Below are 288358 nucleotides of genomic sequence, written 5' to 3' on the forward strand. Positions count from 1 at the left end.
ATAAGAAATAAATGGTTCCAAACTTGAATGCCAAACAAGAAACACTCCTGACTAGGGGGAACTGATTTGAGTTAATGAATGTAGAATACCTTTCCATTAAAGGAAGAACCCTGTGGTTTGGATGAGGAACAGAGGATTCAGTGTGATTCAGCCATGGCTTAAATAAATATATACTCTAACTCTCTCTACTGAAGGGCCCTAGAAACGATGATACCTCAGTAGCAATAAACACACTGTGTGCCCAGATACTGGTTTCTAAATGCCATTATACTGGACTCCGGGCTAGGATGGTGGGGGGATGGAATACAAGATGAGCCTGTGCTATGCCAGAAAGCAGAAAAGCAAAGACTTACAGGCATGTGTAAAAAAGATCATGCCAAGACACATGAGTCTTAAATGCATATTGCCCAGTGAAAGCAGTTGGTCTGAAAAGGTTACATTCCATTTACATGACATTCTGGGAAAGGCAAAACTATAGAATGCTAAACAGAACAATTTGGGGTGGGAGAGGGAATTGAATAGGGAAACTTTTCTGGAAAGTAAAGAATTCTGTGATAATACAAAAAAAACCACTTTGAGGGTTATCTGTTTCCCAACTTCAGATTTTACTCTATAGGATTTTCTAAGAGGAAAGAACACACCCCATACTTATATATGTATGTGTTATAGAATATATATGAAGAACTGAAAACTGCAAGTGTTGGTATATGGCGTTTGTAAATGCATGCAGATAGTCACCTTGATGGAGAGAGTATAATAAAGTTCCACTACATATTGCAATTTGTTTAATAGAATATTTGATTCAGACATCACCTTAGGTTTCATACTGCATTGTAAATAGACTGATTGAAGTTTAATAACAAGTGCAACTGAATTAAACACATAAAATTTCTGTCTCCATCATGTCCTACCCCATTGCAGCAAAAGACTTAAAGTCTCATAACACCTAAGGGACCTACGTGTCACGGACCCTGGGGCACGAAAGGCCAGAATATCATTGATGAGGCTATCACTCTGCTAGCACCTATTCAGAAGTCTGGAACCCACCTGTAGTGTCTCTGAGAAGGGGGACATTTTGATTTAATGTGACAAACTCAGATGGGCCCCATCAAATCTTAAGAGCCCATCTTTCATGGTCCCAGTTGTAAGAATGTCTATAAAATATGAAGAGATGAAATATCACCTGAAGTCTACAGAAACTAAAGTCTGAGGCCTCACGCTATCCCTAGGCTAAATCTCACGGTCCTCTGAAGAAGAGCTTCCCCACCCACGAGCGTGCCTCATCTGGGGCACACGCACACACACCCACACTCACACACGCTCACATACGTTTCCCCCTTTCTTCCCTTAATACTCAATTCCAAGGCAAACTCTGCATTGCACCATTTATTTTCATTTTCTTTTGCCTACATAAGTGGCATGGGGCCAAGCTTACTGATAACTGCAAACTTATGCAGAGTCAGTATTTGTAAAACCTCTCAAAGTGCCTCTTATCACTATCAAAATAGACTAGGTCAGCAGCCTGAAAAGGAAGTAAAACACCGACAAAGAAAGATGATCTCCTTAAACCAGCGTAAACATCCTTCTTTATTTGCCATGGTCTCTTATTATCATCACTTTTCTTTGCTGAAATAGCATGATTTTTTGTGTGTGTGTGTGAGTTGTTATCACCAATTACCCCAGAGAAAGGATAGCACTTATTACTCATTCTTTATTTCTACTTAAAAAACCTGAGGATCTTAAGAGTCCTTCTGCTTTTTTTTATCACAACCTCAGTTTCAATCTCTTTCCAAGATGCTGATTGGCACCTTTGTATCATGTCTTCCCTTGGACAATTTTACCAGCAAACAGTCTAAAACACTAACAGAACCTATTATTTTTGTTTTCCTGGTGAGTCACACAGCTTATTAAAAGCATCTCGAGGCCAGTGCAAGCGTGAATGACTGGATGGTTGATGAAACAGGAAGTTGTTTCAATTAAGTGAAGGGTCACATGGCCTTATGTTAAGATTCCTTTGGCCACTGTCCCTTATAGTTCAAACACATATTTAAATGTGATAATTCCCCTTAAACAATTCAAGCAATTTGGGTTTGGATACAAAGCAACCAGAAGAATGGAACTGATAATTGTAAACCTTGTATAACGCAGGGAGCTCAGCTCTGTGCTCTGTGGTGACTTAGATGGATGGGATGGGGCCGGGGAGGGGGGAAGGGGAGAGGGGGAGGGAGGGCCAAGACGGAGGGGATATATGTGTACATATAGCTGATTCACTTCATTGTACGGCAGAAACTAACACAACATTGTAAAGCAACTATACCCCAATTTAAAAAAAGAAATGAGGGTAAGTTCACTCTCTCTCAGTGCTCTACAGAATCAGGGAGTGTCAGAGCAGGGAGGGACTTTGGGGAGGTTATCAAGGAGAAGCCTTTTATTTTATAGATGAGGAAGCTGGGAGCCAGGGAAGTCTGGTGACTCATGTAAGGCCGGCAGTTAGCTGCTGGACAAAACAGATTTGGCCCAGTGTTTTTCCATTAAATGATGGATTTGTATTATTTTTGGCTATTTTGACAATAAAGAGATTTAACTGTTAATTAAACTGTAACCTTATTATAGTCGTAGCACTGGGTATCATATACATCTCCTAGAAACATGTGGGCAAAGGGCATATGGCTCTAGGCCTTAAACACTGATTTCTGGGAACATTTAGGTGCATTTAAATTCAGAGAGGGATTCAGAAGAAGAAAACCAAGTTCAACATTTTCTGATTTCATTGAAGAATAGATTGCACTAGAAACCATCTTGTCCAACAGAGGAGGCAGTCAAGTACTTCTGGGAACCAAATGTTTTCTGCCATTTACTCTTGGTTTTAGCAATCTTGAGATACCACTGAAAAGGGGGTCGATGGGAAGAATTCAAGGCAAGGAGATCATTATGGTTAAGCGGACAACCATTCTGGAGATCCTAATATCTAAGTCACTGGAGAGGGCAGGAATCGTGGTCAGGAGCCCTTGTTCTGCATCCTCTGCTTCCCCGTTTCAACCCACACCCACTGTGCCTATTAATCTTACCCACCTTCTCCCACATTATACTACTACCATCAGGCTCCTCCCCTTCACCAAGTAAGGAACCATTTAAACATCATTTTGGGGATCTCCCTGGCGGTCCAGTGGTTAGGACTCAGCACTTTCACTGCCGGGGGCCCGGGTTCATCCCTGGTCGGAGAAATAGGATCCCACAGGCCACGTGGTGTGGCAAAAAAAATAATTTTAGTGTTCTCCCATACTTTGTCCAAGTTTGGGCATACAGAAAGCCCTTAATTTGTATTTTAAGTTTGGTATCAACTATTTAGTTGATGTGGAGAAACTGTACCAAATTCGGGTCTGCAATTTGGAGCCATGAGGTTGACCACATAGCAGAACAGAAACCCACACCTGGAATCTCCCAGGTCATCTAAATGTGAAGCCACACTCTTTGTGTGTAACTATTTCTGTGGCTCAGACCCAGTTCTCACTGCCTCTTATTGAATCTCTCGTGTATGTTTTTCTCTTTCTCTCAGGTTAGTGGTGCTTCCCGCAAATAAGGCACAAAAATATCTCAAGTCAGTATATCACTTTTTCTTTACAGGTCACATTCAGCAAACAAGACACACTGGTCAACATAAACTCTACTTGCGTTAGATGTGGTTTCTGATTTATCAGCATCAGCAACAGGATAATTATGGATTTGCTTTCAACAGCAGAGTTTGTATATCCAGTAGGTCTGTAAATCCATTTCAATGAACATTCACTAAGCACCTTCACTGAACGCACTGTTCTGACAGGCACTGTAGAAAATATGGTCTCTTCAGGTGATAGAATCTAATTTATTTAACCTGTTGTGTTATTAGATGTAGTTCCTGTAATTTGCTCATTTTATCTTGTGTTTCTCAGTTTTTGAAAACATCAGAGCAGCAAGTGGTACAGTAGCTGCTTAGTTAATTTTTTATGCACGTTATACTTCTGCTTAAGAGTTTGAAAATTTACCAGTTCATATGCTAATCTGCTACGGATCTGTGTTATTTAATAAAAAATAAATCTGAAAATAGTAATATTAATATTTATCAATGTTTAATTGGCTAAAGTCAACCTTATTATGATCTTATATATTTTTTACATTAAATATCACTGTAAACAATGAAACCATAAAAAGTTCCTGAGCATTTTGAGTCAGATTTTTCAAATCTGAAAGGAATGAATAAGCCTGGGGAATCCGCACTAATCTTTTAAAAATCAGGGTGCTTGAAGAAGAGCCAAAATTATAATGAGCTTGAAGCAAATTATCAAATTAATCCTGGTTGATGCAATGACTGTCTTAACTCACGAAGCCACCTGTCTCCATTTGAAGATGTCAACATCAAAAGTGAAACAGCATTTACTGAGTGCCCGCAGTGCTTCAGGCAGTGAAGAGGAAAGCAAAATGAAAGGGCCTCACTTCAGTGAGCTTATCATTACAGGGGAAGTAATGGGGAGGGTATTTTAAGAGAGAAATAAATAGAAATAACAAGATAATATTGAACAAGAAGAAATTTTAGCATGAGCTCAGGAAAATAATTCCTGTATCAAACTTCTCAGTATAATTGCTGGAGCCATTATGCTACATAGTATTGTTGGAGCCATTAGTATTAATCATAGTAATCATCATTTATTATAAGTGCAGCATAGAGAACAATTCTGCAGTAGTAGGGAGATGGAACAGATAGACTTGAAGAGCTACGTCTCTTCAATTCCACGATGCTGTGCCTACTATGAATTCTAAGAACAGAAGGTCTTAAGCACTTCATTATCAAAGAAAAGTGCCGCCTGATCACATCCAAGCAAGTGTCTTCTTTGAAATTCCACTCCTTTAATTAAAGAAGATAATTCTTAATATAACTGACTCAGTTGAAAAAACACTAGATCCAAGAATGTTGTTTATTGTTTGTTATTGGGAGCATGTGTATCCATCTCCCTATTTTTTTCCTCTTTAAGAAGTAATCTGCAAAATAAGTTTATCTTGTTATTGTGTATAATTATTTGTTTATCTTGTAACTGTGTGCAAAATAAATCAGGTAAAGGATAAAGAATGGAACTATAGTAGAAAAATTAAAGAAATTTAGATTATTTAGTAAATTGATTTAGTAGACTATTTTTTTTTTTTTTTTTTTTTTTTTTTTTTTTTGCGGTACGCGCGCCTCTCACTGCTGTGGCCCCTCCCGTCGCGGAGCACAGGCTCCGGACGTGCAGGCTCAGGGCCATGGCTCATGGGCGCAGCCGCTCCGCGGCATGCGGGATCCTCCCGGACCGGGGCATGAACCTGTGTCCCCTGCATCGGCAGGCGGACTCTCAAACCACTTGCGCCACCAGGGAAGCCCCATAGTAGACTACTTTTAATTGAATTTTTTACTGAGGTAGTTGTAGATTCACATACAGTTATAACAAATAATACAGAAAGTACCTTCTACTCAGTTTCCCTCAACACTTTGCAAAACTCTACTATAATATCACAGCCAGGATACTGACATTGATACATTCCACTGACCTTATTCATATTTCCCCAGCTTAACATGTACACATTTGTATGTACTCAGTCCAATACAATTTTATCACATATGTAGGTTCATGCATCTATCACCACAGTCAACATATTGAACAGTCCATCACCACAAGGATCCCTCCTGTTGCTCTTTTATAACAACATCCAGCTCTCCTCTCCCCCCATTCTTAACTCCTGGCAACCACTAATCGGTGTTCCATTTCTAAAATTTTGTCATTTCAAACATATTGCATAAAAGAATCATACAGGGGCTTCCGGGAAGATGGCGGAAGAATAAGACGCGGAGATCACCTTCCTCCCCACAGATACACCAGAAATACATCTACACATGGAGCAACTCCTACAGAACACCTACTGAACGCTGGCAGAAGATCTCAGACCTCCCAAAAGGCAAGAAACGCCCCCCACGTACCTGGGTAGGGCAAAAGAAAAAAGAATAAACAGAGACAAAAGGATAGGGACGGGACCGGCACCAGTGGGAGGGAGCTGTGAAGGAGGAAAAGTTTCCACACACTAGGAAGCCCCTTCGCGGGCGGAGACTGCGGGTGGCGGAGGGGGAAAGCTTCGGAGCCGCAGAGGATAGCACAGCCACAGGGGTGCGGAGGGCAAGCGGCGAGATTCCCGCACAGAGAATCAGGGCCGACTGGCACTCACCAGCCCGAGAGGCTTGTCTGCTCACCCGCCTGGGCAGGCGGGGCTGGGAGCTGAGGCTCGGGCTTCGGTCGGAGCGCAGGGAGAGGACTGGAGTTGGCGGCGTGAACACAGCCTGCAGGGGGTTAGTGCGCCACGGCTAGCCGGGAGGGAGTTCGGGGAAAAGTCTGGACCTGCCGACGAGGCAAGAGACTTTTTCTTACCTCTTTGTTTCCTGGTGCGCGAGGAGAGGGGATTAAGAGTGCTGCTTAAAGGAGCTCCGGAGACGGGCGCGAGCCGCGGCTAAAAGCGCGGACCCCAGAGACGGGCATGAGACGCTAAGGCTGCTGTTGCCGCCACCAAGATGCCTGTGTGCGAGCACAGGTCACTATCCACACCCCGCTTCCAGGGAGCCTGTGCAGCCCGCCACTGCCAAGGTCCCGGGATCCAGGTTCAACTCCTCCGGTAGAACGTACAGCGCGCCTCAGGCTGGTGCAACGTCACGATAGCCTCTGCCGACGCAGGCCCGCCCCGCACTCCGTGCCCCTCCCTCCCCCGCGGCCTGAGTGAGCCAGAGCCCACGAATCATCGGCTCCTTTAACCCTGTCCTGTCTGAGCGAAGAACAGACGCCCGCCGTCGACCTACACGCAGAGGCGGGGCCAAATCCAAAGCTGAGCCCCTGGGAGCTGTGAGAACAAAGAAGAGAAAGGGAAATCTCTCCCAGCAGCCTCAGAAGCAGCGGATTAAAGCTCCACAATCAACTCGATGTACCCTGCATCTGTGGAATACCTGAATAGACAACGGATCATCCCAAATTGAGGTGGACTTTGAGAGCAAGATTTATTATTTTTTCCCCTTTTCCTCTTTTTGTGAGTGTGTATGTGTATGCTTCTGTGTGAGATATTGTCTGTATAGCTTTGCTTCCACCATTTGTCCTAAGGTTCTATCCATCCATTTTAAAAAAAAATTTTTTTCCTTAATAATTATTTTTTATTTTAATGATTTTACTTTATCTTCTTCTTTCTTTATTTCTTTCTTTCCTTCCTTCCTTCCCTCCTTTAGACAACGAATCATCCCAAACTGAGGAGGTGGACTTTGAGAGCAAGATTTATGATTTTTTCCCCTTTTCCTCTTTTTGTGAGTGTGTATGTGTATGCTTCTGTGTGAGAGTTTGTCTGTATAGCTTTGCTTGCATCATTTGTCCTAGGGTTCTATCCGTCCATTTTATTTTTTTAATTTTTTTTCTCTTAATAATTATTTTTTTATTTTAATAACTTTATTATATTTTATCTTACTTTATTTTATTTTACTTTATCTCCTTTCTTTTTTTCCTTCCTTCCCTCCTTCCTTCCTTCCTCCCTCCCTCCTCTCTTTCTTTCTTTCTCTCTTTCTACTTCTACTAATTCTTTCTTTCTACTTATTCTCCCTTTTATTCTGAGCCGTGTGGATGAAAGGCTCTTGGTGCAGCAGCCAGGAGTCAGTGCTGTGCCTCTGAGGAGGGAGAGCCAACTTCAGCACACTGGTCCACAAGAGACCTCCCAGCTCCACATAATATCAAACGGCGAAAATCTCCCAGAGATCTCCATCTCAACACAATTACCCAGCTTCACTCAACGACCAGCAAGCTACAGTGCTGGACATTCTATGCCAAACAACTAGCAAGACAGGAACACAACCCCACCCATTAGCAGAGAGGCTGCCTAAAATCATAATAAGTCCACAGACACCCCAAAACACACCACCAGACGTGGACCTGCCCACCAGAAAGACAAGATCCAGCCTCATCCACCAGAACAGAGGCACTAGTCCCCTCCACCAGGAAGCCTACACAACCCACTGAACCAACCACTGGGGACAGACGCCAAAAACAACAGGAACTTCGAACCTGCAGCCTGCAAAAAGGAGACCCCAAACACAGTGAGATAAGCAAAATGGGAAGAAAAACACACAGCAGATGAAGGAGCAAGATAAAAACCCACCAGACCTAACAATTGAAGAGGAAATAGGCAGTCTACCTGAAAAAGAATTCAGAATAATGATAGTAAAGATGATCCAAAATCTTGGAAATAGAATAGACAAAATGCAAGAAACATTTAACAAGGACCTAGAAGAACTAAAGATGAAACAAACAACGATGAACAACACAATAAATGAAATGAAAAATACTCTAGATGGGATCAATAGCAGAATAACTGAGGCAGAAGAACGGATAAGTGACCAGGAAGATAAAATAGTGGAAATAACTACTGCAGAGCAGAATAAAGAAAAAAGAATGAAAAGAACTGAGGACAATCTCAGAGACCTCTGGGACAACATTAAACGCACCAACATTCGAATTATAGGGGTTCCAGAAGAAGAAGAGAAAAAGAAAGGGACTGAGAAAATATTTGAAGAGACTATAGTTGAAAACTTCCCTAATATGGGAAAGGAAATAGTTAATCAAGTCCAGGAAGCACAGAGAGTCCCATACAGGATAAATCCAAGGAGAAATACGCCAAGACACATATTAATCAAACTGTCAAAAATTAAAAACAAAGAAAACATATTAAAAGCAGCAAGGGAAAAACAACAAATAACACACAAGGGAATCCCCATAAGGTTAACAGCTGTTCTTTCAGCAGAAACTCTGCAAGCCAGAAGGGACGGGCAGGACATATTTAAAGTGATGAAGGGAGAAAAACCTGCAACCAAGATTACTCTACCCAGTAAGGATCTCATTCAGATTTGATGGAGAAATTAAAACCTTTACAGACAAGCAAAAGCTGAGAGAGTTCAGCACCACCAAAAACCAGCTTTACAACAAATGCTAAAGGAACTTCTCTAGGCAAGAAACACAAGAGAAGGAAAAGACCTAAAATAACGAACCTAAAACAATTAAGAAAATGGGAATAGGAACATACATATCGATAATTACCTTAAATGTAAATGGACTAAATGCTCCCACCAAAAGACACAGATTGGCTGATGGATACAAAAACAAGACCCATATATTTGCTGTCTACAAGAGACCCACTTCAGACCTAGAGACACATACAGACTGAAAGTGAGGGGATGGAAAAAGATATTTCATGCAAATGGAAACCAAAAGAAAGCTGGAGTAGCAATTCTCATATCAGACAAAATAGACTTTAAAATCAAGACTATTAGAAGAGACAAAGAAGGACACTACATAATGATCAGGGGATCGATCCAAGAAGAAGATATAACAATTGTAAATATTTATGCACCCAACATAGGAACACCTCAATACATATGGCAAATACTAACAGCCATAAAAGGGGAAATCGACAGTAACACATCCATAGTAGGGGACTTTAACACCCCACTTTCACCAATGGACAGATCATCCAAAATGAAAGTAAATAAGGAGACACAAGCTTTAAATGATACATTAAACAAGATGGGCTTAATTGATATTTATAGGAAATTCCATCCAAAAACAACAGAATACACATTTTTCTCAAGTGCTCATGGAACATTCTCCAGGATAGATCATACCTTGGGTCACAAATCAAGCTTTGTAAATTTAAGAAAATTGAAATTGTATCAAGTATATTTTCCGACCACAACACTATGAGACTAGATATCAGTTACAGGAAAAGATCTGTAAAAAATACAAACACATGGAGGCTAAACAATACACTACTTAATAATGAAGTGATCACTGGAAGAAAGGCCCTTTTTCAATTTTATTCTAGAGGCCTAGACTATTCTTAAAGCCTAAAAGGTTTTAACATCTTTTAGGCTTTAAGCATATGCAATTTCTTTCGAGAATTAAATGTGCCAAAGAAATTAAAATTTCTTAAATGTAGGCTAAGGGGAGACTACTTATTATTTTTACCACTAGGTGAAAATTGTGCCCGTTTTATTTTCTTGGTGATTGGAAAATATCTCTCTAATAAAATTCATGTTTTTCTCAAAGTTTTTTTTTTTTTTCCTGCAACAGGTTGATTCTGTCCCACTGGGCTACAGAGTATTGTTAATTATAACAATAAGATACACAAAGAAAAAAAATCTCAAAAATTTTCAGATCAGGAAATGCTTAAATGTTTCCAACAAATGTTTATCAGGAAATGTTATTCCAGAATCAAAACATTTCCTGTCTGATGATTATGCCATGGAGAAAAATCACGTGATGCCAGTTATGTGGTCTTATAAAAAAGAATTTTTATGATGGGACGTATTTGTTTGGAAAAAAAATCCATTGTAAGTAACATGAGATAGATGAGAATTGCCCAGAATCATACTTTTTTAAAAAGTTGATTATTCACATTAAAATCTAAACCTTAAACCTTACAGAAAAATATAAGGAATAAAGTAGAAATTCACCAACATCTCACTACTCAGAGATGACCACTCTTAATATTTAAATGAACATAATTCCAGGTAGGTCTTGGTGCATATATACACAATTGTGTTCAATTTTATGTAAATAGTTTTAATGTTACGTATCATATCAGCAACATAACATAGATATCTTTCCCTGTCAATAAGTCTAGAACTGCACTGTAAGTTCATAATTGTGCATATGTATCATGTGTATCCATTGGGACATTCCAAGCTTCAGCAGCAGCTCTCCAAATATCAAGTCCTCATGAGACAATATGAAAAAAGCCTGAAGAGAAGAAGGGAGCAGCTGAGTGGGTGGAGAGGTCTTTCTTCAGCGTGACCTTCCTCATAAGTGTCTTCATCGGGGACTAATCACCTGCCGACCCCAGACACTGCCAATGAGAATGGATTGATATGACATGCTCACACAAGCCAGGATTTCTTCTCTGTGACTGACCACATCACTACCTAAACAAAAACAGGGTTCTGTGAGCAAGAAAAAAGGGAAGGAACACATGAAGCAAGTTTAAACCCATGAATTCACAATGATACCAACAGACAAACTCATTTGGTCACCGTTGGAGACTGTTAGTGAAACAACTCATTATTTTGTAAACTAGCAAATTAAGAGAAAGAATTAAATGCTTATCCTGCTCTCACTGGGAAACCAAATCATTGAGGAAAGTAATTTCCATTTATAAAAGTATTCCAGCTAATAAATGGAGGAGAAATGATGGAGTTAGGAGATCACCATTTATAACACTAGATGTTAATCTAATTCAGTTGACTGTACCCAGTATAGTATGGATATAGGCATTGAGCATCAACAATTACTAACTTCATAGAAAGAAACAATCCAACATCACATGCCTCCTGATGGAAGGACACGCCACCATCTAAGAAGTCATCTTGCCAAGAAAAAAAGAAGAACCCAAATCTAACCAAGACTCTAGATTACCAATTTATGAAAAGCATAAAGAGTGCATTCAGCAAAAACCAGATTTTGGAAAATCCAGAGGACAAATAACCTGGTTTCTTTAACAAATAAATTTCAAGGAAGCAAAAGGAACTGAAGAGGGAACTTATGGATTAAAAGAGACTTAAAAGACATATCAACCAATTGCAATGAGTAGACTTTATTTGAATCCTGAGTCACTGAAACTGTTAAAAAATATATATGGTACTTGTGAAGGTAATTAAAAATTTGAACTCTGAAAGGATGTCTCATGATCAAGGAATTCATGTTAGTTTTTGAAAGTATGATAATATTTTGGTTATGCTTTTTATGAAAGAGTTCTTATCTTTTAGAAACATCCATTGAAATATTTACAGATGAAGTGATAAGATGCTTCAAAATAATATGGTGGTGGAAAGAAGTATTGATAAAACAATTTTGGCTGTGAATTGCTAATTGCTGAAGCTGAATGATGAGTACTTGGGGGCTTATTAATCTTTCTGCCTATTTTTGTATATGTTTGAAATTTTTCCTAATAAAAAGTAAAAGAAAGAAAGAAGAAAAGAAAGGAAGGAAGGAAGGGAGAGAGGGCAGCTTTTAGGTAGGCAACCAATAGTATTTGCCATACTTTAATTAATCTAATTAGTTTGTCATAGAACATATAGGCTGTTTTCCATTTTTTCCTAATTATAAAAATGCTGTGACATACATCCTTCTGCATACATCTTTTCATATTAACAGATTCCTAAAGGTGGGATTATTGAGTCAAAGGACAAATTTAACACATAAAGTCAAACTGCCTTCAAAAGGGCTCTACCAAACCACACTTTCAAATGGATTTTTAAATTATTTAAATAATATCATTGAGATTCTTATTAGGATAGCATTAGACTTACAAATTTATCTTAGGAAAATTGACATCCTTACATTATTGAATCTTCCCATCTAAAAACAAATAGCCAAAGCAATCTTAAGAAAAACAGAGCTGGAGGAATCAGGCTCTCACACTTCAGACTATACTACAAATCTACAGTAATCAAGACAGTATGGTACTGGCACAAAAACAGAAATATAGATCAATGGAACAGAATAGAAAGCCCAGAGATAAACCCATGCACATATGGTCACCTTATCTTTGATAAAGGAGGAAGGAATATACAATGGAGAAAAGACAGCCTCTTCAATAAGTGGTGCTGGGAAAACTGAACAGCCACATGTAAAAGAATGAAATTAGAACACTTCCTAACACTATACACAAAAATAAAGTCAAAATGGATTAAAGACCTAAATGTAAGGCCAGTCACTATAAAACTCTTAGAGGAAAACATAGGCAGAACACTCTATGACATAAATCACAGCAAGATCCTTTTTGACCCACTTCTTAGAGAAATGGAAATAAAACCAAAAATAAACAAATGGGACCTAATGAAACTTCAGAGCTTTTGCACAGCAAAGAAACCATAAACAAGCTGAAAAGACAGCCCTCAGAATAGGAGAAAATATTTGCAAATGAAGCAACTGACAAAGGATTAATCTGTAAAATATACAAATAGCTCATGCAGTGTAATATCAAAAAAACAAACAACCCAATCCCAAAATGGGCAGAAGACCTAAACAGACATTTCTCCAAAGAAGATATACAGATTGCCAACAAACACATGAAAAGATGCTCAACATCACTAATCATTAGAAAAATGCAAATCAAAACTACAATGAGGTATCACCTCACACCAGTTAGAATGGGCATCATCAGAAAATCTATAAACAACAAATGCTGGAGAGGGTGTGGAGAAAAAGGAACCCTCTTGCACTGTTGGTGGGAATGTAAATTGATAGAGCCACTATGGAGAACAGTATGGAAGTTCCTCAAAACACTAAAAATAGAAGTACCATATGACCCAGCAATCCCACTACTGGGCATATACCCTGAGAAAACCATAATTCAAAAAGAGTCATGTACCACAATGGTCATTGCAGCACTATTTACAATAGCCAGACATGGAAGCAACCTAAGTGTCCATTGACAGATGAATGGATAGAGAATATGTGGCACATATATACAATGGAATATTACTCAGCCATAAAAAGAAACGAAATTGAGTTATGTGTAGAGAGGTGGATGGACCTAGAGTCTGTCATACAGAGTGAAGTAAGTCAGAAAGAGAAAAACAAATACCGAATGCTAACACACATACATGGAATCTAAAAAAAAAAAAAAGGTTCTAATGAACCTAGGGGCAGGAGACAGGAATAAAGACACAGATGTAGAGAATGGACTTGAGGACACAGGGAGGGGGAAGGGTAAGCTGGGACGAAGTGAGAGAGTAGCATTGATATATATACACTACCAAATGTAAAATAGATAGCTAGTGGGAAGCAGCTGCATAGCACAGGAGATCAGCTCGGTGCTTTATGTCCACCTAGAGGGGTGGGATAGGGAGGGTGGGAGGGAGGTGCAAGAGGGAGGGGATATGGGGATATATGTATATATATAGCTGATTCACTTTGTTATACAGCAGAAACTAACAAAACATTGTAAAGTAACTGTTCTCCAAAAAAGATGTTAAAAAAATAAATTAAAAATTTTAAAAATAAAAAACAGTATTCCTCTCGATTTTGCCTTCCTCTGTCTCAGTAGTTTTATAGTTTTCTAACTGATTTTTGTATATTGAGTTTGTAACTGGCCACATCACTAAACTCTATAATTTCTAAAAGCTTTTCAGTTTACATTCCTGGGTTTTCAAGGTATATTTTGGTCATGCCAAAAGTAAGAGCGATTAAGGTGGTGTTTGACAAAGAGATCCAGAAAAACTCAAATTCAGCTCTTGACCTGCTTTTCTTTAAGGTCCCCAAGAAAAGTACATGCACATGCACAAAAAAACAAAGCAAGGCAAGTAATCACTGTTATTACCTGATAACTTGCCCTGGGCGCTAGTGTTTAACTCAGGGAGATCAGGCTACACCATTACCCTGTATATGCCTACATGACAGAACCAAAGCAGGCCCTGAAACCTGTCCTGGATCTTGGCTCTTGCCCCTGCAATGCGGGCTAAGGACAAGCCAGAGCACTTGGCCAGGAGAAGCATGTACTAGAGCAAAAAAGCATTTGCTACAATACTTGGGGCAATTGGATTCTCACTGAGCTTGCCTTTCAGGCACAAGGAATGTAAAGCCACAAATGGAGTTAGTATGTTGGCTGTCTCACAAGAGGAAGCTCTGGCTTTTTTTTCTCAAACCTTAAAAAAATGGAGCCACAAGAGCCACTCAGTGCCTCCCACTAGACAGGATGGCACAATAACAGCTCCTTTCTCTGTGGGCAGGCAACTGTAAAGTGCCTTTGAACTAGATCAATCCGAAAACTGGAATGGAACAATGGGTTAGGGAAAAGAGGCTGTGAGCACCCCTTAGCCAAAAAATCTAGTTGCATCATCTATAAATAATGGTAAATTTTCTGTATCCTTTTCAGTCTTCAATATTCCTTACTTCACTTTCTTATCTAATTGTATTAGCTGGTACTTCCAGAATAGCATTATAGCATTAATTAGAGATAAGTAGCACTACTGTTTTATTACTATATTTAATGGACATGCTGTTAGGATTTCACCAGTAAACATGAAGCTAGTTTTCAGTGTGTGTATGTAGCCATTTAGCAAAATTTCTTTTATCAAAAATGAATATTGACAATTGAATTTTATCAAAGATGTTCTCAGCATCAATCAAAACATTCCTATTGCTTTGACCTATTTTTTTTTTTTTTTTTTTTTTTTTTTTTTTGCGGTACACGGGCCTCTCACTGCTGTGGCCCCTCCCGTTGCGGAGCACAGGCTCCGGACGCGCAGGCTCAGCGGCCATGGCTCACGGGCCCAGCCGCTCCGCGGCACGTGGGATCCTCCCGGACCGGGGCACGAACCCGTGTCCCCTGCATCGGCAGGCGGACTCTCAACCACTGTGCCACCAGGGAAGCCCCATGACCTATTTTTTTAAATGTACTACACCTTCATTGTGCTTCGCAGATGTTGTGTTTTTTTACAAACTTAAGGTTTGTGGCAACACTCTGTTGAGCAAGTCTATTGGCACCATTTTTTCCAACAGCGTTTTCTCACTTCGTGTCTCTGTGTCACATTTTGGTAATTCTCACAGTATTTCAAACCCTCCATCAACAAAAAGATTACGACTCACTGAAGGCTCAGATGATGTTTGTCATTTTTTTTTATCATTTTTTATCTCAGGTATGTACATTTTTTAGACATAATGCTATTGCACGCTTTATAGACTATAGTACAGTGCAAACACAACCCTTACATGCACTGGGAAACCAAAAAACTCATGCAACCCACTTAGGCATACCTTGGAGGTTGGGTTCCAGATCACCACAATAAAGCAAATATTGCAATAAGGTGAGTCACATGCATTCCTTGGTTTCCCAGTGCATAAAAAAGCCATGTCTACACTATACTGCAGTCTTTTGACCTATTATTATGGAAAACTATGTGAATATTTTCTCAAAATCTTCTCAAATCTGTCTTCTCCTGTCTTTAAGCCCACCCCACTGTCACACTGAGTTCAAGGACTCCTTGTGTCCTGCCTGGGCTGATGCAATAGAGCCTTAACATGGTCCCCCTGGCCCCAGGCTCACCATCCTCCCCACTGCACACTCCTGGCACCTTGATCTCGGACTTCCAGCCTCTAGAACTGTGAAAAACAAGTTTCCATTACTTATAAACCATCCATTCTGGTACTTTGTTAAAGCAACCAGAACTGACTAAGACAGTAGATAAACTTAACAGATGTGGTGATGGGAATTTTAATCTCTAAAATAGTGACCTATAATGTCTCAGAGTAAAACTTTCTAGTTCAAAGAATTTAGCAATACTAAGTCAATAGATCAAAGTAATCAAAGATTTTGGAAATGAACTTACATGTGATCTAGTCATCTTTCCCTCCTGCTTTTAATTTTGAACTCCCTGGAGAAAATTATTGGTCCCAAATAAAATGGAAATATTTAATGAAACACACTATTTTGTACACAGATTTTCTAAAAAGAAACAGTTTTTAAAAAAAATTTTTAGTTGATTTACAATGTGTTAGTTTCAGGTGTACTAAGTGAATCAGTTATACATATATATCCATTCTTTTTAAAAAGAAACAGTTTTAACTTCTGAGAAAATATTCACACAATTTTTAAAAAATGATAATAATACAGAAAATGTTTGTATTGTTAGATAATTATCAGGATTCAGCTGGAATACAGTGTAAGGAATGTATGACCTTCAACTGTCCATAATGTGGAAAAAGTGAAACATGCAAGGCAGGAAGATCTGGCCTTGAGAGTTGATAGGAGTGACTTAATTTCTTGGAATCTGAGTTGCTTTACCCGTAAACTGAGGATAACCTCTTGCCTTACAGGACTGTTGTAAGCTCTAAATGAGGTAATATAGGTAAAGCTGCTGTTATAAAATAGGTGCTTAAAAAATTGTAGCTCTCATTATTAAACCTATCAGTTTGAGCTTTTTCTGAGAACAAACATATTAACTGATAAATTTCCTCCACTTACAAAATATAACTAGGGGGAAAAATGGGGCAGGCACATGGGACCTCTCTGTACTATCTTTGCAACTTCATGCGAATCTATAATTATTTTAAAGTAAAAAGTTAGAAAGAATTTCTTCTACTTAGAGTCCTATGAGAAGTACCTGTACCTTCGCATCTTGTTCAATGGCATTGCTGTTATCGTTCATGTGGTAGATAACGAAATCCTGCTATTTGTCCTATGAGTGGCAGGATGGATTGGAAGAAGCACTGCAACTACGATTCCAAGGACTTGAGACAACTTACTTCACAATCACAGCATCTATAAAATGAAGATTTATATTTAATCTCTCTCAGCTCTATGATTTTCTAAATCTGATGGTACAAAGCTACAGTTACTGCAAAGAAACATTATATAAATTACCAAGATTTGCTGAATAAATGTCTAATGTTAAAAGTGACTAAACAATAAACATTTACTTATTGCATAGTAAAAGTTAACATAATGTAAAGGTAAAACAAAATATTATATATATTTCAAGATTGTAATATTTAAAATGTTATATAAATCCAAATTATTGTATTTAAAATATTACTTAAATTCAAAACATGGTGAAATCAGATGCCTGCCTGCAGAGCTGATGGTACTCTAAGGAAGTTGGTTTCTACACATTTTTTTTTCTACACATTTTTGATCATGTACTCTGATCACAAAAAATATGCAGTATTGTCAGTCTCCATATTAAATACTAGTCAAGTTTGATTTCTTAATTTAGATAAAAATAGAGATATTCTAACAATTTCTTCCCACATTCCAGCTGCTCTAGGGGTCAGATTTGTTGCAGGAAGTTTCCTATTCTATATTCCAGGACTACACCTGTTGAATCCTCTGTTCTGATCATTCGTGCTGTAATCACATCTTAACATTAAGTTCCCCATTAGCAATTGGTTTCAGTGGTAGATATCAGAGAAAGTCTATGCTATAAACTGTCTTTTCATTTTTCATCATTTAGGAGTAATCTCAGGACTAAAAACTTCAGGACTTTTAAGAAGTATCTATCTTATTTTAAGAATACCCTAATTTTAAAAAATAAATACTAATTTGTAAAGCACATTATTTCTGCAGGGAAAGGATTATTATACAGGTTGATTTGTAAATTATGTGTGACATTTTGTATGAAAGTGGTTTTCTATAATTTTGCTCTCTAAATGGTGACTCAAATCCCTTAAAATGCCTTAAATATAATGTAGTCTGGATACAGGGACAAAGTGGAAGGAAATATTGAATGTTTGAATTAGAAAGAATTCCTAAACTTGTTTAATGATGAATTTTAGCTTTGATGGTGATCAGAGGAAAAGTCTTTTCCTGAACAGAAAAATAAGTGATTTTTTAGCGTGGACTCAGCGTTATGCTGCTTTGCCACAAGGAAAGGAAGAAGAAGAAAACTGGTTGATCAGGGTATAAGAAAAGGTGACTTAAAGCCTATCTGGATTAGTATCAACCACATTTAAGAGGTGCGTCTATCCAGGCTGTCAGGCCCAGAACTGGCACAAATCATCCAAAATGAAAGTAGACTATAGATCCATGCTCCTATTTAGGTCTTTTAATGCAGTAGGAAAGCATATTTGAGGAACTAAAGGCACATAATCAATGTCAATTTGATTCCACAAACAATTCTTAAGCATTTTGTGATACAGGTATTAATAAGGCATGATCTGTGCCCTCAAAAGAGTTTCACAATCTAGTGAGACAGACATATCACAAATAATTGTTGTATAAGGAAGGTATGTTTAAATGATAACCCTACCTCATCTGACTACTCTCCTTAGTCTGGCCACCCTCCCCCTTAGATAAATACTGTTGAAGGAGTTCTTTCTGATTATCCTTTTCAAATGAAAACTCTAAGCTGTCCTTTCACTTATGGCTATATCACAGTTTACATTAAAAGGCCAAAGGATAACATTGTTTCGGGGGAAAAGTTCTTCGTATGCAATGCCGTGCATGTTAGATTTCTGCCCGGCTTATATCCTATAAAATCGAATAAATGCAAGCCTTCTTCTGGGGCTCAAAGGACTATGCGCTGATGATAGACATAATTATCTGCCAACTATAGCAGCTGCCATAAAAGCAGCTAGACATTCTGGAATGATGCTTTTCCAATGAAATGACAAAAGCCAGACCAAACAAAAGACTGACACGGTCATTCTGGGTTGAAATCTGTTATTCCATCCAGCTGTTCTACTTTTGGCAAATCATTTGAACGTTGAACCTGTGTCATTAAAAAGCCAGTGTGAAAGCAGTCAGCTTTACTCCATAGGAACAGCTAATAACACCAGCTGTGGAGCATTTTACCAAAACCCACTGGGGCCGAAGTAAGTGTAGTAAAGTGGGAGAAATTATTGCACATTATCAGGCTGTGATGCATTTTACTAAAATCTACTAAGGCCAAGAGAAGTGCAGTGTAATACAAGAAATCACTGCAAATTAATAGAGAGTGTGGTTGTTCCAGAAGACCTTGGTCCCCAGGTAGGCAGGTCATCCCTTCAGCACCCATCACTCATTATTTCGGCCTCTGTATTAGAAAGGTACAGCAGTGAGAGGAAAGCAGGGAAACCGTGGGGAGAAGTGATCTGAGCTCCTTGATGGAGGGACCACCAGTAGAAAAGCTGGCACAGACTGGGGGAGAGGGACTGTGTAAGAGCTTGCCGCATCATCCGCGCGCCTCACCCTTCCGGGTCAGGCATCTCCAAATTCCCAAGACTCTGGGGACCAGAACCCTGGAGAAGGTGGGGGTTTCCCACGGCGGAATCCCCAGGGAAACGGCGGAGATGGACCCAGCGGGAGAGCTAGTGTCCAGTCCTAGGGGTCTGATCGGAGCCGAGAGAGTCGGCGAGAAAGGGGCGGGGGCGCCAGGGGGCGGCAGGGGGCAGCGGAGAGGAGGGGCGAGGCGCCGTCGCCCGGCCCCCTCCCCTCCCCTCCCTTCGGGCGCGCACCCCTCCTCTTTCCCTCCCCGGTCGGTCACCCGAGCGCGTCCCGCCGAGGCCGGGCTGCTTCAAGGGGAGGCGCCAACTCATCGCGGCGGCGGGCAGTAACGGCGACCTGGTAGGCGGAGCGGCTGTGGCTCGGGCCTGCGTTGTGGTAAGGACATAGGGGATGGCGTAGGAAGTCGCGCGGGGGGGAAGCCAGGCTAGAAGCCGGCCGCTCTCAGACCTCCCCAGCGGCGAGTCACCTCTCCCCACACCGTCCCCGCCGCCCGAGCTCCCGGCGCCTGGTTTCGGTGAGGAGTAGCCCCTGGGGCGACAGCCCCGCCCGAGCCGCGAGCCCACGCGTCTCCGCGCGTGCGCAGGTCGTCTGGCGAGGGCCGGGAGTGGGGCTCTGGAGCGACACCCTCGCCCAGGCCTAGGGCCGAGGTGTCGCCGCGCGTGCGCAAAGTCGATTGGCTGGGGCTGGGCGCGCGGCGCCCGGATTGTACTTTGACCCAGGCCGCGGGCCGAGGCGGCACTGCGCATGCGTGAGTTGGCTGGCGGAAGTGGCGCGCCGCTGCTGAGGGTTGTCTCTGGCTTCGCACCAGGGCTGTTGCCTTCTTGGAGGCCTCTCCTCCTTCGGCCAGCGCAGGGGAGGCACCTGCCTCGGAGTTCCTTTCGCACTCTACGACCCCGTTAGGCTGCTGTTTTCATTTATGTCGCCTAGACCCTCGGCTCCCGTTCTGTGTATCTATATTCACCGAGCTTCCGGCCCCGGCTCGTTAAACTCATTATTATGCGTTCGACATTTGGTCTTGATGTCGAGGGATAGCGCAGAAAGTTTGACTAAGCTCGGCGAAGCTGTTTTGGAACTGCTGTGGAGGGATGGGGAGAAATCACCATAAATCTTTATTTTAAGCCGGAAGATACTACCCTGCTTAGCCCCGGAAATAGGGATTTTCAGACGCTGAAAACTTTCCAAGTGCTCTGCCCTGGCCGAGAAAGAACTTCCTGCCTGAGTTGGAAGGCTAGTTCAGAGTGAACTTTTTGCTTTTGTTCTTTGGGAAATTACATAATAAGTCGGAACAGTTAGAGCCCAGGACTGTAACAAAATGCATGTCGTAGAGCTGCCTGATGCCGCGCTTGGCGACTTAATTGAAACGACGCTCTTACCCCCAGACTGGGAATTGACAGTCCCTGTTTAATGTTTATTGAGCCTCCTGGCTTTGCACCCTTCTAGTACTACGTTCCTGCTTGGCTTTACACCTTCCTGGGCAGTGGTACTTAAGTCAGTTTCGTGACTCCTGGGGATGTTCTTGGAATGATTTTTAACGTCATTACTGTGTGCTTTGTAATCTTATATGATGTGATGATACGGACATTTGGAGGCTAGAATAGAAGAAGCCCTTAACTATCGGAGAATCTGAGTACTCAAAGGTGAAATGTAACCTCTCTTAACCAGGGCACTAGGCAATATACACGTTATTAAGTAGTAGGTAAAGGCAGGTGGAATGCTGTATTCTTGCACACCCCACTCCTTCCACGCAGGCCTCAACTGCTGTTACTGGGTTTACCAAGCCGGCCTCCACCCTTAGGCCTGTGCATTTGCTATTTTCTCAATGCTCAAAGCTCACTTTCCCCCTCCACCCAAATCTGCATGGCACCCAACTTCATTCAGATCTCAGATTAATTGCCATCACTTCAGAGATGACTGCCTGAGCCACTTCTCTCACTCTCCATCTCCTTATCCTGCTCTATTTGGCTTTGTAGCATTTATCACTATCTGATACTCTGGATTTGTATGTGTATGTGCTGTCTCCCCCATAATGGCAGCTCAGTAGATATTTGTTAACTGTATAAATGAAATTGGTATTTGGCTCCAGAAGTACTTTATACTGAAGTCACAGTGTGCGTTCATTCATTCAAAAAACATTTACTGAGTGACCACTTTGTATCAGGTTGTCTAGGTGTTTAGAGTATGTCAGTGAACAAAATAGACAAAGATCTCTTCCCTCTGGAGCTTACATTCTAGCAAAGAATGATTAACAGTAAACATACTAATTATTTATTGGGTTAGAAAATTATAAGTGCCATAAAAAATGAAAAAAGGAGAGCAGAGAAAGGGGACTGAGTACAGGTGTGCGTTGCAATTTTAAACAGCATGGTTATGGTGGGTCTGAAGGATAAACTGAAGATGATGTTCATGACGGAGAACTGGTTTTTAGAATTCAGTATCTTTCTGGGACAACTTTGTTTGTTTTACCATTCTCTGCTATGTGTTTCATGGGGCCCCACAGCATGTCCATTGTGACAAATGTAACTGTCCTTTGTAGTATATAGGTGAAAAAATATTTTTTCCAAAAAGAGTTCACATTTTTCAGAATTTTACTTTAATGCAGCAAATCAAATGAAGAGACTGGGCTCTTGAATGGAAAAGACTGGCCAAACGAATACTACAGATGGGTTGAAAAATAACCTGTATATTTTCTTCACGTTTTACTGCACTTTGCAGTTGCTTCTTAATGTCCCTCTGACTGTGGATGACTAAGTGAAGTTGTTTTCTAAGAGTGGTTATTGATTTTCTTTATTTGGAACTGTGTTGAAGATTCACCTGGTATGATGTCATGCTTTAAGTTACTAAATTATTGCTCTTTGAGATATTTGAATGAACCAGACAAGCCTAGCCAAATTGCACTCCGTAATTAAAGGATGCTTTGTGAAAGAGGCTGATAGGAACAATTTTGGAAAGTGAAGTGTTTTTCCCTTTGGGTCCTTTACTTAAGTGGATTACAAACACTGTGTTTAAATATCAAAAGCTATTAATCTAAAACTATAAATGTAGAGTACCCATGGGATTTGCTTATGACTTTAGCAGTTTGTCATATTTAATTTTGGTTTTATCATGTGGTTAAAGTGAAATTAAAATGCCCCTAAGATGCTGTTACTTTTTTTTTTTTTTTTTTTTAATTTTATTTATTTATGGCTGTGTTGGGTCTTCGTTTCTGTGCGAGGGCTTTCTCTAGTTGTGGCAAGTGCAGGCCACTCTTCATCACGGTGCACGGGCCTCTCACTATCGTGGCCTCTCTTGTTGTGGAGCACAGGCTCCAGACGTGCAGGCTCAGTAATTGTGGCTCACGGGCCCAGCCGCTCTGCGGCATGTGGGATCCTCCCAGACCAGGGCTCGAACCCGTGTCCCCTGCGTCGGCAGGCAGACTCTCAACCACTGCGCCACCAGGGAAGCCCCGATGCTGTTACTTTTGAGGTTTACTGGAGTTGACTTACTATAAATCAAAATTGACCAGGAAAGAGATATGAGAATATCTTTGGAAGAGAATGGAATGATGGAATGGAATGATCAGGGTTGCAGGGTGGCATCAGGGACTCCTGTTCATGAAAATGGAAGGCTAAATGAGGATGCTTACTTAAAAGGAGCAAATAGCTTGCCTCCCTGAAAGGGATATTCATAGTGTCCTTCAATGGAAGGCTGATAGGATCCTTGTCGCTTTCATTATCCAGAAGGAACATGTGTCTAATTCACACAGTGACCTCATCTTAACGTGAAAGTCTCCAGGGAATTTAAGGTGTAGTAGTTTCTTTCAGCATGCCTGTGACACTGGGGTGTGTCTTCTATGTGTCTTCAGCTTTGCTAATCTAACCTGAGCTCATATCTATTGGGTTGGCCAAAAAGTTCGTTTGGGTGTTCCTGTAACATCCTATGGAAAAACCCGAACGAACTTTTTGGCCAACCCAATAGTACCTCTGTCTCCCCATGCAAGACATTGACAAGTACCAGTATGTGAGTAAATCATGAATTGTGACCCCATTATAATATGTTCTGTATTACGCTGAATGTATTTGACTGAACAGTTTGAATCATAAATGGAAATGAGCCAAGGCCAAGAGGGGCTACCATGTTGAATGAATATTTACATTGTGGGGCAGAGATGGTTAACAGTTAGTATTCTATTTAATAGGCATGTTAAGGGCTTTAAAAAAAATTGTACTAGATATATAAGAATCTAAAATTCGAATGGATTTACAAATGTCTCAAGTATCAGTTCATTTTTGCTAGTATAACAATCTAAAAATATTTGTATAGTTTACGTTGATTATTTTTCGTATTTGAAAGTGACACTTTTTGCTGTACTTGGCTGAAAAGACCAACTTTAATGAGCTCAGTAATATTTTCAAACTAAATGCAACTTTGGTTTGGATTAAAGCTCTACTTCATCACTCTTGGCGAAGTTTGGAAACCTTTGTACAGCGAAATCATTAAAATAGCAACTATGTTTCTGTGTTTCATAAGTCAGTTTGCTGTTTATCATACACATATGGCAATACCATTCCCACTGAGGTTGTGCTTTAGTTTTAGTTCGGCTTTTAGTTTTTTAGTTTTGTCCATCCTGTTTATAATTGTCCCACTTTAGTTAGCAGCTGTGTAGGGTATCTTACTGTTATTTGTCATTGACTTATGGCAGCTCATTCAAGTGGAGGTAAATTATGCCTATCATCCTTTTTTGCAAGCGATAATTGGGATCATGTTTAATTATTTTATATTACATTTATACCTATTTATATTATTTCTAGCTTTCTGATGACATACCATTTAATGACTCAGCTAAGCATATAGGTGGGAACCATCATTATCCCACTGACATGTACTTAGTTTGGAGCTCGTTAACACACTGATACTGTAAACTGTATGCTGGTGTCCTAAAAGACATTGGTTTTCCTTCATGCCTTGTTTCTTTGATTATAAAAGAATCATCAACTGTGTTGCCCAGATGGGAGAATTTGTTGAAAGCATTGAGTTATGTATTGCAAGAAAACTTTTCTATACATTATGTGTCTCAAGCATAGCTTTAGATTTGACCTCATACTGTTAAGTTGAATTTTAAAACATACATGACACTGGACTTTCTCTGCAAAAATTCTTCTTTTTTTTCCTTCTGGGATCACTTTTAGAAAACAGATACCAGCATTTAGAAGCTTCTAGTTAATTGCAAGATAACAATTTCCATGGAAAATGCCTTCTCTCAGATACAGTGTATCTAGTTTATTAGCTCTTAAGGCCCTTGCATACTACTGGGTTGGGGTAATATTGACACAGTCAGCTACCAGCTGGATATCCTTTTGCTCCAACTTACTTCTTTTTTTTTTTTATGTATTTGCTTTCAATTTAGTGCCCGCTGCAGGCACTAAGTCAATATTTGTTGAATGAATTAGGCAAATGAATGTCCTATAATCAGTTTAACTCATTTAGGTCAGAAGTATTATCAAGTAATACAACACATTGTCATATTAGCAGACACACTGATTAATACTGATTACTTTACCATTAATAACATGTAGAGACTGCTTATTATATGCTTTGTACAGGGAAATGAATTATTTGTTATTTAAGAGGATTAGGGATGGGCATGTTTATCTTGTTCAGTTACTGAAAGACTGTCGTCTTGTCCACTGATCTTCAACTGTGTAGTTATTAAGAGTATAGGGAAAACTCTCAAAATACAAGATGTACGAAAAGGAATTATCTGTCCCAAACAGGGATAATATGGAAATAAATTACTGAACTCTACAAGTTTAGAAAAACAGTCAAAATAGGAAATGTCATGCAAAAGATTACCTTAGTTGATACATATTTGGTTTTGAAAATTACTCTTGTGGGAAGTCCCTGACGGTCCAGTGGTTGGGACTCTGTGCTTCCACTGCAGGGGGCATGGGTTCAATCTCTGGGTAGGGAGTTAAGATCCCGCATGCTGCATGGCATGGCCAGAAAAAAAAAGAAAAAAGAAAATTACTCATGCAAAAACTTGGAACATTGGCTCTTGAGTGTCCAGTTTGGAGCCTCTGAAGGCAGAGGTCAGTGCCAGGAGCTTCTGGCTGAAGAAGGTACCTATTCTCCCATTTCTTTTTATATTGTAAGGCAAATATCAGTACAGTAAGACTCTATAATAACATAGTTCTTTTTATTACATTGAAACAAAATGAGGAAATGCATAAGAAACTACTTTTCAAAACACAAGGCACTTTTTAATGTAATTAAGTATATATATGAGCCAAGTTATGTATCCCAAGACACATGTAAGGAAAAAAATAATAAAGCAACATACAGTACGTATCATATAGGATGATCTTATGCCATGACACTTTCACCATGAAGAAGAGCTTCCCAATACAAATGCCAGCCTCTACCCTGGGTCTCCCTCCTGTGCAGAAAAGGGGGAAATTTGTAAGCAGATTAAGACAGGAAGTAAAAAACACATTCTGATACACTTTTTTCTATTTCATATTTTTCTTCCATGGCATTTAAGATACTGTACTTTTTCTGTGTTATTTATTATCTTCCTATGGTGTTGGTAAAATTTTATTTTACTGACGGTGAAAGAAATTGTGGTTTATGAGTTGTCATTATCAAGCCTCTATTGAATTCCTATGTTCGCAGTAAAGGCAGTATTAGAATGGTGGTATTCTGATTCTACAATTTTGTTTTCCTTAATATTGGGTAACCTTATCCTCCCATACTCAGATGATTAACTTAAGCTTAAAATCTTGAAAACTGTCTTGTTAATTGGAAAAGCCATATCACACCAATTCATTGATAGAATTACATGGCAAATTTTGCCTTTGACATTATCTCCATCAAAACTTTCTTATGAAACATTTCCATCAAAGTCCAGCCATGTGTATGTCAGTATCCATTACACGTTAAAATAGTATTGTTTTCTGCATGTTTTAAAACTTTATCAAATAGTGTATCATATGCATCATTCTGTGACTTAGTGATTTTTGATCAGAATTGTTTTGGAGACTTATCTGTGTTGATTCTAGATAATTTATTTTAATTGCTGTGTGGTATACACATTCCACAGTTTATAAATTCTGTTGATGGAGTCTGTTGATCAATTCTATCCACTATTTCTAGTTTTTTGCTATTGCAAACAATTTTGTATATGCACTAGAGCTCATCTAGGCCATTGTTTTCTAAACTACAAGACATGACTTATTAATGATATTGAAATCATCGTAGTGGGCTGAAGCCAACATTGAAAAAATGAAATAGAAAAGGACAAAATAGGGTAGGGTAGAATAGAATAATGTAAAATAGAGAAAAATAGGTAAGAGGATATCCCTTAGCATCTCATATAGGAAGGGTAAGAATTATTTTGTGAAACTCTTGTTTCAGGTACATATATGTATCAAAAAAGATTGAAAGACACTGCTCTGACCTAAATATTGTTGACTTGCTCTAAAAGTGATTGTACCAGTTTACATTCCTTCTAGCTATATGAGTGTGCCTTCTGATCTTCATCCTCACAAACACTATGTATTATCCCCTTTAATTTTGCCGATCTGATTGGTGAGATCTATCTGATTGTGATTACATTTCCATGATAAGTTCCATGGATATGTTTGTTAATTTCTTCTTCTGTGAATTGCCTGTATCCTTTGTCCATTTCTAAATTGGATTGCCTTTTTTGTTCTAATTTTTAGGTGTTCTTTATACATTATGGATACTAATTAGGTGTCAGTTGTATATGTTGAAAATATCTTCTCCCATTCTGTGGCATGTTTTTCCCTTTGTTCATTTTGTCTTTTATTATGCCAAAGTTTTGATCTTTAATGTAAAATTTACCAGTCTTTCCTTTGTGGTTTATGCTTGTGTGTCTCATTTAAGAAATCTTTCCCTGCCCTGAGGTCATAAAGATGTATTCTATACTTTCTTCCAAAAATTTGAAAATTTTGCGTTTTTCCCTTTCCAAATGGTTTCCCCTGCATTTTTTTATGTTGAAATACTATAGATTAAACGTTAAGTGTCGTTTTGTAAGTTTCAGCGTCCAAGTTGTTGAAGCCCTTTCCCAAAACTTATAAAATATAATATCTGAAAGTTATATTTTATAATATTAGTTCTTTTTATAATTGAGCACCTCTGCTGCTGACTTTCTAACAGTAAATAGAGCTGATACAATTTTTTAACTGTATTTTTCTGAGATAAATACTGGCTTGTTAAAGTTTCAAGATGGTATATTCTTGTCCTTTTCTTTTGTTCTCTAATAGAATTTATTTATGTATTTCCATTTTCAGTCACATTTACCTTACCCTAGACGACAACTTCACAAGGATCTAGAAGGAACAGGGTTAAAGATGACTGAATACTGGGCTCCAGAAATTTAGAAACAATCAGGTATAAACATTTTTGGTGGGAATGTTCTTAATCAGTCAGTACAAAATAAAACCATCTGGAATGTACACAGGAAAACTTAAAATATCCCTGCATTACAGGGGAGGGTCCAAGAGCAAGGACTTTGGAATTAGTCCTGGCTCTGACCCTGACTGACTGGTGACTGTTAGTCAAAGTATTGAAATATGTCCATTAAACAGAGGCAATGATTATATCTGTTTCTTTTTGACTATTGTAAAGATTAAATGAGATCACATAAGGCACTTAGTGCTTGGCACCGGGTAACTGTTTATTTTAACTGTTATTATTGTTGCTGTTATTTAGAATTCATCTTTTATCACATCATGGATGTGATATTCTATGTGCATATTATGGATTTTTAAGACGTATATGTTGATATATTACTATAACGTTGCTATAATAATAGCCTGGTGATATCACATATAACAGGATGAGATAACTATAATCCTCACATATATTCCACAAACTATATTCCTCAAGTAGTGCAAATTGGGAAAGCTAGTTTTCTCTATTTTATTTGTATCACATTGGAATAATGTTAAAAAAAAAAGCCAACCAGGGAATTCCCTGGCAATCCAGTGGTTAGAACGCCGTGATTTCACTGCCGAGGTTGCAGATTCAATCCCTGGTCGGGGAACTAAGATCCCCGCAAGCCAGCCGCGCAGCACAGCCAAAAAGGAAAAAAATAAATAAAGCCAACCATTTTCCACAATGCTACAGATTTTGACATCATTTTTTTCACATACTTCACAGTATGCAGGTATAATAGTAATTAATCATGAATCATTTTTAAATCTTCAAGGACATTCTGACTGACAAAAATGAAAAGATGTTAATATTATCTTTAGTGTTAATTGAATTTTACTGAATGTTATTTCTTTGAATATGGTAATTTTCATATGCCATACATGTAATTATGTCTTAACCTGATTAGTCAAATAAACGGAATGACCTGCTTTTCACCATTCTAATTTTTAAAGAGTTACTCTACTTGAAACTGATCAAAGACACTGAAAAGAGCTATTTATTTTTCTCCTTAAAAACCCAAGGTATGCAGGTGTTAAAAAATTTCTATTAGCTGATATAGAGTGCTTTCCAGGATACATTGTTAGGTGAAAAAAAAAAAGCTTGCAAAAGGGTATGTAAAGTATGCTATATTTTGTACAAGAAAGAACTGGGGAATAAAACACATACATATGTCTGCTTATTTTTGCAAAAGGAAACAGAAGAAGAAACCAGAAACCAGTGAAGTTGATTACCTACAATGGTAGAGGGATGGGGTGGGGAAACAAAACAAAACAAACCCCAGGATTACTGTTCAGTGATCTCAGCATATTAGCAAGAATTCCCTTCTGCTAGGGACACAAAGGGGTCCTAAAGTCCAGCGAGGGGCAGTCACTTCTCTAATTAGATCCCTTTTCCTTCTCTTGTTTGTTTCCTTTTTTGCCTTTGAATTCCCTTCCTCTACTCTTCTACTTTCTCTTCTCTTCCTCTTTCTTCTCTTCCCTCTCTTATCTTTTTATTTTTTATTCCACTAAACTTGGGGCAGGTATGGAAAAGGTATTTCCAGTTAAGATGAGGCCAAAAAGAGAAGAATCCCCAATATAGGCTCTCTGCAATCTACAAAAAGCTGTATTCAGAAGATGCTTTCAACGAATATCTTGTGTTCTGCTCTGAGCCATGTGTTGTGGTAGTTATAGCAATGAATGAGTCATGGTCCTCTCCCCTAAAGAGCTTGAAAATTCATAGAGAAGACAGATGATATAGGAGTAGCTGCTGCATGAAATTATTTTTCCATGCTGGCAACCAGATCAAGTTTTAGAAATTTATAAGTGAGAAAAGTCTAAGTGATCCTTTTCACAACAAGCATATCTTTCCCAAACATTAGAAATAATGATTTGTATTAATTGCCATAGTTTGAGTAATAATTATTCTGAATATATTATTTATTATTCCTTATATGCTGAGAGACCTTTTACAGCTGAAGAAAACAGAATTTTACCAGTATCCTCAAGTGAATATAAAACATTGATAAGGAACACTGTTAAGACTTAGCCTTATTTTGGTTATTGTTTTTATCTATTGCAAGGCTCTAACTGCTTGTAGGTAGTATTAGATAAAATGTTCTGATGTTAGGCATTTGAAATATGGGTTGTATGTGAGTAAATAGGAGCCAGCCTAATGAATCAGAATATCAACATCATTAAACATGATTTCATTAAATTGCTTCTGAGGGGAGAGAGAATATTTATTCATATTTATTTTTAGTGATAACCGTGTAATGATTTAACCACAGTCCAGACATACTGCCTATTATGTGATAGGGCTGCTTCTGCTGTTACTTGTATGTGGTAGAAGGTAGTCATTGTGGAGCTGGTTAATTAAGGCAAGCACATTCAGTGCTATAGCTACATACTTGATGGCTGTTGTTTCAGATTTTTTGTTAAGATAACAAGTCACATGTGTTCATTCATTCTTTCATCCTTTTATTCTGTTCATTCATTCCCCCCTCCCTCCCCCTTAGCAAATCATACGCTCTTCAGTGGAGCTGAGGATTGATAAGTCTCCTCTTCACAGTGATTTGGAACTTTCCAATCCCAGGGGAAATTTGACCAGGGTCTAAAGTTTATTTTTTCCTATCTATAGGAAGTCAACTCTGAAATGAGAGTTTTCTGCTCACTCCCTAATAGATTTAAGAATATAGGTTTATTATCTTGGGATTATTTTTCCACACCTCAGCAGGAAGAGTCTCATGGGAGAACAACAGTTAAAACACCTTCTGGGTTTTACAGCTGTTAACTCCCATGCCCCAAACTTAATTCCCTTATTTTCCTTCACCATATTTGAGCTTAGCTTATTTTCTCTGTTAATTAGAAGTAAAGTAATTTTAACCTGCCCAGTTTCACTCGACATACGGGATCTTGATTTTACCACATACTTTTTCCCCAAGGACTGCACAGGACCATGGAAGACCATATGGAAGAAGAACTTTTCCTTCTCTATGGAAAAAGTGTCAAGGTTAGAAAAATCATGCCCTTGGAGCATATATTTTCTGTCAAATAAAACATACTTCATCCAACCTCTATTGGTCATCCAATAGGAAGGTCAATGAGATAGTGTCTGTCTTTGAGGGGCTCTCAGTATAGTGACTGAGAGGCTGGCCCATCACTATTATGGGTGTAGAGAATGCCAGAGGGACCAGCAGGGGACTCTGGGGATTGTGTGAGGAGTAGAGAAAGGGTCCCCAGAGGCGGTGACGTTTGAGCTGGATGAGGAGCCACACCACCCCTACTTTCACAGAAAATGCTGTCCTGCAAAAGGGTCTGAGTTGAACAATGTTTGCTCCAATGCCAGCGCTTTTAAAAAAAATGACAAAATACTTAATCTTAGATGACATGTTCTTAATTCATCGCAGATATTCTTTATTTCGTTTCCATCACATCTGAATATTACAGTCAGCCAGCTTAAGTCCGGTCAGTGTCCAAGTGATGTTAAAAGTTTCACATCTTTCAGCATGCGCATCACCTCTATCTCGTGTTGATTTTTATGAAATTTACGAAATATCTGCTCTTCACTGCTGACAGCTTAATATTAACTGCCACCATTCACTTTCATTTTTCTGTTTTCCACTTTTTAAAAAAATAAAATACGGTCAAAATTCAGTAAACGACGTAAATCATCGTCACAGCCAGCGTAGTGTACAGAAACAGCACAGCTTCTGAGCTGAACTGTAGTATCGCCGCGTGCTGACTTGAAGTGCTCATTTGTGAGCTCCTGTAGGAAAGTAGCTTACAAAAGCAATGTATAGAACCTGAAAGTCTTATAGAATGTTCATAGAAAATTTCATTATTTTTCTTCTGGGCACAGATTTTGTAAAATAAAAAACTCATGGAATTAGCAAAGAAATTACTTTATTACATGGTGTTGTGCTGCCCGGAAATTCTCAAAACATGAGGTGTTGGCGGCTGTTCTTTAAGAATTTTTTTTTTTTTTGCTAGGCATGCCCAACATGTAATTTTAATTCTGTTTTTATATGCGGTATTTTAAATTGAACTGTGACAACTTAATAGTTGTCCATAGTTAAATGAAGTATCATAATCCACTTGGTTCTTCATATGGATGGAGAAGCAGAGTTAATACGGGGAGCACACACTCAAAGCAACGATAAAATGCATCTTGGTCTCTAACTTTATGGAGATGTATTTCCTTAATTATGTTTTCCTTGAGCTAATATTAAAAAATTTTACGCTTTGCATTTCCCAAACAGATGCCAGTGAAAGATGAGAGAGGTGGCTTGGATGTGAGCAAAGCAGTGAAGGTAAGCTGGCCTGGGGTTAATTCTCACCTATGCTGGTGACAGGTGCAGGAAGGAGGCTCCAAGCTAGGATGCAGATTCCTGGGACACGACCTTGATGACGTATATTGCCGAGCTCTTGCTCCCTGGTAGTGCTTTTTTTCCCCTACAGTTTTTTTATTGCCCACTCTTGGCTTCTGCTCAGCCAGTCCCTTACTTAATAGTTGGGCCCAGAGGTAGTTGGGTGCCTTCTGCGGAGATGCCTGCTGTCATGCAGGCTGGCTGTGGTGTGACTGAGGCTCCTAAAGTGTGTGCATCCTTATATTATGTACACTCTTACTATATACAATGTATATATATATACAGAGTATACATGTATGCTATATATGTACATATGTATACAGTATGTACAATGTGTATAACTATATATGCTCAAGATTATGCCAGACAGAAGAATGTATTTTTCTTCTGTGAGAGAAGATACTCAATTCCTGGAGACTGATATTAAATATTTACTTCAAAAAAGTATAAACATGTGCATTTCATAAATGAAGTCATTGGTTCCCTATGAAGAAGTTTCCCCACAGACTTAGAAACATGAATTTTTGATGACTAACCTCCAGTAGCCAGCCTTCTGGTAGAGATTTAAAAAGCAATGTATTCACACCTGTTGTATTTAGGTTATATTGGAATTATTTGTTTTCTATTAAATTGTGAGCTCCATGAAGGAAGACAACCCACAGTGGGCATTACTGCCCTGTTCATTAAGGACTTCATGAGCACAACAGCCAAAGCCCTACAAATGCAAGCAAACACTAGGCCTGCCAGGAGTTATCACTTTTTTTTTTTTGCGGTACGCGGGCCTCTCACTGTTGTGGCCTCTCCCGTTGCGGAGCACAGGCTCCGCGGCCATGGCTCACGGGCCCAGCCGCTCCACGGCATGTGGGATCCTCCCGGACCAGGGCACGAACCCAGGTCCCCTGCATCGGCAGGCGGACTCTCAACCACTGCGCCACCAGGGAAGCCCAGGAGTTATCACTTTTTATGTGAACTTTTTACTTAGCAACAGATAATTTGTGGAAAGAAATCTGGCTTACCCGCTGAGAAGCTGGTGATCTTGGAATATTTCTCAGTGTCTCGGGCCCTCAGGTTCCTCATATGTAAAATGAGGATAGCAATGTGTATGTCCTACACTTGTGAAGATTAGAAATACTATGTAAGAACTCTTAACTGGCACGTTAGCACATCTACATGAAATATTTGATGCCACATCCCAAACATTGTTCTTTCTGAAAATTACAGACTTAAATCAGAAAAAAAATATTAAAATGAACACCTCACAGAAAGTAAGATTCCTTCATAATATAAGGAGGTGGGTAATTTAAAGTAGAAGCTTAGACTAAAAGGTAACAGAACAAGATTCTGTCATTAGCCCCACAGTGGCCTTAGGTGCTGCCCAAAAGATAATAGAAAACATCATTCTCCAGGCAGGGTCTTACAGTTTGGTGGTGTCATGGGGGGAAGTGGCCCGATCGGGCATTAGGGGAGCTTCCCCTGGTTCAGGCTATGCCACTCACTGAGGGTGATGCTGTTAGCAGTGACAAACTGCTTCCCCTCTGTGTTAGTTTCTTAGTATTAGTTTCTGCCCTGATGAAGTACCACAAACCAGGTGGTTTAAAACAACAGAAATCTATTCTCTGACAGTTCTGGAGGCCAGAAGTCTGAAATCAAGGTGTCCGCAGGGCCACGCTCTCTGAAGGCTTGAGGGAAGAAGCCTGCAGCTTCTGGGGGCTCCCGGCACCCTTGGTGTTCCGGCACATATAGCTGCATCACTCCAGCCTCTGCCTCCATCTTCACTGTGTGTCTTCACACAGTTAACTTTACATGTCAGCTTGAGTGGGCCCCCAGTGCCCAGGTTAAACATCGTCTCTGGGTGTGTCTGTGAGGGTGCTTCCAGATGAGAATAGCACTGGAACTGGTGGACGCAGTAAATGGGTGGGCTCTTCCTGGTGTGGGTGGGCATCATCCAATCTGTTGAGAACCTGGTTGGAACAAAAGGCAGAGGAAGGAAGAATTCATCCCTTTTTTCCTGCTTCGCTGATTTACCTGGGACGTCTCATTTCATCCTCTGCCCTCAGACTGGGATTTACATCATTGTCTCCTCTGGTTTTCAGGCCTTTGGATTCGGATTGAATTATTCCACCAGCTTTCCTAGGTCTCCAGTTTATAAATGCAAACATAGGACTTCTGAGCCTCCATAATCTTGTGAGCCAAGTCCTATAAATGAATGAATGAATGAATGGATAAATAAATAATTTTTTCCCCTGACTCCTAAGGTGGAAAGCACAAATATCCTTTCTAAAACAAGTAGCTAGTCTGATCTGCTCTCTACTAGACATATATCTGGTAAGACTGATTTAATATCTGATGGGAAAGATAGGGCTTAGAAAATCCTTTGTTCCTTTAAATTAAGCTAGAGTTTGGCGATTATTGAGGGAAATGGCTAGACATGGCATTTGATAGGCATGTTGGCTACTTATGCATCTTATTATAATCTTAAAAATGTTTGGAAGTTGAAAAGTATGTAAGTAAAAATGTTTCCAGTGTAGCAAATAAGTAAAAGCTCTCTTTAAAACAGCTTTATCTGTTTTAAACACCAGGGACTTGCCTGGTGATGCAGTGGTTAACAATCTGCCTGCCAATGCAGGGGGACATAGGTTCCATCCTTGGGCCAGGAAGATCCCACATGCTGCAGAGCAACTAAGCCCGTGCGCCACAACTACGGAGCCTGTGTGCCACAACTGCTGAAGCCCACGCGCCTAGAGCCCATGCTCCGCAACAAGAAAAGCCAATGCAATAAGAAGCCCATGCGCTGCAACGAATAATAGTAGCCCCCGCTCGCTGTGCACAGCAACGAAGACCCAATGCAGCCATAAATAAATAAATAAAAACAGCTTTATCATGTCCACATTGAATGCTCTTATGGGAGTGCAGATGCTCATGATCTTAATGCATCCTGTTGTGGGTTTGATTGTATCCCCCCCAAATTCATATGTTGAAATCCTAACCCCCAAAGGTGATGGTATTAGAAGGTGGGGCCTTCAAGAATTGTTTTAAGTCCTGAGGGGAGAAACCTCATGAATGGGATTAGTGCTTTATTAAAGGGGCTCCAGAGAGATCCCTCGCGCTTTCCAGCACGAGAGGACACAGTGAGAAGGCTCTGGCTCTGAACCAGGAAGGGCGCCTTCATCAGAACATGATCATGCTGGCGCCTTGAGCTCGGACTTCCCAGCCTCCAGAACACTATAAAAAATTAATTTTTGTTGTTTATAATCCACCCAGTCTATGGTGTTTTGGTTTAGCAAATTGACTGAGATACCCCATTATTTTTGAAGGTGACCTTTTTTGGAAATGGGGTCACTGCAGATGCAGATTGTTTAGTTAAGATGAGGTCATGAGGGTGACCTAATCCAGCATGACTCGTATCCTTATAAAAAAGGGGAAATTGAGACACAGAGACAGACGCATGTGGGGGAAGATGATGTGAGAGACACAGGGAGAATTGGGCCGTCTGCAAGCCGAGGGGAGAGGCCTGACAGATCTTCCCCTTACAACCCTTAGGAAGAACCAGACCAGCTGATACCTTGACTCTGAACTTCTAGCCTCCAGAACTGTGAGAAGATAAAGTTCTGTTGTTTAAGCCACTCAATTTGTGGTACTTTGTTACAGCAGTTGTAGCAAACGAATACATGTCCTTTCTGGGTGTTTTCGTCCTACCAATCCCCAAACCTGAGTGGGGGGATGAGGGAACCCACCAGTTGCTCAAACTGAATGGTCAGAACTGACCCATGAACTGAAACCTTCTGGACTTTTTCCTTGGTATCACCTTTGGCATTGTTCTTTCCCAAGGACTTGTTTTGCTAAGACTTGGGCAGCAGATGAAACAGCAGTCTTCTCCCTTTTTTCCTGCTTTGGCAAGCAGCTTAGTTTCCAGAGCTACATTTAAGATATAACCGACACTGAAAGTGCTTGCCAGACATTCACCTCCCCAGAGTTCAGCCTTGTATGATTCCCGTGTCCTTGAGGAAAATTAATAGGTGAGATCTGATTCCATCCAGGACCCCTGGCTCTTGGTTGCAGTGAGAGCGGTCCTGAAGCAGTCAAGCTTGTAAAGGCAGTTCCCAAAATAGATAGGGTTTGTTCCTCCTCAAACCAATGCTAACTCTTCTACAGAAATGAAGGGGGCAAAGAAAATGTATTTTTTATTATTAGTCAATATATATATAGATTTATTTTATTTACTTGTTTTTTAAATTCTTTTTCAGCCAGTACAGGCTACTCTGTCATCTTTGAAGATGTTAGATGTGGGAAAGTGGCCCATTTTCTCCCTTTGTTCTGAGGAAGAACTGCAGTTAGTCCGTCAGGCCTGTGTCTTTGGCAGTGCTGGCAATGAAGTTTTATATACTACAGTAAATGATGAGGTAATGTTGAAGAAAAAATTACATTTTCAGTAATGGATTTGCTGAATTGAAGATCTTGGGGGAACTAAGGAAGGAATTAAGGTAAAAAAAATGTACGGAGAGTAGATTCTTATTTATTAAATAATGAAGCAGTTTCTCTAGGGGAACTGTGCCTGTTTGAATGTACAGGTTTGTCAGAAATAGAACTGCTTGAACTAACTCTGGTTTTTCCCACAGATTTTTGTGCTTGGCACAAACTGCTGTGGCTGTTTGGGATTAGGTGATGTCCAGAGCACCATTGAACCTCGGAGACTGGATTCTTTAAGTGGCAAAAAAATTGCCTGCCTCAGCTATGGGAGTGGTCCACATGTTGTCCTTGCAACAGCAGGTAACCTAGGAACACAGGGTGGAATTTTAGCCATAGCTTTCTTTGTTGAGAAACAAGACTAGGACCACCCCTTACACTGAGAACATACTTTTTGATTGGCTTTCTGCCTCTGCCCTGGGAACTTGACTGTGCTTTGGACAATATGAAATATCAATATCAATATCAAAGTAAGATAATGTAGCAGATGGAATCTAGCAGTTACTGGCACTTTGGGTGTAAGAATGACAGTGCGATAAGCCCAGTGAACTCCTTTTGTTGATATGTGTAATTATTTTGCATTAGAATGCTGAACTCACTCAGGACTTTTTGAACTTGAGATTCTTGATCTATGAGAAGAGCAATGAAAGCTAGATTCCAAGATCCCCTCTAACTGTTAGCGTTCTGTGATCCGGACTTTAAACAGTGACTGACGGCTCTAGCTGGTATTAGTAGTATAAAGAATTAAATATTCTCATGGCTGTTTCATGCATTCAGACTTGTAAGACAACATAATTAAAACATACCTTAGAGTTTCCCTCAAGCTGGGTATTCATTTTATTAGTGTTCTTTAAATGGAAAATAAATTTTATAAATACTCTCGTATATTTATTTCACATTTTAAAAATAAGGTTTAGGGATTTTTGGTTGCCAGTAGTAGCAGGCTGGATTATTCAGACCATTTCTGCACTGAAAACAAATATAAATTCTATATAAAATATACTTTTAAAATTTTCTAAAAGCATCAAAACACTGATAAGGCAGAAAGGAATTATTAGACCAAATATATTTAAGAGAAAGTATGAACTAAGAAGTTAGAGGGGACCTTGAAGCTAATTTTGCCTTAAAGCCATCTGCCTATGCACTTAAAAGAGTGTTGGGTCTGATGTTACTTATGAGGTGAAGGGGTCACAAGTCAAAGACCTCACATGTTAGGCTGGGACCACAAAGGGCTACATTCTCAGGGCAAGGATGAGTCAGTACTTTCATCTCTAAGGGACTCAACAGAAGAATTCCTTGGCTCTGAGCAAAGCAAGGAGAAAAAAAGAAAGAAAACCTCTCCCTGAGGTATTGTATCCATGGATTTGTATTCCAATTCACCTTAGATTGGATGGTCCAAGAAATCTCAAGCCTTGGATTTATCAAAGAGGTACCTTTAAAGTGCCTTAAGAACATGAGAGAAGTTAATGCAAATTCTTTCTAGACGAAAGTACCTTCATTCTAGGCCTGAAGGAATATAATGCCATCGAAAAATAATTTTTCAATGGCAATTAGTAGCACATAGTCAAAGATAACCAGGTACAAGGAAACAAGGCACCCTGAATAAGAACCTGCAAAAAAGACAGCAAAAAACCACTACTAAATATCAGATACTAGAATTACCAGATACCACTTATAAGATGGCTGTATTTATTATGTTTGAAAAAATAAAAAATGAGCTTGAAGATACCTGAAGAGGTCATAGAAGACTTGAAAGAGAACCAAACGAACAATATAATTATCAAAATGAAAAAATCAGTGGACAAGTTTTGCGGCAGTTTGAACACAGCAAGAGAAAATTGATAAACTGGAAGGTAGATCAGAAGAAATTATCTGGAATGTTGCACAAAGAGACAATAGGGTAGAAAAATACAGATGAAAGGCGTATATACTGTATTATTCCATTTATGTTAAGTTCAAAACCAAGAAAGACTAAATCCTGTTATTCAGGATGTATATGTGGGGGGCTTTTGGGGTGATCATAAGATTGTATTTCTTGACCTGAGTGGTAGTACATGGATGTGTACTTTGCAATTATTTATAAAACTGTGTATATACAGTTTAAGAACTTTTCTGAATATGTATTATACTGCACAATAAGTAATATAACAAAGATTCAAAAAATTAACTTGGAGATCATTTTATAGATAAGGAAATTAAGGTTCAGAGAAGTTTAATGACCTTACGGTCTAATTTCAATCTGTTTTTTTTTTTCTCTTACTCTTAGCAGCCTTTTCTCTGTTGTTTATTAAAAACCTATCTTCTAGCTATTATAACTGAATCCATTTAAATTTCATCTTGTTGCTTTGAGGTAGAATGTAGTTAAACTTTCCAAATGTATTCTTTTATAAAATGAGTTTTGTGGAACAGGGAAGTTGATTAGCTTTTGCATATGAAGTTTTAGTTTCCATTTGTGGAAATGTGTAATATATATATTTTCATATAAGAATAGATGTTTTGAAAGTTGGTTATGTTTCTTTTTATTTCAGAAGGAGAAGTCTTTACCTGGGGTCACAATGGTTACAGTCAGCTGGGCAATGGGACAACTAATCATGGTCTAGTGCCCTGTCATATCTCTACTAATTTGTCAAACAAACAAGTCATTGAAGTGGCCTGTGGGTCTTACCATTCTTTGGTGCTAACATCTGATGGAGAGGTGAGAATAGTCAGCATAAATCCCACTGATCATAAGATTTCAATAAGATTTTAATTTCAGTACATTATATAGATTCCTGTAGCAGTCCTGGAAATATGATCATTTGATTAAAATAACCACCTACCTCAAATTCAGTCTTACTCTTGTTAGCAGTTCATAGTCATGGTGTTTATATTATGAAGTGTGTAGTAAGGATTTCTATAACTGCAAAATTTAAAAGGATGTATTGTTACTTCTATGTTGCTATGCTCAAGGGGATTATTTGCAAAGAGAAAAATCCCCAAATGCTGGAAAATATGGCTGAAGCAAAGTAGATATTTTTATAAGGATTATATGATATTTGATTATAATCATTGCTGTTTGTGTAGGTAATGCCAGTAACCAAATTTTATAAAGTAATATGCTTTGGGACTTCCTGGGCGGTCCAGTGGTTAAGACTTTGCCTTCCAATGCAGCAGGTGCGGGTTTGATCCCTGGTCAGGGAGCTAAGATCCCACGTGCCTCGTGGCCAAAAAACCAAAACATAAAACAGAAGCAGTATTGTAACAAATTCAATGAAGACTTCAAAAATGGTCCACATCAAAAAAATCTTAAAAAAAAAATAAAGTAATACATTTTGTAAGAATGCGTTCTATGGAAACTTCCCTGCCTGTGTTGTGAGCATTTATGGTTATCAAGCACTTTGAGGGCAAAGATGAGGCACCGTAAGTGCCAATTGAGACACTTTATATATTAGTGTGTTTCATTTATTGATCTCTTCTTTCAAATAGGTATTTGCCTGGGGTTACAATAACTCCGGGCAGGTAGGGTCTGGATCAACAGCTAATCAGCCGATCCCTCGAAGAGTCACTGGCTGCTTACAGAATAAAGTAGTTGTGAACATAGCCTGTGGACAGATGTGCTCGATGGCAGTGGTGAACACTGGGGAGGTAAGAAAGTTATTTTCTGTGTCGCTTAAAAAAGCCTGTCTACCTTCTCAGTGTCATACTGACATGGAATGCTGCTTTTCATCTTTCGTGGGCATTGAGTCTCTCATCTTCTCTCAGGTCTATGTCTGGGGTTACAATGGAAACGGGCAGCTGGGACTCGGCAGCAGCGGCAACCAGCCAACCCCCTGTAGGGTAGCAGCTTTGCAAGGCATTCGTGTCCAGCGGGTATGTCCACTGTTGCTTCACATGCTGCCTGTTTTTAAGGCTACAGGGGCAAGGATACCAATGTACTAAAAACTCAGTTGTCTTAGCAGGATGAAAAGGTAAGCTGCTTGGCTATCTTGACTGAAGTAAAGGTTAAAGCTCTTTTCCTGAATTCAGTTGTAGATGTTTATCAGAAAATTTATATTTCCAGTGCACTCTCATACATAGCTGTTGGGATGTAAATTTTTATCAACTTTTCCAAGGAAACTTTGGCAGTATGTATCAGGAGCCTTAAAAATATTCATACCCTTTGATCTGTAATTCTACTTAAATTTAGGGCATTATCCTAAGGAACCAAAGAGAAAGTGACTTGCAGAAGGTGTAGTAAAGATATAGCAAAAAAAAAAAAAAGAAAGAAAAAAATTGATAACAAATAATAGTAGCACAATTTACCTAATCAAACAGTAAGTTAATGGTCAAATAAATGAATATCAATACTAAATTTATATTAACAGAGATGATGCTTACAAAGGATTTTTAATGGTAGGGAAATAATGCTATATGCAATGTTAAGTAAAAAGAAAGATACAGAACTACTTATACAGATATGATCACTTTTAAAAAAAGCTATCAGTGCATATCTCTATATTTATATATAAATAGAAAAAAATCCTGATCTTGAGATGACTTTCATAATTATACTTTCCTATGTTTTTTTCACATTGAACATCTTTTACTTTTATAATAAAAGGACAAAATAATTCTTAAAAAATATAAGTGTCTATTTCTTATTCACTTCACACCCCTTGATCTCTGTGAGCATAATGAATGCCGTATTAAAGGTGAATAAACTGGACGCTTTGTCACTGAAGGACTCATGTTGATCTCACTGCAGTTTTCACCACACACGGGGCCTAAGCTAGACCTGGAGGGATGTTGGTTAACCTAATGCCTGCCTCTCTGGCAGACTGCCTCTTCCCTTTTTTTTTTTTCCATTTTTTGAATCTTAACCTATCTTGTGAAACATGTTTCTTTCCGTTTTCAGGCCTGAGTGGATTTGGTTTTTCTCTTTCCAGGTTGCCTGTGGCTATGCACACACGTTAGTATTAACAGATGAAGGTCAAGTGTACGCTTGGGGCGCAAATTCTTATGGCCAGTTGGGCACTGGCAATAAAAGTAACCAGTCCTACCCTACTCCTGTTGTTGTGGAAAAGGACAGGTAATATGTGCATTTTCAAAATAAGTTCAGTGTTCTTTCGTGATTAAACTAAACTTAGGCATTGTATAGAATTATGGGCAATTGACTGCTAGTATTAGAATATTCTTGAACAAGACCATTCATTCCTTTTTAAAATTGGCTTTAGAATTTTGGGGCAAGTTGATTGATGTTAAATATTTTGTTTTCACATACCCGTATTTCATCTATACTTCCAATAGCTACTTTACACAAACTACAATGACTAAACCTCCAACAGCTTTTCCGCATTATTCTTCTCGCTCAAAAAAGACCTTTCCCCCCCCATTCTCATTGTTTTCTATTTCACATTCTTAAGAAGAAGTTGATAACACTGGAGGTCTATCTTCTATTGTTTAGGAAGATGAAAGTATCTCAGATGGGGGCAGCTACTTATAAAATTTGCCAGTTGGAATAGGGCTGTTTCATTACTTCAACTCCCAGGCTATCACTGTGAAGCAGAGCAAAACGGTTAAAAAGTTAAAACTGAGTTGTGTGCACTTGTTGTATTAAGTGAGTAGCATATCCAGAGTTTTCCCCCAGATTATCCTACTGTTTTTGAAAGTCTCTTGAAATTTCTCAAACATGGCTATATCACTGCCTTTTCACTCTTCATTGCTTGACCCAGGAGCACAGAACAAGAACATTTTATTATCTGTTCTATTAGGCCAGGGTTGAAATCATTGTGGAAATTAATATTGCTGTTTTCATTTTTCATATTAATTTTTGCTATATCTGATTTTAAGTAAATATATGGATAAATTATTTTGCATTTGTAGCAGTTCTTTTATATGTTTCTACTGGAATATTTAGGAATGAAAATGAAGAACCAAATGGTCATTTTCAGCTCCCTTGATTTTCATTTGAGTATTGTGAACCTGGCTACTTTTATTTAACCTATGTTAAATTGGTTAAAGAACCTTTTTTTCCCCCATATCTTACAGTAAGACCCTAGACTCCTTAAGAATTGGGGAAGAGGAAAGCTAATGAAGGTCACGAGCTGGCAGGCACACAGGAGATGCAAGCAGCCATGTTACTTTCATTTCTCTTAAAGGTGGTTCAGAGCCACTCAGTAAAAAGAGAAGAGACAGTCTTGAGACTTTGAATAATCACAAAGATGCCTCCAGCTAGCAAATCCAGTCAGTGGGGACTTCTGGTATTTAGACAAAATAGCAAAGAAGTGTTAAAGGATCAGAGGTAACATGGGTATAAAAACGGACTATCTGTATGGCACTTTACCATTTTTCTCGTGCTGCCACATTTAAAATAAACTGAACTCCTCTATTTGGACTCACAGAGTCCGCTGCCGTCTGCCCACCAGCGACGCGCCCCACCTTGCGCCGCTGGTCCTGACAGTCCCGGAGTGAGTGCCAGGTCTCCTGACTATGGTCAAACGCTGGGACAGACAGGACTGTAGGGCGGCTCAGTGGGAAAGAGCAAAAGAGGCAGAGAAGCTGGGCCCGGAAGTTATGTGAGTGTCAGGGCACGTGGCACTGGAGAGTTATCTGTTGCTTTCTGTCTTTTTCAAAAACTTCATAACTCAAAACATTTTTTTGAATTATATATGTAAAAAAAAGTAGAAATAGCTAAATACTTGCACACTTGGTCTTGTCCACGTAAACACAATTTTGGCTACGGATGTCAGGGGTGCATGTTTTGAATGAGATGCTCCCGCTTTTCTCAGTTTTCCGTGCTTGAATTTTAGGTGGTGGTTGCTGAGCTTGCAGGCTCTCCATCGCACAAATATTGCAAGGGAGGAACCTATAGGTTTGCTGGGACTTGTTCGGCACCTACCCGCCCTTTTCAGTGACTGAAACTTTGCAGATATGTTATGACTCATCTCTCGGGAACTCCTGACTCTTGGGGCCCATCACGGGGAGGCTTGGCTAATCAGAACGAACAGGATTGAACTTGGGGCGGGGTGGGTCGTCAGGTCTTGGTTACGTGTTCACAGAAGCAGAAAGGGGAAATTTGTCTACGTGGGAATTATTTGCTCAAACAGCAACCAAGAAAAACCTGATTAAGTCTATTTATGGTGAGGAATGCTAACACTGTTTATGTTCACATAGAAGTGATTTTAATAATTAAAATGATTCTCTTCTCTAACCCAGTCATTCCCAGTCTTTCTGAATTTTCAGTACTTTGACTTACCAGCATGTCTTTAAAGTTCCCTAAAAACACAGTTTAAGTTAGATTGATCTAAAACTAACTTTGCCTTGAATTTTGTGACTTCTTGAGGTCATTAATCATGTGTTGGCCTCTTACAGAACCAGGATTGGGAAACAGTGCTCTGGTCTTTTTATAATCATGATTTCTTCTCCATTATTCTCCTCCCTCACAAATTACCTTTTTTCTTTCCTCGCTTTCTGTTTTGCATTCTGTCTCAGTCTCTGCTGTTTCATGTCTAGTACTTCTCAGACATTAAGCTGTGCCATTGTTGCAGATCATTCCGTCGAGGTGACACCAAACCTATTTATTATGAACATATAGTAATTTTTTTCCATTAAGAATGGCTACAAAATAAAGTGTGAAATATGCCAGACATCCTGACAGTAAAGGTTAGCTCAGCTTATAGTCATTGTCTGTTGCATGTATGACTGGAAAATCTGATCTTCCACATTTGCTTCTTGGTGTGAATCAGATGTAAGGACAGATGGCCTCAGGCAAAGGCAGGGCGCCTTGGCTGATGGTCGAGTCCCAAGCTGAGACCTGAAGGTTCCCTCTAAACCTTCTCCATTCTCGGTTGCTCTAGCAGCTGCTGCAGTCAGCCAAGCCTCAGCCCCACCCCTGACTTCCCGCATGGCACTGGGTGCTCCAGGTAAATGCCCCAAGGCCATGCTCAGGGAGGGCCAGCTTTCCCAGCTTTCCTGCATCCTTTACCCCTGTGCTGTGGAAGCAGTGTCCTACCTCCTCTAATGAATGGCAAAGGCTGTTCCCCTCTCCTGGAGGCTAATGGTAAACATTTCAGAAGTGAATGTAGGAATGAAGTTATTTTGATTTCCTGATGTTGAGTAGTTTAGCATAGAAGGACACAATTGTGTTCCAGTCAGTTACATTTTTCATGGAACGTTATCAGGGAAAAGAGAGGCTGTCATTGTAAGTGGTCTCCCAAAGTGTGAAAGAACATTCCTGACCAAGGACTTTGTGCATAATGACATTGAGGGGCAGTGAGTACATCTGTTGATTGGAACAGAGAGTGTGTGGGCAAAGGTGATTTGAGAGAACGCTGGACATATGGAAGGCAAATTAGGGAATGCCTTAAGGCCATGTGTCTGGATTTTTGCCTTATGGGAAGTCAACGAAGGTTTGAATGTAGTGACGACAGTGGTGTTTCAGGAGGATCATTAACCTGCCAGCATTGTGCGATTTAGGTTGGAAGAGAAAGTCTGAGGCAGGGAGACCTACGCGTTGTGTTGGTCCGGGTATGGGTGTGCTTGCTGAGGGTGTGGCAAATGGGAGGCACTACAAAGAAAGAATTGCTGTTATTCGTCAAGCGGATGTTCTGAAGAAAGAGATACATGAGGAGGGAGAAGTCAAAGATGACCCTGAAGTTCTGAGCCTAAGTCACTGAGGATGCTGGTACCATTGCCCGAGACAGAATCAAGATGGTACTTCACTTGGGGAAATAGTTTCTTTTCCTTAATTCTGTATGGTGGCTTAGTCTGAGAGAAAATAATTATTTTCAACTCAACAAAACAGTGGTTTCCACTGGGAAGTGTTCTGAGAACTACCTGCCTATCGATCGTGAACTGACTGAAATAGGGTCTAACATGTGGTTGATCCCAGAACACTGCCCTCTTGGGTTCCAGATGATATAGTCCAGTGAGTCAGAACCACTGCACTTACTGTTTGCAGTGTGAGTTGGGGTGACCCACAGCAGGCTTCATTTAACCCTAAAATTGGTAAAGTTTTGATGAAAATATTTATTGACCCTGGGTTGAGATGGCCCAAATCTTTCTGATCTGCTTTAGTAAGTAATGTTTTAAGAAAACAATTAAATCATTTTTTTTTTTTTGGTCTTTGTTTTTGGTCTCTGCTCTCTTGGATTGTATTAATACTTGAATTTCAAAACAGGATGGTACATATTTTTATGGGCCTACTGGCTAGAAGTGGTAACAAGCAGACCTTCATGATACATAAGTGCCACTGAGGCATAGCTTACATATAAATAACTGTTGGGTGTCTGACAGTTGAGAAGCTTAGGTGTCTTAAGTCTTGTTTTTGTTTTTATTCAGTTAGACCTAAGGGAAGAAAAAGTCACCTTGTTTCTTCTCCTGTTTACCGTGTTTACTTGGTGTGTGTTTGTGGACCTAGAATTACAGAGATTGCGGCCTGCCACTCTACCCACACGTCTGCAGCCAAGACACAGGGAGGGCACGTGTACATGTGGGGCCAGTGCCGGGGCCAGTCGGTGACCCTGCCTCACCTCACCCACTTCTCCTCCACCGATGACGTGTTCGCCTGCTTCGCCACGCCTGCCGTCACCTGGCGCCTCCTGTCCGTGGGTGAGCTGATTGCTGTCCATCGGGGTGGTGGCCTGAAAGCTAGGACGAGAACTTCTGGTGTTTTCATTCTTTGATAGTGAGACTTTGTTCAGTCTAGTATCAGGCAATTTATTTCCCTCTAATGAGCTCCTGTGAAAGGGAACTCATTGGATCGATTCATTTTTCTCAAAAGTATTAGAAATCAGTATCTCATACTAAATTAAAAGTCCTTTGGATTGCTTTCTGATGGGATTGGGAAACTATAGCTTTTATTTTTAGCTGGTATATTTACTCAGACTTGCAAAAATTTTATTTAGTGTGGTGGTTTGGGACTTTAGTTGTTTTGCCAGATTTATAAGCAGATGTGTCTGAGGTTCTTATCCTTAATGATTGCAGCAGTGGGAATCTGTATTTAGGAAAACAGCGCATAGCTCAGTGGGGCAGTTATTTGGGGAACTGGTGTTTTCGGGTCAGCAGAGCCATGCTGGGCCTGCATCCTCCTTAGAAAGCGCTGGTGTCACCCCCCGCCCCCCAGAACCTGACGGCCACCTCACCGTGGCTGAGTCCCTGAAGAGAGAATTTGACAATCCCAGCACCGCAGACCTGAGATTTCTGGTGGATGGAAAGTACATTTATGCGCATAAAGTCCTTCTCAAAATTAGGTAAGGAATCATTTATTCCAAGAATTGAAATAAATATGTTTGTTGTTTTCTAGTTCCAAGGAACTATGTTAGGCACGTCTGTGATTCTGAACAAAGGTAAGGCTCTTTTTGCCCTTATGAGCGTGCCGTGCAGTGGGGAAAACACATTATACGTGGCATTTCTTCTGTATTCTCTGTTTTCTTTTTTTTTTAATATATGTCTTTATTGGAGTATAATTGCTTTACAATGGTGTGTTAGTTTCTGCTGTACAACAAAGTGAATCAGCTGTATGTATACATATATCCCCATATCTCTTCCCTCTTGTTTCTCCCTCCCTCCCACCCTCCCTATCCCACCCTCCCTATCCCACCCCGCTAGGTGGTCACAAAGCACAGAGCTGATCTCCCTGCGCTATGCGGCTGCTTCCCACCAGCCATCCATTTTACATTTGCTAACACTGAACATTTAGATGCTTGAAAAAAGAGAAGAGCCACAAGGTCAGGAGTAAAGCTAACACAGAGATTTTTAAAAATCACTTTTATTGATGTATAGTTATTGAGCAACTGCATCCATTTAAAATGTGCGGTTTGAGGAGTTTTGACATTTCGTATACTCGTGGGGAACCACTGCCCCAAATCAGGACACAGAACGTTTCCATCACCCCTCAAAGATCCCTCAGGCCCCAGCCCTGGGGCAAGCACTCATCTTCTTTCTGTCACTATAGATTAGTTCGCGTTTTCTAGAAGTTTAGGTAAATGTAATTATACAATATGCATTCTTTTCTGCCTGGCTCCTTTCTCTTAGCATAGTGATTTTGAAATTCATTTTGCTGCTGTGTAACAGATATTTAAATCCTACTTCAATGAATCACAAACTCAATATGGCATTTTAGTCTCAAGTTCACTTCTTAGTAAGGTCAGGCTGTGCAATATTTGTTCACTCTCACTGTAGCCCATAAACCTTCATAGAAGTGGGGAGGTTACGGTTTGCTAGGGCTGCCGTAACAAAGTTCTGTAGACTAATCTGTTTCAACAACAGAAGTTTATTCTCTCGTGGTTCTGGAGGCTAGAAATTCAAGATCAGGGTTGTTCATAGAATGAGTTCTTTCTGAGAGCTCTGAAGAAGAATCTGTTGCATGCCTCTGTCCCAGCTTCTGGTGGTTTGCTGGTAGTCTTTGGCAGCCCTTGGCTTGTGGCAACGTAACTCCAGTCTTCACACGGCATTCTCCCTGTGTCCAAATCCTCCCTTTTGTAAGGATACCGGTCAGATTGGATTAGGGTCCACCCTAATGACCTCCTTTTAACTTGATTACCTCTGTAAAGGTCCTTTCTCCAAATACTGTTATAGTGCGGTTAGGACTCCAGCATGTGAATTTTGGGGATACAATTCAACTCATAACAGGAGGAGAAGAAACAAAATTACTCAGAGTTTATGAAAATAAACCTACCTGATTTCTATAAGTGCTGCTCCGTGGACATGGTGTGGCAGGGCCCCTGGGAGTTCGTGGCCGCAGAGGCAGCCGCCCCGCAGCAGGTTAGGATTTGTAGCCTTGTCGAATAGACGACTGCAGACTTCCGGCCGGCAGGGGAAGCGAGGGGCCCAGGCAAGGACACGAAGTTGCGTGGTGCTGTGTTTCTCCTTTCTCCGTGTTAGTTGTTTCCTCTTTAACCGCCACGAGCACACGCTCCTCAGGAAGGTCATGGGCTCTTGCGCAGAAGCCAGGACCTGACATGCTTCTTTCTTCCTTCAGGTGTGAGCACTTTCGCTCTTCGTTGGAAGACAGTGAGGACGATATTGTAGAAATGAGTGAATTTTCATATCCTGTTTACCGAGCCTTCCTGGAGTACCTGTACACAGACAGCATCAGCCTGTCCCCCGAGGAGGCTGTAGGTAATTGCCACCAGACTTGACCAAGAGATTGGCAGAAAGGTGCTTCGTGTAGAGCCTAGAAGGAAGTGGCCGTGAGGGTAATCACACAAGCAGTTCTCTTTTTGTGTGTTGAACCCAAACGCTTTCCCCTTGTTCCCACTTCACACAAAGGTTGACTGGATGGATAAAATGAGATATGGATGAATTATGAAACCATCAGCACTGTGGGACAGGTGCCATTCTTCCTGAATTACTAGATACTGTACACGACTTTTTAGCTACCACACAGCTGCTGCCTTCAAGATATTTACATTATAAAAATGATAAAATGCACGTAACAGACAGCCCTGCTGGTCTCCATAACTGTGACTGTCCCTTTGGGACAACCCACTGTGATCTGGTGCATCACTGCACCTCAGGTTTACTGATGGTAGGAAAGCAACACAGGGCGTCCAGCGGGCACAAGGTGAAAACATACTAAATTTCAGTTTACAGCTGTCAGCAGTATTGTTGGCCCACGGGACAGAAGAATTAAGGAGTTACTTCTGTAAGGAACTGAAGAGAGTTCAGCTCTTAAATCTTTCAATTAAATATTCATTTTACATGTATAAATCCAATAACACTTCTTACCAGATCAGCATTTAATTTTCCTCAGGTAAACAAAAGTCTGATTTCTTAAGTTTTATAGTTTTCCTTCCTTTCTCCCACACTACCTGAGCGCCCGGGGCCCACTGTGTGCTGTGCTCCCCTCTGCATCTATGAATGAGACAGACCGACGCCCTGCTCCTGTGGAGCTGCTGCTGGGAGGAGGGAGGCCAGCCCTAAACAAAGAAATAAAAGCAGTCAGTTGGGAGGTCAGGAAAGGCCTCTGTGAGGACGTGTGCTGAGCAGAGAGCTGGGGGAAGCATGCAAACGCCCAGGTGAAGAGTGTTCTAAAGAAGGGAGACAGCAGGTGCAAGGGTCTGAGACAAGAACACAGGTAGCACATGGAGGAGGGGGAGGGGGAGGGGAGGAGGAAGAGGGGGAAGGGGGAAGGCCCGAGTGGTTTGGAGGGAGAGAATGAGACCGGCAGTCGGAGGAATTGAGGCCAGGCAGCTGGATCTGGGCAAGACCAGGTACAACCTTGGAGGCCACTGTGAAGGGCTCGAGTTTTATTCTTGGCGTGATGGACAGCCTTGGAAGGTTTTGAGCACGAGGGTTGCGTTATTTAGGATTTGCTTTAGCAGTAAAATGAAAAAAGGAAGTGGCTTAAACGACAGTTTCTCTCTCTTTGTCACATAGGGATACAGTGCAAGGCATCCTTAGGTGTGGCCCCTGCACTCATGTCCAAGACCACATGTGCGTTACAGGCAGCAGGATGGAGGAAGGGACAGTGACAAGGGACAAAGGGCAAATCCCAGTGTTGGTTAAGGAAGTCCCACTTCTTTTAAACCATGGACCAGAGATAACCAAGGCCTTAACTCAGCTGCACAGGAAGTTGGGGGAAGTGGTTATTTCTAGATGGTCATGGCTCAGCCACGTAGTCTGTGATTTTGGAAGAAAGGGAGAATGGGTTTGTGCATATATGAAGGGAGAGGCACCAGCAGCTTATACTCCAGGGGTGAGAGGATTTGTTTTTAAAAGATCAGTAACTGTAATGGTTGAGGTTGAAGATGGTGGTGCCCTGGGTTAGGGTGGTCTAGCAGTGGAGGTGTTGAAAGAGATCCAATTCTGAATATATCTTAAATAGGGAGCTGACAGGATTTGTTGGTGGATGGGTTGTGGGTTTTGAGGGCAAAAGAGAGAAGGATGCTTGCTCTGAGGTATTTGGCTTGAGTGTGGAGAGCACCAGGTTTTGCTCTTGAGTTTGAAAAATCAAAGGAGTTTGAGCTGCTTTTTAGATGTCTGCGTGGCAGGTTTTTTTTTTATGGGCCTGCCCCTAACATTTGCAGGGCCCTGGGCAAGAGTCTAAATGGAAGCCTATGCACCATTTGTCTAAAAATGGAAAGTTATATGTCAAGCTAAAAAGCTTCAGATAAAATATGTTCAATCCTCGTACCTTGAAAAACATACCTTATCAAGAACTGAAAGGCCAGGTAGGAGTTTCAGCTGGAATTTAGAGTTGTAGGACTCGTGGAGTTCTGTGCTAGGACACAGTGGCACAGGAAGGACAGGCCTCTGGCCTCCAGCTCAGGACCTGCCCTCTTTCTTTACCCACCACCGGTTACATCCTGCATCCCAGGGGTGTGTGGGCACCCAGCCTGCATGTCTGTGCTCCAGTCCACCCCCGCCCCCGGCCACCCCTGGGCGCTGGGGGCCTGCACGTGGTCTGCAGGGGAGGAAATACCGACATATGTGGCTTCAGGGCTGATTATTCAGGGAACCCCAGGGTCCCAGGAGCACAAAGTGTGGTCTAGGAGTGGGCACTTGGCTCCTTGTCCAGCCTGTGGAGAGGGGGGTGCCTAGAACGGGTGCAGATCTGGGCCCCCTGGAGTGGTGGCTCAGGGCAGTACCTGTGAGTACACGCATATGGGAGTCTGATGGCTCAGAGTGTGTGGGGCTGTTGATGTGAATTTGGGAGTTGTTGAGAACTGACCAAAAACAATCGGGCCATTCACGACTCTCAAGATTTCAAAAGATTTCAGAGGGCCATAGGCCTTTCTTCTATAATTTTGATAATATTTGTCATGTTATAGTGAAAGCAAGTTTCTACCAAACTTAGTAGAAATTTCTACCAAATTCTACCACATGTACAAAACTTATTAGCAGATATAAAAACAGTTAATGTTGTAAGGTTGATGAAATCCTGGCTCTCTGTCCTTTCAGCCCTCTATGAAGTACCTTCCGTGAAAGGTTATTGTAAAATAACCTTTACGTGAAGTAAACGTGACAATATTCTAGAATCAGGATTCAGCTAGCCTTTTGATCAGGTGGCAACCAGGACTGAATTAGACCCAGCGAATGTACCACTCCAAGGGTGTAGTGGGACTGCTGAGCCCATGGTGCTTGAACCCCAATCACACAGGGGCCAAAGGCACCCTCACAGTATCTCTAGCCAAGCTACATAGCCTGAGTGCCACTCATTTCACCAGTGACAAAGTGTTTGTAGCATTCTTTATGCTAATTAACACATCCTCTAATGAAGATTTAGGTAGCCATAACTGAAGCCCCTGATAAGGGCCTTTCAAATGCAAACTGACCAACCATTCTTTTTTTTTTTTTTTTTTTTTGCGGTAAGCGGGCCTCTCACTGTTGTGGCCTCTCCCACTGTTGTGGCCTCTCCCGTTGGGAAGCACAGGCTCCAGACGCGCAGGCTCAGCGGCCATGGCTCATGGGCCTAGCCGCTCCACGGCATGTGGGATCTTCCCGGACCGGGGCACCAACCCGTGTCCCCTGCATCGGCAGGCGGACTCTCAACCACTGTGCCACCAGGGAAGCCCTGACCAACCATTCTTGATTGGAGTGCTTCATAGTATCCCTTGGGGTAGATTAAAATTAACTTAACCATCTAAATCACTCTATGTTGAGTTATTGGAAAGCAGATGACAGATAATATAACAGGAATCATCAGTTTTTACAGACGGTATTTAAAACTGAGGGGCTGGAGATCATTTAGGGAAATAAGTGAAATAAGAATCTGAATATTGAACTCTGGGGCATTCAGATACGTGGAAGTCAGGAAAGATGGTCCAGCCAGGAGACTGAAGAGTAACTGATGAAGGAGAAGAAAACACGAGCAAGTAACAAGGCATTTCAAGAAGGGGAGCATCCTTAACCCCATCAAATTCTGTGTAAATGTTGAGTAAGATGAAATCAGAGGAGAGCCCCTTGGATCTGGCACCATGGGAGCCATTAGTGACAATCGCAGGTGTGGTGTCAGGGAGCAGAGGGGTTGGGCTTCTGCTTAAGGTGAGGATAGGAGGTGAGAGAACAGAGACAGAAAACAGAGACCTCTCTCCCCAGGAGGCTCGCTCAGGAGAGGAACAGAGAAATGGGGCAGGGTCGCAGGAGGCCTGAAAGGCATTTCTTTTCTTTTTGAAGAAGATGGGCACTATTACAGCACGTGTGAATGCTGCTGGAGAAGTGTTGACAATTCAGGGGGAGGGCTAACTAGAGCATTTCTAAGGAAAAGACTCGGGCCATTTTCACTCGCTCCTGTTTTCCCACAGCTGCTTGTTTGTGTGTTGCACTCGCTCAGTGCAGCTGCGTTCTCAGGTAGAGCCACATGCAGAGTAAGCCCAAGTCTCTGTTTCCACAGCCCTTCACTGAGGATTATATTCAAAATCATCTCTGACAGGCTGAGTGAGTTTAAATCAGGGTGCTTGAGATCACTCCCCTAAGAAACCTCTCTTTCCACCAGGATTGCTAGATTTGGCTACATTTTATAGAGAAAATCGTTTGAAAAAACTCTGCCAACAAACTATCAAGCAAGGAATCTGTGAGGAGAATGCCATCGCGCTGCTCTCGGCCGCCGTGAAGTATGACGCTCAGGTAAGAAGAGCGTCCTTTTTCAAGGAGCTCACCTTCTGGAAGAAATGGTTAGCTGTCTACTTCATGCCTTAAACTAAAAGAAAGTCTAAGTAGATTAAAGATCTGAGGTATACAAATAAAGTACCAGAAAAAATATAAGGGAATGTTTATATAAAGTTAGGGTGGACCTCAAGGGCAGAAACCATAAAAGAAAGGATTGATAGATCTGATCTCGAAAAAACAAAAATGTTTATACACAAAAAAATAAACAGAAAAAACCAAAGTGAATGATACTCTGGGGAAAATATTTGTAATATCACGAAGCAAGTTCACCATAGTTAATACATAATTCTTAAAAAGAACAAAAAGAAAACATGAGCAGTTTGATGGAAGAAAATGGACCAAATGGATTTATGAACAAATGAAAAATATAAATGAAAATAAGGTGTAATTTTTCAGCTGTCAAACCAGGGAGTCTATTTTTAGAAATAGTATAGGCTCAGGATAATGGGTGTTCTAAACTGCTGAGGAGAATGCAAATTCGTATAATCAGTCTGGGGGGCTGTTTGGTAAAATATGTATTAAAAGCTTTAAAAATGTAATTCTTTAAGGAATTCAGTTATAGAAACTTATCTTAAGGAAGTAACCATGGATTCAGACAAAGTTTTAGCTTCAAAGATGTTTCCTGCAGTGTTGTTTATAATTTTTAAAAATTGGAAAAAGTCAGTGTGAACAGGAAAGGATTGTTTAAACTAAAAAATGTTAATACTATTCAACATATATCATTGACTGAAGAACTGTGCTCCTATTTTTTTAATAAGTATATTTATTTTTATTTTTTAAATAAAAATAGTAAAAAAAAATTTTTTAAGTAAAAATGGCTGAATTTAAAAAGACCAAAATTTATTATCTACATAGGAAAAAAGACTGAAAAATACAGTCAGTGGTTATCTTTGAATGGTGGGATTGTGAATGATTTTTATTTCCTTATCTTTGCTTGTTTTTCCTGAAGTTTCTACAGTGACCATGTATTGTTTTGATAATAAAGAAAGGAAAGAAAACTTGTCTTAGAGTTAAATCTTTAGGAAACAGGCCATACTTTTTGGAGTCGATTTCCTTAAGGATATCCTTTCCTTTGGTCAGAAAACAGGGACATTTTAGTCGTGGGCAGAAAAAAGGTTATAACTTCTTTTCTGCTTATATAAGTAATAATGTGCTTATTAAAGAAAATTTGTAAAATACAAAAAGTATGAGGAAGGAAATGACTCCTCAACCAGAGGACGCTAACATTTTCATACAGGTCCTTCTGATTTTTTCCTAGGTTATGTATTGCGTTGGCCAAAAAGTTTGTTTGGGTTTTCCTGTAACATCCTATGGAAAAACCGGAACGAACCTTTTGGCCAACCTAATATATATTTCTAAATACTAGATTTTTTTCACTTAACATTTAAAAAAATCTTACCCACTTTGAAGCATTGACATTTACAAGCATAGTGAATGTTTGTCTTTCATCAAGGTAATAATACTTTGGGCACTTACAATAGGCAGAAGGCTTCATGGCCGAACAATAACTGTGCTTTTTCACGAGTTTGTTAAAGTCATGCTGATAATACTGGACTCTGGTGGGCTGCCTCAGATGATGAGATTGTGGGCATATAGTGTTTCCATCTGAACTAGAATTAATGTCCAGGACTTTTTCATATTCCCTGTTTATGTGAATTATTTGTATGGTTACCATTCAGCCCTGTTTTCCAGAAAGCAAGCTCCCTGAGCAAATGGCAAGGAATTTGTTTTGCTCACAACCATATCCCTAGTGCCTAGGATAGTGCCTGACACATAGTATGTGCTCATTAAATATTTGTTTAATGAATGTCCAACTTTGCCTGTAGAGGCACTGTATTTTACTGCAGGCTGTCTGTGTGTGGTACCCTAAATTAGTATAATAGACCACAAATAAAATAGGCTCAATGTATACTTAAAAGTTTTTATAAATAAAGAACAGTGTATTTGAGTTGACTAGTATTGTTACTTGCTGACTCTAATAAGCAAGAAATGGACCTTTTCAGCAAATTATCCCTCATGCTTGACTACACTTAAAACATAATTAATACACACCAGGGATTATTTGAAGCACAGTTCATCTCTCGTTTAGTTCTCAAAAGAACCTTGTTAAGAATATATATATTATTATTATTTGTTCCAGTTTACAAATGAGGAAGCTGAATCTCAGAGAGAGTAAGTAAATTCTTAGTAAGCTAATAATTGTAAAGCTGGAATGCAATCCAGTATTGGACAGATTTCAAAACCACACATTTTACTACAATTCTCTATTGCCCCCATATTTCAAAATCAGCAGTGTTTATTCATTGATTCAACAAATATTCCCTGAGTGCCCATTAAGTGCCTGGCGTGGTTCTAGACACTAAGGGTACAGGAAGTGAACAAAACAGACCAAAATCTCTGCCCTCCTGGAACTTTCTGGTGAGGGCAATAGATGACGAATATAATATATGGTCTGTTAGGTGGTAATAAGTGATACAAAAAAGTAAGTTAGAGAAGGGCAATGGGGCAGTGGGGGGCAGGCTGAGATTAAAGCTGAAGTTTTAAGTCGTGGTCTGGGACGGAAGGAAGGTCTCACTTAGAAGGAGACTCGAGCAAAGACGTTAAGGAGACTGGCAGGAGCTGCGTCAGGAGGGCAGCAGAGCCCCGGGTCTGAGGCATATCGGAGTCTCCGCAGGCTGGCCTGACTTCAGCTCTCATTCCTCTCAGACCAAAAAAAGTGTCCAGCCACCTTATTTCTGATCTCAGGTTTGCAGATCTAATCAAGAGAATCACTACAGTACTATTTTTTGGCCTGGTGTACATTACAGTAAGCCAGAAATCACCACTCTGGAGTTTCTCTTAGCAGAAAGTCGTGATTTCTTCAAAGCATTTTCCCACTTCAGATTATAGAAGCTATGTGTGATCTGATGAAATCTAATCATCCCAGCCTTTATCTTCTTGTAAAGGAAAGAGCAGTGGCCTGTTAACACTGCAGAGAAGCATTTCCCAAGATGACTGTTTATGGCTTAAGCTTTTCTCACAAACTCTTTACAGGTAAAACTACTTAAGCCCCTAGAAGAATATAAAAGAGGAGTGTTGGGCTCAACATAAAGAAAATCTTTTAAACAATTTACTCAATGCATTCATGCAATAAATAAATATTTATCAAACAGACAAACAAGAGGAATGTCGTACTCTGCATAAACATTGAAAGTGGAATGAACAATACATCTAGGTGCCTATCTGGGAAGAAAAAGTCTCATTTTTTGCATTGGTTAGTGTGGAGGCACTTGAATGCTTTGTTATTTAAATTTTTACAAGCATAGATTCATATTAGCTATATAGTTTTACAGCTATTCTTTAGGCATTGCTGTCCCATTGCTTTCTGCTGGCCATCAAATCCTTTTTCCTTGCCTATGTGTTTTAGGAGTTTTTGTGCTATGTTGCATTGCATTGGGATATGTGAATTTGTTAAAACAAATTTGTTTGTTTTATTTGTTAAATTTCTGTTGTCATTCCTAGGATTTAGAAGAATTCTGCTTCAGGTTTTGCATAAACCATTTGACTGTAGTAACACAGACGTCAGGCTTTGCAGAAATGGACCATGATCTCTTGAAGAACTTTATCAGCAAAGCAAGCAGAGTTGGAGCCTTTAAAAATTAATTCTCACCTGCAGGAAAGAATTTTTAGCATTTCCATTTTCCCTGTAAAAGCCAGAGAATAATTTCTCTTTAATAGTATTTATGATGAGCTACATTTGGCTTAATACTTAATGTTCTGTCAAAAGAAGGATGGTGGTCAGTCTTCCCCACCTTTTGAAATCCACAATCTAGAGAGAAGGCATTAAATGCTCTCTGATCAGATGGGACTAAGCTCAAGGGAAAAAAGTTGAAATATCTTACTATACTTACTGTTTCCTCTTTCGGGTCACTTAAGTTGGAGACTTTTGGTAGGTACATGGGTCTAAGTATATGCTATTCTGGCCAAATTTCCATATTCAACAGGCTGATACCACATAGATAGCTTGACAAGGAATGCTGTCACTACCACACCTGCAGCATCCAGCACAGTGCCTTGCATAGAGTAAGGCACTCAGCTTATACAAATCTTAATTACGCCCGGAGAACAGCTTTATTTGTGGGATACTGGATGAAGGAATAACTTTCACAAAACAAATTTAAAACATCTGAGGCTCATATTCTTCTGTAAATCGTTCTGAGAAATAGTGGCTAATTTAGAGCGTTAATTGGAATTCACAAAAGGCCTTAGCAATTAAATTGTCAAAGACCCAAGGGCTAATTTTAATTCTGTCTTTACTCTGAGTCATTAATTTCTCACACGGGGTTATCGAATAAGAAGTGTCCTATCTTTGAATGAATGTTGTTTCTGGGCTCATTTGCCTTACATAATTGCACAATGTCCTTTACTTCTGTGTTAAGCGAGATTTGCCTCTGTAAGTAGAAACGATTTTGTTTTTCTTGTAGTTGACTTTTATGTCACTATGAAACAGGTCTTTTAACTTGGCACAGTGTAATTATAAAGTACTAGCCGAAAAGGAACTACGCTTACATTTCATGGACAGCACTAGTGAGATGAATTTATACTGTTTAGATCAAGTTACCTAACTACAAATGAGAAACTGGAGTAGGATGTAGCATGTAGAGTCTCCTAACATGTATTTTCACAATACGATACTACGGAGGGAAACAAACCTCTTTTGGAAACCTTGTTCTGATGCTGAACCGTTTGATAATAAAGTGCTTATTTGCAGATAATAGAACAAATGTGTGTGTGTTTTCATTCTTCAGAAGCAGCAAGATTCTGTCAACCTTATGTCTCTTAGATATGCACAAATCCATTTGATAATAAGCTTATTTTTTAAAGCAGGTACTCAGACAAGGCATCATGGCGAAGCCTACCCTAAAACGCAAAAGGCTTCTAAACAGCTAATTCTAACCAACTGTTCGTGTGACTGCCCATGTTCTTTCCTGGTGAGGTCACTTTTGAATCCTTAGTTTCTTTTTGTTTATCTGTTTTTGCAGACCTTGTCTGGTAGAGGCAGAGGAGTCTCGACGCCTCCAGTTCTAAATCAGAATCCCATTTTTGGAACTGTGTAGTAGTTGTTATTTTATTGGGTTGGCCAAAAAGTTCGTTCTGGTTTTCTTCCGTAAGATGTTATAGCCTTACACCATTTGTCTGTATGTTTTAGTAGGTTAGCTGTTCTCTCCAGCAAAGAAACATTGAGGCCTGGGTATTACCAGTCGCCATCAGTTCTCACAGTCAGACGTCCACAGGCTTCATTTCCGACTCGTTCTCCTCAGCCCACTATGCTCGCTGTCACTGACCAAAAAGCCTTTATATTTTACAGAGTCTTCCCAAACCTCCTCTTCCTCTTTCTTGCCCTTTTCTGACAGGGTCTTCTGAATTTCCTCAATGCCTTTTTCTTTTATGAACTCATTTCATGGAAATACTGGACCACCCAAAGGGAACAGGTAAGTTTATTTAGGGATGAAAAATGGATTACCCTCCATGAGACTCCCCAGCAGGTCACTGCTCTGCCAGAGTACACGTTAGTAAGAAGGGGTGGGTGGAGTTTTATCTTGATTTCCTCTAAGCTTGTTATGTGTAGGTTGCACTGCTCTGTATCTCCGTGCTGCTTATCTCTGGGCACAACAGAATAATCTATGAAACTTTTACAAAATACAGATTCAAGATTCTAACTCAGTATGTTTACGAAGCTCCCCAAGTAATTTTGATGTTTAGCCAAGGATGAGAATCATTGGTTTAGCTCTTAAGACCTGGGATGCCAAACAATAAGGAAGGGCTGATTTTAGACCAGTTGGAGATGACAGACGAGTCCCATGGTTACATCTCTCTGAAAAAACATGCTTTCTCTCTGGTCTTTGAGGATAGGCTGGCCATCAGTGCTCCTGTATGAAGGATAATATCACTTTATTTCCTTCATTTCTTTCTAATAGATGAGTGTTTGTAGAGCTCAGAAACCCTAAGTTTAGTCAGTGATACGTGGGAGGGAAGGTCCATTTTCATAATGACACTACATCAGAAGTCATTGGATCCGTTAAATTCATCTTACATTTTCCATCCTTAAGTTTTGTTTCCTCTCTGCTCACACAAGAAATTCAATGTTTTAGTGCTTCCAATATAATTTCACCCAAACTTACACAGAGAGAGGTTTAGGTTTTACAGGAATAAAGTAGCACCCTCATCTGCCGAGAGTGGTCTGTGAAGGTGCCATTCAGTGCTCTTTAAAAAGGGTGAAATGCTTTCATCTGAGACCTGAAGAAACTGCCGGTCATTCTAGACCATAACCTGGTGAGTGTTAGACGCAGAATTCTTGACCAGTGATGACGAAAAAGAGGCAATTACAGACTACACAGTCTTATCTATCTTATGAGTCCTCCCTGTGCTATTATCACAACAAACAGGTTGGGAGAACTGTAAAGAGAAAGGAAAAACCATACCGTACTGTCATTTTTAATTCAGTCTTTGCCAAAGCATAAAAACAAACCATGACTTTCTCTCACTAAATTCAGTTAAAATCATAACATTTTCTGTTTAGAAAGTAACTGATATTGGTCTGTGGAATAAATTTAACTTTCACAGTAAACTGTCATACGTCAATACTAGACTGTAAGTATAGTTCCAAGATAATGGACACAAAAAATATTTCTAAGAATAGATGACTATTCCAGCTTCTTACTAAAAGAGTTGCTTTAATTCCTTTCAGACATTATACAGTGTTACTATATTTCTATTTAAGACCCCATACTTGTGGAAATTTGCTTTGTCTAGAGGCAAGGTTTCAGGTTGTCCTGTAAAACATTTATTTAGTCCAAAGGAAAATTCTACCGAATAAATCCTTGCCAATGCCATGTACGCTGTCTGGTCCAAAAATGAGGAACAAAAATATGCTTCTACGGGCAAGTTTCTAGGAAATCATCCGGACGGTAATAGAACTGATACTCCCCGCCGCCCACCATTTGTACCAGAAAACTGTAATGAATAAAGTAAATACTGAATTTGAACTTGTCCCTTTCATTATAAAGACCTTTAATTACTGGAATACTAAATTAACCTCCAGAAGTGATCAGTTTTCTATCATCCAGACTAAAAATTTTTAATGTTATAAAGGCTGCTTGATTTTTCCCTAAGAGACTGCATTTCATGGAAGATCCACATCCAACGTAAATACAGTCCACTGAGGTATGCTTGCTGCCTTTCCTGCTGGAACTTCCTTATTTGCCTTTCTTCCTTCAGGGACAAACATGCTGCTGTTCCAGAAGGAGGGACTTTTACTGTCCACCTGTTTTTGAGAAATCATATTACTTCAACTCAAGATTATCCCTTGGTACCAGATGGGTTTCTTCATTTTTTTTGGAGTTTAGTTTGATCATATGGTACATATATTACATAATATATGTATGTGATAATAATATATATATAATATATAATAATTATATAATATTATAATAATATATGTACATATATATATATATACATCTACCTAAGCAGGGCCTAGGTTAGATTCCCCCAAATCAATGCATTAATGGTGAGACAAGACTATTCCCACTAAGTGGGATAAAGCCTCTCAAAAGCTCTATGCCAGTTTAGATATGTTTTTGATGCCATATGACTTTTGGCACCAAACACACAGAACCACTTGGTTTTGAAAGCTTTTTGGATTTCAGAACTGCAGATAAAGGACTGCAGACTTATATATATATATGTGAAGGATGCTTGGAAGGAAAGGCCTTTATAAACTCTGTGTTAGATGAAAAGAGATACTTGCCCCCCTGCCCCAACTCCTTTTCTTAAAACTCTCCATCTTACTATGACATCTTATGTTTCCTCAGACACACCCGACGCACACCCACCTCTGAGCACTGGCTTTTTCCTCTCTGTGTTCTGTTCTACCCCCTCTGGTGCCTGGCTCACTCCCTCACCCTCTGCAACACTTGGCTCAAATAGCACCTCGGCAAGTCTTGCCCTGACCACTCTCCTTTAAGTGTTAAAACTCCTCTCCCTACCGGTACTCCCTGCTCTCCCCCCGGCACGTCTTTCTCCACAGAACTTAATACAATCACATATACTATATTCCTCGTTTATTTATTCGTTTGCTCTCTTTTCCCGAAACTAGAATTAGAATGTAAGTTCCACAGAGAGGGGGAATCTTAATTTTATTTACTTCTTGTTGTATCACATTTTAGAATGTGCCTGAAATACAGTAGGTACTCAATACATGGCATTTTCAAAGAGAAAGAGAATATCGTTTCTACATACTTGGAAAACATATGGAAAACATACCTCTTTTCCCCCCTACATACGGGCTTCTTCTAGATGCTACAACTATAGTAGTAGGTAAGGCCAGCCAGGTTGATGCCGGGGTGGGTAAACAGGCAACAGGCAACCCGAGTAAGGCCGTTTCTGACGGTGATGAATGCTGTTACACTTTTGAAGGAGAGTGGCATAGTACAGAGGAAGGATTTTAGCTTGGGTGTCAAGGAAGGCCTCTGAGCTGAGCCCTGAAAGACAAGAGGAAACCAGCTAAGCAAAATCCTGGGGGAGGAGCACGCTGGACAGAAGGAACAGCAAATGTAAAAGCCTGAGGTAGGGATGGGCTTGGCGTCATAAGAGAAGAAGGCCAGTGGGGGTAAAGCACAGTGAGCAGGGAGAAAGTAGCCTGAGAACAGGACGGAGAAGAAGGTAGGGGCTGCTTCCCAGGCCGCGATCAGGAGTCTGAATACTTCAAGGCGAGGAGCAAAGTGAATCAATTTATATTTTAAAGGGGTCTTTAAGGAGTAGAAAGGTAAAGAGGAAAGAGAGCGAAGTGGAGACCAGCTAGAAGTCTTTAACAGTGGTCCAGACAACAGCTAATAGAAGACTCAGGATTTTATCTTGAGCAAGTAAGTGTTTAGTAACATGGGAAAAGACTAGGGTAGAAAAGGGTGTTTTTGTTTGATTTTGGTTTATATTTTGAGAAGCTGGGTGGGGAGGAGGGGTAGGAATCAGCGGTTCTGTTGGCTGTGAGAGCTCTGACCTCCATGAAGAGGTCAGGCTGGAGAAATAAATCTGGGATTCATCAGCATATAAAGCCCATTCTTAAAGGCTAAGAACGGATGAGATACTAGGAGAGAATTTAGATACCGAAGAGAACGTTAGTGCACTTAATACAAAGACCACATCAGACCATTAAGACTCTTAACAACTAATTTATTTAAAAATAGACAAACTATTGTTAATCGTAGAAAATAGTGACAGCGATTTTAAATGTACAGTTTTAACCAATACAAAAAGCAATAAAGCAATATCTGAAGCCTTATTTAAGAAATCTCAATACATGATCTCTGAAGTTCCTTAAGTTCTGACACTAGTTCTAACATGAACTTACTAGCAAAAGACTCAGAAATGTGGTAAGCCCTTGACCTAAAAACTAACTGATTTGTTTGATATTCATGCAAAAATGAACAAGGAAATGAGATAAAGCTTTCTAGTGCCTTTGCTATCAAGATAACTGTCAAAAAAATAAGTTTGCAACTTAACTGAGCACAAAATAAAGTTTTGTTTTCTAACAAATAAGACCAGGTTTCTTTTTAAAAAGAACTCCGAGTTTAGACAAAGTAATTTTCCTAAAAGCTAGTAGATGCTACCTTAAATACCACCTATTTTAAATTATACCACCTCTAAATAAGTTAATCACACAAGATATTTAAATACACCTTTAGGTGCTGGAGGGGGAGCGCCTCTTTTCTAATGCAGCTGTTTTATATTGAAGCTTTTGCACAAAATCAGAGAGAAACATTAATGCCTAACCCAAAGACCTTCTGTTACCTGCATTTTGGATGAGAAATGATGCGGCTTTGAAAATGCCAGTGTTAGACCATGCTGAATTAAGAAAAAAAAAAAACGACAACTGCTAGTTCAAAAGATACATGGAAGATATGTACCATTCCAGAACAAACACACCCTCTTCCCGCATTCAGGAGGGCAGAGTAATTGCTGAGATGTAATTATATAACTCTCTAAGAAAAAAAATAAGGCTCCTATAGTTAACAGTCTGTTTGTGGAGTAAAATTATTTTGTATCTTGATGCTTCGGGACCCAGAAACGTTAGAAAGTGCACTTGGGATATACTGTATTAGGGTCCTCTGCAGCAAAGCTCTAGCTGAACACTTTATTTTCCAAGCACTAGATGGGTACTTCATGAATTCAGTGATCTGAATGGTATAAAAACCAAGAGTACTATTAATAACTCTTTATTTTAAAACATGAGTTGGAGGAAGAAAAGAATAAATTTTTACAAGTCCTGAGGTATGAAATCTGTATCAGTAGTATGACAGTATCTCATATGTTTATACTTTGCTTTCTGTTTGTATTTAAAAACTAATATTTATAAAACAAACACACAGTACATCCATTTAGTTTCCATAAGTAAACTAAAATCTAATGTGTAAAAATTAGTAATTTTTCCCTAGTTTCTAATATGTGTTTTAGCACAAGAGCTCAGGATCATTTGGGCGAATGGGGGCAGTCAGCCAAATTGCATTTGGAAGACAAGATGCATTTTCTAAGGGTGTTCATGTTAAGTTAAAAAAAATAAATATAAATTAATAAAAATAAGAGCAAACATCACATACATGCCACAAGAGAAGACAAAGTACTCAGATAGGCACAGGTTGTGAGGACTCTCACTCCCAGGGGATCCTGCCACCATTTGTAAAGCAGAGCGATTATAAGTAAAACCCCTACATACGAACGAGTTCCATTCAGAGCGTGCTTCACAAGACCAATTTGTTTGTAAGTCCAGTGAAGTTAGCCTAGGTACCCAACTAACACAATCAGCTATATAGTACTGTACTGTAATAGCTTTATAATACTTCTCACACAAATAATACATAAAAAACCAACAAACACAAAAAATAAAGAAAACATTTTTAATCCTACAGTACAGTACCTTGAAAAGTACAGCAGTCCAGTACAACAGCTGGCACACAGGGGCTGGCATCGCCTGAAGAGGCAAGAAGAGTTACTGACTGGAGGAGGGAGATGGTAGAGCTGAAGGATCCTCAGCAATAGGAGACGGAAGGCAAGCTGCAATTTCACTCACGCCTGACATTAATGGCACAGGTTCTGGTTCCTTGCTGGATTCAATTGTTCGCATCTTTGAAAGTTCGTATCTTGAAGGTTCGTATGTAGGGGACTTACTGTATTTTGGAAATGGAAACATCTGCTACAGCTTTTTAAATGGCAGGACTGGCACAGGATTTTCAATCTTGTACAATAACAATGCATGCTCTAGTGACTACAATGTTGCAAGTGGCTTAGGAATCCCCTGCACAAATACTCAACTGTGCTATCCACAACAAGAGCTGAAGGTATGTGTCAAATGTGGCCGTAAACAGAACCTGGGAGAGTTCTACAGTCAGATCTGTGGGAGACAATGAAGCCGGAGATGTACAGGGTGCCCACCAAGGTCGTGAGGTCCTCACTTTTCTTCCCTGTTTGAGGTATCCGTGCTATCATTCATTTTCTGCTTTTGCATTCGTGTTCGAGTAGATGCTAAAACAAGGATGAAGAAATGTTAACAGCACTGACAGTGCTGGGTAAGCTGGTAAAGGGCTGCCACATATGTTATGCTTACGCCAAACTGATGGAGCCCAGGGCCTCGCAAAAGCAGTGGTTTCGTTTTTTAAATCATACATCCCCATCAGCAAATTTTTTTCCAAGCAGTACCACTAAATGTATGTATGTATGTATGTGTGTATGTATGTATGTATATGTGTCTAAATTATAAGACACACACACCCCAAACATTAAAATAGATGAGATAAAGACAAATATTCTAATAGTCTCTTTATGTACCCCCAAAAGGTGGTCTTACACACACCCAAGTGTGCCCAACTTTGTAGGCCACTGTTCTAGAGATGATATGGTTCAGTTTGGCACCTGAGCAAAACAGAATTCTGGGCTGGTCTGCTGAAGTGAGTGTTATTCTTCATAAAGCCAGGAATTCCCTTGTGTTTGGAGACACGCTGCAAGTACTGCAAACACATCAGCTCACAGCTCATTTAATTTGGACATGGACATTTAAAAATACATTATTAATTACAACACAAAAACAGAATGCTTCTCTTAAATAATTTTAAAAATCTTAACTTGATTTTAGAGGTGGGCAAAGGCTCTTCATAAAGAAGCACAAAACACTCACGCTTGGTAAAGAAAGGAGTGACTCTAAGTCTCCCCTTCTGGCCCTTCCACTCTGAGCAATCTAGCACTGTGTAATGATCTTCTGAATACAGTTTTTTTGAGGAAAGCTGAAGAGCAACCTGGAGAATTCCTTATCCTCATGGGTTAAAACTCCTGCTACCTCTCCTCAATTTTCAGCTGCACAAAGACCCTGAACTTCAGCCCGGCAGAGGGAATTCCTGGTCATAGCTAAGTGTGTCACTGCGAAATGTACTGACTACAGCAACTGAGCTCTTCTATAAGAAAATATACACGTTTTTACAGCTTTCTGCTCCTTTTAAAATGCATATTTGTGGGTTCCAAAATGCTTCCACATGTTTTTAAGGTCTGATTTTGGTTATAAGCTTCATGTCTATTTTCATGTACTGGGGGGAAAAGCTACAACTATTTAAAAGTTAAAACAGGAGTATATTAGTTGATGTAAAATCCAAAAAGAGATCCATTTATAACCACAAAATTTAATTTAGTTTCAACAGTACTCTTCAAAATAATACACATAGAAATACGGTTTAAAAAATCAAAAGTATTTTTAAAAACACTTTATATTTCAAAGTTAGTATCTACAGAGACATATTGAGAGAAAGCCCCTTTTTCAAAAGTCACATTTTAACTGGTACTGTTCTTACTGATATGTCCTATGACCTAGGAATGACAGTTTTAATTCTTATTATCTCCTAAATATTTGTCTTCTTTCCAAGACCCAGCTCTGTTTCCTGTTAATGGGTCTGGCACCAGATTATCAGGAAACGTCACACTCACCCTCACGGCTACGTCTCTAAGACAACGCAGTAGCAGTCAGTGCACACGGATCTTTTTCTTAATGTGCTTCCCATCTACTACACTTGGGTTAATCTTTCATAGTGTCAGAGTAGCTTAGGAGAGAAGTCCATTTGCCTTAACATTCCAAACTTAAGTCACTCTGTATAACTTGGAAAATGCTCTTGTGTGCTTTATCAAAATTCTGATTTCCAGTAATGAAAAACTTTTGTTTAAAGTAAGTTCTAAAACTTGCAAATTAGGGAAGTTCAGTAATAGCAGAATAAAAGATTATTCTTTAAATAAGGGTGACAATGTTTATATATGCTAAGTTTATAACATTCTTGCCTACATCCAATACTCTTAAATAAAGGTACCTCATTACAGTTCTGCTATCCTAAAATATTTTCTAACCACAGCCATTCGTGTTGAAGATTTGGTTTCACTTCTTGGTCTTCCCGCACAGATATTAGGAAGGATGAAGATGACCTTCACTTTGCATCACACATCTAATCCATACAGACTAGTAAATAACACATGCTTGAGCGAATTATATCTTGAACGCATAAGCAAGTCACTAATTGAAGGGACTCTATAAACTTATTCTTTTATAATGTGAAAAGGCTTTCTGCAATGTAAATGACTGTTCATTTACATAAGGTTTAATGATAAGTACTTACTCATTTCTGCCAGTTTCTGTTGAAATTTGGACTCCCCTGGGAGATGTTTACTGCAGATTTAAAAAATGCAAAATATTTCATATGTATATGTATAAATGAAAACTTCAGATTTCCAATAACTATGTTTTCAATGACTTTTTTTTTTTTTTTTTTTGCGGTATGCAGGCCTCTCACTGTTGTGGCCTCTCCCGTTGCGGAGCACAGGCTCCGGACGCCCAGGCTTAGCGGCCACGGCTCACGGGCCCAGCCGCTCTGTGCATGTGGGATCTTCCCAGACCGGGGCACGAACCCGCGTCCCCTGCACCGGCAGGCGGACTCTCAACCACTGCGCCACCAGGGAAGCCCTCAATGACTTTTTATGCTCTTATTTTAGTGAGGAGCTTTTAATTTCAAAGGTTTATAAATCGAACATCTAAAATATAAATGTCACAAATTTATGATCCTATTTTTTCAGTGGTTCTTATGAAACACAGTAGCATTTTTCAAGAGTAAGCATTTAAAAATCTAATGTTAATCAAAACTAACAAAATTTTATGAATAGCTTTGTAAAAAAATGACCAGATTTTTAACATCTGATATTTTCAATTAATTTCAGTAGATTTACATGGTGCTTTTAACTTTGGGATGCAGTCACACCTACTATTTTGAGCAATCCTCATAATTTCCAAATAAAACTGGCATGAGAAGGACTGGTGTAAGTCGGGAGTAGGGCTGGCACTCTGGGTTCTCCCCATGACCAGCTCAGCTCCTGAAAAACGGCTCCTACCTTCCATCTGCTTCATCCGATCCTTCAATGTCAAAGCGCAGTTTTTTCAGTGGTTTAGGAGGGTTGCTTCCTTCAGCACTTCTTTTGAGCACACGGTCACTGTTACACACCATTTGATTTATTTTCTGGAACTTCTCAGAAGTCTGCAAATTATGGAATTCTTTGTTTTAAATCATTAAATGCCACCACTTTGCAGTTAGCAACCCCTAATTGTAGGTTTGAGGTGGGTCAAAAATCAGGCAGAGGTAATATCTGCATTTTAATTTTCTGCTTTTATGGACCAAATAAGAGACGTGAAAAATGTTAAAATCAGACTAACTGCACCTAACTCTGCCCCAGTTAAATACCTGCTATTTTCAAACCCTCCTGTGTCTTCCCAACAACTCTGATGACTACTCCAAAAGTCCTAGTTCCTCGTTTTCAGAACCTACTCACACACAAAACTAGGTCTACTTCTCAGAAGCATGCAAAGTTGGAACAGCTTCCTGGAACCTTATTTTTGACAGATTTTTTTTTTTCTTTTTAGAGCACAGCATAACCGGAAAGAATGTCACAGGAATTTAATAAGCGATGTTTAGTGAATAATAATTTTGGGCTCACTTTATGGGTATCATGTTGACAAGTCATACTATATATTTGAAGCCATTATTGATGTATTGTTAGGATATCAGTATTTGTTGATATCCTAACTCTAAAAGTTTTAAAATAAAATATTAAATATCCAAAAAACTTAAGCATTTGAGTCCATCCAAGTATTACTAGAGATGATCTGAGATATTTATCTCCTGAGGGAGAATCCTTTCACAGCAAAGAAAGCTTTGGTAAGAAATACCAAAGGGGGCACAATACCTTATTTTATCCAAAAGACAAACACATGGAAAAACTCTATGTCTTGTCTATCTATTTCAGAACTAGAGTGAGGTGATAATCTCAATGATGTGTATTAACACATTTATTTGAACTCAAGAATGAAATCAGACTTTCTGATAGAAATTAAATGCGATTTGACTGATTTGACAGTAAGGATTAGCTTTGCTAATTATGCTTTATTTTCCAAAAATTAAATGAACTAAATTTCAAAAAAATTAAATGCAAAACCAGATTTTGATGGAAAATATATTTAGAGCACATGTACAATATGATAGAAACAAAATTCTGGGCACCTATTAAATTTATAAGATTTTCAGTTATCAGCTTTAAAATATATAAGTACATATAACATTTTCTCAATTCTTTTAGAGGTTATGGCAAGCAAAAAAGTTTGAAGACCACTACTCTATACTTATCCAGATCCAATCCTATTTATGTGGTCCATATCCCCTTTGTGAAGCCTGACAGCTGCAGCCTATATTGAGCTAAATGTCACAGCATTTACTATTTGTAACAAACATTTTAACATTTGGTCTTTTAGTATACAAACATTTATGGTTCTCTAGTTATTTCATTTGGGGCAGTGCAGCAGGCAGACGCTAGAATGGCTCTCACTAATCCTCATCTCCTTGACTGTGGGTTGGACCTGGTGGTGCCTTGCTCCTGACAAAATAATGTGGCAAAAGTGATGGAAAGTCACTTCCAAGATTACAACAAGACTGACTTCCATTTCGCTTGTTTATCTCCCTCGTTCCCTGCCTCCCTCTCTTGGAGTCCTTGCTCTGGGAGAAGCAAGCTGCTATGTTGTGAGTAGCCTGTCACCCTACGGAGAAGCCCACGTGTCAAGGAACTGATGCCTTGGACCAGTAGCCATCGCGGATCAGCCAACAGCCATATGAATGAGTCTCTGAGAGGTCTTCCTCCAGGTGAGCCTGGAGATAAGTGCAGCTCCAGGTGACACACTGACTGCAGCCTTGTCTGGAGAGACCCTGGATCCTAAGCCATGCCTGCGTACTGACCCACAGAAACTGAGATGAAAAAGGTTTAAGTTACTAAGTTTGGGGGTGATTTGTTACGCAGCAATAAATAATAAATATAGGCAGAGGGGTGGGTGGTATGAAACATTAATAGTAATGCATACTGAATACAGGACTGCTGAATTAGTGATGGTAATCAAAGGCCAGCTAGAGTAATGGGTTCCCAGACTAGAATAACCATTTCAAAGCTAAACTTTGACCTGCATTCCTCTGGAACAAAGACCACCACAGACTCTGTCACTTACACTGGGGCGTGTAACCAATTCCTTATCAATTTAACAGGGAAAGAATATCCTAGAATTTGGAGAGGAAGAAAAGCAAAAGTGTGTATATGTATAGAAGGAGACCAGTGGGTAAGGACTGGCTGGTGACATCTGGACACAGTGATTACATTTTGGAGTATCTTATTTCAAATTAGTGAATTTCAAAGCTGTTTTTTAAAACATTCCTTTGAGATTATATAATGCATATATCTGTATGTATAGACATGAATGTATACACACACATATATAATCTCAAAGAAATGTTTAGAAAACAACTTTGAAATTCACCAATTATGAATATGATTTAAAATTAATCTGATTTGAAAATAAATCTGATGTCTTCTAAATTCTATGCAATATGCCTGAATGAGGTGCTTGAATAATAGCATTTGTAAATTCAATTATAGAAATTCTCGATTTCTTTTATAGTTATAGTGCATACTATTGTATTTCACAGGAAAAGTACTCACCCCAAATGATTCACCAATTGATACTAAGATCCTGTCAAGTTAATATAAAATACAAATTAGTAAATGCAAATCGTATCCAACTGTGCAGAGGTGAACATACACACGTCATTCTGAACTACCAGGAGTGCCAAATCAAAGGTTTCCTCTACCCCTGGAACCACTGACAAATTATACTCATTAGAGACTTATTCTGGTACTGCTAGTCTAGTCAAACACTGAACTGGTTCCTTAGATTTTTTAAAACAAGACCTGCATGTCTGCAAGAACATATTCTGCCATTGTTCTCATTTAAAAAGGGTAAAAGAAACTTTTAAGTTTATCCATACTTAATTCTTCATAAATCAATGACTAACAATTAAAATTTCTTTCACCTTTTCTCATTAAAAATTCAAGTTACATTTGGCAAAAACTTATATGTGATAATCAGAATTCTAATTAGGATCTATATATAGTATAGTAAATATATTTACTATATATAGTAAAGGCTATTTAACACATATCCTAGAATCAGAAATCTCTTATTAGTTTGTCCTTGCTTGAACCATATAACTTACGCTCCTGATAATAAAGGTGAAGAACAGCATTAGCCTGACACACAAAGATTTGATCATATGTACATGGAATCAATAAATATATGGATTTTATTGTCCTCCAATTCTTTGATAAGTGGCCATAATTCTATATACTGATATATTTAATTTAACTAAATATGCTGAATATGTAGAGTGTTAAGATGCTCTCTTAGGGCTTCCCTGGTGGCGCAGTGGTTGAGAGTCCACCTGCCGATGTGGGGGACGCGGGTTCGTGCCCCGGTCCGGGAGGATCCCACATGCCGCGGAGTGGCTGAGCCCGTGAGCCATGGCCGCTGAGCCTGTGCGTCGGAGCCTGTGCTCCGCAACGGGAGAGGCCACAACAGTGAGAGGCCCACGTAACGCAAAAAAAAAAAAGATGCTCTCTTAATACTTGATCAATGATTTATCAGTATTTTCAGAATGTGACTTTTTTGCTAAAGGACTCCAACCTGGAAGTGATTTAACTAAGATCAGCAAAAAAGCCATCATTATCAGCATAACATGGGTTAATTATCACCATTAAAAATTGAGCTAAGTATACGTTTTCATGTGTACAAATTAGACATGGTGTGGCATCTCAGCAGCTTATAATGTAATTTGTAGATATCAGTACACAGATACTCAACTATAAGAACACCAAATAAACAGAAGACGATACAGGGGCACATGGGAGCATTTATATCATTTGCCAATTATTTTCTACTTTTTCTTTTACTGTAGAGTTTGAAATTTTTATGAGTGTGCATTATTTATATAATTAAACACACCACACAAATTTTTTCTATAGGGTTTTCTATATATCCCCTTCTTGTTTTTCTTGCCCATTAAGTACAACTATATGGGCTAACGTTTTCTGAGACTTTACAAGCTAATCTGCCTCCACTTTATCCAAATAAAGTCAGTTTTAAATAGCCCTTGATAACACATAATGAGTCAACTGAAGTACTTCAAAAGCCAGAGAGCACTTGCTGTTGGATGTGGAAGATAATATACTGATTTGTAGTTGCACAGAACCTTTCATCTGAGAATTTAAAACAGTTTCACACTCATCATTTACCTGAGGCACAGCACCCTGAGACCTGCCCAAGTTAATACAAAGAGGCCACAGGCAGAATTAGGGATGGACTTCTAAAGACTTAATTTACAGTCACCTACATTTAATCAGTCATCTACATTTTTATAAGCAAGATGAACACATCCACAGAAAGAGTTCACAGGACACTCAATAAACTCCAGAATAAAAATTCTTAACCAAAAGTAATCTACTTTGTTTAGCAGACCGGCTACTTACAAAAACATGGGAGTGACTTGAAAATTATCATCAAACTGGTGCTCAGATTGTTTACAAAAGAACAGACCCTAGCAGCCAGGAAAGCTGATGATTAAATGTGCAAACCCATCTAAGTAAACAGATTACCTCCCCCCGGACCCCCAATTCTTATCACATCACTTAATATAAATGAGGAAATTAGGGTCTCAAATCTAGCTTATTTTAAATGGAGAAAGCTTTGTGTTCTTAAGCTTGGATCAAAATAAGTCCCTCTTATTCTTCACCACTTCCCTAAAACGAAAACACAAACCTTGATCTTGGAGTCATTTTTGTTGGCATAGGCAGACCTTCTGAAATTTTATACGGATTCTTCAGGGGTGATATGTAGATGTTCCCCCCAGGAACCCGTAAAGGTGAGCTAGAAAACTTGTAAGGGCTTCGAGGAATGTGAGGAATTGGTGACAAGGTAGGGGGCTAGAGGAAAAACAAAAAAAGTAGATTACTTAACGTTTTAGTGAGATCCACTGCTTTATAATTAGATTTTCCCAAACAAAGGATGCTTTTTAACATACCCTGGTGGAAGCATACTGCAAAATATTTGTTTTCAGTCTCTGCATGAAGACTGAATTATAGAATACGATAATAGAATCATACTCCTCTTCTCTGATCAAAACATGTTTGAATGTCTGAGGAAGAAGAGCAAAAACACTTGTTAAATGAATTTGGGTATTTAACTCCTTAGACTTTTTTTTTTTTAATTAATTAATTAATTTTTGGCTGCATTGGGTCTTTGTTGCTGCATACGGGCTTTCTCTAGCTGTGGTGAGTAGTGGCTTCCCTTGCTGCGGAGCACGGGCTCTAGATGCGTGGGCTTCAGTAGTTGTGGCACACGGGCTCAGTAGTTGTGGCACACGGGCTCAGTAGTTGTGGCTCACGGGCTCAGTAGTTGTGGCTCACGGACTCTAGAGCGCAGGTTCAGTAGTTGTGGCTCACGGGCTCTAGAGCGCAGGCTCAGTAGTTGTGCACGGGCTTAGTTGCTCTGTGGCATGTAGGAACTTCACAGAACAGGGCTCAAACCCGTGTCCCCTGCATTGGCAGGTGGATTCTTAACCACTGTGCCATGAGGGAAGCCTAGATTTTCTATTTTAATAGTTCATAATACTATTTTACAGGCAAAAACAATCCGAAAAAGCCATCTTAGGCTTGGATTATAGCTGCTCTACTAGCAGTGAAATGTCAAAGATATATACAGTATGTTTTTTATATATTTGTGTAAAAGTTTATTACAAATATCCTGCTTATTGTCAGCGATATAGTATTCTTTATTTACTTTATAGTATGAATTTGAATACTAAAGTGTGTTAACTTCCCAATTACATTTTAGTTACAAATAATTAACCAATAATACGAAAGTAAAAAGTTGATATGTAAATTTATATAATACAGTCAGAACATATGATATAATTAATGACTGAAGCTATCCATATTACAGATATGTATATATCTGGAAAATTCTTACCATGGAAAATTACCTACCTCCTGAACAGCATGAGGAAGATCTTTGTATGCTGTTACAATGATTTTGAATTTAAGGTCTATATTCTTCACTTTGCATATGCCATACATGGAACACATCATAATCTAGTAAATAAATGTGATATAAAAATAGTCAGGATTTTATTGCATGGTTGTACTCTAAAAAACACTGTTATCTTTCTTTTAGTTTCAAAAAATGGAAATTTAATTTCCTACAGAATTATCTTTTCCCATCCTGAGCTCAGTTTGAATGTACATGTAAAGTATTTAAAGAACAGAATGCAAATAGCCAACTCTCAGTTATTCAGGAATGATCATCTGGTTTGTAAATAACCCTAACTTTGGCTACTGTTCCTTAAATGTTTCTCAGAAGAGAAAAGTTGAAACTGGAATCAATTAACTGTTTAACTAGCACTTAAAAAAAAAACGCCAGGTGTGAAAAGGGTTCAAACTATTAGATAAAATACTATTGACTATACTCAGTGGTGGTGTTAAGGGGGATGCAGTAACTGGAAGGGGACAGGAGACAGTCTTCTGTTGACAATGTTCTGTTTCTTGATTTGCTTTCATAGATGAGTTCAGTTGATGAATTTACATTAAGATGTATCCTTATGATATATGGATTACTCTATACACATATTACATTTAAAGAGAAGGGTATTTTAAACATAAAAATAAAATTTGAAGTGATTTTCTATGACTTTGAAACATCGAACTTTCTTAATTTGTCTGAATTTTACTACCTAATTTAAGAACTGATATCTTCTGCAACATTCTTGCTCCCATCTACTGCCAAGAATACCTACTCAACATCCCTTGTTTAGCATCTTAAACAGCCCCAATACTACTATTTCTCCCGTTTAGAATGCCATCCAAGTATCCTCTTTGCTAATTCACACTGTTCTATTTCAATACTTTACCTAAGATACCTCTCACAAAATCTTCTTGATTCCAGATACCTAATCTCTTTAGAAATCCTTAGCACTACTGTCTATCTTTCTATATTATAGAAAAGCAGTAGACCCATAAGGCAATAAGCGCCTACTTAAAAAAAAATCGAACATACTAGAATTTAGAGTTCAAATATGCTCTTGTAAAATATACATATTTGTAGGTTATACCTTTATACAATAATTCATCTTTTGCTCAAAATATCATTCTTACTGGGAAAAATACTACCAAACTTACCAAAATAAAAAGATTAAAAGGGAACATTATGAACAGCTGCATATCAACCAAATAGATATCTAAGATGAAATGGAAAAATTTAAGGAAAGACACGAACTACCAAAACTGACGCAAGAAGAAAAAGAAAATCTGAGCTTTTGAAGCACTAAAGCACTAAAAGCTTCAAAGAACACAATCAAGAAAGTGAAATGAAAAAAAAAAAGAAAGTGAAATGACAACTCAGAGAGTGAGAGAAAATATTTGCAAATCATATAAGGATTTGCATGATAAAGAACTTGCATGTAGAATATATAAAAAACCCTTTCGGCTCAACAATAAAAAGACAACCCAATGAACAAATAGGTAAAGTATCTGAATAACTATTTCTCCAAAGAAGATATACAAATGGTCAATAAGAACACAAAAAGATTCTCAATATCATTAGCCATCAGGGAAGTGCAAATCAAAACCACAGAGATATCACTTCACATCCATTAAGATGGCTATAATCCAAAAGGCAAATAAGAAGTTGGTGTAGATGTGAAGAAACTGGAACCCCATACACTGCTGACAGGAATGTAAAATGGGTAGCCATGCTAGTAAACAATCTGGCCATTCCTCAAAAGGCAATACAAAGAGTTACCATATGACCCAGCAATTCCACTCCTAGGTAAATACCCTAGAGAAATGAAAACATATGTCCACCCAAAAACTTGCACATGAATTTTCATTAACATTATTCATAATAGCCAAAAAGTGGAAACCAAATGTACATCAATTGATGAATAAATAAACATGATGTGGTATATAGCCATACAATGGAATATTATTTGGCAATAAAAATGAAGTACTGATACAAGCTATAACACAGATGAACAATGAAAACATAGTAAGTGAAGGAATCCAGACACAAAAGATAACATTATATGATTCCATTTATATGAAATGTCCAGAAGAGGCAAGTCTATAAAGACAGAAAGTAGATTAGCATGTTGCCTGTGGTTAGAGGGGGTAGGAAAATAGAGGCATGTATGCTACAGGTACAGAGTTTCTTTTTGACATGATGAAAATATTTTAAAACTGATTTTGGTGATTGTTGCACAACTCTGTTAATATACTAAAAACTACTGAACTGTACATTTTAAATGGGTAATTAGCATGGTATATGAATTACATCTCAATAAAACTGTTACAAAAATATTATTCCAAAAACAGAGAAGAAAGAGGAAGATATGAGAGATGGTCTTTGTAAATTAACTCATTCATTTATTCATCTGACACTGTTTTAGATCAACTATTCTTTTTTAGATCTTTTTTAGATCAACTAAGATCCCCGGGGGTTCTTAGTTCCCCAACAAGGGATCAAACCCATGCCCCCTGCAGCCTGCAGTGGAAGCACAGAGTCTTAAGCACTGGACCAGGGAAGTCCTAGATCAACTATTATTAAGTCTCATGCTTTTTCCACACTAAATGAATTCTAGCTTACCACAACACAGAAAAAGCCTATGATAAAGTTTCTTCAGTGAGCTTTGCAGTGAGATCTTTCATGCCATTAAATAAGTTATTGAATATTCTCAAGCTCTAAAGCTCTCATTTGTAAGAAATATAGCAAAAATATAAAGGGTAGCCAACAAGCAAATATATATTAAGTCTACTAAATCGATGCAGCTTCTCATGTGAATCTAACCTTTTCTTAAGAAATCAGTACACAGCTAACAAGTGAGTCGAGTAGGTAAAGTGCATAATTTTCTTACCTGGTCCAAATGCCTGTCTCTCATGAGTTCATACTCATTTTGCAGTGTGTGTTGGAAAAGGGTCCAGATGATATGTTCTAGTTCTGGGTGGTCAGACAGAAGGCGTGCACACAGGGTATTTAGTCGAAGATATGCTAGTCGATACACTGGAAAAATAAGGGGAATTAATCACATTTACTCTTAATTTTGTATCACAAGTGGATTTTCTCAAAACATTGAATTGCTATAACCAAATGTTGTTAAATAGCATTTTAACATTAACTTCATCTCTACCACTGTTTTACTTATGAATAAATGATTTGTAGCCTTAGCACTGTCCTAGATACTAGAAGGCAAAATAATACTTTGCTGAAAGCATTATTCAGCAAAAAAAATTCTTTTGCTAAATTATTACAGCCTAAAATTGAGGTAGAGGGACTTCCCTGGTGGTCCAGTGGTAAAGAATCCGCCTTCCAATGCAGGGGACGTGGGTTCGATCCCTGGTTAGGGAACTAAGACCCCACATGCAGCAGGGCAGCTAAGCCCGTGCGCTACTTAGCTCCTGCGCCTCAACTACAGAGCCTGCGTGCCGCAAACTACAGAGCTCACGCGCTCTGGAACCCACACGCCACAACTACAGAGCCCACGTGCCCTGGAGCCTGCACACCACAACTAGAGAGAGAAAACCTGCACGCCACAACTAGAGAGACGCCCGTGCGCCACAATGAAAGATCCCGTATGCCTCAACGAAGATCCCACGTGCCGCAACCAACACCCAACACAGCCAAAAATAAATTAAATAAATAAAATAAAATAAAGTTGAGGTGGAGGGAAAAAGATCCTAAGATCTTGTGAAATTAGACAATCCAAATAGAGTTTGCTTCAGTTCCACTGGTAATCTCTCATCACAGATGTTGAAAATTCTCACTATCAATATTCAAGAGGGTAATTATTTTTTAAAATAATGGAATTTCCAAAGTCCCTCAATTTTTCCAATCCTAAAAACAAAAAACAAATAGTGTATTTCTCTATAAAAATGCTAGACTTGTAGATTACCTAAGTGGTAATATGACTGTGATATTAAATTTAGAGAGTTTATTAAAAAATGCTAGTGGAACATAGGTTGGAGAAAAGTAGTCCACAAAACTGAATTTTCCTCCATCTACTTTAAACATAATGACCCTTGGTTTAAATTTACTTTTCAAAGACTTGCATACGGTAATCAGAATTTTTTAGTTAATAATTTATCCCAGTGGTCCTCAACTTTGGCTTATATCAGACTTGCATTGAGGGCTTGTAAAAACAATGATTTTTTTTTTTTTTTTTTTTTTGCCTCATCCTAGAGCTTCTGACTGAGTAGTTCTAGGGGCAGGGCTCAAACAAAAATTCTCATTTCTACAACTTAGCAGGTGAGGTGGATTCTGCTGGTTGGGGACCATACTTTGGAACCAATGCTCTTAACGTAAGAGCTTATAACATGCCTATAAAGTTCAGTATATCTCTGACTTGAATAAAAATCAGAAAAATGATTTATCACAGAGGAATGTGGTCTTTTACTTTCCTTCAAAGAGCTCCAAGTGGGTGTGCACTTGCATGTATACACACATGCACAGACACCCAAATGACCTCCCCATCCCACCACATACACACACAATCAGAGAATGCTATACAACCTGGTTACCAGGAAATGCACCTGCACTAGGCCACAACACATTGTATAATCTCAACTCACACACCTGAACAGCAAAACTAATGTCAGGAGCAAATATTTCCAGGCATAAATTTGAAAGCATAACAGTAGCAGCGACAATAACAACACCTAACACTTTCTGAGTGCTTACTATGTGCTAGGCACTGTTGGAAGCGTTTTATGTATTAATTCATTTAATATCTCAAAACCCATACAAGGTAGATTATTATTATTTCCATTTTACAGATGAGAAAACAGGCATAGAGATATTAAAGTTTTTTTTCCTTTTTTAAAAAAATTGGAGATTAATTGCTTTACAATGTTGTGTTAGTTTCTGCTGTACAATGAAGTGAATGAGCTATATTTGTACCTATATAGACACAATAGGTGTCTATATATTTGTACCTATATAGACACAATAGGACCTCCCTCCCACCCCACCCCCATCCCACCCATCTAGGTCATCATAGAGCACCGAGCTGAGCTTCCTGTGCTTTATAGCATGTTCCCGCTAGCTATCTATTTTACGCGTGGTAGTGTATATATGTCAATCCTAATCTCCCAATTCATCCCACCCTTCCCTTCCCCACCATGTCCACATGTCTGTTCTCTACGTCTACACCTCTATTCCTACCCTGCAAATAGGTTCATCTGTACCATTCTTATAGATTCTACATATATGCGTTAATATACGATATCTGTTTTTCTCTTTCTGGCTTACTTCACTCTATATGACAGACTCTAGGTCCATCCACATCTCTACAAATGACCCAGCTTCATTCCTTTTCATGGCTAAGTAATATTCCATTGTATATATGTACCACACCTTCTTTATCCATTCATCTGTTGTTGGACATTTAGGTTGCTTCCATGACCTGGCTAATGTAAATAGTGCTGCAATGAACATTGGGGTACATATGTCCTTTTGAATTATGGCTTTCTCAGGATATATGCCCAGTAGTGGGATTGCTGGGTCATATGATATTAAAGCGACTTGCCCAAATTCACGCCTAGTTAAGCAGAAGAGCCATGATTTGAATCCAGTCAGCCTCGTTTCAGAGTCCATGCTCTTGAGAGTGATCATCTACTAACCTTTTTTGTAAAAGAGTGAAAGGGAGGTAGATTTCAATGGCTTCTGAGTCTGGAAGGCTGAGGTTGCTTGTGCCTCTGAATTTGCAGTAGAATTTACACGTGTAGTTGACCCTTTTTTCTTTGGGGATCTTACAGGAGAAAGATACCTAGATACATTCAAAGGAAAAGACTTCATTTGAAGTTTGCTAAGAATCTCTCTCTCTCTCTCTCTCTCTCTCGCTCACACACACACACACACACACTCACGGCTGTACACATGCATCCAAACACATCTTGTCTATTTAATCTACTGTTCTACACCAAATCCCTCTTTAAATACAAGTTGGGAAAGAGAGATTAATAGGAAAACTAAGCTTGTCCTTATCATTTCTAACTCTATTTCAATAAATGGCTTTTGTTGGGAATTACTGAGTTATTTAAAAAATAGCTGCATATGTTTATATGTTCAATTCTAATAATTAAAGTGGGACTGAGTTCATAAAATTCTGGTTCAGAATTTCTGGTTCCAGAATTCTGGTTCAGTCCTTCTTCCAGCTTAAAAGAACAAGCCACTGATATCAAAATATCAATTTCTCTGATTCTCTCCTAAAATCATTTCATTGATAACTATGGTTCATATACATAGCACTTAAGTTATACATACATACTCCCTCCTAAATTATATAGTACACAATTATATGAATTAATATTTCAGGTAACATTATCAAGGCAGATTTATACCTGTATACTAAAAATATGTCAGGCATAAATCAAGGCAGAGATATTAGTAAAATTATTTCTCAATTTCTGACCTTCTACTGCTCTGTGTTGCCCTTTATTTTAGAGGATAATCCAGGTCTACTTTCTTTCTTTTTGTTCAAGAACACTTTTTATTAAGGTCACTATTAGTAAAAGGTTTACAGTCTTTTAAAAATATCCCAGAACCTACTATGAAGAGCAAGTACTAGGGAGTAAACACCAAAGCATAACTTTCTAATTTTGTTTTAGTAGCTGAGAAATCATTCTGAACAGGAAGTAGGATTTGTACCTTACTATGGATGTTTCTAGTACATGCAATATATTTACTAGTACACTAGGAAAAGGGAATCACCATCATAACTTTATAAGTACCAGGGTCTAGTCTATTATCACTCTTGAATTTCCCTTCAATTCACTAACTAACAATATTGTAGACTGACTTAACTTGGGTAGAAGTTAGTCCACCTTGAATTCTAGGTGACCACATTACCTCCTGGACTTCACTACTTGAATCTCAGACTTAAGAAGGCCAAAGTGGAGCTCTTGATTTCTTTCCCATTCTTCCCATGTCAAGAAATGGCTTCACATTACATCCAGTTTCAGTTAAAAACTTAGGAGGTATTTTTAATTTTTCCCTTTTCCCAATCTTCAAACCCAATGCAAAAGAAAGTTCTATTAAATCTTCCTCTAAAATACACCCCAGATCTTTCCATTTCTTTGTATCTCTACTGACATATCTTAGACCAAGTCGTTTACATCTCTCACTTGAACTACTGAAATTTTCTCCAAACTGGTCTTTCTACTTTCTTCCTTGCCCTGTTCCTTTCCCTCCTCCAAACCCACCTGTACTTCAAGTAGCAGCCAGAAACTGACCCTTTAAAAATACCAATTATAGCAAGCTGCACCCCTGCTTAAAACCTTAATGCTTTCCCACTGCCCTTCTAAAACCCAAACTCCTCCCTTCGGCCTATGAGAACCTACAAGGTCTACCTCCAGTTTGCCTCTCCAGCCCCATCTTGTACCATTTTCCTCTTGTTTGCTTTGGGGTTTCTTTCTGTTCCTCAGACCAGCTAAGTTTGACCACCCAAGGCCACTGCACTTAATACTGTTTGCTGTGCCTGTTATGCACATCATACAGATTTTGCCTGGCCAGCACCCACTTGTTCTTGAAGTCTCAGGTCAAACAGCACTTCATCAGAGAAAGCTTCCCTAAACATTCTATCACTCTCTTAGCTTCTCTCTTTCACATCATTCTGTTTCTTTCTATTACAGATCTTATTACATTCTACAATAACCTTATGTATTAGTTTACTTGTTCACTGTTTATTTCCTTCCTCCAGACCGTAAGCTCTATGAGGGGAAGGACCTAGTCCATCTTATTCGCCTTTGTATTCCCAGTGCCTAGAACACTTCCTGGCACCTAACAGACAACTGCTTATTGAATTAAAGAAAAAGATAAGGCTTGACTTATTTATATTTATGTATTACCTAGCAAACAAATTTATACATGAAGGCAGAAGCTCCATATGCTAGAAATACTTTGGTACAAATTATCATGGAAATGACATCTCTGGAAAACAGTCCCTGCACTAATCACAGAACGCTGTAATGTCAATTCCTATACAGAACTGAACAGGAACATAACATTAGGCACATTTCTATGAAAGGCAATGTAGCTAGACTGCTTAAGAGCATGGGCTTTGGGGTCAGATTGTTTGAGTTTGATTTCTAATTCCTTTTTCATAGATAATGGAGGCTGACAGCCATGTCTATTATCTTACAGGGCTGTTAGGTCACTGTCCAGCACACAGTGAACCCTCAATAAATGTTAGTTATCTCCTTCTTCTTCCATCACACCATCATGCACTAATCAACCGTTTTAGTCTCGGACCCCACACTACTCCCTTTGCCCCATCCTATGCTTCACTCCAGATGCACTGAGCTGTACTCCCTGAAAAATGTTTCCTGCTTTCCTGGCTGCTATACTTTGGGATTCATGCTATTTTGGTCTCTTCCCTCCTCTCCAGTTTCCATGTTGAAATCCTGCTCTACCTTTGAGGACTATCTAAATTGCCATCTCTGCATGAAAGGTGTCCTCATACACCAAACCTGAGTGATTTCAGTAGCACTCTGTACCACTGTATATGAACTTTATTTGGGGCATGTATCTTATATTCCTGATCCCTGAAAGCAGGACAAATGTCTTATTCAAAATTCTATTCCCTACAGCTTTTGTATAACATCTTGCGTCACACTATGCTCAGAATCTATTTGCAAGTTGAATGGATTGACACAACAGATATTCTACTTACATATCTGCTGCAGTGTGATTATTCTGGAGAGGAAGGTTGAGAGTACAAGCAGGTTCAAGGTGATCAGCTGGTCCTTCTCGGTCCTTTGCTTGTTTAATAAGATCAAATAAAGGTGACTCCTATATGAAACAAGATGACATTAAAACAACATTGGTAAGTATGAGTCTCCAATGTATATATCAAAATCATATGGTTTGACATGGTGAGCATTATGAATTTAGTCATAATTGACAACAGCGATTTTGAAGTCAGAATAAGATTCTTTTCTCCACCTTGAAAATAATGACTGCCAATTTTTGTATTACACATAAAATAAAGAACTAGGAATATGTATAACTTCAAATGCTTGTATTAGAAAAGAAATTAAAAGTTAGGGAAAGAAACACAGAAGAGACCCAAAGAAAGTAGAAGGAAGAAAATAATAAAGACATGAACAGGATTTAATGAAACTGAAAACAAAGATAAAACACATGGTTTGATCAACTGAGCTAATAATTGGTACTTTGAAATAACTAATAAAATTAAACAAAACTCCAGTCAGATCGACTGAGAAAAAGAGAAGAGACAGATAAATAGTATTAGGAACAAAACTGGAGCCACCATTACGAAGATTAGAAAGATAATAGGGTTGTGAAAAAATTTATGTCAATTCATAGGAAAACTTAGACCAAGTGGAAAATTCCTCAAAAATATAAATTGACTAAACTCAATAAGAAATAAATAAACCTCAACAGTCCTATAAACTATTAAAGAACTTGGATCAGTAATTAAAAGTCTCCCCACAAAGAAAACATCAAGCACCGCTGGTTTTACCAGTGAATTCCACCAAACATTCAAGGAAAAGATAATTCCACTTCTGCTCCAACTCTATCTCATTTTATGAGGCTAGTACAACACTGATACTAAAAACTGTCAAGGACATTACAAAAAGGTAAATTATAGCCCATTCTTGCTCATGAACAGAGATACAAAAATTCTGAACCAGAAATATTAGCAACCCACAACAGCAGTGTTAAAAAGAATATATCATTTACCAGGTTGAGTTTATCCAGGTTGCAAAATTAGTTCAACATTAGAAAATCTATAATGCAATTCACCTCACTAATAAATCTAAGGTGAAAAATCTTGTCAAAATCAGTGCAGAAAAAGTTCTCATTTAAAAACCCATTTGTCATTAAAAAAAAAAAGAAAGAAAACTCTTTGTAAACCAGGAACAGAAGGATATTCCAAATTTGATAAATGACATCTACAAATAAACAGAAAAACCACAGCAAACATTATACATAGTGGTGAAACATTAAGAGCATTCCCCTTAAAAAAATGGAGATAAGACAAGGTTGTCCAGTTATCATGCGTTCTATTCAGCATTATACTTGAAGTTCCAGTCTGCTCAATAAGTCAAAGAAAAAAGACTGGAAAGGAAGAAAGAACAAAAATACCATTATTCACAAATGATTTATCTGTTGATAAAGAAAATTCAAAAGGATCTACAGTGAAATTATTAGAATAAGAGAGATTAGCAAGGTTTCTGTACTGTTATGAAATCAATATGAAAAATAATTATGTTTCTATATACCAAGCAAACAGTTTAAAAGCATAATTTTTAAAATACCATTTACAAAAACGTAAGACCAGCAGTAAAAACCATTAAAAACCTTGATTCAAAAACTGTAACTTTCTGGAGGTGAAAGCTTGCAAGTCCATAAAAATGGGGGCCATATATATTCTACTCTTTTAGTACTTGAACTAAAGGGCAAGAAAACAGACAGATGGCCAAGATGCTAGGTTTATTTCAAAAGGAAAAGCGGTGTATCCGTAAATAAGAATACAAAACACTGTAGAATATAAGTAGATTTTGTAAAAATATGAAGATAGACTATTCAATAAAAGGTGAAAAATTAGCTAGCAATTTGAAAAAAAATTAAACTTTCGTAATATATAGAAAATCAATTACTTATGTTAAAAAACAAAATTGAAAAGTATGCGAAGTATATGAGAATATCTTTATAACTTTTAAAAAATCTTTTTTCACCTTTATTGAAGTATAATTGACAAAAGTCATATATATTTAAGGTGCACAACGTGATGGCTTCATACATTGTGAAACGATCACCACAATCAAGCTCATTAGCATTCATTACCTCACATAGTTACTTTTTTTCAACCCTTCACCTCCTTCTTTATAACTACTTTATTTATTTAAAAAATTTTTAATGTTATTTTTTTATACAGCAGGTTCTTATTAGTCATCAATTTTATACACATCAGTGTACACATCTCAATCCCAATTGCCCATTTCAGCACACCACCATCCCCACCGCCTGGCGGCTTTCCCCCCTTGGTGTCCATACGTTTGTTCTCTACATCTGTATCTCAACTTCTGCCCTGCAAACCGGTTCATCTGTACCATTTTTCTAGGTTCCACATATATGTGTTAATATATGATATTTGTTTTTCTCTTTCTGATTTACTTCACTCGGTATGACAGTCTCTAGATCCATCCACATCTCAACAAATGACTCAATTTCGTTCCTTTTTATAGCTGAGTAATATTCCACTGTATATATGTACCACATCTTCTTTATCCATTGGTCTGTCAGTGGGCATTTAGGTTGCTTCCATGACCTGGCTATTGTAAATAGTGCTGCAGTGAACATTGGAGTGCATGTGTCTTTTTGAATTATGGTTTTCTCTGGGTATATGCCCAGGAGTGGGATTGCTAGATCATATGGTAATTCTATTTTTAGTTTTTTAAGGAACCTCCATACTGTTCTCCATAGTGGCTGTATCCATTTACATTCCCACCAACAGTGCAAGAGGATTCCCTTTTCTCCACACCCTCTCCAGCAATTGTTGTTTGTAGATTTTCTGATGATGCCCATTCTAACTGGTGTGAGGTGATACCTCATTGTAGTTTTGATTTGCATTTCTCTAATAATTAGTGATGTTGAGCAGACTTTCATGTGCTTCTTGGCCATGTGTATGTCTCCTTTGGAGAAATGTCTGTTTAGGTCTTCTGCCCATATTAGGATTGGGTTCTTTGTTTCTTTAATATTGAGCTACATGAGCTGTTTATATATTTTGGAGAATAATCCTTTGTCCACTGATTCGTTTGCAAATATTTTCTTCCATTCTGAGGGTTGTCTTTTCGTCTTGTTTATGGTTTCCTTTGCTGTGCAAAAGCTTTGAAGTTTCATTAGGTCCCATTTGTTTATTTTTGTTTTTATTTCCATTACTCTAGGAGGTGGATCAAAAAAGATCTTGCCGTGATTTATGTCAAAGAGTGTTCTTCCTATGTTTTCCTCTAAGAGCTTTATAGTGTCCAGTCTTACATTTCGGTCTCGAATCCATTATGTTTATTTTTGTGTATGGTGTTAGGGAATGTTCTAATTTCATTCCTTTACATGTAGCTGTCCAGTTTTCCCAGCACCACTTATTGAAGAGACTGCCTTTTCCATTGTATATCCTTGCCTCCTTTGTAATAGATAAGTTGACCAAAGGTGCATGGGTTTATCTCTGAGCTTTCTATCTTGTTCCATTGATCTATGTTTCTGTTTTTGTGCCAGTACCATATTGTCTTGATTACTGTAGCTTTGTAGTATGGTCTGAAGTCAAGGAGTCTGATTCCTCCAGCTCCGTTTATTTCCCTCAAGACTGCTTTGGCTATTCGGGGTCTTTTGTGTCTCCATACAAATTTTAAGATTTTTTGTTCTAGTTCTGTAAAAAATGCCATTGGTAATTTGATAGGGATTGCATTGAATCTGTAGATTGCATTGGGTAATATAGTCATTTTCACAGTACTGATTCTTCCAATCCAAGAACATGGTATATCTCTCCATCTGTTGGTATCATCTTTAATTTCTTTCATCAGTGTCTTAAAATTTTCTGCATACAGGTCTTTTGTCTCTCTAGATAGGTTTATTCCTAGGTATTTTATTCTTTTTGTTGCAGTGGTAAATGGGAGTGTTTCCTTAATTTCTCATTCAGATTTTTCATCATTAGTATATAGGAATGCAAGAGATTTCTGTGCATTAATTTGGTATCCTGCAACTTTACCAAATTCATTGATTAGCTGTAGTAGTTTTCTGGTGGCATCTTTAGGATTCTCTATGTATAGTATCATGTCATCTGCAAACAGTGATAGCTTTACTTCTTCTTTTCCAATTTGGATTCCTTTTATTTCTTTTTCTTCTCTGATTGCCGTGGTTAGGACTTCCAAAACTATGTTGAGTAACAGTGGTGAGAGTGGACATCCTTGTCTTGTTCCTGATCTTAGAGGAAGTGCTTTCAGTTTTTCACCATTGAGAATGATGTTTGCTGTGGGTTTGTTGTATATGGCCTTCATTATGTTGAGGTAGGTTCCATCTATGCCCAATTTTTGGAGGGTTTTTATCATAAATGGGTGTTGAACTTTGTCAAAAGCTTTTTCTGCATCTATTGAGATGATCATATGGTTTTTATTCTTCAGTTTGTCAATATGGTGTATCACATTGATTGATTTGCATATATTGAAGAATCCTTGCATCCCTGGGATAAATCCCACTTGATCATGGTGTATGATCCTTTTAATGTGTTGTTGGATTCTGTTTGCTAGTATTTTGTTGAGGATTTTTGCATCTATATTCATCAGTGATATTCATCTGTAATTTTCCTTTTTTTGTAGTATCTTTGTCTCTTTTGGTATCACGGTGATGGTGGCCTCATAGAATGAGTCTGGGAGTGTTCCTTCCTCTGAAATTTTTTGGAAGGCTTTGAGAAGGATGGGTGTTAGCTCTTCTCTAAATGTTTGATAGAATTCACCTGTGAAGCCATCTGGTCCTGGACTTTTGTTTGTTGGAAGATTTTTAATCACAGTTTCAATTTCATTACTTGTGATTGGTCTGTTCATATTTTCTATTTCTTCCTGGTTCAGTTACAAAGGTTATACCTTTGTAATAATTTGTCCATTTCTTCCAGGTTGTCCATTTTATTGGCATAAAGTTGCTTGTAGTAGTCTTTTAGGCTGTGTTGCATTTCTGCGGTGTCTGTTGTAACTTCTTTTTCACTTCTAATTTTATTGATTTGAGTCTTCTCCCTCTTTTTCTTGAGGAGTCTGGCTTATGGTTTATCAATTTTGTTTATCTTCTCAAAGAACCAGCTTTTAGTTTTATTGATCTTTGCTGCTGTTTTCTTTGTTTCTATTTCATTTATTTCTGCTCTGATCTTTATGAATTCTTTCCTTCTGCTAACTTTGGGTTTTGTTTGTTCTTCTTTCTCTAGTTCCTTTAGGTGTAAGGTTAGATTGTTTATTTGAGATTTTTCTTCTTTCTTTAGGTAGGCTTGTATAGCTATAAACTTCCCTCTTAGGACTGCTTTTGCTGCACCTCATAGGTTTTGGATCGTCGTGTTTTCATTGTCATTTGTCTCTAGGTATTTTTTTATTTCCTCTTTGATTTCTTCAGTGATCTCTTGGTTATTTAGTAACGTATTGTTTAGCCTCCATGTGTTTGTGTTTCTTACGTTTTTTTCCCTGTAATTCATTTCTAATCTCATAGAGTTGTGGTCAGAAAAGATGCTTGATATGATTTCAATTTTCTTAAATTTACTGAGGCTGACTTGTGACCCAAGATGTGATCCTGGAGAATGTTCCATGCGCACTTGAGAAGAAAGTGTAATCTGCTGTTTTTGGATGGAATGTCCTATAAATATCAATTAAATCTATCTGGTCTATTGTGTCATTTAAAGCTCTGTTTCCTTATTTATTTTCATTTTGGATGATCTGTCCATTGGTGTAAGTGAGGTGTTAAAAGTCCCCCACTATTTTTGTGTTACGGTTGATTTCCTCTTTTATAGCTGTTAGCAGTTGCCTTATGTACTGAGGTGCTCCTATTTTGGATGCATATATATTTATAATTGTTATATCTTCTCCTTGGATTGATCCCTTGATCATTATGTAGTGTCCTTCCTTGTCTCTTGTAACATTCTTTATTTTAAAGCCTATTTTATCTGATATGAGTATTGCTACTCCAGCTTTCTTTTGATTTCCATTTGCATGGAATATCTTTTTCCATCCCCTCACTTTCAGTCTGTATGTGTCCCTAGGTCTGAAGTGGGTCTCTTGTAGACAGCATATATATGGGTTCTGTTTTTGTATCCTTTTAGCAAGCCTGTGTCTTTTGGTTGGAGCATTTAATCCATTCACGTTTAAGGTAATTATCGATATGTATGTTCCTATGACCATTTTCTTAATTGTTTTGGGTTTGTTTTTGTAGGTCCTTTTCTTCTCTTGTGTTTCCCACTTAGAGAAGTTCCTTTAGAATTTGTTGTAGAGCTGGTTTGGTGGTGCTGAATTCTCTTAGTGTTTGCTTGTCTGTAAAGCTTTTGATTTCTCCATCAAATCTGAATGAGATCCTTGCCAGGTAGAGTAATCTTGGTTGTAGGTTCTTCCCTTTCATCACTTTAAGTATATCATGCCACTCCCTTCTGGCTTGTAGAGTTTCTGCTGAGAAATCAGCTGTTAACCTTATGGGAGTTCCCTTGTATGTTATTTGTCATTTTTCCCTTGCTGCTTTCAATAATTTTTCTTTGTCTTTAATTTTTCCCAATTTGATTACTATGTGTCTTGGCATGTTTCTCCTTGGGTTTATCCTGTATGGGACTCGCTGTGCTTCCTGAACTTGGGTGGCTATTTCCTTTCCCATGTTAGGGAAGTTTTCGACTATAATTTCTTCAAATATTTTCACTGGTCCTTTCTCTCTCTCTTCTCCTTCTGGGACCCCTATAATGCAAATGTTGTTGCGTTTAGTGTTGTCCCAGAGGTCTCTTAGGCTGTCTTTATTTCTTTTCATTCTTTTTTCTTTATTCTGTTCCGCAGCAGTGAATTCCAGCATTCTGTGTTCTAGATCACATATCCGTTCTTCTGCCTCAGTTATTCTGCTATTGATTCCTTCTAGTGTAGTTTTCATTTCAGTTATTGTATTGTTCATCTCTGTTTGTTTGTTCTTTAATTCTTCTAGGTTTTTGTTAAAACATTTCTTGCATCTTCTCGATCTTTGCCTCCATTCTTTTTCCAAGGTCCTGGATCATCTTCACTATCATTATTCTGAATTCTTTTTCCGGAAGGTTGTCTATCTTCACTTCATTTAGTTGTTTTTCTGGGGTTTTATCTTGTTCCTTCATCTGGTACATAGCCCTCTGCCTTTTCATCTTGTCTATCTTTCTGTGAATCCGGTTTTTGTTCCACAGGCTGCAGGATTGTAGTTCTTCTTGCTTCTGCTGTCTGCCCTCTGGTGGATGAGGCTATCTAAGAGGCTTGTGTAAGTTTCTATTGATAAGAAAGGACTTTTAAGGTTTGACCATAACCCAGAACTCATAAAGGAAAAGATGAACCAATCTGACTATACAGAACCTGAAATCTTCTGTATAACTAAAACCACAATAAACTAAGTTAAAGTCTTTAAAAAATAAACAATACTGATTTATTCTACAACCACCATAATGTACTAATTCCTATTGTCAAGGCATTCTTTCCTGTATTCATTAGGGGCACTCTGAAGTGCGAGGTAAGTAATGGCTTTCATCTGAGTAAAATAATGCTAACAATTAACACCAGCTAATGCATGTATGTCATACTCAATGTTTTACATGTTCTAGTCATTGACAAACTGAATATCTTTACATACGGGATAAATGGAACAAATTCACATATATTCAGCAGGAGTGGCCTAATCCCACTCTTTTCTCAAACAAAGACATTTCAGGAGACCTTGAGACTCACAAAGATATGCAAGTAAACCTGAGCGTTTAACAGGATTTAGGTATGCTACTAATCAGGTATTTTACTTTCTCTTCAGATATGGTTTAACCCATAGACTGTTTACCTGGTTGTGTTTTAAATTAGCACAATAGGATTATACCAAAGTGAATGCCTCTTCCAAGGATGAAGGTGGCATTTTGTTCACCAACAGTCTTCATGTTTCACTCAGGTATAACTTTTATTACTCCATCTCCCCCAACCCAATTGGTCACAGAGATATATAGATATAGGTTTATGATAATGACTATGCCATGATAATAATAATGAGAAGAAGTACGGTGCAGTGGATAGAAACACAGACTCTGCAGCCACACCACAAGGGTTCAAGTCCTGACCACTTACTGGCCGCATGACCCTGGAGAAAGTTGCTTAACCTTGTTATGATTCACTTTTCTCAACTGTAAAGTAGAGATGCTAATGACAATAACGCCTAGTTATCCATGCATCCATCCACCCATTATTCGTCATATGTCTATTCTGTAACAGGAGCTTTACTAGGAAGTAGGAACATAAAGGTAAACAACTCTCCAGTTGCCAGCTACTGATAGGGTCACTTCAGAAGCATCTGTCCTCTTCCACCTTATTCAACATGTTCATTTGAAATGAACTGTAATCGTCCTCTATCACCAAAAAATTCCCACTCCTCCTCAGTTTTTCCCATATCATTAACACTTCTTATATACAGTTGCCCAAAGCAAAAAAGAATCATGTTTATTATTCTTTCTCTCACTCTCTACTGTCCAATCCATGCAAGTCATATTGGCTCTAACTTCAAAATATATCCCAAGTCTAACTTCTTCTCCAGATGGGACTTTTAGAGAGTTCTTAAAATAAAAACCCAGTGCCGGCAACTTCCCTAGTGACACAGTGGTTAAGAATCAGCCTGCCGATGCAGCGGACACGGGTTCCATCCCTGGTCTGCGAAGATCCCACATGCCGTGGAGCAACTAAGCCCGCGAGCCACACCTACTGAAGCCCACACACCTAGAGCCCGTGCTCCACAACAAGAGAAGCCACCGCAATGAGAAGCATGTGCACCGCAACGAAGAGTAGCCCCCATTCACCACAACTAGAGAAAGCCCATGTGCAGCAACAAAGACCCAAAGCAGCAAAAACAAAAACAAAAACAAAACCCAGTGCCAAGCATATAGTGGACACTCAATAAATATTTCTAGACTGTTATATGACATAACCATACCATAGGTTTAATAAAACACAGCAAAGCACAAAGAAGAAAGTGGATGATAAGATCTGCTTTCTAACTGACACTAAATATCAACTGTGGCATCTGGCCTCCAAGATAACCCCTATAATTCCTGCCACTGGGTATTTACACCCTTATACACTGTCCTAGGGTTAGTCTGTGTGGTCAATGGCATACAGCAGAAGTGACAGCATGTCAGTTCTGAGATTAGTTTATAAAAAACCTGCAGTTTCCGTCTTAGGTGCACGCTCCCGCGCCCGCTTTCTCTCTCTCTCTCTCTCTCTCTCTCTCTCTCTCTCTCTCTCTCTCTCTCTCTCTCTCTCTCTCTTTCTGACCTCTTCTTGCTCTAGGCGAAAGCAGCTGCCTTGGAGTAAGTAACCCTATGGAGAGGTCTATGGGGCAAACAAATGAAGCCTCTGGCCAATGACCAGTGAAGGAATGAGGGCTGCCAACAACTGTGTGAGTGAACTTAGTAGCGGATTCTCGAATTCCAGGAAATATTTAAGCTGACTGCAGCCTTTGTTGACAACTTGAGGAACTTTCCTGAGAGAACTGGAACCAAAACCACACAGCTAAACCACTCCCAGATTCCCAACTTTCAGAAATTATGTGCGAAGTAAAACATTAGTTGTTTTACTAAACTGTTAAGGTTTGGGGTAATTTCTTACATAGCAATAGATAACTAATACAGAATCTGATTTTTTTAATCTAAAGAAAGTATTTAATGGAATATTTGACTTCTGAAAATTTATGCATTTATATCTATAGCATTGTTCGCATTCAGGACTCAGACAGAAGTTTACTCTTGGTCTCAGGCAAGCTGTCTTATGTCATTACTTATCTACTTAAATTAACTCTCAGCATAATCACTCTCTGGACATTCCACTCTATTTTGCCACTTAATCATGTGAAGGAAATCAGACTCTCTCTGTCAGCAAGTAATATGGATAGAAAAAGCTATAAGTCTACTCTACATGATCTTTCATACTAACATACATCTAAAGCAAATGTGAACTTCTCCAGAGAGTAAAGGTGTCCCTAAAAGAGATTCTGATTATCCAAGTACGTACAAATTCTCCAGTGCTAGTAGAAAAATTAACAATAGGGGAAGTGGAAGACAGGAATTGCTATTGTTTTCTGGGTATTTTAAGAAATATTATTGGTCTTACATTACAGGAAATGTTTTTGTACTATCCTAAGCCAAATCATTATAAGACCATTCTACCTTGCAAAAGGAAACTAGAATACAAAACATAAAGTTTTGGGCAGGCCTTGACTTTTCTGACAGTTCTTTCCCATTCAACTTCACTACTTCTTTAATATTGATATTTCTCAGGATCCTTTTGCCAATATATATGCTGGCTGAGCCACTATCATGGCTTTAGTTATATTTCTAGTTATTCCTAAATCTACATTTCTGACTAAAACTATTCTTTCAAATTCCAGATCCAGTATTTCCAACTAGATACCTTGGATCTCTACACGTATATGTGGCAAACAACTCAAATATTAACATGTTCAAACATTAACGTGAACTTATTACCCTCATCACCAATCAGCTATGACTCCTTCAATATCCTCTTTGGTTAAATTTTATCAATCACCTAATCACCCACAGTACAAATCTTAGAATTACCCTCAGAATTCCATCCAGGCACCTAAACTTTTGATTCATGCTTTTACTTTTAACATATTTATGCCTTTATATTTAAAACTGGTTTCTTGTAGATAGCATAGAGTTGGGTCTTGCTTTTTTATCCACTCAGACAATCTCTGCCTTTTAATTGGGGTTTAGGCTATTTACCTTTAATGTAGTTATTAACGTGGTTAGTTTAAATCCTACATCTATTTGTTCCATCTGTTCTTTATTCCCTTTTGATGAAGGTGCAAAAGCAAATCAATGGAAAAAGAATGAACCTTGACCTAAATCTCAAACCTTGTACAAAAATAAATTGGAAATGGATCATGGACTTAAATATTAAATGTGAAGCTATAAAACTTTTAAAACATAGGGGAAAATCTTGGGGATCTAGAGTCCTTAGACTTGACACCAAAAGCATGATCCATAAAATAAAAAACTGATAAACAGGAGTTCATCAAAATTTAAAACTTTTGCCATGAGAAAGACATGTAAAAAGGATGAAAAAAGAAGCTAGAGACTAGGAGAAATTATTTACAAGCCACATACCCAACAAAAGACTAGTATCTAGAATATATAAAGAACTCTCAAAACTCAATGGTAAAAACCCCACAAACAATCCAATTAGAAAATGGGCAAAGACATGAAGAGACTTTTCACCAGAGAGGAAATACAGATCACAAGTAAACAGAAGAAGATATTCAATACCATTAGCCATCATCCTGATGGGCAATGTAAATTATAACCTCAATGAACTATCCTCACATGATCAGAATGGCTAAAAGAAAAAATAGTGGCAATCCCAAACAATGGCAAGGATGCAGAGAAACTGCATCACCCATATATTGCTGATAGGAATTCAAAATGGTACAACCACTCTGGAAAATATCTGGCAGTCTCACAAAATAAAACACAATAACCACACGACTCTGCAATTGCACTCTTTGGGCATTTATCCCAGAATAATGAAAACTCATGCTTATATAAAACCTGTACACAAATGTTTATGGCAGCTTTACTTGTGATAGTCAGAAATATTCTTCAATATGTGTATGGTTAAAGAAACTGTAGTACGTTCGTACTATGAAATATTAGTCAGCAATAAAAAGGTATGAACTATCGATACATGTAGTACCTTAAATGAATCTCCAGAGAATTTGGCTGAGAAGAAAGATAAGCCTATTTGATTTCATTTATATAATATTTTGAAATAACAGAATTTTAGAAATAAAGGGCAGAATAATAGTGGCCAGGGGTTAGGACATGCATAGTGGGGCTGGAGAGATGTGAGTGTATTTCCTTCTATGATGTAACTGTTCAGTATATTTGTCTATGATGGTGGTTATGTGAATCTGCACACTGTCCCCAGGTCAGGCTGCCAGGTGTCTCTTAGTTGAGAGCCCTATGCTAAGTAAAAGAAGTCAGACAAAGATAAATAGAGTTGGCCTTCCCTACTGTGGGAGGTGGAACCTATGGATATAAACAGCTGATTGGGTTATGCCATTTTATATAAGGGACTTGAGCATCCACAGATTTTGGTATCTGCAGGGATCCTGGAGCCAATCCCCTGCAGACACCAAGGGACAACTGTACAGTACAACCTCACTTATATGTGGGTTAAAAAGAAAAAAAGAAAAAGAGCTTGTAGACACAGAGAATAGATTGAGGGTTGCCAGAGGCAGGGGGTGGAGGGTGGGCAAAAAGGGTGAAGGGGGTCAAAAAGTACAAACTTCTAGTTATAAAATAAATAAGTCATGGATGTAAGATACAGCACGGTGACTACAGTTAATAACACTGTAGTGCATATTTGAAAGTTGCTAAAAGATTAAAAATGTTCTCATCACAAGAAAAAAAATTATAACTATGTATGGTGATGAATGTTAATCAGACTTATTGTGGTGACCATTTCACAATATATACAAATATTGAATTATTATGTTGTACACCCAAAACTAATATAATGTTATATGTCAATTGTATCACAATTTTAAAAGTTTTTTAGTCTGGAAAATTATAAACAGCTGATTTATTAGAGTAGTAGAGTTATATTATCTTTTTACTGCTAATTTTATTCTATTTCTCTTATTATTGCTCTTTAAGAGCCTTAATAATATCTCTCCTACAATATAAATAAAAAATTTATTCCTAAAAAAAAATTTAAAAAACAAAGCTCATGGAATGATGTCACATGTGCTTAGAAAGTAATGGAGTTGAGTCAGAGAAAACTGGTCATGGTTCCAGGCACGAGTAGGGCTGGATAATGGTCATATGTCAGAAAATGAGAGTAAGGCCAAGAGTTGGCTCTATGAAGGACAGACATGGTGACAAGAATCTGAAGGTAGATCCAAACTTAGGATACCATGTTATCAAGGAAAAAAGACAAGTGGGATAGAACTACCTTTAAGGTCCTAGATGTCCATTCAACCAGATGTAGGATAGATAATTAACAGAAGTAAAGAAAGCTGACCTAGTTGTGTCTACTTCAAAATAAAACCAAAAAAACCCACAACAAACAAAAAAACAAACGTACAACATAAAAGCTGTGAGTCAAGTTTATTCAGTGTCTTACTGACAACTACAGCCCAGGAGATAACCCCTCAGCTCTGAGAAACTGTTCTGAAGAGGTAAGGGGAGAGGTCAGTATATATGTGATTTTGGCAAAGGTGGTACTTGCAACCAAGCACACATTCTGGTAGAAGGTTGCTGCTAGTCATGAGGAGCACATATCTTAGTTAATGGTTTCCGTGCTTTTCTAAGTATGGAAAGATGCAAGAATCCAGGTTCATAAAAAATTTCCCCTGAAAATATCTAACTATCTGAAGGACTGTTCTGCCAGTTTTCCCAGAGCACAGAGCGCCTCATTCTGCCCTGAACTCCTTTCAGGGGGTGCTAAAGGTCAACAACTACAGTGGCTAAGGACTTAATTCTTGTAGAACCTGGTGGCGAGTGACATTTTTTAACTGGCAGTTGTATCAACAAGTTAATATAGGCTGTCAGATGTCACTGCTATTGGGAAACTGAACTCAGCAGAAAATTCAGTCCCTTGAGGTAACAGGGTACTAGCCGAAACATCAAGAGAAAAAGACAAACCTAGTAATTGCACAGGGACACAGAAGTCAGGGTGGGATCTGACTTGAAATGCAGCTATTGACCTGGGGATCCTGTTAATTTAAGATAGTAAGTTTCCTAGAAGTATTCAGCTTGAAGAACACTGTCAAGTAGCCAAAACCGAAACAAAACAAAACTCCCAGTTCATGATGTGTCATGCAAAACAAAAATCAGAAACAGACATGCGGAATTTTATCAAATTGAAATACTATTTAGAGATTTCCAATTGCCATGAAAATCTTGGGGACATGAACCTGGTGAGTGAAGTGATGGAAGATGAGGCTGGAAATACAGATTGAGAAGAGCCTTTTATAAGACTGTTTAACAGTTAAAGGCTAATTCTCTGAGATACCCACATGATTTATTCCTTCACTTCTTTCAAGTCTTTCTTCATGTGTCCCCTTATCAACAGGCCCTTCTTAGAACTCCCTATATAGAATACCTCCTTTTTCCTCCTGAATGTATTTTTCTTCAGAGAACTTATCACCATACGGCCAACTGTATAACTGCTTGTTTATTGATTGCCTGTCTCTCCAAAATAAAATATAAGCTCAGGAATTCTGTTTCATTTGCTGCTATACATCTATCACCTAGAAGAGCACTTGGCACACAGTTGGCACTCAGTAAATATTTGCTCTTGAATAAACAAATAAATATCAGCATACCAAAGATAAAGATAACATAAGCAGGAAAAATAACTTAAATGTGCTTATCCTATTTACCTATCCATTTAACCAGGACAACAAGCCAGCAACTTCTTTTCTTTCTTTCTTTCTTTTTTTTTTTTTTTGGTCAGCCTGAAACAGTCCACTTCTGTTTAGCTAAAAACTAGAACAACAAAAGGCTTGGCTTTAAAGGGGGTCATTTTGTAGAGTCAGTCGTTCAGGGCTTTGTTTGTAACCTTTCTGAGGCAGCACTGGTAACATCTGGCATTGACAGGAAGTCCTCAAAATTTCCAAGAGTGTGAAATCAGTTGATTAAAATGAACACACTGGCAAAACCAGTAAAAAGAAGTGATCATGGAAATTTTGTTCTGAGAATGGATTACTAGTGGCTTAGAATCTTACTGATTAATTCTTCCATATGCCTTTGGATATTAATATCTGTCAAAGAGTCAATCTTCTTCTTTGAATTCTGGCTGGGTTAAAAGTGGGACTAGAAGTAAGACAAGATAAGACACCATAACAACTATATAGATAAGAGTGACAGGGTTAGTCTAAAAAGATAGCAGAGAAAATAAAAAAGGGACAACATAAAACTGGTATTACTGTCAAGGCTAGAAATAACCAATATGAAAAAGAACAGAAAGGAAGAATGGCTGAGGAGCCCACTTTACACATTATTTGTTTATAACAGGTGTTCAACAAAGCCTATTTTGTTTTGTTTTGTTTGATGAAAAATTGCCCATGTTTTATTTTTTTTAACATCTTTATTGGAGTATAATTGCTTTACAATGGTGTTAGTTGCTGCTTTATATCCAAGTGAATCAGCTATACATATACATATATCCCCATATCTCTTCCGTCTTGCGTCTCCCTCCCACCCTCCCTATCCCACCCCTCTAGGTGGTCACAAAGCACCGAGCTGATCTCCCTGTGCTATGCGGCTGCTTCCCACTAGCTATCTATTTTATGTTTGGTAGTGTATATATGTCCATGCCACTCTCTCACTTTGTCCGAGCTTACCCTTCCCCCTCCCCATATCCTCAAGTCCATTCTCTACGTTTGCATCTTTATTCCTGTCCTGCCCCTAGGTTCTTCAGGACCACTTTTTTTTTTTTTTTTAGATTCCATATATATGTGTTAGCATACAGTATATGTTTTTCTCTTTCTGACTTACTTCACTCTGTATGACAGACCAAAGCCTATTTTCAATCAGGTATGAAAAAGTCAGATTTCTTGCCTTCTCAAAGCCACAGTTGTAGCAGAAATTTAGATAAGAACTCAGAAGTTACTCATATCCTTAAACACATAATAGTTAACAGAATACTCTCTCTCAAACTGATAACCAAAAAATTAGTTACACAACTAAAACACAACTATACCATTACTATAGTGATGAATAAAACATGTACTTTATAGGCTAGCTGGTTATTGACCTGGCATCTTGATGTAATAGAAATCTGTAAAGTGATGAGTTATATAATGAGATTCATTAAATTTCAAATCAGCTGTAGTTATTTCACCCCCTAAAAAAACTCATTCAAGAAACCAACTGATTCCTAGACTTAACTTTTAGAAGTATACAAATCTCACACTAAACTGGTTTGGTCTCTATCACATACAAAAGCAACTATTAAATATCCTCGAGTCCTTGGATTCATTTAACTCCCTTTTGTAAGCAGTTACTCTACGGTTCTCAAATCTTAACCTAAGGAATTTTAAAGGTATCTAATTTCACTTTGGCTCCTTAATTAGAAGTCAAATTAAATGTCTTGAAAAATCTAGCATTCAATGATCTTCTTCCTGTTAAAACAGATAGTCCTTCTGCTATTGCTCTTCCTCAGTAGAAACAACTCTCAATAAAATTCCAGTTTATCAGTATAATTCATGCCTCAGCAAACATGTGAGTATCCACCAAGGGTCAAGCATTGTGTAAAACTGGAAATACAAACATATACTAATATACTGATAATAACAAAAAGTTTAATTCAATGAACAGTGATCTATTTTTAAGCACCAGTAAGTCAAACATGAAAAAACGACAAATGAACAGTTAAGTATTAAGTCAAGTGAATGACATCATCAACATGTGGAAGAATATTCCAATGTAGAATTAGTACGTTTTATGCGACAATGCCATATTCAAAATGAAGGTAAAAGTAAACAAAGTCAGGGCATATAACTGCTTAAATTTCATTATTTAATGATGACTAGAGAAGAGATTATCAATCTGAAAGTCGATTACTGAGAAACTATAACAGAAATTTTTCTCCAGTAAGAACACAAGCTCATTAAGTACTCTCTTCATTACTGTTTACTCTAGGTATCCACCTGTCTTCTTATATGAACACACACTACCTCTTTTCCATACCAACATGATACAAAGAAATTCAGCCCTTAAGGTTTTAAGTTTATTGGTTGTAAGTAATACTCATATTTTTTTGTGTCACTTGATTATAGGTAAATTTCCTAGTCAAAACAACAAAAATAGATTATAATTCAGGGGGGATTCATCAACAAACAACAAAAGTTGCTAAGCATGAGAGTGAAGCCCAAATTAAAAAGGTACAAAATCAGCACAAAACACGTTACTGAAAAATATTAGTTTTAAATTAGCTAAGTAATTTATGAAAGAAAAATAAACTGCTCTTAAATTTCTCAAATTTCCTTAATTGATACTCGAAAGGAAGGGCTTCAGCCCAAATGAAACCAAACTAAAAAATAATAACAGTAAACCACAACTGGATATAGCCTTTTCTGAAAAATGGTAATTTAAAATAAAAGAAACATGTATGTGTCCACAGGTTGTGATATCCTCAATCCCTGAGGAAATAACATCTACATTCAACCACCCCTTTCCCACACATACTTTCTTCTGATTTCTTTGGGCTTTAAAAAATGAGTATACTTTAAATACATAGAGAGAAACCACTCACATGAGTTTTTAAATGAAAACAAAATCTGACCCATATTCCAATACATAGTTAATGTCATATTAAGAGGGGTAAAGGGAGGGCTGGAGGGAATTAAAATTCCAAACCTAAAACTTAGCCAAGTAGTATAACTTTTATTTTCCAAAATTTATTTCAATGAATTTAGGGAAAAAAATTTTTGTTAAAAGACACAATTTTGTTCTGTAAGATTAATACCACACCAAACATAAACATTTTAAAATTTATTCTTTGATCCGCCTGCCAATGCAGGAGACATGGGTTCGAGCCCTGGTCCGGGAAGATCCCACATGCCGCAGAGCAACTAAGCCCATGCGCCACAACCACTGAGTCTGTGCTCTAGAGCCCGTGAGCCACAACTACTGAGCCCATGTGCCACAACTACTGAGCCCACATGCTGCAACTACTGAAGCCTGAGCGCCTAGAGCCTGTGCTCTGCAATAAGAGAAGCCACCGCAATGAGAAGCACGCACGCCATGATGAAGAGTAGCCCCCCCCCCCCCCCCCCCCCCCCCCCCCCCCCCCGCTCGCTGCAACTAGAGAAAGCCTGCGCACAGCAATGAAGACCCAACAGCCAAAAATAAATAAATTTATAAAAAATAAAATAAAGTTTATTCTTTGGTGGAAGTGATTTAAAAAATTGGAAGTGCTATAAAATATTAATTTAATTTTACAGGAAAGAGGTAAGAATGTGAGAAAATTGTTTATCAAAAAGTAAAGAGATCCAGGATTGGAGCCACTCACAATCATGGGAATTAAATTAAATCTTGAGGAGCAATTATGGAAAACAGAAGCCAAGAGTGGCAAAACTTGGTCTCTCAACTCAAATCTTTTTTATAACTAACGATTCGATTTCTCTCTTATACAGTCAGTAAACAGATTTTTAAAATATCATATTAAGATATCACTAACAATTTCAGTTTATAAATACACATACACATTTTAGTTCCAAAAAAAAGTCATATCCAAAACACAAAAGCAATCACATACTGATTTTTGTCCTCTCTCAATTACTACTACCAAAAAGAAAGAAAGAATAAAAAGAAAAAAAAAAAGAAAAGAAAGAAAACTCCCTGAGAGGTGGCCAACATTCCAGAGGCATTTCTGCATAAAAAGAGGTAATGGGCAGACTGCTCAGCTAAACAGTCAGTGGCCCTTTGCAAGCCTCCTAGGTGTATTCCCAGCAGACACGTTATCAGATTAAAGGAACTGCAAACAAACTGGGCTGAAACCTTTCTTTGTCCAAGTCCAGCCTCTTCTTCCTGTGATGTCATACTACAAATCTAGCACGCCTTTCTTTTTCTCTTCAGAGAAAGCCCATCTCACAATACAGCTGGTAACCAAGGAAAAGGCCGCGATTCAGCAAGAGCTAACACGCTTAGGAATTTATTTCGGAACCTTTGAAAGACTCCTCTGCTTACCACCATCTGGGATCCACTGCAGGAATACGGAAGAGGAAAACTTCATTTAGAAGGAAGGAGCAAGAAGTAAATGAGACCGAACTGGGAATGTTTAAGTCTCTGAAACTTTGCGTTGAAAAGCAAAATAAGATTGCTAACTTTAGCTTAAACATTCTGGAGCACAAAGAAACTTTCATTTTGGAATATTCATCTTAACAACTGAAACTGAAGTTTGCCAGACGAATAGTTTTCTTCCATCTCAGAACACAGCTTTTATTTAAAATTTATAATCCAATGGATTGGCTTCATTCACTGACTGTGTTTTTTAAACGTAGCCCTGGAATCACGGATTTTCTGGAGATTTGAAAATGAAAATATTTTCTTATTGAAGAACCAAGTGGAAACTTTACAGCAACAAATTTCATGTCTCTTTTGGAGCAAAAAGAAATATTTATAAAATCACGCAAAGATCCAAAGGATTTGCAAATACATTGGAGGTTATAAAGGGGTCACAATCTGAATACCAAAGGAGACCGCAGCTGACCAAAGGACTTCAACACTGTAAACTGGACGTGCCTTTATAATGGTAAGCAATAACAGCTCCCACTGCATCTATGATGATTCCTTTAAGTACACTTTGTACGGGTGCATGTTTAGCATGGTGTTTGTGCTTGGGTTAATATCCAACTGTGTTGCCATATACATTTTCATCTGCGCTCTCAAAGTGCGAAATGAAACAACAACATATATGATTAACTTGGCAATGTCAGACTTGCTTTTCGTTTTTACTTTACCCTTCAGGATATTTTACTTTGCAACACGGAATTGGCCATTTGGAGATTTACTTTGTAAAATTTCAGTGATGCTGTTTTATACCAACATGTACGGAAGCATTCTGTTCTTAACCTGTATTAGTGCCGACCGATTTCTGGCAATCGTCTACCCATTTAAGTCAAAGACTCTAAGAACCAAACGAAATGCAAAAATCGTTTGCATTGCTGTATGGTTAACTGTGATGGGAGGAAGTGCACCAGCAGTTTTTTTTCAGTCTACCCACTCTCAGGGTAACAATACCTCAGAAGCCTGCTTTGAAAATTTCCCAGAGGCCACATGGAAAACATATCTCTCAAGGATTGTAATTTTCATCGAAATAGTGGGATTTTTTATTCCTCTAATTTTAAACGTAACTTGTTCTAGTATGGTGCTAAGAACTTTAAATAAACCTCTTACATTAAGTAGAAGCAAAATAAACAAAACTAAGGTTTTAAGAATGATTTTTGTACATTTGGTCATATTCTGTTTCTGTTTCGTGCCTTACAACATCAACCTTATTTTATATTCTCTTATGAGAACACAGACGTTTGTTAATTGCTCAGCGGCAACAGCGGTAAGGACCATGTACCCAATCACTCTTTGCATTGCTGTTTTAAACTGTTGCTTTGACCCTATAGTTTACTACTTCACGTCAGACACGATTCAGAATTCAATAAAAATGAAAAACTGGTCTACCAGGAGAAGCGACTTCAGATTCTCTGAAGTTCAAGGCACAGAGAACTTTATTCAACATAACCTACAGACCTTAAAAAATAAGACATTTGACAACGAATCTACAATATAAGCTGCCTTAAATAAAACCACCGGGACTTCACTGGGACAGAACCTCCAAGTTCCTTCAACTGTGAAAAGTGTTTTCTTGGACAACTATTTCTCCACCTCTGAAAGAAAATAAACGTGGACATTTTAAAGTTTTTTGTTTTAGAAAAATGTATTCGATGTGTTAAGCATTAAAACGTATTCTACTCTTGTATATACTCCATTTTATTTTTCTGAGCCATTTTGACTTGTACCTTCCTCTTCATTAAAAAAAAAAAATCCCTAAAGTTGTTCAAATTCTAAAAGTAACTACGATGTAAGTCATGTGGTGACCATCTGTATGGTTTTTGAATGTCTTAGTAATTTTATACTGGATAATTAACAAATATTAAAAGTTTCATTTAAGTGTTTAATACTTTTATTCAGTATATATCTAATTTTGATTTCAATCTGAATTGAAACTACTAATCATGTTTCTTAAACTATAACAACATAAATGAGAAAGAGTAATTTGAAATATTCAGTAAGCGTTTTTACAGCATTTTTCAAAAAACAGTAAAGAATGTAATGTTCTGTAGAATGACATACTGACACTATTTGAGGCTCTCGAGCAGTCACACTCAGAGATAATATTTAGGATTTTGTCTTTGTATGCAATTCGTAAAAAGCAGATGCTATCCACACAGTATAGTATGTTTTAAAATTACTCTTTTGATCCATTTTCCGCATTTAACAGCAGCCAATTTAAAAATGATATACGCCACAAAAACTGAGAAGGAGGAAACTAACAAAATGTTATTTTGCTAAGTAAATTAAAAGAAAATACTATTACAGGTACACTTTAAAGGTATATTTATGTCACAATAAATAACCTGTATTTTAAGTATTTTAGATCAGAGAAGCAACCTAGATAGTGAGCTATAATACTTGGCACTTAGAAAGTGATCAATATGTATCTTTTGACCACTGAAGCCACTGAATAGCTGAATATATTATTTCAAGTAGGCAAAATGTTACTGTATGTCAAAATAATTTATGAAGTAAGGACATAGTTCCTTCCATAAAAAGCAGCAAAACTGCAGGGCCAAATAACTAAGTACAATTACATTTTCATTTCACTAAACATAAAAAAGGTATTGCTTTGAGCTATAATTTAGATATAAAGCGCCAATTACACTGAAACTTTTTCATTTTCCAACACATCTTTTTTTACAAATTCAAGCAGTTTTCCAAAGTTAGCTAAAAAAATATTCTTTTTACTTGAGAAGAAAGACATATAATTAAATTTAGCATTCAACGTATCTGATTTTTACATTTTCAATCTTCCAAGTCCTGAATACAACTTTGGACAAACACTCTTTGTTTTAAAGATTTAAATTTGATTTTTGCTGTTCTCTGGATTTGAGCTGCAATGACTTCAAATAAATTATAGTAAGTAAGTAAGCTAAATAAGCAAACCTGTTTTCAAAAAAATAACAGGGGGGGATTTTCTTTAGAGAGCTATAACTTCCTTTAGATAAACCTGAAGCAAAATAAATCCTTAAAAAAAAAAAAAACTAGTGAAGAAATTAAGCATAGTTCTTTATATCCCAAGAGAAGTATATATGTTGTAAACGTGTTTTCTTCAATTGATGCTGAAGTGCCTTTATTTGATATTCTTCAGAAAAAACAAATACTTTAAGCACTCTAAACACATACTTTTGAGTTGGAAAGCAACTAACAACTTAACGATGTGGAAGAAAGGGGCAGTGAGTTTGTAACAGATTTCTCAGAACTTTCCTCGGCTTAAATATCTGTAAGCAAGATCTCAAAGCATGGATGCTATTTTAAAATACAAGCAAAATAGTCATCAGATAGTTGTTACTGTGCTCACTGGAGAAATTTTTGTTGCCCGCTTGTCAACAGGAAGATGAGTCAAAAGTTTTATAAGATTCTTCACCAAGTAATACATAACAGATAAATATGTTTTCTCATCCAAAACTTCAAATCCTGGGTAAATCTTAACTACAGGGACAGAAAGGGCACTAAAGTTATTTTCCTCTGTTAGCACTGCACTTTAAAGTAAATTATACATTTAGAAGGTTTTCTCTTTCCCCTTTACCCAGAAAACCTGTATTTAAGGAACTCTGAGAATTCACTTTTTGTTTCCTTAGAGTGACAATACAACCCCCCACCCCCGCCGCAGGCACTGTGCCCACTGTTTTTAACATCTTTATAAGTGGATGATTTATCTAATCTTCCTTTCCATATTAACTCCCCTCAAAGGAAAAGAAGACGAAAAAAGTTTCAAGGTGTGGAAAACAGCTTTCCAGCATCCTAATGATTGGCTGTGAACTTAGAAATGATCTTTTCTAAGAAAATATCAACCACGTAGCTAGTTTACCAAAACAATGTATGAAAATATATGTATTATATCCATACATTAAAAGGAACTTAAGACACTACTTTATCAAGGAGTTTTGTCTTCATATTCTACATTCGAAATACCGAAAGTAAATTTGAGGTATAAATCTTAATTATAGAATTGGTATTTAAAGAATCAGTCACTCATTTGAGGAACATAAAATAGAAAATTGAACATCAGCAAATTTCATATACCCAATTGAGAAACATTTAATTTATGACTGGTATGCAACTAGCAAGAATCTGAAGCAACTGCAATTTTGGACCTCTGATGAACGAGGTACCTGGTCTTTTGTCAATGTATTAAGTTACTATCGCCTTGCAGAATCTTAACTATCTCCCAACACCCAAACTTTTTAATGCCTGCATGCCAAATCCAACTGCAGATGTCACAAATGAGGGAAGATGTGACCTGGGTGCTCTTAGTTGTGAATGAACTTTTACATATAAGATTTTATAAATAGTGTTTCCTAGTGGATGAATCTTAAGGTAATCCTAAGGGAAATTGTTTTTAAAAAGCTCTTTTGAGCTATCCTGAAAACCAAATCATCCATTTATAACATGACTTCTAAGAAATAAATTCCAAATTAAAAAGAACAAATGGACAAATTTAAGGACACAGAACATATTTAAATCAACCAGATTATTTAATGATCAACAATATTTCTTAAATAGCAGCATTTTCCAGAGATCAACATATACACTGTCCTAAAAATCACTAATTCTCAAATTTCTATTTTATCTCTTTCTTCATCTTTTTTTCTTGATGTCTGCTACCCATTTTTTGACAGTCAATTTTATAAAAGTACAAAGAATATCAATTAGACAGGGCAACAGACAGGGATAATTAAAGAGTATGAAATTAACTCCAGGCAAACTTTTTTAGCAAGTCTTTCCCCTTCCTCCATCTCTCAAAAAGATTTATTCCAGGGACTTACCTGGTGGCGCAGTGGTTTAAGAATCCACCTGCCAATGCAGGGACACAGGTTCGAGCCCTGGTCCAGGAAGATCCCACATGCCGCGGAGCAACTAACCCGTGCGCCACAACTACTAAGCCTGCGCTCTAAAGCCCGTGAGCCACAACTACTGAGACCGTGAGCCACAACTACTGAAGCCCATGCGCCTAGAACCCATGCTCTGCAACAAGAGAAGTCACTGCAGTGAGAAGCCTGCGCGGCGCCACAAAGAGTAGCCCCCACTCGCCGCAACTAGAGAAAGCCAGCGGGCAGCAACAAAGACCCAAGACAGACAAAAATAAATAAATAAATAAACAAATTTATTTAAAAAAAAAAAAAAGATTTATTCCAGTAACTCTTTAAAAGGGTACAAAATTATCAGTGCTAGAAGCAGTGGCCAAAACAGAATTCAAGATATAGGACTACAGAAGTAGAGATAATTCATGAATTTAATAATCAGTTTTCAAACTCAAAACTTGCTTTTACTCATATAGATTCAACCAATCAGATACCTTTTGAAAATAATTAAAGTTAAATATTTATGGCCAACAGGAACATGAAAAGATGTTCAACATCACTAATTATTAGGGAAATGCAAATCAAAACCACAATATCACTTCACACCTGTCAGAATGACTATTCTCAAACCGTTTTGACGAGGATGTGAAGAAAAGGGAACCCTCCTGCAGTGCTGGTGGAAATGTAAATTGGTGTAGCAACTATGGAAAACAGTATGGAGATTCCTCAAAATATTAAGAATAGAACTACTATATGATCTAGCTGTTCCCCTTCTGAGTATTTATCTGAAGAATACAAAAACACTCGTTTGAAAAGATACATACACCTCTATGGTCACTGTACCATTATTTACAATAGCCAAGATATGGAAACCACCTAAAAGCCCATCAATGGATTAATGGATAAAGAATTTGTTATATATTTGTTTGAATAAATGGTACTCAGCCATAAAAAAAAAAAAAAAGTCTTGCCATTTGCGACAACAGGGATGGATCTAGGAGTTATTCTGCTAAGTGAAATAAGTCAGATGGAGAAAGATAAATACCAAATGATTTTACTCATGTGGAATCTAAGAAAACAAAACAAATGAACAAACAAAACAAAAACAGACTTATAGATACAGAGAACAGACTGGTGATTACTAGAGAGAAAGGGCTAAGGGGTGGGTGAATTGGGTGAAGGGGATTTACTGTATGGTGATCAATGGTCACTAGATTTTTGGTGATGATCTTTTTGTAATGTATCCAGCCGTCAAATTACAATGCTGTACATGTGAAATTTATATAATATTATATACCAATTTTACCTGAATAAAAATAGGAATATCTACAAAAAAAAAAGAATGAGAAACAAATATGTGTTTTTACAGCAAAGTTATAGTTATTAGCCATAGGGTGAATGTGCTGAGTTCCATTATCTTCCTATCAAAATGAATTCTGGTAAATCCATAATTTAAAACTGAAAGAGTCTGGAGGTCATCTGATACAACTACTTCACCTTAGGTAGAAAAAACTGAAGAACTAAAAGGCTAAGTAACTTCATAAGGTCACATACAAGTTAAGGTAGAGCCAGGTAAGAATCTGGTTTTTCTGACTTGTCTATTCCTTTAATGGTGGTAAGGGGAGTAGCACATGCAAAGGCCCTGCTGGAGAGAACATGGTATATTGAAAGGATTAAACCAAATCCAAAGTGACTGAAGATCTAGGGCTGAGATCTTACACAGGCCATGATATAGCCACGTTAAGATCTGAGGAGATGTGGGAAGCCCTGAAGGATTTCAAGTAGAAGGACAGACATGATTACATTTGCATTTCAAAAAATCCCATCCCTCTGATTATAAGGTAGAGATGCATCTGTCTTCAGCAAAAAGAAAAAAACAATCACAATAAGAGCTATATTTATTCAACTGAAATTTAAAGAGATTCTCTTATCCTTTATTTTGATTATATCCTTTCCCCCTTATTAAAATGGACTTTCTTTTTGAAACGATGGAGATGACGGATGGGAAGAATATTTTAATGTTGTTACTTGGCAAAATTAAGTGAGAAGCCCTTGTGGAGAAATTGATACATTCATATACCGCTGGTGGGAAACAAAATGGTACAACTCTAATGGATGGGAATCTGGCAATACCTAACACACACACACACACACACACACACACACACACACACACACACACTTATCCTTTGACCCAGCATTCCCACTTCTAGGTATTTACCCTGAAGACACACTTTCAATAATATAAAAGTACATACATACAAGGTGCAGCACTATTTGAAAATGCAAAACACTGGAAACTCCCTAGATGTCCAAGCATAGAAAATTGGTTGAATAAATTACTGCACATGTACACAGTGTAGTACTATGCAGCTTTAATAAGGAATTAAAAAGAGCTCTATGAACTGGTATGGAGGAGTAATTTCCAGAAAGTGTTGTTAAATGGAAAAAGTAAAGTGTAAAAGAGTACATATAGTATACTACCTTTTTTGTAAGAAAAAGGCCAAATAAGAAAGCATACATATATCTGCTCATTTTACAAAAAGAAACACAAGAAATCAAAACAAAAAATAATAATAAGGAACGGGATGGGAAACAGTATAGAAGAGATATGGAAGGTTATGACACTTATCTATGTGTAAGATTTGGGGAAGCATGTTAATATTGTACATCAGGAATCAGAAAACCTTTTCTTCAAGGGTTATACGTGAATATTTTAGGCCTGCAGGCTACACAATCCTGCTGCAACTTCTCATCTCTGCATCACAGTGCAAGAGCAGCCACAGACAACAGAAATGAGCGAGCACGGCTGTGCTCCAATAAGACTGTATGTGCAAAGTCGAGTGGCTGGCCTGTGGGCTGTGTGTGCCACCTCCTGCGCTACAGTCAGAAAACTAAGGATCACACGGATGGGAGAGAAAGAGAAAATACTCCTCCTCTATTAGTGCCTGGCACATAACAGGTCTCTGCAATTCACTGCTGAATGAATAAACCTTAAAGTTCTATTAAAAGACGGACCGGAGTTCTAGTCAGGGCTTTGCTACAAACTGGTATAACTACATTGACCCCTTCATCTCATCTAAGAGGTTTGGACTAGATAACATGTAAGCTCCATGCCATGCCTCACATACTGTTTCTCATTCTAGTCAGTTAAGACGTCCATCCATTCCTTCCTTTTAATAACCACTATCACCACTGTTCCCATGTAACACTGGGACTACTGCGGTTGCTCCCTCGCTCAGCCTGCTTTCTAGTTTCTTCCCTCAACCCATCCAGGACAGATCAACCAGATTCACCTATTAAATCACCACTTTATGCTGGTCACTTACTGTCCAGTTTTAAAAGGTGTCAGATTCTCCATTGACTGAGAGGAAAAATCCAGCTTTAAAGTACAAGATTGTCCAAAATATGGCCCTGAGCTACTCAATTTTCTGGTTTCTGTCTTCCAAACATGATTCTTCCACTGCAGGTTGGTCCCCTACTTGTCCTGTATTTATGACTCTCACTTTTTTGACTCTAGATATTTAGACACATGACACACTACTTGCTCCTCCCCCACCCCAGTCTGCCCCCTTCTCTGATGAAACCCTTTCCATCCTACAAGGCCCAGTTCAACTCCTAAACAAAACCTTTGATAATGAAGGTTTTTTTTTTTTTTTTTTTTGCGGTATGCGGGCCTGTCTCTGTTGTGGCCTCTCCCGTTGCGGAGCACAGGCTCCAGACGCGCAGGCTCAGCGGCCATGGCTCACGGGCCCAGCCGCTCCGCGGCATGCGGGATCTTCCTGGACCAGGGCACGAACTCGTGTCCCCTGCATCGGCAGGCGGACTCTCAACCACTGCGCCACCAGGGAAGCCCGAAAATGAAGGTTTTTTATTGTCTTTATCACTTATTTGGTATCTCTTTTTCTTACTGCCTTTGTTAGCTATCTTTTTACATGGGCTATGTCTTATTTTCCTAACTAGACACCTCAACCTCCTTGAGGAAAGGGGTTATGTTTTGTACTTCTTTGTATTTTCCATAGCACATAACATAGGATTAAAATAGAGGGATCAGAGATTGAAATGAAGGGGCTTAGAGTTAAGAACAAATTAGATGTTACTTGCCTGCCAGACTGAAGATTCATTTTTAATAACCAATATTTACCTACACAGTACCTACTCTGTATTTATCAATGTCATTCTAATAAATGTCGCATACGTACCCACACACAAAAATGCAAAGAAACTTTTATTTCACCAAACCTATAGTTCATTCAATTCTTCAAAAACCCAAGAAAAAAAAGGCAAATTTTCCTTTGTCAATAGTACTCTGATACAAGAATTCAACTCCTGTAGTTATCACCATAACTCTTATTCCTCGATTTATGAATCTTAAACTGTATCTGTTGAATTCCCACCATTTAAATGAGGTTATACAGTTGTTAAAAGAAACCATGTCTTGAAGACATTCTTCATGGAATTATCTGACTTCTCTTTTGGAATCACTGTTTTGTAGGCCTGCTGCATCCTAGGATTTTTCCAGCTTTTTCCTCTCTGCACTCTTGTGATAGATTCACTCTTGCTTAGGTCTCATGATTTCTCCCTTCTAGGATTTCTCTTTTTTTAATTTGCTCAAGCATATTCTCTAGTAATTTTATTTTAAAATGGATGTTAAGAGATGAACTTTCTAAGAGATGAACTTTCTAAGTCCTTGCATGTCTGAAAACTGTTTCACTTTACCCTCACGTTTGACGTGTAGGTCAGCTACAGAATTCTAGGTTATCAAACATCCAGTATTCCTGATAAGAACTGCAATGCTGATCTGGATCTTATTCTACTGTAAATAATTTACTTCTTCTCTCTAGAAGCTTTTTATAATTTTCTCATTGCCTATGGAATTCTGAATTTTCACCAAGATGTATCTGTATTTATTCATCCTGCTTGGTACTATGAGCGCTTTCCATCTGATGCCTCCCATCTCTGACTGGCTTAGAAACTTTTCTTCCATTAATTTTTTTTTTTTTTTTTTTTTGGCTGCATTGGGTCTTCGTTGCTGCACGCGGGCTTTCTCTAGTTCAGGCGAGCGGGGGCTACTCTTTGTTGCGGTGTGCGGGCTTCTCACTGCAGTGGCTTCTCTTGCTGTGGAGCACGGGCTCTAGGCAGGCGGGCTTCAGTAGTTGCAGCATGCGGGCTCGGTAGTTGTGGCTCACGGGCTCTAGAGCACAGGCTCAGTTGTGGTGCAAGGACCTAGTTGCACCGTGGCATGTGGGATCTTCCCGGTCCGGGGCTCAAACCCATGTCCCCTGCGCTGGCAGGCAGGTTCTTAACCACTGCGCCACCAGGGAAGTCCCTCTTCCGTTAATTTTTAAAAAATTATTATTTTGTGTCCTCCATTTTTTCTGGTCTTTCTTTTAGAGATGAATACACAGATACTGAACTGAGGTACCCCAAAATACCAAAATAAGGGGACTATACCCTAGCAGCACAGTAGTTTTATATTTTTTCCTTTTAGGCAGAATCACCTTTCTATTTCTGTTTTTTTCTTCACGTCTATTGTAGAACACAAACAGGACAGCACAGCCCTGTATGTGTACACGGAAGCTGGGATAGGACCAGGCATGCATCTATATAATTTGTGCACTACACGAAAGCACGGGGCTTCACTGTAAACTCTGCATAGCAAGCCAGGGGTGGTTGCATCCAGAGGGGCATCTTTTTCTAATTCACTAGTACAGAGGGAGGCGGTTCATTTTCCTGATTCCTATAAGCCAGCATGGCCTGAGGTGAGGCATTGGTCCAGATGTTTCATGGACCAGTGGTTCTCAAAATGTGGTGGCTAGACCAGCATTAGCATCACCTGGAAACATGTTAGAAATACAAATTCTTGGATCCTACCCTAGAACCTTTGAGGTTACAGGAACCTGCAATCTGCCTTTTTTTTTTGCGGTACATGGGCCTCTCACTGTTGTGGCCTCTCCCGTTGCGGAGCACAGGCTCCGGACGCGCAGGCTCAGCGGCCATGGTTCACGGGCCCAGCCACTCCGCGGCATGTGGGATCTTCCCGGACCGGGGCACGAACCCACATCCCCTGCCTCGGCAGGCGGACTCGCAACCACTGCGCCACCAGGGAAGCCCTTTAATCTGTCTTTTAACAAGCCCTCCAGCCTTTTGATACATGCAAAAGTTTGAGAGCCGGTGGCAGACAGCACTTTAGAAAAACTCTCCTGATTACTGCCACACTCTCTGTACCTTCTATTATTACTTTGAACTTAGAGGCTAAGAATCCCACTTCCACTGTGGGAGTCTTCGCCTACTGTATTCAGTAGTTTTCTCTACTTTGTTGTATCCATCAAACAGACACCTCTTTTACTTTTTATCCTCAAAATTGAATTAACCCCTAAACTTCCCACTTCATAGTCTTGGTACTGCTGAAATTCACTGCCATGTGGTTTTTTTCCCTTTTCTGTCACTTGTGTAGGGGAGGTACAAATGTGTGGTCATTTTGCTATTTTAAACCAGAGATAGTCTTGTTTTTTTTTTTTTAATTTATTTATTTATTTTTGGCTGTATTTTGTCTTCGTTGCGGTGTGCTGGCTTCTCTTGTTGCAGAGCACGGGCTCTAGGCGCCCGGACTTCAGTAGTTGTAGCACACAGGCTTAGTTGCTCTGCGGCATATGGGATCTTCCCGGACCAGGGCTCGAACCCGTGTCCCCTAGCATTGGCAGGCGGATTCTCAACCACTGTGCCACCAGGGAAGCCTGATAGTCTTGTTTTTAAAAGCAATTACACAGTCTTAGTTACACAGGAAAAAGTTATACTACTTAAACCCTTTCATTGTTGCTAACAAATAACATGCAAAGGGCTTTTTCATCAAAACAAAACAAATCCTTATATTATGAACGATATAATCTTCAATTTAATTTTCTTTAAAAAATGATTATTTTCCAACTGTTTAATCAATTACTAATTGTTAGCTCATATTTTAATAGGGCATAAAAATCTATGAATCATTTTATTATAATTCTTTATTTTAAAGTAAAGAAATGTATTTAATTACATGAGTTTAAAATATTTACACTGGACTAAAATTTAGGCTTTTCAGGAAAAAGTATTTTATGTATAGTATTTGATGAAAACAGAAGCAGCCATTTATTTAAATAAAAATGAACAGTACTTAAAACATAGAGCTAAAAAAATTACACCTTTTGGTTTATATGTCACATATGTAATTTTTGCTGATGGCCAAAATAAATGGTTTCAAAATTGTTGTGGAAAAATTGCTATACTTTGTGTTGTGGTCTCATGAGACTTCTTTAGACTGAAACACACATAATATAATCTTAGCTACTTAAGAGAAGGAAAAAGTATGGACATGTGCTAAAAAATAAAAAAGGCCATGTATAAATAGTTTGTCTACAAGAGATTACAGAGTTGTTCCTAGAGAAATAATTACAAAGGTCAGGGATATCATTTTTGCATTACGGTAATTTTTACCCATCTCTATCTACTCAGGCTATTCATTCTTCATTTGAAACTGAACTGTGAAAAGGTTTATGTTCAGACAACCCTGTTCGAATACGTGAGTTAGGTTCTGGTCTAAAAGTACACAGTATTAAAAGTGTCCAGTATGCCTATTACAAAGATAATGCAAAAGCTTATATTTTCAAGAATAAGTTTATATTTTCAGGAGTTCAGTACTGGATTAGGGAATCCTATGTTCATTTTTGTTTATTACTCATGTATTAGTAAAAGATAAGTCATTTTACTTTACCTCTCTCATTTTAATGTTTAAGAGAAAAAAATCAAAATGGTAAAACTTAAGTTATAAAAACTAGCATTAATCTGTAAATAAAACTTTTAGACTATTAAATTATCTTAAAACATGGAAAGGGTAAGTATAATGACCAGATAGTAATAAAAATAATACTTTTTATTACTTTATTAATGAGGATAAAAATGACCAGGTATTAAATTCTAAAAAGGAAATGAAACAAAAGATAGCAAGACAGACTTACGTTAGTCTCTGAGAATTCTTAGAGTATAATCAAAATCTAAAAGACAAATGTTAGCCTTTGAGAATTCTTAAAGAGTATAATCAAAATCTAAGAGAAATTATCTGTTATAATTTAATGGAGGCAAGAAACAATGAAACTGAGCAAGAATAATAAAAAGTTTTTTTGAAAGAGTGAGACACAAATACAGCTGTTTCCTATTGTAAGTTTTTTTTAATCATGTTCTAAATCTAGCAAGTACAGGAAGACACCAAAAATACTTTTGATATTTGGGTATTTCTGACAATAACAGAAAATACTAAGAACCAATATGTAAATTAATAAAACCACAAAAGCAAAGGTCACTCACATGCATTTTAAAACAGACTAGGTTATGACAGTTTAATTTTAAAAACATGACCTAAATATCTGGAAAAGATAAATGCCAAAAAGTTGGATCTATTTTATAATTAAAGGTAACTGAACTTAGATGGTTTAAGAACAATTGCCCTACAATGGTTCTAAAATTTTACTAAACTCCCCATTAATAACAGCCTCTGATTTGGCTGGAGGAATTCAGAAAATACATTAAATAGAATTGAGATCTCATAAGATTCTTCTACTTTTTGTTTCTTGCACATCTAGATTCCAGAGTCCTTCCTCACTATTACAGTCAGGATATGATATGATACAAGTTTAGAGACTGAAAATTCTCAGACTATATTCAGGTAATTTTCTAACATCATGACCTTGTGGAAGATACTCTCTGACCAAGAGTACAAGTGCTTCCATTTCCACAGGTTAAGTACGGAGGATATTTCCAAGCTATTCTTCTACAGCTGCTACAATCTCCCTTCTTGTCTGTACTTGAATAATGAACACTGCCCTCAGGGTAATTACTGACATGATTCATAACTAAAAGCACCATAACAAATTCCAACTGCAGTATAACAGAGAACACTGCCCACATTTAACAATGCTGGAATTCAGTTACACCTCTTTCTCCCCGAACTTATTCCATTTTGAGAAGGCAGTGAGGGAGGGGGAGGTGCCTTGGGAGAAGAGAAGAGTTCTACATACTTGTAGTAAGCTGGGATAAACAGATCCAATACTGTTTAACCGTGTTCTCAGTTCTCTGTTCTTAGGACATCACTGTAGAGTAAAGACAATGAACTGAAGGAAACTAACAATTAATTGTGATGTTTCTAAAATGTACCATTCTCATAAACGTCCATTTATTCCTCACAACAACTCTGATAAGTATTATCATGCCCATTTTACAGATGAGAAAATCTGAGATACAGAGGTATAACTTGCTCAGAATCACACCAAAGCAAGTTACCTGGCATCTTAGAATGAACCTCAGCTTTTCCTACCTATAAAACAGGAACAGCAATGTTTACCTTCTGTGAAGATTAAATGAGATGTGGTGACGCCAAAGCCCAGGCTCCTTCTGCTACCGCACAGTGACACAAACACAGATAAAACATGAATAAAGAAACTAATCACGATAGTGCATATACCCAGCAGTAAACTAATACACACCGTGAGACAGCATAGAGGTTACGAGCACAGTCTCTGGAACCAGATAGTCTGAGTTAAAATTCTAGCTCTGCTATCAACTTAGTTTTGTGGGTAAGGGAAACAGTCTCAATTTCTCTGTACCTCAGTTTTTTCATCTATGAAGTGGTGATCTCCTTCACAGAGTTGTGCAAAATAAATGAGTTAACACATTTCAGCACTTTTAATAGTGCCTGTATCAGCATACATGCAAAAATGTTACCTATTATAACTTCTACACTGAAATGTAATATGCATAAGTGAGGGTCATTTTGATGCAGCTCTGTATGATGATCAGGAAAGATTCCAAAGATGTAAGCTAGTGATGAGCTTTTTACAAGCACTGCTTTCTAAAGCAAGTTTCTATGAGCTACTTAAGGGACATTTCTGAGTTTGAGATTTTTTTTTTTATATCCCTGAATTTCTTTAGTCCCTTGTGCCAATTCATGAACAAGGAGAATGTATAGATAGTATGGACAATGGGGGAGGGGGAAGGGAGACATGAACAGACAAGTCTTGAATACTTCACTGTGTCCTCCACAGTGAACTCTAGCAATTTCTCATGTGTGTCAGTGTTCTAAAGAAAGAAGAAGACAAGTACATAGAGAAAAGAATAGACTGAGGGGTCAAGCACAGGGTTCAAGACAAGATGGCACTTGAGCAAAGGTTTAGATATGAAGAAAATTTTATGCTTAAAACCATAAACAGATCTGGATCAAGAACTCAGGCTCACGTAAACATTCAATACAGGAGAAGACATGCAATAATTTATAACAGTTATCTATCTCAGTTTCTTTGGGTTTTCTGTTTGTTGTTTTTTAACATATGAAGAACAACATAAAAAACCATTTAATGCCTCATTGATTCTTCAATGGCTTAATTATGAAGAAGAAAGAGAGTTATTTTATTAAATTGAGCTTAGAGTCTTAGCGCTTTATAAAGCAGCCATCTATTCACATTTTAGTGGCTAATTATTCGTATGAACTGAGTAAGTTACTATCCTTATTTTTGTACTTTTTCTGCATATCTATATTTTAAAATTTCTCTCTAGACCACTGGAGAACACAAGGTCACTATTAAAAATTTTATTTCTAAGATATTGCCTTCCTTTATTTTCCCTTCTTGGGCTTTACATTTTTTCATTCTTATAGAAGACTTTAGGCAAACCTGGAATCTTTCATTAAAAACTCAGAAAAAAACTCAGTTTTCACATTTCAGTCTATGAAAAGAGACCTGGTTTTCCATTTTACCTCATTCTCACCCTTCCCTTCAATCTCCTTGGGGGTTGATCCAAATATCTAATTTTATCAACCCTAAACTACCATGGATTCTAAAAATACTTATATTATTATATTAAAATCTCATTCTAAGAGTTACCTAAATGAAACATATAGACACAGCAGTAACTCCTTTTAAAATATAGTTTGCTCTTTTTGTAAGGTCTTCTCATCTTTCCTTCCTGAGGAATCCAGTAGATCAACAGTGAGTGTGCACTACACAAAGGAGCTGGTCAACAAAGGGCAGTACCTTCCCCCCTTCCTATTACTGACTAGCTCTAGGGCAAAACACTCACCTTGTTACTCAAGATGAAAAATGTATTATATATATTTTCACTTAGAATAAAATTTTATACTGTCTCATATGCTTGACTACATGTTATAGTGGTAATAAAAAGTGTGAATGAATAAACAGAACAAATGTGGTACAATGAGAGGGGCACTTTACTAGACCAATGTGGAATTTGGAATCAAACCAATCTGGGTTCAAATGCCAAGTGTGTGACCTTAGACAAATTGCTTAACCTTCCTGAGCCTGTTTCCACTTTTGTAAAATGAAAACAGTATTAGTGACATCACAGATTATTATGAGAATTAAATTAGACAAATACTTTTGGTGCACAGCACATTGCAACCAGTCAAGGAGTATTAGCTGCCTTCCATCCATTGCTAATTAGCTGTCAGGTGGGACACAAATATTCTGTGTTTCTCTTTCCTCATACGGGAACTTAGATTCATGGCTACACCTACCTTGCGGATTTAGTGTAAAGAACCAACACAGTATTTCATTTTAAAGCCCAGTAATGTAAGGTCATCTAGAATCTGGCTCTTCTAAAGAGTGGCCCATGGGCTAGCAACGTCAGAACCATCTGGGGGCCTGTGAGAAATGCTGAATTGCAAGCCCCGCCCTAGAACCACTTGATAAGAAAGTGTATTTTAATAAGATCTCCATGGATATTGAAGTTTGAAAACTACTACTAAGAAAATAACCCTCAGCCTGGAAGTAAGAAAAGGACTTTATCAATATCATTGCGCCAAAAATCCAAAAGGACAAAGGGCATTGACAATAGTGCATATTGATTTAATTAGCTGAGGAGAGCAAGTTAGAGGCAGCAGGCATCATGGTCTGGTAGAACTTGAAATAGTGAGAAATACAGAATAATTCACAAGGAAAGGGAGGGGAAAGGCAGAAAAAACTAAAACACTAGGTAAAGAGCACAATATTTTCCACATGCAAATGAGCAGTCTAGCCCATGAACAATATATTAATGCTTATAATGATGTCCCTGGCTCAAAAAGAAAAAGTAAAATTACTTTAAACACGCTCTTTCAAAGATGAAAGCATGTATTCTATTTCAAGATTATTTCCCTCAAAAAAGTTGTGTGTGTCTACACACACACACACACACACACACACACACACACATTTTACTTTCAACTAGCACATAAAATTATCTGGTACATTCATTTTTGTATAATATCTCATTTATCAAGAGAGTTAGCTCTCCACTTTTCACAAGGCTAAAAACTCTAACTTTTAAGACTAAACTACTAGTCTTAAATCAGTACTCATCTACCATTGCCAATGCTGGGCCATAATTTTCCCCCAATGTACCTCATGCTAGGCTTTCCTACTTGTGTCCACATTTCCACACCTGTTGTTAAGTCTTTTCCCATCCACATATGATTGATCACTTCCTCCTTTGACCCTCATGGTTTATCTTATTTCACAGTATATTACAGTGAGTTACTTTTCTACTAAGTTCCAAGCCTCTTAAAGGATAGGGGCTATTTTCCATGTCCTTAGATACCTCACAGGAGAAAGTATAATTCCTTTAAAATATCTGATGTACAAATATCAGGTACGGCCCAAAGAGAATTGAGAAAAACTGAGCTAAAGGAGAATACGGAAATGAGACCTCTGTGTTACCGTTTTTTGAAAAATGTTTCTTCAAAATGTTATAAATTGTGAAGCAATCTAAAAGAATATGGATCCACCTTCAGTAGTGGCAAATAATTCTCAACACTTAAACAGTTTTGTAGACTTATAAAATATTTGAGCTAGAAATATTCAAATCTTTCGGTCTGTCTCAATTTACAAAGCAAGAAACTAAGACAAAGACATTAACTTGTACATGAAAGAGCTAGGCCCTAATGCCAGGTCTTCTGATTCCACATCCCACACTAGGCCATACTCACGCTCACTAGATAAACGTGGTTTGCTCAAGAGATGAAAGAACTCTCTGCACACAGTAAGTGTCTGAGGAATAGTGGAAGGCTAGCAAGGTAAGGCAGGGCCAGATTATCACAACCAGAGTAAAGAGGCTACATTTTTCTACATGGGAATGCAGAGCTACTGTAGGTTCCTGAACAGGAGTATGGCATGAATAAACATTTAGGAATATTAACTTAGCACCAAAGTATAAAATAGAGGGTAGTGCCTAAGCTGGGAGACCAAGCAGGAGTCTATAATAATATGTTAAATGTAAGGACATGATGATCTGATCTAGGGAAATGTAAATGAAAACAGATCTTTAACATAATAATGAAATAAATATAAAGGACATGGTAAAGTTTTTTGGCTTTTGGTTTCTGTTTTTTTAATTACAAGACTATATCTAACTATAGAGAAAAAGAAGGAAAAAATGCTCAGTATTCAAGCCTGGATGACTTGAAAAGTAATATAAAAATATAGATATTGGGAAGCAAAGTTGTATTTAGAACAAAATAAAATCATTTCAGTTTTGAAAGGTAAAGTCAAATCTCCTAAATCACTTGAGAAGCTACTAGTTAGTTACGGAAATTAAGGGCAAGAAATTAGGAACCTGTTGGGTCAGAGTGAAAGGTTAAATTAAAGCCTTAGTGATATTTTCAGAAAGAATCAAACTTTTTAAAAATAAATGTTTTCTCTTGCTGGCAAAGAGATAAAATATATGGTTTTTTAAAAAAATAACTCACGAGGCGCTTTTAAAAACCCAACATAAAACATTTTTCATTATAGTAGCATGGTTGCTATATAAATATAGTATATGGTATCATATTACTTCACCATCCTTACCCATATTTTTAAAAAGTGTTAAATATGGCTTAATCATTATCTTACATTTCATTCACCTTCCTGAGACATAGTTCTCAGTAAAATATAACTTTAGAAAAAAATAATGTCTAATGGTAAATACTAAAACCATTGTGCAAAGTGCACCAGAGGTTAATGATCTACCATCCAAATATACAACAGATATCCTTTCTGGCTTTTTCAGAGCCACAGGCTTTTCTCCCTTTTGTGTTCATTTCCTGTCAAGTCTGACATTTCAAAGAATACAAAAGAAGCTTAAAAATTTGTTTACAAGTTTGTCATCAAATCAGGACTCTAAAAATACAAGCTATTCATTACAACTGTACTGACATGTAAAACTGGTCTTCATTTAAATTTTGGAAAAATAATAAAATGGAAACAGTTTTAATCTTCTCTTTTGTAAAAGTGCTCTGGCCAAACATTTGTGCACCTGAATGAAGAAAGCTTCTAATGTTTAGTGACTACAAAAAAAACAGTACGACAAAATCCAATTTAATGAGTCAGCTATATCTGACAACATTTAAAGGAGGCTCAGTTTTCTTGTGACTTATTAAAATTAAATACAACAGTTAATTACTAGTACTTCTATGCTCTCCATATAGTAAGTACCATTCCGAAACAATATTATTCAGAAGATATGATGCAGTTAATACAGGAAAATAGAAATGATACCCTAAATATTCTTTAAGTATACATATATAAAAATACTTTATCAATCACTAAATACTATACGTAACTCTTTCGGCTGTGATGAAGGAACAGAGACCAGATTTGTCTCAACTACAAAATCGAACAACATAAATGAAGTAATAGTTTTCAGACAATGAACAACAAACAGTATAGGAGGGTAATCTCTGAGAGAAAGAAAGCAAATGGTAAGCCCCACCTTTGCCTGGAGACAGTTCCCAGGCTACAACACAGGGAGGAGAAACTGAAATAGATGCCAGTCGTCTGCCTGGCTGGAGAAAACAGAGTTGAGAATTCAAGAAAGCTAAGGCAGCTAAAATTAGCAGGACAGAATAGCAGAGCAGAGAGTTACACAGAAAGCAGAGAGCTGCAAAGACAGAGCTCCAGGAGTCTGCAGAGGGTTACTCTCAAGTTTTCACCCTAGTACTGATCAGTGCAGGAAAACTACCCAAAGCCAGAAAAAGAACCATTCCAGGAGCTGACATAGGGCCAAGAAGAGTTTTGATTTCCACCAGCCAAGGTGGAAAAACCTTGTAATATATGGGACATCAGGTAGAGTACTCAGAAGGGGACTGCCTCAACAGTGGGGAAAAATTAGCCATAGATTAAAGACTGCCCTGGCTTTGTCTATAAACAACAACAAAAGTCTTTAAAAGATCAAACTGTTTCCAAGTAACTAAACTGAGTCCCAAAACACAGCTCGAGAATAGTGAAAGGAATATAAAAATATCCAGGACCCAGTAAGGTAAAATTCACAATGTCTGGCATCCAATAAGAAGTCATCAAGCAGGCAAAAACAAACAAACAAATAAACCCCAGAAAAACATGACCCTTAAAAGGAGAACTATCAGTTAACAGAAACAGTCCTAAAAAGACATAGATGTTAGAATTAGTAAACGGGAACTTTAAAACAATTATTATAACTATATTCCATATGTTTAAGAAAGTAAAGGAAAGCACAAATATGTTAAAGAGAGACATGGAAGATTTAGAAAAGGATCCAAGTCAAACTTCTAGAGATGAAAAATAGAATACCTAAGATTAAAACTGTAGTAGATGGAATAGCAAATTAGACATTTTAGCAGAAAAAATTAATGAACTTGAAGACATAGCTAGAGAAAGTATTTCAAATGAAACAGAGACAAAAACATCTGGAACCAAAAAAAAAAAAAAAAAAAAGAAGAACAGAGCATCATGGTGTGAGCTGTGGGACAACTTCAAGTGACCTAATACATGTATGACTGGAATCCCTGAGGGAAGGGGTGGGAGTGGTCAACAAAAACATTTTAAGAAAAGAATGGCCCCAAATGTCCAGATTTGATGAAACCTATAAGCTCACCTTTCGAAGCAGAACTCCAAACAAGAGAAACATGAAGAAAATTAAACCAAGGCACACCATAATCAAATTGCCTAAAACCAGTGATAAAGAGCTGCTGTGTAAGAAACACAAGTACTCTAAAACCAAAACGCTATAAGATGCATAGTTTCTCACATGAGAGCCCAGAAGGATGAGATGAGGAGGGAAAAAGAAAGAAAGGAAGGGAGAGGTGAGCACATACCAAGAAGCAGCAAGGTTCCAGACTTGCGAGTTAAGAAGCATCTTGGAAGTGGATCCCGCCTCAGAAACCAGCTGATACTACATGGTCAGGGATGAAGTGCCCAGTCAAGCTCTTCCCAAATCCCTGACCCACAGAATCATGAGCAAAATAAAATGATTGTTTTAAGCCACTAATGTGTCATCCAGCAATACATAACATTTCTAATGGCTCTTTCCTGTCAACATTTAATCCTTCCTTTCCCATCTTAAAAACTAATCTTCCCTCCACCTCACATACCTCCAGCTATACGTTTACTTCCCTTCTCAGACAAGACTGATGAAAGCTATCTATAATGACTGTCTCCACTTTATCTCTCACTCACATCTCATCCAAATTCCACTGCAATCTACTCCTGCCCCCACCACTTCTTGTAACAGTCCTCGCTACCTTCACCAGTGGCTTCCTTATTGCTGAAACTAATGAACACTCTTCAGTTCTTACTGACTGCTCCTACAGTATCTGAAACAGCAAGCACTCACTCAGACCTTTCAGTACCCTCCCTTTGAGAGAGCGAGTATGACACCACTTCTGACACTCCTCCAGTCTCTGAGGAGGAATATCAGATGCCTCAATCTCTTTTACAGGCTTCTCTTTTCTGTCTATCCCTTAAATGTTGAAGCTCCTCAGGATTCTATCTTTAATATTACCAGATGCATACAAAAGGTCCCCTACAAAAGGTTTTTATTTGAGGAATTAGCATAATGAGATTTGTTCTGCAGTTATGAAAAAATTTCTCAGGTGGCTGTGAGAGAAATAGTATTAAGGCAGCAAGAGATGTGGGGAGATCAACAGGGAAAGTCCACAGTTGCCCACAAAAAAGACCATTTAGAGAATAAAGTACCTGGTCTACTTCAGTTTACAAAGATTTTACCAAAAACATCGGATACAGTTTGAATATACTGAAAGTAAAATATCCAAATCTCACCTCATCATCTGCTGGCATTATAAACTGCTTAGCAGATAAGAGGTCTAAACATCCGGAAGTCATTCAATCTAACGCTTAGGTATGGTTCATTTTTTGTTTGTTTGTTTGTTTTTGTTTTTTTGTGTTTTTTGGCGGTACGCGGGCCTCTCACTGCTGCGGCTTCTCCCGTTGCGGAGCACAGGCTCCGGACGTGCAGGCTCAGCGGCCATGGCTCACGGGCCCAGCGGCTCCATGGCATGCGGGATCTTCCCGGACCGGGGCACGAACCCGCGTCCCCTGCATCGGCAGGCGGACCCCCAACCACTGCACCACCAGGGAAGCCCTAGGTATGGTTCATTTTAAACCACCTCTAATCTTCCAAATTTCCAGAGAACAAGATTTCACTAGGTTTTTTCAATAGATTGTTTAGCATTTTACATTCATATATTGCCTGTTAATCTCTCTGGGATCAAAAGAAACAGAAGTGTGCTTATTCCTTCTTATAGTTATTCTGTTCTTGATTTATTATTTCTCAAGATTGTGAAGTAAAGATACTGAACCCTTTCCCTATGCAACCATTAAAAATACAATGATGTTCTTTCTTTCATTAAATTATCAACAGGTAAAAGTAAGTAATAATATCACTTGATGTTTCCCTAGGTAAACAACACTGAATATGTTCTTATAAATCGCTACAGTTTAATGAGAGACTCATTATAATACAGAATCAAAAAACCATGCAAGTTTGCTCTGATTCTTGATCTGGATTTTGATTATCATGGGTGTGTTCCATTGCTCTGATTCTTGATCTATTGTATATGTTGGTAATGTGGGTATATTTAATTTGTAAAAAATCCTTTGAACTACAACTTGTGATATATACTTTTCTGTATATATGTTATACTTCAATAAAGAAAAAAATCCTAAAGCCTGTGAAAGCTCAAATAGATCTATAGTATGTCTCTTCTCTAAAATGTCAATTATTCTCACAGGAAAAATTCACATATTGTGTTTGTGTAGGATGACTTATCTTCACAGTTACCCACTACCACTCCATTCCTTACAATTAAAACAGTAGTATGTGTTGATTTTTTTAAAATCCAAACATTAAAAATCATCTATAATTTCATGCCCTAGAAATACCACACTTAGAATTTAAATTGAGGCTTATTATGACTTCCACATCATCATATTATTAAAAAATCATACCCTTTTCCAGACTTTGTGCATGTCACTTTTTCTCCAAAAATTCTCAAAAATAAAGGAATATTGTTTTGAATCCTAGAACACCAGTAACTGAACTAAACAGGCTTGAGCACAAGCAGTTGTTAAACCATACATTTCTACTATTTCCTCCACAACTTTCAGAGCTCATGTCTTTTCTATATCCTCACAATGTCTATCTCAATGCAAGGCATACAGCAGATGTGTACTGATGGAAATAAAAGTAGTTCTCTAAAAGAATGAGAATAGTCACTTTCAGATGATACAGTGATGTCTTGATTTCAATTTCTAGGAAGAGAGGGTACAACAGCCTCTGAAAAGTACTCTATCTGCTTGTTTCATTTATTGATCTATTTATTTATTTTTGCTACTTTCATTTAACCCCTGGATTCTGCGAGTTTTCTCCTAACCACTCCTTTTCTTCTACAGTGGAAGCTCCTGTATAAAGGAGTTACCCAATTCAATCTTAGCAATAGTGTCCTTCTATCAACTTCCCATACTTCTCTCCTTTTCTATCCACTCTTGTCTATACAGCAATACAAGAAAAGCACTAAGAAACAAGTTACTCTTAGCCATTACATTTTTAAAATATCAAAAAAGTAAAACTTGGTTTACATGTACAGATTAGGATTCTAATATAACTAAAGTCTTAATTTTTCTATTGCCATTTCTATATACTGATCAAAATGAAAAGATATATGCTTAGCATATGCAACAATTTCAGAAGAAACCAACTCTATATTAATCCACAAACCTGATACTTAACAAAGTATTACCCAACTATGAAGATTTAAAGAGCATAACAGAAGAACTCCATATAAATATTTTACTATTACTACATAGGAAATGTCACCTTTACTAAAATAAAGCCTTATCAATAGGTTATATGCTATAAATAGACTACCTAGAGAATATGCTTTGTGCCCTTATAATGCTATAAACAATAACTGTAATTGTGTAGATTTTTGGATTACCTTTAACAATGGGACAAAAAAAATCAGATAAAATTGAACTAAAAATCTGTATTTTTAAATCATATCAATAGCATAATCTCAATTTTTTTCATCATTTTGTTGAAATTATAAGAGCAGACATTTAAATTTTCATACATGACACCTCTATTTTAAATAAAGTTCCCAAATACTTTAAAGAATTCTGCTTTGTTTTGAAGTGCCAAGCTTTAAGAAAAGCTATTCATAAATAAATCCCTGTAACAGACAATCTGGGAAGCTCAAAGAAAACTCCATTCTAATATTCCACTTGCTTCTTGGGCTATACACTGAAACAACATTATTCATTAAATTTCGTATTTGTAAAAAAAAAAAAATTTCATATTTGTTCTTGAGGTAAATGTTAACAAATACCTCTCACTAACAGATAACTGTTATCCATATGCATATGAGTATCTTTAACTATTTTAGCTAGTTACTTACTGAGAGCCATGCAAGGGATTCCATGATTCGATGTTCACATCGTTCTAAATGTTTAATCATTTCTCTGGTCAAGTTGGCTTCTGCTTTGATAAAACTTTCAATCACTTTGTAAAAATCAAAAGCTTTTAAATTAAGTACATTCAGAATCCAAGGGAAGGACAAATCTGTTCCAGTATCCAGATTCTGAGATGTACTTCCTAAAAATGAAAGAAAAACGTAACTTAGGTATGAAATGTTAAGCCTTGAATGACATATTTTTTGGTTTGAAGGTTTTATCAAACAAAAAATTAAAACACAGTAGAAAGGCTAAACAAAAATTTTTATTTAGAACATAATTTTTTATTCTGGGGTCCACAGACTCCTAGGAAATAGGCTTCCAAAGTTTGAGTGTATGTGCATATATATGTCTTTCCTGGATAGAAGGCTCACAGCTTATATCAAATTTTCAAAGGTTTAAACACCCTAAACTTGTATCCGGGACACGTTTAACATCTAACCAGCAATGCGTTTACATATCCATTTTAACTGTCTCATTAATCCTTGATTAAGACAGGAAGTGATTCTTTAAGATTTTGACAATTTGATTGGTTAGTAAATATGTTTTAATTATGCATTTCTTGGTTATAAATGAGGATTCACAGTTGTCCATATTTGTTTACTAATTTAAGTTCCTCTTTTATTATATATTTGTATCCTTAGATAAATTTTCTTCTGTTGTTTTTTTGCAAACAAAACTTTTTTTGGACATTTGCAACACTATTTGCAAAATAATACGTGTTTAAAATTATATTTAAAAAAAAACACTATTGGTGGCCTCTGTTCTGTTTATCTGGTGGATTCTAGCCACAACCTTTCGTCTCATAACCACAGAATATATATGTAGCTTCCGTATCAGTGGAATCTGCTCAGTAGTACTCCTCAGGCATTTTACAGTCTCATAAGTCTTTGAAGGGGTTTCAATAGGTACATTTCCTGGATTCAGGATAGTCCAGAATAGGAGTCTAGTGAAACTATTCCCAAGATGACATGAAATAATTCAGGTTAATAAACCACTTTATGGTGACCACATTACGGTGACCAATTACATTCTTCAGTATATACTGATCTAAAATATGCATTTCTTCTTCTTAACTCCTTAACTTCTCCATTCCGCCCACCACAAAAACCCATACCACACATTAGGTAAGTTTTTTTTAACTTTAAATTGAACTAAAATGTTTATTTACTAAAATTTAACTTACTGCTATATGTAGCCATTACAACCTCAAGAGCGCATGCCAACAAAGACATATGAAAGATGTTGTCATTCAGGAGTTTGCTAAAGGAAAAACAAGAATGATTTTGTAACATTTACTTTTAAAAAAAGAAGAAATTGTTTTACTAAAACAAAAATTTACCTAAAATTTTGAATGGATAATCGTTCTTCTTCCTAAAACAGGTTTAAAAAAAATTAACTGAAGCCTTCTTTGTGTCAGTATTAAATTTTTTTTCTATTATATTCTTTTAAACTTACTGATTTAAGCATGGATTCCATTACTCGGTAATACAATCGGACTCCAAGTTTGTATCGCTACAAAGAAAGAAAAAAAATTAGATCCCACTATTTTAGAAAACCATAACAATTACTAATTTTTTTAAAGTTTTCTCTTGAGACACATTCCTGACCCTTCTTGGGAATATGGCTACCAAGAGATCACAAAAGCTTGCTTGTCTAAAACTCAAGATTTAAGTATAAAATGATGGTTTTAACATTCCTGATAAATTTTCAAGAGGAGGGGTCCAGTAGTTGGTTTTCTATCATTCCACTTCAGTCTACATCATTCAACAGATATATGTGTACTAAGAATATATTACGTACCTGATACTATTTTAACCATTTTACATACTAATGTAATACTTCTTGTGACCTAGAACACGTATTTTCAAGACAGCTCTCCAGGATTAAGATAATAGTCTCTTTCCATAAAACTGGTCAAAGGCAAAAATCAGACCTACCTCATCTTATAAGCAAAAAGTTATCAAACAACTAGTTTTCATTAGTCCAAAGAAGAGTCAAATTTTAGATAAACACACACACACACACACACACACACACACACACACACCAAAATCCTTCATTCCGAATTATGAGTACAAATTTCATATATAACCAAAAAGAACTTTTAAATACAATGGTTTAAAACACAGATGGAATCAAAATATAACCTCACTACACCGAAATAAATGTGTATAGTAGATTACAGTTTTCAAATATATTACCTCATTAATGCCACAGAGAAAAGCAGAGCAAATATAGAAACCTGAATCTCAGAGAAGTTAGATGACAGCTCATATATGATAGAACAAGATATAAACCCAGGGCTCTGATCCAGAGCCCACTGGCTTACCACATATTAGTTTTAGATTTTCTGAAATAATAATAGCAATAGTAAAAACAACATCATTTAATAATATCACTGATAAATGGTATGTATAATATGATTCCATTTGTATAAGTATATGCATACATGAATATTCATATATGTAAAAGTTAAAGAATATACACCAAAAACTTAATGTTAGCAAGATTTTGATTTTTTTCTTACTGTATTTTTAAAATTTTCCACAATTCTTCTAAAATTTTCTGCATGTTTACTTTTGGTTTCTGTAATGGAGTAAGGGGAGCTGTCCCATAAAGCTTTCCATAAACAGCAGCATACACAAGCAGCTGGGATATGGTATCTGCCAATATTTTATACTATTGGACAGATACTATTACAGCATTTATACAACTGGGACAGATGTTGCATTTGAAATTATTTACTATAGTGGCACTAATCAAAATGAACTCAAGTTACCTGTGATCCAATTTCCATACATCCCTGTCCCACAGCTTTAGCAAATTTCTCTTTAAAGATGTACCCAATATCATTCACTCTTTTCAGGATACTTTCCTTTGGATCCACTGTGCAATTCTTTAAGAAGGAAAAACATGAATTAACATTGAGGATACTGTTTAATCAGAGAATTAACATTTTCTGTTCTATACTACATGACTTATCACTCTCAATTGTTTATACTGTGGAAACACTTCCACAATAAACTAGGTAAATACAACTACTGAAAATATGAGGAACATAAAGGATTCCATTCTGGGATAATAGGGACCAAAAATACTAGAGTACAACTAAAAAACTCTATTATCTAAATTTTCTGCTGGCAAGTTAGGGAAGAACAGATTTGTTAGTCCTTTCCATTATCCATCAAAAACAGCCTCACAGATATTACAATTGATACCACAGGAATACAAATGATCATAAGAGACTACTATGAACAACTGAATGCCAACAAACTGGACAACCTTGAACAAACGGATAAATTCCTAGAAACATACAACCTTCTAAGGTTGAATCATAAGGAACAGAAAATCTGAAAAGACTAATTACTAGTAAGAAGAAAGAATAGGTAACCAAAAACCTCCCAATAAATAGAAGTCCAGAACCAGATGGTTTCACTGGTGAATTCTATCAAACATTCAAAGAAGAATTACTACAAATCCTTCTCAAACTATTCCAAAAAAACAGAAGATGAGGAAACACTCCCAAACTCATTTTATGAGGCCAGCACTGTCCTGATACCAAAACAAGGACACCACAAGGAAAGTAAATTATAGGCCAATATCCCTCCTGAATACAAATGCAAAAATCCTTAACAAAATATCAGCAAACCCAATTCAAGAATACATTAATATTCTTGAAAGGATCTTATACCATGATCAAGTGGGATTTATCCCAGTGATGGTTCCATATCTGCAAATCAATCAATGATATGCCATATTAACAAAATAAAAGATTAAAATTATGTGATCGTCTCAACAGATGCAGAAAAAGCATTTGACAAAATTCAACATCAATTTATGATAAAAACTCTTAACAAAGTAAGTATGGAGGGAATGTACCTCAACATAATAAAGGCCATACACGACAAGCCCACAGCTAACATCATACTCAACAGTGAAAAGCTGAAAGCTTTTCCTCTAAGGTCAAGAACAACACAAGGATGCCCACTCTTGCCACTTTTATTCCATAGTATTGGAAGTCTTAGAGCAGTTAGGAAAGAAAAAGAAATAAAAGGCATCCAAATTGGAAAGAAGGTAAAACTGTCATTATTTTCAGATGACATGATATTATATATAGAAAACCTTAAAGACTCCACAAAAAAACCTGTTAGAACTAATAAAAAAAAATCAGTAAAGTTGCAGGATACAAAATCAACATACAGAAATCAGTTGTATTTCTATACACTAATAACACACTATCAGAAAGAGAAATTAAGAAAACAATCACATGTACAGTTGTATCCAGAATAAATTTAACCAAGAAGGTGAAAGATCTGTACAATGAAAACTTAAGACCCTAATGAAAGAAACGTTAAAAGACACACATAAATGCAAAGCTACTGCATGCTCATGGAGTGGAAGAATTAATATTGTTAAAATGCCCATACTACCCAAAGCAATATACAAATTCAATAAACTTCTTGTCAAAATTCCAAGGTATTTACACAGAAATAGAACAAACAATTCAAAACTGTGTGCAGAACCACAAAAGACCCCAAATAGCCAAAGCAATCCTGAGAAAGAAGAACAAAGCTGGAGGCATCAAACTATATTATAAAGCTGCAGTAATCAAAATAGTTTGTTATTGATATAAAAACAGAGATCAGGGCTCCCCTGGTGGCACAGTGGTTGAGAGTCCGCCTGCTGATGCAGGGGACGTGGGTTCATGCCCCAGTCTGGGAGGATCCCACGTGCTGCGGAGCGGCTGGGCCCGTGAGCCATGGCAGCTGAACCTGCGCATCCAGAGCCTGTGCTCCACAACGGGAGAGGCCACAACAGTGAGAGGCCCGTGTACCGCAAAACAAAAACAAAAACAAAAACAAAAAAACAGAGATCAATGGAGCAGAATAGAGAGCCCAAAAATAAACCCATGCACATGATCAATTAATTTACCACAAAAGAGCCAAGAATATACAGTAAGAAAAGGACAGTCTCTTCAATAAATGTGTTGGTAAAACTGGAAAGCCAGTTTCAAAAAAATGAAATTATACCACTGTCTTACACCACACACAAAAATTAACTCAAAATGGATTAAAGACTTGAACATAAGACCTGAAACCATGAAACTCTTAGAAGAAAACATGGGTGGTAAGCTCCTTGTCATTAGTCTTGGAGACGGTATTTTGGAATTGACTGGAAGAAAAGGCAGCAAAAGCAAAATAAACAAGTGGGACTATTTCAAACCAAAATGTTTCTGCACAGTGAAGGAAACTATCAACAAAAAGAAAAGGCCACCTACTGGATGGGAGAAGATATTTGCAAACGATATATCTGATAAAGGGTTAATATCCAAACATACAAAGAACGCATACAACTCAACACCAAAAAAACAAACTAGCTGATTAAAAAAATGGGCACAAGAAATGAATACACATATTTCCAAAGAAGACATACAGATGGCTAGCAGTCACATGAGATGCTCAACATCACTAATCATCAGAGAAATGCAAATCAAAACCATTATGAGATATCACCTCACGTCTGTCTAATGGCTATTATCAAAGAGAACAGATAACAAGTGTTGGCGAGGGTATGGAGAAAAGGGAACCCTCATGTGCTGTTGGTGGGAATGTAAATTGGTGCAGCCACTGTGGAAAACAGTTTGGAGCCTCATCAAAAAATTAAAACCAGAACTACCATACAATCCAGCAATTCCACTTTTGGGTATTTATCTGAAGAAAATGAAAACACTTAATTTGAAAAGATATGCACCCCTATGTTCATTGTAGCATTATTTACAATAGCCAAGAATAGAAACAACCTAGGTACCCATTGATAGATGAATAGATAAAGATGTGGTATATATATACAATGGAATATTATTTGGCCATAAAGAAAAAACAAATTTTGCCATTTGTGACAACAACAAGAATGGACCTAGAGAGTATTATGCTAAGTGAAGTAGATCAGACAAAGAAAGCAAATACTGTATGATTTCACTTATATGTGAAATCTAAAAAAAAAAAAAAAAAGAACAAACACAACAAAATAGAAACAGAGTCATAGAGATAGAGAACAAACAGGTGGTTGCCAGAAGCGAGGGATGTGGGGAAAGAGAGAAACAGATGAGGCAGATTAAGGGGTACCAACTTCTAGTTACAAAATAAATGAGTCACAGGTATGAAATGTACAGTGTAGGGAATACAGTCAATAATTATATAATATCTCTGTACAGAGACAAATGGTAACTAGACTTACTGTGGTGATCATTTTGAGATGTACAGAGATATCGAATCACTATACTGTGCACCAGAAACTAACCCAGTGTTGTAGGTCAATTATACTTCAAAAAGAAACAAACAAACTCATAGAAAAAAGATCAAATTTGTAGTTACTAGAGGCGGGGGGTGGGTAGGGGAAGGGGGAACTGAATGAAGGCAGTCAAAAGGTACAAACTTCCATTTATAAGGTAAATAAGTACTAGGGATGTAATGTACAACATGATTAATATAATTAACACTGCTGTACGTTATACATGAAAGTTGTTGGGAGTAAATCCTGAGGGTTCTCTTCACAAGGAAAAAAAATTTTTTTCTATTTCTTTTACTTTGTATCCAAATGAGATAATGGATGTTCACTCAACTTATTGTGATGATAATTTCATGATGTATGTAGGTCAACCCATTATGCTGTATACCTTAAACTTACAGAGCTGTACATCAAGCATATCTCAATAAAACTGGAAGAAAAAAATGTCTATAGCTTCTAAGATTTTACTTACACACAGAAGAAAAGATGGCATTAATTTTTAAAATGAAGACACCTGAACTAATAAAGAAGCAAATTCAAAGAAAAACTTAATGGTCTTCAAGATATGCCCACTCTGAGATAGGCCATTTGTAGTGTACATAAAACTTTGCAGTTAAACTGTTGCACTTCATTTAATGTTAAGCTTTAAACTGAGCTCTGGAAAATGTCTTTGAGGCAGAATTTTCTACCCAACTGAAGTAGTTTAAAATAAAAAAGACTTCCTACATACTCCAAATGTTGGAGGAAATATTAAAAACAATATTTAAGAAGAGAGAGATTATCATTCTTTTTACTTCTACCATTATCCCTTCTAAAAGTTCTAAGTAACTGGGTAGCTATGTTTGGGAAATATTCTTGTGCTACAGATAACCCACAAATAAAAGCAACTTTATGCAAATTGGACAAACAAAATCAGTTTTGAGCCAACACAATTATGAATATGATGACAGAATACTCTGTTAATTCTTGGGGGGTGGAAATATAAACAAGACAACAAAGAATATGACAAAACCACAGGCAGCTTATGATATTAAATGGAATGTTAACCACACAAAGCACTTACCGGATAAGCCAAATTTTAGTAAGTGTCCTAGCCTCATCCAACTGCCACAGATAAGCATTTCAGTGGCTCCCAAGCCTCACTTGATTTTAAAGGAGTAAAGGAGCAAACAAGGAATACAGACACTAGTTTTCATTCTCTCTCTTCCTCTCTCCCTTTTTTGAGAGGAGGGAGGCTAGCAGGGGTCCTTCAGATACCAAACTCAGGGTCCATCAGGAGTTGCAAACTGCAATGCACACAGGGCCACTCAAGAAATGTAAATGAAAGTGGGCTAAATAAAAAAGACCGTAGAGATATGGCAAATGTTAAATCCTGTCTAATGTCACATTCGAAGAAAATATCTTTTTTTTTTTTTGTGGTAAGCGGGCCTTTCACTGTTGTGGCCTCTCCCGCTGCGGAGCAGAGGCTCTGGACGCGCAGGTTCCGCAGCATATGGGATCCTCCCAGACCGGGGCACGAACCCATGTCCCCTGCATCGGCAGGCAGACTCTCAACCACTGCGCCACTAGGGAAGTCCCGAAGAAAATATCTTAAAAGAGCCAGAGAGAAAAGATAAACTATAAGGGGACAACAGATGGACTGACAGAAAACATCTTAGTAGCAACGAGAGCCAGGAAATAGTGAAGTAATATCTTCAAACTACTAAGAGAAAGTAAAGGTCAGCCTAGAATTGAAGATCCAGGTATACTACCTTACAAAAAATAAGAGTGAAGATATTTTTTAAAAAATTTATGTATGTATGTATGTAATTTATTTGGCTGTGCCAGGTCTTAGTTGTGGCATGTGAGATCTTAGTTTCCTGATCAGGGATCGAACCCGGGCCCCCGCACTGGGAGAGTGGAGTCTTTACCACTGGACCACCAAGGAAGTCCAAGAGTAAAGATATTTTAAGACAAAAAACAAAACAAAAAGCTTGTAAGTTCATCCCAAACTAACCCCCACCAAAGGAATGATTAAAAGATGTATCTGAAGAAAGAAGAAAATAATTATGAAAGTGAGGGCTAAGTTGTAAAAAAGAATGGTGAGCAACACAAAAAGTAAATATGAGAAAATCTAAAAATAACACTGTCTAAATAAAACAACACTACTAATAATATCTAATTTGGAGAGTTAAAAAAAGCAAGAGGGCCTCCCTGGTGGTGCAGTGGTTAAGAATCCGCCTGCCAAGGCAGGGGACACGGGTTCAAGCCCTGGTCTGGGAAGATCCCACATGCCGCGGAGCAACTAAGCCCGTGTGCCACAACTACTGAGCCTGCACTCTAGAGCCCACGAGCCACGACTACTGAGCCCGTGTGCCACAACTACTGAAGCCCGCATGCCTAGAGCCCATGCTCTGCAACAAGAGAAGCCACCTCAATGAGAAGCCCACGCACCGCAACAAAGAGTAGCCCCCGCTCGCCGCAACCAGAGGAAAGCCCGCGTGCAGCAACAAAGACCCAACACAGCCAAAAATAAAAATTAAAAAAAAAAAATTAAAAAAAAAAGCAAGAAATGAGATAATAGACAACTACAGGTTGGTTGGGAAATGGGTGTTTAAAAAAACACTCAGTATTTTAACTTCTAATTTCAAATTTATTTGCCAAAATATCATAATAAATAATGTTTCATATATGGCTTACATTAAAATAGGAAATCAGATTTTCTGACGGTTGATCACTTGCTGAATTTAAGATCATCATTAATTGCTGGATAGTATTCATGACAGTCCTAGAAAAAAATAGGAAGAAGTGTTAAGCAATGAAGGAATAAAAAGAAAAAATGATAAGTATCTATTTCATAAGTTACACATATCTTCAATCTCATTGTCTCCTGTTTAAGAAGTTCTCTGAAATAAGACTTTATAAAAGCCTTAGTGTACTGCTGTTTATGAGGAATTACATTTTACTTAAATCTTCAAGAAAGCATATGTCGATCATCAGTAAGTTTATAATTAAAGAACTGATATGCTCATTTACTAATAGAACTAAATATCAACAAAACAACTGATGAAAAAGTAATGACATTATTTTAAGGATAAAACATAAACTGGCATCAAAATGGTAATATTTTAAGAAAACATTATAACAATTAAAAATTTTCAAATAAAGACAGTAAGATATTTAGTAACTCAAGTAGATAACCAAGTGACTGTCCTTTACAGAGACCTTCAAGATGAAAGCATACATAATTTTAGAAGTCATCATCACTAAAACATAAAAGTAAGTCAATCTCTTTAAGATCTCTTTAATTATATAAGTGTGTGTGTGTGTGTGTGTGTGCACGCGCACGTGTCTGTGTATGGTATATGGTAAATATTAACGTTCCAATTTTGGAGTAGCAGTTCATTGCTACTCTGTAGGCACTGTTTAATGATGCAAAAAACTGTAGAATGTTTATAGCCAAAAGGGTCTTTAAATATTATTTAATAAAACATGTTCAGGGGCTTCCCTGGTGGTGCAATGGTTGAGAGTCCGCCTGCCGATGCAGGGGACACGGGTTCGTGCCCCAGTCGGGGAGGACCCCACATGCCGCGGAGCGGCTGGGCCCGTGAGCCATGGCGGCTCAGCCTGTGCGTCCGGGGCCTGTGCTCCGCAACGGGAGAGGCCACGACAGTGAAAGGCCCACGTACAGCAAAAAAACAAACAAACAAAAACATGTTCAGTGTTCTCAGTCAAGCCTCTCTAAACTGATATCTACTCTTCCTCATCTTTTAAATATATTGCTTCTATGACGTGTACATGTACTAACCTACTTAAGCCACAATGACTAAAGCCATAAGTGACCAACTGCTAAAACCAAAAGAGATTTTTTATTTGTTCTGATACTTGATTTTCTTGAGGTATTTGACACTCTTAAACACTTGCTCTCTTCTGAAACTCCCATCCTCCCTTGGCTTCTTTGGCTTCATTCTCTGGCCTCCCCAATCACACCTCTCATTCTCTTTAATCTAACTTCTATCTCGTCCTTAAATGCTAGCATTCTTTAGGGTTCAGCCTTTAGCCAACTGTTATTGCTATTATGCACCCTCACTTCAGGCAACCTCATTATGGTTTTTTTTTTTGAATTTTATTTATTTTTTTATACTGCAGGTTCTTATTAGTCATCCATTTTATACACATCAGTGTATACATGTCAATCCCAATCTCCCAATTCATCACACCACCCCACCGACCCTGTTTTTCTGAATTAACTCTCCCTGATGATGCCCAAATCCGTAAGATCCTTATATCCTACTACTTACATTATCTTCTTCATATCCCATAAATGCCTTAAGCATAATATTCTAAATATGAATTCATCAACTATTTATCAAACCTGTTCTTGTTCTTTCACTCCAACTGCCTATCTCTTGGTTCAGATCTTCAGCATCTCTCAACTGGATTACTGCAATAGAGCATTTTGAGATTTTGACTATATCTATGGCAGCAGGGTCTAGGCATATATACTTTGAAAAAAAAAAAAAAACTCCTCAGGTTGTCCTAATCTGCCTAACCACTGTGACAGATTGACAGGTCTCTCTATTTCTCACCACGCCCTTCTCAGTCCATCTCTTCACAAACTACTACCATGTAAACTTTCACAAATCAAGTCTGATTTTTTTTTTTTTTTTTTTTTTTTTTTGCAATACGTGGGCCTCTCACTGTTGTGGCCTCTCCCGTTGCGGAGCACAGGCTCCAGACATGCAGGCTCAGTGGCCATGGCTCACGGGCCCAGCCGCTCCGCGGCATGTGGGACCTTCCCGGACCGGGGCACGAACCCGTGTCCCCTGCATCGGCAGGTGGACTCTCAACCACTGCGCCACCAGGGAAGCCCTCAAGTCTGATTTTATCCTAGCCCTGCTTAACACCCAGGTATAGCAACAGGCCATATCCTGCACAAGCTAAAGTCCAAACTTCTGAGTATGGAATATAAGGCCTTTCATGATCTAATACCCACCCTCCTCTCCTGCCATTTCATCTTCCCATTTAGTCCATCAATACAGAGCTGCTTATAGTTCCCCAGATGCATCATGTTGTTTCATACTTCCATGCCTTTGCACATGCTGTCAGTCTCCTGTGACACAAACTTACATGTTTCAAAATTCAGTTCAAATATCACTTCATAAAGTCCCTTCTGTGCCATCTCATTAACTTGTCCTATGTCTCTTACCATATTTAAACAAAAATGTATTTTTATGTGTCTGTGTAGTCATTTGAAAAAATTACTGATTGTTTTACTATGTACCAAGTATTCTCCTAGGTCCTAATGATTAAATGGTGAACAAGAAAGTCATGGTCCATGTGGTATGGACTTAAAGGCTATTGTGGGTATTGACAAAAACAAGCAAACACACAGATGAATTTATGATTACAAATTGTGATACATACTTTGAAGGAATAGAACAGGATGCTGTGAGAAAGAATAATAAAGGAAAATACTTCAGAGAGAAATAAGTCCTCAAAAAAGTAGTATTTGTGCTGAACCTAAAAGAAGGGTAGTAGCTGGCAATTCATAGAAAAGAAGGAAGAGTTTCAAGAAGAAACAAAAGTGGGGCTTCCCTGGTGGCACAGTGGTTGAGAGTCCGCCTGCCGATGCAGGGGACGCGGGTTCGTGCCCCGGTCCGGGAAGGTCCCACATGCCGCGGAGCGGCTGGGCCCGTGAGCCATGGCCGCTGAGCTTGCGCGTCCGGAGCCTGTGCTCCGTGATGGGAGAGGCCACAACAGTGAGAGGCCTGCGTACCACAAAAAAAAAAAAAAAAAACAGAAGAAACAAAAGCAAATATGAAGGTCACTGAGTACAAAAGAAGATTTTGGAGAGTTCAGAAAACTGGCTAGTACATAAGGAGCAGGAAAACAAGATGACGTTGGAGAGGTAACAGAAGCTAGATCATATAAGGTCTTGTAGGCACTGTTAAGGAATTTGCACTGTGTTTCAATTGCAGTAGGAAGCAATCACAAACTTAACAGCAATCTAGCTCTCTGATTTCATGTCTTTTGGTCTTGGTGACTGATACTAGGTGTGTCTGAAATGCTGCTTCCTCACTGAGTACTTGTTCTTCATCATTTATTTAAGCATTCTTTTCTCCACACATTACCACATAAAGTTCTCAGTTGTTCTGTTCTCACTGAAGAGCAAGACATATGAGGAAAAATGTGAAAAGAAACAGATGGATGGATGGCACACCACTAAGGTAAAACATTTCTACCATATAATCACAGTCATTTCAACCAAAGCTACATCCAATTAAGTAGTTTAAAAAGACTCCAAAGAGTGAATTTCATGGCAGTGCACTGGTTAGGACTTGGTTTTCACTGCCGGGGCCTGGGCTCCATCCTGGTGGAGGAACTAAGATCCTGCAAGCCACATGTTGCGGCCAAAAAAAAAGCATGATCTGATTTACATTTCTAGAATATTATTCTGGGGGCTCTCTGGAGAATATATTTGGTGATAGGGAGAGAGGAATAGTCATGAGAGTAGAAACAGCAAGATCAGTTAGTAGGATACTGCAAAAATTCCAAGAGAAGGAGAGAGATATCTTGGACAAGGGTGGGAAGAGTAGGAATGGGGAACAGTAGATGAACTCAAATACTTAGGAGGTAGACTCAACAAGACTTGAAAACAGATTAGATGTGGGAAGCAAGTGAGGAAAAGGACACTAAAAAATGGCTCCAATCTTTCTAGGTTACATACAGAGCAAATGGTGATGCTTTTTTTCCTCTTTTTTATATACTGAAATGGAACACATTCTCATTCTGGGTTATATACCTTAAGGACAGACAGAACTACGTCTAATAATCATATCCTCAGCAACTAATAACATGTCTGGCATACAAAGAGCACTCAATATATATTTGCTGCATGTATATACAAATATATAATGAAACAAATGAATAAACCCGAAGCACTATGAAGTACTGAATAAATAATTATAATGAAAATCAAAAGTAAGAAAATTCATACCGAACTGGAGTCTGTGGAAGAATCACATTTACTTCTTCATCGGGGTTACTTTTTCGTGGTGTTCTCTGCACTTCAAAACTAAATAATGATAAGCAAAGTTATTCAGACTGAAAACTTACAATTTGTGATTTATGAGTCAAAAAGCAGTAAAGTACCTTCTGTTGACTCATAACATCATACAAAATGGTTAAGTAAATAATATAAGTGATAGGAAACAGATGATCCAGAAGCTGCTTAAATAAGTAAAATTTTATTTTTTTATCATAATTTTTAAGTTGGGTTTCTTTCCACTAGGTTTACAACAAACGGTGTACCAATCACTAAGAATTTTTTTGAAAGTGAAAGTTAGATGTTTGTTTTCTCTAGAATGTTAGAGAAACATTAGATGTTTTCTCTAGAATGTTAGAGAAATGTTAGAGATGTTGATGATATTACTAGCAAGGCTGTTCAGTACCAAAAAATATCAAAACTCAAGTTTTTCAAACATTACGCCTTCCAAAAACTTTACTTTCACTTAAATAAAATCTGAAACATTTTATTTGTGTTTAACTTCCAAATTGTATATATATACATATTTTTTTTAGTTAATATTAAAAGATTTCATGCTGAAGACTTAAAATTAACCATACTTACAATTATTCAAAAATTTTTTACGGGCGTATCTCATTTTATTGCAGTTTGCTTTACTGTGCTTCACAGATACTGTGTTTTATTACATATTGAAGGTTTGTAAACTCTGCATTGTCATATGATGGTTGTCATTTTTTAGAAATAAGGTATTTCTAAATTAAGGTATGTACACTGTTTTTTGGATATAATGCTATTGCACACTTAACAGACTATAGTACATTGTAAACATAACTTTTACATGCACTCAGAAACCAAAAAGTTTGCGTGATTTGCTTTATTGCAATGGCCTGGAACAGAACACACAATATCTCACAGGTGCCTGTAGTTACCGTCAACCATTCCTACTTAAGGCTTCTATATGACAATTGAAGAGAATACAATTTTATACTAACTTTTTAAAAAATGAACCAGCATATCAACAAATAATAATATATCATGTATAATACCTGTCTGTAGGATCAGCCTGAAGAGTTTTATCATGATCCAGAAATAATCTTGCATCTATATCTTTGTTTTTAAGGTAAATTTCTTCATATTGTTTAGAGAGACTTTCCACCTCAAAGGCAAAAAATATTGATGATTATCCTTCTCACGTCATTACTTCTCAGTACACAGAAATACAGATTTAATTAAAGAATCTTCGTAAAAATATACACTTAATTTTACACTATACAGACTTCACATGGAATATAAATAAGGCATAACTAAAAGTGAAGTAAAGAAAATTACAAATTTTTTTCAACTCAATTTTAAACCTATTTTATGCACATATCTCACATTTTATCTAGACAAGGATCACCAATGCTACAGAACAATACTGAGATGGAACTGTAAGATGAAAAGACATTGTTATAACCGCTTAATTGCTGAGATCCTCCATCCTATACATCACTCACTTTTAATCTTCTACTACACTTATCAATATAAAATAATTTTTCAAACACTGTAACAGACCTTTATTATGTATTCTGCCTATCTTTTCTAAATCCTTTGGTTCACTCTGACTCCCTTCAGTTACTATCTTGGGCAAGAGCATACGCTCAATTAATTAGCCCAATTAACATACGTGCACAATTTACTTCCAATCTTAGACACTTTTCCAAATGCTACAAACTATAATTCTTTTATCAGTTCTGGCTCGTAATTTTCTAATCATAATATAAAAACCAATGCCCAGTAGAAAACCATTTAGCAGCCTTCTCCTGTGACTTTTTTTTTGTGTGTGTGTGTGTGGTACGCGGGCCTCTCACTGTTGTGGCCTTTCCCGTCGCGGAGCACAGGCTCCGGACGCGCAGGCTCAGCAGCCATGGCTCACGGACCCAGCTGCTCCGCAGCATGTGGGATCTTCCCAGACCGGGGCACGAACCCGTGTCCCTTGCATCGGCAGGCGGACTCTCAACCACTGCGCCACCAGGGAAGCCCTCCTGTGACTTTTAAAGCCAGAGTGTTTCCAACCTGAGAGAGTTAAAATTGCATTCTAAAAGGAGTGGTAGGAAAAAATCCAGTTAAATGTAAACTTTTTGTTTGTTTGCATAAGTTTTTCAGGCCGATCAGCCATTCATGTTTGATTAGGCTTAATCGTCATTCCTGCCCTATGTCAGTTGGGTATTAATTATCAATCATTTATTGACTGGCAGCTATTAGTGCTGTATAATGTAAAGTTTATCTTGAATTTTCTAATAATAACCCTGTAATCCTTTCAGAGGGAAAAAAAATTATGAATGTCCAAGATTCTTTAGAGTTGTAAACAGCGTATTTTTTGGTATATAAGTTGGTAACAGAACTCAGAAATACAACTTTTGGCCCCTTCTTGTTTCTTTAGTACCATGTCTTACCACTCACTCTACAGAACAGACCATACTATCACATATCACTGTGCCTTTAAATCTATACTTTCCAACCCCTGGAAATGCCACTTCTCATAAATCTTACTCAGCTCAGAAATCACATCACCTCCAAAGAATTTTCTGCAAAACCTATCTGGCCCACTTTGGATTAGGGAGCCCTCCTCTGAGATATCACAACACCCTGTGTACACACCTATTAGACTTTTGTAGACTCCTGTTAATGTTCTACTTCTATGTCCGTCTCTTCCACTAGCACCTTAATGACAATGACTGTGAGTTAAATCTCTGCATTGATGATATCTAGCACAATGCCCGGCATATATTAAGCACTCACTAAATAACTGCTGAATAAGTTAGTTAATTCAAGGAGGACTAGCTACCAACTCAGGCCATAAAATCAGCAATCTAGCTCTCTGATTTCATGTCTTTTGGTCTTGGTGACTGATAATAGGTGTGTCTGAAACGCTGCTTCCTCACTGAGTACTTGTTCTTCATCATTTATTTAAGCATTCTTTTCTCCACACATTACCACATGAAGTTCTCAGTTGTTCTGTTCTCACTGAAGAGCAAGACATATGAGGAAAAATGTGAAAAGAAACAGATGGATGGATGGCACACCACTAAGGTAAAACATTTCTACCATATAATCACAGTCATTTCAACCAAAGCTACATCCAATTAAGTAGCTTTTTAAAAAGACTCCAAAGAGTGAATTTCATGGCAGTGCAGTGGTTAGGACTTGGCTTTCACTGCCGGGGCCTGGGCTCCATCCTGGTGGAGGAACTAAGATCCTCCAAGCCACGCGCTGTGGCCAAAAAAAAAAAGCCTCAAAAGAGTTGCTCCAAGTACAGTAATGCTAATAATGTTGATGGCACAAATCATGGCTCCTATGCTTAAAGAAGCATAGCAAGGTAAATTAGAATCAAATTTGATTACACATATTTACTTCTATTTAAATATTTAATGGTATTTAGAAGTTCAAAAGCCTACATTCTGATTTTTGAAACATTTTAGTACAAATCAACTTCTAGTGCAAACTTTTAAATGCTGCTTATTTATACATTTGAGCATAAATGGGTTCAAAAGGGGTTTTTTCTTACTATATAAAGTTGATTCACCACAATTCTACTTAGATTCTTTCCTTGAGTAAAAAATATTTAATATACAGTAAAGTGATCTTAAGAAATTTAGGCAACTATTCCTCCCTTGCTGAAGTCCCGAAACACATTAATTTTTTATTACGTTTTCTTTCAGATTACCTCTGGAAGTCCGTTAGAAGCTACAATTCCAAGAGAATTCATAAAAGGTATAAAATTTTTGAAATAAACATTTTTCACCTGAAAAAGATAAAGTTACATGATAATTAATTTTTTTTTAAAAAATCTGTCACTATTAACAATAGAATGAAAGTGCTAACTAACATTTTGATCAATGAGTTACATTCAACCCAGTGTGATGCTTATTTATAATTAATTCAATTATTCACTTTTTAATTCATGTGAGGCAGATTTTAGGTCCTAAAATGGAGGTGCAGGGGGGAATTGTTAATGAAATGGGATTTATAAGAAGAAAATCCATTGAAACCAACTTCAATATCCCACATTTAACAAATGGTGAAAATATGGGAGCCTCAAAAATATTAAGCGACTTCACCAAAGTTACACAGCTAGGAAGTGGCAGAGCTGGAATTGAAACCCAATCTGTCTAGCATCAAAGCCAAGACTCTTTTAATTTCTCTACACTGCCTCTGATTTCTCCCCAAAGCATATTTTTGGGCCACTTCACACACATACCTAGCTTAGGGAATATCGAGTCAATTATTTCAGCATAAATTTAGGAAAATGACCTGCTTTTATAAGAAGATAATTTCACATACAAATACCCAACAATTCTATTCAAAACCCAGTGAAAATGTTTTGGTCATTATGCAGTTTCACACAAAAAACCCTACAATTAACATGGATAATAAAGACCGTCCTTGGAAAAGCTGGAGTTATACCCCTAACTATTTTACACTGGCAAAGTGTTATGGAATTTTAAACAACTTACTTTTCTTCATTTAACTTCCTTTTCCAATTTGCAGTCTACATTTATTAAGGTAGAATAATTTAATATCTTCCTATTAATAAGTTCGTATCTTCTGCTTCACAAAAATGCTTTAAGAATTAAGCTTCTGTAATACATATTAGTATTGTTTTCTAATTAATTCCCACTGAACTGGAATAATTATAAGGTGGGTAGTTCTATTTAACCAATTAGTGTGACTAACCAATAATTATATAACCATAAATATAACTAACCAATAGTTATATAACTATAAATGCTACATGTAAATAATCAAATGTCAAATTAATATGAATTACCCCAAAAGCTATTAATCACCTACACTTTACAAATCGTTATTACATTCTAAATTATAGAAGCATTATTTAAAATAAAAAGGAAAAACATGATTTATTCCGGATTTTTGAAATGCAATTTTATAAGTAGTTCTAAAATACAGAGAACTAACAACCAGGAATTAGAAAACTGCATTTATTCCTATTCGTTACCTTGAGGGAGTAAGCAACAGACTGGAGTAAAAAAAAATATTTCAACTACATTTGTCAGCTTATTAGCAAAGATAATTTGTTATTCTAGAAAAGTAAATATATTACATGTGTAAAGTTGATACAGCTATATGTCTATATCTATATATTTGTTAAAATTAATAAAAGCCACAGTGCTAAAACCCAGATATCTTGATAAATCATTCCAACACTTCTTAAACTAGATTTTGAGATCATACCCCCAATTCCTTCCCAAAGTTGACAGAGCAATTTCAAAGATGCAACATTTCACATAGCTAGCTAGTGGTAGTGAATTTTGGACAATATAACAGTCTATGAGAGAAAGAGCACGGCACAGTGAAAGAAGCACTGGTAGCAGATGGTCCAAAGCATAGACTCTGTTAGTAATCAGCTATCAGTCTCTAGAAGCTTGTTTATTCATTAGTAAAAGGAGGCCAAGTACATTACTTGTAAGATTCCTTCCAATTCTAACATTCCAGATTTTATTGACAAGATAAGCAATTCCTGGGTGTTCATGTATCCTCTACCAGTCATTAACATCTGGTGTGATATTTAGAAAAAGAGTAACTACAGAAGGCTAAACAGAAACTTAATGTTGGTATCACTTAGCACTAAATCAAAACACTAGGGTTTTCTGAGCAGGATACTTGAAAACATTAGGCGTATCAGTAACCACAGAGGAATCAAAGAACAAACACATTTGAAAACTATTGCTTTAATCATGTACATTTCAATGATTCCAGAGTGAGGGAGCTATTCTCTTTAAAATCAAAGTAACTGAATATAAAAATTAAACTTTTTCTAAATATTTTGCTACTGCAAAAGAGTTGGCACTAATTACAAAAAGCAAGCTCATCATAAAAGAATTAAATACTCTTAGGAAGAACTTACATCTAAATCTACTTTAACTATTTTAAAGAAATCATGAAGTTAAATTACCTCATCTATATTACATTCATGTTCTTTACAGAGAACTTCAATAATTCTTGTATCATTTTCTAGTTGTTTTGCTATCCGTGCACTCCTGTTCTGACCTCGCCTTGGTGTTCGAGGTGAACCATTAATAGGTATTACAGCTGTTTCTGTAAAAATGGTAAATTAGATAAGAACAATTGCACATTCCACTGTATAAAATAATGAAGTATTCTAATTATAACTCGGAAGGTCAGAAATAATCTTGGTAACATTCTGCTACTTTTATTATTAGGCTTCATTAAAAAGCTAACAGCTTTATTTATTGAATATCTACTTTAAGTTATATACTGGTAATAGTTGCTACCATCCCTATTCTCTTCTGCCCCCAACTAGCCCAAAAAGAAATTTAAAACTCCACAGACAAATATGAAAAATGCAAGGGAAATAGCCAACTTATAAACTAATATTAAGTGTATCCTACTAGTCTGCAAGGGGAAAAAATGTTTTCTATCTTAAAAGAGCCTTAAAAATAATAAGCATTGGGCTTCCCTGGTGGCGCAGTGGTTGAGAGTCCGCCTGCCGATGCAGGGGACACGGGTTCGTGCCCCGGTCCGGGAAGATCCCACATGCCGCGGAGCGACTGGGCCCGTGAGCCATGGCCGCTGAGCCTGCGCGTCCAGAGCCTGTGCTCCGCAATGGGAGAGGCCACAACAGTGAGAGGCCCGCGTACCGCAAAAAAAAAAAAAAAAAAAAAAAAAAAAAAATAATAATAAGCATGTATGTATGGATTCAATTTGTAGATACAGGATAAAAAATAAATTTTTTAAAGTTTTAGCAAATAAATTATGATGCTTTTAAAAAATTAAGCATACAAATATACTCATGTGACACTAAATTGTAATTTTAAAAAATCCCCTGGATTATTTTGAGCATTTCAATTCAAACTGAATGTGAATATAGCTATTAAAGAGATTACAGATGACTAAGTATAAAAAGTATTAACTGCCTCTAGGCCCAACAAACAACTTACAAGAAACTGACAGGATAGAGGAACATGTTAAGACTACACCATAGGATGCAATCACTAAAAATTAAACCATGGAAAACTCAACAGAACAAGACCACCTGATTATTTAATAAATAAATTACAAGAAAAAAAGAGAAAGATAGATGGAGGAGGAACTTTTTAAGTCTTAAAAGCAAACCAACCAATCACAAAGTAGAGATCTTATTTAGATTCTGACTTAGTCAACATGTAAAAAATTTTTTAATTACTTTTATAAAACAATTGAAAATATGGACACTTACTAGATATTTGGTGGAATTAAAGAATCACTATTAATTGATTTTTAGGTGTGAGAATGATACTGTCATTATGCTTTTTTAAAAGACTTTATCTTTCAGAGATACATACTGAAATTTATAGGGATGAAATGGTATGCAAAAGTGTGCTTCAAAATAATATCGCTGGTAGAATTGAGCAGTAGATAGGACTATGGGTTGACCACAAGTTATGCATTGAGGGCAGGTGATAAGTACATGGAAGCTTATTATACACGACTTTCTTTTATGCTCACTGAAATTCTTCATAATAAAAAGCTAATTGCAAGTTTACCATAGCCAGTTAATTCAACACCTTATCCTGCTTTCTATTTAACATGGCACTTACAGAATTAAATGTACATTTGAATTATCCAAAAGAACAAAGGCTGTCAACCTAAAGTTATATATCAACTTATTAAAGTTATAACATTTTTTAAAAGTGAGGAAAAGGCATACAAAGGAAATTTTTAAAGATTCAGAAATTTTAAAAATATATTGTTTTATATTTTTTCCCCTCTGTTTTGCATGTGGTTTCTGCTAAATGACCTGCCTTTTCTGTCAAGCCATGTTCAACATCTTTTCAAAATTCTGCTTCATTTTTCCAGGAAGTTATTGTTCACGAAGATTAATCAGGCTTCAGCTTTTCAGCCACTTCAACACTTTGAGACTTCCATGTTTTGATCTTTCCCCTATTATTTTTAGTATTACTAATACTGTCAACATTTTAGGAGCAAGGAATCAGCTAAACCTTAGTTAAGTTTACATTTCTCTATAGTGTATTAAGTGATTTTAAATCCTACTCTACATGCCACCAAAGGGAGCAATTCCGTTCTAAGAGGAATATACTTGTCTTTGCTTAATGCTACCTAATTATTTCAGCAATAGCTATTATTTAAATACACCTCCCATCTCATCACCCACTGAAGTGGATCAATTACAGTTTATATGCAAAAAGAAAAAGTCAGTCACATAATCATTATAGCTTCCAATAATAAAAATTTAGTTAATCCATTTCTATAGAATGGGTTACTCTTCCCTGTGCAGTCTCATTCATATCTATGCCTTGCCTCTTGATTTTCTCTTTACTGGGAGTGCAGTCTCCCAACTTACCACAACACTCAAACCCTAACTACTCCTTCAACACTCAGTTCAAATGCCACCACTTTTTTATGGCCTTCCTTGGTCTTTCCCAGCTGGGAAAACTTTCTCATCTCCTCAACTCTCATAATATTGGCTATATTTTGGCCCAGACTATTTTCAACCATATACTCTAATTACTTGCTTACTTATCTCTCCTTCTATATCTTATACTACTTAAGGGCAGAACCCATGTCTGATTTCTTTTTTATCATTCCCTTGGCTCTAGAACCATGTTTTGGATCTAGTGTAAGTCCATAAAAAAATGTTGAATGATGAAGTAGGAGGGGCATAAATTACTTAAAATACTTACTGTATGGTTCTTTGAGTAATGCGGGAGGTGAGAGTTTGATAAAATAGTCAAGGACACACAGCATTAACTGAAATGAGATCACCAGGTCATCTTCCATTTGTAAAACTTGCCCTGAAAACAAAGAAGGTACACATCTTAAGGTAGAGATTGAGGTCTTTAAGTCAGGGAAAATTGTGGGTATGGCTGTATCCATATATTCATTTAGGCAACAATCACTGGAAGCATGTTAAAGATCTTTTTTTTGTTTTTTTGCAAAAATTCAGTCAGATTTGCAACATGTAAAAATATATAAAGTTATAAAATTATAAATGGGGACTTCCTGGTGGCACAATGGTTAAGACACGGGTTCAAGCCCTGGTCTGGGAAGATCCCATATGCCGTGGAGCAACTAAGCCCGTGTGCCACAACTACAGAGCCTGTGCTCTAGAGCCTGTGAGCCACAACTACTGAGCCCGCCTGCCACAACTACGGAAGCCCATGTGCCTAGAGCCTGTGCTCCACAACAAGAGAAGCCACTGCAATGAGAAGCCAGCACACCACAACGAAGAGTAGCCCTCGCTCGCTGCAACTAGAGAAAGCCCACACAACAAAGACTCAATGCAGCCAAAAATAAATAAATAAAATAAATAAATTTACTAAAAAAAATTATGAATGAAGTGTAAGTCTACCATGAGAATTTTACATTTAGGTATTATTATAATAATTCAGTCCCTATGTCTAAATTTATTTTGATTTTTCCTTCTTTAAACTCACTTCCAGTTTTGGTAAGAGTTATAAAATTTACTACCTCTGAAAATCATTTTGAAGAATGATACACGCTAGTCCTCAGTTCTATTTATTTATGAAACCTCATATATTTTCAATTTCAACCCACTCCAAAATATTAAGAAATAACCAAAGCCATTAGGAAATAATAAAATTAGTACATAATTGTAAAGTCATCTATAAAGCAATTATTTAGCACAAAATCCTAAAAGTTCATATAACATACAACTAAAGAGCTGTATATTTATTATAAAGAGCTGTATATAAGGAAATTAATGCATATAATAAACACCTAAGGAAAAAATAGTGTAGCTACACAAAATATACAAATCATATAGCTATGACACATTTGCTTATGGCTCTATGTTGTGCAGTATTTTTAAAAGAGAAGTTTAATTTGATTCATTTTCTATCTTATTGGTATCTGACTGCTAAACCACTAATAATCCCAATACTGAAGGTATAGAAATTTTCTGGTTAATGTATTAAATCTCAAATTTTAAAAAAAGGAATTCTTCAAATATTCAAGGAACAAAATGGGGGGGTGGTAAATTAAGCTAGCCTCAGATTTCTCAACAGCAATGTTCAATTCCAGAAAATAGTGTCCTGAGGAAATAAAAACATGATACAAGAACAGAATACTCGGGCTTCCCTGGTGGCGCAATGGTTAAGAGTCCGCCTGCCGATGCAGAGGACGCGGGTTTGTGCCCCGGTCCGGGAATATCCCACTTGCCGCGGAGCGGCTGGGCCCGTGAGCCATGGCCGCTGAGCCTGCGCGTCCGGAGCCTGTGCTCAGCAACGGGAGAGGCCACAGCAGTGAGAGGCCCGCGTACCACACACACACAAAAAAAAACCCTGAATACTCAACCAAGTTGTCCTTCAAGTCTAAAGACTACAGACATGGTTCATAAACATGTCAAACATAGAAAACATGGCGCCAAAAAGGCTTTTTTGAAAAACTCCTTCACGGTAAAATCTAGTCAGCTAGGGATAGACCAAAATAAAGAACTCAGAAATGGAGAAGCTATGATACAGGAGTGACAATAAGCTTAGAATCCATTTTAAATACATAAATGAGACAAAACAACTGTGATAATTATAATTACAGAACAGAATGTAAATATTATAATCTTTGGTAATGTAATGATAACAAAAAAAAGCAAATCTGAAAGTAGGGAATAGGAAGGTGACAGGAAGAGTAAGAATTCTTTTTCTTCAGAGCAGATTAATATATATTGCCTTAACTCAAAACCCAAAGTTAAATAAAGATTCTAACCTCTTTAATGTTTTCATAATCTTAGAGAAATACTTTAAGAAATAACACTGCTTAAGTGACAAAACATATAAATTTAAGCAATTCCTTCCATTTCTCTTATTTTCTTCTATAAAATTTGAGTAAAATTAATTTTTATATTTTAAACATAGGACAATATATTATTTTTAGAAACTTATATATATGTTTGTGAGTGCACTCATCCACCCACCTTTTTTAATCAGAATGTTACTCCAGATACATTTTTGTGCATACAACCACATAATTTTAATGATTATTTCTAGGTGGGTTTTGGGTAATTTTTCTACATTTTTCTTTGCACTTTGCTGTATTATTTGCATTCTTTATCATGAATATATATCACTTTTATAAAAACAGTAACATTATTCTTAAAAATAGGAAAGAATGAAAAATATTAGAAAAAGAAATGAAATGAGACATTTTCAAGGTTGCCTCCAATATCAGAATTACAAGAACTTGCTAACAGTTAAAAAGTCACACAAAGAACTAGAGGGAAGGAGGAACAATATTAAATAGAATTAAAATTTTGAGCTTACTCGAAAGAATTATCAATTATTACATTTGAAACATTACTATGTAACAAACATGACTTTACCTTTAGCTAGTAAAAACGTGAGCCAAGAAACTTTTAGCACCAACATAGAATTTATTTCCGTAGATAGCCTAATAAACAAATAGAAAGAAGAAAAAAAAACTCACACTGTTTTCCAACTACACCGTTTTTTTTCATTTTTTACAATTATAGACCAGAGTTGATCGCATAATAGAATACAGTCCATCTTAAATGCACAATTTACACATGAATTCAATTTGTCTCAATTCAGTTAGTGTTTTCACCATGTTATTTATATTTTCCCAAAGTAGTATACATTTTTTAAAGAAAATATTGAATATCTTCTACTGTAATCTAAAAATATGCACAGAAAGTGGTATAATATGACATACATGGTTTCCAATTAATGCTTTTCTGCTCTCTTTTCTAATTAAAATCAATTTTCTGTAAGCAGAAAAACAGAGGTTTGGGTGACTCTACCAAATTAACACTATGTCTTCATAAACGTTAAGTTATTCACTTGTTGGAATTAACGAGTGGAATTAACAGAGTTAATTAATTAATACACAATTTCCCTTTGTATCAATCATCTTCAGTATTATTACTTCAATGAGGCAGAAAATCTCACATACTACTCATTCTGTTTCCGAAGAAAAACTCTAGAGCTCTTACAATGTTATACTGTTGGAACATGTATCATGCATTTAAAAAGACTACTTAGAAATTTTAATATAGAAGTTCATGTTTATTCTTACTCAAAAGTTATGCTCTGAGTCTTAGTTAATAAAATGTCTATAATATACTCTGAAAAAAGATTTTGTCAATGAATTGGCATTTTTCCCAGAGCTGGTAAAATGTTGCTCTGAATTAACTTCGACCTTATTAGTTCTCCCTTGTAGTAAAAGGCATGTATTTCATACCACTTTCTTTGTGAAAAGATAAATAATCCGTATAGGGCTTAAATCTATGACCTTAATTTATGAAGTATCATAGAACAGTCAATCAAACTAACCCTGAAACTATCAACATGTTTGGGATTTTTCCACAAAAATCTCTAAAAAAAAAAAAACCTCAAAAGTGCAAAATAACATACTTCTGAGGTACTTACGAACTGCTGGGTTGTGACAAATATATAAGTTCACATGTTCTGAAAGGAAGAAATAATTATGTTAACATTATGGCTTTTTTAAAAGTTACTTTTAAATTTTTTTCATAATTTAGAAATCAGTTTTATCATGCTTTATTTATCTTATTTTAAGAAGGGTACATTTTTTCTCAAGTACAGCATTATAAAACAAAGTTAAAGTAGATGTTTCCAATTTATGACATTTCACATATCACTGTAATATCTAATTACAAAAAGACTGGATTCGATATGTGCATTTCTAACTTGGAATACATTCTGTAATTGAACCTTGATCTGGTTAGAATATCAGATCAGGTCATAAAAGCTTATTTAACTAATAGTGTCACTGAAATAACACAACTGAAAGTACTACAGTAAGTCCCCTATACACGAACCTTCAAGTTGCAAACTTTTAAAGATGTGAATGTGAGTTTACACGTCCAATCATGTAAGTGAGTTCATGTGTCTGGTGTACACTGTCACCTGTGTGCATCCTCTACAAGTGGTTGTGCTTTGTGTACTTTACTGTACAGTACTGTATAGAGTACAGTAGTACAGTATCTTTATTTCAAGGCCAGGATGTCTGGAAGCAAGCGTAAAAGCAGCCGTGACGTAGCTGGTACTACTGTACTTTTCAAGGTACTGTCCACATAAGATTAAAAATGTTTTATTTTTGTGTGTTTGTTTATTTTTTATGTATTATCTGTGTGAAAAGTATTATAAACCTTTTACGGTACAGTACTATGTAGCCAATTGTGTTAGTTGGGTACCTAGGCTAACTTTGCTGGACTTTACGAACAAAGTGGACTGACGAACATGCTCTCGGAATGGAACTCATTCATATATAGGGGACTTACTGTATAAAACCTACCTATTTAGGACAATGACTTCTGGAATGGTGGAGAAGGTTCTCTGCAGACCTGTTTCCTAATGTAATAACTACAATTGGTAAAACTATTTTTAAAAAACCATTTAAAGTCTCTGGAAATTTTCCTAAGGGCATACAACAAAAAAAAGGAAATATTTCTTCAAGAAAATCTACTAAATCTTGGTAAGAACAATGACAGTCTGTAGAATTCAAAGCAAAACTCATTTCCTCGTCCTCTCCAGCTCAGCATAACAAAGCTCTACCCCTGGCAGGTGTAGCCAAGACACAGGGCTCTTCTCTCTCCAGCTCCCAGCCTAGAACTATCTCTCTGGGAAGAGTAGGCTCCCAGCATTTCTCATCGCCCCCAGATCTGTGTTGCAGAAAGTCTATCCCAAGCAAGAGGAGCTGAGAGGTCTGGGGCTCCTGTCTTCTGCTTAGCCGCCACTCATAGGGTAAAGTTTTACTCCAGGCACAGAGGACATCAAAAATACTGACTTCTCTTGCTGAGCAGCTCATAGGACAGAGGTTCCAGCCAAGAAAGGCAATCTGGGAAGACCAGGGGCTATCGCCTCTTCTCAGTGCCATACTCTTAAAACAGAGGTATCACTCCAAGAGAGGAGACCACTGTCCCCATCCTGACCTCCCAAGCAGTGGCACAGAAGTGGTGCCTAGGGGAGAGGCAGACCCTAAGAACATAGAGCCTTGAGCTCTCCCCAAGGGAACTCATTTGGAATGGAGCGTGGGGATGTTCAAGAATAAGAGAACTGTTGAAAGCAATACAGACTTTGGTGGAAGCAAGTAAGAGAAAGCCAACAGATCTTACGAGAGCAAAAAGCTAAATCTTAGATCATCTAGGAGAGAACCAGAGAAAGAAACAGCTAAGAATAGCTCTCTTAGTATCAAAATAAGCCTCAAGGCTAGCCTCAAATACTACTGCAGAGGGAGCCAAATTTAATTGGATTAGACTGTAAAGCAACTTGTGACCCAGAGCATTGTCAAAAACAATAAAGCAGGACTTCCCTGGTGGTGCAGTGGTTATGAATCCCCCTACCAATGCAGGGGACATGGGTTCGAGCCCTGGTTCGGGAAGATTCCACATGCCGCGGAGCAACTAAGCCCGTGCGCCACCACGACGAAGCCTGTGCTCTAGAGCCTGCAAGCCACGACTACGAAAGCCCGCGCACCTAGAGCCTGTGCTCCACAACAAGAGAAACCACCGCAATGAGAAGCCTAGGCACTGCAGCAATGAGTAGACCCCACTCACTGCAACTAGAGAAAAGCCCGCATGCAGCCACGAAGACCCAAGGCAGCCAAAAATAAATAAATACATTTATGAAAAAAAAAATAAAGCAATCAGTTGGCAAATAGTGAGAGATAGCAACTAGGTGTGATATCAACAGAGGCAGTTAACTTAAGAACAGGGAAAGGATAGTCAAAGAGAACCCAGCTAAAACCACTGTCAGCTCTGAGTGACTACGCACCTGTCCAAGGCTACACTAAGGAGCAAGATCAGAGGCTCCACACTGTGGGAGAAAAAGACTTCATTGAGATAGTACAGCTAAGCCACCAAACAAATAACAAAGACAAAACAACAGCAGCAAGCCCCACAAGAGAAAAGAATCAGCTCCCAGAGTTACTACAATGTTATAAAAAATGTCCAGTTTTCAAAAATAAATATGAAATATGCAAAGAAGCAGGAAAGTGTGACCTCTACATAGGGAAAAAAGCAGATAACAGTAATTTTATTTAAGAGAACCAAAGTGTCAGACTTAACAAAGACTTCAAAACAGCTATTATAAATATGTTCAAAGGACTAACGGAAATCATGCTTAAAGAAAAAAAGGTATGCTGACAATGTCTCAACCAACAGAGAATTATCAATAAAAAGACAGAAATTACTTTAAAAGAACCAAAGGGCAATTTGAGTTGAAAAGTATAATAACCAAAATAAAAAATTCACTAGAGGGACTCAAAAGTAGATCTGAGCTGGCAGAAAAAAAGAAGCACTAAACTTGAAGACAGATCAAAAGAGATTATGTGGTTTAAAGAACAAAGAGATAAAAGAAGAAGAAAAATGAAGAGGCTCACAGAAGAGGCTCGCCAAAAAATATATTGGTGTATTTTTTGGACACCAAAAGATACACGAGTATATGTGTAATGGGAGTACCAGAAAAGAATGGAGAGAGAGAGAAAAAAAAATTTTTGTAAATAATGGCTGAAAACTCCCAAGTCTACACATCCAAGAAACAGAACCACCTCCAAGTTGAATAAATGTAAAGAGATTCACACCTAGATATATCATAGGATAAATGTTGAAAGACAAAGAGAAAATCCTGAAAGCAGCAAGAGAAAAATGATCCATCATATACAAGGGAACACAATAACATTAACAGGTGACTTCTCAACAGAAGCAATGAAGATCAGAAGGCAGTGGGATTACATACTCAAAGAAAGAAAAAAAATGTAAACTAAGACTCATATATACAGCAAAACTACCTTTCACAAGTGATGGTGAAATAGATAGTCTCAAACAAAAACAGAGAATGTGCAAACTCATCTTATAAAAAAATAGTAAAAGAAGTTCAGGCTGAAAACAAATGACCCAAGACAGTAATTCACATCCACATGAATAAACAAAGAGCACTGGTAAAGGTAATTATGTTATTATGAAAGATGGTATAATTACATATTTCTTCTCCTTTCTTCTCCTAATTGATATAAAATATAATTGCATAACACAATATGTATATATTGTATTCTTGGGTCTCTAACACATGAAATGTAATGTGTTTAACAACAGCAGCACAAAGAGGTGGGTAGGATCAAAGCTGCGTTGGAGTAAACACATGACACAAGATGATAAATCAAATCCATGGAAACAAATGAAGAGAAGACGAAATGATATATAATAAAGTTAATATAACGAACTCTATATACACTTGCTCTCCTTTATACTGTCAACTACTTTAAAAGACATACAACCCAAATGACTATAAGTAGATGAATGGATAAATAAAATGTGGTACAGGCATACAATGGAATATTACTCCATAATAAATAGTAATGAAGTATTGAAACATGCTACAACATGGATGAACCATGAAAACATGCTAAGCAAAAGAAGCCAATCACAAAAAATATGTAGATCAAAAATTTACACAGAGAAAACTACTATCTTATATAAAAAAAGCAGATGGTAATCAAGAGGGAATTTTTATAATTATAGAAAATATGTTTAATGTCAGATGCATTGTTTTATATCATTTTGTAATTTAATGTAACTCAGAATAGAATGTTATCATACAGTAAAGATAATGACATACAATATAAATCTATGCTGTCTAATATGTTAACCACAAGCTCCTATGGCTACTGAACACCTGAAGTGTTTCTGGCTAGTACAAATGAAGTTGTGCTGTAAATGTAAATTACATACCAAAGTATTAAAAAAAATACTTAGTATGAGAAAAAGAATGTAAAACTTCTCTATTGGTTTCATGTTTTCCTGTTGAAATATAATTTACCTAACATAAAATTCATCATTTTAAAGTGTATAAATTCAGTAGTTTTTAGTACATTCACTTTGTCATGTAATCATCACCGTTATCTAAAATTTCAATCACCCCAAAAAGAAACCCCACATCTTTTAACAGATACTCCTCATTCCCTTCACTTCCCATTCCCTGGCAATCACTAACCTATCTTCCATCTCATGGATATGCCTGTTCTGGACATATCATTAAATGAAACATGTGACCTTTTGTGTCTGGTATCTTTCACTTAGCTTAATGTTTTCAAGGTTCATCCGTATTGTAGCATGTAGCAGAACTTTATTCCCTTTTATGGCTGAACAATATTCTACCATATGGATAGATCACATTTTGTTTATCCATTCATCAGCTGATGGACATTCAGGGTTTCCACTTTTTGGCTATTATAAATAATGCTGCCATGAACATCTGTATACAAATTTATGTGCTGAAATTTGATATTTTGGGATATATGAGTTAAATAAAATGTTAAAATTAATTTCACTTGTTTCTTTTTACTTGTCATGCAGCTACTAGAATATTTAAAATATATGGCTTGGGCTTCCCTGGTGGCGCAGTGGTTAAGAATCTGCTTGCCAATGCAGGGGAGACAGGTTCAAGCCCTGGTCCGGGAAGATCCCACATGCCACGGAGCAACTAAGCCCGTGCACCACAACTACTGAGCCTGCACTCTAGAGCCCACGAGCCACAACTACTGAAGCCCATGTGCCTAGAGCCCGTGCTCCGCAACAAGAGAAGCCACCGCAATGAGAAGCACGTGCAGCACAACTAAGAGTAGCCGCTGCTCGCTGCAACTAGAGAAAGCCCGCGTGCAGCAATGAAGACCCAACAGAGCCGAAAATAATAAATAAATAAATAAATAAATATATGGCTTGCATTTTTATATTTCTATGTGACAGCATTAATGTAGTTAATAATAGCTTTAAAAGCTACTGTTTATTTAGCATTTAGTATGTGCTAGGAGGTGAGCTAGCCAGTAACATTATCTTACAATTACTCTGCAAGGAGAGCATTATTAGCTATATTTTACAGATTCAAATTGAGGTTTAAAGACATTAAGTACGTTTCCCTAGCTCACACAGTCAATGAATGACAAAATTATTAATATCTAGATCTGTTTAGCTTTTTAAAAGTTATCATAATCACTACAGCACATTGCCATATATACACATATAGTCTACCCTGAAATAAATAGGCTTTAGTATCACAGTTAATCTTCCCAACTGCTCTTCAAAAGATGGTACATATAAGATAGAAGAAATCCTATTGATCTACTTCAAGGCCAATATACACTAAATTATCTCATATAACTAGTCAATAAAAATTCCAAATCTCTTTTGCAAAGGCCTGAGTGATCTTTTAAAGGCCAAATCTGACTATGTCACTCTCTAGCTTAAAATCTATGACTCCCCATCTCCTGCTGGGTAAAGTCCAAGCTCACTATCAGTCTAATTCCCTCCTACCTTTTAGCCATTAGCAATATCAAAATACTTTACAGTACTGCTCTGGCTTTGCACACATGCTAATCACTCTGCCTACCTAGGATACTCAGTCCCAGTCTCCACATATTTTGCTTGCTGAGTTTCTATCTATCCTTTAAACCCTACTCAGACATTGCCTTCTTCTGTAGTTTTTTCACCCCATAATTATTCTTCTTACCTTTAAACATACACAGTATTTTGCCCACTACATAATTTCTACTTCTTACAAATAATCCTCTACAGTAGCACATCAAATGATTATTGCACTTATTTTTATTAAAAGATAGAATTTATTTATTTACCATAAGCTAATTGATGATCATAGTAGCACAAGATTTTACATCCCTAGCATCTAACACATAGCGGGTACTAACAGTCACTTCATTAATGCTTGGTATAGTTTCTTAATTTATGTGGAGTAAAACAGCTGATAGGCTGAAGTTTCTTAAAGGATATTCCACAAAAAAACTACTTCTTCTAAACCACCATGGAGAATACAAGTCATAGCTCAGTAGTATAGGTCACATACACCTTCCAGTGCCAACATGCTTTCTTTTTCTAAACATAGTATCACCATTAGGAAGAATTCTAAATTTAGGTCACCCTTCCATTCAGAGCTACAAGTCTTCCGGCAGAGAAGGCTAAAGTGGAAACTAGCTTTAAGTTTGTTTAAAAAAAAATGAGAACCATGAGTAAAACAAGTAATTTTGGAAGAAACATTCAGAATGAATATGATTGGACAAATAAGAAAGTTAAGAATATTAAGGGGACAGGGCTTCCCTGGTGACGCAGTGGTTGAGAGTCCGCCTGCCGATGCAGGGGACACGGGTTTGTGCCCCAGTCCGGGAGGGTCCCACATGCCGCGGAGCGGCTGGGCCTGTGAGCCATGGCCGCTGAGCCTGAGCGTCCCGAGCCTGTGCTCCGCAACGGGAGAGGCCACAGCAGTCAGAGGCCCGCGTACCCCAAAAAAAAAAAAAAAAAAAAAAAAAGAATATTAAGGGGACAAATCTAAGGTGTAATACTTAATAACTTTACTAAGAATGTAACAGTTCCCAGAAGGAAACTAATCATGAACAATGATACGAAAAAGCAGGGTGTAACCCTAATAAAATTTGTACTTTACCTTTCTAATTTGCTGTAGAGTGCACACAACACATTATACTTCTTCAACAGTCTTGATATAACATTATCAACTTTGATACTGGTATCGATTTCTTTTAGTAAGTCAAAAAATTTATAGACACTACAAAGGAAAGAATAGAAAAAAGTGAATCCATAACTTTAAAAATTCATTTTGTTTCATTTTCAAAGCATAGACATTTCAATTCAAAACACTTGTTAGCTCTACACCAAATCACTATTATATATCGTTTAGAAGGAACTTAGATTTTGCATTTTACTAGAATTTAAAGAGGAAAAAAATCAACTAGTCTTCAACCTATACCACTATATCTATACACCTATGCCTACATCTACTTATCATCAAGAACACAGAAAAAAAAATAAGGGTTATAACAGACATATACATATATTTATTTCTGTATCTATCTATATGTTTTAAAATCACAAGTTCACATCCATTTACCCAATTCCAACACAAAAACTACAGGGTTCCTTCCAGTGTTTCCCTTTCCATATTCACAACTCTTCTTTGACAGTGAGAAACCTGGGACCCACTTATCTTTAATTTACTCATTTAATCAATCCTCCATATAAGTACCAAGCTACCCACTCCTCCACATAGGCACCCTCCTCTCCTGCTCAGACTGACTCTCCCCATCCTGGACTGCCCTCCCGCCTCCACATGGACACCATCCTCACCCTAGTAGGACTCTGACTCCTCACCCCAGACTGCCCTTACCCCACATGTGCCATGACTCCCTATACCAGCTGCCCGCACACCCTGCTTGGTCTCTGACATTGCACAGCAAGCAGCCCATGTCAAGAAGCCCCAGGCCCCTGGTGGATGACCCTCTCATCCCACTGTGGCTCTGGCATCCTTCTCTGGGCACCACAGTGCTCCCCACCACAGATGCACACACCTACTTTCTTCAGCCCACCAGCGGTTTTAGGACTGAATTGTTGGAGAAGGGAAAAGGGAAACTGATTAAAAATTTTAGGTTGTTTAAATAGTAACTTTAAATCATTGTTTATTGTTTTCTATAAGAATTAACCTATTTGAAATATCAATACATACATTTTTGACTTCTGAAAAATAGGGCGCTACAGATAGCAAGCATCAACTGCACTTCACACACTCACTTCTAATCAAGTTTGTCTAAGGAGCTATACCAAAGCAGCTAACTGAACTACAGGGTAGTCACTAGACCCATCCATAGGCTGTCTAGCAACCAGTGAGTTACAGGCTTCATTCCAAAAAGAGGGCTGTACCACTCAGACATTTATCTTGGGAACTGGAAAAATAAAAGCCTCAGCTAATCAGCAGAGGGCACAGAACACAAAAGAAGGTTATGAAAAGTTCCACTGATATAGAGGGGATTGGGGCAGCCATGACAAGCTTTGTGGGAAAGCAAATAAAGGAGGAGTAGAAATGATACAGAGTAGATAATCATGATGCTGCTTGGAAAAGAAAAAGAATGGGGACTTCCCTGGTGGCACAGTGGTTTAAGAATCCCCCTGCCAACGCAGGGGACACGGGTTCAAGCCTCGGTCCAGGAAGATCCCACATGCCATGGAGCAACCAAGCCCGCACACCACAACTACTGAAGCCCGCACATCTAGAGACCGTGCTCCACAACAAGAGAAGCCACAGCAGTGAGATGCCTGCACACTGCAATGAAGAGTAGCCCCTGCTAGATGCAACTAGAGAAAGCCCACACGCAGCAACGAAGACTCAGCGCAACCAAAAATAAATAGATAAATAAAAATCGATACTTTAAAAAAAAAAAAGAATGGAGCTAACCTGCTGAGAAAAAGAAATCAAACTTAGAATGGCATTTATTCAGGAACCACTCTCACTTCCAGTTTTGAGATATATGGCAATACCTATCCATGGAGCACCATGAAAACTGTGAATTGTTACTAAAAAGCCACCTTTTTCTAGGGGTAACTTAAGTGAGTCTCTATTCCTTCTGTAGTCCTCCTCTGAAGGAAAGAAGTAAAGGCAGGAAGGTGAGAGGAAGGAAGGCAGGCAGACAGGCATAAAAAGCCATAATTAAAACACACAGATCTGTAGATAACTACATATTCTAGGAGCAGTGCTCCATGGATTGATAATGGTCCATAAACTGTTTACCAGTCCACAATTAAGTACAGAAATTGGGGGTAAACACTTAAAAACTTTTATGGCAATCTGACACTAATTTTAATGCCTGCTGAATCCAATAATAAAAAATTTAGTCCTGTGTTTAGTATGATTTTTGTTTCATTTTTCTAGTAATTAATTTATATTACTTATTTTTAAAACATCAGTCTATGACATACTGGGAAGAAAAGAAACTAGCCCTTCACCAGAGTACTTTTAAGAAGCAGTGGTTTAGATAACATTCCTGGATAGTTATCAGAACACTGAGAGATACCCTAAGAAAAAGTTGTACCAAATACATTACTATAATTATTGTAGTGATATTATTTATGATATGCCCATTTTATAAATCAGAGTTACTCTATGACTACTCAGAGAAAAAGTTTAGGAAAATCTTTTCCAGGAAAATTCTTTCACCTTATAGATAAAGGATGTAATAGACTTTCTCTGTCATATTTATTTAGCAGTCTATGGATAGCTATATAACACTGTATTGCAGTCATCTGTTTAATTTAAACTGGATGAGATTCTTGAGGTCAGAGACTGTATCTCACCTCTATATCATTAGAACCTAGTAGAGTAACACAGCGCCTAGCAGTTGGTAAGTTTTGTTTCCTTCCCCCTTTTTGTTTGGGGGGGGCGGGTAATAGGAGGAATCTACAGAAAAAAAGAGATCAAGACCTCATCAGCACCTATGGTGTTACAGGCATTGACTCGAAAACTATTTACTTCTCTGCTCGTTATAAGTTATTTAATTCTCAAAATTCTATCAAGTAGTTAATAATTTTTATTTTGCAGAAAAGGAAAGGAACCCGAGACTTCATAAGGATAAGCAATCTGCTCCAAGTCATATACCTTGTAAAATAAACCCAGTCTATCTTAACCCAAACATTCATTCTTTCTAATCCTCAGAGGTCACGAAAACATATGCTGAATAAATGAATAAATCAACGCAAAATTTTACCTCTATATTTAGATTATTTTTCAGCTATATAAAAACTATTTTGATTTAGTGATTTTAGCTAATAACGTTAAACTGTGAAATCTCTGAGAGGTAAACCAATTCATATTCAATAAGTTAAATATGAACATACAAGGCCTTTGTTTCCACATTCTATTTAGAGGTAATAAGAAAAAGTTACTAAAACATGCAACAATTTATCTCATTTACACAAAATACCAATTATGTCTAACTCTAGACGGTTTTATCCAAGAAAAAACATATACTACTATCTTTTTGGTAAAATTATTTACTGTTACATTTCATAAACATACTGCAAAAGAAATGACTGGAATTCCCAGAAGGCTTCTCTTGACTTACTGGAAACAGTAAACTCCTCTTATTAGGCTTAGAAACTTTAATTAGAAACTTTAATTAGAAACTTTAATTAAGTAATTACAGGGACAAGTATTATAATAGATACTCAACTGAACATACAGTCTCAAAACATATATAATTATAATACCTATTATATTAAATAATCTTAAACTTTAATAAATCAACTAAATTCCTTTAAGATAGACTCATACTACTTTTACAAAGGTTTTAATATATAAGCCTACTTCATAAATCTTTGCTTTTTTTGTCCATTTTATCAACAGCTACAATTAAGAAAGTTTACAGATAGTGAGAGACACAATGGAAATTTTCCCAGGACAGAAACTGCTACATTTTTAAGAAAGTGTGGCAAAAATACACCTTCATTAAGGGCTCTAATGGAGAACAGGAGTTCACTGGTTGACCTAAGTTTTCTACGTTTTATTTAATTTTAGCATTTCCCACTAATTCCCTAAAGTCTATTAAAATGATAGCTCAGAAATAGCTTTCTTTAATGGCAGAGGCCTATATTAATATAAGAAATTTTACCTGGTTTCAATGTTTTTCTGCAGCTCAGTGAAAGTGAATGGCATCTCATCTAGGTCAACTGCTGCAATAAAGATACAGATTCCCCATAGTTCCTTTTTCTTTTGAACATAACCTTCCTGGAAACAAAACAAGACAAAACAAAACAAAACAAAACAAAAAGGTTCAAATATTTCATTAAATCATTCACACACTGGATATTGTGCTAAAACTGTATTATATGCAACTTTTTTCTTATTCAGCATAACAAAATTAATTTGTTACTAAATCTTTATGAGGTCATATACTTGAGAGCATTTAATTCTACACTAGTAACAAACAAACTAGTTACAAAATTAGTAACTAAATTTTATACTATAAGGCAAAAAAATTACTAGAAAGGTCAAAAAGTTAAATTACAACTTTCTACAAAAAATCTAGGGGCCAGTCAGTTCTCTGAAGTAAATACTTTCATTTTTCAGTAATCCAATGTCATCAAAGCCAAGTTGAAAGATTTTAGGCTCCATAAAATGGACTCCAAAATTTTTTTTCTTCTAATTCACTTGTTCTTTTGTCAATCTATTGATTCAAGTCTTTTTTTAAAATTTTTAAATTATTTTTATTTTTGGCTGCCTCGGGTCTTTGTTGCTGCGCGTGGGCTTTCTCTAGCTGCGGAGAGCGGGGGCTACTCTTCGTTGGGGTGCTCGGTCTTCTCATTGCGGTGGCTTCTCTTGTTGCGGAGCATGGGCTCTAGGGCACGCAGGCTTCAGTAGTTGTGGCACATGGGCTTAGTTGCTCTGCAGCACGCGGGATCTTCCCGGACCAGGGCTCGAACCCGTGTCCCCTGCATTGGCAGGTGGATTCTTAACCACTGTGCCACCACGGAAGTCCTGATTCAAGTATTTTTTAACCTTATGAAATTCATATCTCTCAGTGCCCTAATTGCCTTCCTTGTAAAATGGAAATACATATATCACTTTGTAAGAATTAAATGAGATTATATACATAAAGCCCTTAGATCTGGCATATAATTAATATTCAATGAATGATGGCTACCACTATCATTAGAATATTTTTTCATTATCATTAAAATACTTTTTATCCCCAAAAATACACATCCCTATTTAAATATGTAAGTTTTATAGGTAAAATATGGATTATATTAAATTGAAAACAAAAGAAATACCAAATAATCTGATGTTCTATCAAACAGCTGGAACTGCTTATTACTCTTAATTGGAGATTACAATGGAGCTGAAAAGTATGTGATGCAATTTTATATTGTTCTGAAACCTCAATTATATAAAAGCTTTAGAAAAAAGAATTATTCTAGATTATCAAATTTTATGGATAATATGAAGCTTATCACTATCCAACTCTAAACTTTTCCTTAATTTTAGCTACTTGGGAAATAAATATTTTAAAACTTGTATTATAACTATACACCCACTAGAATTGTTAAAATTAAAAAGACTAACAATATCAAAGGTTGATAAGGATATAAAGCAATGGAACACTCAAACATTACTGATGAAAACGTAAAATGGTACAACCATTTTTGAAAAGAAGTTTGGCAAGTTCTTATAAAGTTATATACCTGCCATAGCACTTAGCAATTCCACCCCTAGATATTTATACCCAAGAGAAGTGGAAACTTGGTACCTGAATGTTAACAGCAGCTTCATTCATAAAAACCAAAAACTCAAACAACCCAATATCCAAAAACAAGTGAAGAGATAAACTGTGGTATATCCATTCAATGGAATGTTATTCAACAATAAAAAGGAAAAGTATAAATACACACAACATAGATAAATCTCAGTTATTACACAGAGGAAAGAAAGCCAAATACAGAAGTGTACATGCTGTGTACACTCTGATTTCTACAAAATTCTAGAAAAGGCAAACCTAATCTTTAATGTCAGAAAGTAGATCAGTGGCTGCCTGGGGACAGGAGTGGATGTGTGTTGGGGAATGATGACAAAAGAGAATGAGACAACTTTCTGGAGTAATAAAAAATTTTTAGATCTCAATGGTTAAATAACATTTGTCAAAACCTATTGAACTCTTCACTTAAAACTGGTTGATTTAGTGTATATAAATTATACTTCAATAAATTTGACATTGAAACTGGACTACATACTTACTATTTCTGAAACTGAACAACAAAGTATATGTTGCTTGACTGTTATAATGACTATTAAGTATGTTTTAATAAAATGAATGAACATAAACTCATATATATATATACACTTATAAGTATTTACATTACTATGGTCAATTTCTCAGGAACTACTAAGATGTAAAAGGTTGGTTGTCTCTATAATAAACAACTTCCAAACTACCATGATTTTTTAATTTTTATGCTTAATTCTTATCATGATTTTGGTTTGCTTCTTTGCTCAGGCTATCACCTGTTGAACCTAACTTCTCTCAATGTGTCTTCTTTCAGCAAATCCAATCTTTTTTTTACTCTTTTAAAGTTGGGAAATGAAGTATTAAGATTGTTAAAATTGAGTATGTACTTTATTCATTTTTTTTAAATAGCAAATTTTATTAGGACATAGCAAATACGATTCAACATAAGCTCATTTGAAATGATAAAATGCCTAAATAAAATGTTGTATACATAGGTTCTGACTTTTAAGGACCAGAGGAACTTTCCTATAAGCAAAATGTGTGACCTTTATTTCAGATGATTTATAAATCTTGTTTTTGTTGTTGATACTGTTGATGTTCTAGCTGCATCCCAATTAACTATATGTATAGATAAAGTGTTCTTTCTTCTTCATACACAGTTATATATGGAAGAAAAATAAATGTTCCTTCTAAACTTGAGAATATTAAATATTTTAATCACCTATATTTGATTTAGTTCTTTAGAGGGAACCATATTACAGATGAGATCAATGTTATAAAACCAAATGATTCATGCACAAATATTTTTGTTAATCTATGTGAAGAAAATAATCAGTTTCCAATTAACAGAGTCCTAGAAGTAGAATTTCTACATTAAAGTATTTAAGATTCTAGATATAGAATTATATATAGAGATAGAGACAGATATGGAAAGGGCTTGCATTTTAGTTGTAACCTATAACATCCACTTGGTCTGATCTTATATCTGGATGCCACCAAAATTTGCCAGAAGGAAAAAATTTACAAAGCCATGAAGATGAGAATCAACTACAAAATCCTACTCTATAATCATTCTGTTAACTTTTTAAAATAGTAGATTATACTGGAACACAAATGACAGAATTTAACACAAAGTCATCTGATATGATAAATGCCTAAACGGAAAACATCAGCCTAACCACCATGTTTGCAATCATTTAAAAATCATAGGGCTTCCCTGGTGGCGCAGTGGTTGAGAGTCCGCCTGCCGGTGCAGGGGACACGGGTTCGTGCCCCGGTCCGGGAAGATCCCACATGCCACAGAGCGGCTGGGCCCGTGAGCCACGGTCGCTGAGACTGTGTGACCAGAGCCTGTGCTACGCAACGGGAGAGGCCACAACAGTGAGAGGCCCGTGTACCGCAAGAAAAAAAAAAAAAATCATATATCTTCATATAGTTTTCTTTGCCTCTTCCAGTTTGTTTTTTAATATCTTCCAAAATTTGATATCTCTAATAATTTTTAAAGAAATACTCATTAAAAAAAAAGAAGAAAAAAGAAATACTTGTTATGCAACTGCCATGGTTTTATGACTTTGGGGATACAGTGATGAAAACAGAAACAAACAAAATTCCCTGTCTCCCTGGAACTTATACTTTTATTTATGTTAAGAACATGCTTTTTGGTGTCAAACATTCAAGAGTTTGAATACTCTAGTGGTATAACTGAGCAACTTGCTTAAATCCAATTAGACCTCAGTTTCTACTAAAATAGAGATGATAATATCTAATCAGAGTCACTATGAAAATTAACAGTAAGGACGCTTTTTATTTTTATTTATTTATTTTTTGGGCCTCACGTGGTGGCATGCAGGATCTTAGTTCCCCAACCAGGGTCAAACCTGTGCCCTCTGCAGTGGAAGTGTAAATTCTTAACCACTGGAATGCCAGGGAAGTCTCTGAGGATGCACTTAAGTAATAGCACGGTGCCCGGCATTATACTCATTGAACCACAACCATCATCAGCAGCACTATTATCAGTGAATCTAGCACTCATTCCTCTGTATCATATCTGTCTCAATACTATCCGTAATCCACCCTTCTCCACACCAGAAACATCCATTCCTGGGAATGCTAAGGAATGCTGGAGGTGTGTGTCTGTGTGTGTGTGTGTGTGTGTGTGTAAGAAATCATGTTTATTGACCTCCAGCCCCTGGAAATCACTGATCTGATTTCAATTCCTTTTCCAGAATATCATACAAATGGAATTATACAGTCTGTAGCCTTTTTCGTCTGGCTTCTTTCACTTAGCATAATGCTTCTGAGGACTCATCCATATTGTTGTATCTATAATATTAGTATTTATTCCTTTTAATTGCTGAGTAGCACTCCATTGTATGACTACGCCACAATTTATTTATCTACTCCAACAGCTGAATACACTGCTGTGAATAAGGCTACTAACCCTAGCCTTAAATATCCAACTACAGATCTTTAGGTGGATGTATGTTTTCATTTTTCTTGGGTGAATATCTAAGTTGAGGAATGCTAAGTTCTATATTAAATACAAGTTTAAGTTTATAAGAAACTAGTAAACTGTTTTCCAACGTGGCTGTACCACTTTGCATTCCCACCAGCAACAAATGAGAGTTCCAGCTGCTTCACATCCTTACTAGCACTTAGTTTTTGTTTGGCTGTTCTTGCCTGTTTTTTAGCCATCCTAGTAGGTATGTAATGGTACCTTTTCCCAAGGACTAATGACATTGAGTACTTTTTCAAATCTTACTTAACATCCATATCTCTTCTTTGGTAAAGGGTGTTTTCAAATCTTTTGCCAATTTTCTATTCAGTTGTTTGTCTTATTAAGTTGTAAGAATTAGTTATACATTCTGGATTCAAATCGCTTAACAGATTTGTGTTTCGCAAAAATTTTCAACCAATCTGTGGCTTTTCATTTTCTTAAATATTGTATGCCAAAGAGCATAAGTTTTTAATTTTGATGGAGCTCAATTTATTACTTTGCTTTATAGATCACGCTTTTGGTGGTGCTATCTATGAAATCTTTGCTTAACTCCAGGTCACGAGGATTTTCTCCTATGTCATCTTCTACAAGTTTAGATCTACGATTCATTTGAATTAACTTTTATAAATGGTGCAAGATAGGGATTAAAGTTCTTTTTTTGCATATGGACGTCCAATTGCTCCAGCATCGTTTGTTAAGAGGAATATCCTTCCTCCACTGAATTACCTTAGCACCTCTGTGTGCAAAGACTGACTATATATGTGTGAATTCTATTTCTGGATTCTCTTTTCTGTTCCACTGACCTGCTTGTCTTTCTTTTTACTAGTACTACAATGTCTTGATTACTGTAGCTGTGTTTTGTTCTTTTTTAGTTCAGTTTGATTCAAGATTTTTAAATCCGTAAAGGACATCTGATTTACTTCTAATTGTGCAGATTAAGAAATTAAAGACCAGGGGCTTCCCTGGTGGCGCAGCAGTTGAGAGTCCGCCTGCCGATGCAGGGGACACGGGTTCGTGTCCTAGTCCGGGAGGATCCCACATGCCGCGGAGTGGCTGGGCGTGTGAGCCATGGTTGCTGAGCCTGTGCGTCTGGAGCCTGTGCTCTGCAACGGGAGAGGCCACAGCAGTGAGAGGCCCGCGTACCGCAAAAAAAAAAAAAAAAAAAAAAAAGAAATTAAAGACTAGAGTGTTGAGACTTGCTCAACACAGCCAGTCGATGCCACAGACCTAAAACCCAAGTTTCTTAACACTCAATTTAGTATTGTTCCATTTATTTAAGAATATTTCCTTAATTACATTTCTACATTGATGTTCCTAACATTTTCACTACTGAAATCCTTAATCTCATCACCCCACTAAGAGTCTTATACTCTTAACTACTTTACTATTCCGTACTCTTCATTTCTATTTTACTGAGAAGGTTAGAGAATCACAATACCAAAAGCCTCGACATTTTTCTCCACGTCAAATAATTTCTAAACACCATAAACTTCAGTCTTCCTCCAATGTCTCTGCATCTTCAACTTCCTCTTCTGACTTTAACAAATGGACATTCTCCTCCACTCTCAAATTAATATATCTAATCCCTCCGTACCTCCCACTTTGGATCACACTGCCTCTCATCTCCTTCAAGACCTAGTTTATTAATGCTTCCCTCTGTCTTCTGTAATTTCTCTAACACTTCTTTCTAAACACGTATTTCCCTTAAGATAAGCTTGCACCACCTTAAAAAAAGAAAAAACCCTATCCCTGGACTTTATCAAGCTACTGGCCTAACCACACATCTAAACCTCTCACTATTGACACACATACTCACCATGTACACTCTCACAGTCACACCTACTGCATCCACTGAACACATCTACTATATAAGCACTATTCTACTGACGCTATTCTCGAAGTCTCCAAAGACTGCTCTCTTTCTAAACTGAATGGCCTTTTCTTTGGTTTCATCCACAAAGTCCTGTATACAACATCTAACACCACTGTAATGAACCTTTTTCCCTTAGCTTTTTAAACACTCTAACATCCGCATTCTCTTTATTTCTCCCAACTTTTTCAGTGTTTCCTAATTCCAAGGACTTTTTCCCAGAACCTTCTCTTTTCCTCCACAATCTCATCCACTTCTATAGCACCCTCATCACCTCCATACAGATGTTTCTCATATCTCATCCTGCTTTCCAGCCCTCACTGCTCTCTCAAGATCCAGGCCCTATTTTCCAATGGCAATTTACAACCTAAAATCTGTAACTGATTTGTTTTCTTGAAAATTTAGTTGAGAATTACGAAATGGGCTCAGAACAGCACCTTAAAAATTGTTAAAACAGAGGAAAAGTAATTTTTACTCAGCCAAAAGAATGACCAATAAATAAACAGAAGAAAAAAATGGGGAAAGGGTAAGAAAAAGCATTTTGCAAAAGAAAAAACAGTAATTTCCAATAAACGTATTTTGAAAATACTGAACCTCAGAATAGTGTCAGTTGAAGGACAATTTGCAAATATGCATCAAGATCCTTAAGAGTTCAGTTTTATCTCTAAGAATTTATCCTATGAAAATAATTGGAGTGTTGAGTCAAGATTTAGTGTAATATATGTTCAAAGAATTATTTATAAGAGTAAAAATAGTGGGAAAAGCTTAAATATCTTTAAATAAAACGGTTAAAAAAATTATGAAAGAGCTATATCATAGAATAACATAAAACTCTTAAAACATTTCAAAGATTATAAGGACATGGGAAAATACCAAAGACATGTTAAGAGAAAAAAACACCAGAATACAAATTCCTGTGTATATTTTGACTCCAATTTTGTGAAAAAATTTTAAAAGGAAGGAAAGGCAAATATATATCAAAATGTTAACTATTATCTCTAGGTGGTAGGATTACAAATGATTTTCATTTTCTTCATTAACACTAGATACATTTTCTAAGTTACCTAACAACTATAAAATGGGGGGAAAGTAAGTCAATTTAAAAGTACTAAATTTATATAAAGCAGGAGAGAGAAAAATTAGGAATATTCTTGAGAAAAATCTTTAAAATATTAAAACTGTAATTACATATACTATAGTTTAAATAGAAATCTACAATCAATACTTAAGAGGCTACCTATTTAAGCTGTCATTTAATTTAGTTCACCTGAACCACCCAATTGACAACCCCGAATTACTGATGACTTGTACTTGCTTTATCGCAAGCACTAACTTATAAAAGAGCTCCACCAAGTGGTAACATAAATCATCTTGGAAACATCTGAAAAGTAGGTTATCTTAACTAGTCATGCTATCATAACCAACATGAATTTAAACTAAAATTTTAAAAGTTAAAAACACTACTCTCTCTTATCTTCCCTTTTTAAAATATCAGCCATGACCAAGATGGAAATAAGCCATAAATAATATGCTCTTTATCTCAGGGTCAAAAGGATACATCCTTACACTAGATTCATGAGACTGTAATGCATGATTAGCCATAAAGTTACAAGTTAAATGTATTAGAGAAGTAGAGGTGATAAGAGCTGCCTTTATCTTCCACTCCTGGATTTCCTCCTTACCAAGGTTATATGTAGGAGCAAAAGGGATAATATGCCAGAAAATCCTTCCTCTCACTTGCATAATATTAGCCCTCAGCAGTTAGTGTTAAGGAAATTCTTTGATGTGGTCAGAAGAAGCAAAAGGCAAGAGTAGCACAGTCAAGAAGAATGTAAAAGCTCAATCATATTTGTACTCAATCATATTTTTGATACCATATTCAAGGGTGAACACCAGCTGAATTAGTCATCCAGTTACACAATGCCTTTGTGGGGAGACAGTTGACTCTACTCCCAGAAAAATACGTACCTGGCAAGTTGAGATTCATCTAGCCTTCTGCCCAAGAATTTAGTACCTGGGGCTCCCTCCTTTAAGAGCTCTTACAGAACTGAATGGATAGGCCTATTTAAGCACTTAAGTAAACTGAAGTTCAGTTTACTTACTTGCTCAATTGTCCATATCTCAACTAGTCTGTAAGCATCTTGAAGGCATAATTATATCTAATACACCGTTATACCCCCAAAAACCTAGTACAATTTCCAGCACTAACTTGATGTTAAATGCACATTTTTTAAAAGAGCAGTAGCAATAGTCATCCCCCCGTATAGGATAGAATGACTTTTTTTACTCTCTCTTTTTCCTCCTAGTATGCTCAGAGAAACAAGCAGCAACTGAATCATGAGTAAAAAATATAAGGTAAGAATATTGGTTCTACTAGTTTCTTTAGCTCCTGATCACACATTGATAACCTAATGAGTATCAACCGGACTAACTCACACAAACAAATGATATTACAGACCTCATTTCCTAAACATGTGATACATAACTGACCTGGAATTTAGTTTCTAGTCAAGCTCTCTGCTTGCTTTATTGAGTCAAAGGCCCAAAAGATGACCCACCCAAGAAGATATAGCCACAGAGGAGAGAAAACTGCCACCATATTAAAACAACGACTAATTAATTGGTTTTTCTGTAAAAGATCAATGAAATTGATGTCTACCACTCTTAGAAACAAAGATGAAAAAAACTGAGGAAATCAACTCCTACAACTCAGATTTAATTATAGGTATAAAAGGTATCTTCCAAAGTTTGCATGTCAACTCCTTCTACCAGTATCACATATAATACTTGAAAAAATGAAAACATAACTAATGAATAAATGAGTTGGCATTAAAATGAAAGAATCTCAATTGGAAGGGAAATGAAAGGGATCACTGATCATCAAGTCCTGTGGTCTGGGAGTTTCTAGGGTTCCAAATCATAAAATGATCATCTTTGGCAAATGTGCTGAAATTCTTAAAAAGTTAAGAGAACCCATATGTTTACTTTCAATAATGCCTCGGTAACTAAAGTAGCAAATACTTCACTTTTGCTAGAATTCAATGCAGCAAGGTAACACAATTTACCTTTACATTGATAAAAAAAGCACTGGCTGGCAGCTTTGTATGTCTTGAATAAAACTAGGAAAAATTATTATTTAATAAACTAAGTTTGGTAAACTTCTTAAAACAGATCCAAGGTGGGGAAAGTTTGGTGGTTTCTGACTGCAATATATTGATAATTCTGATTCAACTTACCTTAAAAAAAAGTTTGTAGAATGAGAAAATCAGAGCACATATTGAAAAGAGGTAAATTAAAACAGGAAGAGGAATAGGAAATTTTGATAAAATAATTCACTTCAAAGCTCTCCTAAATATCTAGGTCTCATATAAACTTGACTATCTGTTTATAGCTGAACATGTTACAGGCAGAAATAACTACCAATCTGAACATCAATAATTATGAATATCAGGCCTCTAAAACTATAATGCACATAATAAGGAAAACATTAATTCACTGATAGATCATTTACAATCATTTATTTCAAAACAACATCTGTTTTATCTAAATTATATTTATATAGAGCATAAAGATGTATAAAGTACAGAAAAACAAATAGTCCTATTAAATTGAGATTGAAGATATCCTAGCAAACCTGGAAGCCTATAACAATTCCACAGTCATTCCAATCCTTTGGAAAAGAAGATGCTATATAGTATGTGATGTATCCTTCTGGTATCTACTTCTAATATGGAGAATAAAACTTAGAGTTCATCCCTATGTTTGTGGGGAATTGAGGGAGGGGTAGTTTTTTAAAAGAAATACATTATAGCTGTTTTCAGTCATTTATATCCTAATATGTACTAAAAAGAATTTTTTTTTAATCTTAGAAAACTATATAAAATAAGACTCCAAAATCCAAAATATGTGGGTAAAGAAATTGGGCTTTTTAGGAAGGATAATTTTGTACCTTATTCTCTAATTCATTTAATTTATTCAGCAAATATTTACTAAATGCCTACCAAGCAGTAAGCACTATTATAACTGCTAGGAATACATCAGTAAACAAAATAAACATTCCTGTTTCCTGGAGCTGACATTTTAGGGGGAAGAGAACGATAATAAACAAAAATCAGTATCTATAAGTAAACTATATACTATGTTTGAAAAAGAGGCCTTCTCTGGTGGCGCAGTGGTTAAGAATCCACCTGCCAATGCAGGAGATACGGGTTCAAGCCCTGGTCCAGGAAGATCCCACATGCTGCGCAGCAACTAAGCCCGTGTGCCACAACTACTGAGCCTGCACTCTAGAGCCCATGCTCTGCAACAAGAGAAGCCACTGCAATGAGAAGCCCGCACACCGCAACGAAGAGTAGCCCCCACTCGCTGCAACTAGAGAAAGCCCACGCACAGCAACAAAGACCCAGTGCAGCCAAAAATAAATAAAATCAATAAAATTTAAAAAAGAAAGAGAGAAAAAAGAGCAGGGTATCGTACACTGTTGGTGGGAATGTAAATTGGTGCAGACACTATGGAGAACAGTATGGAGGCTCCTTAAAAAACTAAAAATAGAGCTACCATATGATCCTGCAATTCCACTCCTGGGCGTAAATCTGGATAAAACTCTAATTTGAAAAGATACATGCACCCCAATGTTCACAGCAGCACTATTTATAATAGCCAACACTTGGAAGCTGCCAAGTGTCCATCAACAGATGAATGGATAAAGAAGATGTGGTATATATACACAACTGAATATTACTTAGCCATCAAAAAGAACGAAATAATCCCATCTGCAGCAACATGGATGGACCCAGAGACTATCATACTAAGTGAAGTAAGTCAGACAGACAAAGGCAAGTATCATATGATATCACTTACATGTGGAATCTAAAAAATGATACAAATGATCTTATGGACAAAACAGAAACAGACTCACAGACACAGAAAACAAACTTATGGTTACCAAAGGGGAAAGAGCTTGGGATTAACAGATACACACTACTATATATAAATTATAAAATAGGTGGACTTCCCTGGTGGCACAGTGGTTATGAATCCACCTGCCAATGCAGGGGACACAGGTTTGATCCCTAGTCTGGGAAGATCCCACATGCCACGGAGCAACTAAGCCCATGCACCACAACTACTGAGCCTGTGCTCTAGAACTCGCGAGCCACAATTACTGAGCCCACGGGCCACAACTACAGAAGCCCACGCGCCTACAGCCCGTGCTCTGCAACAAGAGAAGCCACCTCAATGAGAAGCACCGCAACGAAGAGTAGCCTGCGCTGGCCACAGCTAGAGAAAGCCCACACGCAGCAACAAAGACCCAATGCAGCCAAAAAAAAAAAAAAAATTATAAAATAGGTAAACAACAATGTCCTACTGTACAGCACAGGGAACTATATTCAGTATCTTGTAACAATACACACACGCACACACACGTGCGTAACTGAATCACTCTGCTGTACACTAGAAACCAACTCAACATTGTAAACAACTATACTTCAATTTAAAAAACAGCAGGGTAAAGTGAATAGAGAATTTGAGGGAGAAGTAGGGGCAGATTACAGTATTAAACAGTCTTAGGCCTCACTGGAAAAGTGAGATATCAGCAAAGATTCTATTCTATGAGCAAAGACATAATCTATTAGATTTTTTAAATGTGAATGTCTTCTGACCCAGTGGTTTCACTTCTAGGAATCTACACTACAGCAGTACTCTCATTTGTGCATTAAATGTATATAAAAAGCTATTCACTGCAGCAGTTTGTAGTATCAAATGTTCAAAAATAAACTAAATGTTTGTTAACAGGGGAATATATAAATAAATTACACATCCATACAATGGGAAGTACATCCACTAAAAAGATTAAGCTAAACACAGAGGGAGAGGTGCTCTTCAAGATACATCACTACATGAAAAAAGCAAGGTGCAGAAAAATGCAAAAACTAGAAACTTTTATTAGCTGACTACAGAGGAAAAGCAGGCAGCTTAGGGGAAAGAATGAGAGAGACTTCTCACTGTTTACATTTTTATTTCTTTTGAATCTTGAACCATCTGAATCTACTGCCTATTTCAAACACACTGATAATAAATTGGCTAAAAAGTGTAAGTAAATAATAAGACCTCAGTGAGGTAAAATAAAAATCCTTTGTGTGTGTGTGTGTGTGTGAAAGGGGAAGTGAGGAAGGGTTGAAGGGATAGAATGAGCAAAAAATTTATCAGTGGTTATTTCTACAGAAGTGGGAATACAAAGAGAGCAATGGATAGTCACTTTTCACTCTAATACTATAAAATTTTTTAAAACAAGTATATTTGAGTTTTGAATATATATGGGTGTGTGTTTATATATGAATATATATATTTTTGAAATGCTGAAAGGGAAATATAGAAATGGTGGGAGAAAATGACAAGATGTTAGTATCTGAAAAACTACATACTACGCCTTGAAAGGTGGAATTCAAAACAGTAGACGATAAGTTATAAGATTCATAATGACCACAAAATAAAATAAAATAAAATAAAATAGCTTCTCAGAAGAAGCCTAGCTAGTCTTCATTCAGAGATGAGAGTAAAATTCCTTCCATGGATCCTCAGAAAGAAGAAAATATACTGCAGTAAACAATACTGGCCAACAGTAAAAACTTTCATGAAGAAAAAGCAATTTTAAAAGTAGGAAGTCAAATTATATATTATTATAACAATTATATATAATTATATGTTAGATATAGCTGAGTAGTTCATGATGAACTTTAATAATGTTATCCAACATTTATATTACGTTTAAAACATTAAATGGTAAAAAGGATAGGAAGGAAACGGTTTGATTAAATTTTTTAGAGAATAGAAGAGAAAAAACAATAAAACCAAAGACTGGTTTTTTGAAAAAACCAACAAAATAGAGAAGCTTTTACTTAGATTGATCAAGAAAAAAGAAAGACTCAAATTAACTAAAATTAGGAATGAAATAAGGACATTAAGACCAACATTACAGAAATAAAAAAAGAATTATAACAGGAATGCTATGAACAACTGCATGCTGACAAATTAGATAACACAGATGAAATGGACAAATTTCTCAAAAGATCCAACTCCAAAAGAGTTGGACTGAAACCAACTCAAAAAGAAACTGACATCTGAAAAGACCTCTAACAAGGTAAGAGGTTGGGTTAGTAATTTTAAAACTTCTACACAGAGAAAAGTCCAGGCTCAGATGGTTCACTGGTGAATTCTACCAAATATTTAAAGTAGAATTAATATCAAGTCACCAAATTGCTCCATAAAAACTGAAGAGGAGGAAACATTTCCCAACTCCTTCTGTGAGAGGTCAGTACTACCCTGACACTAAAATCATACAAAGACATCACAAGGAAAGAAAATAGAGACCAAAATCTCTTATGAACATATGCATAAAAATCATCAACAAAGGGCTTTCCTGGTGGCGCAGTGATTAAGAATCTGCCTGCCAATTCCAGAGACACAGGTTCATGCCCTGGCCCGGGAAGATCCCACATGCTGTGGAGTAACTAAGCCCGTGCACAACAACTACTGAGCCTGAGCTCTAGAACTCGCAAGCCACAACTACTGAGCCCACGTGCCACAACTACTGAAGCCTGTGCACCTAGAGCATGTGCTCCACAACAAGAGAAGCCACAACAGTGAGAAGCCCGCATACTGCAATGAAGAGTAGTCCCCGCTCACCACAACTAGAGAAAGCCCACGCATAGCAACAAAGACCCAACACAGCCAAAAAAAAAAATCCTCAACAAAATATGAGGAAGCCAAATTTACAAATATATAAAAAGAATTACAGACTATGACCAAGTGGGATTTTTAGGATAAGTCCCACTTTATCCTAAAAATGCAATGTTGTTTAAAATCTTAAAATAATATAATACATTATATCAATAAGGAGAAAAAAACATATGATTATCTCAATAGATGCAGAAAAATCATTTGACAAAATCCAAAATCATTTGACAGAACACTCAATACAACAGGAATAAAAGGGAACGTCCTCAACCTGACAAAGGCATCGACAAAAAGCCCACATCATAAGTAATGGTAAAAGACTGAATGTTCATCCCCCTAAGATAAGGAAAAAGACAACAATGTATTGAAGGTTCTAGCCAGGGCAATTAGGGAAGAAAAAGAAATAAAAGGCATCCAGATTATAAAGGAAGAAGTAAAACTATCTCTATTTGCAGACAATATGATCTTGTATTCAGAAAATCCTAAGGAATACACTAAAAAACTATTTGAATTAAACTATGAATTCAGCAAGTTTGCAGCATACAAAATCAACATGCAAAAGTCAACTGTATTTCTATACACCAGCAATGAATAAACCAAAAACCAAAAACAAATTCCATTTATAACAGAATCAGTAAGAATAAAATACTTAGGAATAATATTTTAATTGCAAGATTTGTACTCTAAAAACTAAAAATACTGTTGAAAAATTAAAGAATATCTCAATAAATGGAAAGACATTTCACACTCATGCATCTGAAGATAATATTGTTAAGATGGCAATACTCCCCAAATTAATCTAGAGATTCAGTATAACCTCTACTGAAATCTCAACTGTCTTTCTGAAAGAAACTGACAAATTGATCCTAAAACTCATATGAAGAGAGAATTCTGGGAAGACGGCAGAGTAGGAAGCACTAGAAATCTGTCTCCCCACCCAGACAACAGCTGCACTGGCAGAATCTGTTGGATGTAACTATTCTGGAACTCTGGAGTCTATTAAAGGCTTACAACTTCCAGGGGAAGGCAAAGAAGGTAAATGATAATTAATTTCTGTCAATTTCAGCTCTGAACACAGTAACAGGTACCCATAGCCAACTGTCACCCACATGGCAGGCAACTATGCACATGTTCCTGGAACAGCCTGCACAGAATCTGCAGGACCCAGGGTGGGCAGAAAGGACCCAGTCCTCCAAATTTCACAGATCTGTGCTCTGATCACTTATCGCTGCTCATCACGGAGGAGCAGGCAAAGAGGTGGGGGCTACTGTTGTTGCACCTCCCCCATTGCTGCAAGCACCTCTCCCTCTAGTTGAAGTGACTGCCAGGAGATTTAAAAAGTTGGCACCTTCCCCCTACTCTTCATTTTTTTCTCTTTTTCCTCTTTTGGGAGTCAGACATTGGACTAAGACATTCAAAAGTAACCAAATAAATGGAGGAAATTAGAAAGTCACACTGCACACCCAAGAAAGGCACAGAATCAGAAAAGGCCTGAGAAGACCTTAAGTTTATACTTCAGGCTGATCCCTGGCACAGACATAGCCTACAACAATCAAAACCAAACCAAACATAAATGAAAACAAACAAACAAACAGCAAACTCTAGGGAAGTGGGGAGAATGTGATATCAGACTTACCAAATTATTAGATTCAAATGTCCAGTTTTCAACAAAAAAATGACAATGCATACAAAGAACAAGAAAGTATGGCTCATTTAAAGGAAAAAAAAGTTGGCCAAAAGGAAGTATCCTTGAAAAAGATTTGATGGCAGATTTACTAGATGAAAATTTTAAAACAAGTGTCTTAAAGATGCTCAAAGAACTAAAGGAAGATATGTCAAGAAAATGATGTACAAACAAAATGGAAAAATCAATACATAGAACCTAAAAAAGAAGTCTCTAGAAATTCTGGGGCTGAAAAGTATAATAACCAAAATGAAAAATTCACTACAGAGGTTCAGAGATAGATTTGAGAAAGCAGAAGCAAGAAACAACAAACTTGAAGACAGGACAATGTACAGAAAGAAAAAATCTGAAGAAAAGTGAACAGAGACTAAGGGACCTGTGAGACACCATTAAGTGGAACAACATATACATTATGGGAGTTCCAGAAGAAGAGAGAGAAAAAAGAAATGGAAAATATTTTTTAAAATAATGGCCAAAATTTCCAAAATGTGATGAAAGACATGAATATAAGCATCCAAGAAGCTTAAACTCCAAGTAGGATGAACTCAAAGGGACCCATTCCAAGACATATTATAAGTAAGCTGTCATGTCCCAGGGACAAAGGGAGAATTTTTTTTTTTTTTTTGGTATGCGGGCCTCTCACTGTTGTGGCCTCTCCCGTTGCAGAGCACAGGCTCCGGACGCACAGGCTCAGTGGCCATGGCTCTTGGGCCCAGCCACTCCGCGGCATATGGGATCTTCCTGGACCAGGGCACGAACCCATGTCCCCTGCATCAGCAGGCGGACTCTCAACCACTGCGCCACCAGGGAAGCCCACAAAGGGAGAATTTTTAAAGCAGCAAGAAAGAAGAAAGCCATCATGTATAAAGGATCTTCAATAAGATTATCTGCAGATTTCTCATCAGAAACTCTGAAGGCCAGAAGGCAGTATTCAGAAGGAGCTGATGTATTCAATGTGCTAAAAGAAAAAAACTGTCAGCCAGGATTGCTATAGGCAGCAAAACTGTCCTTCAAAAGTGAGGAAAAAATTAAGACATTCTTAGATAAACAAAAGTTGAGGAAGATAATTATCATTACCACTACACATATCCTATGAGCAATGCTAAAAGGAGTCCTGCAGGTTGAAATTAAAGGACTAAAGTCAGTAACTCAAAGCCATATGAAGAAATAAAAATCTCAGTAAAGGTATATACATGGGCAGGACTTCCCGGGTGGTGCAGTGGTTAAGAATCTGCTTGCCAATGCAGGGGACACAGGTTCAATCCCTGGTCCGGAAAGATCCCACATGCCTCAGAGCAACTATGCCCGTGAGCCACAACTACTGAGCCTGCGCTCTAGAGCCCGCAAGCCACAACTACTGAAGCGTGCATGTCTAGAGCCCATGCTCAGCAACAAGAGAAGCCACCGCAATGAGAAGCCTGTGCACCGCAACGAAAAGTAGCCCCCGCTCGCCACAACTAGAGAAAGCCTGTGCACAGCAACAAAGACCCACCGCGGCCAAACATAAATAAAATAAATAAATTTTTTAAATAGGCAATTGCAGGGCTTCCCTGGTGGCGCAGTGGTTGAGAGTCTGCCTGCCAATGCAGGGGACACGGGTTTGTGCCCCGGTCCAGAGAAGATCCCACATGCCGTGGAGCGGCTGGGCCCGTAAGCCATGGCCGCTGAGCCTGCGTGTCTGGAGCCTGTGCTCCGCAACGGGAGAGGCCACAACAGTGAGAGGCCCGCGTACCTCAAAAAAAAAAAAAGGGCAATTGCAAAAGATATTATTATTGTAATAATGATGTGTAACTTCACTTTTTGTTTTCTATATAATTTAAGAGACTGATGCATTAAAAATTATTAGTTTATGTTTTTGGACTCTCAACATAAAAAGACAATTTTGTGACATCAACAACTGAAAGGAGTATGGACAGGACTGTTGAAGAAGCATAATTTTCTATGTTATTGAAGTTAAGCTTGAATAAATTCAAATTAGAGTGTTAAAGCTTTAGGATGTTAAATGTAATCTCCATGGTAACTACAAAGAAAACAATGAAAGAATATACACAAAAGGAAATAAGAAAGGAATTTAAACATTTCAATAAAAAAGCCAGCTAAACACAAAACAATTAGTGAAAACAGAAAATCAACAGAAAAACCAAGGAAACCAAAATCTGTTACTTTGAAAAGATCAATAAAATCAATAAGCCTATAGTCAGATTAACTACAAAAAGAGAGTGAAAGACACAAATTACTCATAACAGAAATGTATGTGACTGTTTTTCTCTAGCTGCATTTTCTCTCTTTAACTTTTGCCATTTTAATTATGATACGTCTTGGGTTCATATTGTTTGGGACTCTGGGTGTTTCCTGCATCTGGATATCTGTTTCATTGTCTAGGTTTGGGAAGTTTTCAGCCATAATTCCAATAATTACATTTTCTACCCTTTCTCTCTCTCTTCTCCTTCTGGGACCCCTATATTGTGAATTTTAGTGCACCTGATATTTTCCCAAAGGTTCCTTATTCTTCTCATTTTTTAAAATCTGTTTTTCTTTTTGCTGTTCTGACTGGGTGATTTCTATTATTCTTTCAGATCCCTTATGCATTCTCCTTTATCACCTAACCTGCTGTTAATTCTCTCTAGTGTGTTTTTCATTTCAGTTGTTGTGTTCTTCAGCTCTTTTTTTTTTTTGCGGTACATGGGCCTCTCACTGTTCTGGCCTCTCCCCTTGCAGAGCACAGGCTCCAGACGCGCAGGCTCAGTGGCCATGGCTCACGGGCCCAGCCGCTCCGCGGCATGTGGGATCTTCCTGGACCGGGGCATGAACCTGTGTCCCCTGCAGCGGCAGGTGGACTCTCAACCACTGTGCCACCAGGAAAGCCCCCTGACTGGTTTTTTTGTGTGTGTAGTTCCTTGTTAAAATTCTCACTGTGTTCATCTATTCTTTTCCCCAGTTCTGTTAGCATACTTATTACTATCACTTTGAATTCTTTATCAGGTATTTACCTCTGTTTCATTAGAGTCTGTTTTTTTCCCCCCAGGGTTTTTTTCTTGCTCTTTCATTTGAAACATACTCCTCTGTCTTCTCATTTTGTTTAACTTTCTCTGTCGCCATGAAATTAGGTGAAGCAGTGACCTCTCCCAGTCTTGAAGGCATGTCCTCATGTGGGAATGTCTCTATGCAGTCTGCATGTGTCCAGTTGCTTTGGTAGGAGTGCTGCTGGATCTGAAGTGAGCACAGTCTGGATCTTCCCTCAGGGTGTGCTGGCAGCCAACACTTTGGTAGGAGGTAGGGCTGAAGTTGGAGTGGCTAGTCAGAGCTGGGGCTTCTCTGCTCAATGGCTGTCACCGCCCTGTGAGAGGTGGGGTGGGGCTCAAGGGGCTGGAACAGGAGTCCTGAGGGAACTGGGTTTCAGCTAGGTGGGTGGCAGTCCCTGTCTTGGTTTGGGGCTCATCCAGGGCTCGAGGGCATGGGGCTGTACTTCTGTGCTGATTTCACTCTCCCCACCCTCTGGTGCACATGCCTTGGTTAGAGGCTGGGTCAGGGCTTGAGGGGCTGGTGCCATGCCACTGACCTGGTTTTGCTCCCTTCTAGGTGTGAGCAGGGGCACACAATCCTGCGATGGCAGTCTCCACCCTAGAGCTAGTTTCGCTCCCTCTCGAGTGTGTGCAAGGAAGCCTCACTTGAGTGGCAACATTCTCTGCCCGGGATCGGGTTTCACTCCCCGCCGAGTGTACACACTGACACACGTGCTGGCAATGGCTGCCTCCACACTCAGAGACAGGGGCTGGGTCCAAGCAGGCTTGGATCCCTCGGCGTGTGCGCACTCTCGTCAACAGCCTGCGCCTTAGTCGGGTGCAGCACCAGAGCAAGAGGCGCTGGAGCAGGAGCCCTGTGCAGGCTGGGGAGTGCACTGGGGCGGTCCTGAGAAGCCGGCCAGAGCCCCAGGAAGTTTTCAATCTGCTGCCTCTGTGCTGTGACTGGGAGGAAGCAAGTCTGTGCATGCTCTTCAAAAGCGGTGTCTCGGTTTCTTATATCTCTCCAGTAAGCCCCACTGATTTTCAAACCAGTTAAGGGGGTCATCTTCCCAGCGTTGGACCCTTGGGCTAGGGTGCCTAATATGTGGCTCAAATCCCTCATTCCCCCAGGGATAATTCCCAAGCCTGTGACATCCCCTTCCTCTTGTGTCCCCCACAGCGGGTACAGGTCCTGACCAGATTGCTTCTCCTCCCTTCCTACCAGCCTTCGTGTGGTTCTTCCTTTACAGCCTTGGTTGTAGGAGAGTCATCTTGCTAGTCCCCGGGTCGATTTCACCAAACATCGCTCTATATGTAGTTCTGGTTTTGATGTGTTCAAGTGAGTGAAGGTGAGCCCGTGTCCTTTAACTCCATCTTGATCTCTCTCTCCTCCCTCCGTACAGTTTTTCACAGCGGCTGCACAAATATACATTCTTACCAACAGTGTACTAGGGTTCCCTTTTCTCTACATTCTCACCAACACTTGTTATTTCTTGCCTTTTTGATAACAGCCATTCTAACCGATGTGAGTGATATTTTATTATGGCTTGATCTCCATTTTCCCAATGATTAGAGATGTTAAGCACCTTTTCATGTACCTGTAAGCCATCCATATGTCTTCTATGGTAATATGTCTATTCTGTTCCTCTGCCCAGTTTTTAACTGGACTGTTTGTTCTTTATGTATTTTGGATATTAACCCCTTATCAGATATATGATTTGCAAATATTTTCTCCCAATTGGTAGGTTGCCTTTTCATTTTGTTGATGCTTTCCTTTCCTGTACAGAAGCTTTTTATTTTGACGTAGTCCTACTTGTTTATTTTTGCTTTTGTTGCCTTTGCTTTTGGTGTCAAATTCAAAAAATCATCTCCAAGACTGATGTCAAGAAGCTTACCACCTGTTTTCTTCTAGGAGTTTACGGTTTCTTATGTTCAAGTCTTTAACCCACTTCAAGATCATTTTTGTCTATGGTGTGAGACAGTGAGTTTCATTTTGTGCATGTGGCTGTCTAGTTTTCCTGGCACCCTTTATTGAAAACACTGTCTTACCCCTGTTGTATATTCTTGGCTCCTTTTGTCACAAATTAATTGACCACATATGTGTGTGGGTTTATTTCTGGGCTCTCTATTCTTTTCCATTGATCTGTGTGTCTGTTTGAATGCTAATCCCATTCCATTCTGATTAATGTAGCTTTGTAATATAGTTTGAAGTCAGGAAGTATGATAGCAATGATACTTAGATACAATACCAACCAAAGGCATGATTCAGAAAAGAATTTATAAACCAGACTTTATTAAAATTAAATATTTCTGCTCTGTGAAAGACACTGTCAAGAGAATGAGAAGTCAAGCCACAGAATGGGAGAAAATATTGGCAAAAGATATATCTGAAAAGGACTGTTACCCAAAATACATAAACTCCTCCTAAAACTCCTCCTAAAACTATAAGAAAATAAACAGCAGATTTAAAAATTGGCACAAGGTGTAGTCACCGCTCCAAAGAAGATGTACAGATGGCAAGTAAGCATATGAAAAGATGTTCAGCATCACATATCATTAGAGAATTGCAAATTAAAACAATGAGAGAGCACACCTATTAGAATGGCCAAAATTCAAAACACTGACAACACCAAATGCTGGGAAGAATGTGAAACAATAAGAACTTTCATTAATGATACAGCCACTCTGGATATAATCTGGACGTTTCTTACAAAAATAAACATACTCTTACCATAGGATCTTACCACAGGATCCAGCAATCACACTCCTTGGTGTTTACTTAAAGAGTGGAAAACTGATGTCCACACAAAAACCTATACACGAATGTTCACAGCAGCTTTATTCATAATAGCTAAAACCTATGAACAGCACATCCATCTTTCAGTAAATGAATGACTAAACAAACTGTGGACCAGCCATACCATGGAATACTACCAAAAAAAAAAAAAAAAAAACAACGAACAAACTATTTGCAATGGGCTGAATTGTGCTCCCCCCACAAAATTCCTATGTTGCAGCCCTAACCCCAAGTACCTGAGAATGTAACTGTATTTGGAGACAGGGTCTCAAAGAGGTACAGTAAGTTAAAATGAGGACAGAAGTGTGGGCCTTACTGAATCTGACTAGCATCCTTACATGAACAGGAAATCTGACACACAAAAAGGTGCCAGGGATATGTGCACAGGAAAACCATTCCAGAACATAAGGAGAAGGCAGCCATCTGCAAGCCAAGGAGGGAGGCCTCAGAAGAAACCAAAGCTGCCCAGCTCTTATCTTGGATTTCCAGCCTCCAAAACTGTGAGAAAATACATTTCTGCTGTCTAAGCCACCCAGTCTGTAGTATTTTGTTACAGCAGACTTAGCAAACTAATATATTGACATATAACATCATTGTATCTCCAGGGAATTAAGCTGAATGAAAAAAGACAATCCCAAAGGTTAAATACTATATGACCTCACATCCATTTCATTCTTGATGTTACAAAATACAGTTAACCCTTGAAGAACATGGCTATGAACTCTGTGCATCCACTTACAGGCAGACTTTTTTTCAGTAGTAAATACTATACTACTACGTGACCTAAGGTTGGCTGAACCTTCAGGTGTGAAACTGCGGAAACAGAGGAACCTTGTATAGGAAGGAACTGCATATGCAGATTGTTGACTGTGTGGAGGGTTGGCGCCCCTAACCCGCACACTGGTTCAAGGGTCAACAGTATGTCATAATATCATTGAGTAAAGATCTTATTAAATGTCTATGTACAGTCAAACTGGGCTATTGGTACTGTCAAGATAATACTTGAAAAGATGATTATAATCATTGGTCACCTTTACAGAATGTTACAAAACAAACTCATCAGCTTGAAAACTAGTCAATAAAAGCAAAGAATAAAGCACTTATCCTACCTTTCCTGAATAATCTGTACTTCAGAATAAGAATAATTGATGGAGGAAAGTTTCCATTTACAGAAGAATTACAGCTAATAGTTGAAAACGGAATGATAAAGTTATCAGTTCACCATTTAGCAACCCCTGATGGATCTAGTCAATGGTCATCAATAATAGCTTACATCAAAAAAAGAAAAAAAAATAGAGAGATAGCAAGACATTATGTGTCTACTAACAGTCATACACAACAACATCTCTGAAGTATTTCTTCTGGAAAATATCAAACCAGGATCTGATCAGGCCTCTAGATCCATTTCTAGGAAACACAGAGAATTAGCAAATATGTTAAACAATGAAGGAGGTACAATCTGTAAAATACACACAGTAAGAAATTCCACAGGATAAACAATCCAGTTTCTTCAACAAATAAATTGAAAAAAAAAAAGAAAGGAAAAGGGGGAGGGAAGGGAGATGTGAAACCAACAGATTAAAAGATTTAAGACACAAGTCAACCAATCATACTGTATGGACCTTATTTAAATCCTCATTAGAACATACTGAAAAAAAAAAAAGAACTTATGAAACAATCAAGAAAATTTGAACGCTGGATACTTGATATTAAGGAATTTTCATTAATTTTGTCAGGTGTGATGAACTGTGGTCATTTTTTTAAGAGTTCTTATTTTTTTCCCCATACATACTGAAATATGTACAGATGAAACATCATATCTGGGATACTTTAAAATAATATGGGGTCAGGGAGAAATAGAGTTCGGCTATGACTGATAACTGCTGAAGCTGGTTAAGAGGTATATGAGAAGTCATACTATTTTCTCTACCTAATTTTATAAATATCTGCAATTCTCCGTAACAAAATGTTTTAAAAAAATTAATCTGAGGACTGGAAACAGAAATAAAAGAAGCTGCAAATATCCTACAACTGTAATACAAATATAACGTTCACGTACATGTTCTGAAGTGCATTTGGCTCAGCAACATCCACATACAATCAGGATACCAGCACCATCGCCAAACAGAAAGGGTACATATATTACTAAGGACTAGAAAACTACAGGTAAAGGGACCTTTCACTACACATAATTTTAAAATAGATATTCTGCTTTCTAAGGTTAGTAAGAAACCCCTTCATATTTCTGCAGTATAGCTTAAATGGAATGCCTAGTATTACTCCAATTCCAAACTATTTTTTTCAATTATCTTTCTAAATATAATGACATATAAAAATGCCTCTATCAAGGGCAATATATTTCAAAGCCCTTGAATATATACACACAAAAAACATATACAAACACACATACACACACACACATACACATGCAAAGCCCTAAGAAACTGACATTCAGACATCATTTCTGCTTTGCAGATGAGCAAACAGAGACTGGAGAATTAACCAATTTGCCTAAAATCATATAGCTACATTACAACCACAAAGTTTTTTGCTCTGAGGTCCAAGGTCTTTTCTATTCTACCACACTGTCATTCAAGACACAGAAAGAAAACCAAAATTCCAACAACTGATTCACCATAAGTCACAGTATGAAAAGCATTCCTGGCCAATTTCTTGATGGAAAGTTCCTTATTTTATTCATATGCTATAAGCAGCACGAACACAATCTAATCTTACAACAGCAATCACCTATTACATACTTACTAAACATTTATACAAGGAGAAATTTCTAGACAAAATACCACAAACCTTTCCTTTAAAAGAATTAATGTATGCTTTCATGTATGCATAAACAACTTCTTTTACTCTGAAGAACTCAAAAATGTGGATTTTAGCAAAAATACTGCATCAGAATCACTATACATCCATTTAAAACTTCAACCATTTTAACTGATTCTTAAATTCTCCTAAAAAATATTAATGTAAGATTTTCTGCAGTAATTCTTAAGTCAAATAATTCCTCTTGCATGACCTAATATAGGCACTCATTTACACTAATAAGTGCTTTACATGCATGAATTTATTTAATCCACAAAATAACTCCAAGTTCCAAAAATCATTGTTAGTTCCTTTTACAAATAAAAAAACTGAGGCTTGGAGATTTTAGGTAACTTTTCGAGATCACAGAGCCAGTAAATGGTAGATCTGAGACTTGAGTCAGTCCAGTCTGATGACAAATCCTTGCTCTTAACCCATCCTCTATTCCAATAAACATTATCTATTTTCAGTTGCCAAAAAGTGCCCTAAGTTACGACATTCCTCTTCTTGTTTCAAAGAAGACAGCCAATCTCAACTAGAATGGCTGCATAGGAAACAGGTTCATTTTGTCATTCATTCGCTTCTCAGCACACACTGGCTCATATTCTCCCTTAGAAATTACTGTATTAATGAAGGTTAAATTATCAGATCAACCCTCAAAAACTTAACTATCACTTAAAATAAGATTTCTATGTAAAAGTCTGGTGAATTATAACAGGACAATACAACATCATCCAGTCGTACCCAACTAAAAGGTACCCCAAATCCCAAAGGCAACATGAAATTCCTTTCTTGTCTTCCTCAGCACACAACCAGGAATGACTGCACATGTCCTAGTCCCCGTCATGAGCTCCATCAGGAGATGAGTTTTAAAGTGTGCCAGTTCCCGTAGAAAGCAGGGACAAAGCCAGGAGGAGAAAAGGGTAGGATACAAAAGCAGTAACATTTATTCATATATATATACATATATATATATATATATACATATTATATATATATAATATATATATATATTCAAGTCTGAAGCCCAAAACTATTAACTGCTACAGTTCAGTTAAAAAAAAAAAAAAAAGTTTTCTGTGAACCAGCCCGGAAATCTAACTACCATATTGTACTTGCAAAGAGATCTGGAACACAACCAGCTTAAAAGTTGGAAACTATCTATACTCACCAAACTCTCTACAATCAAATACCCCTTTTCAACTTTCTGAAAACTAAAAGCCTAGTATTTATGGAAGAGAGAAAAGTGAAGGACTCTTTAACGGCATGCACAGAAACAGCTCTGTACATGAAGTACCCAAATCAGTGGAAATATACATTAGGTCCTTTGGGATGATACCAATAATATAATTCATCCAAGATACTTCAAGTATTCCTTTTTAGTATGGAGTTCTTGAATATGTCCAGATCTTTGGAACTGTGAGATTTGTTTTCTCCTTTTTTTTATTACCAGGTGCTATGGACTGAATGCTTGTGTCCCCTCAAAATTCATATGCTGAAAACCTAATACCCAATGTGATGTTATTAGGGGATGAGGCCTTCAGGAGTGATTAGGTCAGGAGGGCAGAGCCCTCATGAATGGAATTGGTGCCCTTATAAAAGAAGCCAGTAAAAGCTCCCACCCACTCTGCCAAGTGAGGCCAGTGACAACGCACTATCTATGAACAAGTAAGTGGACCCTCACCAGACACAGAATCTGCCAGCACCATGATCTTGGACTTCCCAGGCTCCAAAACTGTGAGAAATAAATTTCTATTGTTTATAAGTTACCCAGTTTATGGTATTTGTTATAATAGTCCAAATAGACTAAGACATCAGAGATTTTTTTAAATGGTTTTAAATAGTTATTTTTATGGGATGTACATAAGCACATTTTGTTGTGTTGATCTGATCAGTAAAAAAAGACGTACATGTACTCTACTACAATGCTGATGAGAAAGTAAACTCATGAAAAGTGTCTGGAGTGCAATTTAACAATAATTACCAAGAGTTTTATACATGTTCATAGCTTTTGACTCAGTAATTCAACTTGTAAGAATGTATTCTAATAATCAGAGATTGGTTCATGAATTTATTTAACAAGTTATCACAGACTTACTTTCTGCCAGGCATCACTCTTACGAATAAGGATGTTTAATCACATTATTTTACAGTTCCAAAGTTGGAGGAAAAAATGTCATATAACAGTAAGAGTTAACAAATTAAAATACAAAAAAGAATATTACACTACCACTGGAAACTACATTATCAAATATCAAAAAAATATTTAATAACATAATGCTCATATGTTAAGAAAAAAATTTTTTAAACAAGATACAAACCTATATGTAACTACATGTACCTACATATAACTACATGTATGGGATCATACATGTAGTTATATACAGTATGCTTTAGATCTTATTAGTCAGGGTCCTTGGTTAAGTTACTTAACCTTGCTCTACTTCTGTGTCTTCATCTATAAAATGAAGGTTTTACATTTTACATGTAAAATAAAGATTTTATATTTCACATCTTAATGGATTGTCAAATGGGTTCTCTGAAAAGTGTTTATAATATTCCCCAGCACATATAAAGCATCAATAATTATTTGCTGGTGGTATACACATACAGATGCAAAGAAAAAATGGAAGAAATATTTCAAAATATTATCAAAGATCCTGAATTCTAATATACCTAATTCTAAGGCAATCAGGAAATTTGAACACTATGTATTATGAGATACTAAAAATTATTTTATAGGATATAAAAAATCATTTTATGAGGCATTTTTTGTTTTTTTAAAAGTCTTTATAGCAGAGAAAAGTATTTATGAATAAAATATGATACCTAAAATTTGCTTTAAAATACTTTGGTGGGGGGCCTACATGGAGAGTTTTGGGTTCTTTTTAATTTTTAATATTATCAGAAGTAAATTGCCTCTGGGTAATAGAATTGTTACTAGCTTTGCTTTATATTTTCCATTTTCTCAATTTTCTACAGTGATTAAAAATTATTTTTAAAATTAGAAAAATGTTTTCAAAAAATTTTAAGACAATCCTTACCAAGACTCCATCCACAGATGAAACTTTCTCCCAAGTTAACCAAGCTCTTTCTCTGACATGATCTGGTATCCTTAATTTCTGACATAATGCAGTAAAATCAGGTTCTTCAGTTTCTTCAAACTCAAGCCTACCAAATGAAAATATACATGTAATAGGCACATACTTACAATCAAATTAATTAAATATTTGTTTCAATATTTTGCATACAATAGCACTACCCTGAAAGACAGCATCACTAAATACTTTAGCATCTTATTTATCTTTGAAAAAAATTACACTTAGAATTTAAGCATATGTTTATCTTCTTCGGTCTTTCCAAAACAAGAATACCACACAGTGAAAAATGTCTGCTGGTCTGGTGAATCACATACTTTAGAGCAGCAAAATAGCCTTGTGAAGGAAAGTAAGTACAATAGCTAAAACTGTTTGGGAAAGCTGGGATGATACTAGCCAAGAGGAAAGCCTTAGATAATATTACAAAATCAATTCAATATCAGTAACTTTGCTAAAATACAATCAATGTTTCATTTAATCTACCTACTAGTATTTCTTACATGATGATCAAATTCAGCCTTTTCTTCTTCATCTTTCTTAACCAAGACAGGCAGTCAAAAAATTCTTCTTGCCCAATTCTTTTTCATTCACTTAATGTCTATTTGACATCTAATAATAATAATAGTAGTACAAGGCATAGCTTACAGTTTTTTAGAATTTGCTATGGCCCCATACAAAGTACCCTCGATGAAGGTAGACTGAATCCCACATCAGCCCTATTAGGTAAGTACTCTTATTATTCTTGTTTTACAGATAAGTACCAAATCAGAAAAGTTAAAGTACTCACCTGAGATCACAGCCAGTAAATAGGAAACCCTGATATAAACCCAATAACCTAACTCTATAATCCATGCCCCTGACCACTATTCCAGACTGCCAACCTTACTTCAAAACATAATTACCTTTTGGTTATCTCAAGAATGAAGATGGTGTGTTGTTCCTAGTGATGGTTTCCCTTACAACTGTATCACTTAAGCCAGAGATAATACAGTAGCAGGAAGACCTCAACTCTCAAAGTAGACATAGGCTCTGTCACTGGAAATGCAGTTGGACTGGGCCCTGAATCCATCCCAAGTAAGTTTCTCGGCTTCAGATTGCCAGGCAGTGGTTCTATCCTTGTTAAGTAGTTAACCTGTAGAGTTTGATAGCCCATGCTAAGGAAACATTTTATGGGTAAGGATAATCAAGAACAGACTGCATGGTTTTGACTTACAGGAGAATTTTTGACAGTTCCATCATTTAAAGGTATATAAAATACAGTTTTGCAAAATAAAAGAAACAAAGTCTCTTTTCCCAGGTGACGGCCAGAACTTCAATATTTCTGGTTACCCTACAATAATCAAGAATGCTTCCAAGCTCTGTGGATAACATGGGGTTCTTTACAGTAGACTTCACTGCACTTTACAAAGGGAAACTGGAAAGTACTGTATATATCAGTCTAATCAGAAACGAATGTCTTCTCTCAGAACATCCCTGGGCTTTTTTTTTTTTAAACTAGCGAGAATGATTTTTAATTAATGCATAAGAGAGTCTAAATATATGCATTTTGAATAGCTTTTCACAAGCCATTTCCAAAGCCCATTCCAATCTTTAACAATTTGTCCCGAATTCTGTTAGTGTCTGGGGAGATAAGAGAAATAGGACTTGCTGATAGACTAGAACTGCAGGAGGGAGTACTGAGGGACAGAAAGGAGTCCCATTCCCTTGAAACTGATGTGTAGTCTCAAAGTAGGGCTAGTGCTGACAATAATAATGACAACTATATTCGTTCAATCTTAGGTTCTAACCATAAAGCATCACAATCAAGAAAAATAAGCTGCTGCAATATATATCTTCTTGTCATATTCTGCTGCATTATCATGGACTTGCTTAAATTTAGAATCCACTTAGGAGAAAAAAAAATAATTCCATGTGAGCACAAAAACACTAATTTTGTACTCAAACAAAACAAAAAAGGAGGACACCAGGATCCTCGCTGGCTCAAAGCCAAAACGCAAAATGGAAGAAATAATGAGGCACGCTGAAGCAGACTAACATGAAAGAAGACTTTTATGCAACGAGAAAAAAGAAAAAGTTTAGAAACTTTCAAGCTCTTGGGCTAAATGTCTCACAATATTTTTGCCCATACACCAGTTCCTCTAAAGAGTTATGTTCCACCAGTCACTACCGATGGCTGTGAATCCTCACGTACTGAAAGCACTCTTCTAAGGGAACGCCATAAAGCACCTCAGCCGAGTTTCCTGGGGGCAACTGACACCCAGGACCCTGCGCTTCACGTCCGATGGCATCTCTGCAGCAGCGTCCAAGGCTTTTCTGGCTGGCCTCTCCCAGGACTGGGCTTCAGATGCAGCTGCACGCCCAGAGGAAAATACTTTCCAACTGCTGCATCGCAGGAGACCAAAACAGAAAGTCAAATGACCACCGGAGGACTACAAACCTCAACAGGAGAAAAACCTCTCCAACAGGCACCAGTTTTTTTTGTTTTTTTTTTTTCGTTTTGCATTTGATGGGGTCTCGAAATCACCCGCCGCCTGCGAGACTCCAGTCTCGCGGAGGAAAGGCGGCACCTGTCACTTCGCTCAGCGACCCGAGCCCCACCCGCCCGACACCTGTCAAGCTGGAGCCGAGACCCCTCCCGGCCGCCCTCTCCTCGCTCCCGAACCCAGACTCCTGTCAGCCTCCTGTGGGCGCTCCGCGGCGGTGGGGCACCGGGAGAGTCCCTACTCCCGCCGGGACCCGGTCCCCGGCGGAGACGCGCCCCCGCGTAGACGCCGCGGCGCCCGTCGACGCACCCTCTGGGCGCCCTTCCTGCGCGCCGCCCGCGGCGGCGTCTCGGCTCGCTCACCTGGCCAAAGGCAGGTCCTCGGGGCCACTATCCTGCTCGGGGTCCTCCTCAGGAGGGGGCGGCGGGGGAGGCGGCGGGGGCTCCGCGGCGGCGGCGGCGGCTGCTGCTCTACGGGGGGTTTTGGGCGGCATGACGCCCTCGCAGGGCAGGCGCCGGCGGACGCTGGAGGAGGTCCGGGGAGGGAGGACGCGCGCACGTCGGGCACGCCCCGTCCTCTGCCGACTCCCGTTACAAAAATAATTTGAACGTCCCCTGAGAAAAACCGGACGAGCCCTCCCCCGCCCGGCAACCGAGCGCCGCGTCCAACCGCGGGAAAACGTCACTTCCGCCAGCGGCGTCACGTCCGCGAGGCTCCCGGGCCCGCCGGCGTCGGGAGGGCACCGGGGTGCCGGGCTATGCGCGGGGCGGGGGGGCGGTCGGGAGGGGAGCCCCGGCCTGGGCCCAGGCGCCCGCCCAGAGGCAGCCGCAGCCGCCTGAACCTGTCCCTTCCCGAAACTCGCCCCTCCAGGCGTGGGTTCCGGTAACGGGACGCTACCCAGCCTGGTGGGCGAGCGCAGGCCCCATCACTATCTGCGGGTGGATCCGGAGCTACGGCGGAGGCCCCGCCGGGAGTATCTGGCGAGCGCACCCGGGGCGGGCACGCCCCTCTGCTCCGTGGGCGGTGCCCTCCCTCTCGCCCGCAGTCCTACCGCCCAATCCGTTAAGCGAAGTCGTGCGAAACAAAAACAAAAACTTCTGGAACACCTCTCAGGAGCTGAATTTTGCCAACCCTTAGGAGAGACCAAGTATGGGACAATGGCCTTTTAGAGTTCTTTTGGGGAAGGGGTTGGGCAAAGAACTAATGACAGGGTGCTAAATGATTTAACAGGGGTGTGAAATCAGGAAGCACCCTCGAAATGTATAAGGGACAGCTTCAGAGGAGCAGTGGCATTTGAGTAGAAGTTTTCCCGACGGACCTAACATTTAAGGAGGACTTTGTGTACAAGGGACTGTTCTGGCCACTTTACATAATTGTCCTACTTAATACTCAGAAGCAACCCTTTAAAATGAGTCGTAGTCCTATTACACTTTCCAGCTGGGAAAACAGGCTCGGAGGAGTTAATTTAACCAACATTACAGAGCTGATGGGTGATATTAGGTGAGCCGACGCGTGTTGTGAAAGAATTGACCGAAATATTAACAGGGGAAGAAAAGTTAGTTTTTATTCTCTTTCCTAGGGAGGAAAGGGGCCAAAAGCATAGAGTGGCGTTGGCCCTGAAGGGTGGGCGTTTGAGTCTTTTACTGAGTCTTAAAGGGCAAGATGCAAGAAAGAGGGGATGGGTTGATATCTATTCTGGTACGCAGTTGTCACCAGGCTGGCTGTGCTTCTATAGGATGTGTTTTTTCTGAGAATAGACTTGTTGTCTTCAGTAATTTTCCAGTCCTTGGGTGTCTGAAAGAGACTTGATAGTGGCCCTTGACAGACGTTACTTTATTTTGAACAATGTTAGATGGGTTTACAGGTGGTAGAGTATTTGAACCAAGATATATTTGACTCCATTTATCCATTACATCGTGTTAAAGAAAACACCAAGAGAGGGAAACAGCATGTGCAAAGACATCAGAGAAGAGTTTGCTGGAACTACCACCATCATGCATTGGCTTAGAAACTGTCTCTTGTCTCTTGGTACTTGCTTATAATAATAGATTGCCTAGTTTGAGTACATGTTTTTCTCTCATTGGCAGATGCTGTGGGTTGCCGGTTCAGAGCCTCTCAACTGAGGTGCTGTGAATAAAATACAGCTGTGCTCTGGTGTGAAACCCCCTCCCCCATCCTTGGAACAGCTGAGCAAGGCTGAGGCAGCAGCCCCAGGCAAGTCATAGCTCTTGGGTTTATCCCTGTGTGTCGTACAATGGATTATCATTTTCTGTGTATGCCATGGTATATGCCAGAATGTGAAAAAGGGGTGGCAATCATTGGCCTGCTCAACAGCTGGTTCTGCCTAAGTTCAGAAACCCTCTCTCGGGGACTAAAAGTTTATCTGGTGGTAGGGTCCATGCCCAGGCCCGGCTACAGAGAGCACATACCATCACAGTGGTAATTCCACTCACCTTGCCCAGGATTAGGGTAGTCAGGAGCACAGGATCCAGTTTTGGTCTTTGCAGGATCAAACAGAGGCTGCTGGGAGCCTGCTGAAAAGAGATACAAGGATGACATAGTTCTACCCCTTAACTATTTGGAGGATGTGACACTTGCAGTTGCTGCAGCCATTGTGACTTAAGACAAGCTGACCTGAGTTTGAGGCAGAAATACTAAGGATGGCACAGTAGGAAAATCAGAAAATCTGGGTCCTTGGTGACATAACTGAGCCTCTGATTTGACCAACCCTGGAGCTGACCTTAACAGAGCTGGGGTTTTCAGTTGTTTCCACCAAAAAGCATCATAACTGATAATATTGCTCCAGTGAACCCCTTCAGGATAGACACCCATCATTGAGGTTGCCCTTAGTACCTAGCACGGTATTGGGCACACAGTAACTGCTTGTTTGCTAAAACTGGGGAGGGAAGGAAAGCAGAGGAAAGTTCTAGGAACTGAAGTAAACTCTCTTCATATATAGATATGACTTGCTTTGTTAAACCCAACTTATCGACACCTGGGTTTACTATAATTATGATAGCTCAAGAGAGATTTCTCAATTTACAAAAGGATGTGTATTTTTACCATGGATTACTTTAACTATGTTCCCTACTATAAAGTCCTCATACCAAACTCAGAAGGAACTGAGTCAATCAACACCCTTATATTCCCCCACAGCTTTCTGTTGCACCACCAAAGAAGTGTTAGAAATTCTGCAGATTCTTCAAAGAAGTTTCCGCTGATCTTCCTCTACCTGCATAGTACTTGTAAGATTACTGTAAGACAGAAAAAAAAAGTCTTTCTTAGATTTTCTACCTGGAGATAGAACTCTCTTCAGTTTGAGGCCCCTTCAATGATATCAGAATTTTTTTTTAGTCTCCCCTAGTCTAAGAACCTTTGACTTTTTTTGTAAGCTACCACACTGTTTCCGTTTCTTTCCCATCTAGCTTCTTGAAAGGGTAGTCCCCATTTGTGCTTTCACTCTCCCAACTCCTCAGCCTGCCTCTCTTTGACTGCCACCACCAGCACTCCACTGAAACCACTCTTTCAAAGGTCACCAGTGTCCTAATTGTCAACTCATGGCTTCTTTTTGGTCCTCGACCTACTTGACCTTTCTTGCAGTTAACACAGTTAACCACTTCCGCTTTCTTAAAACTTCCCTAGTCTTCCACAAATCCATGATCTCCTTGTTCACCTCCTTTCTTCTGTTACTTCATAAGCTCCTCCACTAGTTCTCCCAGCAGTGCTATTCAAAGTGTGGTCCTTGGACCAGTGCCAGTCTGTAAACTGCTCGCGTTTAGTCCACAAGGAGATAAGTACAGAGGTTAAGAGTAAATGCTTAGCAGCATTTATAGGAGTTTCACATTTAAGCAATATCCAAGCATGTGATCATTGGACACTCCTCATTAAACGGAGTATAGAGTGGTTCAGATGTTCTCCAACCCGCGTGGTGAGTTGCAGGTCAGTGGCATGATTGTGTCCTTGTCATGTGCCATAGGACCACATTAGTGAAGGAGTGAAATTTTTAAGGTTAGTTTGTCAACTGTAACCCAAAAGTGAATACAAATCTTGAAAATGTAAATATTTATTTACTTCTATAATTTGTTATTTTTACAGTCATTTTAATTTTTAATCAAGCCCATTTTTTGAAATTCATAGCCAAACTTGGGAAGTAAAATTTGTGTCATTTGTTTTTAACCCTAAATTGTAGGTGGTGAAATAAGCCTCACTGTCCTGTTTCATCAAGAAAAGACACATCAGTAGTGGGTTAGTAATAGTAGTAGTAAACCAAATAATAACCAGAGAAGTGATTCCGAGAGTTAAAGATCTGAGTGTTTGTACGAATTTTACTCAGAAATAATCCCCCATCTACTGAGCTCACAGCCATAACTCATAGTAAAGTACTAAAATCATGAACTAATGAAGCAGTAAAGCCATCAAATTTCAATGGCATTTACATATAAAGTATAAAGAAACTAACTATGAATGCGATAAAACATTTTGAATTTTTATTTTCCATGAAAATAAACACACGTAGGGAATTCATGGATGCAGAATCTATTTCTTTCATTGAAAGATAATTTAAATGTAACTATAACTTAATAGGATAAATCTTTGGAATGGGCTACTGATGAAGAATTGAAGATGAATTTTGAAAATAAAGCATCGTTTGCTTCATTTGAGATAAAAATTAAAAGTGAATATCTGAGCTTGCTGAAATTGTTTTAAAATCTCTTCTTGCAGGGAATTCCCTGGCGGTCCAGTGGTTAGGACTCGGCGCTCTCACTGCTGGGGCCCGGGTTCAATCCCTGGTCAGGGAACTAAGATCCCGCAAGCCGCATGGCCAAAATAAATAAATAAATAAATGAAATAAAATCTCTTCTTCCATTCCCTTAAACATACCTTTGAGAGACTGATTTCTCTGCTATTAGTGTTCTCAAATACAACATAGAAACAGTTTAGATATACATTATCTCCTGCTAGTGGCATTGTCAGCAATCCAACCTAGATTAGAGGATTTAACAAGCAAGAAGCACATTCATTTGTCATGTTAAAAACTTTAAGTATTGACAGACTTAAAATATTAAATACTGTCATAGTATTTAATATGAGAAATTGCCAATTCACTACCAACCTTTTGTTTAGTTGTTATGACCATGGAATGATAGAAAATTAAGGATGTATTAGCAATTCTCTGTATTAATCACCTACATGTACACTTTCAGTGAACAAAGTGCAGTTTCTGTACTTTTTTCTTCTGTGTTATTTTTTGTTTTAATTCTGTTTTTTGAAATATAATTTTGTGTCTGTTTAAAATACTTAAAGCGTGAGCTTGTGTTTGGTGTGCCTTTTTTGTTTTCATTTGATTTTTCTAGTACTTTTCAAAATGTTATTTTCTGAAAGTTTATTTTTCATGAAAAATTGGAAATTAAAAGAAAGGAAAGTTCGTTCCTTCACAGATAGTGTAAGATAGCACTGGCCTAGGAGATCTTCAACTCTCTTCTCTTCTTGCTCTGCTTCATTTCCATGATTTAAATCACCTCCCATATGTGTGTTCTTAGATTCTTTCTGGTTTCAGGAAACAGAGAGCTACTCAATTTACCTGAATTAGTCAGGGTTTATGATTAGTTTAGGGGAAAAAAGTGAAAAAGACAAAAAAAAAAAAAAGAGTCCCTGCTGCTACATTCATGTATCTTGTCATCCATCCAACAGCAGGCAATGTGAATGTTGTTACTCTTCATCTCTTTGTACTGTTCTCCTGCCACAATGACCTACTCTCCATGCCATCAGTTCACACTCATGAGGAGAGAGCATATGATTGATTTCCCTACTAAACTGTAATTTATATTAGCAGCATCAGACAACATAATTTGCGGGGCCCAGTGGAAATGAAAATGCAGAGCCTCTTGTTCAAAAATTATTGAGACTTTCAAGATGGTGACAGCAGAACACTAAACCAAGCACAAGGCCCGTCTAACATGGAGTGTTATAGAAGTGCATGGCTCACGTGCCTATAAAGCCAGGTCTGTCTGTGAGGGTAGATCTATGTCTGTTCTGCTAACTAGGGTGCCCCCATGCCTGGCATGTACCCACCACACTGAGCAGTCAGTTGGGCTTGATACCAAAGGGTAGCTAGTTTAGTACTATACTATTATATTAGTTTCCCCACCTTTCCTGCCCACTCCCCTTTGTTTTTACTCCCGTTTCTCTCTAATTGCCTTCACGCTGTATTTTCTAGAGAACCCAAGCTAAAAGATGTGGCATCAGAAGTGTCCTGCAGACAATCGGGATGGGATATTGGAGTTGAGTTCCTCACTGATTTTGTGGTGATAAAGACCCAGGGCATGGTAAGTGGGACCATACAGTGATATCATAATTACTAAGCTTCCCACCTGTGGCCCATTGGGGTGCAGTGCACACAGACAGTGGGGCGCTGGAACGTGTGATAGCTGTGGTGCTTGAACAGTATGGAGATAATAGGATAGAATGGATTCTGTTGATGGAATTGTAAACCTTGCAAAAGAAAATGATACCTCAGGGCAGCCAACTGTCACCTTAAAGCACCCTGAGCAAGTGAGAGGGCCTCTCCTGGCAGTTTTTTAAAAGCCTGATTTCCTATAGCCTAAAGCAAACTATACTAAGAATCAGGCCTGGGACCTGATTATAAGGGCAGCAGAGCTGAAAAAGCAACTAAATGCGTAGACTTGAAGGGTCTCCCATGTCCACATTTAGTCCCTGAAAGGAAAAAGAGAGCTAAGACCTAGGAATGGGACATTTGAGTGGGTGACCCTGAGAATACTGAATCCCCCAATTCTCCCCTGTGGGACACTGGAAAAAATTTAGCAACCGGCTCTCAGGAGGGGGATGCAGGGAAGGGCCATATTTGTAGCATTTGCCAATTTCTGTTGAATAAACACTCACAGCTTAATCAATTTCAAACTACCAACATAATGTCACTAAGCAGAGTTGAGAAGAGATGCACACAATTGGCTCCTGAGAGTTGATAGGAGCCAGCTCGAACCCACCAGTGCCCTGAACCCTCTGGCTGGTAGAAACATCATCTCTTCTCTTGCCTGTAAATCATGCAGTGACTCCTGAAGCAAGTGGCTCTCCAAAGGGACTTGCAGCCATTTGCCAGTGTAACTACGCACTGGAAAAAAAGAAATGCCCAGAGTCTTCAAGAACTGTTAGATACAGCATCTGAGCTAACACGATACCATCCTGATTCTCCAGGCAGAATCGGGACCAATGGAATTTTGGCTCAACTCCAGTAGGTCTATGAACACATTCTGTGGTTAAGTCACTGAATGTATAATTAGGACAGATAACTCTTAACAAGTGGCAAAATCCTCACATCGGTTCCCTGACCTGTGGAGTACTAGCCATTATTTAGGATGGGCCACATAGAGGTCCCTGAAACTGGCACTTATACCCCCAAGCCAGGAGAGTAATTTAGAAGGAGGACAGTATCTTAGAAATAATTGTGAAAACTTACATCACTATCAAAGATTTAAAGGATGGAGAGATTATGATTTCCATTATATCCTCATTCAACCAATTCTTCTGTCTGACCCCTGCAAAAATGGGATCATGGCAGATGACAGTAGACTACCATAAACTTGACCAGTTGATAGCCCCATTAGAAGTTGCCATGCTTCATGTGGTGTCTTCACTAGAGCAGATCAACTTGGACTTTGGCATTTGATATAGAGGTATTACTTGGTAAATGTGATTTTCCTGAGTTCCATCAGTAGGAAGGATCAAAACCACTTGCCTTTGTATAGAAAGGATAGGAGTACACATTTACTTTCTAGCCTCAGAGCTCTTTTAACTCTGTCCTCTGTCCCGGTGAGCGTGAAGGGGCAAGTAATCTACATCAATGGCTCTTAAGCTATCTGTGGTGAAGGACCGTTTGTTTGTTTTCAATATGCTTAAAGTAGTACTTTTGGAAATTGCTGAACTTACCCGGTACATAACTTACTGCACATGCTAATCACCACATGAGTTTGACAGTAACGAAGATGATCTGTACCCTGTTCAATAAGATGAGTCTTCTGATCATGTTCTTGGAGGTCACAGCCATGTCAAATTGCTATAAAAGACTATAAACCTAGATTTTCAAATTTCTCAATTTATCTCACCATGAGCCAGTAACCAAGAGTTTACCATCCAGCACCAGTCTGTAGACTGCACTTTGAAGAGCACAGTCTAAATGGCCTAGTAAAACACATGCATGTTGCAGAACACAAGATAGACTCTAAGGTAATCCAAGAGCTCGCCACATCAATGAAGTTCTTAGGATTCCAGTGTTCTGGGAATGCTAGGAATATCACCTTTAATGTAAAGAACAAGTTGTTGCACCTCTCACCTCTTACCATTAAGAGAAAGACTCATCACTTTGCGGACCTCTTTGGAGTTCGAGGGTGGCATATACTGTCTCTGGGAATATAACTACAACCCATTTATCAGATGACTTATAATTGCTAGTGGTTGCCCAGAGACATCTCTAGATCAGGTCCAGGCTGCAGTGCAAGATGCCCTGCGACTTGAGCTGTATAATCTAGCAGATCCAGTGGGATGAGAGGTATTTGTGGTATGTGAATAAGTGATGTATAGTGTCTCTGGAAAGCCCTAGTATCAGTTATAGCCCTAAGTTTCTGGAGCAAGGCAATGTCTTCTACAACAGAGAATTACTCTCTATTTGAAAAATCAGCTCTGTTTTTGCTCCTGGGCCCAAATGCAGACTGAGTGCAGACTGAATGGGAGACCAAATGCCTAAGCAGTAGGCATAGCTCATCATGAGCTTATTATGATCCACTGAATTATAAGGTCTGGCAGGCACAGCATCTATCTGTGGTACAATGGATACGCTACATTCAGGATCAGGCCCAAGCAGAGACCAACAAGGCATGAGTACAAATAATCCTAATTCTTATATCTCAAACCTCTCCCTCAGTTCAGTCCTTTGGCCTAAGGGGGCTCTCTAAGACCAACTGATGGAGGAGGAAAGATCTTGGACCCAGTTTACATGCACTGCTTAATGCCCCAAAGTACAGTGATGATGAGAAATCCTCCCTTGGGCAGACTTGTGAGCAGTACACCTGATTACTTCTTAAGAGGAAGAAGTGGCCTGAAATGTGGATCTACATGAACTTCTGGGCAGAGATGAATGGCTTGGCTAGTTGCTCAGAACCTGGAAAAAAATGATTAGAATATTAGGGACAGTTTGGTCTGGAAAGCAGAATATGGATGGATCCAAGGGAGTGAGGATAAAGTGTTTATATCTTTGTGTCTCATGTTAATTTTCACCTGAGAGCATCTATCACAGAAGAGGTTCTCAGGCACCAGGTGAACAAGATGACTGGTCTTGTGGCATCAGCTAGCAAAAAGATCCCATGATAGAGAGGTCATGGTGGCAAGGATGAAAGTCTTGCATGGGTCCAAAAATATGGACTCCTCACCAATTCTGATCTACCTAGAATTCCCAACTTGCTATTTGCAGAGACCAAAACTGAGCCTTTGATATGGCATTACTCTTTGAGAAGACCAGTCAGCCACTTGATGGCAGATTGATTACATTGGACCCCTTCTACCTTAGAGGAGGCAGTGATTCATCCTTATCAGAACTAGTACCTAATCTGGTTATGAATTTGCCTTCCTTGCCCTCAGTGCCTCTGCCAGCACCACGACTCAAGAATTTATGGAAGCCTGATATATTGACATGATTTCTCTCACAACAATGGCTCAGATTAAAGGATCCATTTTATGACAAAAGAAGAGAAACAATGAACACACGACCACAGGACCCTATGGTCTTGCTGTGTGACTCATCTGTATTAGTTAGATCTTGTTGCATAACAAAACGCTCCAGACTTAGTGCATGGTTGGGCACTGCCCTACAAAATACAATATAAGCAACAAACCAACAGCTAATATATGGTGCTGTGGCCCCCAACAACTAAAATATAAAGGTGCAAGAAATAAAGAGTGGAGATAGAATTAGCCCCTTGTAGTGGATGGATGCTGTTAGTGCTTTGCTTAAATCTACTGGCACACTCATCCCCCAGCCAATGTGAGTGTTGACTGAGAATTGTCCTCAACCAAACAGGAGTTGCCTCATCTATGAAATCTATACTCCCCGACCCCCAACAAACCTTAGCCAGTGATTGACTGACATGAGGGTACAAAAGGGTAGAGGAGAGACAGATGAAGATTATCATCCTTGGTGTTATCTTTATCAGCAGGGGGTTTAGCTTGACTCAACCTTCTTGCCTTAAGTCTTTTCAGAGGTTGTGGCTGGACACCATCTTGAATAGGACTCTGTGACAAAATGGACTTGTTCCTTCCCCCTTAGGGAAGAAGTGAGAGCATGAGCTTCTCACAAAAACTGATGCCCTTCTTATAGTATGGGGGTGAATATAATGGGAAGGCATGAATGAAAATGAGTGGTGCAAGAGATGTATTTTATCAAACACTGCTTATGTACTCAGATGCTCTTGTGCTTGCTTCAGCAACACTTATACTAAAGTCAGATGCTCTTGGCCTCACTGGCTGCAGGGCCATTAGCCACTTGTTTTGTCCCAGGCAACACTGGCAACCAACTCCTGTGGAGTATACTGCTATGGCAACAGACTTCACATGAGCACAACCTAATGGTGGCTCACCTTATACCCAAACGATATATCTCCCATCTCCTATCCTGGAGTTTTTCTTCTGGCAGTGAGGCATGAGATGCTGCGGGATCAGGCAGTACCTACACATGCACAACCCAGAAATGTGGGAGATTTAATGTCTGAGAAGAAAAAGTTTGACAAGGGGATATAGCAGGTAAATTCTTTATCTTCTTCTTCCCAGAACTTTGTTCTGAGATTAGAGTCATTTACGTTGTCTTTCGAAAGATGCTCTCATAAGACTGAGCAATTAGTTGTATATAATACCTACTGACGTCAAGTTAATAGAAGGAGCAATGACGTGCATATACATGGAGGAAAAGGTCTCAAAGGATGAACAACAGTGTGCAGACAGAGGTTATTTCTCTTCATTCACTTTATTATTATTATTTTTATTGGGGTATACTTGTTTTACAATGTTGTGTTAGTTTCTACTGTACAGGAGTTCCCTGTGCTATACAGCAGGTTCTCATTCGTTATGTATCTTATTTTATTTTTTAATTTTATTTATTTTTTATACAGCAGGTTCTTATTAGTTATCCATTTTATACGTATTAGTGTATATATGTCAATCCCAATCTCCCAATTCATCCTACCCACCCCCTTTTCCCCCCTTGCTATCCATACGTTTGTTCTCTACATCTGTGTCTCTATTTCTGCCTTGTAAACCAGTTCATCTGTAGCATTTTTCTAGATTCCACATATATGTGTTGATATACGATACTTGTTTTTCTCTTTCTGACTTACTTCACTCTGTATGACAGTCTCTAAGTCCATCCATGTCTCTACAAATGACCCAGTTTTGTTCCTTTTTATGGCTGAGCAATATTCCATTGTATATATGTAACACATCTTCTTTATCCATTCGTCTGTTGATGGACATTTATGTTGCTTCCATGACCTGGCTATTGTAAATAGTGTTACAATGAACATTGGGGTGCATGTGTCTTTTTGAATTATGGTTTTCTCTAAGTATATGCCCAGTAGTGGGATTGCTGGGTCATATGGTAATTCTATTTTTAGTTTCTTAAGGAACTTCCGTACTGTTCTCCATAGTGACTATATCAATTTACATTCCCACCAACAGTGCAAGAGGGTTCCCTTTTCTCCACACCCTCTCCAGCATTTATTGTTTGCAGATTTTCTGATGATGCCCATTCTAACGTGTGAGGTGATACCTCACTGTAGTTTTGATTTGCATTTCTCTAATAATTAGTGATGTTGAGCAGCTTTTCACGTGCCTCTTGGCCATCTGTACGTCTTCTTTGGAGAAATGTCTATTTAGATCTTCCACCCATTTTTTGACTGGGTTGTTTGTTTTTTTGATATTGAGCTGCATGAGCTATTTGTATATTTTGGAGATTAATCCTTTGTCCGCTGATTTGTTTGCAAATATCTTCTCCCATTCTTATGGTTGTCTTTTTGTCTTGTTTGTGGTTTCCTTTGCTGTGCAAAAGCTTTTAAGTTTCATTAGGTTCCATTTGGTTTTTTTGTTTTTATTTCCATGACTCTAGGAGGTGGGTCAAAAAGGATCTTGCTGTGATTTATGTCAAAGAGTGTTCTTCTTATGTTTTCCTCTAAGGGTTTTATAGTGTCCAGTCTTACATTTAGGTCTTTAATCCATTTTGAATTTATTTTTGTGTATGGTGTTAGGGAGTGTTCTAATTTCATTCTTTGACATGTTGCCGTCCAGTTTTCCCAGCACCACTTATTGAAGAGACTGTCTTTTCTCCATTGTATATCCTTGCCTCCATTGCCATAGATTAGTTGACCATAGGTGTGTGGGTTTATCTCTGGACTTTCTATCATCAATCACTTTATTTTTATACAGTAAGTTTAGATTTGTACAATTCCATGTATTGTGTTTTATAATAAGAAAAAACTATAGTTTTTAATTTAAAAATATATACAATCACCATTGTGAGATTCTTACATTATATGTAAAGTTTTATAATATGAGTTCATCAGAGTTGCATATTATAATCACTAGAGCAACCAATCTCCAAAAAATGAAAAAAAGGCATAACTAAAAAACAAATATACTCTAATTAAAAAGTAGCAAATGTCAGGCTGGATAAAAAAGGAAGACATGGTGATATGCTTTTTACAAGAGATTTACTTTAAATATGAAGACACAACTAGGTTGAAGTGATGGACATAAACATGCCATGAAAACTTTAATCATAAGAAAGTTAGAGTGCCTATTTTAATATAAAAGAAAGTAGACTTCAGAACAAGGAGTTTTACCAGAGATGAGAAGGACATTTCATATTGATAAAAGGATCACTCAAGAAGATACCACAGTTTTAAATATGCATATGTCAAATATAGCTTCAAATTCATGATGCAAGAATTGACAAAACTAAAGGGAGTAGTAGACAAATCCTTAATTATAGTTAGCGATAATAGTACTTCTTTCACAGGAATTGATAAAACAAGTACACAAAAATAATTGAGAATTTTCCAGAGTTTTTGTATTGATCTCTAATTTCAATCTGCTAAGCTCAAAAAACATACTCTGTCTGATTTCAGTCATTTGAGATTTATTCACTCTTGTTTTATGGCCCAACCTGCGGTCTATCTTGGTGAATGTTCTATGTGCCTTTGAAAAGATGTATATTCTGCCGTTGTTGACTGTAATAGTCTGTAAATATCAGTTAGGTTAGTTTTTATTGACAGTGTGATGTAGGAGTTATGGCCCATTTTTTTCCATATAAATACTCAGTCATTTCAGTACTATTTGTGAAAATCTTTATGAACAGAATATATAAAGAACTCCTCTAACTCAATAATAAAAAGACAAACAACCCAATTTTTTAAATGGGCAAAATACATGAAAAGACATTTCCCAAAGAAAGATATATGAGTGGCCAGTAGCACATGGAGAAATGTTTAGTATCATTAGACATTAGGGAAATGCAAATTAAAACCACAATGACATACTCTACAACAAATAAAGTGCCTAAAATTAAAAAGATGGCAACACCAAATGATGGTATGGATGTTTAGCAACCAAAACTCTCATTCAATTTATGGTGGGAGAATGTAGTACACACACTCTTAAGATGGCCCTCTTTGATCCCTGACCCTTAGTATTCATGCCCTATGTGCTCCCCTTCCCTTGAATATGGTGGAACTTGTAATAGAATATGGCAATAGGATGTGGCAAAGGAGATGGGATGTACGTGATTAAATGTATTTGATTACATGATTACATTTTATAAGATTGTACCACTCATCTTGCTGGGGTCTCTTGCTCCTTTGCTGGCTTTGAGGAAGCAGCTGGCCATTTAAGGAACCCCACATGGTAAGGAACTACAAGTAGCCTCTAGAAGCTGAGGGCAACCTCCAGCCAACAGCCAGCAAGAAATTAGAGCCCTCGGTCATACATCCAAAAGGACGTGAATTCTGCTGACAATCACATGAGTCTGGAAGCAGATCCTTTCCCAGGTGAGCCTCCATATGAGAAAGCAGTCTTGTTCAACACCTTGATTTCAGCCTTGCAAAGGATAAGCTAAGTTGTTCCTGACTCACGGAAACAGGGAGATAATAAATGTGTGTTGCTTTAGGCTGTTAAGTTTGTGGCGATATTATTAAGCAATAATAGATAACTAATACAGACTATAAAATGGTACAACCACTTCGGGAGATGGTTTGACAATTTCTTAAAACATTAAACATACACCAACCATGTGACCCAGATATTCCATACTCAAGAGAAACATTAGTCGGGAGTTCCCTGGTGGTCCAGTGGTTAGGACTTGGTGCTTTCACTGCCGGGGCCTGGGTTCAATCCCTGGTCAGGGAACTAAGATCCCGAAAGCCGCACGGTGTGGCCAACAAAAAAAAATCCTGAGGAACGTAAGTCCACAGAAAAGACCCATACATAAATATTCATAACAACTTCATTCATAACAGCCAAAAACCAGAAAAAAAAATTTCCATCCATACAAGAGTAGATAAAGAAATTGTGGTATATTTATACAATATAATGAATTCTACTCAGCAATAAAATGGAATAAACTTTTGATAGACACAGAACATGAATGAATCTCAAAAACATTATGCTAAGCTAAAGAAACCAGACACAAAAGAGGTACAAACTGTATGATTCCATTTATGTGAAGTCCTAGAACAGGCAAACCTAATCTATGGTGAAAGAAATTGAGCCAGTAGCTGCCTCTGGGGATTCAAGGGCAGGCATTGACTTGAAAAGGACACGAGATAACCTTCTGCAGTGATGAACATGCTCCCTAGCTTGATGGATTACGCAGGTGTATGCATTTGTCAAAACATTTTGAACTGTACACATCAGAGCTGTGCTTATCACTATATGTAAATTATACTTTAATTTGAAAAAAATAAAAAACAAAGGACAATGGAAATACTTGTTTGGCAAATGTTAGTGCATATGTCTCAAACCAAATTATCCCAAGATGCTTGTAAAGATAAAGAGAAAAGCATAGACCATTTGCCATGTGGAGTCTGTAAGAACATAGGGTTCCAGAGGAAAAGGCACCTCTGATTGGTTCTGCTCTCTCAATTGATCTTTGTGCCTGGAGCTTCATAGACTCAATCCACCCAGAGAAGTTTGTTCCACCCAATGAATGCTGTGAATTCTATAGCCCATATTTAATCAATAAGTAGTCACAATATGACCTATACACAAACAAGGCTACTGAAATAACTTTATCATCTTTATCATGTGGTTACTTCAAACAAGATCTGACTTTCACCCATTAGCAGAGACAATACTTAATTCAAAATAATATTTGTTGTGGCGCTCTGCCCAGCAACGTATGGAGATTAAATTATCAAAAGACCTAGGAGCGAAAAACTGTCAAGGACATCAAAAACAAGAAAAGTCTGAAAATCTGGCATCGTCTAAGGAGCCTAAGGAGAAATAACAACTAAATGTAATTTCATGTCCTGGATGGGATCTTGGAACAGGAAGACATTCAGTTAAAAACCAAGGAAGTCTAGAGACTTCCCTAGCGGTCCAGTGGTCAAGACCTTGTCCTTCCAATGAAGGGAGTGCAGGTTCGATCCTGGGTCAGGGAGTAAGATCCCACATGCTGTGCAGCGTGGTGAAAAGATTAAAACAACAACAACAACCAAGGAAGCCTAAATAAAATATGGACTTTATTAATAATCAGAAAATATTGGTTCATTAATTGTAGGAAATGTCCTATACTAATGTAAGATGTTAATGATAAGAGAAATTGTGTGTAAGGGTGAGAGGATATATGGGATATCTCTGTACTATTTTCTCAATTTTTCTGTAAGTATAAAACTGCACTAAAAAATAAAATCTATTTTTTACAAAAAAGACCATGAGAACAAGCTTTTGTATCACGGTAGGTAGGATCTGGGGAACAAGCACTGTAAGAGACTTATCTCATACAAAAGACTAGAGGACAGGTTTAAATCATAGGGTCAGAAGGAAAGGGGCAGCACGCCAGGAACAGAACACTGGTTTTAAATCTGTTACTGTCTCTACGAAGTTCCTTTCCTCCAAATTGTTACTTCACTTGTAGCCAGCTTCAACCAACCTCTCCTGTGGCAGGTGCTACTGTTTCTGTTTTCACCTCCTGGCAATCTGGACATGAGACATCTACAAGTTCCCCCAAATAAATTACTGGCATAAAAATATTATCAAGAAATGTAGTTATTTTTGATGATTTTGTAGGGAAAATGGAGAAGACATTTATGTTGAACACGAGAAACAGTTTTTAAATCCCCTTTAAACTGGAGATTTATAAGGATGTTACTGGGACAATGGGGGAAATTTTAATATATACAGAACATTAGATACTGTATTGCATCAAGTTTAAGTTCCTGAGTAGGATAATTGTATTGTGGTCACACAGGAGAATGGCCTTGTTCTTAGGAGACACATACTGAAGTATTTAGTGGTGAAGTTTCATGATGTCTACCTACAATTTTCAAATGGTCAGAAAAGTATACATATATATATATATATATATATATATGCTTAAATTTCTCTCTGTATGTACTTTTTATCTGCTTATCTATATACAAAATGTGAATACACACACATCTATAAAAATGTACTCTTTCTCTGTCTCTATACACGTAATGGGTATACCAGTGTTCATTGTACTATTTTTGCAACTTTTCTAAAAGTTTGGTATTTTTCAAAATAAAACATTTGTGGGAATCTCCTTCAATATAGCTGTTCTCCAAAATGCACAATTGGCTCCCCACTACTAGGGATCTCTCTTGAATACTCTTTCCCCAGTCCTGCCCCATCTTTGATGGCTCTGGAGCTTTATACAAGATTTCTTTTTCCCTCCCACTGTCAGTAGATCTCTAAGGTAAATGACCAAGAGACTCTGATAGGTACGCATAAGTAAACAGAGTTTGACGTAATTACTAAACTTCAAGTCAGGATACCTGGGTTTACCTCTGCTGCCCATTTAAGTCCTTCTCTCCTTTTTCTCCTCTTCTGGACCACTTTTTTCCGGTAAGCCTGATTTCTTCATGTTGAACTATCTGTTCAGAAATTCCAAAATAGCACACTTCACCCCCATGTGCCTTCTACACCTGTACACTTCGTTCCCCTTGTTACCTCCACCACAAAATGGTACCCCACATGGTGCAGTTTTTACTGTTTACAAAGCTCTTTCATGTATATTGACTCAATTCTCTCAATAATTCAGTGGTATGTATTTTATTAAACCCTTTTTACGATTGATTTGAACCTGAAGTTTGAAGAGGTTGTCCAAGGTCACACATCTACTAAATGGCAAAGCCAGAAATTCAACCTGGATTGTGATTTCAAATCTAACATTCTCTTTTTCTCACCTCAGATAAAATTCCAGTTTCAGTGGTCTAGGGTAAAGTCTCCTTCCTGAATATGCTAGAAAAACAAGAAATCCCATGAAGTCAGTATGAATATCTTAATGAAAACAAAAGAGATGTTGGGTATTCATCTATTTTCTCTTCTTTCTTCTTCCTCTTGATTCTTTCTTCCTTCTCTTCCAGTTAGAAAGAGGATCCTTTCACAATGTCTCTCCTACTTCCTTTTTTCTTCCCCCAAACACCTTTTATTCTTTTGCTAGTTCAATGGAGGCCCACATCCCACTCAGATCTGCTTCTCAACAGCAAAACGAGGTTAGGGGATGCTATTAATAAAAGTAATGGATTCATTTTTAGCTCACAAAACCAGCTGTGTTAGAAATAGTAACCTTATTTTCCTCTAAATTATTTTATATTTAGAGCCCCTACCCTCTAAGTGGCAAAAATTTAAATTTAGTCAATATACACCCAAGAGATATATCTAATTTCTGGGGTGCACGTGGAGTGTCAAAGCATTGGGAGTTGTGACATCTGGTCCTTGACTGTCTGTTGTCACCTTGGCTTCTATTTAGCCATCCATCATCTCGTTTCATATTTGTTTACTGGACATACAGGCAACATTGCCACAATCCCATTTAAAAGGCCCATGCAGGTTTGACAACTATCCTTTCAACTTCTCTACAGACTCTGGGGTGCAAAAAACTCATTCCATTGCCAAGCTGAGTCACAGAAACTGTGGGGTGCTACCTAAACCCCATCCACTCCTGTGGCACTCTCAGGCCACAGAACCATCCATCTGCTTCCAGGCTACACTGTGACACATGGGGCTCTGTAAGCTGTCTCAGACTCATACCCACCACACAGTCCTTCGGTCTCTGAGATCTTGGGTTTCCTTGGGCCTCTTTCTAAGAACACGTCTAGATTACCTCTCCTCTTCGTTCCCACAAACTTACCTGGTGTTTCTATCATTTCACTCCTCCCCACTGGGGCAAGATCAGTCCCCTCTTCAGTGACCCACAGGGCAAGTTCTCCCTTGTTCCACTGCCATCTGGATTTTCCCTTTCCTCTCAACCCAGAAGATCTTTGATCTGAGGTCAGGAAGCTTTTCTCTGATTCATTATATTCTTTTACATAATTGCTTATGCTCTGAGTCCTCCTCACAGGGTTTATGAAGATTCAATGAGATATCTAAAAAAGTGTTAATCAAAAATGAGTTAAGAGGGCTTCCCTGGTGGCACAGTGGTTGAGAGTCCGCCTGCCGATGCAGGGGACACGGGTTCGTGCCCCGGTCCGGGAAGATCCCACATGCCACCGAGTGGCTGGGCCCATGAGCCATGGCCGCTGGGCTCGCGCATCCGGAGCCTGTGCTCCGCAACGGAAGAGGCCACAACAGTGAGAGGCCCGCGTACCGCAAAAAAAAAAAAATTTTTTTAAGTGAGTTAAGGGACATACCTGGTGGTCCAGTGGTTTAAAAAAAATGAGTTAAATTTGGCCATAATAGAATGTTTAAGTCACAAGGACTTTTTAATCCAGAGAAGTTTGTGAAAATAATTTTCCATTAAAAATATAATTTCTGAATCTGTCATCTTTCACTTATGAATGGAAACTCTTATTTTCACAGTTGACATGGCTTTTATTTCAACTAGTTAGAGTACAGGTTTACCTTCTTGTTACAGCCTTCCTTCTCCTTTGTCATAGGACATGAAATATAATTATAGAATGTACAATTTTGTAATAACTTGTTCTAAGGGTTAGTTCATTTTCTTTCCCTTTTCAATTTAATTTCTCTTTCTGAAAACAACTGAGAAAATTTGTTAAGCCCTTTTTATGCACAAATATGGGGCGAGTATAATGTAGAAGACCCATAAACTCTCTCAAGCAGCTTATGATCTTTTTAGAAAACAAAATCTAGACATAAATGAAAAGTTAAAGGGCAGGATAAGGATGTGAGTGCAAAATGTGCTGTTAGAAAATTATTCCAAGTTGTCTGAGTTTTTATTAGGATCTCTAGGAAACTAGAATTTTGAGAAATTTGTGGCTCTTAAAGAAGGATTATATTATTTTTTGATTGACATTATTTTCTAACAGAATGAGGCCAATTAACAGATCTCACTAAATAAATAAGGAGGAAAAATATTTTTGTAGAATTCAAGAAGCCAGAGTTAACCTACCTTTGCCCTTTGTATACTGTGTAAAAGCTGTGTGTGTGTGTGTGTGTGTGTGTGTGTGTGTGTGTGTGTGTGTGATTGGGAGGATACATTTGCCTTGGTATTTTGGGTGGACCAGAGGGAAAAAGAGAGAGACTCAGGAGAATGAACTAGAGGAGGAGCCAGTCACCCACTCCTGCAGCTGTCTAATATCTGAATGTCACATGGAAGGAAAAAATTCATAGCTGTCACAAATGTGATGGAACTATTGAAAGTGCATGAACTTACAGCACTACACCTGTACTCACCAGCTGGTGAAGCCTACAACAGTAACTTCCATGTTTATTTTTGTTAATTTATTCATCCAGTAAATAGTTACCAAGCCCCTACCACGTGGGTACTCAGGATCCAGCGGGGAGCCTTTAGAGACTGAGATTCTGCCCTCATGAATCTTACAAGCTGATTGGGAGGAAGACATTAAAAATTACTCAGCTTTATAATTACAGAGTATGAAGGAATGGGATGTAGAGCTATAAAGGGTATAATGAGGAGTTCATCTGCTCTGGGGACTCAAGGACAGCTTCCCTAAGGAAGTGACATTTGAACTGAGCTCTGAAAGATGAGTGGGAATCAATAAATCGAAGAATCAAAGAGAATGGCATGTGGAGAGGCCTCAAAGCAGGAGGGAGCATGGCATTTGAGGAACTAAAAGAAAATTAGAGCACATCACAGGAAGAAGGTGGCATGGGATAGGATCAGAGAGGTCGAAAAGGGCGTACTGGGCCTTGCAGGCCACACTGTGGAAGACAGGAAAGGATTTTAAATAAAGGAAGGACACAGTCGATTTCCTGACTGCTGTGTGGAGAGTTGAAAAGAGGAAAAGAATGGACACGAGGAGACCATTTAGGAAGCCATTTCATTACTGCCTGTTGTGATAAGACCATCCTCCTGTTCTTTCATCTGGATCTCCAAGCCCAGGTTCTAAATAATAGAGGAGAAGCCCTTCAGGAGATCTGTCTGTCACCAGGTCAGTCCTTGTGCTCACGGGCAGCCAGTCTTTCAGGACAATGAAGTCCCCTGGTACACCCAAACCTCTGATGAACTGTGTGGGGCAAGAGTTCTGCATACCGATTGCAGGAAACACAGTGCCTAAGACAGAATGGCTAGAAGTAAGACAGGGATCTCTGCCTGTGGAGAGACCATTTGATAGAGACAGAGCTGAGCCTCCTCTGGGCTAATGGCGCCAGGCTGCATTCACTCACTCCTGGATGTTAGGTTTGGGGGATAGAATCCTTAGAGATGGAGGGGTAGGGATGTCAGTCTTAAGTACTTGAGAGCTGGATAAAGGAAATTTGAACTGATGTCAAACTTTCGCTCCAGCTGGTTTTATTGCCTGGTTCAATTGGGGGAGTTGCTGTCACTGTTGTGGCTGGGATCCCTGAATTACTCTTTTTATTTTTTCATTAATAATTTTTAGATTTATTACATGATGAAACGATAATATTTTGGATACAGTGACTAAATAAAATACATTATTCAAACTAGTTATACCCACCCCTTTCACTCTTTTAAATATAGCATGAATTACTCTTGAAATTAGTCACATAGTAAAGTTTGTGCCAATCTCTTTTGGGGTCCAGGAAATGAACGTTATAGAATTGCAGTGAATGGAACCGTGGACCGTTTACCAGCTCTGGTGGATCACTGAACTCCTAAAAACCCTATGTAAAGGGCTCTATCGGGGACTCTAGTTATGTTCATAGGAAGCCAACCGTCTTCATTTCACTCCAACAAAAGGCTGATTGTCTGTGAGACTTTGGTCACAGCTGTAGGATCCAGGGCCACCTGTTAGCTAAATAAAGGAATCTGGGAGTATCAAACTGCTCAAGACTCTACATAAGGTTTGGCTGTTGGCAGATGTGCCAGAAAACCTTGCATCAGAACTGTGGGGCCTGTGGACAGGTCCTTTCTTTGGGCCAACATGGAATTTTTCCAGCATGTACACTAGTTAGGTATATGATTAGCTTCTCCATAATTTTACCCAGGAGAAACCTAGGAGTTGGCAGATAGCATAAGTCCTAGGAAGAAATAGGAGCTGGCAGCATGGAAGGCAGGTATCATAGACAGAGGCAAGTAGCAAGTTCAGTCTGTTGTCCAAGAAGCAGAAAAGATAGGTACTACAGAATGCTCTGCTCAGAGGTCGAGGTCAACACTTGACGCAAAGCTACTCCACTTCTCCACAGCCCACCTTCTAGGTTCAACTGAATTAAGCACCTTAACACCAGGCATTTTGAAAAATAAAGTAGATCTATTTAGTGGGTATTTGGATAAAACCCAAAATCTAGACAAGAGATCAACACCTTTCTAACATCCCACTTGTTACCTTGTTACTAGGGGCTCAATCAGATTTAAAACTAAGAAGGAGGGGTGGAATAGACAGGCAATGAATGCTTATTTCCAATATCCTTCTCTGGGCTCCTTCAGGGGTTCTTTAAGTATCCCTTAATATGCACCATATTTGACTCAGCTTCTATACCTATGTATTTATATGGCCCTTCATTCAGCTATCCCATAAGGCAGTGCTAAATTTTAAGATTCTCTCTAATTGCTTTTTGTGACAAATGTCTAGCCTGCACATTTAAAAAAATTAATTTATTTATTTTTGGCTGCGTTGGGTCTTCACTGCTGTGCGTGGGCTTCCTCTAGTTGCAGCGAGCAGGGGCTACTCTTTGTTGTGTTGCGGCGGCTTCTCTTGTTGTGCAGCCGGGCTCTAGGCGCGTAGGCTTCAGTAGTTGTGGCTTGTGGGCTCAGTAGTTGTGGCTCGCGGGCTCCAGAGCGTGAGTTCAGTAGTTGTGGTGCACGAGCTCAGTTGCTCCGCGGCAGGTGGGATCCTTCCAGACCAGGGTCAAACCCATGTCCCCTGCATTGGCAGGCGGATTCCTAACCACTGTGCCGCGAGGGAAGTCCTAGCCTGCAAATTTTTAATTAGAGGCTAGAGGAAGATAAAGGACCTTTAAATTTTCCCTTCCACAAAGGCCATAGATTGACTTGCAGCTATATGCCTTCTGATTTCAATGACTGTCTGGACAAATAGCATAAATAAGTACATGTACTATAGTAGGAGACACTTACCAAGTCTATATTTATGAGTTTAATTTTTAGATTACACATCTGTTATTTAAAATAAATCTTAGAATTAAAATAATACCATACATTCTTTTGTTTTTGAATTTGATAAAATTTAGCCAAATTTTCCTAATCTTCAAAGCTATATGACAAACTGTTTATAAAATTTATATGGAAATGAAAAGGGCCAAGATTTGTTCAGACACTTTCAAAGAAGGCAAAGGTGGAAAGACTTGATCTACTAGGTGTTAAAGTTCACAAAGCTAAAATAATTTAAGCAGTGTGGTATTGGCACAGGAATAAATAAAAAGACTAATGGGGGCTTCCCTGGTGGCACAGTGGTTGGGAGTCCGCCTGCCGATGCAGGGGACACGGGTTCATGCCCCGGTCCGGGAAGATCCCACATGCCGCAGAGCGGCTGGGCCCATGAGCCATGGCCGCTGAGCCTGCGCGTCCGGAGCCTGTGCTCCGCAATGGGAGAGGCCACAACAGTGAGAGGCCCGTGTACCGCAAAAAAAAAAAAAAAAAAAAAAAAGACTAATGGAACAGAATAGAGAGCCTAGAAACAGATCCAAACATGTATGGATATTTGATATGTGACAGAGGTGGGACTGCTGAGCAATGAGGGAGGGAGGGGTGTGTGTGTGTGTGTGTGTGTGTGTGTGTGTGTGTGTGTGAGAGAGAGAGAGAGAGAGAGAGAGAGACTAACTGACTTTTAAAAGCAATGTTTATAGAAGAAATTATATGATATTAAAGATTTGCTTCAAAAATAATCTAAAGGAGGAAGGAAAAGAAGGTAAGACATGACCACATGTTTCATGATAGCTTAAAATGAATATTTAGCTTATGAAGGGCTATTATATTGGTTTCTCTCTTTTTCATATGTTTGAAATTTTTTACAATCAAAACTTAAATAAGGAGATGATCTGAATGGCAGGGTGAGGAGTTCTACAGACCTGCTCTCCAGTGAAACAACCATAAATGGTGAAAATTATTTTTAAAAAACATTTAAAATCTCTGTAAATTGTCCTAAAGTCATACAGCAAATGAAATGTTTACTCAAGAAAATCTACTACATCTCAGTAAGAACTGTCAGTCTATGGCACTTGAGCCACAACCCATTCCCCTCTTCCCCCCTCTCTAGTTCAGTAAAAAGAAAACTCCACTCTGAGCAGCTGTGGCCAACAAATTGGAGCTCCCATTCTCCCAATTCCCAACTGAAGCAAGATTCAACTATATACTATCTACAAGACACTTTTGATTCAAGATACAAATAGGTTGAAAGGAAAAATATGGAAAAAGATATATAAACAACCATAAGAAAGCCGGTGTGGCTATATTAGTATCAGGCAAAAGAGGCTTTAAAATTATTTACTATTGATAAAAAGAAGAATTTTGTAATGACTAAAGCATCAATATATTAGGAAGATATAATGATTATAAACACGTATGCTTCTAACAACAGAGCCCCGAAATGCATGAAGCAAAACCCAACAGAATTGAACGGAGAAATAGTCAATTCAACAGTAATAGTTGGAGACTTTAATACACCCCTTTCAATAAGGATAGAATAGCTAGATAGAGGATCAGCATGAAAATAGAAGACTTGGAGAACTCTATAAACCAACTAGTCTTAACCAGACATCTGTAGAACAACTCTACCCAACAAAAACAGAATGCACATCATTCTTCTCAAGTACACATGGAACATTCTCCAGAACAGACCATATGCTAGGCCTTAAATCAAACTCAATAAATTTAAGATGATTGACGTCACACAAAGTATGTTCTCCAACCACAATTGAATGAAAATAGAAATCAATATAGAAAGAAATTTGGGATACTAAAAATTATGTGAAAATTAAACAGCATACTCCTATATCACCAGTAAAAGAAGAAATCACAAGAAAAATTAGAAAATACTTTGAAATCAATGCAAATGAAGACACAACATACCAAAATTTCTGGGATGCAGCAAAAGCTGTGATTAAAGGGACATTTGTAGCTGTAAATGCCTATATTAAAAAAGAAGAAAGATCTGAAATTAAAACTTAAACTTCCACTTTAACACACTGGAAAAAGAGAGGAAATTAAGTGTAAAGCAAGCATTAGACATGAGGGAAATACAAGTCAAAACCATAATGAGCTATGACTAGGATGGCTGTAATCAAAAAGTCAAATAATAACAAGTGTTGAAGAGGATGTGGAGAAATTTGGAACACTCATACAATGCAGGTGGGAACGTAAAATGGTGCAACCACTTTGGAAAACAGTCTAGTGGTTCCTTAAAAGTTAAACATAGAGTTACTCTATGTCTCATCAGTTCCACTTCTAGGTATATACCCAAGGGAAATAAAAACATATGTTCATGCAAAAACTGTACACAAATGTTCATAGAAGCATTATTCCTAATAGGCAAAAGTGGAAACCATCCAAATGTCCATCAACTGATGAATGGCAAATGAAATCCAGTATAACCATTCAATGAAATATTATTTTGTAATAAAAAGGAATGAAGTACTAATATATACTACAACATGGATGAACTTTGAAAACATTATGCTAAGTGAAAGAAGTCAGACACAAAACATCACATATGATTCCTTTTATGTAAAATATCCAGATTAGACAAATTCCCAAAGATGGAAAGTAGGTTAGTGTTTGCCTAGGGCTGGGAGGGCAGTTGGGGGAAAATGAGGACTGACTGCTAATGTGTACAGGGTTTCTTTCTGGCATAATGAAAATGTTCTAAAATGGATTGTGGCAATGGTTGCACAACTCTGTGAATATGCCAAAAACCACTGAATTTTACACTTGAAATGTGTGAATTGTATGACGTATGAATTATCCATATATCTCAACAAAGGTGTTATTTAAAAGTTAGATATGTATAGCAATCTACTTGTACATTCTTAGTGAGATATACTTTAAGGACAAGGGAACGAAGAAAATATTTTATAAACTGTTTTAAATAACCTTATTATTCTTTTAATAATTTTTAAAATATTTTTATTTATTTTATTTTTATTTACTTGGCTGCACCAGGTCTTAGTTGCAGCATGTGGGACCTTTAGTTGCAGCATGTGGGATCTAGTTCCATGACCAGGGATCGAACCCAGTCCCCCTGCACTGGGAGTGCAGAATCTTAACCGCTGGACCACCAGGGAAGTCCTAAATAATCTTATTACTGATGGTAATGTTTCTATTGTGATGTTGAGGCTTGTGTGTGTGTATTATGAGAATAAAGTGAAGTATGAAAGAAAGGACTACAGATGTAAGATCAGTTAAAGCTTTTCCTGTATTGGCAGTATCAGGATGAATTAATAATGTTTTGTTATCTTTTATACTATATATATGTAATATATTGTATTTTATATTATGTATACATAAACATACATATATATACACACACACTATAAGTCCATTGAAAAGGTCTAGAAGTAATGGCCAATTCAGTAGCAATGAGCACGTTTTATACCCCAAGTTTTCATCTCTAAATTTCTCAGTAAAAGGAATCAGGGATCCTCAGAAATTGGCCGATTCTTGATCTGGAGAAGAAAATACTTTTAAAAAGCCTGGAACAGCTTATCATTACATAAAGGAAGAAAGCTATCAAAGATTAATATAACTATTTCAAAAAAGAGTCAAGAGTCAAATTGAGGAGGCTTCCACTGAAAAAGATGGGGCAACTTGAGCACAAATAAGATTAATAACTAAAATGAATTGAGATACATCAAACATTTTTCATGAGTTCATGATGTGCTTATAATAAAACAAAAAAGAAAATACATTTCTCACTTTTGGAGGCTACTAGGGAAGCAACTCATTATTTTGAAAATTGTTAAATTAAAGGAAAGAATCAAATATTTATCTTATTTCTTATATGACCTCTAAACTAAGGTAATTAATTAGTTGATGAGAAGTTTCTCTGTATAGAAGTTTCCCAATAAATAAGTGAAAAGGGAATGAGAGAATTAAAATATCACTTTTTTTGGTAAACTTTATGAACGAATAGATTCTAGTAATTATTTTTCAGTGGTGGTTAACATCACAATAGCAAAGACAACCAGAAACTATGTGCCTCCTGATGTGCTTATATCACCTATGAAGTATTCTTGCAAAAACAAAAACAAAAGCAAAAAAACTAGAATCAAATCACACCTTTAGAGCCAGCTACCAGCTTATAGGGAAATGCAGTGAAGCAAAACAGGGGAACCTGTTAAAGGAAACCACAAGAATGCGGTCAACAAAACCCAGTCTGCAGGTCAAACAACCGAGTTTTTCCAACAAAATTGCAGGGAGGAAAATGAGAGCAGTAGGCAGAAGAGAGAAAAAGAAGAAAGTGAGAGATCTATAGATTAAAAGAGATTTAAGACTCTTACTTTACACCAAATACAAAAATTAACTAAAAATGGATCAAAGACCTAAATGTAAGATCTTAAACTATAAAAACTCTTTGATGAAAACATAGGGGAAAAGCTTCATGACACTGGATTTGTCAATGGTTTGTTGGATATGACACCAAAAACAAAGACAACACAAGTGAAAATTATGATAAATTGGAATACATCAAAATTTAAAATTTCTACACACCAGAAGACACAATTAGATTGAAAATTTAGCCTATGGCATGGGAAAAAATATTTGCAAATCATGTATCTGATAAGGGGTTAATATTCAGAATATATAAAGAACTCCTACAACTTAACAACAAAAACCAAACTGTTTGAAAAATGGGCAAAGGACTTGAATAGACATTTCTCCAAAGATGTACAAAAGGCCAACAAGCAAATGAAAAGATGCTCATCATTAATCATTACGGAAATACAAATCAAAACCACAATGGTATACCACTTCACAACCATTAGGATGGATACTGTTTAAAAAAAACAAAAACAAGAAAGGCCCCCAAAATCAGAAAATAACAAGACTTGGCAAGGATGTAGAGAACTTGGAACACTTGTGCACTATTTCTGGAATGTAAAAGGGTACACCCACTAAGGAAAATGATGGTCCCTGAAAAGAAAAAAAAATAGAATTCCAATAAGATCCAGTAATTGTGCCTCTGGGTGTATATCCAAAAGAATTTAAAGCAGGGTCTCGAAGATATTTGTACACCCATGTTCATAGAAGCATTACTCAATAGCCAAGAGGTGGAAGCAACCCAAGTGTTCATCAACAGATGAATAAACAAAATGTGGTATATACATACAATAGAATGGTATTCAGCCTTAAAAAGGAATGAAATTCTGAATACTACAACATGGATGAACCGTGAGACCATTATGCTAAGTGCAGTAAGCCAGTCACAAAAAAACAAATACTGTATGATTGCACTTATCTGAGGCCTCTAGAGTAGTCAAATTCATAGAGACAGAAAGTAGAATGGTGGTTGCCAAGGGGCTAGGGAATGGGGGAGTGGGGAGTCGTTATTTAAGGGACATAAGAGTTTCAGTTTTGCAAGATGAAAAGAGTTCTGGAGATGGATGGTGGCGATGGTGGCATGACGATGTGAATGTACTACACTACAGAACTGAACACTTAAAATTGGCTAAGATGCTAAATTTTACGTTATGTGTATTTTACCACAATTAAAATTTTTTTTAAATTTTAATTTAAAAAATATTTAGGAAATGGCCAATTGCAATTTATGGATCTTACTTGGAAACTGATTCATACATACAAAGTTAAAAGAAAACAAAGGAAGGGGAATTCCCTGGTGGTCCAGTGGTTAGGACTCTGTGCTTTTACTGCTGGGGCCCTGGGTTCGATCCCTGGTTGGAGAACTAAGATTCCACAAGCTACACAGTTAAGAAATTTCAATAGTAACTGTATGTTTAATGAATTCAATTTTTATTGTCCAATTTTTAGGTGAGATAAAGTTTTGTGTTTGCCTTTTTAAAAAAAGAGTCCCTGTCATGTAGAGATAAGTACTAAAATATTTATGGATAAAATAATTTGATGTCTAGAATTTGCTTTAATATAGTCAGGGCAGGGGAATAGATGGGGGCAAAATAGATTAGCTATGAGCTGATAATTGCTGAAGTTAGTTGTTAGGTACATCAGTGTTCCTTCTCCTCCATTATGTATTTTTAAAAATATTTCTTTGGGTTGAAAGTTGGTATTTGATATTATTCTTTACTACTAGGTACACATATAGGAAGGATACTACATTTATGCCAATTTATTCTCAGCCTACTATGACATGCTTGTTTTCAACCTCATCTAGCAAATCTGTTCCCTTCTGTCAAATGCAGTGGAACTAAATAGTTCCTCGCATTCCAGTTGCTTAGAAGCCAGAATATATAGCCATATACTACATGGCACCATCAGTCCCTGTTCACAGTCCAGAAATATCATTAGAAAATGGGTAAGTAATGCACGTCTGCTGAAGGATATCCTGTGAGCCACAAAGTGTCAAAAACCTGTGGACTGATTATTGCCCTACAAACAGGACAGCACTGGAGACACTGAGACTGATTTTTAGGTTAAATTTATCCATGAAGGAAACAGAGAGGCAATGTTTATACAAAATGGTAGGAAACTGGATATGAAACACATCATCTAGCTGCTTCAAACCATTGTCCCAAGAGCTTGTTACTGAGTGAACAATTAGCTGTTTCCTGTCATTTATTTTTAACTTTCATGTTTGCATTTTATTTTTTTTTTTCATTTTGCATTTTAAAGTCTAGCATAGTAAAAGATTTTGCTTCAATTTTCCCTAGTGAGTTTTACATTTTTGTACTTTTCTATATTCAAGTATTTCTATTTTTTAAAGTATGGTATATAATATTACAAACCAGCTTATATTCTTCTACTTTTATTTTGGAATTAAAGTGGTTCTAAAAGGCACATTTATTTAAACTTTTCCTGCAGAGGATTAAAGAAATTAGAAAAAATATAATTGTAGCCTTATTTAAATATGTTTTCTCTCCCTGTCTGAAGTCCCTCTTTGTATCCTTTGGCCCTCAGCTTTCACAATAGTAGGAAGACATTCTTGGCACATGTTTTACAACTGTAGGACATGCTTCTGAATCTGGTAACCCCAGTGCCCTCCCTAAGTGTAATGAAAAGATTGTTTAAGCATTTCCTTCTGTTCATAGAGGGAAAAATTCTCAAAATGCGTTAAACTCACACAGTGGCGACATACAACTGAAAGTCAAAGATGTTGAGTTCAAGTCATGTCTTGACATCAAAGCAGTTGAGTGACCTGAGGAAAATCACTGAACCCATTGGGGTTTTAGTCTCTTTGTTATATATTAAGAATGTTCCAGAACATGAGCTTTAAAATACCCTCCAGTTCTAAAATTCTGTGCTTCTTTGAATTAACTCATGTAAGAATTGGTATGGCTCAGGATTTATAGATAGCGCCAAACCCAATCTCCTCCATCATAGATTTTTATCCACTTTTCCATTCTTTTACCTACTTTAAGTTAAAGACTCTTAACTATCACTACCACAAGAAAAGATATAAACAGTAAAGATGAAGTAGAACATTGAAAACATGCAAAACTTTTTTTTAATCTCTGAAAAATAGAGAACTTTCTGCACTTTGTTTTCATGCCTAAATGAGTTTGCCTTGCTAAATTAAAGATCAAATAAAATCTCTCAAGCATTTTAAGCAACGATTACGTTTTTTCATGCCCATCAAGTACATTTTTAACTGACTAGATAGAATGGTCCTGTTTGTTATCAGTATCACAAAATTCAGGAAGGAAATGAATGTTAGGACTTTGGATTTGAATCAGAAGTCTTCAGGACTCTGGACTCAGAGTTAAAGACTCCAGGAGGCCTGAGTGTCAATTTCCTCTTTTATAAAATGGGACTATAATTCCTCTCTGAGAAGGTTATGTGAAGATAAGTAAAAAATAATGTAAAAGCACTGCTACATACAGGTGCTCAAACTGCACTCTTCCTCCCATCCTTTCTTCTTTCTAGTATCATTAATAATAATGATAATAATAATAGGCACCCCCAAATATTCGTTAACTGAAGGATTTATTGGATGATATTTAAAAGGGCAGCATTAGTCTAATAAGGGAGAGAAAGGAGAAAGTTTCAAGATTAATCAATCAAAACAGAAAAAACCTGGAAAGACATATACCAAATGTAAATGGTAGTCTTTTTTGAATTGTGGGAATATGCTTGCTTTTTATTTCCTTATTTATTGCTATCTGCATTTTCTAGTTTTTCCACAGTGAATGTAGTATATTATAATTAAGAGTTTTAAATAAAATTATAAAAACGTACTTTAACCCATCGATCAAGCTATCACTTCCTACTAACATGATGCAATAGGAAGATTACAGCACAGTTAATGAAGTATTCTTGCCAAAATAAGTAAGTAACCTGAATTTAATTCTTTCTCCAGATCTAACTCAGTTTACAAAAAATATAGGGGATATGGGAAAATTTTAAATGACACCATGGAAACGCAATCAGAAAAATCCAGAATTTAGGAGATACTACAGGACACTTCACCCAAATTTTCAATCAATGAACGTCAGGAAGGTAGAGAAGGGGAGATGAACTCACTGAGTAAAACAGATTTATAACACACCATTGTAAAGCAATTATACTCCAATAAAGATGTTAAAATAAATAAATAAATAGATTTAAAGGATATAGCAATCAAATGCAAAGTGTGGACCTTCCTTGAATCCCAATTCAAACAAACCAACTATCAAAAGCCATTTTTAAGGCAACTGAGGAAATCTGAACATAGATCTAGATATATATTAGATGATAAAAATATTTAATGTTAATTTCGTTGAGGATGGGGATAACAGTATTGTGATTTTTGCTAAAATAAGAAAAGAGATATAGTATTTATGGGTGAAACGATATAATGTTTGAGAGTTGCCAAAATACTCCTACAGAAATAAAAATAAAATAAGGGAGAGATGGATGAAATGGAAAAGAAAATATTGCTAACAGGTAAAGCTGAGTGATGAGCTCATGAGAATTTATTATACCATTGTTTCTACTTTTGTGTCTGTATTAGAAATTTTCCATAATTAAAAGTCAAAGACGTATGTGATCTTTAAAGACAAAAAGTAGTGGTCAACAGCAAAAGTGTCTCTTCTGTTCCTGCTCTCTCCTCCTGGTCCTCTGTTCCAGTCACACAGCATGTGACCATACAATCTGTACATCTAGGAATGGCTGGGTGGGTCAATAATATTGAAAATTGTATTTCAAAGTCATTTACAGGAGATCTTGGATTTTTAATAGGCATTCCAAGAAGCCTGTGACTTCTGGGTAAGGCATGACTTACAGAAGAAAGGACCTTCCATCTTCTAAGGATTGATTCTTTGTGAAATAACTAGTCAAGGGGTCGTACCTGGTCTGAAGTTCATCGTTCTAAGTGAACTGCATTGATAGTCATCAAAGTTGAAATAAGTAAGTTTCTGCCAATTAACTTGTGGGTTTTTTTTGTTTGTATGTTTTGTTGTGTTGTTTAGGGTTTTTCTGGTTTGAACTCTTTCTATCTGTGACTTTTCTGTGCTGGTTTAAATTCTCCTTACTGGGCCCAGTGGGTAAGACTCCACGCTCCCAGTGCAGGGGACCTGGGTTTGATCCCTGGTCAGGGAACTAGATCCCGCATGCATGCTGCAACTAAGAAGTCTGCATGCCGCAACAAAGATCCTGCATGCCTCAACTAAGACCCGGCACAGCCAAAATAAATAAATAAATAAAATAATAAATAAATATTTTTTTAAAAAATTCTCCTTACCTGCCTTGTTTGTGTGGCTCTGTGATCAACCAGAGATGGGCCTCCTCATCCTTGGCCAAACCCCTCTGCCTAATCTATTCCAGACTTGTTTAATTTAGCAAAGCCCTTCACAGGAGCCATATGAATATTTGACTTTGAACATTCAGTTTTTATGTGTCATGGCTTCTTTTTTTTTTTAAATATTTATTTATTTATTTGGCTGCATGGGGTGTTAGCTGCGGCACATGGGATCTTTCATTGCGGCCTACAGGCCTCTCTCTAGTTGTGGTGCAGGGCTCTAAAGCACACGGGCTCAGTAGTTGTGGCCCACGGGCTTAGTTGCTCAACGGCATGTGGGATCCTAGTTCCCCAACCAGGGATCAAACCCATGTCCCGCGCATTGGAAGGCGGATTCTTAACCACTGGACCACCAGGGAAGTCCCTATACATGGCTTCTTAAAAAGCTCATTATTCCGTTTTCCATGTTTATTATTTCTGACCAGAATTTGGTGCGGAATGCCCTTTTCTTACAAGAGCTGTAGTAACCATCTTCCTGACCATGGTCTTTTGAGTATTTGGGGAAGATGAGTCAGATATACAAGATTCACTACCCTCCCAGGCATGAGATCCACCCTTGGCTCCAAAATGAGCTGATGTAATATCAAACTGGTATTAGGTCAATATCAAATACTCTATCAAAATCTGCAAAAGAAATTTTAGCTGTTTCTGTATTACAAAAAGAGATGATCTATAAAACAGTTGTATTAGTCAACATCTTTTCTTCCACTGGAAGCAATGAGACTTACAGGGAAAGAGAGGCAAGCTTATTTTCCTTTCAACCAATACCCACAGGCAGATAGAAATTGCAGACTCCCTTAGGTCAGAGTTTAGTGCTGTAATCTACACACATGGGTGCTCAATGAATGCTACTTACTGACCACCAGGGAGTTGGATTTTCTGGGTCATCTAGTAGAAAATATTTTACTATAGAGACGATGTTGACTTAAAAAAAAATAGATCACAGTCAGGATTACATATTTGAAGGGAGTATCTGATATACTAGAATTATTTGTTGGACTGAATCAATGAGAAGCTAGAGTTTCTAGCTTGAGTCTCCATACCATTCACACTCATTCGGACCCCAAAACATTCAGATTTTTGAGCAAGCGGGACCTTTCTCAGAATGTTGCTTCCAAGAGGCCTTTTACTTGTGAATCAGTCTGAATCTCAATACATTCTTTGCCATCTTTTCTTCTCCAGTGTGAATCAGCGTGATCATATTCAAGAAGTCCCTAGATTAGAGGTAATTTGAACTTTAGATATTAAATAAGAAAATAAATTTTCTTATACTCTGGCTACTGAAGACCCAGTGCCCAGCTCTCTTTCCTAACATGGCAGCAAAACCAGTGCCAAGTGTGAGGTGTGTGCAACTTACATTCCCATGGCCATTCCAACCCCTAAGTAACATTCTGAAACTCAAAGGAAAGAAAAAAGCCGAGAGAGGTTTTGTTTGATATCAACAGCCACTGAAGCGTGTACAGTGATGCCAATTATTTAGGAGACTACATAGAACCACGTTAAATACATTGAACAAAATTCATTCAGTAAATATTTATTATTATGTGTCAGGTGCTATTCCAGGTACTGGGGAGGGCATACAGCGTGAACAAAAAGAGTCAAATCTCTGTTCTCATGAACTTACGTTTACTTGGGGAGACAAGCAACAAATAGGCACAGAATAAATATATAATAGGTTGGGTGATAATAAGAATCATGGAGAAAGTAAGGCATTGTGGTAATTCATGGCTCCTAACAGGGCAGGCTAGAAAACTCTTAGATCCTACTGGAGTGCAGGCATAGATAAGGCAAGACTGTCAAAGCCACAAGGACACCCAGGCACAAAGCCTTGATGATCTGTCTCACTTCGCAGCAGAATAAGGTAGTATAGGTTGCTTCTGGTTGTTGAATGGCTGGTGGGTGTAAGGAGGTGGGTGAGGCAAAGCCCACAGTTCTGTGCTTCTCTCCCTGGTGGACCTCTCACTCCAAGTGGGCTGTGGAGACCACCAAATCCCAGAGGAGCCTCCATGAGAAAATGAGAGAGGCTGTGGGAAATTGTCCCCAGTCACTTTCTTAGTTATTCTTTGCATTGCTTATTAGCTGTTTCAGGAATCTTCAGTCAAGCTCGTCATCATTTTTGCCCATCCTCAAACTTGAAGCAGTCTTTGTGGTCTGGCCTGGGTCAGGCTAAGAATACAATACAAATAGACATTGCTGGCATTGAGGGTGGAGGTGGGATTCTCTTTAGAAAAGGTGATCAGGCAAGACCTATCTAATGAAGTGACAGCTGAGTAGAGACACGGATAAAGTAAGGCAGTGAGCCTTGGGCTATAGGTAGGGGCTAGAGGTGGGAGGAGTGGAATTCCTGGCCCAGAAACAGCCAGTGTAAAAGCTCTAAGGCAGGATTGCTCTTGGGAGTTCAAAGGAAAGTGAGGCAGCCATGAGACTGGAGAGGAAGGAGAAAGGGGAGAGGTAGGTGATGTACGGAAAGGTCCTGGGAGGCCAGACTACTTATGGCCTTGTAGAGCATCATAAGAACTTTGGCTTTTATTCTGAATGAAAATGTTGGGATTGGAGCAGAGGAGTGACTGACGTAACTGAGATGGAGAAAGGACCACTCTAGCTGCTGTTTAGAACAGGCTCTACGGACAAATAATAGAAGCAGGAAGACTGGTTACGAGGCTTGAAATTTCACTAATCCAAATAAGAGATGACAGTTGCTTTGACTAGTATGTTAGCAGTAGAGAGAGTGACAAGTGGATGAATTCCTGATTATCTGTATTTTGAAGGTAGAGCACACCAGGTTTGCTAATCGACTTAGGTGCGAGGTTTATGAAAAAGAGAGGAATCAAAGATGATGCCACATTTTTAGCCTGAGCAACTGGGAAGAGAATTGAGGTGAGAATATGGAAGGGCTAGATTTTTTTTGTTTTTTTGTTTTTGGCAGGGGTGGGGGATTAAGTTTGGCTTTGAATATGTTAAATCTGGTATGCCTATTGGACAAGTAAAATGAAGATGTGAAAAGATAGCAACCTATAGCTTAAGGTGAATTTAAAAGAGAAGTTATTCAAACTGCAGAAGTTTATCTGAAGGGATAAGTTACATATTTGGCTTGGCCTTCAATTTTAAAACAATGGGAAACTAAAACTTATAAGTTGTTTTTAGTGTTTAAGTTATGACTGTAAATCTAATCATACTGGCACTGCTATATTTTCACTCCTGCCCCCCCATCCAGATGTGAGGTTTACAATAAAGATACTTTCATAATGAAATCATTAAACAAAGATTTTAAAACATGAGCTATTCACAAAGAACTGTATATGAATATTCATACCAACTTTATCCATAATAGCGCGTACTGGAAACAACAAAAATATCCATATACAGGAGAAATAAACAAATTACAGTATATTTTTAAAAGTAAAATACTACTCAGCAATTAAAAAGAAGTACTGATTCATGCAACAATGTGGATATCATAAACGTTATGTTGAGTGAAAAAAGCCAGACTGAAAGATTACAAATTCTGATTCCATTCAAGTAAAGTTCAAGAACAGCCAAAAACTAATCTATGGTCATAGAAATCAGAAAGTAGTTGCAGCAGATGGAGGAAAAATTGACTGGAAAGGGGTACAAGCGAACTCTCTGGGGTAATGAAGTTGCTCTGATGATTGTTAAGCCAGACATACAAAATTGTCAAAATTCACTGTATTAAACACATGTACATTTTATTGCATGGAAATTTGATCTAAAATACACAACAGGTAAAGCAACTATACTCCAATAAAGATGTTAAAAAAATAGAAAATAAAAAATAAAATACACAACAGAACATGAGCCAACTACTGAAAGGGTTATATACTACAGGAAAACCTAGGCTAAAAGCAATTAATCTAATTGAGCACAATGGGAGCTCTGAGTTTCCCAGCATTCAAGGCAAAAGGGAAATAATTTAGCCCTATCATCTAATATCAGCAAGTATGAGAAAAATTTTTTCCTAACATTGAAGAATATTTAGATTAAAAATATTACAATTTTTTTCAATAAAACCTTTATAAAAGTTGAAGAGACATTTTTGGCTCATTTTTATTTCTATCGATCCTCAACAAAAGTCAAGAGAATATCGTTATGGTTCTATGAAGGCATTTCTATGGGGAGTTAAGGAGGCATTCAAGGTAGCTTTCTAGACTGACAACTGGCTGCAAGGATAGAATCCAGAGACTCATTCCTGAGAAATAACTGCTTCTCAGATTTCATAAGCTTACCTTCCTGGATGCCTCAGCTGGGTTTGTGACAGGAGTTGGGTATCAGATAATTAAGGGTTAACTAAAGTGTCATGTTCTCTGGAGTTGGTTAAAACTAGATATGTGGGGTTCAGCTACTAAACTTGTATTTGGTTAATTATATGTTTGTTATAAGAAATGTTCTAAGAAGCTGCCATATTCATGCCCAAATAGAAAACCATGCGTGGGTCTATTTAGTCAGGGGTTAGTGGATAACTTTATCTCTGGCATTCAGGAACCTCTTCTGCGACTCCTTCCATGCTTCCCAGCGGCAGTATAATTGACAAATTAGGCAGGGCAATACTTTGTTGTGCAGGACTCCCAGCTTTTAAGACATTTAGCATCCTTGGCTTCACCTAGGAAATACAAATAGCGTCCCCAATCCTTGTGACAACCAAATAGTCCTCCTACGTCTCTAAAGTTAGTATCACCCCCTTTTGGTAATCACTGGGACTCTAAAGAATGTTGGTATCCTTTTGAATGTGGAATAGCATCTGATCCCAAATTCAGTGGAATGACATAGTATGGACAAAGACGTAAGTTTGGTTTGAAACATTAGGGGATATATATCAGTCATCCACTTCTGTCACGCAAAAACTTTAATGACTCTCACAGAACATTTTACTTAGAATAAGGCTATGTCTTTGCACAATGAGCCTGCCAGGATGAAACAGCCTCCAAGTAAAACCCTCACCAGCTGACTTAGTTGATCCACAAAATGTAGCTCATTCATTCAATAAATGTTAATTGAATTGTCCATTCAAATGATGAAGATTGTCTGCCAAAAATAATTTGGTTTTAATAAAGTTGATGTTAAACTTTTTTTTTCTAGCTAGTTGACCAAGAATTTAGTTTATTCCTTCATTTAATGTTAAGACCTATTACACACCAACTAGAGAGGACACAGTGGTAAGCTTTGCTAATAGTCTAATGGAAGGTTTCGGGGAGACATAATAAAATAACATGGAAGTTATTGGAATTAAAGAGGTATAGTGGCTTTTTCTGAGAAAATTTTTAATCCGAGATATAAAGGATGAGTAGGAATTAACTAAATGTTTTGTTTGTGGGGAGGAAGGGGTGCAGGGAGAAAATTATTTTAGGCAGGGCCACCAGCTTATATGAAGGCAGCCAGTGTGACAGGCTGCAAAGAGCAAAGGGGGGTATGGTTAGGATGAGGCTGCAGAGGTGGGTTAGGGCTGTATTATGCATCATTAAGTAATTTGCTCTTTATCCTAAGAGCCAGGGAAAGCTGTGAGAGTGTTTTAAAGCCGTGGGTGTTATAAAGAAAACATCAAATTTGTGTTTTGAAGAGATGTTAAGCCATGTTTGCAGAAGAGCAGGAAGATGCTGGAAGGTGGAGGACTTGGTGACTGGGGAGAGGATGGGGTTTCTGGCTTGGGCTTCTTGAACACACTCCCAGTTGAACACACGTTAAGACCTCATCATCATCTGACCAGAGGAAGGTGTTTTCATCTTCTTACTGACTAGGGCAAGAATAAGGTCATCTAAAAATTACCCTACACATTGAACTGTTAACAATGGTGGGAATGGGACTGGAGAAGAGGATGGCAGAAAAAAGGGGGCACTTTTTACCATCAACATTTCTATGTTATATGACTTCTACAATAAAAATGTGAACACAAATATAAGCTTAAAACTGAATATAGAAATCCCATCAAATTATTTACAAATATACACAAGAGAGTTAGGACGCTCTTGTTTTATGCCACTTAGAAATGGATTTTGAGCTCCCAAGAGCCCACTCCCACCCATCTGCTTCTCAGGACTAATCTGCAATAGAAGGCTGGAAGGATTAAGAGTCCACACTGAATAAAGGCTACAGTATATATATATATTTTTAAATCTTAAATTGTGATTAATATTTTCTCAATAAGATAAAAGCCTAACAGTGATAAATAGTGAGAGAGCTGAGACTAAACCATGCTTCTTCCTCATGTAATACATGAATGAGAAAGACCCAGAGAGAGGAAAGCTAACATTGACTTTGGACGAGACATTCAACAACATGTCCTTATAAAAAAAGGACATGTCCCATGTCCTTTTTATAAAGATACATATGAAGCCCTTACTGAGTCTCAAAGAGTTAAATGTGCAAAGATTGTTGTCCATCAGAGTAGGATTTACATAATTCTGGGCAACAAACTCTTCGCTAGGTGGAGAGGGGGTGTCTAGTAAACTATTAAATGTGCCCTTCGAGGAATGTTATAGATTCAGCCAGTATGACATAACCGCATTCAAACGTGGAATCTGGACCTGTTCCTCCCCATAATCCATTTGCTTTTCGTTAACAGCATTATTAAACTGCCTTTAAGTTTCTTTATATTCTACACCCCACTTGTGCTATTTGAGATAAATACCATTTAGAACACTGTGTTTTGTTTTGGTTTTGCATCCCACTTATTAACATGTGTGTTGAGAATCTAAAATGCATACAGGAAAAGCAGAAATTTTAAAAATATGCACTAAAAAATAAGATCATGGTTCACAAAAAGCGTAACTGCCAACAACTGAACAGACCTGTACAAAGCACTCTCACATTTATTGTTTCATTTTCTTCCACCTTTTGAGCCAGAGTCTTACTGCTGTGTCACCGATGAATGATCACGATCAGAGTCCTAACAACTTGCAAAGATTTTAATCTTCTGACTTGTGTGCTCTTCTTTCAACCATGCAATAGGGATACAATGTTCCTGGAAAGGAGCTGGATTAGAGCAATCTTAGGTAAATACACACATACACAAGATGGAGTGCCGCACAGAACTCAAGGGCAGGGACGCATGTACAGCTGAGTCTCACCTGAGCCACCGGGAAACCAGGCAGTCCTCCGTGCCTGCCTGATGATGTCATCTTCTCACTCACTTCCTTTGCCTTCTGATTTTCCCAAGCCCATGCCCACACCAAGACTGCAGTCTCAGGCATGGCACATGAGTTCAAAGGCTATAACCCAGAATCTCAGTTGGAGTTCCAAAACTCCTGGGCACCATCTGACTGACCAAGCTTGGGTGAGAGGGGCACCCCTATTCAACTGACTCTATATAAGGGATACATCTCAGCACTTTTAATGGCAAAAATGTCATACATTACTGAAACGTCCAACAAGAGAGAACTTATTAGAAAATTACAGCACATCCACGATAAATATAATGCAGCCTTTAAAATGTAGAATTTTCAACGATCTGTAAAGTGCTTATATTAAGTGGAGGAAAAGACTGTAAAACAGTAAAGACACAGAAGTCAAGTGCATAGACCAAAATAACAACAAAAACGAAAAATCCAGTGAGCTCTTGGTAGGGGGAATAATTTCTGTTTTCCCTGTGTTTCTATATATTTTCCAAATCTGTCAAGAGTATGCTGCTATTGTAGTAAGATAATAGTTTTAAAAACACACTCAATTTCTTATTATGATTATTTCTGGGTGATGGAATTATGGATGATCTTTATTTTCTCGTGAGTTTTTCTCATTCATTCATTTCATTCAAATTGTCCACTTGTGGTAGAGACAATGTTTTGTGTTCAGCAGATCATTTTGGTTCTCCTCCTGGACACACCCAATGACTACATTTCCCCACCTCCCATATGGCCTGGGGTCATATGGCTGAGAAGCTTCTGGCCAATGGAAATGGGGAAAAGTGATGTGTGCCTTTCAGGCCTGCCTATAAACCCCTGCAGGATTTAGCACTCTAGCTCCTCCCCTTCCAGGGCAAGTTTGAGGATTCAAAGCTGGCTTTGTTACAAGATGAGCAAGTGTGAGTCCCTGGGAGACTTCTTGCCACATTGAAGTAATGATGAAAACAGACAAAATCCTACTGTTTGAAGTCACTGAGATGTTAGGATTGTTACAGCAGTTCATCTGTCCTAACGAATAAAGCATTACTATTATCCGTAGGAAAATAGAAACTAACATACAACCTTCCAAAATATTAAATCTTCAACAGCAGTCCATGATCTACTGAAGGAAGTCCTCAAGATGGCATAAAAGGTCCTCTACTACCTGGTCCCATGTACTTCACATTCCAAAAATCTCACTGTCCCTCCTAAAGGCTCCCAAAGCTCCTGGACCCGTTCTTCCCCATTACAGTACCAATCACAACTGTATTGTAATTAGTTGGTTATTCATCAGTCCCTTTCACTAGACTGTGAGTTTCCACTAAGGCAGCCGTTGTCTTTCTTCTTCACAGGTATACCTTCAGTGCTTCATGCCATGTCCCGGGCATATAAAGGATGCTCAGTAAGTATCTGCTGAATGAATTAATAACGTGCTCCTAAATGTTCACAGCCCATAAAAACTATGAAATTTCAGAGCCCTGAAGGTAAGGAAAAGCAATTCTCATTTTATTAGAATAAATTCTCTTCTAAAACAAATCCTCAATCTCTGAATACCTGACTAGCCAGCCTGAAGCTTTTACAGTATTACTGAAAAGAAACCAAGAGCCAGGAATCAAATAATATTCTTGTTAGACCAGAACTGGTTCCTAGACTAAATCCTTTATGGGTTTGTGATGCTTTAAAAATTCTGACTTCTTAAATTCAGAACTGGAATTTGTCTCAGGAATTTACAGTGAAATTACTCTTAGATATTTTAAATAGGGGTGGATTCTAAATTATTTCAGATAGGAAACTACCTTAGAAATATAAGAATCACCACTATAACTCAAAATGCTCCATTTGTGAGAAGACATTCTCAAGAAAGCACTTTATGTTCCTTGGAAAGTTCAGGTTTAATGACAGCCCTTACATTAAATACAAAAGCATTATTCTATAATGTTTAAACAGCATCTTTCAAGGTTGAGTCTTAGATGTTACTTTAATAGCACCCATGAAGAATGTAGTTACTTTAAAAGTTTTTTATTTTTTTAAAAAACTTTACCCACTGTATATAGAGAACTGGATTTTTAAGAAATAGTTTCTTCTTTAACATGGATTATCTCAAGATATGAAGAACCAAATTACTCTTTGGTTTTATTATGTGGGAAAAACAACACACAGTCCTTTAGTCAAACAACTTTGTGATATTTATATTCCATTGCACAGGTATAGATTATACAAATTAGTAATACAAGTTATTTCTTAAATTCCAAACATTTTCTAAAATATTATTATACCAGATGCCTAGGATATTAAAACATCAAGGTGGAAATCATACTCTAAATAGTTAAATATGCCACTGAAAATACTACACATTTTAATTAGAGGAAAATTAAAATGTGTGCTCAAATGCTCTAACAAACTAAGTAGCAGGGCAACAACTACAAATAAGTCACTGTGGTCCATTTTTACGTATGCATGTATATGATTATTAGATAACCCCTCCTCTTGAAAATGCATAATTAAAACATAAAAATCTGGATAAATGAATTAATGAAATTTAAACTCTTCCTAAGATCTACGGTGAAGTGTACTATTACCTATGACTTCATACAACTACTAATTCAAGATAAAAGACACCACACTTGGAAAGAAAAAAAGATTTTTTAAAGATAATGGTTTTAATTGAGTTAATGAGATGAAAAACCGTGAAGCCCTGTGTTCTACTTACATGAAAGAAGATTTTAAAAAATTATCACTGCACAAAATACAAAGGGTGGGGTTATGCTGTGGTGTTAAATTTTTCTCCGTAATATTTTTCTTCACTGTTCAAGAACAAATTAAAGTTTCCACAGCAAATTTGTTTTCAAAATGCCGAATCATAGCACAATTGCTGACTTCGCGTTTCTGAATACCTGTTTGGAAGGGGAAATTTTTTAAATTTCTGATTCTTCAGTAATAAATATTCATGTTAATTTTCACAGTTATTATTTAGACATAAAAAAATATTTTACTCTATATTCCATTAACTTCTATAGTTTGACTTTTTTTTAACACTGCAGAAGTAGATTTTAACACTGCAGAAAATAATTTCCCTCTCTTTTCTAAACTAAGTATCTTAACAGATGCTAGTAACAATAATAATGCCATACATATAAATTTATGACCCTGAAGGTAGTGGAAATGTTCTATGTCTTGACTGTGGCGGTGATTTGCTGAAACTCAGAACTACACACTAAAAAGGGTGAATTGTATTATATGTAAAATTATGACTTTAAAAAAAACTGTGAACCATAAGATCATTTTAAAATGAAAGAAATCAAGCAGCAGGCTTCAGGTGACTCACCAGCCCAATGTGGGAGAACAGTATTACCAAAAGTGCTAACAGAAAGCCAGGAACGCTCTTTAACTAGGTGCCACAATTTCAGAGAAATCACACCATCGTGTATCTGCATGGCACTCCTTACTTTCTAGAGCTCTGTCACGTGTACTTTCATTTTATTTTTACAATGATCTTGAAAAAAAATGGGGAGATAATGTCATCACGTGAGAAAACAAAGGTGAAGTGATTTGGCAAAGCTACATTAGTTGTGTCAATGCTCTTAATTCTTCAGCCAAATTCCTTTCGAACTAACCTGACTGTGGTTATCTTCAATGTGATCCAAAAGGCAAACTCTGCTTAGAACCTAGATCCCTGAGCATACAAATGAAGAGCTACTTTAGAGACCCTCTGGATAAGCAGAACCCTTACACAGTACAGCTCAACCAAAGGGGTAGGATGGAAAGGTGGACTGGGTGGCCATATGCAAAGTGAGGTAAGAGCACCTCAAGGGAATGACATTTCACATTCACCTATTCTATCTGAAAAGAGTAGATTTAGAATTAAGATGACTCTTCAGAAATCTAGAAATACTATACAATGTACAATATAGTTTTATTTTCTCACTCACGGCAAGTGTATTGGTAACAATGACTAGCTTACATCTAAATCTAATTTAACACAATGAAGTAAAACAAACTTTTTTGCCAACATTTTAACATTAGAAAGTATTACCTTTAATGGTTTCTCTGCGTTGCAGTTTGTATGTTTCCTTGTCATGGCACAGTCGATAAATATAGAAACCCAGGTGATCAATGTGTTCAATGCGATCAGTGATGACCATGTGTTCATGAATCAGATATGACTGAGGCAGATACGTCCCAGCCTACATTTGGAAAAGAATATATTACACAGATATCTCAAAACATACATTGAACAGACAAGGAAAGCAGACAAAATTCTTAAGAGATTATAGTACAGAACAGAGATTGGCAAACTACTACCCACCATCTGTTTCTATAAATAAAGTTTTATTGGAATATAGTTGTGCCCATTTGTTTACATATTGTCTATGGCATCAAAATTGATTAGTTGCAACACAGATCTTATTTTTTAAAAGCCTACGATTTATTCTCTGGCCCTTTAGGAAAACTTAAATATAATTTTAGAAATTACATTTTAATTTCAAAATATAAAGTATTAAAAGAAAAGAGACAAGGAAAAAATCCGAAACCACAAGTCTTAGTTCCTCATTGTAAAATGCTTATTAGCCATACTGTCAGTAAGATGGGCTCCTACAGGGCTAATTTCTCAACAAGGAATTCCAAGATGCTGTAACAGCATCAATAATAAGAAGTATTTGAAAGTTTTATACCTTTATGTTAATAAGTAACTCCAACAGGTTCCTGGGTGGCATAACAATGGAAGTGTTCAAAGGAATCACATAGCATTTATCCAGCTTAAGATCTAAATAGGCTGTGAGTTTCTGGGAAGAAAAAGATATATTTTCATTAGATTAATGTACAAATATTACCAATATACAGACAGGCAGCAACTGGATTTTTAAGAATAACTTGTACTATTAGAATGTGTAAATCACTTGCATTTCCACAAATCAAGAATTTGGTGGGGTAGGAATGGAAATAGTAATGGGAGAGGAAATTTTGCTACTAGTAAATACAGTTCTTATCAGATAACAACAAACTATTAAAATTAACTCAAATAAACTATCACCTGATTAAGAGACTTAGTCCCCAGTCCCCTCACTTATAGACCCTAATGCCCTCCAAGGCATCCATCTATTGTATATAAAAATTAACTTCTCTCCTATGCATGCATCTAGAATAGTACTAACTAGTTACTACCATCCACAGTTTACTAAGTCACGCAGTTAACTAAGTCAATTAAATGATTTTGTGTTCTTACGGTTCAGATGAGAAACCTGATTGAGAAAGACTATCTCATAGGATGGTTTTGAGGATTAAAATGAGTTAAACTAAACCATGTAAACATTTAGATTTCTAAAAGCAATTTAGCAGCAAAGGAAGAACAGCACATGGTGTGTATTAAGACAGACAAGGCAAGGGGAAGAAAGGTAGGTTCACTGAGGGTCTGCTTCAGACAGAAAGCCCATCAAATGCTGGAGTTTATCTTGCAGGGCAGAAGAAACCCAAGGCCATTTTTTTAAAAAGTAAAAAGTAAACCATAAATAGAATAAATCAGCAAATACTGAAAATGAAACTACAAAAGCATCAATTAAGGAACTTGCATTCTTTTACAGTTCAGGGCACCTGGCTCACCTTGTTAAAATCATGAACAATGTTGGCAGGATCACTATCTGCAAACTCTGGGACAGGCACGCTGATGAATTCAACCTCATCTTCCTCAAAGATCTTAATATTTTCCTCAATGGTCTGGTAGCGAGCAGCTGGGGCATCTGCAGAAGGCTCATTTAAGATGACATCATCCTTGATGTACTTTATTCCACAGTAGTAGACGTCATCTGGCTACAGAGAGTTTAAACACTATTTCAGCAATTCAGTGGAAGACAGGTTTTTAAATGTAAGTATTACTTAAGCTGCCACCTTTACCTACATAGCATTTTGCTTGCAAACTCTTACTTTTAGATGACAAGTCAGACGGTTTAATTACAGCGTTAACACATTCTTTAAGATCAGGTTTTAAAGTACTGTAAAAAACCAGTTTCAGAAGGAGAAAAGCAGCTGATTTCTCCTTTACTTTTTGTGTTCGACAAAAACAGAATATAAAAGCAATTATCCATCTGGTGACAAGTAAATCTGAAGAAACACACAGGCCTATTTCTACCTGTAAGCCTTATTTTTATAAAAGAATATATTCAGAAACCAGTAATGTTTTTCTGAAAGAACATACTTCTAAAACTTTTTGATGTGATTCACTGATTACATGATTTTTCTCTCATTAGCCAAGAGGGGTAGTTTTTCTGAAATTTCCACAGGCATACAAGTAGTTCTGATTTTGCCTTAAAATATATCACAATTAAGTGGAAAGTATCAGATTATAGCAAATCATTATAAAGATTTTTTTTAAAGTATGCATATATAATAAAGATTAGGAGCATATAACAAAATGTTAGGTCAACAAATATCTCTGGACAGTGGAATCGCAAATGATTTATATAAAAATACATTTCTTGTAAAAAAACTGCATTAGAAAGATGACTAGTATTTCACTAATATCTATCAACATGACATTATCTCAAAAAATATAGAAAATGAACACAAAATTTACACATCCTATGTAGAATATTTCACTTTCTAAATAAAATCTTTTTGTCAACAGTTTCTCCAAACTCTGGTATGTTAAAAGAAGTACACATACGGAATTATTGTCAGAGAAATATATCACAAAACACAGATCATAAATCATAATCATTGTAATCAGAAGAAAAAAAAGTCTTAATCCACTGGGATTACTATTCTGTAATAAATTATAAACAACTTTTATCCTAAATTACTTCATCATTATTGCTGAAATCACATTCTTAAGAGAAACCAATGACTGGGGAAGAGGCAGAGAGAAGTGGAACCACTATACTCTGGGCCCAGGAGCAAAAGGCTATTGTGGGGAAGCCCAAAATGTCTATCAAATTATAGTTTATCAATATGACATTTGAGGCTGGTGTATCTATTCAACTGGCAATTGAAAATACTATAACTTAGCTATTAATTATGGTAGGAAAATTGAGAGTTAGTCAATTTTTAAAAATCATCCAGCAATCTATACCCTTTAGTCAGCAGAACAATGTTATCCTGCTTTTAGTGACTGTCTAATAGGTTCAGCAAACTTATGCTCAGGAGATTTTTTAACATAACTGTGAAATAGGACCACCACTCTGACTAAAGGCCACAGACAAAAAAGCACAGGCTTAGAACAGGTTTGGGTCAATTTTCTAATACACGTGAAGGAAAGGCAAAAATGTCCCTAGCATTTTCCCACTTACTTGAAGTGCAAAATATTTGTACAGGTATGCTCCTCCTAGAATGACACCTGCAAGCATAAATGCTAGTCCAAAGCACATGCACCAACACCAGGCTCTTCTTTGGCCAACTGGTACCACTTCATCTGGGTCCTAAAATATGAAAAAGACTGATGATCAATATCTTATCTGCAGTCAGAATCACAGAAATGTCAAGCCTGAAAGAAACCTTAATAATTATCATTTTATAAACAAAGATATAAAGACCAAAGGAGTCAGGTCTCTAATCAAAATCTACCCAGGAATGATTAAGTGGTGGTACCAGGACCCAGCCTTAATGCCTCCTGAGCTGAGACACCAGTCTTTTGGGAGAGTTCTTTCTTCTAACTTTCAATACCCCACCTGCCACCCATATCTCTAGAGCAATAAATTACATACTCCACAATTTCTATTTTCTGTGCCTAACTTTTAGTGATTAAAATATCTTCTAATATTTAAAAATTCAGAAGAGGCTATACAACTTTGTCGTGCAAAATTCTGGTGCTGAGTCTTGTGTATTACAATGTCGGGGTATATGACATTATTTATAAAATTATGTGTTAGTCTGCTGCAGGTAATTAGTATTTCATACTAGGTACAAAGCCATTCCTAACCAAACATAATAAAAATTTACACGAAAACTGGGGACAGACCAAATAATATTAAACAGATTCTTTAAACAATTAGAATCTCAAAAAAGCAGGACAAATGTATTTAAAATAATCCTGTAATTCCACTGCTCTACCCTAAAGAATCCCAGTTTAACAAAGTTCTTCATTTTTTTTTTTTTTTTTTTTTTTGGTAGTACACGGGCCTCTCACTGTTGTGGCCTCTCCCGTTGCAGAGCACAGGCTCCGGACGTGCAGGCTCAGCGGCCATGGCTCACGGGCCCAGCCGCTCCGCGGCATGTGGGATCTTCCCGGACCGGGGCACAAACCCGTGTCCCCTGCATCGGCAGGCGGACTCTCAACCACTGCGCCACCAGGGAAGCCCAAAGTTCTTCATTTTTAAGATATCAGTAGAAAACCGAGGAAAGATTTAGTAAGAAAAACTTATTAAGTCAAGAGACAATACAACTAGCACACAATTTTAGACTTCTGATTTTGACCCCCCTCAAGGAAATAATTTAGCACTGGAACATCATCTAGGGTCAGGATATTCAGTCAGATACACTCTTGCCCTTCTAACTCAGGCCCTCTACTGTCGCTTCAGAGTTATAGCTAATTTCTTATTGGTGCCCATGTTCATGTGCAAAGAGCTGACAGACAAATGAGATTAGCTGCTGGTGTTACATAACCAGTGGCTCAAGAAATAGTACAGGCAGCAAAAGAAAGGCTCCAGTTGACTTGAAACCAACATAATAAAAGATGATCTAGTAAGTAGTATGTGTGTACAGCCCTTCAAGTATATAACTCTATCCTTTACTTGGAAAACTCAATATGGGATGGATTAAGGGAGAAAGTAGACTTGACCTACACCTCCATAGATAAATAGGACATAACTTAAAAGTTAGGAAGAAAACCTGTATGAACAATGCTGGATACGGTTGAAGCAAGAATTCAGTGAGGGAAGAATGAAAGCTAAGGTTATGTTTTCAATTCTAAGATAAGGAATTTTAACTTGATACTGCCGGGCTAAAGCCCAAGCCCAGATGTCCCAGCCAACCAAAAACAATTTAAGGCGCTTGGGTTGGTTGACGTTTAAACACAGAATTTAACACTGTAGAAAAAAATCCCATTCAATCTAAGGATTGGCTCAAACACTGTGAGAGCATCACACTTTGCTAGGCATACCTGTCAATGTATGGTATGTATACTCAAGACAACAACTACACTGCAAGGAAGTAGTGTGTACTGAGAATAAACCTAGAGGAATTTATCAAGCCATACAAGACACCCATCTGCGAACAGAAAGTTACAAGAATTCCACAGGAGTCACAAGGTATTATGAAACCTGAATGATAAAGTACATGTAGTGTTTTGCTTGAGCCCTTGTCTGAGATGAGAAACAGTTCCTAGCATAATTAATTTTAGGGTGGAGGCAGGGTGGGGAGACGAGAATGACAAATGGAAATAGTCATTTCTAAACATTTGGTATCAGCTGCTGAGATAGTCAAATGTGTGTACAACACGCCCCCGTTTGGCAGGCTCTCTTCACTAGCAGCACTTAAAGGGATAGCCAAAGAGCATATGGGCAGACACTCATAAAAGAATATGCAGCCCCGAAGGTTAAACTGCTAACAGTGTCCAGGCCTTTTGCTCTACCATTTTTAGCAGGTCAACAAACAATATTTTCAAGAATAAATTATAAACGTCTACTATGTGCCAAGAGCTGTGCTAGGACTGGGCATGTAGCCTCTGCCAAGAAAGAGATCGCTCAGATCAGCCTGGAAAACAAATATACAAAAAACATAAACATGCCACAGGCTCTAACAGGAGAATGTAGAAAGCACAGAAGAAGGGCTGATTGGGAGAAGACTTCCCAGGGCAGAAAATACTGGAGAAGAATGAAGGACGAATACTTATTACCCATGCAGAAGACAGAGTGAAAGGGCATTATGTGTAGGGCAAAGAATGAATAAAATCATGGGGCCAGAATGTATGACATTCCACAGGTCACATGTGGTACGGCTGGAGTGCCCAGTATGGTGGTGAAGGGTACAGGGGCGAGAATGGAGAGGTTACTGGGGCAGGTCACAAAGGGACTTGGTGTAACAGGCTATGATGTTCATTCAAAAATCACATCTCAGGACTATGACAATAAAACAAAAATTTTTAATTTCTCAAGAGAATCTAACTTGTAAAATACCTCATGTACTCACAGGTCATTTGTTCAGCACCTCAACCACGTGAACCATGGCTTAAGAATCAGGAAATAAGAGTCTGAATCTCCAAATTACAGACCCAAAGTCCATGCACCACAATCATCTATTTCATAAAAGAGGTAACAGGTCTTCAAAGTCCAATCTCTTTTTTTCTCTAAATTTCTATAAGGTTAGTATGGTAGCACCAAGCCAACCGTGGCACTTAGCTGGCACTCAACTAATATTTGATGAGGGAGTAGAATGTAGAAAAAATTTTTTAAAGCTTGGTTATTTATTTTTTTAATGACCCCAAAGTTACACATCAGCAGCCAGCGTGACAATGAAAGGTGGGGGCAACATAAGAATTTATGACGCACAGGAGACTGTGGCTTTTTAGCAAAGAATAGTAGCCCTAAGCACGCAGCCCAGTTCAACATTAAGGGCCTGTTATTTGCAATGTACTGTGCTAGATCCTGTGGGAAATTCAAACATGATTAAGACACGGTTGAAATCTTAAGCAATTTACAGTCAAAATTAATAGTATGCATGACAAATAGATGACGTTCCTTGTTACAGTCTGAGTCACAGAGAAGGGATTAAAGTATATTCAAGATAGAAATGTTGTTAACCTAAGTGATTTTAAAATGCATTTTAAATGATTAAATTTTAAAACTTCAAAGAGTATACTTAGAGAAAAAAGCCACATGTTAAGATTTAAGAAAAACCCCACATGACCATCTCAAAATATGTAGAAAATGCACCTGATAAATTATAACTCCCATTCATAATAAAATCTCTTTGCAAACCAGAAGAGGTGAAATTCTTTAACATGAAAAAGGCTAATAATCAAAAATCTACAGCAAACCTCATATTTAATGGTGAAACTTCAGAATTAAACCATACCCTTTCAAGTCAGGAATATGAGAATGCCCACTAAAACTGATTCTTTGTTTTCATTCAACATTGTACTAGAGATCCTAGGTAGTACACAAATGATAGAACATGAACTGATTAAAAGATTAGAAAAAAGAATACAAAGCTGTGATTATGTCAAATGATATATAACTGTCTACGTAGAAAATCTGAGAAAGTCACATTATTCAAACTAATTAAGAGTTCAGCAAAATTGCTGAAGATCAGTAATTAAAAATCAACTGAGTCAAAGATTTACACATAAATAGTCCTAGCATCATTATTCATAATAGCCCCAAAGCAGAAACAACACAACTATCCACTAACTGATGAATGGATAAAGTGTGGTATATTCATACTGAATCTCAAAAACACTATAGTGAAAAAAAAACCTCCAACGCAGAAGACTACCTATGAAAAGGAAAAACTATAATGACAAAAAACAGCTTAGTGGCTGTCACAGTGAAAAGAAGATGGAAGAAGTATGAGGAAATTTTTTAGGGTGATGGAAATGTTTCATATCTTGATTATGGTGGTGGATACATGACTTTATACAATGACCATAAATTCAATCAAACTGTACACATAAAATAGGTGCATTTTACTGCATGTAAATTTTACTTTAATATGGGGAATGAGAGAAAAAAATACCAACTGAGTTCCTATATACCAGGCAATAAAAGAAAGTCTAACAACACCAAGTGCTGGAGAAAGTGTGGAACAATGGGAATTGAGGACTTTTGCACAGTAGACAGGAGCTGGTACAAATGTTTTGAATAACAATTTGGCAGTACCTAATACAATTAAAGATACATATATCTTATGACCCAGTAATTCCATTCTTAATAACATAACCCTAGATAAACACTTTTGTACACAAAAAGAGGCTCAATAATGATTACTGCAGAATGGTCATTAAGGAAAAAAACTGGAAATAACCTAGTGTCCACAAGTAAAGAATAAAGTATTATGGGTTCATATAATTAAAGTCTAAATGAAACCAACTAGCACTGTTGATTTTGAGATTAATCTCAGAACATAATGCTAACGCAAAAAAATTTTTAAAAAAAACACCATATATTGAAGACTTAAAAAACATAAAAGGAAAAAAACATATAAATGGTACTACAAATTCTTTGTTTTTATATGCTTGGATTATTTCATAATTAACAACAAAAATCATAAAAATCATAAGGAAAAGGAAAACCACTCATGAACAAGAGCAACTTCACTAGGACATAAAACTTTACTTGGCCTAATTTAAAGCAAGTCATAGACATTTCCTCCCCTTGTACTGCAGTAAAACTGGTGCACCTTAAATGACGCTGATAAGGTAAAAGAACTCCCACAGGTGCTGTACAATTATCACCTCATTAATCTTCCTAAAACCTCAAGTTTTTACCCCAGTTTATAAATGAAGACGCTGAAGCACACACTGGCCTATAATCACCCCTCAACAGTAGGTACAGAAAGAAGTGGCTTCAAAAGCATTCTCACTCTTGCAGTGTATTTCTGGTTCGAATAAATCTTATCATATGATAATAAAATTACTTAACCAATTATATCTTAAGCAAAATGAAGAGTAAATTCTGTTCTGGTACTTCAATTAGTTAAGAATTAGGTCACCTCAATCAGTTCCCTAAGAGGCTTCAGTAAATGTGCTTCAATTATAAACTTAGACAAAATGCAAGGGTTTTCATATAATTTTTATTCTGTGCCCATACTAACAACTCACACTTCACATCCTCTGGCATCTCTATGTAAGCCTTCTTTGTAGAATGAATGAAGAGACACTTTTTCAGAGCTTCCCAGACATACTATTTTGCATTATTAGAGCAAATGCAACAACACCGCTTTAGGAACCAGAATACTAAAGAGGAAAATATCTTTTAGGGTTAAAAATCGTATTACAAAAAAGAAAAAAGGAGATGGCATAAAACACTTTATATTTATAAAACAGAAAAACAGAAAAGAACCAATACAATTTATTCAACTCAGAGTAGCATAAGCTACTGAACCTTCAGAAATATATTTATTTAGAAATATGTACTTTTAAAAACACATTCAGTAATATCAATAAATAGGGGTTGCACAGGCCAGCTGCCCATGGATGTGTTGTTTGGCCTGTACACTGTTTTACAAAATACAGAATTAGCTGCCAACATTAAATATATATATAATAATTCAAATTTTCACAGATTTCTCATCAATGTTCTAGTTTTCTCAACTCCTCCCTCATCATTTTTCTTCCTAGTGAAGACCAAACATACCAAGTACTTTTCTACAGTGTTGCTTGGTTTTGAACCTTGATTTTCATTTCCAGCTATGACTGGGTATGCTTCCTTCTGAGAACCTAATTTTAAACTACTTCTCCATATAAAAGGGTTTTGAGTTCTGGGTTTTAGAAACTGGATTAACATGGTGAATAAAGCAGCTGAATCCTTTAAGTGACAGAACAGGTATTCTTTTGCAAAGAACAAATCCAAGTACGAATGGCATAAGCAAACCAAAAATGGTGACAGAGAGAAGCTGGGATTGGACAAGCTCAGAAAAACCACAGTCCAAGAGCTAAGGGAATAAAAGATGGTCCAGACAACACCCAGTCCCCCGGACAGACAGAAACAACGAGAATGACAGAAACTACTCATGGTATAATACCATCTGTATGAGGTTCTGGCTAAAGGTTAAACGACAGGAACAGAAAACTGGGACAGGTGTGGCACTCAGGATTGACTACCAAGTGATATTAAAGAACATTTTGGGGTGAGGAAAATATTCTGCATCTTGACTACAGTGATTACACAAGTGCACGTATTTGTCAAAATTAACAGAATAGTATAAAGCTAGAAAGGCTGAAAATTTCAGTATGTAACTAATACTCCAGTATATTCGAATTCTTCTCCTTTCCCAACTTATGAGGAGCAAGGAGAGTGTTTTTTCCTAAGAGCCCATTAAATGATACTGAAGAAGATGAAAAAGATATAAACTTTTAAGAAAGATAAGGATGAAAAGATTGATAGCAGACAAGAAATCTCAAAATTTTGGAGGATGGGAAACAGACAGACAAGTGGTATTTTAACTTCTCTGTCTCAATCACCTCATCATTAATGGATTAATAATAGCACTAATCTCATAGGGTTAGTGTGGGGATTAAATGAGGAAATACAACTGAAGTATTTAGATCACTGCTTGGCACAGAGTAAATAGTAAGTGCTAAGTAAGTGATAGCTATTAGTATTATCCCCACCACCATCTGACTTAGCTGGGAAAGGTAAGCTGAAACAGGTATCTTCTTGGAGTAAAGCCAATAAAAAGTAATCTACACCTTTCATTTTTTAATATTCCTTCTTTTTTCCTTTCATAATACTTTACTGATGCACAGAAATAATTTAACTTGTTTTGTTAAAATATACTCATGATTTAAAAATATATATATATACTCATTAAATTAAATTAATTAAAATTGCTTACAAATAAACTTAAAATATGTTCACCCTTTAAAAAACAAACAAAAAAGCAATCTACAGCAAAATACTGAAAAGGCCAATTAAAAAAGGCATTACTGGAGAGGAAAAGAAAATGACTTCCTATTCCAGTAAGAATTCAAAAATAAAAACTTTGGTCATCATTTAAGATCTACTTAAAAAAATTTCTAAAATGTTTTCCTAACTATACTCTTTGAACCACAGAACTTACACAGGCAATCATTCCAACTGATTACCATCATGTAGGATACCAGTGCCATCCATTTGCCACTGGTACATGTTCTATTCAGCTGGCTTCTACATTAGTTTTCTTTTCCCAGCGTGGAAAAAAGCAACAAAAAGACATGATCCAGCAACCTGTTCACCATTAATAGCAGTAATTCATTACCAAATATATTCTGCTATATGTAAAGCACAAAAATCTATGGCTAAGAAGCTAAAAATCTATAAAGACACCAAACATTTGTTTGCATTTTCTCTTGCTCATTTAAATCAGTAATCTGAATTTTATTTTCTCATTTGACTTTTCAGGTAAGATTGATACTATCTCAACTAGGGTGAGAAAGTCCACATGAGAAATCTTATGTCTGAAATGCAAAAAGGGAGCAGCTTTCCAAGTGATCGGCATTATATGGATATTAATGTTACTGCATTATTTTACACTTGGAATAGGGAGAGATTTTTAAAAAGAGAAACTAATCTAAAATTACAATGTCAGGACTTCCCTGGTGGTCTAATGGTTAAGAATCCGTTTTGCAATGCAGGGGACGCCAGTTCGATCCATGGTCAGGGAACTAAGAATCCACATGCAAGGGGGCAACTAAGCCCACGCCACAACTATAGAGCCTGCGCACTCTGCAGCCCGCGCACCACAACGAAAGATGCCACATGCCACAACCAAGACCCAACGCAGCCAAAAAATAAATAAATATTTTTTTTAATTAAAATAAATAAAATTACAATGTCTACAAAACCAATTTCTCATTAATGTCCTTTTTTGTTAACAAATCCTACAACACATAAGCAGCAAAACAGGAATAAAAAAATTAAAATTTTAAAGCCATTGCATAACAGTTCAACTACTGTTAGAAATATGAAATCTGAACCAAATTATTGGCATTATATAAAATTAGCACATGCCTAGATTTAAAAAAAAAATAGGCCAGAACTATAAAAAAAAATTAGGCTGTAAATGCTTTTAGTGCTGGATTGTAATTTAATCACTTTTTACATCATTAGGGACAAGCAGAGTATCTGGTACATAGCAGAATATTAATATAGGAATACCTTAAGAGACTTCTATTCTTTTTCCTACTTATAAAAGATGACCATAATTTAAATGTAGTGTTTATTCAATCTACACTGAAGAGAAGTGTACTAATGATAATACTTTATGAAATTTCATCAGGTTTTCCAATTCATATTGGTGAGATTAAACAACAGCATTATATACAAATGATATTTACTGTTAATAACAACCTTTACTAGGGATTGATAAATTGGTCAAGATAGATTTCTTCTGCCACTGGCTGAATCATGAGTTCATACTGTTCCTAATAAGAATATCAACTGTCTTCCTAAAAATTTTAAGGACGATAGGAAGGCTCTACTCTATAATTCATCATAAAATTATGTGTCAAGATTAGAGGGGGAAAAAAGGAAACCTGTTCTGGACTCATTTTTGTACAAATCTTGGATTTTAATGTCATTCAACGAGATAACTATACATTTGTATTCAAATGAGTCATTCCATGTAAAATGCAAAACTTTTGCAGAGAAAATTCCAAGTATATTCTTCTAAAAACATAAAGTAATTCAAATGTGGAAAGTTACAGCTCCCATCCAAGTTTAAAAATTTGAAAGTTATACAAAATGACTACTAGAAAACATAATTCCAGTTCTTGAGATCAGAGATATTTGTCTCTCTAGAGTGAACATGTAAAAAGTGCCTCGAACCTATGCCTAGCACCAAATGCACGTACAATAAACACTCAATAGTCATTTGATCTTGCTCCCTTATTCTACCACTCTCCTCACCCTTGGATCCAGGGGGTTGTTTTCCTGTGAAAACAGACACAGATGTTTAAGTAGGCTGTGATTAATCTGGTTTACATGGTTGGTCTCTCTGAGTTACACCAGGGGCCTCCTGAAGGTTGAGGTGTTTAGTGAATTTTAAATCCCTAGTATGTGGTCTGGCCATGCAGTAGTAGGTGCCTCTGAATATGTGATCAGTGTACTTCTCAGAAAGAAAAGCTCCTGTATGAAAGAGCCATGAAAGCTCATTTAGTCCAATACATCATTTTACAGATAAATATAATGAGGCCCAGAGAATTTAAATAAAATTATCTGTGCGGTATCACCAAATAAGGCCTGACTTATCATCTGACTCCATGTGCACACCTTAGGGAAGGAAAATCATGGAGCTATTAGGTCAATGACCTACCTAAATAATAGGTTAGGCAAATTAACTCTGGTAATAAGTGACGTGATACCATGTTACAACTGGATAACACTCATATCCAACCAGAAACAACATAGCCTAGCCTGAGTTTCTACAGATTTTTCCTATCTTAATAGGTTTACTTAAATTGAGCCACACTCCTAGTAAGCACTATGTGTATGTGTTAACCATTACAACAGTAGTGTTCGTATTATTAACATGTTGACAAAATTAATAGAATTTTTCTCTATTATTCATCAAATTACAAAGGATAGTAACAGAAAGTATTAAAATCATATGCACATGAAGGAAAAACAATCAAGAAAAATAACTCAGGCTCACTAGCATATAAGCATTTCAAAATCAATGAAAAAGGCAAGATATTGTTACAAAAATGAACCTAACTTAGAGGAATAAAGCCACAAGGCAAAAACCATGAAGTTGGTAGTGAGTGAGTTGCCTCTAATATTACTCATGAAGAACACAATTTTGGAACATTAAAAAGGGAGACAAGAAGATACCTCTTTTTAGGTCATCCTGTCTGACCTTAAACTGGTGTTAATAAAAATGCACATAGTTTCCATTATTATCTATTATTATCATTAAGCCCATTTTTAATGTTAAAGAAAATATTCTAATAAATCTTAAAGCTATGAGACAGCTGAGTTGAAAGTTCTATTATTGATTTCCAGTTAAATGGTTATCTTTACCTCCTCCTGAAAGCTCAACAGTGATAGTAAAGGGATAAATAAATAAACCTTAAGCCAGAAAATGGAAATGACAGAAAACAAAGTAGGTCAATAACAATTACGAAAGCTGAAAGCATAAGGAAAAAAATCTCAAGCTTCTAGAGGAAAAACAAAACAAAACTGGTCATATTCAAAGAACCAGGAATCAGAATGGCATCAGACTAGACGATAACGGAGCAATGCCATCAAAATGCTGAAAGAAAATTATTGCTAACCTAGAATTTTATGCCCAGATAAATTATCAATTAAACGTGAAGACAGAGTAAAGACTCTCAGACAAGTAAAGTTTAAAAAAATAATTGAGCTCAGATGCTTTTTCTTGGATTTATAAAACATAAGATCCAACTTAGGATGGAGGCAAAGGCAGAACAATTCCAGGATAATAATTACTCTCAGGACATCTGTGTAGAAACATACCTAGAATACAACTAGTCTGGGTGGAAAGACTGAAAAATGACAAATGAAATATCGCCAAGAAAAATATGGAACTCGGTAAGTTATGTGATAAGTTTGTAGATACAAAAGGCAATTATACTGCTGTCAGAGAGTATCAGGATGAATTAGCAATAAACAGAAAATTAAGCAATCCTCCCCCTTGACCCAAGAAGTCAATTATCAAATTCAGGGGTAATAAAAATGGTTTTGTACAAGAAAGGAAGTAGAATAAGTTATACTACTTACTCCAATGTAATGCAGTATAACTACATTAACTAGTAGTTACACTGCATTACTACTTACTCTGTATAAGTTTCATGTCAATTATAATAAAACCATGGACTATCAATTTAACCAGTCATTACTATAACTATACTAGGAGAACAGATTATGTATATACCATGTAAATATATAGAAAAGGCTAAATATTCACTTTCCATATTAGGAAGCCAGTAGGTAATATCTAAAATTGCAAAAAACACAAATGAAAACAAAAACCATGAAACAGCAAGTACTTAGAGTAGAAGTTCTCCAAATGTGCTCCAGGGACACCCTTTCAGGGGATCCACAATGTCAAAACTATTTTCATAATAAAAATAAGACAGGGGCTTCCCTGGTGGCGCAGTGGTTGAGAGTCCGCCTGCCAATGCAGGGGACGCGGGTTCGTGCCCTGGTCCGGGAGGATCCCACATGCCATGGAGCGGCTGGGCCCATGAGCCATGGCCGCTGAGCCTGCGCGTCCGGAGCCTGTGCTCCGCAACGGGAGAGGCCACAGGAGTGAGAGGCCCGCATACCGCAAAAAAAAAAAACAAGCTCTTGGGGTCCTCAACAATTTTTTAAGAGTACAAAGGGGTCCGGAGGCCAAAAGGTTTAAGAACCACTAATTTAAGAAGTGGGTTCCAAAAAAAAAAAGTGGGTTCCTCAGAGACAGAGCAGGACTAGTATTTGCATTTTAAAGCTAAATTAATACTTTGATTAAATCCAAAATTAGATTTATAAAATTCTATCAACATCTATTACATAATGAGAAATATACTTTTATACAAAAATGGACATAGCTACTGAATGCTAAGGATTTTTAAGTTGCAGGAACAGCTCCTCACCAGAATACCTTGGGGAAACAGGGTGTTATTTATCAACAATCTTGTTATGTAACTGACATGTGAGGTAGGGATAAGCAGTAATGGTAACACAAGAAGTAATATTCCAAAACAAGCATGATTGAGGGGGGGAAAAGTGGGACTTTTAAAAGATGGGGATGGGGAAAAGCATTAACATTTAATTGAGTTTCTATGAACTAGGGACAGTTAATTCCATCACAAGAACACTATAAGGTTGGTACCACTATACTATTTTACAAATGAGGAAACTGAGGCTTGGGAGGTTTCCAGACTTGCCCAAGTTATCAGATCCAGGTAACAATATTAACTTTTGCCAGTAGGATCTAACACTATGTGAAAATAGTGTTAAGTTTGAGGTATTAGTTTATAAAAAACAATACAAAATGAATAAATGCTATGCTTCATTAATTTTCTACTTCTATCTTGAAGTCTACTTCTAGAAATCTTTAAGATGTAGTAGTACCAAATAAAAGTTTGAATTGTTAAAAAAAAAAAAAGATGTAGTAGTAATAATAGCAGCTGATATCTATTCAGTCTTACTCTGTTCCAGGCATTGTGATCAATTTTTTACAGATTATCGTATTTCCCAGTTAGCTGATGGAGAATCAGAGAGTTGGAATAATTTATCCAAACTAACACAGTAAGTCGTAGAGATAGGATCTAAATCCTAAAGCACAAACTGCATAGTCTGACTTCTCAATAAGTAGACAGTGTGGTTTCCTGAACTATACCCCTTTTTGGAGTGAGGGAACTAGGCCAAACAAGAGAAATTGATTATTTCCCCCCAAACATTTAAAAATATAAAAAATCATTCTTAGATCATGGGTTATACAAAAACAGGCAGCAGGCCACAATTTGGACACCTGGGCCATAATTTGCCAGCCCTGCTCTCCACGGTAAAGGAGACTGTAAAATGGTGGCCTATGTCAGTCTTCAGTGTTTCTGCCTGAAATTCTGGTATGAATTAGTTGTTAATACTGAAAAGTCAAGTTTTAAATAAAAACCCTGATTGTAGCTTGCCTTTAAAAACTGGAGGATCAAGCAACACTGGATCCTTTTTTTTTTTCCGATGAAAATGAAGAATATTCTAAGTTGTTTAATATGGGGGGAAAAAAAAAAGCCTAGCTTCACTATATCATTTGCTTGGGCCCAGGAGTATTGAGTTTGCCGTCTCTGCTTAGCATGCCTAGCACTGCCCTAGATGGGATTGGGAAATTTTTTCCTAGCACTAATATGAAAGCAAGGTAAAATAGATTGAAGAGAAAGCAATAAAATAAAAAATTTTTAAAACTGACATGGTATATATAGTAGAAAAGAAATACTAGAGAGACTGGCTGACAAAATGAATTTTAAGAAATGCAGACCTAGGGAGTTCGCTGGTGGCCTAGTGGTTAGGATTCTGGGCTTTCACTGCCGTGGTGGCCCAGGTTCAGTCCCTGCTTGGGGAACTGAGATACTGCAGGCCATGCAGCTAGGCCAAAAATAAATAAACAAAATTTTAAATAAACAAATAAAAATTTTAAAAATAAATAAAAATTGCAGACCTCAGTGGACCAACTCTTAAAGTCATTTTTCCCAGCATAAAGAGGATTCTTCTTCTGGACACTGCAGTAAGTGATTTACTTAACAATGCAACTTACCTTTTTGGTTTTTATATTAAATAATTGTAAACATCATAATCATATTTAAAGCAGAGAAAACAATCTAAGATTTACGCTTTATTCTTAACTCGTTATGCAAAACATTTAAGTCTTGAAAAGTAATTTTGGCATTAAAAGTTAAAACATTCAAATATACAGAACTCCATTAAAACGTTTCATTTTTCAAAGTATGAAATTCAACTATGCCAGAAAAGGCTTATGCAAATATTTCAAAATCTTAAAGTATCAAATACCTAACGTCACACTTAGTGTCAATTTCCCAAATAAACTCTCTACATGTTTAACTTGAAAATGTTTAGGATTTATAAACTGTGCAAATTTAATTTCAACATTAATTTCTCTTCTGACAAATATATTTTAGCTTTAAGTCATATAATTACTGCTAGAAACTTATCAACATTAAAAGATAAATATTAAATGAAAAATTAGAACATCCCTCTATCATAAAAATAGTAATTTTTTCATTTCTGAAACTCAAGATTGAAAGTCTTCTGCATAAGAATAAAAAGTCTATGTTATTCTTACTTGCTTTTCCCCCAAATGGCAGAATTATAGAAATACTTCATTCCTTCTTTTCCTCTAATCAATTAAAGAGCTCAAAAAAAACTTCAATTGTTTAAAAACAATTTTGTTCAACTGTTGGTAACACATAAAATAGAGGATTATACTGTAGATTTCTTTAAAGCTATTAAGTACACGTATCATAAATACTGATTAAAAGGGATAATCACAATTAAATGATTTTTTAATGATGTTCTTAGTGTCGTATCTACAATAAAATTTCTAATTTTCAACTTTCAGTTGCCTACCCTATAAAACTTTCATTGTTAGGCTCTGTGCAAGAAAATGAGAGCCAAGGAAATAACTCTACACATAAGCGTCTTGAAAACATAGCTCCAGTGTTGCTACTTTCTACAGCATTTTGACAAAAACCACCACATGCTGTCAAATCCTTTATTTTAACAGGCAGCAGTTATGGCCTGAAAAGTCCTTTGATGGTAAAGTCCTTAACTCCTTTAGTCTAAGCTCTAATAAAAAATGACAAGTTTACCGAAAAGTTTAAGAGGATGCATTCACTGATGTCATTTTGAAAAGACACAAATTTTTCTGGCTCTTCCTCTACTGACACTATGACATACAAAGGAGTCCAAGAAGTTTTAGTTATACCATGAATTCAGAAAGTATTTTCCTTTTGGAAAAAAGAAAATGACTTTCAAGTAGACACTCATTTAAGTTATGGTATGAGAGAACAAATAAATAAAATGTCCCACCTTACATCAAGCTTTAGCAATACATAATGAAAACTTCTGAAGTTAAATTCTAAATCAATTTAAATAGGCCTGTACCATGTGTTTCAAGAGATATTTCTGATTAAAATAATACTTCCATTCACTTAAACCTCTTATATGGTAGAGCTGATATTCCATAACATCTTACAGGTTTATGATTTTGCCAAGGATAATATACTTGCTTCTATCTAGTCCGGAAAAATAAGTTTAAGATGACACTGGGAAGACCCCAAGCAGGTAACCTCCAACTGTACGACATGCAGTTTTGTCCACCCTCTGCAGCTGCAGCAGCCCGTGAGGCGTGTGTACACAGGAGGTCCTGCCAAGTCACTTGGTAGGCACAGGGGCAATTAATTTGTCTCCCAGAACTAATCCTTCACTTCAGACATCAATATCCTCATGAAGAACTAAAATGCAGTGACTGTAAAGTGTTTGCTGGCCAATGTTGTTTACAGACACCTAAGTTACACAGCTAGGTAATCATACGCACTTCTGTTAAAGGGAACCAAGCTCCCCATCCCTTCTGTAAACATCAAAACATTTCAGTAAATGTCATCATATTTTATGTTCCCTCTCTGACCTCTACCTCCCCAAAACCAGAAAATACAATGAACACCAACACCACCAAAAGGCAAAATTACCAGTCCTGTTTATGCAAACAGAAATGCCAGAAAGTGTAAATAATTAGGATCCAAGTAGCCATTTTGTGACGGGTAACTCAGAACTTACTGGGTTAGCAGTCCTTCACTTATGTTTCCATCCTGCCCCATCTTTTCCGCTCCACGAGCATTTTACTTTTCCTTTTAAGGAGGTCTGCAACTACAACTACGATGCACAGCAGAGAAGAGGCAACACTATTTATCAGCAAAACAACTTGCACGGATACCTATGAAGGAAACTTGAGCTTCTTCGACGCCTGAGATCGGGAAAGGCATTTCCTAATTAGGCATGACAACAGAAGTTGTTATTGACAACTACTGTTCTACAGTGAGGTAACCCAAAATGAAAATTGAGCGTATTACATAATACCTCTATCTATCTCCTTTCTGTGACCCATGGCTACTTAATATAAGGAAGGAATGTAACATGCTGAACATGGGGAGGAACAAAGGGAACAGTCTGATTAGGGTGAGGAGGTAGTTATTTTTTTTCACAGTTAAAACAATTCGATTCCTGCCAAATATAATTATGTAATTCTAGCATTTTCATAGAATTTTAAAACTGGAAGAGTCCTTTACAGACCATCTGCTCCTACCCTGTCATCTTACACATAAAGAAATGTAAAAACTTAAGCCCAAGATCAAGTAGTTGTGTAATGACAAAACTGGGACTTCCGACTCAGGACGTTAAGTATTTTCTTTGATATTTACATATATATAACAATTTTCCAAAGTTCAAAGTAGAAACACAAACATTCATGAATGAATTGCTGCCTCTAACATAAAACATGCATATAATTTCAAATTCACCTCTATTACACAAAACATAGGGGAAAATGTAGGGCAAGAATAACAAATAGCAAGCTAGTTGAGGTAATATAATCAATAGACATGGCTGTTGGGATTAATAGCTACTGAAAAGACAAGATTGAAAAATGGGACAATGGAGCTGTTTCCAGAGGGTCCTCACCCAGCAGTGAGAAAAGGGATAAAGAAATAGCAAAGGACAGGAGCAGTGTTAAAGTACTGGAATGCGTGTTACATAAGCCAGCTGACTGGAGTGGTAAGAATTCTTCCAGCATAAGGTCTGAAGAATCTGCATTTTTAAACCAGAATCCCAGATGATATCAGGTGACCCTTAAGAGTACATTTTGAGAAACATGGTTTTCGGGATATCGTGGTCTAGGAGAGTTAAAGATACTCAAAATTCTTGTTCAGGGGTTCTGGCCCATTACTAGCTAAACTGGATCCTCTCCACCAACCAGGCAAGGAAATGCCCCAGGCAAACACAGGAAGGCTGATTCTGTGCAGAATCCAGGGAGTCAAACTCAGTAGTTCCCCAGCACAGTCACCCCAAGGAGCCAGAGAACATTAAGGAATCAATGACCCAGCTCTAAGAGATCTTCCACAAATGTCTGTTATTAAGTAAGGTTTTCATTTACTGTTAAGTGACTGATTATAAGGATTCTAGTTTTAATGTAGAGCAGTATTTTGTCACTCACTTAAGAAGTCTCTGAGCTTATAGCTAGAAAAAGAATTAGTCATTTTGTATCTGCCAATTCATCCATGACTGCTATGTGGTTACAAAGGAAGACTCTGGCCCTCACAGCTTTGTTCCAGTATTTTTCTTTGGCTATGGGGATCTGAGAAAATAGAAACAGAAAACATAGCACAGAGCTATGAATGGTTACTTTTTTTCCTGCTGCTGTGACCATAGTATTTGAATACGGTGAAATTGTGAGAAATTCTGAGAATCTGAAAACAGGGTCACCATTTCAGAAATGACAGTAAATGCCAAAAGTCAGATTTAAAGCTGCCCAGCAAATTATTTCTGATTTTTGTCCAGAGTTTCACATCTCTTTCACTACAGGAACAGGGGAAAGCCATCTGAAGTGACATCATCCAATCCTTTCTCTCTCTCTCTTTTTTAATAGGAGGAGTTATATTTGTTCATAGGATTTTTAAAAAGACAAATAATAGGATTAAAATCTATCTAATCTCTATCTACGTATTTCAGTCTATTATGACTGAGTACTTGACTATCAACTTATTTTAGGTACAATGAATGTTAGATAAACATAGAGCTAAGATAATAATTTGCTGCTGGAATTATCCTCTGTGGATTCCAAACATTTTCTCTTAAGATCAAGACGGTTTACAATGGATTCAGGAAAACAATACCAATACCAAAACTCTAATTCCTTTTAGGGAATCAGTCCACTTCCTATTTCAAGGCAAGAGAGTAATTTAAAAGTCAACCCCTAACGTTTGTTTTTAACTAGAACATTTCCAAAAAATAAGTACAGGCACATCCAGATTGACGTTGTATTTTCAAACATTTTTTACAGTGTGTTTTCCAGTAGTAGTTTCCATTAGATCATATAAAAAACGATTATTACTCATACTTGCACAAATTATTAGTTTTTTTAAAGTTAGAACTGCTTACCCTACTTATAACAGGTCTTGAAAATGCTAACGAAAAAATTAAAAATTACTCAACATAAATAACTTCTACAATTGATTTCTACAGGATTAAAATTTTGCAGCCTAAAGAAGATCTCGTAGAAAGAGGCTGTGAGTCTTTCCTTTTTATTCAACTTCTGAGACAATTATAATCATACCTTAAATGAGAATTATTGTAAACCACTAAAACTTAGTACAATCATGGTCCCTCTCCTGATTTTTTGCTTAGGGCTAAAAGGGGGATTTTGTAAAATAAAGGACAATTTTACAAGGGACGTAAGACAAGTTTGTTACGTTTAGTTTCATTTAGTGTAAGGGACTCTCGTAAAGATACTGATATCATTTAAAAGTCAATTGTGGGTTTTACACAGACATCCACATAGTAATTAGCGATCTTTACTGGGAATAATCGTTTTAATAATAAAATTAACAGCCAGAACCTACTCTGAGCAGACCGTCACCTTGCTTTCTCCTCTCGCCCGCTCCCTCGCCCCTCTCCCTCCCCAGACCCTACGGTGAAGTTCACCTGCCAATACCGAAGGGCCGTGGAAAAAGAGGAGATAAAGAAGAAAATGCTTTTTAAATTAACAGGCTTTTACAGTAGCTGGACTTAGTGCAAGGACTGTTCAGCCTAGAAACGAAAGTAGGAAGCTACAGAGGTGTAGGCTTGTAATGATGTCAGCCATTTTAAGCACATTATACTGGGAGGAAGTGCCAAACTCCGCTGTTGTTTTTGTTGTTTTGCGTGCCGCCGCCGGTCTCCAGATCGACCGAACCCAGTCCTGGCCCCGGGCACGGCCCCGGGCACGTTCCCGGACTGCACCAACGCCCGTGCACTCGGCACCGTTCTCCAACCCTCCTCCCCGCAGGCCTCCCAAGCTCCCTATTTCGCGGCAGGCGCCGCTTTCCGCACCACGCACTTTCTTACAAAGAAGCTGAGCCGGACAAGCAAGGGGAGCGGCCCGAGAAAAAGGAGAGCTCGGCCCTCTCGGGGACTCTGTCCCGCGCCCCGCGCCGCTTCGGGCGCAGAACAGCACCGGCCCCTCGCAGCTCTCCCGCGGGCCCAGCGCCCACTCCTTCGACCCCCTGGCCCTCGGACCTTGCAGTCCACGGCGACCGCGTTGTGGGGGATGATGAGCGCCTCCTCGCTGCTCTTGGGCTCGCCCTTCTTGGCCTCCTTCTGGGCCAGAGCCGAGTTGAACGTCACCTTCACCATGGCGCGGTCTGGGGCGCCCTCGGAGGGCGGCGGTGGGCTCGGGACGCGGGCTGCGAGCTCCTGGCTGCGGCTGCAGCTTCCTCGGCCGGGCTCCGGGCACGGCTAAGCGGCGGCGGCGCAGGATACTGCAGCACCAGCCCTGCAGCCTCGCAGCTCCCGGACGAAGCCCGAGACTGTTCGCTTTCCCCCGGGGGCGGGGCCCGAGGAGGGCGGACGGGGGTGGTGGGCAGGGGGCGGGGCCGGAGGAGGGCGGGGTGGGGTCCTGCGGGCGGACCCGATGTGCAGATCCGAGCGGAGTCAGACCCTGCTCTCTCCCCGAGTCGGAGGAAAGATGTAGCCGGGAAGGGACGGGCGCTCCTGCGTGCGGGCCTGGATTTTGCAGTTTTGAATTAGCTTCCAACCAGTTTACCTCCGTGCACAATGTTGCAGCTGTGTAGCAAAATCGGGTGAACTTTACCGGTCTATCGCGGATAATGGGTTAACCTCCGGCAGCGCCAGGCGGACCCTTCCCTGCCAGCTGCCCGCACTGAGAACCTAAAGGCTGTGGAATTTGGGGGCCTCCACACTTCCATTTTCTAACTTTATTATGGAACCGACTCGGTGGAGCACAGAAATGTTTAATGCTCTCTATCCTTGTGACTTGTGATCGGACCTCACCCAAGGGCGTTACCTGACTCAGACTGGCCTTGTCTTTCTTCCCCCGGCCCCCGCCATCGCAAGGTCAACGGCTGCCCTGCCTAGTCCCAGAGCAGTTGGGAGGAAGTTTCTAGGCAGATTTGTGTTTCATACATCTCACATTTCTAAAACAGAATGTTCCCCTCCCGTGTAGACTTGGACAAAATCCACAAGCACACGGGACTGATTTGCGATTCATATTCGATGATGAATCTTTAGTAGCTCTGTCCAAAATTTTTAAAAAAATTATGGGTAAAGCAATATTATGTTTTGAAGAGATTTCGCTTTCACCTAATTCAAGAGAGGCTAATGGCCTGCAGTGTTACTGGGTTAATGACTGTGTCAACAGATGGCCCTTTGGACAAATGGTTGATCTTGAACCCTTCTTCCACTCGGCTGTGTCCTGATTCAACCAGAGATGTGGGTGCACTCTAGAATGTTTCAGCTGCGGCAGCTCTGCCCTGAGTCAAGCATGAAGAAAGTAGGTTGAGTCTGAGTTTCTGGGGAATTTGGCCATGCTCAAGAAGGGGGTTAGGTCCCTCAGACCCTCCATAAAATCAGACCACAATTCCCTGCAAAACATCCCAAGGTCTCAGAATCTTTCAGATTATATATTTCCAAGAGTCATACTGGACTGAGGTAGAAACCCAGCCTAAACCAGGAGTCGGCTTAGGCATTCTGAAATTCGAGTGAAAATGAATTAAATGTTCAATTGAAAATAATAGTAAGAGTTAGGTCCCAGTCCTGGTGAGTACTGATCCTAGCTAGCCATGTGACTTGCAGCAGCTTATTTAAACTCCCTGGGCCTCCCTGGTTCAGGGATCAACTCTGTGGGGTTGACTCTGTGAACTGGCATAGTGTCAGTGATTTCTTGAGACACTACAATTGAAGACTAAGAAATTCTGGAAGCAAGATCTACACGATTATAAATGATTATACTATATCCTTCCTGCTCCTCTTTTTGTTATGATGGAATGGTGGGGAAATACCCAAGGCATTTTGCATTAGAATTAGTAAAGAAAACAAAATTATGAACAGCACTATTAAACAAATTAGGAAACTGAGACAAAGAAAGAACAAAGGAGTTTGACAAAACCAGAAATTAACCACCCCCCTCCCATTTCTAGTCTAAAAGACTCAGGAATAAAAGTCTACGCCTTGTTTTGTGTACCAGCAGTGAGCAACAGTTTAAAATCAGTTGGCAAACAGTCTGGGAATAATCTCCTGGTTTTGTTTCTCTACTTTATCTGGTGTGTCTACAAAACTGTGTAGTACACAACAGAAGAGATAATGAAGAAGCTGGATCAAGACCAAGCAAAGCAAATCCAGTCTCGTGATTTGTAAAGGGTCACCCAGTGACCCTGGAAACTGAATGGGGGAGGAGGAGAGTCAATGACCTAACCAAAGAAAGTTAAAAACATAGTCATAAGTTACCACTAACCACTAAATGTAAAGGGAGTTTTAGAAGACCTCTGTGTGCCTTTTTCACATTGATTTTGAGAGAGTAAGAAGATGGGAGGAAAACGAGTCAGAGAAATAAATTCAAGAATCTTAGATCATTTAGATTTGTGTGATGTGCTTGGAAAGGGATTTCTTTTTCCTGGATTCTTTTTTTTTTTTTTTTAATATTTATTTATTTACTTATTTGGCTGAGTAGGCTCTTTGTTGCCGTGTGTGGGATCTTTGTTGCGGCATGTGGGATTTAGTTCCCTGACCAGGGATGGAACCCGGACCCTCTGCATTGGGAGTATGGAGTCTTCACCACTGGACCACCAGGGAAGTCCTTCTCCTGGGTTCTTTTACATCTCCATACTTTCTGTGCATTCTCCTTCAGATTTAGCAGGTTAATTGGGAAAACATTTTTGCAAATATGGGACCCTTAGTGAAACAACATCCGTGAATACACCCTTTAAAATGTGCTCTTGATACCTTCCCTCCTAACCCAGTGTGTGGCTATAGGTGGGCACCTTGTGGCTTTGTCTCAGCTTTTATAAAAAAAAAAGTGTTTCTTCTAGGCAAAAGGTGAATGCTTCTACTGAACTAGGCTCCCTTCAGACTTAAGCAAGCACTGTTTTTCTCTCTCCTTCCTAACTTCAGATAGCCTTTATTGTTTCTAAATTTCTCACCTCCCAAATTTATATTTCTTATCACCTTCCTACCTCAATCTGTATATTTTTTCCAATTATTTTATTTTATACCATGTCATTATTTTCCTTGATAAACTGACTAAAATAGTTTTTTGGGGGGTTGTAACATGCCAACCCTTTGGGAATTGTCCTGTTCATAAATGCAGTTCTCTCTCTCTCTCTCTCTTTTTTTTTTTTCGGTACGCGGGCCTCTCACTGTTGTGGCCTCTCCCGTGGCGGAGCACATGCTCTGGACGCGCAGGCTCAGCGGTCATGGCTCACGGGCCCGGCCGCTCCGCGGCATGTGGGATCTTCCCGGACCGAGGCACGAACCCGTGTCCCCTGCATCGGCAGGCGGACTCTCAACCACTGCGCCACCAGGGAAGCCAATGCAGTTCTCTTTTGATTGTGACATTGGTGTTTTTACTTTGTTTTGATTGTGGAAAGAGTGGATATGTTCCATTCTGGGTGCTTTAGTTTTCTAGTTGCCATCTATTGGTTGCCCTCCTCCAAAGCCCGGCTTTCTAGTGCATCCATGCTTAGGTTATGAGTCTTCACGTTTTAAAGAGAGGGAGAAAGAAAGAAAAGATAAGCAAGTAAAAAAAAAAAGAGAGAGAGACTGAGAGATATGACAGAAAGGCACAAAGATAGTACAACAGACAGAATCGCTCAGATCTGAACCCTAGTCTTGCTTAAATGCCACTATGCCTCAGATTTTATCAGTAATTCTCAACAAATAAACCAACTGTTCAGAGTATGACATTGGAGGCTAGAATGACCTGGAGTGGCCTGGTAAGTTTTCAAAGAGGAGATGGGGTTTTAGTTGGAAGAATGGAAAGGATTTGGATGAAGAGAAAGGAAGGGGAAGAACACGTGAGTGGAGGAAACAGCGTGAAGTACACCAAGACCATGAGAGAGGACTGAGCCAGGGAAAGAGCAGCCTCTGGGAGAGGATATATGCTGAGTAACGTGGGGAATAACAGCTGCATAGGGTGGATGGAGCCATAAATCTGCATGTCCTGTTAGAACTAGTAGTGTGGAATTTTTCACGGAAGGGATTGCTGAACATTTCTGCAAATAACCTGTTTAAACAAAATTTCTCTATAAATGGCATTCTGAGCAAATGAGAAAGAAGGAAACACCAAAGACAGAGAAGTTTCCAGACCATTGAAACAGTTTCCCCTCTTTCTTTTTAAATGAGGACACATAGTTTCTAATGTGTCATAAGTTTCTTTTTATGTTAGAAGAAAGGATACCATATAAACCAGCAACACTAATAATAAAGTACGATAGAGAGAATGTGTGTTTATAGGTCAAATAAGTTAAAAGACATGTGCACAAAGGCTGGCCAAATACCATAGAAAGCCTGCCCTACTCCAGTTAAATCTTACCAAGCGTCGTAGGGCCTTCAGCCAGCAAGGCTAAGGACTTCCAGGCAAATGGTGAAGAGGCGCCGCTGTTGTCATAACCATTATTTTGGCAACATGGAATGTGGGAGAAGGCACTAATATTTCTCAGTCGTGACTGCATATGTGCGTACCTCCACAAACACACACACAGAGTGTGTATGTGAGAGTATATGTGCCCGTGTATAATCTAAGCTTTTCAAGGCCTTCTATTCACAAGCCAACCTAATGTCCCCAGTGAACTTTCTCTTCAGTCTATGCTGGGCAGCCTTCAGTGTAGGAATTTGTCCAACTTTTTTTTTTTTTGCGGTACGCGGGCCTCTCACTGCTGTGGCCTCTCCCGTTGCAGAGCACAGGCTCCGGACGCGCAGGCTCAGCGACCATGGCTCACGGGCCCAGCCGCTCCGCGGCACATGGGATCTTCCCGGAACGGGGCACGAACCCGTGTCCCCTGCACTGGCAGGTGGACTCTCAACCACTACGCCACCAGGGAAGCCCAGGAGTTTGTTCAACTTATATCTTTATCAAAATTATTATTCTAATTAATATACAGAAGGCAGGTCGTCTGCCGTTTTGAATCCAATTTTGGTACAGCAAAAGAGGAATATAAAATCAGTACTAAGAAATTTCTTTCCATGAATTTGTTAGATGCTTGACTAAATTTCCAGAGAGTTAGTTCCATCTTTTCTGTGTACTTTTAAAAAATTAGGCACTTACGTAGTGTTACTGACCCTTTTGAGCCCCAACAAAAGTTCTCATGCCCAGGGTCACTAGAACCAACAGAACAAAACCGAGTTTGGTTTAGGAGCAAAGGAAAGATTTTTTTTTGTTTCATCAAAGCACAGAGAGCAAGGAGAGAGCTCGGCCTCTGGAGCACTTAGCGCCGCAGGCTGTGGGCGGGGCTGCTTTCCAGGGATCCCTTCAGCGGGGAGGGGGCAGGGTTCTGGCGGGTGGTCGCGGCTGCCCAGTTCGCGCTCCAGGTTGCAGAGCCGGCGCAGCCTCTCTGCACACAGCCCGCCGCTGCCATCTTGAACTCGGGTGTGGAGCGTGGCTTCTGCACACGGCCCGCCCAGCTGAGGTGCCGGCACAGCCATTTTGCACCAGGAACTCTGGTCTGAAGTGTGGAGTGCGAGTCCTCTGCGCGCGGCCCTCGATGAGCAGGTGAAACTAGACTAAGCACAGAGGAAACAAAGGTTAGACTTTATTTTCTATTTTTATTTCCTAGGAATTGTTAATGGGCTTGGCCGGTGACAATAGGACATGTATGAGCACCTGAAGGCAGATTCCATCCAACACTGATTGATTGATCTTTAAAGAAGTATGTTTAAGAGCTCTTGTTACAGATTGCGCCCTACAAAGCACTCAGATATACAAAAGGAATTATTTTATTCCCCAGTTAGTTGACTGCAGTCAACTGAGCTGTGGTCAACGATCACTAAAGTGAACTTTCCAACTTGGGACCCCAAGATACATTGCATCTGACAATAGTTATTAAGCAAGAAAAACATTCATAAAGCAGCATAATTAATGGGCTAGAATCAGTAAGGGCTTTATTCCACACTTAGTCTTCATGGCTTCTAGGTGGTAGCACAGCCCCTAGCCATAGATACTAATGAGGAGGCTATTTCCTATTAACGCAGGGATCATTTTCTAGATCACTGTGACAGTCTATGACTAGCTAAAACTGTCCCTGTATTCCTAGCCCTTAGTAGACACAAAGACCTGGGAAAGAACTTACAATGAGTTATTGACAAATAAACTCTTAGAACCTACTGGCACAGTTAACCTGTGTTGCCCAGCTCAGACTCCTTGCGACTGTACTCCTAAAGTAAGCAGAGGTAGGGCACATATTCTAGAGCTGTGGTTCTTAAACTTGGTGACAATTGCAAGACCTTTGGGCTGTTCTCTTCGGTTCTGCCCCAGTACTCTCTATTTAAAAATATTTTAAGATTGTTGGATGCCAAAGAGGAGACTGTTAAAAATATATATCTTTAGTGAGGTAATAGCTGTAAAACAAATTAGGAGGTTACAACCAAAGGAGCTCCAGATGAGACAAAGAAATGAACTGTGCTGTGTGACCCATGCCAGGGACAAAAAAAGGTCTTAAAGAAGTATGTCTAAGAGCTCCTGTTACAGATTGCGCCCTACAAAGCACTCAGATATACAAAAGGAATTATTTTATTCCCCAGTTAGGGAATATGGGTCACAAACCACTTTAACTGCAAAAGAATATGGGAAATGCAAATAAGCCCACCAAAGCAGCAGAAATCTACTTGGATTTTTACTTTGAATCTGGTATAATCAACTTCCTTCTGCTTTGAATCATTGCATAACAAGGAGGCCTTATACCCAAGAGAAAAATTGTTTGTGCTTTGAGTCAGAGAGCGTCTAAAGAGACTGTTTCTGAGTAATCTTTCATCCAGTTTTCCTCTGGCTAAATTTAAGAAAGGGGGGAAAGTTTTGATTTATGAAAACTCTAGAGAATCAAGATCCAAATATTTATTTAAAACCTCTTTTTTATATTTATAATTTCCCTTAAAGGATGTTTCAGGCAGATAAAATAGGAATAGAGCCAGAATATACCTTTTGAAGGCCAAGAGAAATTCAGGCATGTTAATATACCAGACACGCAGGTTTCTCCTTAGGATGTGTTTGTGGCTGGTTGATCACACTACACAAAAGGCCTATAATCCATCTTGAGAAAGTACCTGACCTAAGCCAGAAAGTATTGCTTATTTAACTGCTATTTGCCTTCAGAGACCACACAGAGGGAAAAAATATTATAAAAGAAAATCAGATAAGATGCTAAAAGATAGACTGAGGAAGTAGTCTGCCTTTGGTTTCATCAGCGACAACAGCAAAGGAATAAAAAATAGTATCTTCTTCCTCTTTCTAAGTGCTCACTCAGGGCCATTTTTTTTAGGCATAGAAAAATTGGAGGAACAAACACAATAAGACATTCCCTGAAAGAACAAAATCTTGGAGAACTGCAAATAAACCTCTAGTCAATAGAAAAGAAACAAAAATTACTAGTAGTTCAAGAAATGCCCCGTATACTTAGGAATGTTCCTGAAGTAGCCTAATCTCAGTGATCACCCTTTAAGTTACTAAAAGGAGAAGGGGGGGTGGGGAGGTGATACCTCAGTGTGACTCTGCACTATTCAGAAGAGGATCATTTGTTCTTAACTCTTTCAACGCCTCTCAGCGCTGTGGGTCAAACCACCACCTATGGAGTATGCTGCTCCATATACACCATACCTAGTTTTTCCTTTCTTTGGGTTATTCAGTTTCCAAACTTTGAAATTCATTTCTTAGAGTGAACTAGTTACATTTTTTGCAAAGAGAAAGATGATACTTTGGAGGCATAAGCAATTATTGTGTTATAGACCTTCCCAAGAAATAGTATGGCCGGCATTCTAAGACACCAGCTTTAAGTTAATGAAAACTAGAGTGCATGTAACAGACACAAATATATGTATACTGCAGACAATGAGTCTTAATGGCATTTAAAATTTTTTATTTTATTGCTTTCTCTTCAATCTATCTTACCTTGCTTTCATATTAGTGCTAGGAAAAAATTTCCCAATCCCATCTAGGGCGGTGCTAGGCATGTTAAGCAGAGACGGCAAACTCAATACTCCTGGGCCCAAGCAAATGATATAGTGAAGCTAGGCTTTTTTTTTCCCCCCATATTAAACAACTTAGAATATTCTTCATTTTCATCGAAAAAAAAAAAGGATCGAGTGTTGCTTGATCCTCCAGTTTTTAAGGGCAAGCTACAATCAGGGTTTCTATTTAAAACTTGACTTTTCAGTATTCAATTCAATTCAGTTTTTTAAAAAGCCGTTTGCCACAGTACATATACATTTTATAAAAGTCACATCTAAAATAATGATGAGAAAAGTCCCTTGTTAATAGCAAGTAGGTCCCTTGTTAATAGCTAGTTGATAGCAAGTTGGTTGCAGAAAACTGCAAAGATACAGAAATAAAGGAAGAGAGAATTGAGCAAAGAGGGTGAGGCATATGAGAAGAAAGGACACGTGTCATTAAGAACAAGTGGTTCTAAGAAGCAAGAATTTGAACTAATAAATCCTGTTGTCCAATGGAATGCATCCAAAAGGAAAATAAACAGCTGAGTTGAAGGAAGACAGATTTCCAAGGAGTCTTTCTAATGGAGTTCCCAAGGAAAGCCAATCTTTCAGAAGCTGTGGTATCCACGATCCAAATGGTATTTTTGAACAACTGAGGAGAGAGGCAAGACTAACACGCTTGAAGTCTTGACTTAACGAAGAAGACAAGAGAGTGGAGAATTATTGCTCAACTGAAGTTAACCCTGAGCCCAAATGCATGGAACAGACAAGGTAATGTTCCCAAGGTGATGCTGCTCTCATTTGGGGCACTTCTCCTGCCCAGCCAAACTGAAAAATGTTACTTAAAGCAGGCTCCCTTTGGGAGAAACCTGAGGAAAATCACACACACACACACACACACACACACACACACACAGAAGAGGAAGCCAAAAGAGTGTTTTTCGTCTCACACATCCTGTGCTCTTTTCAGCTGCTATTTTGAAGGATAAACATTACATTTGTGGTTGAGTTTTTACCTAGGTTAAAGAAAAACAAAACAAAGCAGTATGGTCGTGAAAAGAAGAGACTTACAGAAGGAGCTGGTGACCTTGGAAATGCAAGCTGCTTTCCTGGTTTTAAAAACAAAATAAAACAAAGAAACCTTAAAAAAAGAGTGAAGACCTTGCATCTCTCTCCAGTGCCCACAGGGCCCCCAGCTGGTAACCTAAACACAAATTCTCCATCAAGTGGGAATCTCTGTGAGCAGAGAAATGACATGATTTACCTGTAGAGCTGCATTCCATTTTTAGGCTTCATTCAATTGGCATTTTATAAAGCAGGCCGTTTTGCTCAACTCCGGTTTTACTGAAGCTAGAACGTTTCCATATTCTTCTTAACTAGATAATTAAAGCCAATTTTATTTAGGAAGCTAGCAGAATTTTTTTCTGGGTTTGAAGGCATCCTGCTTTACCAGTGGGTCGCTTCCATATAATCCTTTGTTTTCAGATTAGATACCAAAGGTGGCTCTTACTACTATACCCAGAAACCCTGCTGTCATCACACAGGACACCACTAAAGGCTATAGTTTCCTGATAGATTGGAGAATTTGACAGGTGGACAGATCCTTAGAGATCAACTTATATAGAACTGGTGGGGACAGTGGGTGGGGGCAATGCTGGTCTACATATTACTGAGCCGCCTTGAAAAATGACTCAATGTGGCTGATAACATATGCATTGAAGGGTGCTGCACAGTGGCTTCCTTAACACAGTCTGCAATGTGATTGACTTGCAATGGTGCCATTAGCTCAGTATTGGAAGATATAAAGGGTTTCAGGGGACTTCCCTGGTGGTCCAGTGGTTATGAGTCTGTGCAGGGGGCCTGGGTTCAATCCCTGGTCAGGGAACTAGATCGCGCATGCTGCAACTAAAAGCCCTAATGCCGCAACTAAAGGTCCCACATACTGCAACGAAGATCCCGCATAGGGCAACAAAGATCCTGCGTTCCGCAGCTAAGATCCTGCGTTCCGGTGCAGCCAAGTAAATAAATAAATAACTAAATAAAATATTAAAAAACAAAAGGGTTCAGGAACCCCCAGATGTATAATTCTTAAATCTCCCAATAACTGAAAAAGCATTATTGGATTGGAATCATATTCATTTCTTATGGCTGCTCTAACAAATTATCACAAATGTGATGGCTTAAAACAACAGAAATTTATTCTGTCACAGATCTGGAGGGCAGAAGTCCTGAACTAGTATCACCAGACTGAAATCAAGATATTGGCAGAGCCACACTCTGGGAGAATCCATTCATTGACTCTTCCTGCTTCTGGTGGTTCTTGACATTCCTTGGCTTGTGGCCCCATCACTCAAATCTTCAAGTACAACATCTTTAATCTTTCTCAGGTTCTTCCTCTCCTTCTCCCCCTCCTTCCCTTCTTCCTCCTTCTTCTCCTTCTTCTTCTACTTCTCTTCTCTCTTTCTCCCCACAACCCTCTCTCCCTCCCTCCCTTCTCCCCCCCCACAAAAAAAATATCCCTCTGCCTCTCTCTTATAAGGGCACATGTGATGGCATTTAGGGCCAACCAGATGATCCAGGATAATCTTTGTACCAAGATCCTTAACTTAATCACATTTGCAAAGACTGTTTTTCCAAATAAGGTAATATTTATAGGTTCTAGGGATTAGGACCTGTTATCTTTGGGATCATTATTCAGCCTACTATAGGCATACACTTCATGCTGTCACACACATGGTAATACACAATACCCACACTATTCTAGGAATCACCTCTGGGCTACTTGGAGAACTCTAATTAATTAATAAATACTTACTGGACTTCCCTGGTGGCACAGTGGTTAAGAATCCACCTGCCAATGCAGGGAACATGGGTTCGAGCCCTGGTCTGGGAAGATCCCACATGCCGCGGCACAACTAAGCCCATGTACCACAACTACTGAAGCCTACACGCCTAGAGCCCGTGCTCCACAACAAGAGAAGCCACTGTGATGAGAAGCCCGCACACAGCAATGAAGAGTAGCCCCCGCTCGCCACAACTAGAGAAAAGCCCATGCACAGCGACAAAGACCCAACACAGCCAAAAATAAATAAATAAATAAATAAATTTTTAAAAATGAGTACTTACTGAGCACCTACTCTATGCAAAGTTGCAGCAGCAAAACAAAAAGAGTGGGAGGGACTTCCCTGGTGGTCCAGTGGTTAAGACTCTGTGGTCCCAATGCAGGGGTTGTGGGTTTGATCCCTTGTCGGGGAACTAAGATCCCACATGCTGTGTGGTGCAGCTAAAAAGGAAAAAAAAAAAAAAAAGGAGTGTGAAACAAGATCCCTCCCTTGGAATAACAGACAAATATGGTTGGGAAGACGAGAGTAATATACAAGTGAAAAAAATAGAAACTCTATAAGACAGAGGATATTCAAATGATATAGATTATATATGCTATAAATGTTCAAAGAAAGATGTTTATTTTATTTTTTAAATTTTAAGCAATTTAAAAGCCTGCGGTTGTTCAGAGGTAATCCATATGTTTTTCACTATTTGGGGGACCTCCATATAAAATCACTTTTAATACATATACTGTTGAATAGAAAACTGGATAATAAAATAACCTTAGTGGCATTACTGACTTTTGCAAAAGCTTGAAGTGGTATCCTTATATAGAATTGGTCACCTTCATTTTTAGAAAATCTGGTATTGACCACAATGATGTTGATGATACCCCATAGTGAGTACAAATTGGCTTGTAAAAGATGTATTTCTTCAGAAATACAAATTTCAGGGGTTTATAGGCCCTCAGAGTTCCAGGAAATTAGAGTAAGAATAAAAAAATAAAATCAGTAGCTATTTTTTGCTTTTCTGGCTAAAAATTGTTATTGCCATCATTATCATCAAAACAAGAATTAGAAGGCTATCAAGAGATGGTCTTACTTTCAGCATGTTTGTCCAAAAACAAAACTGAAATAAATGAGAGAGAGTGGAGAGAGAAGGAGAAGCAGAAGCAGAGTTACTCTATGATACTAGGTAAAAAAGATTTGGAATTAAAACAGTACGAGAAACAAGATTGCTATGTGATGGTAAAGCTATATTAACACATAAAATATTAACAACATTAAATCTAAATGCCCCAAGAAATAAGGCAAACATCTAAAACAAAAGCTAATACAGAAATACCGGAGGAGGGCTTCCCTGGTGGCACAGTGGTTGAGAGTCCGCCTGCTGATGCAGGGGACACGGGTTCATGCCCCGGTCTGGGAGGATCCCACATGCCGTGGAGCGGCTGGGCCCGTGAGCCATGGCCACTGAGCCTGCGCGTCCGGAGCCTGTGCTCCGCAATGGGAGAGGCCACAACAGTGAGAGGCCCACGTACCGCAAAAAAAAAAAAAAAAAAAAAAGAAATACAGGAGGAAATAAATAGAACTATATTTGTAAGTGAAGACATTAAAAACCCACTGTCAAATAGCAGGTTAATTAACCAATTAATTAATTATATAGCTGAACAAAGAAACAAGGAATAATTAACAGACATGGAGAGAAATGAATAGATTTTCTCCTTGAGAAGTAAAATGCGATTCAAAGATGCATAATAAACACAAAAGACCATAATTCTACATGTCATTTTGTCTACAGTACAAAAATAAAGGTAGAATTTAAAAGTAATCAACCACCTGGAAAGCACAGAACAGTGGGGTCAGAGAATAAAATCAGAACTGTTGATGAAACAGTTGTATACTCTTGAAAGTGTTCAATGAACGTTGTAGTTGACAGTCCAACACCTATCCCACTCCAATCATATTGAAGAGATTTGGTTATAAATGGAATACACACCCAGTTTTTGCCAGTGGACATAAGTCTGTGAAGAAAAACTCTTATGAGAGAACCAGAAGAGGAGATGACCTGTCTTCTTCCTCTAGCCTTTGCCATATCTGGATATGACTTGGGATTATTTACCTACTTTGTTACTAATAGCAAATCTAAAAGCTAAAGGAACCTGGGTCTTTGATGGCATTATTGAAATAACATACTGACCCATTGCTGATCTTGCCTTACCTCTGATTAAGTTAGTTAAGCTATTTCCTTCTTAAGTCAGTTTTTATTGAGTTTTCTGTTACTGTACTGAAAAGAATCCTGGCTGATACCAGGTATAAAAATAAAGAAAATGTGTATCAGTGCAATTTAAAAAAAAAAAAAAGGAAGAAAGAAAGAAAGCAACACAATAGAGTGGCTAGCACTTAAACAGGGTTTGCTGTTGGCTGGGCACCCAGCTAAATACTTTATATACATTAACTCATTTTATCCTCAAAATACTCCTAATGAGGCGATTACCATCATAATCCCATTTAACAGATGACAAGCTATCTGTTGACAATTTGTAAGTGATTGGCAGAGCCAGAATTTGATGCCAGGCAGTCTAATTCCAGAATGCTCTTATATGCTATACTGCCTCTCACTTCTCTGTGTTTCTCTCTGATTTTCTTTTAAGTGTCTCTTCCAAATAAAGAGTTAAACAACTACATATCAACATTCCTAACTGCACTTGATAAGTGGTTAAAGGAAATATGCATACGGTATCAGTTATCAATTGCTGGGTAACAAACCAGCCCCAAATTTTGTGCTTTAAAACAAAAACAATTATGGGGACTTCCCTAGTGGTCCAGTGGTTAAGAATCTGCCTTCCAGTGCAGGGGATGTGGGTTCGATCCTTGGTTCGGGAACTAAGATCCCTCATGCCGCGGGGCAACTAAGTCTGTGTGTTGCAACTACTGAGCCTGCGCGCTCTGGAGCTGAGCACCACAACTAGAGAGAAGCCCACCCACTGCAACAAAAGATCCCGCATGCCGCAACTAAGACCCAACGCAGCCAAATAAATAAATTAAAAAAAAACGAAAAAACACTCCATATCCACCAGAATAGCTATGAAAAAGACCAGAAGAGGATGTGTGAGGGTGTGGAGCAAAGAGACCTTTAAAACAAAAACATTTAATTTGCTCATAAATCTTTAATCTGGGCAGCACTCAGCAGGATTGCCCTATCTCTGCTCCCCCTCACAGCGTTAGCAGGGTTGGCTAGTTTGAGAACTAGTGAGTCAAGATGACTCACTCACACGGCTGGCAAGTTGGTGCTGGCTTTGTACTGAGCTCAGCCGGCACTGTGGGTTGAGGCCCTCAGTACTGCTCCACCTGGGCCTCCTCGCAGCGGCTTGAGCTTTCTCACAGCAAGATGGCTCACTCCTAAGAGCAAGTATATAATTTGATACACTTACTTTGAACCCAAGCAGATACCGTATTGCATTTTTTTTTGGGTGGGGGGTATGCGGGCCTCTCACTGTTGTGGCCTCTCCCGCTGCGGAGCACAGGCTCCGGACGCGCAGGCTCAGCGGCCATGGCTCACGGGCCCAGGCGCTCCGCGGCATGTGGTATCTTCCCGGAACGCGGCACGAACCCGTGTCCCCTGCATCGGCAGGCGGACTCTCAACCACTGCGCCACCAGGGAAGCCCCTTGCATTTTTTTAACTTAGCCTTGGAGGTCACATCATGTCACTTCTGCCAGAGTCGTAAGGCCACCCAAAATCAAGGGGAAGAGCATAGAGCTCACCTCTCAATCGGAGAAGTGTGAAAGAAGAATGTGTGGGATGGTTTGGTTGTTAAAGACAGATTAGGAAAACACAGTCTGCCACAAATACTTTTATGCCTGCAACAATACAGACAGGAAGTCATTGAGTGGGAAAATGCAGTCACAAATGTTAAAAAAGGAAAAAAAATCCAATTTAAAGACTTCCAAAAGAATAAAAAAACTTGAACCCAGGGTTTGGCAAGGCTGAAGGTGCACTGTAAATTGGCGTGCGTATTTGGAAAGCTGCTTGACAGTGATCATGCTCTCTGACACAATATAAAAATGTTCTTCGTTCTTTTTTTTTCACAATTTTATATATGTATTGGAATCTATGTTTGCCAGGATTTTAAAACAGTAATCAGAGAGCATTTTTCTTCACTGCAAATGATTAAACAAAGAAAGATTAAATGCAGATGAAATCAAAACCTCAGAGTGCATAATTCTGGAGACCACATAATCACACATACGGAAAAAAATATTCTTAATTCTTAATACTAACAAGATGTCAGTAAATATGATGGTTTCCATCCTGTATGATAATTATATGGGTAGTAAAAATGGCAACTTTGTAGACTTGGAAATATAAGTAAACACACACAGAAGACACACACTAATAAAACAGAACAAAAATAGTATGCATAAAATTTTAGAACAATGCAATATGTATAGATATACGCACTGGCAGATTAAAAGTGAATATGGAGCAGTAGAAATAGAATTTACTGGCCTTTGTGGTGTCTTTTTAATACATTTGCTTAAATGTATAGTATTGATATATAATTTTAATATAGTATGTAAATTAAATATATCACAAGCTCCAACAATCATAAATACAGTACATTAAAGAAAGAACTCACAAAAATAGAGCCATGCTACTTTATCATACATAGGCTAATACATACTACTTATTGCAAATGTTGAGTGTCTAGTTAAGAATAATTTGCTTTCCCGTTAGAATTTAGAAGAATTCTTGGGTTATAAATTGGAGGATTGCTGGCACAACGTAAAATAATGCTCTATGGAAGTTAATTACCACCCCCAAATTTCTTTTAAAATCCTGGTAGAACTCTCTCTCTAGAAGATTGACTTGAGATGAAGGACTATAAGGAAAGACCTCCCTACCCACCTGCCTCAGTCCCTCAAAAGTACAAAAATTATAAAGTCAAAGAAAAAATGCATACTGTTGCTTAAAAATAACAAAATATGCTATCAGTAGGTCTAAATTTTTGAAGCATTCCAGAACTACTGAAAGCTTATATCATCTGATCAATAGAGCGAACATCAGTTTAAAACCTAGTGCAGATTGTAACCAGTGTTGCAATGGGGATGCGGTGTTGATGGTGGGGAGGCTGTGTGTGGGCTGGGGAGGGAGTGTGTGGGAACAGTCTGTACTTCCTGCTTAATTTTGCTGTGAACTTAAAACTTCTCTGAAGAATGAAGTCTATTCATAAAAAAGACAACAACTAGACACCTTAGTGCATCAGAGATTCTAGAGGTAGGAATAACTCAAGTTATGTTGGAATATTCTAAGCTTATCAGGTAAGACCCCTTTCCTTTCCTTTCCATTGTGGTGCTGTTGCCTTACCATTACTAAGATTGTTTTTTCCATTGCACAGCGGGATCTTAACATCAATAAGCAGGTTTGAAATGATGCAACAGCTTTCTCTAACTATTGCACAATGGTAGTGAGTAGAGCACTGAGTCAGTTGGAGAAAAAACAGCATATCTTAAGTCAGGTGAATAAGAACCACTTTAATAATAGTAGCCCTCAAACTGCGTCTTTACTGTACTTTACAATGAGTAGTTAATTGTAATAAGCTAATTGTCCACATACTATAGCGTCGCAAAGTAGAAAGGCAGAAGTTGCATGACCTCCCCAAACCTGTCAAACAATAGCACAATTGGAATATCTCATAATTCCGAACTTTCTGATATTCCCTTGGACTTCTAAGAGGGACTTGAGGCTCAGATAGACTTACTTAGACTCTGATAATGAAAATAGCTTAACACATATTGAGCACTATTATATTCCAGGTACTATGCCAAGTGCTTGATGTGTATTACCTCAGATCCATCCACAGGACAGCTCTATGAGGTGAGCATTACTATTATTATTCCTGTTTTACAAGTGAGAAAACTGAGGTCCAGAGATGTTTAAGCAATGTGCTAAAGTCTTACCGCTGGTTAAGTGGCAGAGTCCAGTGTGAATTGGGCAGTTTGGCTCCAGAGTCCATGCTCTTGATTTTATGTGTAGGGGAGACACTTTGGGGCTATGGACTGGAGGGGTGGAGAGCTTTGAAGAGTTTGTATGGGGTGGGAGTCGAGAAATGAATCACACTGTTGGGCAGTCCAGACGCTTCAAGAGGAGTTGTTGCTGCCTGGAAGTAAATGCTGATTCTCCTTCCAACAGGTTATTATCTTACTCGATTACTCTTTCTCTTGACATCTTTTCTTCCTTTTTTTCCCTGTGGATTGATATCAAGCTTAAGGAGGGGTGGCCGCCAATAACAAGCCGGCAGTCCTCATGTGCAGGACAGTGTGTACACATGGAAAAGCAGTTTAGGCATAGCAGAGGGAGGCTCACATACGGTGATCTTTCAAATTTCAAAGCAAAATATGGGGAGCATAGTTTCATTCGTTTGCCACGTTGATGTTTTTAAAATTACGTCTGTTATTGGTTTTGTTTTTGTCAAGATTTTCATAGAAAGATATATATCTGTACTGTACTAACGGGTGACCATATTCTTAAAACTGTAATACTTATATAGGCTCATTGTAACAAAAAAATCAAAGAGTACAGATTTGTATAGAACAAAAACTTTTCACTTGGATCAGAGACTTAAATGTAAAGATGAGCCTATAAAATAACTGGAGGAAAACACTGGTGAATTTAAATAATAATCTTGGAGGGAAGGAAGAACTCTTAAGTATAAAACAATATCCTGACATGATGAGGGAAGACATCAACACATTAGATTGCATAAAACTTTTTCATGAAAAATGTACCATAAACTACAGTGATTAGCAAAAGCAGGAACACAAAATTTAACACCTATAATAAACAGCTATTTGAAAAATATATACAAAGAGCTACTTCAAATCAGTAAGAAAAATAAAATTAAGTAGAAAAGTAGGCAAAGAATATAGTTTACAAAAAGAAAAACCAACCATAAAAATGCTTTGACCTAACTCATGAATAAAATATTAATGCACTAATGAGATGTAATTTTCATCTGATTACCAAAGGTTTAAGCTTTTTATAATACCCAGTATTGGCAGGGGTGTGAAGAAAAAAGTATGCTCACTTATACCTATAAGAGTGTAAATTATTGAAACCTTTTAGAAGACAATATAGCAGTATTTATGACCATTTAAAATTCTCAGACTTATAGACCAAGCAATTCTATTAGGAATTTATCGTATGTACATATTAATTCAGACACTCCAAAATATGTGTCATTGTGCCATTGTTTGTTTTTAATAGGGAAAAGCTGTAACAACCTAAATGTTCTTCCGTACAGGAAAGGATAAGCTCCGACATTTCCCTTTGACAAAATACCATCCAGTATTTAAAATAATGAAGCAGGACTAAATGTGCTTACTTGAAAAGATGTTTAGAATACATGATTTAGGGAAAAAAGGTATTTGCAGTACAATATCTATGAAATGACCCCATTTGGGAATGTGTGTTTTGTAGTGTATGCGTGTATCGGTTAGGATGCTTTTGTTATAAGTAAACAGATAATCATGAAATTGATCAGATCCCATCATTTGAAGTGTAGAGGCTGGTTGGGTTTACAGTTTAGCTTTAGTGGCTTAATCCGCTGTCTCAGCTCCGTTTCCCTGATTCTCCTGGCTCAGCCTCCTCTGCTGACTTCTCAGACTGGTTCTAGCAGTTCTGACCCTCATCTCCAATCATGGTTCTCTTGAGAGGAAACCCACCCCCTCAAGCAAATTTCCCCTTGCATCTCCTTGGTCTGAACTGAATCATAGCAGTGGTTCGTAAGCCCATTCTCAGCCGGATCCCCCGGACAGGGAAATACCCTGCATGGATAGCTTAGGTCTGGCTTTCTGAATCAGGTACCAGCAAGGGAGGATTTAACGTGATTGTCTGAGACCCATTAGAGTTCACCCAAGAGGTGAAGTCAAGGTCATCCTACCCCCACCCCTCCCCCCAAAAATCCCAAACAAATAAATGGCAACTGGACGTGAAATGGAATGGAAGGGTATTAGGGCTATGGGGTAGAAAGCGATTTCTTTTTTCATTTCTTAGCCTTCTACACCATTAATTTTTTTTTTTTTAACATAGCTGCATGTGTCTGACTCAGGATCACAGCAGGAATCCTATGAACAGATGGCATACTCAAAAGAGTTTAATGAAGAGACTTTAATAAAGAGATGATTTACCAATGCATGGGTGAGGTTAAAGGAACAAAAAACGGGATGGGAAAGCTTGCAGGGACTAGCAACAGCAGGAAGTTGTTCCTAGCCCTAGGCCTGCAGGGGCCAGGGGTGTGCAGTCAGAGTGGGGAACGGTGTTAAGGGAGCCTAGAGTGAGCTGGTGCTGAGGAAGAGGAATGAAGAGCAGCCACTGCCTGAACAGTTGTGAGGCAGGAAGGTAGTGCTTGTGTGGGTGATAAATGAATACCTCATGCCCTTCAGTCTCCTGATGGTGCTTCCCATTTGCCAACCCAGCTGCAACCAGAAACCAGAGGGCAAGGGGAAGGCAATCTGTAGAAGTCCGCCTCCTGGGACTCAGAGCAGGGAGTGGTTAGGGAATGGCTGACTAGGGACAAGTGGAACAGACAGCCAGCACAGCATATATTACCTAATTGAAAACATCAATACTTTTTTAAAATTAAAAAAATGTGGGAAATCCTACACATGCTACGACATGGACGAACCTTGAGGACATTATGCTAAGTGAAATAGATCAGTACCAAAAGGACAAATACGATTATGATTCTCCTATATGAGGTAACTAAAATAGTCAAATGCAGAGAAACAGAAAGTAGGATGGTGGTTGCCAGAGGCGGGGGTGGGGTAGGGGGTGGGGGTGGGGGAGGGGAAATGCAGAGTCATTGTTCAGTGGGTATATGGTTTCAGTTTTGCAAGATCAAAAGAGTTCTGGAAACTGGTTGCACAACAGCGTCAATATACTTAACACTACTGAACTGTACACTTAAAAATGATTATGATGGATTACGGCCATTTTAATAAGCATGAAGGGTATCTCATTGTTTTAATTTGCAACTCCTTCATAACATATTAAGTTGAGCATCTTTTCATATGCATATCTTCCATCTCTACATCTTCTTTGGTAAAGTGTCTATTCAGGTTTCTTCCCTATTTTTTGATTGGGTTGTTTGTTTTATTATTGTTGAGTTTTAAGGGTTGTTTGTATATTTTGGATAACAGTCCTTTATCAGATATATCTTTTACAAATATGTTCTCAGTCTGTGGCTTTTCTTCTCATTCTCTTGCAAATGCCTTTTGCAGAACAGAAGTTTTAAATTTTAATAAGGTCCAGTTTATCCATTCTTTCTTTCACTAACAATACCAAAAACTAGGAGCAACAGGAATTCTCATTCATTGCTAGTGGGATACAAAATGATGCAGCCTTTGGAAGACAGTTTGGAAGACAGTTTGACAGTGTCTTGCAAAACTAAACATTCTTTTACCATATGATTTAGCAGTCATGCTCCTTGATTTTACCCAAATGAGTTGAAAACTCATGTTCACACAAAAACCTGCACACAGATGAGCAGCTTTATTCATAATTGCCAAAACTTGGAAGCAACCAAGATGTCCTTCAGTAGGTGAATGGCTAAATAAACTGTGGTACATCCAGACAATGTAATATTCATGCTAAAAAGAAATGAGCTATCAAGACATGAAAAGATATGGAGGAACCTTAAAAGCATATGACTAAGTGAAAGAAGCCAATCTGAAAAGGCTACCTACTGTATGATTCCAACACTACGATATTCTGGAAAAAGCAAAAGTCTGAAGACAGTGAAAAGATCGGTGGTTGTCAGGGGTTAGGAGGAAGAGAGGGATGAAGAGGTGGAATACCGAGGATTTTTAGGGCAGTGAAACTATTTGGTATGATACTATAATGGTGGCTATATGTCATTATACATTTGTCTAAACTCAAGGAATGTACAACACCAAGAGTGAATCCTGATGTAAACTATGGACTCTGGGTGATGATGATGAGTCAGTGGAGGTTCATCAATTGTAACAGATGCAACAGTCTGGTGGGAGATTTTGATATGGGAGAGGCTGTATGTACATGGCGGGGGGAGGTATATGGGAAATCTCTGTACCTTTGACTCAGTTTTGCTGTGAACCTAATACTGCTCTAAAAAATAAAGTCTCTTTTTTAAAAATGGTTATGATAGTACATTTATGTTATGTGTTTTTAACCGCAATTTTTTTAGAATGTGAGTCTTTTCTTTCTTCCTCACTCCCTAATCTCACCAGCAAAAAAGACCATCAAAGTGTTCATATTTTTAATCAAGTTTTAAACTTCACACACTTTTATTTTCTGGAGATGATGATTTTAAAACAATACTGTGCTCAGAGAGGGGTCCTGACTACAGAAATACAGATTTGTGAGTTACCAGCATGAGTGTGATACTTCTATCATGGACATGGATGAAATCTCCAGGTACTATGTGCAAAGAAGGCAGGAGAGGCTGAGGAGGAACCCAGGGAAACCCAAATTAAGGAACCCAGGGAAACCCAGAGAGAGAAGGAGTCGGCCAAGAAGAATGAAAAATTAACAAAGAACCAATATGAAGGCAGGAACCAAGGACAGAGAGCTTTTTTTTTCTTTTTTTTTCTTTTCAGAGAGCTTTTTAAGTATAAACGCATACATCCAAATCACAGTGAGATGCCACTTCACACTCTTTAGGATGGCTATTATTTTTGAAAAGAGAAAAACAAGTGCTGACAAGGATGTGGAAAAAATGCACTGCTGGTGGGAATGTAAAACGTTTTAGCCATGTGGGAAACAGTTTGGCAAGTCTTCAACAAGTTTAACATAGAATTATCATATTGTAATAGGGAAGAACTTTTGTATTCTATTGTAAGTTAATCACTAAAGGGATGTTGCCTATAAGCCTAAAGTATACATAATGGCCCATCTCTGGGAACCCTGTCTCTCAGGTAATAAACATTAAGCTAAAATACCTTTGTTTAGCTGACAGAAAACATCCTGACCAGGCCCACCTATTGAATGACTACAGGAAAGAAGAAATTAATACATCTCCTCCTGAGTCTGGCTGGGACCAGGACTTTACCCCTTTCCCTTTTAGTATAAAAGAAGCCTGAATTCTAACTCAGGGAAGGTGGTTCTTTGGGACACGAGTCCACCATCTTCTTTGTCTGCTGGCTTTCCAAATAAAGTCGCTATTCCTTGCCCAACAACCCATCTCTTGATTTATTGGCCTGTTGTGCAGTGAGCAGTATGAGCTTGGACTAGGTAACAATACGATCCAGAAATTCCACTAAAAAGATTGAAAGCAGGGACTCAAACAGATATCTGTATATGAGTGTCCATACAGCATTATTCACAATAGCCAAAAAGTGGAAACATCCTAAATGTCCACTTTTGGATAAGCAAAATCAATAAACAAAATGTGGTATATACATACAATGGAATATTATCATCTTAAAAGGGATTGAAGTTCTGCTACAACATGGATGAATCTTGAAAACATTATGCTAAGTGAAATAAGTCAGACACAAAAAGGCAAATAGTGTATGATTCCACTTATATAAGGTACCTACAATAGGCAAATTCATAGAGACAGAAAGTAGAATAGAAGTTATCAGGGGCTGGAGGGTAGGGGAGACTGGGGAGTTATTACTTAGTGGGTATAGAGGTTCATTTTGGAAAGGTGAAAAAGTTCTGTGGATGGATGGTGGTGATGACTGCATGACAATGTGAATGTACTTATGCCGCTGAACTGCATACTCAAAATGGTTAGAATGGTACATTTTATGTTATGTATATCTTACCACACAAAAAATAATAAAGGCATGAAAGGAGCCAGACACTAAAGAGTACACACTGTATGAGTCCATTTATATGAAGTTCAAGAACAGGCAAACCTAATTGGAGGTGGGTAGGGTCTGAGCAGCAGCTAACTTAATATATGTGTGTGTGGGGGGGGGGAAGGAAGTTGGAGCAAAAGAAAAACACAGTGTACATTTCAAGGAGTTTTGAAAAGGGGGCAAATTGGGTAATGTTAGCTAGGAAAGCCTAGAATGAAGTTTTTTTTTTTTAGGAAAAAGTCAAATATATTTTTAGTTTAAGGAACAGATGGACAGGGAAGGATGACACAGAGGGGAAGAGACGGATGACATTCTGAGATATGAGGGGAGAGGATGTGGAGGGGAACGTTTGGGGCCATCCTCGGAAAAGCATAGGGCACCTCTCCCACTGTGACTATGGGACAAAGGGCAAGGATGTGCAAGGATTAGCCAGGTGAGGATGTAGAAGAGAAGCATAATAAAGTTGCATAGTCTTTATTTCATTATACTCAACGGGCTTCGCCTAGCCTGTTTAGTATCTCCAACATCCCTCCAAATTCTAACCATTCCAGTCTGTTGCTCTCTCTAAAACTGAGCTTGATCACTATCCACCACCTTAAAAATCATTTCTGTTGAAGTTTTCCTTCTTGGAACGTATAGGTATTTGATGAGAAGACCTCTACAGTTTATTCAAGGCTTATGTTTTTTTTTTTTTTTTAACATCTTTATTGGGGTATAATTGCTTTACAATGGTGTGTTAGTTTCTGATTTATAACAAAGTGAATCAGCTATACATATACATGTGCTCCCATGTGTCTTCCCTCTTGCGTCTCCCTCCCTCCCACTCTCCCCCTCCCACCCCTCCAGGCTGTCCCAAAGCCCCGAGCTAATATCCCTGTGCCTTGCGGCTGCTTCCCCCTAGCTATCTACCTTACTACGTTTGTTAGTGTGTATATGTCCATGACTCTCTCTCGCCCTGTCAAAACTCACCCTTCCCCCTCCCCATATCCTCAAGTCCGTTCTCCAGTAGGTCTGCGTCTCTATTCCTGTCTTATCCCTAGGTTCTTCATGACATTTTTTCCCCTTAAATTCCATATATATGTGTTAGCATACGGTATTTGTCTTTGTCTTTCTGACTTACTTCACTCTGTATGACAGACTCTAGGTCTATCCATCTCATTACAAATATCTCAATTTCATTTCTTTTTAAGGCTGAGTAATATTCCATTGTGTATATGTGCCACATCTTCTTTATCCATTCGTCCGATGATGGGCGCTTAGGTTCTTTCCATCTCCGGGCTATTGTAAATAGAGCTGCAATGAACATTTTGGTACATGACTCTTTTTGAATTTTGGTTTTCTCAGGGTATATGCCCAGTAGTGGGATTGCTGGGTCATATGGTAATTCTATTTGTAGTTTTTTAAGGAACCTCCATACTGTTCTCCATAGTGGCTGAACCAATTCACATTCCCACCAGCAGTGCAAGAGTGTCCCCTTTTCTCCACACCCTCTCCAGCATTTATTGTTTCTAGATTTTTTGATGATGGCCATTCTGACTGGTGTGAGATGATATCTCATTGTAGTTTTGATTTGCATTTCTCTAATGATTAATGATGTTGAGCATTCTTTCATGTGTTTGTTGGCATTCTGTATATCTTCTTTGGAGAAATGTCTGTTTAGGTCTTCTGCCCATTTTTGGATGGGGTTGTTTGTTTTTTTGTTATTGAGCTGCATGAGCTGCTTGTAAATTTTGGAGATTAATCCTTTGTCAGTTGCTTCATTTGCAAATGTTTTCTCCCATTCTGAGGGTTGTCTTTTGGTCTTGATTATGGTTTCCTTTGCTGTGCAAAAGCTTTGAAGTTTCATTAGGTCCCATTTGTTTATTTTTGTTTTTATTTCCATTACTCTAGGAGGTGGGTCAGAAAGGATCTTGCTGTGATTTATGTCATAGAGTGTTCTTCCTGTGTTTTCCTCTAAGAGTTTGATAGTTTCTGGCCTTACATTTAGGTCTTTAATCCATTTTGAGCTTATTTTTGTGTATGGTGTTAGGGAGTGATCTAATCTCATACTTTTACATGTACCTGTCCAGTTTTCCCAGCACCATTTATTGAAGAGGCTGTCCTTTCTCCACTGTACATTCCTGCCTCCTTTATCAAAGATAAGGTGTCCATATGTGCGTGGGTTTATCTCTGGGCTTTCTATCCTGTTCCACTGATCTATCTTTCTGTTTTTGTGCCAGTACCATACTGTCTTGATTACTGTTGCTTTGTAGTATAGTCTGAAGTCAGGGAGCCTGATTCCTCCAGCTCCTTTCTTCGTTCTCAAGATTGCTTTGGCTATTCGGGGTCTTTTGTGTTTCCATACAAATTGCGAAATTTTTTGTTCTAGTTCTGTGAAAAATGCCAGTGGTAGTTTGATAGGGATTGCATTGAATCTGTAGATTGCTTTGGGTAGTAGAGTCATTTTCACAATGTTGATTCTTCCCATCCAAGAACATGGTATATCTCTCCATCTATTTGTATCATCTTTAATTTCTTTCATCAGTGTCTTATAATTTTCTGCATACAGGTCTTTCGTATCCTTAGGTAGGTTTATTCCTAGATATTTTATTCTTTTTGTTGCAATGGTAAATGGGAGTGTTTTCTTGATTTCACTTTCAGATTTTTCATCATTAGTATATAGGAATGCCAGAGATTTCTGTGCATTAATTTTGTATCCTGCTACTTTACCAAATTCATTGATTAGCTCTAGTAGTTTTCTGGCAGCATCTTTAGGATTCTCTATGTATAGTATCATGTCATCTGCAAACAGTGACAGCTTTACTTCTTCTTTTCCGATGTGGATTCCTTTTATTTCTTTTTCTTCTCTGATTGCTGTGGCTAAAACTTCCAAAACTATGTTGAATAAGAGTGGTGAGAGGGGGCAACCTTGTCTTGTTCCTGATCTTAGTGGAAATGCTTTCAGTTTTTCACCATTGAGGATGATGTTTGCTGTGGGCTTGTCATATATGGCCTTTATTATGTTGAGGAAAGTTCCCTCTATGCCTACTTTCTGGAGGGTTTTTATCATAAATGGGTGTTGAATTTTGTCGAAAGCTTTCTCTGCATCTATTGAGATGATCATATGGTTTTTCTCCTTCAATTTGTTAATATGGTTTATCACATTGATAGATTTGCGTATATTGAAGAATCCTTGCATTCCTGGGATAAACCCCACTTGATCATGGTGTATGATCCTTTTAATGTGCTGTTGGATTCTGTTTGCTAGTATTTTGTTGAGGATTTTTGCATCTATGTTCATCAGTGATATTGGCCTGTAGTTTTCTTTCTTTGTGACATCCTTGTCTGGTTTTGGTATCAAGGTGATGGTGGCCTCGTAGAAGGAATTTGGGAGTGTTCCTCCCTCTGCTATATTTTGGAAGAGTTTGAGAAGGATAGGTGTTAGCTCTTCTCTAAACGTTTGATAGAATTCACCTGTGAAGCCATCTGGTCCTGGGCTTTTGTTTGTTGGAAGATTTTTAATCACAGTTTCAATTTCAGTGCTTGTGATTGGTCTGTTCATATTTTCTATTTCTTCCTGATTCAGTCTTGGCAGGTTGTGCATTTCTAAGAATTTGTCCATTTCTTCCAGATTGTCCATTTTATTGGCATAGAGTTGCTTGTAGTAATCTCTCATGATTTTTTTTATTTCTGCAGTGTCAGTTGTTATTTCTCCTTTCTCATTTCTAATTCTATTGATTTGAGTCTTCTCCCTTTTTTTCTTGATGAGTCTGGCTAGTGGTTTATCTATTTTGTTTATCTTCTCAAAGAACCAGCTTTTAGTTTTATTGATCTTTGCTATCGTTTCCTTCATTTCTTTTTCATTTATTTCTGATCTGATTTTTATGATTTCTTTCCTTCTGCTAGCTTTGGGGCTTTTTTGTTCTTCTTTCTCTAATTGCTTGAGGTGCAAGGTTAGGTTGTTTATTCGAGATGTTTCCTTCTTCTTAAGGTGGGCTTGTATTGCTATAAACTTCCCCCTTAGAACTGCTTTTGCTGCATCCCATAGGTTTTGGGTCGTTGTGTCTCCATTGTCATTTGTTTCTAGGTATTTTTTTATTTCCTCTTTGATTTCTTCAGTGATCACTTCATTATTAAGTAGTGTATTGTTTAGCCTCCATGTGTTTGTATATTTTACAGATCTTTTCCTGTAATTGATATCTAGTCTAATGGCGTTGTGGTCAGAAAAGATACTTGATACAATTTCAATTTTCTTAAATTTACCAAGGCTTGATTTGTGACCCAAGATATGATCTATCCTGGAGAATGTTTCATGAGCACTTGAGAAAAATGTGTATTCTGTTGTTTTTGGATGGAGTGTCCTATAAATATCAATTAAGTCCATTTTGTTTAATGTATCATTTAAAGCTTGTGTTTCCTTATTTATTTTCATTTTGGATGATCTGTCCATGGGTGAAAGTGGGGTGTTAAAGTCCCCTACTATGAATGTGTTACTGTCAATTTCCCCTTTTATGGCTGTTAGTATTTGCCTTACGTATTGAGGTGCTCCTATGTTGGGTGCATAAATATTTACAATTGTTATATCTTCTTCTTGGATCGATCCCTTGATCATTATGTAGTGTCCTTCTTTATCCCTTTTAATAGTCCTTATTTTAAAGTCTATTTTGTCTGATATGAGAATTGCTACTCCAGCTTTCTTTTGGTTTCCATTTGCATGGAATATCTTTTTCCATCCCCTTACTTTCAGTCTGTATGTGTCTCTAGGTCTGAGGTGGGTCTCTTGTAGACAGCATATATAAGGGTCTTGTTTTTGTATCCATTCAGCCAATCTGTGTCTTTTGGTGGGAGCATTTAGTCCATTTACATTTAAGGTAATTATCGATATGTATGTTCCTATTCCCATTTTCTATATTGTTTTGGGTTCGTTATTATAGGTCGTTTCCTTCTTTTGCATTTCTTATCTAGAGAAGTTCCTTTAGCATTTGTTGTAAAGCTGGTTTGGTGGTGCTGAACTCTCTCAGCTTTTGCTTGTCTGTAAAGGTTTTAATTTCTCCATCAAATCTGAATGAGATCCTTGCTGGGTAGAGTAGTCTTGGTTGCAGGTTTTTCTCCTTCATCACTTTCAGTATGTCCTGCCACTCCCTTCTGGCTTGTAGGGTTTCTGCTGAGAGATCAGCTGTTAACCTTATGGGGATTCCCTTGTGTGTTATTTGTTGTTTTTCCCTTGCTGCTTTTAATATGCTTTCTTTGTATTTAATTTTTGATAGTTTGATTAATATGTGTCTTGGCGTATTTCTCCTTGTATTTATCCTGTATGGGACTCTCTGTGCTTCCTGGACTTGATTAACTATTTCCTTTCCCATATTAGGGAAGTTTTCAACTATAATCTCTTCAAATATTTTCTCAGTCCCTTTCTTTTTTTCTTCTTCTTCTGGAACCCCTATAATTCGAATGTTGGTGCGTTTAATGTTGTCCCAGAGCTCTCTGAGACTGTCCTCAGTTCTTTTCATTCTTTTTTCTTTATTCTGCTCTGCAGTAGTTATTTCCACTACTTTATCTTCCAGGTCACTTATCCGTTCTTCTGCCTCAGTTATTCTGCTATTGATCCTATCTAGAGTACTTTTAATTTCATTTATTGCGTTGTTCATCGTTGCTTGTTTCATCTTTAGTTCTTGTAGGTCCTTGTTAACTGTTTCTTGCATTTTGTCCATTCTACTTCCAAGATTTCGGATCATCCTTACTATCATTATTCTGAATTCTTTTTCAGGTAGATTGCCTATTTCCTCTTCATTTGTTAGGTCTGGTGGGTTTTTATCTTGCTCCTTCATCTGCTGTGTGTTTTTCTGTCTTCTCATTTTGCTTATCTTACTGTGTTTGGGGTCTCCTTTTTCAGGCTGCACGTTCGTAGTTCCCGTTGTTTTTGATGTCTGTCTCCAGTGACTAAGGTTGTTTCAGCGGGTTGTGTAGGCTTCCTGGTGGAGGGGACTAGTGCCTGTGTTGTGCTGGATGAGGCTGGATCTTGTCTCTCTAGTGGGCAGGTTCACGTCTGGTGGTGTGTTTTGGGGTGTCTGTGGCCTTGTTATGATTTTAGGCAGCCTCTCTGCTAATGGGTGGGGTTGTGTTCCTGTTTTGCTAGTTGTTTGGCATAGGTTGTCCAGCACTGTGGCTTGCTGGTCGTTGAGTGAAGCTGGGTGCTGGTGTTAAGATGGAGGTCTCTGGGAGATTTCCACCGTTTAATATTATGTGGAGCTGGGAGGTCTCTTGTTGATCAGTGTCCTGAAGTTGGCTCTCCTACCTCAGAGGCAGAGCCCTGCCTCCTGGGCTGGAGCACCAAGAGCCTTTCATCCACACGGCTCAGAATAAAAGGGAGGAAAAGTAGAGAGAATTATTAGAAGTATGAGGAAAGAAAGAAGGAAAGGAGGAAAGGAAGGAAGGAAGAAAAGCAAAGAAGGAAAGAAAGGAGGGAGGGAGGGAGGAAGGAAGGAAGGAAGGAGAAAATGTAGAGAGAATTAGTAGAAGTATGAGGAAAGAAAGAGGGAAAGGAGGAAAGGAAGGAAGGAAG

The 288358-nt window shown here is 37.9% G+C and overlaps 4 protein-coding genes and 1 long non-coding RNA gene across 11 annotated transcripts; 2 read left to right on the plus strand and 3 right to left on the minus strand.

The window, feature by feature from the left end:
- Positions 1-9810: 9810 nt before the first annotated feature.
- On the minus strand, positions 9811-20165 carry LOC116743007. 2 transcript variants are annotated; one of them, XR_004346651.1, is made up of 3 exons: positions 20039-20165; positions 17186-17337; positions 9811-10999 (listed from the first exon to the last, which is right to left on the minus strand). It is a non-coding gene; the product is annotated as an uncharacterized LOC116743007 (long non-coding RNA). The 2 variants fall into 2 exon arrangements; XR_004346652.1 differs by having other exon boundaries at positions 9811-11017.
- RCBTB2 (RCC1 and BTB domain containing protein 2) lies at positions 20010-58356 on the plus strand. 6 transcript variants are annotated; one of them, XM_032610991.1, is made up of 15 exons: positions 20010-20154; positions 28068-28167; positions 31136-31203; positions 32453-32503; positions 36805-36960; positions 37177-37327; positions 39553-39719; positions 40490-40648; positions 40766-40873; positions 41929-42071; positions 46401-46591; positions 47076-47232; positions 48963-49102; positions 53421-53551; positions 57095-58356. In XM_032610991.1, the coding sequence occupies exons 3-15, from the start codon at positions 31150-31152 to the stop codon at positions 57233-57235; spliced, it is 1749 nt and encodes a 582-aa protein (XP_032466882.1). In that variant the 5' UTR covers positions 20010-20154; positions 28068-28167; positions 31136-31149; the 3' UTR covers positions 57236-58356. The 6 variants fall into 6 exon arrangements, with proteins under 6 accessions (XP_032466882.1, XP_032466883.1, XP_032466886.1 ...); XM_032610992.1 differs by having other exon boundaries at positions 47106-47232; XM_032610993.1 differs by having other exon boundaries at positions 20049-20293; positions 47106-47232.
- Positions 58357-62782: 4426 nt separating this feature from the next.
- Positions 62783-193854, minus strand: RB1 (RB transcriptional corepressor 1). The gene is made up of 27 exons (XM_032611172.1): positions 193539-193854; positions 190640-190766; positions 163077-163192; positions 159068-159187; positions 152027-152065; positions 150961-151028; positions 148307-148417; positions 145558-145700; positions 143308-143385; positions 140648-140757; positions 139572-139649; positions 135272-135359; positions 129084-129200; positions 127760-127816; positions 127644-127675; positions 127488-127564; positions 126247-126443; positions 82789-82907; positions 79739-79884; positions 76978-77123; positions 74057-74161; positions 73093-73206; positions 72831-72994; positions 70679-70709; positions 68039-68181; positions 67273-67322; positions 62783-65149 (listed from the first exon to the last, which is right to left on the minus strand). Exons 1-27 carry the CDS (start codon positions 193667-193669, stop codon positions 65076-65078), a joined length of 2781 nt encoding a protein of 926 aa, XP_032467063.1. The 5' UTR covers positions 193670-193854; the 3' UTR covers positions 62783-65075.
- Positions 101596-103456, plus strand: LPAR6 (lysophosphatidic acid receptor 6). The gene has a single exon (XM_032611173.1). It carries the CDS (start codon positions 102131-102133, stop codon positions 103163-103165), a length of 1035 nt encoding a protein of 344 aa, XP_032467064.1. The 5' UTR covers positions 101596-102130; the 3' UTR covers positions 103166-103456.
- A 41073-nt stretch (positions 193855-234927) lies between the features above and the next one.
- On the minus strand, positions 234928-259531 carry ITM2B (integral membrane protein 2B). The gene is made up of 6 exons (XM_032611696.1): positions 259231-259531; positions 240100-240228; positions 238418-238624; positions 237493-237603; positions 236853-237003; positions 234928-235713 (listed from the first exon to the last, which is right to left on the minus strand). Exons 1-6 carry the CDS (start codon positions 259345-259347, stop codon positions 235628-235630), a joined length of 801 nt encoding a protein of 266 aa, XP_032467587.1. The 5' UTR covers positions 259348-259531; the 3' UTR covers positions 234928-235627.
- Positions 259532-288358: the final 28827 nt, after the last annotated feature.

The sequence above is a fragment of the Phocoena sinus genome, chromosome 18 (genome assembly GCF_008692025.1).
Source record: "Phocoena sinus isolate mPhoSin1 chromosome 18, mPhoSin1.pri, whole genome shotgun sequence".
Taxonomy (NCBI): Eukaryota; Metazoa; Chordata; class Mammalia; order Artiodactyla; family Phocoenidae; genus Phocoena; species Phocoena sinus.

Bases quoted from the DNA above. Each gene is read 5' to 3' on its own strand.
- ITM2B (XM_032611696.1), bottom strand. From the start codon at position 259,347: ATGGTGAAGGTGACGTTCAACTCGGCTCTGGCCCAGAAGGAGGCCAAG. The intron at 238,625-240,099 runs GTAAGTGGGAAA...AACTCTCTGTAG, and splicing joins ACAAATATTTTGCACTTCAA to CCAGATGACGTCTACTACTG. The intron at 235,714-236,852 runs GTAATACTTTCT...CCTTCCAAACAG, and splicing joins ACGCAGAGAAACCATTAAAG to GTATTCAGAAACGCGAAGTC.
- RB1 (XM_032611172.1), bottom strand. From the start codon at position 193,669: ATGCCGCCCAAAACCCCCCGTAGAGCAGCAGCCGCCGCCGCCGCCGCG. The intron at 152,066-159,067 runs GTAAAGTACAAA...TCTTCCTTTCAG, and splicing joins CTCTACAGCAAATTAGAAAG to AACATGTGAACTTATATATT. The intron at 72,995-73,092 runs GTATGTTAAAAA...TTTTTCCTCTAG, and splicing joins TGCAGTATGCTTCCACCAGG to CCCCCTACCTTGTCACCAAT.
- RCBTB2 (XM_032610991.1), top strand. From the start codon at position 31,150: ATGGAAGACCATATGGAAGAAGAACTTTTCCTTCTCTATGGAAAAAGT. The intron at 37,328-39,552 runs GTAACCTAGGAA...TTTTTATTTCAG, and splicing joins TGTTGTCCTTGCAACAGCAG to AAGGAGAAGTCTTTACCTGG. The intron at 49,103-53,420 runs GTAATTGCCACC...TCTTTCCACCAG, and splicing joins GTCCCCCGAGGAGGCTGTAG to GATTGCTAGATTTGGCTACA.
- LPAR6 (XM_032611173.1), top strand. From the start codon at position 102,131: ATGGTAAGCAATAACAGCTCCCACTGCATCTATGATGATTCCTTTAAG.